A 255,789-nucleotide genomic window follows, 5' to 3' on the forward strand; every position below is an offset into this window, starting at 1 on the left:
GAAGCCCAAATATTTTTTCAGAGCTAGATGCAGAAAAAAATTATTTTTAATTTGCAACCTGATGGAGGTCAGTATAGATGGACTAATAGACCAAGTCCCACACACTGCTAGAAGCCCAAATATTTTTTCAGAGCTAGATGCAGAAAAAAATTATTTTTAATTTGCAACCTGATGGAGGTCAGTATAGATGGACTAATAGACCAAGTCCCACACACTGCTAGAAGCCCAAATATTTTTTCAGAGCTAGATGCAGAAAAAAAATATTTTTAATTTGCAACCTGATGGAGGTCAGTATAGATGGACTAATAGACCAAGTCCCACACACCGCTAGAAGCCCAACTATTTTTTCAGAGCTAGATGCAGAAAAAAATTATATTCAATTTGCAACCTGCTGGAGGTCAGTATAGATGGACTAATAGACCAAGTCCCACACACAGCTAGAAGCCCAAATATTTTTTCAGAGCTAGATGCAGAAAAAAATTATATTCAGTTTGCAACCTGATGGAGGTCAGTATAGATGGACTAATAGAATGATGCTATGCCCAAAAGATTTTACTTCACTAGGTGCAGTAAAAAAATTGGTATTCTATACACAGGTGTTATATCTTGCAACACAGATAGGCTACTCCACTGACTAACACACTCTGCAATAGGCCAAAAAGGATTAGCTTTGCTAGATTCAGCCAAATGCTGTGAAAAAAACTTGCACAGCACTGGCACAGACCTGCCTGGCAAAAACTGATAGGAACTCATGTAACCTAGTCCTGAAAAGGACTCCAATTACAATTAGTCTTTACTCCCACAACCTATCTATTTAAGAGCACAGACCTCCCTGATAAAAGTCATAGGAAATGCTGTAACCTAGTCCTTAAAAGGACTGCAATCACAACTATTCCCTACTCCCAAGCTATCTGTATATTTGTGCGAAAATTGGCTTGAAATTAACAAGGTATAGCGCACACAGCAACAGCGGTGCCGTCTAACACGCAGCTGCAGCAGTGAGAAAATGGTGGCGACGGGGAAAATGGCTTGGTCTTATAGGGCAAGGACATGTGACATACACTGCCAATGACACATGCCCTTGCTTGTGTGAAAAAAAGCACTTCGCTCCGTGTGTGCGCTGCTGATAGGCTGACAGATTGCACCTCCCCACTGCAAATGCGGGAAAGAGAAAAAAAAATGGAGATCTTCATTGTTCCTGCAGAGATCCATCCCCTGCCCCTCCCCCCACCCCGCTGTACACTCAAACTGCGTATTAACATTAATTTTCATCATTACTGAGAAAAAATCCAGTTATGATTTTGGTGCACGAACAGTTATCGAACATAACCTCGAACAGCCGAATTTTTCTCAAATTGTTCGTGTTCGCCGAACGGCTCGAACACCGCCCAAAACAGCTCGAATTTGAGATTGGCGAACAGTTCGAGTAGAACAACGCTCATCTCTACTCACAGAGTTATAACTGTTAACTGTGTTGTTACATAGGACTGCAGGAAACATTTACTACATTACAGTGACTTGAAAAACTATTCACTCACCTTGTTGTTTTTTGTGTTTTGCTACCTCACAACCTTTAATGTCACTGTTTTTTTTCAGGGTTTGCATCAGTTCATGTGAAGAACATGCCGACAACTGTGAACATTTGTTTTTCTTTTTATTGTGAAGCAAATAACAAATAGGACAAAATAACTGAAAATTTCAGTGTGCAAAACTATTCACCCTCCTAAAGTCAGTACTTTGTAGAGCCTACTTTTGTGGCAGTTAAAGCTGCAAGTCGCTTTGGATAAGTCTCTATGAGCTTTCCACATCTTACCACTGGGATTTTTGCCTATTCCTCAAAGCTAATTTGCTCCAACTCCTCCAAGTTAGATGGTTTCCTCTGGTGAACAGCAATCTTCAAGTCTGACCATAGATTCTCCATTGCATTAAGGTCTGTGATTTAACTTGGTCACTCCAGAACATTTACATGTTTCCCCTTAGACCTCTCGAGTGTTGCTTTAGCAGTATGCTTTGGGTCATTGTCTTGTTGGAAGGTGAACCTCCGTCCCAGTCTCATACCACAGACAAACAGGTTTTGCTCAAGAATATCCCTGTATTTCGCCTCATCCATCCTCCCCTCGACTCAGACTATTTTCCCTGTCCCTGCTACCGAAAAACATCGCCACAGCACGATGCTTCCACCACCATGTTTCACAGTGGGGATGGTGTTATTGGGGTGATGAGCTGTGTTGGTTTGGCATCAGACATAGCGTATATCTTGGCGGCCAAAAAATTTAATTTTAGTCTCGTCTGATGACAGCACCTTCCTTCATACATTTGGGGAGTCTCCCACATGTCTTTTGGCAAACTCAAAACGAGCCTTACAATTTTTGTGTGTAACTAAAGGCTTTTTTTTTTTTCAGATTACAAAAATATTTAAACTCAGGTTGTAATGTAAAAAGCCAAGGGGTTGAATACTTTTGCAAGCAACTGTATCTGTACTCACTGAGTTATTACTGTGTTATATGTAGTGTTACATAGGAATGGAGGAATTATCCTATGTGGTGTTACGTGGGACAGCAGAAAAGATGTGTTTTTAATTTTGGCTGCAATAAAATGAGTGGGCACGGCTTGCTCTTATAATTTTGCCGTCTTCTTCAATCTCTCTTCAATCACTTCTGAACCAAGTAAGTCATTAATCCTGTGATTGAAGTTTGGCTTGCAGACACTCGGCTGTGGATTATCACATACATTTGTGCACCAATTTTATTTGTAGCCAAACTCTTATTATTCTACGTGGGTCAATTGGTGTATACTCCTTTTTACTGGTGGCGGTTGGTGGTTTCCTGTTGGCTAGGGGGACATCTGGGAAAATTGGGGCAGAATCTATATACCACAAACAGAAAAGAGAAACAATAGTGGCACTCACCAATATTGACTGCCTTTAGAGTTCACAGACTAACACACAGCAGGGAGAGAAGCCTGCCCCATGACCTCGGACCATATCACTCAGCACTTCCTTCACACATTTAAATAGACAGTGTCACATCATTACATTAACATTTGAAAACACATTCCACACTATACAAATGTTGCTTATTTCCTTATTACTACACATGGATTAAATCCATAAATCAACGTAAGCACTCCCATTGTGGGTGGATATTCCGCATGTGTAGCCGGTTCAGCTGAACAGAGACTGGTTCCGGGATGGGGGTCCCAGCAAGTTTGACATGCTGGATTATGCAGGTTTATATCAAACACAGCACATGTCCTATGTAACTAACACAGTACGGTACCATGTAGACAGAGATAAGAGACCCCCATCATCTGAAATCATTCTCCTATGAAGACACATTTTTTCCCAGCTTCATTAACTATTTGAAATATTTAGATTTCTTGCAGCAGGCAGCATTGTCAAGGATCCAAACTCACAATCTCTAAAAGAAACGCTAGCAATGAGCCAAAGGCAGCACTTTTAAGCATAAGAAAATTTTCTCTGCCTAAAGATCTAACTGGTATTCTTCTTCTTTACAGGCATAATGTACCGGTACATATGGGTAAAAATAGCAGTAAAGTAAAAATCATAAAATATCATGGACATATTTGGTATTCCTATTCCCCTAATCATAACAACTCTTGCAATAGTCAACATAATGTAAATGGCGATTGGTAAATGGCCTAAATAAAAATGGCTCAATATATTGTTTCCTCTATTTAACACATTGTAGTTGAATGGTTGCCAGTCAAGTGGACCATTGTCCTCGTACTGTGGGAAAGTTTCCTATACAGTATGTGTCAGTGGTATTGCTTAGTCGCTGTACAATCTAGACAAAGAGGCAAGTGAGAATTGTTTGGAGGCAAGGGCAAAAAGGTAGGAGTGTGTAGCCCCCCTGCAATGTAAATGGAGAGCGAATCTTGCCATATCATGGAGAATTAAGACCCGAGGACAGAGTGATTATGACTGGTGAGCTTGAAAAACTATTTAGACTGTGACAGAAGCAGGAGGACCATCTAATGTGAACTGGCGACACCTGACCATCCACCCGTCAGATTATGCATCAGGAAATAAGGATAAACCAAGCATTTATAGTCGGGGGAGATGGCTGTCATCTGAACCATTGGCAGCTATCTAATATGTTTGAGTTTTAGGCTTTCAGTCAGGCGTATACCACAAAGACAGTTGTGTGTAACCAGCAGTGTATGTTTGTCTGAGGAATATTGAAAGGAATATTGTTGGCCTTATTGTGCACATTGAGAACCGCTACTAGTAGAATCGGGTTGCAGGATCCTGGTTGGGTAGCCAGTTCAGTATACCATAGGGCTGCTGTATTGAAGCCCTGAAAACCGCCTCCTATCCATCGGCTTCTCTTGTTCCTCTTTAGATTAGCCAGTCTGGCACAACTAATCTAAGGAGAAGCCAGAGATTCCAGCAGATAGAAGGCAGTATGGAGGGCTCCCAATCATCGGCCACGGAATACCGACCTGGCAACTTGGCAAGGGTCCTGTGAATCAATTCGCTCATCTCTAGTTACCTGCCACCTCTCTTGAAACATGAAGGAAGCTCATGGAACAACAGAATATCCTAGGAAAGTTAAAAACTCTCCCAGGTAGCACTCAAGCCTCCTGGAAAGCAGCGCTTCCAGCAATGTCAGAAATAAGTATGCTTTGTGCATCTGGATGCCATGATTCTGATTACATTCATGGAGCATTAATGGAACCCCCAAAAACCCATTGAATCTAACAGGAGTACAGTTTTGAAAAAAAAATAGATTCTGATTTTCCCAGATCTACGAGATCTCGTACCAAAGGAGCATTTTAAAAAGTTAGAGGTCAAGAGAAGACGTAACTAACTTAACAGTGTCTAATTCTTTAGAAAGCAATCCTCTGTCATTTCATAACTTCTCAATGATTCATATCTCCTAGATCATATGGTAGACATCTCCACGATGGGACTTTGTTGCACTAATGTGTGGCACTCCTGAGGGTTCGGTCGCCACAGAGGTATTGCATCTCACCCAGAGGTGTGGTATCTCACTCTCAGGTAAGGAAGGAGTATGGCTCAGGACCCTAACACTGCATTCACTACACCACATTTCCGGGGGACTGGGCGACAATGCTCCTAAGGGAGAGCACAACTGTCCCTGATCCCTGGCTGGAGTGGGGAGGAACCACCTAGAGAGGGGGAACTAGGTAGCGGATGGGTGGAGGACGTAGATCCTGGGAGCACTGGAGTAGGAGCATATAAAATAGAGTAGCCATCTTACATCAGAGTTCAGTTCAGTCATAGTGGAGAAGTGACAGGAGCAGGGGCTCTGTACGAGCTCTGCTCCACAGGCAGGCCTAGTCAAGAGGCCTGAGCCTGAAAGGAGAGGAGAGGAAAGAGGGAGCAGGAAGGCTCCAGGACAGGAACCGAAGGGACCCTAGGGGTACGGGCCGTGCAGCTGCCACCCGTACGCCCGCCGCTGCCAGGAGGTAGGGGGGGGTCAGGCCAGAAGAAGGGAACCGGGTCCCTCAACCAGCAGAGACTACAGGGCTCAACTGGGAACCGGAGGCTGCAGCATTTTAAGTACAGCAAGCCGTCCACACCAGCCACCAGGAAGGTAACCACATAGGGCCAGGGGACGGAACACACGTCGCCCACCAAGGCCCGAGGACACTGGACAGAGGTGCCGCTAGGTGTGAGGTACAAGGAGAGAGGCCAGAGAAAGGCACACAGAACGGGGTCCTGATAAGTGCTCTGGAGATACCTGAGGGTGGACCGAGCCCCTCACTGAGTACGCACAGCACGACGTGGGAAGTTATGATCTGCAGTATAACTTGGAAACTGACAACCGTGAGTAAAAACCCTGGGACTGCATCATCTTGTCTCTGTGTTTCTTACTGCGCCAGCACTCACTGCACTGGGACGCCCCGCACAACCACCATCATTCACCTGCGCTGCCCTGAAGCTACACTCTTCCTGTGGGGAGTTATATTACACTTGCTGCACATACCACCAGCTTCAGTGGACTGCTCCGCAGCGGCGGTTACGAATAACCGCAATCCACAGGTGGCGTAGTCGGACATTGATATTAGCACACATAGACTACCCTGGTTTGACCGCCCTGGGTCTCGGACCGGGTCACCGCCATGGTGACTACAACCCCCAGCATCCACAAGGCCCGGCTCCGGGTACCCCACGGCTCAGGTGGCGCGTCAACTTTGGCGTAGTAGGCAGGATACGTAACCCACCCGTTACCATCGGGTATTGTGTGCCTAAAAGACTGTGTTTTCTACTGAATGTGGCGTCCACCCCTGAAGAACGGGCGCCATTATGTGCCAGCCAAACAACAACCAAAGGTCACCTCCCATCGTGGGCCAGGTCCCAGAATGGCGCCAAAAGCGGAGCCCGCCCCAACCAGCATTGATCATGTATGTGGATGTGTCCATCGACAAGGGGGGGCTGCCCTTGGAGGTGACCGACAGCAGACTGTCCTGGAACCACCCCCGAAAGGGGAGTGGAGGCAAGAAAACAGAGAGACAGGGTGTGGTCTGGAGCAGTCCAGACAGGCCGCACCCGGGGAAGGAGATGGACCGTGGCAGCTCCGGAGACCCTGGCAGCCATATGCCACAGGCCAAGGGGCCTTGCACCCTGGAGGAAGGAGCGCCTGAGATCCCGGTCAGCGGCCTGATGCAGGAAGAGGCATCTCCAACCCTGGCGGAGGTGATTTACAAACTGACACTGGAGGATATGGAGTTCCTCCAGGCCGAGATGCGTGAGCTCAGCCGGCGAGTAGGAGAGGCTGAGGGAACCGCCATTGCCAGCTGGAAGAAGGAAGTACTGGAGAAGCTCAGCGCGAGGCGGCAGCCGGAAGTGTTGCCCATTCCCGGCAGCGCCCCAGCCTCCGAATGGCAGGAGACCGCGTGAGACGCAGGAGCAGGTAGGGGAAGTTCTCCTGTACCGGACGCTGTAAGCGTCAACCTGCCCCTGGGCCCCCTGGTGGAATCGCAGATCCCGGGCGTCACTGAAGCTGTTCCCCTCCCAACGCCACAGCCAGGCCCTTTAAACCAGGGCGAGATCGTCACGCGCCTATCATGCGTGTTCCAGGGCGCACCAGTTCCAAGTGCCCTCCAGCCTCCGGAACCAGCTCCAGTTACCAGCGACGCCGGCCCGCTCCTAGGTCCTCTGCAGGAGCCGCCCCCTCCGACACCCGAAGGGGTGTATGGGCACTTCCCCTGGGATTGGTCCGCGAAAGTGGAGGATCAGCGGCCTTCACTCCTGCCCGCTCCCCAGCCCGCCGCCGCCGCTTCCCAGGTACCGGAGGATGAGGCCCAATTCGAATGGGGCCTGGTGGGGGAGGACCTGATGGGGTTCTCTCAGAAGACCAGGGCAGCCGCAGCCTGCCGCAGAGAGTTCTGCTGACAACAAATAACCCAGCTAGAGCGGGAGAGAGCGCTGCGGCGCGTGCGGTGGGAACAGCGGGAAGCGCGGAACATGGAGGAGAAGAACCGGGTCCGCCGGAGTCAACGAACGGCTAGTTGTCCCCGCATCACCGGGACTGTCGTGAAGTTTAACTTGGATGCGGGATGGGGGTTCATCTGGGACTTGCTGTCGGACACAGACCTCTTCGTCAACAGGAGAGATGTGGAGTCCCGCCTCACGGAGGGACATCCAGGCCGGGACCTCTATCCCGGGGACACGGTGTCATATACCAGGCACCGCGGAGTAAGGGGCTGGTATGCCCTCAATGTCCACCGGGTGGAGCCAGAGTACTACCACACAGAGGACCAGACCGAGTCAGCTAACCCTAGACCAGAGTCTTCCCGGAGGGAGCACTCTTACTCAGGCCAGTAAGAAGAAAAATGCAATCAGACTGTAAATATGTTACCGGTTAGGGTACGCAGGACACTGCAAGTTTATACCCGGTAATTCATCACCCGTTTATTGATATATATTGTTACCAGTTACCCGAAAAAGGGTCCAAGGACTAACCGGCTGAGGACTGGGAGCAGCCACTTCTTGTAGATAGTTGCGCCTCTTGAGGTGCCCCATATTGGTTTTATAAGGACCTACAACAAACAACCTCAGAACAAAAACCCGTTGGAGGTGGCCGAAGACGAGGTCCAGAATCTGGATCATCTAAGCCCTGCAGCCACCCCAGGGCCTCCGTTGAGGGTTTGGGATGGGTCCCTCATGTTCATCTGTACCAGTTGCAAGTTGGCACTTTATTGAAGAATGGACACCTGGTTGCAAGTTGCACCGCGGCCAGTGAAGTAGAGTTTACTTGAAAATGTTTTATATGAAAAGTTTTATATACAGAAAATGTTTTATAAGATACCAGAGAAAAAGAGTTCCAGAATGCCTTATGTGTGAAAAAAAATGTTATTAAAAGAGCATTTATAATGTTTTGATAACTAGTAACGTTAAAAAAAAAAAAAAAGAGCCTCCCATAAAGGGAAGAAGTATTGTTTTATGGTCTTATATGCGGATGCATCTTAAAAGTTTTGCATGTCCTAATTTACCCTGTCTTTTAATCTGTTCCAGCCCGCGGACGTGCTGTGTTTTACCAGGGAGGGGTGTGGCGCCCCTGTGGGTTCGGTCACCACAGAGGTATTGCATCTCACCCAGAGGTGTGGTATCTTACTCTCAGGTAAGGAAGGAGTATGGCTCAGGACCCTAATACTACATCCACTACACCACATTTCCAGGGGACAGGGCGACAATGCTCCTAAAGGAGAGCACAACTGTCCCTGATCCATGGCTGGAGTGGGGAGGAACCACCTAGAGAGGGGGAACTAGGTAGCGGATGGGTGGAGGACGTAGATCCTGGGAGCACTGGAGTAGGAGCATATAAAAGAGAGTAGCCATCTTATATCAGAGTTCAGTTCAGTCAGAGTGGAGAAGTGACTGGAGCAGGGGCTCTGTACGAGCTCTACTCCACAGGCAGGCCTAGTCAAGAGGCCTGAGCCTTAAAGGAGAGGAGAGGAAAGAGGGAGCAGGAAGGCTCCAGGACAGGAACCGAAGGGACCCTAGGGGTACGGGCCGTGCAGCTGCCACCCGTACGCCCGCCGCTGCCAGGAGGTAGGGGGGGTCAGGTCAGAAGAAGGGAACCGGATCCCTCAACCAGCAGAGACTACAAGGGCTCAACTGGGAACTGGAGGCTGCAGAACTTTAAGTACAGCAGGCTGCCCACACCAGCCACCAGGAAGGTAGCCACATACGACCCAGGGAACGGAACACACGTCGCCCGCCAAGGCCCGAGGACACTGGACAGAGGTGCCGCTAGGTGTGAGGTGCAAGGAGAGAGGCCAGAGAAAGGTACACAGAACGGGGTCCTGATAAGTGCTCTGGAGATACCTGAGGGTGGACTGAGCCCCTCACTGAGTACGCACAGCACGACGTGGGAAGTTATGATCTGCAGTATAACTTGGAAACTGACAACAGTGAGTAAAGACCCTGGGACTGCATCATCTTGTCTCTGTGTTTCTTACCACGCCAGCACTCACTGCACTGGGACGCCCCTCACAATCACCACCATCATTCACCTGCGCTGCCCTGAGGCTACACTCTTCCTGTGGGGAGTTATACTACACTTGCTGCACATACCACCAGCTTCAGTGGACTGCTCCGCAGCGGCGGTTACCAATAACCGCAATCCACAGGTGGCGTAGTCGGACATTGATATTAGCACACATAGACTACCCTGGTTTGACCGTCCTGGGTCACGGACCGGGTCACCACCACGGTGACTACAACCCCCAGCATCCACAAGGCCTGGCTCCAGGTATCCCCACGGCCCAGGGGGCGCGTCAAATGCAGAAACTCCACCTGTTTCTCCTTTCATGAGATGTTGGTCTGATGGTTTTTTTTATAGCCTGTGGTTGTGGAGGATGGAGCATGAGAAAAGCAGAATGTCACTAACATTGCGTCTAGTTTCTTCTAGGAAGTGAAATGTGTGGCAGTTATCTGCACTTTAACACAGAACAACATGGAACATCTCTTATTATTTTCCGGGATATTTCTTTACTTTCGGGAAGGTAAGTAGTAAGAAATTGTTTCACCTTAAGACTATCTTCAAATTTGGCTTCACTATGTTTACAAACTCTGCTTTACCATTCGATTGAACGTTGACTTGGAGAAGAAGGTAAGCTTCTTTACATTTGTCCATAATGTCCTCCTCCAGCATTAAGGTCCATGGTTATTGCTGAATAGTTTTATACATCGTCCGTACCCCAATAATAACTGGAAATGATGTGATTTTGAGCCTAGCAATATTTCAGTAATGCCATGACCTCCATGGTGCTACTAGAGTACAATACTTAGGTGGCTGTAAGCCATATGTTGTTCTCAAGCCACTATCTGGAAAACAAAGGCTTACGTAATGAACACTATATGGAAAGAAAAAACATTCTTCATATTATATTCCTGTATGTCCACGCGGAATTTCTCAGAGTTTTTAGAGCAGGTCCACTTAAAAAAAATGTCTGAAAAATCACTCAAAAAATGCGTAAAACACCGACTTTTCCTATTCTTTTCTACTTCAAAACCACTTTGCTGTTCATATATTCAGATTTTTGAGCCATTTTTTTCCACTTCACGTTTTGAAAAATGATTTGTGGGAAAAAAGAAAATTTTTCCCTGACAATGAGCATGTCACTTCTTTTACTCCTTCAAAGTGGTTAAAATAAATTACATAAGTCGTAACATGTGCACAGCAGTTTAGTTTTGACTTTGCAGCCACAGCATTGTAGCCGCCAAGATTTTCCGAGCAAAGCCCCATTAGAAAAGCACCGGTGGTCATTTTCCTGAGGCGACTTCGCTGGTGGCTTTGACATTGTTCCATTAAGATGAAACAAGTGCACAGCATTTTCATTTTGACATTGCTGTGCACTATATTGATTTTATGGAGTGCTTTTTTCCGGTGGATTCTGGGTAGAAAGACGCAGTATGTACATACTTGTAAGCTACTGTATGTGCACACTAAGTTTTTCTTGGAATCATTGGAGCGGAAACTCTCCAAATTTCAAAACTCGAGTTTTCATTCAATTTCTGCTCCAAAAACTCAGCAAAAAGATACTAAATGACGCTTTGTGCACATAGCTTTAGGGTGTTTTTGGAGAAGACTTCCTTTTCCCGAAGCAGTTTTGAAGAGTTTTGGAAGCTTTTTTTTTTGTTCTTGAAGCATTCTTTGCAGGCTTTTTATTGGACAGTGCCAAGTTTGCAGACATTTCCATCAAGGTTATCTTGAAAGAAGGGACATACACTATTTTTTTTTCCACCAGGCATTTCAAAACAAATCCCTCACATGAACAGCAAAAGGGATTTTCAATAGAAAAAACATTTGAAGAGTTTCACAAGTTTTTTTGAAGCGGTTTTTGAGGAGAATTTTGTTTAAAATCTCCTTGAAATAAACTCATTGTGGCAAAGGGGCCATTTCAACAACCCATATAGGTATGCCCTACTTGACCGAGGTAACATTTTTATTATTCTAGTGGGACATGTTATACAGTTATATGAAAAAGTTTGGGCACCCCTATTAATCTTAAGCTTATTTTTTTATAAAAATTGGTGTTTTTGCAACAGCTATTTCAGTTTGATCTATGTAATAACTGTTGGACACAGTAATGTTTCTGCCTTGAAATGAGGTTTATTGTACTAACAGAAAATGTGCAATCTGCATTCAAACAAAATTTGACAGGTGCATAAGTATGGGCACCTCACCAGAAAAGTGACATTAATATTTAGTAGATCCTTCTTTTGCAAAAATAACAGCCTCTAGTCGCTTCCTGTAGCTTTTAATGAGTTGCTGGATGAAGGTATTTTTGACCATTCCTCTTTACAAAACAATTCCAGTTCAGTTAAGTTTGATGGTCGCCGAGCATGGACAGCCCTCTTCAAATGATCCCACAGATGTTCAATGATATTCAGGTCTGGGGACTGGGATGGCCATTCCAGAACATTGTAATTGTTCCTCTGCATGAATGCCTGAGTAGATTTGGAGCGGTGTTTTGGATCATTGTCTTGCTGAAAGATCCATCCCCTGCGTAACTTCAACTTTATCACTGATACTTGAACATTATTGTCAAGAATCTGCTGATGCTGAGTGGAATCCATGCGTCCCTCAACTTTAACAAGATTCCCGGTGCCGGCATTGGCCACACAGCCCCAAAGCATGATGGAACCTCCACCAAATTTTACTGTGGGTAGCAAGTGTTTTTCTTGGAATGCTGTGTTTTTTTGCCGCCATGCATAACGCCTTTTTGTATGACCAAACAACTCAATCTTGGTTTCATCAGTCCACAGGACCTTCTTCCAAAAAGAAATTGACTTCTCCAAATGTGCTTTTGCATACCTCAGCCGACTCTGTTTGTGGCGTGCTTGCAGAAACGGCTTCTTTCGCATCACTCTCCCATACAGCTTCTCCTTGTGCAAAGTGCGTTATATAGTTGACCGATGCACAGTGACACCATCTGCAGCAAGTTGATGCTGCAGCTCTCTGGAGGTGGTCTGAGGATTGTCCTTGACTGATCTCACCATTCTTCTTCTCTGACTTTCTGATGTTTTTCTTGGCCTGCCACTTCTGGCCTTAGCAAGAACTGTCCCTGTGTTCTTCCATTTCCTTACTATGTTCCTCACAGTGGAAACTGACAGGTTAAATCTCTGAGACAGCTTTTTGTATCCTTCCCCTGAACAACTATGTTGAATAATCTTTGTTTTCAGATCATTTGACAGTTGTTTTGAGGAGCCCATGATGCCACTCTTCAGAGGAGATACAAACAGGAGAACAACTTGCAAGTGGCCACTTTAAGTAGCTTTTCTCATAATTGCATACACCTGGCTATGAAGTTCAAAGCTCAATGAGGTTACAAAACCATAAAAAGTGCTTTAGTAAGTCAGTAAAAAGTAGGTATGAGTATTTAAAACAAGAAAATGATAAGGGTGCCCATACTTATGCACCTATCAAATTTTGTTTGAATGCAGATTGCACATTTTATGTTAGTACAATAAACCTCATTTCAAGGCAGAAACATTACTGTGTCCAACAGTTATTACATATATCAAACTGAAATAGCTGTTGCAAAAACACCAATTTTTATAAAACATTAAGCTTAAGATTAATAGGGGTGCCCAAACTTTTTCATATAACTGTAATTTTTGTTGGTTGACTAACCATCCCATGTGGCAGGTTTTTCATTGCCCAAATACAATGACATCTTCATTTCTGCACTGCTTTATATTTTATCGTAAAATCGTAAAAATTATCATTTTCCATCTGTAAAATTCTCTTCTTCCAGGTTTGACCAATGAACAAATCTGCGAGGAAACAAGACATGTGTCCAGTAAGGAGGGAGGTGAGGTGGTGTTCTCCATAACACAGACTGAGGTCCAGGACATCACGTGGATGACCAAAAGAGATAAAAGTATATTTGCGGTGACAGAACCCGGGAAACCTGTTACTATCAGAAGCCAGTTCTATAATGGACGGATTAATGTTACTGCCAATGGCTCCTTAATTTTAACCAATCTAACTAGAGAAGACCAAGGAACCTATAAAGGCAGCGTTCTGAGGAGAACATCAGGCCAGTGCGCTCAGGTGTACAATCTCACGTTATATGGTAGGTTATCGTTCCTCGGAAATTGACACCTTCAGAATGTATTCATCTTTTTTTATTTCATTTTACTTTCTTGTAAAATTCACATATTTCAGGCTTGACCAATGAAAAAATGTGTGGAGAGACAAGACATGTATCCAGTGAGGTGGGAGGTGAGGTGGTGTTCTCCATAAAACAGACAGAGGTCCAGGACATCACGTGGATGACCGATAGAGATAAAAATATCTTTGCGGTGACAAAACCCGGGAAACCTGTTGCTATCAGAAGTCAGTTCTATAATGGACGGATTAAGGATACAGCTGATGGGTCATTAATTATAAGAAAACTAACCAAAGAAGATCGAGGAACCTATAAAGGCAGCGTTCTGAGGAGAACATCAGGACTGTGCGCTCAGTTCTACAATCTGACGTTATATGGTAGGTTAGCTTCATTTAATAATCTCCAATCTGAAGTTTGTTTAAAATGGCGACTACCATTTTGTTAAAGAGTTATTCCCAAAAAATGAAGTTATCCTCTACAAACAGTGGTCAGCAGACCAGGACACTGCAGCCTACACACCACTCATAGTGTATGGGACTGATGAAATCAACTGAGTGCTGTGCTTAGCAGTTCCTTAGACCACTTATGGAACAGAGGCCACACTAGCGCACCTCAAGTGTGTTCAGGATGGGGCTGCAGAGTCCTGAACTTGGGTTTCCAGAGCCACATTCTCAAGATAAATGGAAGCCCCAACAGTCGGAACCCCAGCAATCAGCTAGATATCCTCTATCATGTGAATAGGGAAAAACTTCATTTTTGGGAATAACCATTTCATTGAACTATTTCTTAACATTTCTTCGTTACTTACATTCTTATAGAAAACATATATTTCGAACAGCAAATCTCCATCTTCAGTAACCCAACCAGGACTTCACCTGTGAGGACCAGCACAGGAGCTAAGACCACTAACAACAGACAGCAGTTCACCGGTAAGAAGAGTATTTAAGTGAGGAATTGACTGCTAAAGTAAGACCTGGTCCTAATCCTCACAAAAAAAGACTGAGTATCCCATTACACAATAGCTTAAAGGGGTTTTCCCATCCCTAAAAGTCTTATAGATACGGGTCCCTCCTATGGGACGCACCTATTTCCCCCAACTCCTGTCTCATGGTAACTGGGACCAGAGAGGTGAATGAGGCGTATGATCGCCCGCTCCATTCACTGCTGTGGGTTGTTTGAGGACCTCCCTACTAGGGAATAAAGTGAACCATGCATCTCTCTACCCAAGATGCTATACTGGCAGTATGATACCAGCAGGGGTCACAGTCAGGGGTGGGAATCTAGAAGGACAGGTAAAGGCACCAACAAGGCACTCTGCCCAATCAATGATCACAGTCATTTTAATTATTTTTTTATGGAATTGTATTTTAAGAACTAAAACGATTTAGACAGATCAGTTGATATCAGTGGACTGGCTACTGGGGACTTTTGGTAATGAGTGGATATAGACAAGGACTGGTCATGAAATGCAAAGCCTTTGTTCTGGATGACGGAGACCTGATCATGGGTTATTTTGGTGTTTATATTTGAAAAAATACAAAGGAATCTGTCAGCAGTTTTCTATGTAATCTGAAAGCTGCATGATGTAGAGGCAGAGACTCTGATTCCAGCGATGTGTCACTTACTGGACTGCTTAGTACAGTTTTGATAAAATCCCTGTTTTACTGCTGCAGATGTAGCAGCCCTCAGAATGTTGAGCTGTGTATGACCCAGCCCACACCCCTGATTGGCAGCTGCCAATCAGTGGTGGGGGCGGGGTTACGCACATTAGTTGGACTGCCTGGCACATGACACCTAGTCCTGCGGTGATAATCTCCTGCTGATAAAACACTGATTATATTGAAACTACAGACAGCTGCTGAGCAAATAACACATCACTGGAATCAGACTCTCTGCCCCCACATCATGCTGCTCTCAAACTTGCTGACAGATTCCGTTCCTAACATGTGTTGAGTCAGCAAACGGGGGTGTATATTTTATGTAGTAACATTATGTCTTTCATCTTGTAGCATGGATTACAATAATCCTGTGTGTGTCCGCCACAGCTGTTCTGATGATGATATTCATTATTACCATTTTAGTGTTCAAACTTCAAAGAGGTAAGTGCAAACCAACGTCTCCGTCCAGCCTATCCCTTAAAGTTAGTCTGTCAGCGCAGAATGACTGATCAAAGCAAGTACAGGCGCTTGGTGCATCACGGAGGGGGCCAATCATTTATATACACCTTCCCACCTGCTGGTTTTCCATCTATCTCCTCCCTTCTGCACTCTATGAAACCAGAGCTGTCAATCAAAGAATGCATTTTAGTTTAGTGCATTCTCTTTCCCCCTTCAGGCCCTCAATACGCAGGGGCAAAGCACCATCTTAATTGTTACAAATATGAAAGCCTTAGTTATCATACAGAGATAAGCAGCAGCATCATGGAGAACATTAAGCAGCAGTTCTGAGATGTGTATATGTGAATCCAGCTGTAGGAAGAGGTAAAAGGCTTGTTAGAAAGCTCATCACTATATCGTGTTGTGTATTTGTGAATCCAGCTGTAGGAATAGGTAAAAGGCTTGTTAGAAAGCTCACCACTATATTGAGATGTGTATTTGTGAATCCAGCTGTAGGAAGAGGTAAAAGGCTTGTTAGAAAGCTCACCACTACATCTTTGTTTCCCCCTCTTTCTGTTTCCTCACTCTGCTCTTAACTGTTAAATATACATATTCCGTGTTTATTTATGTATTCAGGACTTCTTACCGGATGTGATACTCCACAGAAAACGGTTACGATAATTCTTAGAAAAAATGTACTAGTTTATTGGATTGTCCACCAAAAAGAATTATTGTAGCAAAATATAGAATAAATGAAGTAGTTACAAAGTAATTGTCCATTTGTCCATAATTAATTCATTAGATGAATTCATGGAGATGAATAAGTGGCTCATAAGTGGAGAAAGAAGCAGATTTCTCTGTTAAAATATATTACAAAGTTTCTTATATTCACATGAACTACTGATTTATGTACATTTTGTTGAAGATACCATTCCCTTTTAAGAACTTAGCCAATCTGATCCACAACCCACTAAAAGAGGGCAATAGAATAGAACTGAAAGCAGCAAGTAGCCTACTTGTTGGTGGTTTCCAGGTAGCACTATTGTTCTTTTCATTAGGCAAAACAAATGAAACAATAAATGTTAAAAAAGTCATAAAAATGTAATGCAAAGATACTGTGCTTTAATTTATTGGCTATTGAGTCAAAAAGGAGAAGTGAACAAAAATGTCCAAAATTAGAATAGCAAAGTAAAAGACATCACAGAAACCGGAACGGGAAAGGTTACAGTTTTGTGGTTATTTTTAGTGATAAGCGAGCAGTAAAATGCTCGGGTACCCGTTGCTCGGGTCTAGCACATTGGAATACTCGGGTGCTCGACCCGAGCAACGAGCCCAATGTAAGTCTATGGGAAACGCGAGCATTTTTCAGGCAGCTCCCCCCGGCGGTCTGCAGAGGGCCTAAAAATTGCCCAAATCAATGGGAACAGTGCTCAAATGACATGGGAACAGCATGGGGAAGACCCCTGGAAGCATCTCTGACTCCCAGGTCACTTCTGTCAACAACGTTGTCAGAGGTATTACACCACTTTTATGGACTCACAATAAAACCTACAAAAACAAAACCAAAATGGATTTTCCTGGGAAATATGTTAAGGAACATCCTTTCCAGGGTAATGACTTGTATAGAAGGCAAAATAAATAACCAAAACCAAAAATACTCCTCCACACCTTGGGCTATGATCACACATTGCGTATTTGATGCATCTTTGCACTTTTGCATTGCTCTTAACCAAGACAAATGTATTCACCAGGAAATGTCATTTTAACATTTTACAACCTTATCTGGCCATGTGGTGTGTGACACATCATCAGACACATGCATACAGTGCTGAATAGACATGGGAACAGCATGAGGAAGACCTCTGGAAGCATTTCTGACTCCCAGGTCACTGCCTAAAAGTGTGTCCATCATAAGTGATCCTTGGCGCATGCAAAGATGCCTCCCGCCATGCACCTGTCATTGCAGGCTTGCAACAATCACCATCCATGTCCTTGTCCCAGTGCAGCATTCAGTTGTCCCTACCCCATTCCTTGGAATGCAAGCGCAAGTATGCAGCCAGCCACCCACCGACCCACAGGCTGCAATACTATACTGCCAAATTTTTGACAGCTGCTTGCACATGAAATGTGGCCTTAGAGGCTCGTGGAGGCGGAGGCTTTTCACAACCTCATGCCAGCGAAGGACCGCCTAACCACAAATACGTGGACAGGTGAATGTGGCCCGGGACGGTACGGAGCCAGTCCACAACTTTTTTTTGCTGACAGTTGTATTTAGCTCAGTGAAAGGACTGGCATAGAGGGAAACCCTATCTACCCTGCATGTCATTTCTCACAGGAAGTCCTGTAATGCAGCTTGTTGCAGAAGCAATGGCAGCCCGTCCAACATCAACTCGCCCTTGTCGGTGGTGCTTTGACACACACACATCTTTCTTTGCGCATTTAATTTCTTGAATACAGAGTTGGACAATGGCCTGATCTGCAATGCGGTTTGAGAAATAACATGCATAAGCATGTCCGATCCACATTAAAAAAGCAGCCATAGAGTGTCCGGGAACCTTCCCCCACACTTTTCTTAGCCAGGGCTGCTTTTCGGCAGGGTTGGACGGGCCCACCAGAGAACTGGAGACTCCTCCGGCGGGCCCTGGCTTCTCCTTCAGGAGAGTTCATAGTGCCGAGGTGAGGCCATGATGATGATAGAGGCCACCATCTGCTTAGTTTTCTGTTACCTGGAATGCAAGTGCAAGTATGCAGCCAGCCACCCACCCACCCACAGGCCGCAACACTAACCTGACAGATTTCTGGGCAGCTCTTTGCACTTGAAATATGGCCTTTTAAGCTCGTGGAGGCGGAAGCTTTTCACAACCTCATGCCGGCGGCGGCCGGGTGTCCATACTCGGTCCCCAGCCGCCACTATATTTCCCGGTATCGCCTCCGCCTTCCACAAGCACGGGTCTCACAACATTACCCTTGCCCTCCCCAGTGCACTTACTGGGAAGGACCGCCTAACCACAAATACGTGGACAGGTGAATGTGGCCAGGGACGGTACGGAGCCATTCCACAACTTTTTTTGCTGACAGTTGTATTTAGCTCGGTGAAGGGACTGGCATAGAGGGAAACCCTATCTACCCTGCGTGTCATTTCTCACAAGAAGTCCTGTAAAGCTGCTTGCACTTGAAATGTGGCCTTATAGGCTCGTGGAGGCGGAAGCTTTTCACAACCACATGCCTCATGCCTCGTGTCCATACTCGGTCCCCAGCCTCCGTCTTCTGCAAGCGCGGGTCCCTGAACATTACTGCTGGTACTTTCCTGGGGGAATTTGCTTGCCTCCTACCAGCCTGGAATATTTCCAGCAAACTATGGTGCGACGCCATGGTATTAGCACTGCCCCCAGTACCAGTATCAAAGCCATCCCCAATTTCCTTCTCAGGAATTTTATTTGGTAGACTGAGTGGCTGCCCAAATAAATTTTCTCACAAAGGAGCTGAAGATAGAGTGGCAGTAGGTGCAAGTTTCTCCAGCCTGTTAGATATTAGAGGGTGAACGGCAGCACATTGGATTAGTGGTTAGCACTGAAGACTTGCAGCACTGGGATCCTGGGTTCAAATCCCAGCAAGGACAACATCTGCAAGGACTTTGTATGTTCTCCCCGTGTTTGTGTGGGTTTCCACCTCAGTAAAAAAGCAGCCATAGAGTGTCCGGGAACCTTTCCACACACTTTTCTTAGCCAGGACTGCTTCTCGGCAGGGTTGGACGGTCCCACCAGAGAATCCTCTGGTGTGCCTTGGCTTCTACCTCAGGAGAGTTCATGATAGCGCTAACTTTTCAGCTGCTATGGGGCTCTTGAGCGGGGGAGAAAGGTTAGCCCTCAGAATCAAATCCTCTGGTGGGCACAATGATTTTCAATCTGAAACATCTTCTCAGTGGGAGTTGTATTTCACCATAGCCATATTCTTTAGCTCCGTGAAAGGACCGGCATAGAGGGAAACCATATCTACCCTGGCTGTCATTTCTCCGTCACCAGGTTCCGCCCATTGTCACACACGACCATGCCTGGCTGTATGTTCAGCGGTGAGAGCCACAGATCAGGCGGCTGTGTTACAGCTTTCAACAACTCTGCAGCGCTGGGCAGTTTGTCAATTAAGCATTAAGCATGTTATGTTCAGCACAGCCTGTTGCCGCTTGGCCAAGGCAGTGCTGCAGTGCTGTCAGCTTGTGACTGATGTGGTCATTTCAGAGATGGAGGAGGAGGTGCATGAGCTGAACAATGTGATTACATTGTTGTTAAATTGGTGACGCTGTTTTTTATGCTAAAGAAAGATCCTATTGTTTTGTTTTTTTTAAGTTCTTTTTTAAGACAAATGCATTCACCGGGAATTGTCATTTTAACATTTTACAACCTTAGCTGGCAATGTGGTGTGTGACACATCATCAGACACATCCTGTTTTATTTATGATGGAGGGACTCTGAAAGTCATAAATAGTGTTGAGCCACCCCCGTAGTGTTCGAGTTCGGTTCGGTTCGTCGAACACCCGTGTGTTCACCGAACTGTTCGTCGAACTGTTCGTCGAACACCTTCGAACACCATTAAAACCAATGGCAGGCAAACAAAAACACATAGAAACACATAGAAAACACCTTCAAAGGTGTCCAAAAGCTGACAAACTGCTCAGAAGACACAACTAACACATGGAAAAGTGACAAGTACATATAGTCATGCGAAAAGAAAAGAGGTGGAGGAGTTAAAGGAGGGGGAGACACAGATATAGGCATGTCATGCCCTTCTAAAATCCAAAAAGTGAGAAGCCGACACGGCCAGTCCGTTCCTGCCCATGCCACCTCTGTGTCGCCGGGTTTGTGCCAGAGCCGCGGTGGACCCTGACGGCCAGCCCCCCTATCCCAATACTGGTGCCTGTCCGCCGGTGGGTCGAGGCCCCCCACGTTGGGGGGGGGGAGTAACATCTGCAGAAGAAAGACCATCTTCCAGCCAAACTAAGATGTCGACTTCTTTTCGTGGACAATGTGATACGATCCCATTCTTACGGACACGCCCATCGCTACAAATTCTAGATGAGGCACAAAAACAGCAGGTGCTTCAACAGATATCAAGTGCTCCTTCAAGTGGGCTCTCCATCACCTCAATTTCAACATCACAAATACTACAGTCCTCAGAGGTGTCACCCCAATCACACTTGCTTCCTCACAGCTCCCAAGTCTCCAGCTGCCGTCTGAGTATGGGGTAACACAGATGGTTGAGTCTGCACTAGTGTTGAGCCACCCCCGTAGTGTTCGGGTTCGGTTCGGTTCGTCGAACACCGGGATGTTCGAGGAACTCTTCGTCGAACTGTTCGTCGAACACCTTAGAACACCGTCGAACACCGTTAAAACCAATGGCAGGCAAACAAAAACACATAGAAACACATAGAAAACACCTTCAAAGGTGTCCAAAAGCTGACAAACTGCTCAGAAGACGCTTTCTTTAAAAAAGCCGGCCGGCAATTCAGCAGCGGCATACACCGGTACCCGACAATTTAGACAAGAAGGAATAGAGCCTCACACATAGATTAGATAGATAGAAACATGTCAGTCACACATATAAGAAGCACAGTGACAGTGTTGCTTACTGTACTTGTCATTTAGTGTAAAGGATTTATTAAAAAATATAATAGTGTTTTCGTGCACCGTCTCTTTAAAAAAGCCGGCCGGCAATTCAGCATCTGTACCCGACAATTTATAACAGACAGAATAGAGCTTCACACATAGATTAGATAGATAGAAACATGTCAGTCACATATATATATGAAGTACAGTGACAGTGTTGCTTACTGTACTTGTCATTTAGTGTAAAGGATTTATTAAAAAATATAATAGTGTTTTCGTGCACCGTCTCTTTAAAAAAGCCGGCCGGCAATTCAGCATCTGTACCCGATAATTTATAACAGACAGAATAGAGCTTCACACATAGATTAGATAGATAGAAACATGTCAGTCACATATATATGAAGTACAGTGACAGTGTTGCTTACTGTACTTGTCATTTAGTGTAAAGGATTTATTAAAAAAAATAATAGTGTTTTCATGCACTGTCTCTTTTAAAAAGCCGGCCGGCAATTCAGCATCTGTACCCGACAATTTATAACAGACAGAATAGAGCTTCACACATAGATTAGATAGATAGAAACATGTCAGTCACATATATATGAAGTACAGTGATAGTGTTGGTTACTGTACTTGTCATTTAGTATTAAAATAAAGGATTTATTATTAAAAAAATTGGCGTGGGATCCCCCTTAATTTTAGGCTCTAGCGGAGGTTAAGCAGACGACTGGGGCAGATGTTTGAAGCCTGGGAAGGGGGTAATACCCACGGAGCTTCCCAGGCTACTAATATCAGCCCCCAGCTGAATACATAGCCTTTACTAGCTATTAAAATGGGGGACCCCCCCAAAAAAATGACGTGGGGTCCCCCCTAATTTAATAGCTAGCAAAGGCTAGGCAGACAGCTGGGGGCTGATATTAATAGCCCAGGAAGGGAGCCATGAATATTGGCCCCCTCCCAGGCTAGAAACACCAGCCGTCAGCCGCCCCAGAAATGGCGCATTCATAGGATGCGCCAATTCTGGCACTTAGCCTCGCTCTTCCCACTGCCCTGTAGCGGTGGCAGTGGGGTAATAGGGTTGGGGTTGATGTCAGCTTATAATGCCAGCTGACATCAAGCCCAGGTTAGTAATGGAGAGGCGTCTATAAGACACCCCCATTACTAACCCCATAGTCAAAGTTAAAAGAAAACACAAACACCCAGAATAAAGTCCTTTAATTGAAATAAAGACACATTCCTTTATTGTTCTAAATTAAACCATACTTACCGTCACGCCCATTCCAGCTGAAGCCAACGATCTCCTGTAATAAAAATAAAATAATAAAGCAACCTCATCCTTACCTTTCCATGGTTCCCACGACAGCTTCAGCTCTGCTACATCGAGATGACAGGCTGGACCGCAGCAGAACGCTGCCATGCAGCCTGTCATCCCGCAGACACTGAGAAGCGCAGGCATGCTTGCGCTCCTCAGTGTCTGACTGTGACGGCATCCAGATGAGCCGACAATGAACTCTGCTCACCTCATGTACGTCACTGACAGCGTGGGAGAATTCTCGCGCTGAGTGCAGGAGAATTTTCCCACGCTGTCAGTGACGTGCATGAGGCTGATATTTAAATTTGGCGCACAAATCGGTGATTGGTCGCGGACAGCGTCCGCGACCAATCAGCACAGTAGTGTTTAACTTTGGCGGCAAGATCAGTGATTGGTCGCGGTCAAGACGGCGACCAATCACCGATTTGTGCGGCACATTTAAATAGCGGCCGCGACCAATTGGATGTCAGCACCGCTCCCCGGTCCTCCCTTTACACCCTAGCCGCATGGATGTCAGCGGCGCTGCCTGGTTGGATACTTCCGCTCCGAGAACCCGGGACATGAGCGGGCGCTCGCAGCAGAAGTATCCCGACCCGCAGCGCCGCTCCCCGGTCCTCCCTTCACACCCTAGCTGCTGATCTCCCCACAGTTTACCGCATGGTGTTACAAAGGTCCGGACATTTGTGTTAAAAATCGCTGATTGGTCGCTGGCGCTGCCCGCGACCAATCACCGATTTGGGCGCCAAATTTAAATATCGGCCGCGACCAATCACCCATCTTGGCTCCACATTTAAACACCGCTGTACTGATTGGTCGCGGACGCTATTTCAATGTGGCGCCAAAATCGGTGATTGGTCGCGCCCAGCGTCGGCGACCAATCAGCACAGCGGTGTTTAAATGTGGAGCCAAGATCGGTGATTGGTTGCGGCCGATATTTAAATTTGGCGCCCAAATCGGTGATTGGTCGCTGGCAGCACCAGCGACCAATCAGCGATTTTTAACACAGATGTCCGAATCTTTGTAACACCATGCGGATACTGTGGGGACATCAGCGGCTAGGGTGTCAAGGGAGGACCGGGGAGCTGCGCTGCGGGTTGGGATACTTCTGCTGCGACCAGTCGCTCATGTCCCGGGTTCTCGCAGCGGAAGTATCCAACCAGGCAGCGGCGCTCCCCGGTCCTCACCAATACGATTCGCTGATTGGTCGCGCTCTCCGCACGCGACCAATCAGTGATCTTGGCGCTAAAGTTAAACACCGCTCTGCTGATTGGTCGCGGACGCTGCCCGCGACCAATCACCGATTTGGGCGCCACATTTAAATAGCGGCCGCGACCAATCAGCGAGCTTGGCGCCAAATTTAAACAACGCTCTGCTGATTGGTCACGGACCCCAGACGCGTCCAATCAGTGAGATTGGCGCCAAATTTAAACAACGCTCTGCTGATTGGTCGCGGACTCCAGCCGCGACCAATCAGCGAGATTGGCACCAAATTTAAACCCCGCTCTGCTAATTGGTCGCTGATGCCGGCCGCGACTAATCAGCATTATTGGCCCCAAATTTAAACACCGCTCTGCTGATTGATCGCGGTCGCCGTCCGCGACCAATCAGCAGTATTGGCGCCAAATTTAAACCCTGCTCGGCTGATTGGTCACGGTTGCCGGCCGCGACCAATCAGCAGTATTGGCGCCAAATTTAAACCCTGCTCGGCTGATTGGTCACGGTTGCCGGCCACGACAAATCAGCAGTATTGGCGCCAAATTTAAACCCCGCTCTGATGATTGGTCACAGTTGCCCGCCGCGACCAATTAGCGATTTTGGCGCCAAATTTAAACCCCGCTCTGCTGATTGGTCGCGACCGCCGGCCGCGACTAATCAACATTGTTGCCGCCAAATTTAAACACCGCTCTGCTGAATGGTCGCGGTCGTGACCAATCACCATTATTGGCGCCAAATTTAAACACCGCTTTGCTGATTGGTTGCGACGGCAACCAATCAGCATTATTGACGCAAAATGTAAACACCGCTTTGCTGATTGGTCGCGACCGCGACCAATCAGCATTATTGGCGCAAAATTTAAACCCCGCTCTGCTGATTAGTCGTGACCGCCGGCCGTGACCAATCAGCGATATAGTCGCCAAATTTCAACACCGCTTTGCTGATTGGTCGCGGTTGCTGGCCGCGACCAGTCAGCGATTTTGGCGCCAAATTTAAACACCGCTCTGCTGATTGCGTCGGGTCTGCCGCATACATATTCTAGAATACCCGATGCGTTAGAATCGGGCCACCATCTAGTTTCATGAAATAATTAAAAAAAAATTGACGTGGGGCTTCGCCCTATATTTGTGTCTAGCCAGGTACAGCAGGCAGGAACGGGCTGCCCCCAACCACCAGCTGCCTATTTGTACCTGGCCGGACACAACAATATAGGGAAGCCCTTTTTTTCTTAATTATTTCATGAATTTCATGAAATAATTTAAAAAAAAAATGCGTGGGGCTTCGCCCTATTTTTGTGTCCAGCCAGGTACAACTAGGCAGCTGGGGGCTGGAATCTGCAGCGCAGGGAGGCCCAAGCTTTCTGGGTCCCCCCCGCTGCAAAATGCAGTCCGCAGCCACCCCGGAAAATGGCGCATTCATAGAAGCGCCATCTTCTGGCGCTGTACCCAACTCATCCAGGGCCCTGGTGCGGTGGCTCACTGGGTAATAAAGGGCTTAGGGCCAGCTTGGCATTATCAGCTGGCCCTAAGCCCGAAATTCATGGGGTCACGCCAATATTAGACATGACCGCCATGAATTTCTAGTAAAGTATTTAAAAAAAACAAAACACCCAGAAAAAAGTCCTTTAATTGAAATAAACACACAATTCTTTATTGTTCTAAATTAAACCATACTTACCGTCACGCCCATTCCAGCTGAAGCCAATGTCTTCTGCAATAAAAGTAAAATAATTAAGCAACCTCATCCTTACCTTTCCATGGTTCCCACGACAGCTTCAGCTCTGCTACATCGAGATGACAGGCTGGACCGCAGCAGAACGCTGCCATCCAGCCTGTCATCCCGCAGACACTGAGAAGCGCAGGCATGCTTGCGCTCTGCAGTGTCTGGCTGTGACGGCATAAAGATGAGACGAGTTCATATCCAATGAACTCGGCGCACCTCATGCACATCACTGACAGCGTGGGAGAATTCTCCTGCACTCAGCACTTCAGCGTGAGAATTCTCCCACGCTGTCAGTGAAGTGCATGAGGTGAGCTCATTCATGTCCAATGAGCTCAGCTGACCTCATGTACGTCACTGACAGCGTGGGAGAATTCTCACGCTGAAGTGCTGAGTGCAGGAGAATTCTCCCACGCTGTCAGTGACGTACATGAGGTGAGCTGAGTTCATTGTCGGCTCATCTGGATGCCGTCACAGCCAGACACTGCAGAGCGCAAGCATGCCTGCGCTTCTCAGTGTCTGCGGGATGACAGGCTGGATGGCAGCGTTCTGCTGCGGTCCAGCCTGTCATCTCGATGTAGCAGAGCTGAAGCTGTCGTGGGAACCATGGAAAGGTAAGGATGAGGTTGCTTTATTATTTTTCTTTTATTGCAGGAGATCGTTGGCTTCAGCTGGAATGGGCGTGACGGTAAGTATGGTTTAATTTAGAACAATAAAGGAATGTGTCTTTATTTCAATTAAAGGACTTTATTCTGGGTGTTTGTGTTTTTTTTAACTTTGACTATGGGGTTAGTAATGGGGGTGTCTTATAGACGCCTCTCCATTACTAACCTGGGCTTGATGTCAGCTGGCATTATAAGCTGACATCAACCCCAACCCTATTACCCCACTGCCACCGAACCAGGGCAGCGTGGAAGAGCGAGGCTAAGTGCCAGAATTGGCGCATCCTATGAATGCGCCATTTCTGGGGCGGCTGACGGCTGGTGTTTCTAGCCTGGGAGGGGGCCAATATTCATGGCTCCCTTCCTGGGCTATTAATATCAGCCCCCAGCTGTCTGCCTAGCCTTTGCTAGCTATTAAATTAGGGGGGACCCCACGTCATTTTTTGGGGGGGGGTCCCCCATTTTAATAGCTAGTAAAGGCTATGTATTCAGCTGGGGGCTGATATTAGTAGCCTGGGAAGCTCCGTGGGTATTACCCCCTTCCCAGGCTTCAAACATCTGCCCCAGTCGTCTGCTTAACCTCCGCTAGAGCCTAAAATTAAGGGGAACCCCACGCCAATTTTTTTTAATAATAAATCCTTTATTTTAATACTAAATGACAAGTACAGTAACCAACACTGTCACTGTACTTCATATATATGTGACTGACATGTTTCTATCTATCTAATCTATGTGTGAAGCTCTATTCTGTCTGTTATAAATTGTCGGGTACAGATGCTGAATTGCCGGCCGGCTTTTTTAAAGAGACGGTGCATGAAAACACTATTATATTTTTTTAATAAATCCTTTACACTAAATGACAAGTACAGTAAGCAACACTGTCACTGTACTTCATATATATGTGACTGACATGTTTCTATCTATCTAATCTATGTGTGATTCTCTATTCCTTCTATTCTAAATTGTCGGGTACAGATGCTGAATTGCCGGCCGGCTTTTTTAAAGAGACGGTGCATGAAAACACTATTATTTTTTTTAATAAATCCTTTACACTAAATGACAAGTACAGTAAGCAACACTGTCACTGTACTTCATATATATGTGACTGACATGTTTCTATCTATCTAATCTATGTGTGATTCTCTATTCCTTCTATTCTAAATTGTTGGGTACAGATGCTGAACTGCCGGCCGGCTTTTTTAAAGAGACGGTGCATGAAAACACTATTATTTTTTTTAATAAATCCTTTACATTAAATGACAAGTACAGTAATCAACACTGTCACTGTACTTCATATATATGTGACTGACATGTTTCTATCTATCTAATCTATGTGTGAAGCTCTTTTCTGTCTGTTATAAATTGTCGGGTACCGGTGCTGAATTGCCGGCCGGCTTTTTTAAAGAGACGGTGCATGAAAACACTATTATTTTTTTTGATAAATCCTTTACACTAAATGACAAGTACAGTAAGCAGCACTTTCACTGTACTTCGTATATATGTGGCTGACATGTTTATATCTATCTAATCTATGTGTGAAGCTCTATTCTTTCGGTTCTAAATTGTCGGGTACCGGTGTATGCCGCTGCTGAATTGCCGGCTTTTCATGTTTCACTGTTGGCACTGTTCCCATCGATTTGGGCAATCACTGTAATGCCACAACCACCATGGCTGTGGCATTACAGTGAGTGGCAGACAATCCCTGCATGATTGGTGCTCTAAATAGCGCCAGACATGCAGGACACGCTTTTGGTGCACGAACAGTTATCGAACATAACCTCGAACATCCGAATTTTTTGCAAATCGTTCAGGTTCGTCGAACAACTCGAACACCGCCCAAAACAGCTCGAATTTGAGATTGGCGAACAGTTCTAGTCGAACACCGCTCATCTCTAGTCTGCACAGCTGTTTACTCATACTATAGCCTGGGAAACGGAGGTCTGCTCCAGAGCTTCTGTTAATCCAGATGAGGAAATGATCTGATCTGATGCCCAGAATCTTTATAAGTCGGATCCAGGACCAGATGAAGAAGGTTCTGAGCATAATGTAGACCCTTTTTTCCCAAACTGTAACTCCTGTTGGTGGAGACAATGATGAAGACGATGATGAGACTCAATACCTGATTGGAGCGACAACTTGACTTTTCGGTCAGGGCAGGAAGAGGTTGGCTCTGAGGACGACGGGTGTGATAACACACAGGGTGATGATGACGAGGTTGGAGATCCCACTTACTGTCAACCCACAGTCAGCCAGTCGATGAGGTCAGCAGAGGAGGTGGAGAAGGATGTGACTAGCCCTGGGGATGGGGATGACTCGGTACCCGGGCATTTGCCTGGCCTTGGGGATGTCGCGGTGGTCGGCTCCCTGGCCCGTACCCTGGGGTCTCTCTTTAAAAGGGTGGATAATTGTTAATTTTATAAGAGTTCATGACGCCACCTGTGGTATCTGGTGACAAGCACCAGCGCTGCAGCAGTCCACTGAGGCCAGTGATAAGGCAGCTCGATGGTATAGCTCCCCACAGGTGGAGCTAGGTCTCAGGGCAGCGTATGCAGGGGGAATGCAGGACAGGCGAGACCCAGCTGGGTCAGAGCAAGAACAGGAACGGACACGCTAGTCACTTCAGTACCTTTTACTGGTGGAAATTCAGGCACATCCCGGAGCACTGTAGGGTGAAGGGTGCATATCAGGATCCTCCCCAATGAGCGGGTGTAGGGCCTCCTGTTTCTTGCCTCTCCGTAGTAAGTTTCTGACCTGCCTGGAGCTAGGCCTAACTTTGTCTCTGTCCTGCGCTGGCTGACCTTGTGGTAGGGCCTTCTTTTGGAGTTCACGCTCCCAGTATGCGGGGCCTAAGCGTCTCCTGGCTCTGTTACATATCAGCACCTTAGCGATCCTGGGACTTGTAGTTCTCCAGGGATTCCGGTTATGCCTTACTGGGTCATAGAGATACCGGTAAGCTCGGATCCTGTGTCCGGTAAATGCTTCGGGGTGAGCTGGTTAAGCTCCTCTGCCCCTTATGTACTAACTCGCCACTCGCCTTCGGCCTACTCGAGCCCTCACTAGGCTATACACACTAACGACAGCTTGCCGCGCTTCACTGATCTTACGGCACCGGTACACCTTAAGCTCTATCTGGGCTCCCTGAATCTAGCAAGCAGGAGCCTCGTGCTCCACTGCTGAACTATTATTATTCTCTAGACTAGACTGAGCTCCACTGCAGACTGACCTCTCTTAGGCTTCTCTACTGCTGGAACTCTTCAGAGGAACTGAACTGCCTAGCTCCACCTTCCCTATTTATATCCCTAACGGGCTCCCTCTGCTGGTCTGAGGTGGAAGGTGGAGATGTGTGAATGTTTATGGGGGCCTCTTGTGGAGGATTCCATCAATGCACTCTTCTAGGATCTGTGATACCAAGCGCAGCGGGGCATCACAGATGCTATTGACGACGAGGTAAGGTTGCGCCTTCCTGAACAGAGACGGAGTACTGGAAGCACGTCAACAACTGCATCCTCAACCACAACTCTGCCTCTGACCACAAGTCGTAGTGGCTCTTCAGGTCACATGGGCTCTAAGCCTTGCATAGCCTGGGCATTTATTCAGATCGATAAGGATGACCCAACTCGTGTTATCTGTAATATTTGTCAGCAAAAGCTAAGTAGAGGCCAAAAAATCCATAGTTTGAGTACTTCATGCATGTACCGTCACATGGATATGAAGCATAAGTTGCAGTGGGAAGCTCACTGTGCTACAATGCGGCCTAGCCGGCTGGGCCAACCACCGTCTGCCCCATCTTGTGCATCCACAGCCTCTTCATCCTCTGTGACTGGGGGGACAGCAGTCACACATGTTTTTGGACACAGACCTGCCACCTCTTTACCCGCAGCAGCCAGTGTGATTGGCAGGTCGTCAGTTCATTGGGAAGTGGAAACACCTGCTAGTGTTGAGCGCTCTCCGACATCGAGAGCACCACCTTTGGATCAAGGCAACCTAACATGTCCGCCTGCATCTTCCTCACAGACCGGCAGTTTGCCGGGGACACCCTACTCAACACCGTCTAAGCACAACAGCCAGCCCTCGGTCCCTCAGATGTGGACAAGTAAAAGACCATTTCCTCCTAGCCATGAGAAAGCTAAGAGGTTGAATTTCACCATCTGCAAGCTCTTGGCTACAGAAATGCTGCCTTTCCACCTGGAGGACACAGAGGATTTTCAAGACCTTATGTCCGTCACAGTGCCCCAGTACCAGATGCCCAGTCGGCACTACTTCTCAAAGAAAGGTGTGCCTGCGCTCCACTAACATGTCGCACACAACATCACCGCTTCTTTGAGAAACTCTGTGTGTGACAGGGTGCACTTCACCACAGACACTTGGACGAGAAGGCATGGACAGGGGCGTTACATGTCGCTGACTGGGCACTGGGTAACTATGGTGACAGCAGGACAAGGGGCTGCTGTCCAAGTCTTACTGTCCCCACGAGTTGTGCGTCAATCCTCTTTATCTCGAAGTTCCTCCACTGCTTCTGCCTCCTCAACCTCCTCTCGGTCCTCCACCTGCACCCAAAGCCTGTCTGGTAATGCCACCTGCTTTCTAACTGCGCAGAAGGAATCCTGCACACCTCCTTACTATGCTGGCAGCAGGGCTCAACGGCATCAGTGTTTACTTTGAAATGTCTGGGAAATGTGAGTCACACAGCTGAGGAGTTGTGGTCAGCTCTGGAGACCCAGTTTCATGAAAGGTTGTCTCCACTGGACCTGCAACCAGGGAAGGCCATGTGCGACAATGCTGCAAACCTGGGTGCGGCACTTCGCCGGGGCAATGTCACACACGTGCCTTCTATGGCTCACGTGTTGAACCTGGTTGTCCAGCAATTTTTAGCCCACTATCCCGGACTAGATGGCCTTCTGCAGAGGGCACGGTCGCTGTGTGCTCACTTCCGCCGTTCGCATCCCGCAGTTCAACGACTTACATCTCTACAGAAGTCGTTGGGCCTGCCAGTTCACCGGCTGAAATGCGATGTGCCGACACGGTGGAATTCAACTCTGCACATGTTGCAGCGACTGTGGCAGCACCGACAAGCCCTGGTGCAATACGTTCTGACGTATAGCCTGGGCCAGCGAGATCCAGAGGTGGGGCAAATCACACTGCAGGAGTGGTCTCAGATCAGGGACCTATGAAGTTGACGCGCCCCCTGGGCCATGGGGTACCCTGAGCCGGGCCGGTAGACGCTGGGGGTTGTAGTCACTGTGGCGGTGACCCAGTCCGTGACCCAGGGCGGTCAATCCAAGGGTAATTTGTATATATGGATTTTATAATGTCTGACTATGCCACCTGTGGAGTGCGGCCAAAGGGGCCGCCGCTGCGGAACAGTCCTCTGAAGCTGGTGGTTTTGCAGCAACGGTATTATTACTCACCACAGGAAGAGTGTAGCTTCAGGGCAGTGTGGGTGGATGATGGTGGTTGTAGTGCAGGGAGTCAGTAATGAACACAGAGTCCGTGTGATGCCGTCTCAAGATATTACTCACAGTTGTTGTAGTCCAGATTACAGGTACCAGAGCAATCTCCCCCGTCGTGCTGTGCATACTCAGTGAGGGGCTCAGTCCACCCCCAGATAGCTCCGGAGTACTTAGCAGGACCCCCTTCTGTGTGTCCTTTCTCTGGCCTTCTCCCTGCACCTCACACCCAGTGACACTTCTATCCGGTATCCTCGGGCCTTGGCGGGTGACATGTGTTCCGTCCCCTGGGTCCTATGTGGCTACCTTCTTAGTGAGACTGGTGTGGACTTTGGCCTGCAGTACATGAAATGCAGCAGCCTCCGGTTTCTAGTTGAGCCTTGCTGTTTCTCCGCTAGTTGAGGGACCGGTTCCCCTTATCTGGCCTGACCCCTCTACCTCCTGGTAGCAGCGGGAGTACGGGTGGCCTTCTGCACGGCCCGTAGCCGTAGGGTCCCTTCGGTTCTGGAGCCTTCCAGCTCCCACTCCTCTCTTCTCTCCTTCAGTCCTGGGCCTCCCAGGCTAGGCCCGCCTCCGGAGCAGAGCTCGTGCCTAGTCTCTGCTCCTGTCACTTTTCCTCCTCTGTCTGGCTTGCTCTTTCTAAGATGGCTTCCTATTTATACTCTCCCTGTCATGTGCTCCCCTAAGCTGCTCCCCTAAGCACCCACTACATAGGACCCTCAAACCAGCTAGGGACCTGGGACTGTGCTCTCCCTTAGGAGCAATCTCACCCTACCCCCACTGTGGGTATGTGTTGGATGCAGGAGTTAGGGTCCCGAGCCATACGCCTTCCTTACCTGAGGGTGAGATACCACACCTCTGGGTGAGATGCAGTAACTCTGTGGCGACCGAACCCTCAGAGGTGCCACACACCCTTCTGCACAGTTTTGAAATGGCGACGAAGATGTTTAGTGCTGACGACGATGCCATTATCAGCATGACTATTCCGGTGATTTACATCCTGGAGCACACATTAAACAGAATTCAGAGTCAGGTGGTGGGACAAGAGGAGGTGGAGGAAGTAGAGGAGGAGTCGTATGCGGAAGGGATAACATCTCCAAGGTCCAGACGGTTGGCAGCACCAAGGCGGCAGGCATGGGAGGGTGGGGGAGAGGGATTAACCAGGGCGCATGGTAGCAGCCAAACTGTTGAGGAAGGTGCAGGAGCCGAGGAAGAAGTGGAGGACGAACTGGCGATGGGCATGGAAGACTCATCAGATGAGGGAGACCTTGATCACATTTCTGTTGTGCGAGGTTGGAGGGAGAGGGCAGAGGAAGGAAGCATGATTCTTACCTCGCTACCAACACAACAAGGACTTGGTCCTTCTGGATGCGCAAGACACATGAGTGCCTTCTTGCTGCACTACATGCAACATGACCCCCGGATTGTCAGAATTCAAAGTAATCCCGACTACTGGGTTGCCACACTCTTAGATCCCCGGTACAAAAGTATATTTGCCGAAATAATTCCTGCCATAAAAAGGTATTGACGAATGCTGGAGTATCTGCAGACGCTGTTGCAGAATCTTACATGTGCTTTTCCACAAAACACCAGTGGTGCACGTAGTGAATCTCACAGTTCTAACTTGCCAACGGTGGGACTGTCGAGTCTTCATCACTCAAACAGTAACAGTAACACAGTATCTGCTGGTAACAGCAATTTTGTGGAATCGTTTCACCACTTTTTTAGACCATCCTTTGCAAGGCCACAGGAGACAAGAAGTCTGACACATAGTCAATGCCTAGAGAGGATGGTACAGGAGAATCTCCAAGTGAACATCGAAGCCATGACTGTGTCACTGGACCCTTGCTCATTTTGGTATTCCAATCTGGAAAAATCGCCGGAGCTCGCCACTCACGCCTTGGAGATCTTGTCATGCCATGCAGCCAGTGTTCTCTCTGAACGTGTGTTCAGCGCTGCTGGTGGTGTGTTGACAGATAAGCGCACGCGGCTGTCCACTGAGAATGTAGACAGACTCACGTTCATAAAGATGAACAAATCATGGATTCGCAAGGACATTTCTACCCCTGTGTCATCCTTGGGAGACTAAAAGCTTGGGGATTTGGTAAAATCACCTCACCAACCGTTTTAAGCAACAGTGGGGCAATTGATGCCACTTAACCCTAGAACGCATGACCATAAAAATCTACACTTTCACATTCCTGGGGCCCTTTAGGCCCGTGTGCAAATAACATGGAATAACTCAAATTCAAATGACAAACAACTATATACATGAAGAATACCTAGAGTTTCAAAATTCTAACTAAAGTAATCTTGCAGAAAATAGAAAACAATTAACTGGGCGGGCCTGCAAGGCCACAGGTATGCGTTCTAGGGTTAAGTGGTGTCTGTGCCACAATTTTGGGAGTCCCCTTGCTGTGTCTTACGTGACGTTGGCATCGTCAATTCCAGGTGGGTTGGGTCGCACCCCCCCCCTTTAACTGTAAGAAACTACATACACTATGGCTTGGGGTAACACAGATGGTTGAGTCTGAAGAGCTGTTTACTCAGAGGTCTGCTCCAAATCTTCAGTGTCTGCTAGTCAGCGTAGAATTTTTAACTGCATCTAGCCTAGGCAATACTTTGGGCGTAGTAGCCCAGCTGCGAAGCAAGCTGCACCGCCTGTGTATCTAATAAGAATTTTTAAATGAATCTAGCCTAGGCAGACTGTGGGGACCCCCAACCAAACCCAGACGCTCAGCCCCCCTACCGCCCCCCTTTCATGGACAATACAATAATGTAACTCTTACAACTGGATGGGTGAGGATCAGTCACAGCTTTATTAACTCTTTATACTCATTCCATTAGAAAGGCATTTTATTTCTAAAATAATTCAGCTTGTTGCAGCATGCCCTGGGTCCCCACTCCGGCAAGTTGGCCAACAAGTGTAACTCTCCAACATGTCCTTTCTATTTCCAGGCCACGGAGGATCCAGCGTACTCGTATGCAGGACTCTGACCCCCACCCATCACTCTTAACGCTTGTTCCACTCCGTCCTGGAGTCCTGACAGGAATATGTCCAGTCCAATATCTATTAAGTGAACACCGTCAGGCCGTATGAGGCCTGCTTTATCTCCTTCCAGTTGTCGGTGTCGTATCACTACACCGCCTCTGTCTCTTCTAAATTTTGCCATCCGAATATTTATTACCCGCCTTGTACATTCGATGGCCGTGATGTCTCGCGCACCTTGCCATACCGCTATCGGCACAATCTCTGACCATACTATAGCTAATTTTGTGAAAAATTCTCTGAAGCGCTCAGTGTCTAGTTTCATTATTGCCATTAGTTATGCGCTCTTGTGATGACCTAGGTTGTTTCCCCCGGCCCGTATAACTAAGATGACCGGACCTCTTGCCTCTCTCCCTACCTTGATTACCTCCATTAGTACCTGTGGCCATAGCAGGCCTCTAAAACCTCTCCAGTTGAAATATGTGTTATGAAACTCTAATTTCCTCCCGCCTGGGCGGACTTTCGCCCTTTTTTGTGCCCAATATATATACGAGTGGCCTGTCACTCACACTGTTGGCTTAGCGTCACCTGTAAAAGAAACAAACCACGTTAGGATAACAAGTCCGGTCTTATGTATCTCGCCAAACACGTGGATCGCCATCTCCCTATCCTCTGAACTTCCGTTTCTGACAGTCCTGCTCTTGCTGCTTCCGTGGCCGCACCTATGCGGAATGAGTGTGTCCCGTAATCTTTGAGGTGGTTCCCTGCCGATGTTATGCATTTATTGAATATAGCTTGGAACTGGTATCTTGATAATGGCGTTCCATCAATGTGTGATAGGAAGAAATTACTTTGTGATCTGATGGTTAGATATGTTTTTACTATTGCTACCCGACTCAGTGTACCGTTTGTGGGTTGTAGAAGTACCCAAGTACCCCTGCCCGCTGGAACCGTTTTCGATTGGTGTATGCGTAGACGTATTGCATTATTGGCTATGACTACGTCCTGGTGTAATAAGCCTCCACTGGTGGTAATTTTGGATTGAGGGACTAATTCGCTTATACATAGCGCCCCGAAGAAGGCGATCACAAATGCAGTAGACATTAGTGTTGCTTCAAATTGTGAGTGTCATGATAATGGTGTTAGGGATAAGATGTGAGAAATCAGTTTTAGTGACACGGGACGGGACGTCTACATTCCTGACTTGGCTGACCCCTTTTCCACCCTTTTATGGATTGTCTGATAATGAATCTTTGTCACATCTCCCCAATTCAGTAGTTGGAAGTGAAATGCTACTCCGGTCAGACACCGCTGCGCTGACGCCCCTGATATGCCCCTCATCATTAGCTGGTGGAGAAATTCTATGGTGACTTGTGATCTGGCTTGTTCACATTGGTCAACCCGTCTGCCTGCTACTAGTCGTGTCCACTCTTCCCATGCCTTACCGTATGCTTGCCACGTTGACGGGGCAACTGACGCTCTGATTAATGGCATCAACTATTCGCCACTAGATCCCATAGGGAGGGTGGGCAACTGTTGCCTGATGGGTGGGCGTTGTGGAAGAGCTCTGTGAAAATCTGCCAATTGAATTGTTATAAAGCGTTAGCAGCAGCTTTAGACCCCTCAGCATAGTGGCTAGCGCGGACCCATACATTGTGTTTTAGGCACAGGAATGCTAGCCTGCGTAGTAGGCCTAGCACTGGGAGAGACGATGATGCCATCTTATTAATGCAGTGCGCTAGGCTGGTGTTTTGTGTTATGAAGCGTATATTTTTGTTAGCCAGGCGCGCCCCATATTTCTATTGCTACCACTGTTGGGAAAAATCATTTTCAGCGCTAGATGCAGCTAAAAATTATTATTAATTTCAAAGCTGGTGGAGCTTGGTATAGATGGCCTAATACAATGAGTGTTAGAACCTTGCTCTTAGGTTTTTTTTCCTTTTCTGGTCACATGACCTTGTTGGCCTATTTAATCCTGCTCCGCCCTTCTGGCTTTGCTGGACTTCATTGTATATCTACTTTCTAGCTAGCCTGTGCTCTGTGTCTTGCTCTGTTAGTTTGCTTGGTCTACTGACCTCTATGTTCTACATATTTTGTTTGTTCGTCTGTCTGCTACTATTTCTGTTAGGAGGTGTCCCATATTCCTCCCAGTCCTTAGTACTTGTAGGGATTCCTTCCCCACATCTATAGGTCTCCGTACAGACTAGCTTAGGACTTTAGCAGGTCTGATCGCAGGATCAGGTCCCCTGTTACATCGTAGGGATTAAGCTGAGTTCTATCGTAGGGACAGATCTCCTCTCTTTCCTTAGCTCTGGTAGCAGAACATAACAGTAAGTCCAGCCAGCAAATTCTCTAAGGAAAGATTTTTCTGTTCCATCATGGTGTCGGTTCAGGATTTGGTTCATCGCCTGCAGGGACTCTCTCTGGAGGTGGCCGAGCTCCGTCAGCACGTGAGTAACTGTCCTGGAGCACATTTCTTGGAGCCTAAGGTATGTTTGCCGGATTTATTTTTTGGTGAACACCGAGAATTTTTTTCATTTAAAAATGCTTGCTTATTGTATTTTCGTTTGAGACCTAAGTCCTCTGGGGATGAATCCCAGCGTGTAGGGTTCATAATGTCACTTTTGCGCAAAGAGCCTCAGGAGTGGGCATTTCTTTGCAACCTAGTGATACATGCTTCAGATCAGTGGATAGTTTTTTTTCTGCTTTGGGACTATTATATGATGATCCTGACCGTGTCGCATCAGCTGAGACTTAGTTGAGACGTTTAAAACAGGGATCAGGTAATGTGGAAAAATATTGTACTCATTTCCGTCGTTGGTCTACTCAAACAGGGTGGAACGATTCTGCTCTGAAAAGTCTATTTCTTGCTGGGCTCAGTGAAAGGGTTAAAGACCTGATAATTGCTTATCCTACACCTGAAGATTTGCAACAGGCTATGCAATTAGCTATACGGGTGGATAGAAGACTGCGTGCAAGGGTTAATGAGAGCAAATCCTCTGCTATGTCAGTTTCTGGTTATGAGAATGTGTGTACTAACAGTGGTGAACCGATGGAGATTGGATCGGTGGCACCTCGTTCTCAAGAAAAAGACCGTCGATTTTCTGAAGGCTTGTTTCTATTGCGGAAAATCTGGTCATTTGATTAAAGGCTGTGAGCTTCGTATGAAGAAAGAAAAAAAAATGGTCAGTCACGCCCGTATTGCCTGTTTAAATTCCAAGGGTATATTTTTAGCTGCTTCCACGATTGCTCAGAAAAAATTAATGGAATTTCGGGTGTTTGTTGATTGCGGGTCTACTCTGAATGTAATTGATGGGGGATTCGTGGAAAGACTCAATTTAAAACCTGAACCTTTATCATCCCCCATTGCTGTGGTTTCTGTGGATGGTTCCCCTTTGAAGAATATTACTCTCAAGGTCTGTGAATTTCCTCTCACTATTAATGGTGTTCACCATGAGAAATTGGATTTGGTAGTGTTGAATAACTTGCCTTCTCCAGTAATATTGGGATTGCCCTGGTTAAAATTTCACAATCCTGTACTGGATTGGTCTACCAGTGAAATTAAATCCTGGAGCCATAAATGTTATGACAAGTGTTGTAACGGGCGTATTGCAGCTTTGGATAGGGGAGAATTGCCTGTTCCTATTCAGGATTTTTGGAGAGTTTTTTCTGAGAAGGAATCGCAGGTTTTGCCTCCCCATAGAGACTATGATTGTTCTATTGAATTTGTCCCTGGAGCGACTCTTCCTAAAAGTCGTTTATTTAACCTTACTATTCCTGAGAGGAAGGCTTTGGAGGAATACATACAGACAAGTTTGGCCGCCGGTCACATTAGGCCCTCTAAGTCTCCTGTGGCGGTTGGATTTTTTTTTGTAAAAAAAAAGGATGGCGGTTTACGTCCTTGTCTGGATTTTCGTGAGATTAACAAAATTACTGTACGCAATCCTTACCCACTGCCATTGATTCCTGATCTGTTTAACCAGTTAATGGGGGCCAAGTGGTTCTCTAAAATTGACCTTAAGGGGGCATACAATCTGTTGCGCATGAAGGAGGGTGATGAATGGAAGACTGCTTTTAACACTCCTGTGGGTCATTTTGAGAATCTGGTTATGCCTTTTGGTCTTACTAATGCTCCTGCATTTTTTCAGAATCTGATTAATGACATCCTTAGACCTTTGATCGGCAAAAATGTGGTTGTGTATTTGAATGACATTTTGATTTATTTGCCGGATCTGGAGTCTCATTGGCGGAGCGTGCGTGAGGTATTACAGTTATTAATGGACAATTCGCTTTTTGCTAAGCTGGAGAAATGTGAGTTCGCTGTACAGAGAATTAGTTTTTTGGGCTACATTATCTCCAGCAAAGGTTTTGAGATGGATCCGGTTAAGGTTCAGGCTGTGCAGGAATGGCCTAGGCCTATTGGTTTGAAATCGATACAGAGGTTTTTGGGTTTCGCCAATTACTACAGAAAATTCATAAAAAAATTTTCTAGTATTGTCAAACCTCTGACTGATCTCACCAGGAAAGGTGCTGATGCGGTTCAGTGGTCTTCTGAGGCCATTGAAGCTTTTGTGTATCTCAAGGAGAGGTTCACCTCTGCTCCCATCCTTATGCAGCCTGATGTTACTAGGCCGTTTTTGGTTGAGGTTGATGCTTCCTCTGTGGGGGTTGGCGCAGTATTGTCTCAGGATAACGGGGATGGATTACATCCCTGTGCTTTTTTTTCAAAAAAATTTTCAGAGACTGAACTGAATTACGATATTGGTAATCGGGAATTATTGGCTATTAAACTCACATTTGAACACTGGCGCCACTTCTTGGAAGGTGCGGAATTTCCCGTTCAGGTTCTTACGGATCATAAAAATCTGATATATCTTGATGCTGCCAAGCGCCTGAATGCCCGTCAGGCTAGGTGGGCACTGTTTTTCTCGCGGTTTAATTTCTCCGTTACTTACATCCCTGGTACTAAGAATGTTAAGGCGGATGCCTTGTCTCGCAGTTTTTCTCCCATAGTCGGTGCTGAGAAAGAGGAGAACATTTTACAAGAAGGTGTTGTGATAGCTGCTTTGGACTCCGTTTTGGAAAATGAGATTCTTAAAGCACAGGAGAATGCCCCTTCTAACACTCCTCATGGGAGGTTGTTTGTGCCTGGGACCTTTAGGAGAGATTTGTTTGTTGAGTGTCACGAATCTCGGTTGGCAGGTCATCCCGGAATCTCTGAGACCAAGAGACTGGTGGGTCGCAGTTTTTGGTGGCCTGGATGGCAGAAGGAAGTCATTAAGTGGGTGCGTCAATGTACTATATGTGCTAGATCTAAGTCCTCACATACTCCTGCTGCGGGGTTGCTTTGTCCTTTGGAGGTTCCCAGTGCTCCTTGGACACATTTGGCTATGGACTTTATAACTGACCTTCCCCCCTCTGAGGGTTTTACTGTCATCTGGGTGGTCGTGGACCGTTTTAGCAAGATGTGTCACTTGGTTCCTTTCGTCAAACTGCCCTGCGCTAAAACTCTCGCTAAGGCCTTTGTCAAGGAAATTGTCAGACTTCATGGCGTTCCTACTGACATTGTTTCTGATAGGGGTCCTCAGTTCGTGGCTCGTTTTTGGCGTGCCTTTTGTGATAGGTTGGGAGTTCATTTGTCGTTCTCGTCCGGATATCATCCTGAATCTAATGGCCAGACAGAAAGGAAAAACCAGGATGTTGAGCAGTTCTTGCGTTGTTTTGTGGCAGACAATCAAGAGGGGTGGTCTGAGTTTCTGCCACTTGCTGAATTTGCTCTGAACAATCATACATCTTCTTCTGCTGGTTGTTCGCCTTTTTTTTGTTGTTCTGGGAGACATCCGTCGTTTGGGTCGTTCTCCAAGTTGGGATCTGCCGTGCCTGAGGAGGAGAATTTTTCCGGTGATTTGGAGAGAGTTTGGACGGATGTGCGTGGTAATCTTCAGGAGGCCAACAGAAAATCTAAAGACTACTTTGATAGGAAACGACAGGAGGTTTTGTTCGCTGTTGGTGACATGGTTTGGTTGTCCTCTAGGAATCTGCGGTTGAGGATTCCTTCAAAGAAATTGGGTCCCAAGTTTGTAGGGCCCTTTAAGGTGCTTCAGGTTGTCAACCAATCTGCTGTTAGGTTGGAGGTTCCTACCTCCTGGAGAATTAATCCGGTATTTCATGTCTCTCTGTTGAAAAAAGCTGTTGTATCGGATTGTGACGCCTCTGCCTCTGTTCCTCCGGTGGTGGAGGACGTGGAATATGAAATTTCTCGCATCCTTAACTCTAGACGGTATAGAGGTAGTTTGCAGTATCTTGTGGCCTGGAAAGGTTTCGGTCCCGAGGGTAACTCTTGGGTGAGGTCGGATGATGTTTCCGCGTCCAGACTTATCAGAGCGTTTCACAGGAGATTTCCTGATAAGCCTGGTCCTAGGGGATCCTCTTAGAAGGGGGGGTACTGTTAGAACCTTGCTCTTAGGTTTTTTTTCCTTTGCTGGTCACATGACCTTGTTGGCCTATTTAATCCTGCTCCGCCCTTCTGGCATTGCTGGACTTCATTGTATATCTACTTTCTAGCTAGCCTGTGCTCTGTGTCTTGATCTGTTAGTTTGCTTGGTCTACTGACCTCTATGTTCTATATATTTTGTTTGTTCGTCTGTCTGCTACTATTTCTGTTAGGAGGTGTCCCATATTCCTCCCAGTCCTTAGTACTTGTAGGGATTCCTTCCCCACATCTATAGGTCTCCGTACAGACTAGCTTAGGACTTTAGCAGGTCTGATCGCAGGATCAGGTCCCCTGTTACATCGTAGGGATTAAGCTGAGTTCTATCGTAGGGACAGATCTCCTCTCTTTCCTTAGCTCTGGTAGCAGAACATAACAATGAGTCCCACACACTGCTAGAAGCCCAAATTTTTTTTCAGAGGTAGATGCAGAAAAAAATTATATTCAGTTTGCAACCTGATGGAGGTCAGTACAGATGGACTAATAGAACAAGTCCCACACACAGCTAGAAGGCCAAATATTTTTTCATAGTTAGATGCAGATAAAAATTATTTTTAATTTGCAGCCTGATGGAGGTCAGTATAGATGGACTAAAAGAGAAAGTCCCACACACTGCTAGAAGGCCAAATATTTTTTCAGAGCTAGATGCAGAAAAAAATTATATTCAGTTTGCAACCTGATGGAGGTCAGTATAGATGGACTAATAGAACAAGTCCCACACACTGCTAGAAGGCCAAATATTTTTTCAGAGCTAGATGCAGAAAAAAATTATATTCAGTTTGCAACCTGATGGAGGTCAGTATAGATGGACTAATACAACAAGTCCCACACACAGCTAGAAGCCCAAATATTTTTTCAGAGGTAGATGCAGAAAAAAAATATATTCAGTTTGCAACCTGATGGAGGTCAGTATAGATGGACTAATAGAGAAAGTCCCACACACTGCTAGAAGGCCAAATATTTTTTCAGAGCTAGATGCAGACAAAAAATTATTTTTAATTTGCAACCTGATGGAGGTCAGTATAGATGGACTAATAGAGAAAGTCCCACACACTGCTAGAAGGCCAAATATTTTTCAGAGCTAGATGCAGACAAAAAATTATTTTTAATTTGCAACCTGATGGAGGTCAGTATAGATGGACTAATAGAGAAAGTCCCACACACTGCTAGAAGGCCAAATATTTTTTCAGAACTAGATGCAGAAAAAAATTATATTCAGTTTGCAATCTGATGGAGGTCAGTATAGATGGACTAATAGAACAGGTCCCACACACTGCTAGAAGGCCAAATATTTTTTCAGAGCTAGATGCAGATATAAATTATTTTTAATTTGCAACCTAATGGAGGTCAGTATAGATGGACTAATAGAGAAAGCCCCACACACTGCTAGAAGGCCAAATATTTTTTCAGAGCTAGATGCAGAAAAAAATTATATTCAGTTTGCAACCTGATGGAGGTCAGTATATATGGACTAACAGAACAAGTCCCACACACAGCTAGAAGCTCAAATATTTTTTCAGAGGTAGATGCAGAAAAAAATTATATTCAGTTTGCAACCTGATGGAGGTCTGTATAGATGGATTAATAGAACAAGTCCCACACACAGCTAGAAGCCCAATATTTTTTCAGAGGTAGATGCAGAAAAAAAATATACTCAGTTTGCAACCTGATGGAGGTCAGTATAGATGGACTAATAGAGAAAGTCCCACACACTGCTAGAAGGCCAAATATTTTTTCAGAGCTAGATGCAGACAAAAAATTATTTTTAATTTGCAACCTGATGGAGGTCAGTATAGATGGACTAATAGAGAAAGTCCCACACACTGCTAGAAGGCCAAATATTTTTTCAGAGCTAGATGCAGACAAAAAATTATTTTGAATTTGCAGCGTGATGGAGGTCAGTATAGATGGACTAATAGAACAAGTCCCACACACTGCTAGAAGGCCAAATATTTTTTCAGAGCTAGATGCAGAAAAAAATTATATTCAGTTTGCAACCTGATGGAGGTCAGTATAGATGGACTAATAGAACAAGTCCCTCACACTGCTAGAAGCCCAAATATTTTTCAGAGCTAGATGCAGAAAAAAATTATATTCAATTTGCAACCTGATGGAGGTCAGTATAGATGGACTAATAGAATGATGCTATGCCCAAAAGATTTTACTTCACTAGGTGCAGTAAAAAAATTGGTATTCTATACACAGGTGGTATATCTTGCAACACAGATAGGCTACTCCACTGACTAACACACTCTGCAATAGGCCAAAAAGGATTAGCTTTGCTAGATTCAGCCAAATGTTGTGAAAAAAACTTGCACAGCACTGGCACAGACCTGCCTGGCAAAAACTGATAGGAACTGATGTAACCTAGTCCTGAAAAGGACTGCAATTACAATTAGTCTTTACTCCCACAATCTATCTATTTAAGATCACAGACCTGCCTGATAAAAGTCGTAGGAAATGCTGTAACCTAGTCCTTAAAAGGACTGCAATCACAAATATTCCCTACTCCCAAGCTATCTGTAGATTTGTGCGAAAATTGGCTTGAAATTAACAAGGTATAGCGCACACAGCAACAGCGGTGCCGTCTAACACGCAGCTGCAGCAGTGAGAAAATGGTGGCGACGGGGAAAATGGCTTGGTCTTATAGGGCAAGGACATGTGACATACACTGCCAATGACACATGCCCTTGCTTGTGTGAAAAAAAGCACTTCGCTCCGTGTGTGCGCTGCTGATAGGCTGACAGATTGCACCTCCCCACTGTAAATGCGGGAAAGAGAAAAAAAAATGGAGATCTTCATTGTTCCTGCAGAGATCCATCCCCTGCCCCTCCCCCCACCCCGCTGTACACTCAAACTGCGTATTAACATTAATTTTCATCATTACTGAGAAAAAATCCAGTTATGATTTTGGTGCACGAACAGTTATCGAACATAACCTCGAACAGCCGAATTTTTCTCAAATCGTTCGTGTTCGCCGAACGGCTCGAACACCGCCCAAAACAGCTCGAATTTGAGATTGGCGAACAGTTCGAGTAGAACAACGCTCATCTCTAGTCATAAAGCCTATTTTTATAGGGACATCAGACAGCCCTTACTATTCTTAAAAGACCAGCAGTCGGCCCTCGCTATTGTTAGAGAGCCATCAGCCGGCTATGCTTTGTTGTTCCCATTATTAACAAGTGGGTCTCCTACACTGTTATTGCGTATCCAGTGACTGCAAGGGCTGCCAAAAATTTGGACGCAGCCTAATACTCCTTTGAAGAGACATAGAGGAGGGTCTCAGTAAAATAAATGTTCCCATTATAAAGGAGTGGGTCTCCTATAAGTGGTAATGCCCATGCTGTGACTGCAAGGGCTGCCAAAATTTGGGAAAAAACCCACTAAGAATTTAAAGACACATAGAGCAGAGCCACAGTAACAAGTATGACATGTTCCCATTAGAAAGGAGAGAGTCTGCTATACAGTTATAGGGTATGCAGTGAGTCCAACGGCTGACGAATTTTAGTAAAAACACCACTAAGAATTTAAAGACACATGGAGCAGGGCCACAGTAACAAGTACGACATGTTCGAATTAGAAAGGAGAGAGTCTGCTATACAGTTATAGGGTATGCAGTGAGTCCAACGGCTGACTAATTTTAGTAAAAACACCACTAAGAATTTAAAGACACATAGAGCAGGGCCACAGTAACAAGGTACGACATGTTCCCATTAGAAAGGAGAGGGTCTGCTATACAGTTATAGGATATGCAGTGAGTCCAACGGCTGACCAATTTTAGTAAAAACACCACTAAGAATTTAAAGACACATAGAGCAGGGCCACAGTAACAAGTACGACATGTTCCCATTAGAAAGGAGAGAGTCTGCTATACAGTTATAGGGTATGCAGTGAGTCCAATGGCTGACCAATTTTAGGAAAAACCCCACTAAGAATTTAAAGACTCATAGAGCAGGGCCACAGTAACAAGTACGACATGTTCCTATTAGGAAGGAGAGAGTCTGCTATACAGTTATAGCGTATGCAGTGAGTCCAATGGCTGACCAATTTTAGGAAAAACCCCACTAAGAATTTAAAGACACAGAGAGCAGGGCCACAGTAACGACAAATTCCCATTAGAAAGGAGAAAGTCTCCCATAGTGTTGGCTATGCAGTGAATGCAAGGGCTGCCAAAAATTTGGAGGCACTTCAATGCCCCTTGGAAGAGACGTGGAGGAGGGCCTCATAAAAAAATGTTCCCATTAGAAAGGAGCAGGCCTCCTATACTTGTAATGTCCATGCACTAAGTGTATGGGCTGACAAACATTTACCCCTGGGGGGTATACATGAACATGTATACTGTATCAAATTAAGTTTAATTACGGGCATCATAAACAGTACACCCTTTAAAAAAATAAGGCGGGTGTTGCATCACGGACCACGGTCACCCTGGTGATATGGTGGTGGAGGATGAGGAAAAGGAGGAGGACAAGAGCAAATAGCCCAAATCAGGAAGCGTATACCCATGTGTGGGTGTGAAAAGGTGCATGGGAATACACCTCCCAAGAAAAGACACTGGATTGGAGTTTATGTTCCGCTGCTATCATTCGGTGGTGTTGAGAAGTCTGGCCCAATCCAGCCCTTGTTCATTTTTATAAGAGTCAGCCTGTCAGCATTTTCAGCTGACAGGCAGATGAGCTTATCAGTTATAATTCCACCAGCGGCACTAAAAACCCGCTCTGATAAAATGCTGGCGGCAGAGCAGGCCAGGACCTCCAAGGTATAGAGAGCCAGTTCATTCCACGTATCCAGCTTGGATACCCAATAATTATAAGGCACAGCGGAATCACGGAGGACATTGGTACAGTCGGCAAGGTACTCCCTCAGCATTTTCCCAAACTTTGCACTCCTTGTGAGAGTACCCTGCGCCTCAGGGCCTGTCTGATGGGAGGGTCTGAGAAAACTCTCCCAGAACTTTGACAGTGTTCCCCTGCCTCTGCTCGATTGAAGTTGTGTCTCTCTCGCCTGTACTCCTTGGTTATCCAACGAAGTGTGCCCTCTGCCGCCAGCGTTTTCAGATGGGAATTTTTTTAATAGTTCTGCAACAAGGGCCTTCTGGTACTGCCCCATTTTTGTAGACCTGTCCACCTCAGGAATAAGAGATATAAAGTTCTCCTTGTAGCGTGGGTCTAGAAGTGTCACCAACCAGTAATGACTGTCACCCAAAATTTTGAGAATGCGAGGGTCATGGGAAAGGCAGCGTAACATAAACTCAGCCATGCGTGCCAGACTGCTAACAGGTAAGACTTCCGTGTCCTCACCAAGAGTATGACTGACTATGCTCTCCTCCTCCTCTCTGTTCTCTGGCTATCCACGCTGAACAGATGGTATGACAGTTGTGCAGGTAGTACCATCTATAGTGCATGAAACTAGCTCCTGTCCTTCCTCCTCCTCCTCCTCTTCCTCATTGTCACCCAATCCACATTGGGATGAAATGAGGCTTGGCTGTGTGTAATCACCCTGTATGGTTCCTTGCTCCATCTCATCGTGCTCCGCCTGCAATGCATCTTCTTTGATTGTGAGCAGAGAGCATTTCAGAAGACAGAGAAGCGGGATGGTGAGGCTAATTATGGCATCATCGCCGCTCACCATCTTGGTGGAGTCCTCAAAGTTTTGGAGGATGGTACATATGTCTGACATCCATGTCCACTCCTGAAGTCTTATGTGTGGAGTCTGAACTGAATAGCGATGACCTTGCTGATGCTGGTACTCAACAACTGCCCTATTCTGCTCACAAATCCTTCCCAACATCTGCAGTGTAGAGTTCCAACGCATGGGGACATCACACACCAGTCTGTGAGCCGGAAGCTGCAAATGCTGCTGAAACACTGCAAGGGCGGCTGAAGCTGTAGCTGACTTTCTAAAATGGGCACACAGGCGGCGTACTTTAACAAGCTGATCCGGCAGCTCCGGGTACGATTTGAGAAACCACTGAACCACGAGGTTAAGCACATGAGCCAGGCATGGTACATGTGTGAGCTCGCCTCGCCTCAGAGCCACCACCAGGTTCCGGCCATTGTCACACACAACCATGCCTGGCTGTAGGTTCAGCGGTGTGAGCCACAGATCTGCCTGCTCTTTCAGAGCTGTCCACAACTGTTCATCATTGAGCGGTTTTTCACCTAAGCATATTAGCTTCAGCACAGCCTGTTGCTGCTTGGCCGAGGCATTGCTGCAGTGCTTCCAGCTTGTGACTGATGTGGTCATTTCGGAGATGGAGGCTGAAGAGGAGGAGGAGGCCGAGGAGGATGAAGTGCAGGAGCTGTAGACCATGGGGGCAACCCTGATTGACCTAGGGCCCGCAATCCTTGGCGTCGGGAGGACTTGTTCCGTCCCAAGGTCCGACTGGATCCTGGCTTCCACTATGTTAACCCATTGTGCCGTCAGCGAGATGTACATTCCCTGCCCACAAGCACTTGTCCACGTGTCCGTGGTTAGGTGGACTTTACCGGTAACTGCGTTTTTGAGAGCACGGCTAATGTGTTGGGACACGTGCTTTTGTAATGGGGGGATGGCACCCTGGGACAAATAGTGGCGGCTGGTAACCAAGTACCGAGGGACGGCCGCCGCCATGAGGTTGCGGAATGCTTCCATCTCCACGAATCTAAAAGGCAACATTTCGAGCGCCGGCAGTCATGAAATGTGAGAATTTAGTAGTGTGGCCTGTGGGGCGTTGGCTGCATATTTGCGCTTGCGTTCCAAGGACTGGGATATGGACAACTGAATGCTGCGCTGGGACAAGGACATGGACGTGCTTCCTGATGCTGCTACTTGAGAGTGTGCAATGACAGATGCAGGGCAGGAGGCATCTTCGCATGCACCAAGGACATGGGATTGGCTTGCATCCACAACAGTAGAAGAAGCAATGGTGCCACCCGCAGACACTGTTCCTGGACCCTGGGGTTCGGCCCACAAAGTCGGGTGCTTTGCTGCCATGTGCCTGATCATGCTGGTGGTGGTCATGCTGGTCATTTTGCCACCCCTGCTGATGATGGCCTGGCAGGTGGTGCAAATGGCCTTTTTGGGGTTATCGGCAAAGTCTTTAAGAAACAACCAGACTCGGGAAGACCTAACAGTTGTACTGGCAACTTCCTTCATGTTGGTGTTATGGGGAACCATTGCCTGCCTTCTGTCTGCGGCCACCACACTGCTTCTTCCTGCCTGTTGGGGTGCTCTGCCTCCCTCCCCCTGTGTGCTGCTGTCATCGCTCTGCATGCCCTCCTGCCAGGTTGGATCAGTTACTATATCGTCCACCACCTCGTCTTCCACTTCCGCACCCTGGTCCTCCTCCTGGCTTTCTGGCAATTGTGTCTCATCATCGTCCACCTCTTGTGACACTTTCCCACCGTCGCCTTCGTGTGACTGTGGCTGTTCAAATATTTGGGCATCGCTACACGCGATCTCCTCTAGCCCCGCTTCAAGTGGACCGGGCGAGAGGCCCGAATCTATAAATGGAAAAGTGAACAGCTCTTCAGAGTGTACAAGTGTGGGGTCAGTTGTCTCCGGGCACTCGGCATGGGGGGAGGAAGGAGGATCAGGGTGAGGAATATGCGGTCCAGACTCACAGCTACTGAGACTTGACCGTGTGGAAGACAGGGTGGTGGTGGCTAAGTGACTGGAAGCATTATCCGCTATCCAACCAACAACCAACCTTTTACACTGCTCTGGATTCAATAGTGGTGTGCTGCGGTCCCCTAGGAATTGGGACAGGAAGGTCGGGCGAGAAGATGTGGGTGTTTGTGTGGCACAATTTAAGCTTGCCCACAGCCTTGTCCTTGGCTTCTGCATGCACCATCACCATCACATCTAGTTCCCCATCCCTTGCCACGTGCCTTGCCCATTTTAAATGGAGGACAGTATCTTCCACGCTCTCACTACAAATGACTGAGTTTGGAGCGAACTTATATGTGATCCGTGTGACGGAGAAAACAGAGTTTTAAATACCTGGCCTGTAGGTAAGTAGTTTGACCAGCAAACTGCTGTGAATTGCTTCACTGACACACTGAAATTTTTTTTTAATGGAGGCCAGAAATGGCAGTATTTTCTGACAATGTATATGTGATCCGTTTGATGGAGAAAACACAGTTTTAAATACCTGATCTGTAGGTAACTATTTTGAACAGCAAACCAGTGTCAAAAACTTTGCTGACGCACTGAAAACATATTTTAATAGAGGCCAGAAATGGCAGTATTTTCTGACAACGTATATGTGATCCGTGTGACGGAGAAAACGCATTTTTAAATAGCTGGATTTTTAGCGCTGTAATATGGAAAGGACCTGGCTGTATTCTGCAGTGCCAACAGGCAAATGGCGCAGAACAATGGTGTTCTCTGGATTGCTTTTTAAGCAAATTATTAGGATTAAGATGCAAAAAATTATTCCTGGCCCCTGAGACCTGGGCCTATTTCTAGAAATATAACAGCAGCAGAAGTCAGAACTGGAATGGATCCTCTTGTCCTATGTGCACTGCAGTCTGCTATATACCCTGCCTGCCTGATATCTCTGCAGATGGATTAGTCCTCAGAAGGACTGTTTGTTGAGATGGATATGTGTAATGTACAGTTTTTCTCCCTACACTACCTAATACACAAGCAAATCTCTCCCTGATGCAGCAGCACCTCTCCCTACACTGTCTGATCCGGAGTGACTGTGACGAGCATGGCGGCGCCAGGTCTGATATAAACCTGATGACTCTGTGCGGCCAGCCAATCACTGTAATGCCACAACCAACATGGCTACGGCATTTCAGTGCATGGCAGGCAATCCCTGCACGTTCATTGGCTCTCTAAAGAGCGCCAAACATGCAAGGAGGGGACCCGAGTTCCCGCCCGAGTAACCCGGAAATACTTGCCGAGCTTGTCGAGCACCATGATGCTTGGGCGAGTACCGAGTAGTGGCAAGCGCGTTCACTCATCGCTAGTTATTTTTAGTGTTGAGCGAGTATGTTTTGTTAACCCTTTCGCCGAGTATACTTGGCCGAGCACCGAGTAGTTACAGCTGCTCGGTGATATGGTTGAATCGCTCCCGTGTGCATGTTTTGCGACAGTTTGACAGTTTTAATACATGTGAGGAATGTGTAAGAAGCAGACATTCCTCACATGTATATAAGCTGTCAAAAAGTCACAAATCATGGACACGGGAGTGATTCAAACATAACACTGAGCAGCTGTAAATACTCGGTGCTCGGCCGAGAATACTCAGTGAAAGGGTTAACAAAACATACTCGCTCATCACTAGTTATTTTCATTATACACCATTAGTAACAGTGTTTGTGTGGTTTGTGGGGCAGTTGATGAAAGTGATGGCATTACAAGGTTCAGAAAGACATAGTTGCCACTTTGCTTCACAGTAGGGCATGTTTTATAGCTCGGAGAGTTTCCGCTAAAAAAGAGACATTTTAATTGGGGCTGTCATGTTTTACATGTTTTTATGTGCTATAGACTATTAAAGGGAACCTGTCAGCAGGTTTTTGCTATGTAATATGAGATCAGCATTATGTCAAGGCAGAGAGCCTGATTTCCGCGATGTGTCACTTACTGGGCTGCTTGATGTACTTTTGATAGAATCCCTGTTTTCTGCTGTAGATGTAGCAGTGCTACTGCTGAGCTCTGTATAACCCCGCCTCCACCCCTGATTGGTAGTTCCCTGTGTACTCTGTCAATAAGCTGCCAATCCATGGTGGGGGCGGAGTTACATAGATCAGCTAGACTGTCTGGCACAGGACATCTAGTCCTGCAGTGATAATCTCCTGCTGATAAAATACTGATTGTATTCAAACTGCAGCTCACAGTCTAATAAGGGAAACATTGCTGAAATCAAGGTGTCTGACCTGACATTATGCTGCTCTCAGATTAAATAGCCAAAACCTGCAGACAAATTTTCTTTAAATATGCTGTAGATCAGTGGCATATGGGAGCTGAGACCCCTCTGATTGCTCAAAAGGTTAAATAAGTGCTTAACTCAGGAGGCAGAAATGCTACTTTTTCTGTACATGGGTCTACATACCCAAGGACTTTCTATTGAGCCCGTACACAACTGTGCACACTCATTGCAGAAGTTCAGCACTTCTGCCTTCTGAACTAAGCATTTCTATACAATCTGTTGAGTGATCGGTGGGAGTCTCAGGACTCTCACCGCCACTAATCTACAGCACATTTAAGAGGCTATAGCAAATGAAAAAAAATTTGGATAATTTTTGTACTGGATTTGTGTAAATCTATCAAAATAGCGGCCAACCAACTGCCATTTTTCTGGATTCAATATGGCCGTAAATGGGTTAAAAAAACAAAAAAAAACAATATACATTCAGCCGTCACGTGTCGTCTTCTTCTGGTTACCACTGTAGTATTTACTGGGCCATTTTCAGCATTTTCTGCCACGCGGCATCTTAGACGCCTCTTGTGTTGACTTTGCCAAGACGTTGTAATGTTACGGCCTCGTCAGTGAAGGAGTATAACTTTTTCTGTTTTTTTTTTTTACATATGTTTATTATGCTCTGGGTTCAATCAGATTCATATATTGACAGATTCTTTCATCACTAGTTGCTACACCTTATGCTGGCATTTGTGCTAGAACTAGAATTTATGGTCCAACTGTGGCTCTTCAATATTTAGACCTATAAGATGTCCCCTACTTAAATCAATGGTACTAAAAAACATCTTGCCAAAGATCTTCATGGTAAAAACCAAAGGAGCACAACCATGGAAGTCTTTATTCAAGAAATTGGTGAGGCTTCCAACTTATGGTCAACCACTGAGATCTTAAGAGTCAAAAGACAAGTACAACTCAGAGGTGGCAAGAGTCACCTCCATCCATCCCACTATCTTATCATGTCTAGTCTGGGACTTCCTTCTGATTCCTGTTTTGATACAGACTGATTGGTCTCATCTCGTGTGCCTTGATCTTGGATATTTGGCTAGTTGATCACCAGTTGCAAATCAAAGCAAAAGCATCTATGGGAAAATTAAGGTTTCCTACACCCCAATTTAGAACCAAAGGCTAGGGTCAAATGAATGTATTTTCCATACGTGGAGTGTCCATGTTAAAATCGGATTGAACATGGACAACACACAGACCAATGTTACTGAAGAGGGTTCTGGTGAGAGTTTTTTCCACACAGACTAAGGACTAAGTGTGTTTTTGTGGAAAAAAACTCAATTTTTTTTGGATGAGACTGGCCCATTCAAGTTTACGGATGTGCAAAGAAAAACGAATCCCCTACAGATTATCAGTATTGCATCAGTTTCAAAATGTAATTTATTACCATAGGAAACTGCATGAGGTCTTGAGAAGTTTTCAAATGTTGATGTATAAAAAGAGATGTGATACAGGTGTGAAAAATAGACATATGGATGGTACTACAACTAAAATGGTCTTTTTTGGATGAAAGATTTTAATATGATGATCTGAACTCCATCAAAGACATTCTTCCAGTCTACCACCCGACTGTCCACAATTGCCACCATTTTTGGCCTTATTATTGGGGTCACTAGTTATCATCTTCCTTCTAATCTTGGTTTTCTCCATCCTGGAGGGGGGGATTGCCAAGAATTAAACTTCTAAATGATCAGATTTTCAGTGAGTATTACATCAAGTACATACAGTATGGAACTAATACAACAGATTTGACTATTACGCTGCCATGATTATTCATTCTTCATTTTCAATGATGGTCTTCTTATTATGACCTGGTCTCTCTGGTCAGCCATATTTTTTTTTTAGAATCCATGTAGACAATACTTATGATTCTGACTTCTAATTAAACTTTATTCTTTGCTTTGTTAGTAACCAGTCGTAAGGAGGAGGAAATGTTGTATTGTAACCTGGACATGAAACACCTATCGAAAGGTTAGTCATAATCTTCAAAGTCTGAAGAACATTCACATTCGTTAGCTGAAAATATTACAGGTAGAAGCTTTGGTTTTGTAAGAAATCTGCAATAAAAAATATCTCTTTAGAGAAGAACTATTCATAATTAGGGGCGAGTGAATTCATTTGATCTGAAGTCTAATTTTTAGTTTTTTTTTTAACTCTGTGATTTAGAATAATTTGCGATTCAATTTGTGCGGATCGCTTAAAACCGCAACTGCAATTTCACAGATTCCCGAAGATTGCACTGGCCAGAGAAGGCTCACCTAACCTCAGGTGTGGCTGGGTTTTCTCATATCATCAAAATGTTATCGCACAGCAGAGGCGTAGCTAGGGGTTCAGCTCAGAGAGGGGGGCCGAAACATCTGAGTGGACCCCTAACCAGGTATCCGTGTGTACAACAACAGTGGTGAACCCTGATAGTGGGTATAGAGGAACCTCAGCAGACGACTGTGCTGTTACTCAAAATAACATATAGTGGTAGATACCAGTCCTGCAGACCATACAAGTAATTACAGTACAGGTATATATAGTGACTTACAGTTGACGTGCTTTCTGATGGAGTCGTTCACTTTCCCATCTTTTCCATCTGGCCCAGACCAACATGACAACTTCTCCAACCAGGACTCGTTTGCAGAGATTACAACGAAAACACATCTGACTTCTCATATTTCCTGCCCCGTCGCATCTATCCCCAACCTGCAAAAACTCCTCATCCTGCAGATACCCCAATACTGAGCCGCTGGTGTCCTATGTGTCCCTATCACTGCACCTGCTGTGTGGTACAAATACAGAGCTAATCTTAGTTCCCCACATAGTAATACCCCCCACTGTGCTCCTTACAAAGTAATAATGCCTCCTGTGTGCCCTCTAGATGGTAAAATTGCTCCCTTGAAAATGCCCTGTGCAAATGCCCTAGAAAAGCGTCCACATTTTGCCCCTTTGATGGCTACAATACCGTGTACCAATGCGCAATGCCGGGATGAACCGCGATTCATGAAACCTTTTACAATATTGGACCGATGAGAGTTAAGCTGTCGGTGTAGTGTTTGGGTGGTCCTGCCCACGAACTGCAGGCCACATTGTCCAATATTGTAAAAGGTTTCATGAAGTACGGTTTATCCCGGCATTGCGCATTGGTACACGGTAAGAATGCCACAGGCATCTCTATCACACCAGTTGAATCCATTTCCCTTGATCTCCCAAACCCAATGGAAATCTTGAAGAGAAAAGAAATATATTGGATATACAGGATCAGCAGCCTTAAACCCTATGGACTCAATGAAATTACTGAGATTTTTATTTAATTATTTATTTTATTCTATTTTATCTCTGCACAGTCGTTGCATAGGGTCGCAGATCCTTTTTCTTATGTATTTTTTTAGGTACTTTTTCTTATGTATTTTAACACCCTTCTGATTGTTATTTTAATATTAATTTCTATTAATATCCCCATTTTTAATTCTATGTCACAATGTGCCTTATCCTAAATAATCAATATACACATGATCTTGGATCCAATTTATCCATTCTTGAAAATTCATTTTTACATTTTTTTGATGTTAAATTACTCCCAGCTTATTGTTTCATTATTCATGTCCATGATTTTGTATTTATGAAAATTATTATCCCCATTTCATTTTTCACCCCCCTTTTTAACTCTTCCTTTTTTTTTGATAGTTTCCACCCATTAGTCTCACTACGCCTTCCGCGGCACTTTCTGGCCCCTATTCAATGGCTCATATTGAGTTCAAATCCGGTTTCTCCTGCACTCCAAACTGCAGTCTTTACAACACTTCTTGTCCTTTTTATTCGTTTATAAGTATAGTTCCCTTTTCTGTATCACCTTTCCCTCATCCACCTAGATGGCTCCTCTGTTATATGTTACCCATCTGATGTCCATACACGGCCAAATCCCAGCTTCTAATCACATTTCTCCTACACTCCAATTGCTTTTCCTCGACAATTTGTCTTTTATTTATGTGGTACCATTTATATGTGCATTTCCCCTCTTTCCTTTGTCCCCTTTCCCACAGTTGCCTGGGTGGCTCCCCTGTTAAATATCCACTCACAGGCGTCTATTCACCGCCCCATCCTGGGGTCTTATCCCACTTCTCCCACATTGCAATCATTCAACTGTTTACATTTTATCAGTATTAGGGATGGTCCCCCCCCCCCCAACTTTAATTTATTTGAAATTGCAAGTTGAACGTCCCTCCCCTTCCTAATTTTCCCATTGGTTTAAGTGTTCCTGTGGGTGTTCCCTATGTAACTGGCATCCATTTTGGGCCTTTAAAAACCAATCCATTCTCATGCTGTACACATTTGGCTTCTTACTTGAAAAAGACGCCGGTACGGCGTTGAAACGCGTTGTTAATAAAGAGCCTTTTCATCATCATCTCTGAAGAATTGATTCACTTCAGCAGCGCAGCCCACCTACGTGTTTATCCAACTGGATGCAATATCTCCTGGAGGATTTATCTTCCAGCCACGGGGCAGCAGCAGCTGTTTTTCTTCATGCCTTCATAGGAGTTGTGCCTGTCACAACTCCATCAGGTGAGTGTAACCAGCACTCTCTTAATCTCCCTCCATAGGGTATCACCCTATTGTGCGCTCTGTTCCCCACATTTAGATCTACATAGGGCTGACAGACGGCTGTAGAAGGTCGCTGCATTTAGCCTTACAAACATCTCCCTGATCCTTTTATGATCCCTCTCACTTTAGGACCCAGCGGTGATCCTCATCTTTCTTGGGGATTATACATTTCCCTTTAGGACCCTGAGGTATCCTCACCTTTCACTGTTAATCAGCACTTCCTTGTTATGTCCTTAAATACAGTCAAATCCTCAGAGAGTTGCTGGTGATAACGTGTTATATCTATTCAGCCCTGGGATTCTAATAGTCGACTAAAATGACCTTGGAGTTCCTTCTTGGATTGTTGGCGTGCTTTCTCCAGTGTCATCTTCGAGCTAAGTTTGTTCCCCTGTTTGTTTCCTTTGTGTGTACTTTTGTTTTTAGTGAGGCTAACTTAGTGCTCATCCCTCCTGCTCCTTACCTAGGGCCTAGCCTTAGGGCCAGCTAGGGTCAAGTTTTCTGCTCGGCGATAAGTGCAGAACCTATTTAGGGTCTATAGGGGAGTTAGGGTTTGTAATTAGATCTGTCTATGGGTCTACACTCTTCCTTTCCCTAGTTGTAGGGCTCCCTTCCCTTTTCCCATTGTTATAGGCTGGGTTCTCCCCATACCTAGCGTGACAGAACCACCGTCAGTAGATGAATACAGCACTAGAATCACACTTTTCTTCCTCTGCATACTGCCCACAAGATACTGTGCCTTCACATTAACTTTCCTCATATACAATAAAAGTCCCTATAATCTTTGGCTCTACAAGGCGCTTACCTTGACCACTTCGGCAGCAGGGTGACAGCCACAGCAGGGAACCAGTGGCAGAAAGGTGACTGCCTTAGCCTGGTGACGACCTCTGATCACTTATGGATTGGTATATTTGTACATGATCAGGACCACGGCCAGTACATGAATCCAACTTCTCCATACTGTGCCCCCATGTCTCCATATTGTTCCCAAAGCTTTCAACTCTCCATACTGTCCCCCTATGCTCCCCTCTCTACATACTGTGCCCCCACTTCTCCATAATGTCCCCAAAGCTTTCACCTCTCCATAATGTCCCCCCACACTCCCATCTCTACATACTGTGCCCCCACTTCTCCACATTATCCCCAAAGCTCTCACCTCTCCATACTGTCCCCCCACGCTCCCATCTCTACATACTGTGCCCCCACTTCTCCATATTGTCCCCAAAGCTCTCAACTCTCCATATTGTCCCCCACGCTCCATCTCTACATATTGCTCCCCCACTTCTCCATGTGACATGCAGAAGTAGTGCTGTTGCAGAGTGTGACATGCAGAAGTAGTAGTGTTGCTTTAAAAGCATTCAGCAACTATTAGAAGTAACACAGGAGACAGGAAGTGTTGTGCTCCAGAAGCATCCAGCAGGTAGAGGGGTTAACACAGACACAGAAGAAGGGGAGTGTTTTAGCAGAGCCGCAGGGGGATTGTGGGGAAGTTGTTTACTGTCTGGCCGGAGCCGAAGAGAAAGGTGGCTTATGATCTGTATCTCCCAGTAGTCAAGGGGACAGAATTCAGGTCAGAAGGGAAGCTAAACAAAGGTCAGTTAAACTCCCTGAGCTAACAGTGTGGAGTATTATCTGCCAGGAAGATAAGGACTGGAAGCAAGCCTGTCATAGAGATTATCCCCCTCATCACACCCTTCCCCCTTTTCATCTTCATGCAGGATAAAGAATGCTGTGTACTATTGAGTCCTTGTGAAGGAAAAGCCTGTGGTTGTGTATGCATTAAAACTGTGCTGTACTGTGCTATCGGATAATAGACTGTGTACTGCTGTGCTGTAAAGGAGACTGTACTGTTATTACTGAAGCCTGTTGCTCAAAGAGACATTTGGATTGCACTGGCCGTGCCTCATGAAATGTTACTTTTCTTTATGAAGACTCTTGTTAGATTTGTCTGGTCAGCAACTGAATCAATCGTGTGCCTGAGAGAAGCTGCAGTCTATGGTCGCCCTGAGTAATGGTTCCCCCATGATTCCAACAAATTCATGTAAACGGTCTCGCCCCTATCTGAACTTAGGCGCCATGCATGTAACATCCATACTGTGCTCCCTCATCTCCATATTGTCCCCCACACGCTCACCCCTATATACTGTTCCCCTACTTCTCCATACAATCCCTTCACACTCCCAATTCTCCATCCTGTACCCCCATTTCTCCATATTATACCCTATGCTCTCACCTCTCTATGCTGTCCCCACACTTCTTCATATTGTACATCCACTTCTCCATACGGTCCACCCACACACTCCCACCTCTCCATAATGTCCCCCACTTCTCCATACAATCCCCCCACACTCCCATTTCTCCATTTGGTCCTCAGAAACTTCCAATTCTCCATCCTGTTACCCCATATTGTCCCCTACGCTCCCACCTCTCCATACTGTCCCCCCACTTCTTCATATTGAACACCCATTTCTCCATATGGCCCCCTCTCCATAATGTCCCCCACTTTTCCAAATGGCCCCCCTACTCCTCCATATTGTCCCCAATGCTCCCTCCTCTACATACTGTCCCAACACTTCTCCATATGGTCCACCCACGCTGCTCCCTCTCACAATGCTCCCCACTGCCCCATAATATGAAAACAGGATGCGTCCTTTACCGCTCTGCAGCTCAGTGATCACAGTAGCAGAATGATGAGGTCAGCAGTGTGTGAGCTCATCACTCCACAGCACATCGGGGCAGGGAGCTGACGAGCACTCCCCTCCTCCCAGAGCTGCAGTGTTGCTCAGCAGTATTCACATCTAAAAGAAGTGAATATATCTGAGCACAGGGTGTAGGGAGCCAGCGGCGAGTCACACGGTGTGCAGCCCTGGCTTAAGTATATCAGAACACTGTGCACTCCGATATAGTTAAGGGTACCATAGCTCCGGGTGGGCACCCCGTGGTGTGGCCCAGGGCGACTGCACCCTCTGTCCCCCTGGTAGCTATGCTACTATCGCACAGGAGGGACTATTATGGCCTGTATAAAAGCCGAGGCAGGGAAAGCAGCAGACATTTTATGGTGATTCTAGATAGTGACAGAATGTCACAACTCATATCTTAGCTACAGACATAGGGAGAGTAAGCCATAAAACACTGAAGAAATTGTACAGATAGTGTGTGACAGCACAGCAGTAAAGAAGATTAGTGTGTGAGGGAAAGCAAATAATACAGATTCAACTGATAGAGAGAGGCATAGGGAGTCGGAGTGTTATCAGTGCCGGCATTAGGGTGGGACAAATTAGGCATTAGTGCCCCCACTACCCAAGTGGCCCCCAGTCAGTGGCGTGCCGCTAATAGCGGCAGATCACACAGCCGCTATAAGGCCCTCGAGTCAGGGGGGCCCGGTGCCAGCCCCAGGCCCCCCCCCCCGCACCCGGCATTGCACATTCAACTGTATCGGCATCGCATTATACTATATGAGGACTTCATTATACTATATGGGGGCTTTGTTATACTATATGGAGGCTGTATTATACAATATGGGGGCTGCATTATACTATATGGGGTGCATTATACCATATGGGGGATGCATTACACCATATGGGGGATGTATTATACTATATAATGGCTGCATTATACCACATGGGGGCTTCATTATATATGGGGCTGCATTATACTCTACCAAGGACTATAGGCTGTATATTATACTATACAGTGGGTATGGAAAGTATTCAGACCCCTTTACATTTTTCACTCTCTGTTTCATTGCAGCCATTTGGTAAATTCTAAAAAGTTCATTTTTTTTCTCATTAAAGTACATTCTGCACCCCATCTTGACTGAAAAAAACAGAAATGTAGAAATTTTTGCAAATTTAGTAAAAAAGAAAAACTGAAAAATCACATGGTCATAAGTATTCAGACCCTTTGCTCAGACACTCATATGTAAGTCACATGCTGTCCATTTCCTTGTGATCTTCCTTAAGATGCTTCTACTTCTTCATTGGAGTCCAGCTGTGTTTAATTAAACTGATAAAACTTGATTTGGAAATGCACACACCTGTCTATATAAGACCTCACAGCTCACAGTGCATGTCAGACCAAATGAGAATCATGAGCTCAAAGGAACTGCCCAAGGAGCTCAGAGACAGAATTGTGGCAAGGCACAGATCTGGCCAAGCTGCAGATATGCTGCTGATAATATGATGCTGGGCACAGATTGATCTATTAATGATCGTTCTGTCCCCATCATTCCTCCTCATTTGGTGTAAAGATGTCGGGAAACAATCACCGAACAACTTCAATATTGTCGATTGCTCGTTTACCGGCCTGAACTCAGCGCTTGTAAATACAACCAAAATATTTCTGTGTGATGGGGCAATATGTCAACATTGGGGGCCCCACTTTAAACTTTGGCCCTGGGCCCCACTTTGTCTAAAACCAGCCCTGAGTGTCGTTCATTTATTTTCTGGACAATTGGCAGTTTTGAAGTACTTCTGATACTAAGAAAATTCAGCAAAACTGGTGAATTCAAATTTTAAAGGATTCACTCATTTTTATTTAGAATGATCCACTACACTTGTATGATTCTTTTGGATCAAACATGGTTCCTTCATGCAGAAATATTAGGGATCCACTTATTAGTATTACCACAATCTTCATTCATTTGAGGAACCAGAAAATGTCGCTTCACTTTTTCTCAGACTTCTTTATTTGAAGAATGAAATTAGGTTCTTCTTAGTTCTATTTTTGTACAAGTATGTGTGGTCTATAATTATACCCAGATAGAGCTTCAAAAATATATAGCTTGATCTCTTCTAAATGTACCATATGCCTATTTCATTTTTGCACTCACGTGCATATAGATTACAATATAAAACATAATTAAAAGTCCATAGATTCACATTGCCTCATCTCAGGCAATCTAGCCTCCAAAAGATTACTAGGGGAATAGTAAACTTATACACTGCCTAAGAGTACCCATAGGTCCATCATACAAGGGTCTAAAGGTGGACTACTGTTTGATGTTGCTAGTAATATAGACGACATACAAAAAAAAAAATCAAATACTCACCTCTCCTCCCTGGCAGCAGGTCAGGACTCCTCAGCGTCTTCCCGCACTCTGCACTGTCAGAGCAGATTGTGCACTGTAGTCACGTCAGCACGCCCTCTGCCCTGACACATCACATAGTCAGGAGATGCGGAAGACGCTGGCGCTGCAGAGGATCAAGGAGAGTTAAGTATGGCAAGTGCCGGGCCCCTGAGGAAGTGGAGGGGCCCATTCGCGGGCGCTGGCATCGGATCTCCCGTCTCACCGGGCCCATATTGTGCTGGGGTCCCCGACGGCGAGTGGGCCTCCACGCTTCCTCAGGGCCTCGTCACTTGCCCGGGTGCTGACGCTGGCCCCGGCATCTTCACCTTCAGAAGTAATCCGGGGAACAGGGCCAGCTAGGGTGCCCCTAGCGGTAGGGACAGGGAAGGAGCCCCTGGTCCCGGGATATCCAACAACAGAGTTGTGACAGTGAGCTTATTTTTTTAACCTATTTCTTTTCACAAAGAATTTATCTACTGTAAATCTAGTCTCCCCTTGAATTCAGGGAAATAAAATTTTACAAAATTCCCTCAACTCTAGTAATGACATGCTGCTCCTGACTTTGTGATCACATGCAAAATTGATAAGCTTCTTTTAAAAAGAAGTTCTGCTTTCATGGAGCTTCAATCTACTGATCTGTATATGGTATTGACCACCTCCTGTTCTAGTCGTATGTGGTAGATGAGTTCCTCCAGTAGCCCATGTTTGGAGCCTACCAAATCTCAACATCACTGTAGTCCTCTTGGTTTACTTTGGTAATGTTTCCAAATTATTAATTTCCAATTTTATGACCATGTATTAAAATATAAACAAAATATAAGGTAACATTTTTTTTTGTCCCTTAGGTCCTCCAGCAAGAATTGTACGGGTGAGTATAATGGACTCAACTATCTGTGGTATCATGACAATTCTTCATAGCTAGCTTTCAAGAGGGACATCTCCCCAGCTAGTAAATTCAGCATAAAATAAATATCTGATGCCACTTGGAAAGCATCAAAATGCTGCTGTTGACAGATCTGGTTTCAATATTGTGCAATTATACCTTAATACTCTCTACAGTCTGACCCATTAATGCATATGTAGCGCCCCGAGGGTTCGGTCGCTACAGAGGTATTGCATCTCACCCAGAGGTGTGATATCTCACTTCCAGGTAAGGATGGAGTATGGCTCAGGACCCTAACACCCACATGCACTACACCACATTTCCGGGGGACAGGGCGACAATGCTCCCAAGAGTGAGCACAGCTGTCCCTGTCCCTGGCTGGAGTGGGGGGAGGGAACACCTAGAAAGGGGGAACCCGGTAGTGTGTGGGTGTGGAGAGTAGATCCCAGGTGCACTGTATAGGGGAGTATATATGGTGGGCACCATCTTAGAGTCAGTGTAGAAAGTAGTAGAAGAGAAGAGAGAGCAGAGAGAGAAGGAGGAGAGGAGCAGAGGCTCTGCACGGGCTCTGCTCCGCAGGCAGGCCAAGTCTTAAGGCCTGGTCCTGGAGGAGAAGGAAGGAAGGGAGAAGAATAATGGGAAGCTCTAAGAGAAGACTGAAGGGACCCCACTACATGCACGGCCCCTCACTACACCCGTTAGGAAGGCACCACATACGACTCAGGGAAACGGAACATACTTTTGCCCGCCAAGGCCCGAGGCAGCTGGACAGAAACGTGGTCACTTGTGAGGTACGACAGGCCAGAGAAAGGACACATGAAGGGGGTCCTGAAAAGCATTCCAAAGGTACCTGGGAGTTGGCCGAGCCCCTCACCTGGTGAGCACAGCACGACGTGGGCAGCCATTACTTACAGAAGTGGCTTGGAGTGTAAAACTGTGAGTAAAGACCCTGGACTGCATCACTGGACTCTGAGTCATTACTGCTGCTCCCGCGCACCATCACCCCCATCATCTGCACTCACTGCCCTGAGGCTATACTCCTCCCATGGGGAGTTATACTACCCTCTGCTGCGCACACGACATCAGCCTCTGCAGTCTGCCCGCAGCGGAGGTCCTCAGTGACCGCAATCCACGGGTGGTGTAGTCGGACATTTTAATATCATAAAAACCACATAAATAGACTGCCACTGGTTTGACCACCCTGAGCCATGGGACCAGGTCGCCGCCACGGAGACTACAACCCCCAGTATTATACAGAGACCCGGCTCCGGGTATTCCCCCACATACGGCCCAGGGGGCGCGTCACATAAATATAGGATATGAGCACAAAAGATATTTGTGTATTATCAGACTGTTTGCATTTTTTGGTGTTAATCTGCGGCATCTTTGATGTTTTCAAAAGTCAGTTGAAATAAAAACTTGCCAAAATAAGATCAGTCAAAAGCATCCATTAAGCTGAATGTTTACCAAGCATTAGATTTTCATTCAAATGCTGAATTTTATATTTTTTGACTTTAGGGCTCGCAATGCAAAATATTAGAGATGAGCAAATTTATTCAAAAATTAAATTTGCTTAGAATTTCCACAAATTTTCAGATTCCAGCAAGTCCAAATTTTGGGGTATTTCCAGCAAAACTGGCAGCTATCGACTGGTGTTTTGTTGGATTCATATGGTCGAGAAGGGGTTAAAAAAACTTATTATACTCACCCAGCTCCTCATTTGTCCCTGCTTCCGCAGCTTCCTGTCGGTCCTCCACCTGCTTCCTAAGCACCTGCTCTGCTACGACGCTGGTGTCTTCTTCACTTTTTGCTGTAGTTTCCAGCACCGGCCAGGTCTCGAGGCACGTTCTGACATGACAAAGTGCATAGCCCATGTGGTCACATGGGGCAGTACATGGAACAACGTCATGAGAGATGTCAAGGCTTAGCCAGTACCTAAAACACGGGCAAAGAGTCAAAAGGAAAAACGCGCCGTATCAAAGCAAGTGCCAAAGCAAACAAGTGAAGGACCATTGGAGAGCTGTGGCGGCAGGAACAAGTGAGCAACTGGGTGAATGTGATCATTTTTTAACCCTTTCTTAGCCCTCCGTTTATTATGCTTATGACGCGCCCCCTGGGACATATTCCTTTTTGAGGGGAATACCCAGCACCGGATCAGATGGGGGGTTGTAGTCTCCGAGCGGCTGTGACCCCGGTCCCGTGCCCAGGGCGTCAAGCTCAGGGTACTGTGGCAGTCTTTACTGATGTTATTAAAGTTCGTTGTGTCGACTACGCCACCCGTTGTGATGCGGTCACTGTGGCCGCCGCTGCAGCAGGGTCCGCTGAGGCTGATGGTGGATGCGCAGCTTGGTGGGATAACCCCCAACGGGAGGGGTATAGCCTCAGAGGGGACAGGCGCAGAGGATGGGGGTTGTGGTGGTGCGGTGCAGCCGGTAATGATGACAGACTCGGGTAGTGCAGTTAAGGGTCTTTACTTACTGCAGATGTTCCTGGTCACTCTAGCTCCAAGTGACCTCCCGAGCCGTGCTGCGTCCACCAGGTTCTGGATCCGGCCAACCCCCAAACAAGTCCGGAGCGTGGCCCTGAGCTCTCCCTCTGTCCTTACTTCAGCCGTCCCCACCAGTGATTCACCTAAATCCAGCTCCCTCGGGCCTTCTGTTGGGCAACCTTTGGCCTCAGGTTCCCTGACCCTCCATGTGGTGTGCCTTCAGGGTGAATGTAGTGGGTGACCGTGACAGACACTGCCCACGGTCTCCGGTCTCTGGCTGGGGAATGTCTTTGCCCCCACCAGCTTGGGTTCCGGTACCCTTCTGCTGACTCCTCACCCGGTGTTCTTATTTGGGTTCTTGGGTCCCTTCTTTGTCCCCCTCTGGGTCTTTCTTCACTCCACTCTCTCTCCAGGGCTGTTGTTTCTTTCTCTTTCTTTCTGCAGGCTTGTCCTCTGCATCTGACTTACTCTCTGCGTCTGACCCTGATCCTAGTTGGTGCCCTCCTTATATATCCCTCTATGTGTGAGCTCAGGTGACCAGCACCCAATGAGCTCCTATCACTACCCAGACTGCTCCCCCTATCTGCCCCTACACTACATGGGATGTTCCTCCCCCCTCCCACTCCAGCCAGGAACAGGCTCGGTCGCACCTGCACATTTCTAAGTGGGAGTGCCGTCGGCCTGCTCCTCTGGAATGGGATGTATGTAGTGCATGCAGTCTATCTGAGCTCAGTTCCACACTCCTTCCTTACCCGGGAGTGGAATATCACACCTCTGGGTTGAGGTGCAATACCCCTGTAGCAGCCGAATCCTCAGGGTGCTACATTCCCCCCTGGTAAACCACAGCACGTCCTCGGGCTGCAAAGACAAAAACACCAAACATACAAATTTTTATAAACATATAAAATATTATATATATATAACTTTTTCATATAGACATCATTATATCATTCTCGTCGTCTCTTTCTTTCTTCCTCCTCTGGTCACCGTGCAACTCGTGACCAGGTAAAGTGCGACAGTCTTTTGAAAAGCAGTTCCTTATAAAACCAATAGGGGGCGCCTTAGGAAGCGCAACTATTTACAGGGGAATTTGGCCGTTCTCAGTCCCCGGCCAAGTAAAGGGAATGGGATGGCTGCTCACAGTCCTCAGCCTGGTTTGGGTAGGGGACACACAGATTAAACTGTTCACTGGTCCCAACGGGGACTAAACTTTAAAGCAGCCACGGTTACTTGGGTACCCCGACGGGTAACTATTTACATCTCCTTTGTACTATTTCAGTCATAGTACCTTCTAGCCTTGAACCCGTCCGGGTCTTCTGGCTCCTCCTCCCTACACCGCAACTCCTCCTCTGTCAGGCGATGCACGTGGAGGGCGTAAGGTCCCTTGGCACACTTGTGCCGGGTGAACGTTACCTCGTCACCGACGTAGAGGTCACGGCCTTTGTGACCCTCTGGCAGGTGAGACTCGACATCCCGTCGGGTAACGAAGACGTCACCCATGGTGTTCCGGTCCTTTATGAAGCCCCACCCATGCTGCGCATTAAACTTTATTACCGTCCCGATGGTACGGGGACGATCTGCTGCATAGGGGTCCCTTCTGGTCCGACTCTTTTGCTCCGCGCTGCGGGTCCGGGCCCATTGCTCTCTGGCCCGCCTCTCCTCCCGCTCTCTCTTGAACTCTGCCAGCTGTTGACGGCAACACTCGGTACGCTCTGCTGCAGCTGCCCGAGTCTCTCCGGTGAACCCCATCAAATCTTCTCCCGTGGGGTCCCACACGAACTGGGCTTCCTCGAGTGGAGGCGAGACCCGAGTCACGGGCTTTGGAGCCGGGATCAGGGGCTCACACAAGGGCCCTAGTCTTTGCTGCCGCTCTAGCTCAGGGTACCCTTCGGGCCAGATGAAGGGCCGCCCGTCCGGCCATGTGAGCTGGCCGAAGAGGTCCTCCCCCAGGTGTGGCACCCTTGGTATTGCGGGCGCGGGCGCGGTGGTGATGGCGCCCGGGTTGCCCAGGCCTTGCGGCCAGGCCTGGGGCACCTGGAAGGTGAAGGGCACCGTTAGGACGGCGGCGCCCTGGGTTACCTGGCCTTGCGACCAGGCCGGAGGCTCCGCGGAGGTAGATGGCTCTGCTGGGGATGCGGCGCCCGGAAACGCTAGGCCCTGTGACCAGGCCGGAGGCTCTTCTTCCTGCGCCACGCTCCGGGTCACGACGCGTGACGTCACTGGGGTCGCGACGGCGGCTTCCGGTCGGGGCCTAGTCGGTGGCGGTGTCATGGCGGTCTCGGGTACGGCAGGGGGACTTTCGGGCTCTGCGACGGGGAGCTGGGGCAGGTGGGTGGTCTTCCGGTATGGGGTATAGGCGTCCCCCTTACCTGCTGCCATACGTCTCGCTCCCTCTTCTGCGCCGTCTCCGGCCTTGGGTCCTCCCGCGTCATCCGCAGAGGTAGTCGGTGTCTTCTTCCAAGGGAGCGGGTTCCGTGGACGGATTCCAGCTTGCTGGGCCATCTCCCGGCCCCACTCCGCCAGGATCTCCCTCTGCACTCGGGCCATCCTTCCCGCGAGGCCCTCCAGGGCACTCCGCGCGCACTCCCGATCTCGGGGAAGCTGCGCCAGGATCTCCGCTAAGCCTAGCGGGGTTGTTGACTCCAGCAGGCTCCTGACCATCGGGTCGGTGCTGCTCTGCTCTGCTTCCGGCAGGCTCCTGGCCAGCGGGCCGGTGCTGCTCTGCTCTCCTCCTTCTTCCTTTTGCAGGCTCCTGGCCAGCGGGCCGGTGCTGCTCTGCTGCCGCTCCATTCCCGGGTCTACTCTTCCTCTTCTCGACTCCGGGTGCTCTCGCTCTGGACACCTTGCCTCCGGGTGCGCTCGTTCTAGACTGCTCCAAGCGACACCCATCTTTTCTCTTCTCTTTCGTCTCCTCCCACTTCGAGGGCGGTCCCGGGGCAACTCGGTGACTGTCAGCTCCAGGGGGAGTTCTTTCACGCTGACAGACACCTCCAGCATCACAGTCTCTGTTGGTGGGGGCGGTTTCCACTTTTGGCGCCATTTTCTGTCCCGGCCCACGATGGGAGGTGGCCTCTTGCCCTCCTTTGGCACGCCCATAATGGCGTCCGCTGCTCTTCCAAGGCGGGAAATCTGCGGTTTTGGCGGGAAGCGTCGCCCAGTGGCGGGAAACTCTGCAGATGGCGGGAACAAGTTGGAAATGGCGGACAATCGGCGGGAAACGACTGGTGATGGAGTCCGATGGCGTGGACCCTCCGGAACCGGCAGGAGTCTTCTTTCTGAGGTAAACTTGCACTTTTCTTCAGGCACGCAGTACCCGGGTGTTGCGGGCACGTAATCCTGCCGACTACGCCAAAGTTGACGCGCCCCCTGGGACATATTCCTTTTTGAGGGGAATACCCAGCACCGGATCAGATGGGGGGTTGTAGTCTCCGAGCGGCTGTGACCCCGGTCCCGTGCCCAGGGCGTCAAGCTCAGGGTACTGTGGCAGTCTTTACTGATGTTATTAAAGTTCGTTGTGTCGACTACGCCACCCGTTGTGATGCGGTCACTGTGGCCGCCGCTGCAGCAGGGTCCGCTGAGGCTGATGGTGGATGCGCAGCTTGGTGGGATAACCCCCAACGGGAGGGGTATAGCCTCAGAGGGGACAGGCGCAGAGGATGGGGGTTGTGGTGGTGCGGTGCAGCCGGTAATGATGACAGACTCGGGTAGTGCAGTTAAGGGTCTTTACTTACTGCAGATGTTCCTGGTCACTCTAGCTCCAAGTGACCTCCCGAGCCGTGCTGCGTCCACCAGGTTCTGGATCCGGCCAACCCCCAAACAAGTCCGGAGCGTGGCCCTGAGCTCTCCCTCTGTCCTTACTTCAGCCGTCCCCACCAGTGATTCACCTAAATCCAGCTCCCTCGGGCCTTCTGTTGGGCAACCTTTGGCCTCAGGTTCCCTGACCCTCCATGTGGTGTGCCTTCAGGGTGAATGTAGTGGGTGACCGTGACAGACACTGCCCACGGTCTCCGGTCTCTGGCTGGGGAATGTCTTTGCCCCCACCAGCTTGGGTTCCGGTACCCTTCTGCTGACTCCTCACCCGGTGTTCTTATTTGGGTTCTTGGGTCCCTTCTTTGTCCCCCTCTGGGTCTTTCTTCACTCCACTCTCTCTCCAGGGCTGTTGTTTCTTTCTCTTTCTTTCTGCAGGCTTGTCCTCTGCATCTGACTTACTCTCTGCGTCTGACCCTGATCCTAGTTGGTGCCCTCCTTATATATCCCTCTATGTGTGAGCTCAGGTGACCAGCACCCAATGAGCTCCTATCACTACCCAGACTGCTCCCCCTATCTGCCCCTACACTACATGGGATGTTCCTCCCCCCTCCCACTCCAGCCAGGAACAGGCTCGGTCGCACCTGCACATTTCTAAGTGGGAGTGCCGTCGGCCTGCTCCTCTGGAATGGGATGTATGTAGTGCATGCAGTCTATCTGAGCTCAGTTCCACACTCCTTCCTTACCCGGGAGTGGAATATCACACCTCTGGGTTGAGGTGCAATACCCCTGTAGCAGCCGAATCCTCAGGGTGCTACACTTAGATATTAGGAGACCTCAGACATCTATCTTTAACGACTAATGGGACTCATTCGATTTGCTTCACATAAATTCAATGTGAATTTTGCCAGATTTGCTCATTTCTACAAAATCTCTAACAGGCCTCCTACCCCCGGGGCCACTACTACCATTACATTACCTTTTAGTTATGGAGTAATAGATGGGTCTACCAGCTTCCCCTTGATTGTGCTGATCAGGGGTCCTAATAATGTTACAGTCCCGGAGAAGTCCTTTAAAGGAGTTGTCCAGTGAAAACAAATTATCACCTATCCAAAGGATAGGGGTGATGACTTATTGATCGGTGAGTATCCCCTCATTGGGACCCCCACCAATATCAGAACTTTTATCCTTATTAGAATAGAGTGGAAGGTTGGATACCCGGACACCGCTCCATTCATTCCCCATGAGGCTGTTGGGAAAAGCAGAGCGAAGCACTCAAAAGCCCCCCAGGGAATGAATGGAGCAACGCTCGAGTTGGCGCACTGTCAAGCATGACTATAAGTTCCCCTTCCACCAATAGGCGCGGATCTCAGCGGTCGGACCTCTACCGATCAATGCTGTGGATTGCTGACTGACTACTTGTTTTCACCAGAGAACCTCTTTTCAGAAACTGACAGAATAGATCTTGATATTGAAAAGTGATATATAGCGAGTTTTTACCTTTGTACATTTTTGGATCTCTATTTGTATCTTACCAGATATTTTATTTTAAAGGAAGAAACAACAGTGACCTATTCCCACTTGAAGGTTGCCTTAAAGACCAAGACGTCCAGTGTGTAGATGAAAGAAAAAGAACTCAAGTTTTCCATCTGGTTCCAACAACAGAAGAAACCAAACTTTCTAATAATAATAATCTTTATTTTTATATAGCACTAATATATTCCGCAGCGCTTTACATACATTATCATCTGTACATCCCACTGCTGCTCCACGTATCAAGCTGTCATGGTGACCTCGCGCGCACCTTTTCAGGTAGCTGGCACCCATTGGTTAGTTGCCTGCTTGCCCAGATTTTCCTGGGAAATTCGATTCCTGGAGAAGTTATTCACGACCGATTTAATGACCCTTATTATGATCTGGGGTCTAATATTACTGTTCACCTCTCCAGCCCCTCTGCTCCTCTCCAGCACACAATCAGTTCTCGGTGCTTCTTCTTATCACTGCCGCTGAGAGATGAATCCCCAGGCTTCTTTTCACTGAACTGGGTCTTCCGGATCTGATGAAGTCCGGATGTTTCTGTACAAGCATGCGTAAGGGCATGCAGTCATGAAGTACTCCATGACCTTGCGCACCATGCACGAAAAATGTCCCGGCCTCATCAGAGCTGGAAGCTTCAAGGGTCACCAGGCTAAGAAAATGTGATGAGGACCTGACGGTGAAGAGCAGAGCGGTCGGAAAGGTGAGCGGTAAGAGGAGTTTATATTTTCTTTAACCTTTGAATGGCCCTTTACAGTTCAGCAAAATGGTGGCCTTTATTCAGCCAAATCTGCAAGGAAGCAAATTACAAAAAATAAATCCACATTTTGGTGAATACGGATCCTTGTAATATTCTGGTAGAACTCAATTTCACGAGAATATTTTCGGTCATCTCTACTAAGCCAACTGAAAAACCCAACTTAGGCTATATGAACACAGAGTCTTTAGATTGAGTTTTCGTAGCAGAAATTGAGCAAAAACTCAATGGTTTGGAGAAGGTTTTGGAGCGTTTTTCACTCCGTTTCTGCTCCACAAACCTGTGAGCACATAGCCTTAATGGCTCGGGACTGATACACAGCCAGCAAAGGGTGCCTTCGCTTTTCACTACTTATCCGCACACTCTGTTCTGCACATTTTATCAAGGCAACACAAGGAAACCACAAATCACATCAATAGAGGGTGAAATGGACATCAGTTATGTAATTGTATTTTTTTTTGTAGATTTTTTATTTTGATTTATTAAAACAGATACGAAAAAAAAAAAAGAGGAAGCCGAGAACAAAGCGGACATTACCAATAACAATACAAAGTTATATTTACTGACAATTAAGAAAAAAAAGTCTGGCCTTGTAAATGAGAATGATCAACTCCATCATGTAAATCAGTTGGGTTTCATTAAAAAATGTATCTCCATTTGGTTTTTGCAGCCTCTACATATCAATGTACATACAGTAGCAGGCTGCAGTCAACTGCGAATCTGTCAACGAGTTCGTTCTAAGTCTTATCTCTCTTCTCCTGAGCTCCTCTATGCCAATTTCTGACCACATCAAAGTTCTGCTCAATGACGAATTACTGACGGATTCACCGTCACCGCCTGCAGCCTGCTGTATACACTGAAACATATAGGCTGTAGAAGCCAAGAATTGTAATAAAAATGATAGATAAGATTGATTAAGTAAAATGTATCTATATATGTCTATTAAAGATGAGTGAGAAAATTTTAATATTGCATTCGCATATTAATTTATTCAATGATAATCATATGAGCCACTTAATATGCTCTGAGATGTCTCGATCCTAAAGTCTTAGAAACGGATGAGAAGGTGAGGCAATAGAGTATCTTACTCACCTAGCCCCTCATCTGTTTTCACCACTGTAGCTCCTCACCAATACTCCAGTTGCTTGCTTAGGCATCTACTCGATTGCCGGTCTCCTCTTCACCGGCGCTGGAAAGCCGGGACATATAGTACATTCTAACATCATTACGTCATTGATGCTCAATCAGAGGAGACCAATGGAGCTGTGGTGGTAGGTACTGTAGAGATTAGGGGCTAGGTGATAATGATATTTTAATATTTTTAATCCCTTCCCAGTCCATTTGAATTCGGCAAAGTGGTGGCTGTGAATCGAATTTCCAAAAATTCTAATTCTGCAGAATCAGTGAATTTTGGGAAATTTGATTCGCTCATCCTTAGGGTATGTAAATATGTGTACATATAGACAGATGTAGTCCTTGTTAAAAAAAATAAAAATAAAATGTTGCGTGCCTCGGTGCTAATTGACAGCGCCAAGTCAGTGTCAGTCTTTCTTTAATTGCCAGCAGATGGCAGAACAATAGAAGAAACTTTAAATCTGGCAACAGAAACATTTAAGGATGCATTGGGGCAGAGCAGAGGAGCAGCAGGACAATAAAATGGTTAAACTGTTACATGAAAGCTTCTACATAATATGACAGGTGCTGCACAATGCTGCCAATTGGTGGAAGTCTTTGTCCTGAGAACACTCCCGATCAGCCATAACACTTCTCTGAAGTTCGCAGCTTCTGTATGAAATACGTGCACAGGGCAGATATGGGCTCAATAAAAAGTCTATGGGTCTGTAAATTCACTCTCACAGAACTGTGTATGGAATACAGCAGTGCTATGAGAGGAGCAGAGTTGATATAAGAGTTTGTAATGTGACACAGCTAAACTCAGCTGTGCTTTTCCTTCCCCCACACTGACTGCTCGGACCTTATCTGAAAGGTGTTAGTCATTTATACTCTACTCCCAGCACTTGAAGGATATTAAACTAAGAGACCAAAGCTGTGTCGTTATACCTCAGGCACTGGGAACCATGTTCAAAACGATTGTAGGGCGTGTCTTTCCTTTCCCAGTGTGTTGCTTCTCTCTTATGATTTGTCAGTGTCATACAGGAAGAAAAAGTAAACGCCCACAGTGAAAACCATCTGGTAACACCCACTTTGGAATTTAATAAAATTAACTCATTAGGTGCCAAATACTTTGCTTGCCAATATCTCCGCAATGGAGAGGCAAAATAGTATAACAAAAAAAAAATGTTTTATTCCGCTCTGCAGCCACTATTACAACGTGTGTCCAGTCCAACATGAAATATTTGCTTAAAGGTTCTCTTTAAAGTCCTGTCATCGATGTACTGCTTAAAAAAGCATGGTAGTTAGGCAGTATAAGAGCTGAGAATCCAGTCTCTTAAGCAGCCTGTGATGGGACATGTGGTGATTTTTACTCACAGACTAAAGATATTACAGATTGTATATTTAGGATCAGCAGCTGTAAACCTAATGTGCCAATAATCTGTAGAACTGGATGATGTGTACACTAATATTTATGGACGTTCCCAGAGTCGATTCTCACTGCAGGAGATATTTGCCCGTTATAGCGGAAATGTGAATGAAGTGTCACAATGTATCTAAAGTGTCGCCACCTTTAGCCTTTTCTAAATTTTCACAGGCTTCATAATATTCTTCATTTTCTGAATCTGTATGGAAAAATAAAAGCAAAAATATCCATATCATGAGATCTTAAAAGAAAACTAAACAAAAAACATACTGTATTTTGCAGATTATAAGACCCACCAGTTTATAAGAAACTCAAATTTTGGGTAGGAAAATAAGAAAACATTTTTTTTTAAATTGGTGGTGTATGTTATATATCGCTTTTACGGTAGCTTACCTTGGGGGCAGCGGTGATGAAGCGGGGTCCCAGGTGGCAGGGTCGCTGCTGGTGAAGGCCGGAGATGCTGCGGAGGCAGGATGTAGTGTTTGGTGGTGCGAGGGCTTCACCGACATTTTGTGAAAGCCTGGACCCTGCACCTTCCATACTTTCTAATGCGGTGAAATCCTGGAAAATGGCCTCCGGCGGCCATTTTCCTGGAGTCCACAGCATTGAAGAGTATGGAAAGTGCAGGGATCCAGGTTTTCACAAAAGGTGGAGCCCCCACACCTAGGAACACCTCGTCCTATCAGCTGGGGGCCCACAACCATCGCCACACTCCTGCCTCCATTGCAGCCAGAAGATTCAGGCAGCAGCCACCCTGGAACCCATCTCCACCGCAGCCGGTAAGCTCCACCGCAGCTACAATTCGGATTATAAGACGCACCCACATTTTCCCTCCAAATTTGGGAGAAAAAAGTGGGTCTTATAATCCGGAAAATACGGTAATCTTGTGTACAAAACTGTATTCATTTCTGCAATAGATAAATAACAATTAAAGGGGGGCCTCCGGCATCTCTCCATTCTGCCCAATCTGACATTAGCAAAAGAAACACTGGCAACAGTCTTGCACAGACAGATCAGTTGATGAGGCAATAACTCTATGAAAAGATGATCTAGTACTAAGAGAACAAGGACAGGACAGTTGCAGAGGTAACAATTCTACACCAAGCTTGTTTTGTACTAAGACAGTTGTAGAGGAAACTATTCTATGCCCAGCTGGTCTTGTACAAGGACAGTGTCAAGGGGATACACAACAGAAAAGGGCCAGAAGACTGTGGTGTCTGGTTTCACGAACTCCTGCACTTGTTAGAAGTACTTCACCATCTTATTAAACAGTGCAGGTTTTTTCCTTGCTTGCAGTACAAGGGTTAATCTGTTTAGCTGAAGATCCTGGAGCTTTCCCACCTGGATTGTCTCAGCTATTCAATGTTGGCCATTCGCCTCTGCTATATATGATCACCTCTGGCATTTAGGGATTGGCAATATTAGTTCTTAATGCCTGGTTCTGGAGTTGGAGGCGTAGTTTGTGGTTGTAGTTAGCGTTTTGGAGTTTTGTTAAGGAGATTGTTGTGTGGAGTTTTGACTGTGTGCACATCTGCTTCTATTTGGCTTCTCCTTCCTTTAACTCCCTTGTGTTCCACTCTGTTGCTTGGAGTGTGTTTTGTATGGTTGGTATTTTCATTTATCCCACTCTGTCTTTCCTTGTTTGTTTAGTTAGTGTATTCCTATACACTTCAGCTTCCCACTACCCTGGGAGGGGGATAGGACAGATAAGGGTTGATCTAGGAGCATAGCAAGGCAAATGAACCCAGCGTCTCCACTTTCAGGAGAAATCCGGGGAACAGGGATAGACTAGGGCACCCCAAGTTCTACTGACCTGGATAGTGCCAACAGTCCCATCTCCATCGTGACAGAGAGTTGTAGAGACAACTATTCTATGCCCAGCTGGTCTTGTACTAGGACAGTTGTAGAGGCAATAATTCTACACCAAGCTAGTCTTGTACTAGGATAATTGCACAGGCAACCATTCTACAACAAGCTGTTCTTGAACTATGAAAGTTGCAGAGGCAACCATTCTACACCAAGCTGGTCTAGTACTAGGATAGTTGCACAGGCATTCATTCTTCAACACGCTCGTCTTAAGCTAGGAAATTTGCAGAGGCAACCATTCTACATCAAGCTGGTCTTGTACTAGGACAATTGCAGAGGCAACCATTCTACACAACGCTGATCTTGTATTAGGACAGTTGCAGAAGCAACCATTCTACACCTAGCTGATCTAGTACTAGGACAGTTGAAGAGACAATAATTATATACCAAGCTGGTCTTGTACTAGGACAATTGCACAGGCAACATTCTACACCAAGCTGGTCTTGTACTAGGACATTTGCACAGACAATGATTCTACACCAAGCTGGTCTTGTACTAGGACTTTTGCAGATGCAACCATTCTACACCAAGCTGATCTTGTATTTAGATAGTTACAGAGGCAACCATTCTACACCAAGCTGATCTTGTATTTGGATAGTTGCAGAAGCCACCATTCTACAGTAAGCTGGTTTTGTACTAGGAAAGTTGCAGATGCAACCATTCTACACCAAGAAGGTCTTGTACTAGGACAGTTGTAGAGACAACCATTCTACACCATGCTGATCTTGTACTAGGACATTTGCAGAGGCAACTATTCTATAACAAGCTAGTCTTGTACTTGGAAAATTGCAGAGGCAACCATTGTACGCCAAATTGGTCTTGTACCAGGACAGTTGCAGAGGCAACTATTCTACACAAAGTTGGGCTTGTACTAGGACAGTTGTAGAGTCAACCATTCTACACCATGCTGATCTTGTACTAGGACAGTTGCAGAGGAAACAATTCTACACAAAGGTGATCTTGTACTAGGACAGTTGTAGAGGCAACCATTCTACACCATGCTGATCTTGTACTAGGACAGTTGCAGAGGCAACCATTCTATAACAAGCTGGTCTTGTACTTGGACAATTGCAGAGGCAACCATTATAAGACAAGTTGGTCTTGTACCGGGATAGTTGCAGAGGCAACTATTCTACACAAAGCTGATCTTGTACTAGGACAGTTGCAGAGGAAACAGTTCTGCACAAAGGTGATCTTGTACTAGGACAGTTGTAGAGGCAACTATTCTACACCATGCTGGTTCTTATACTGGGACATTTGCAGAGACAACCATTCTATACCAAGCTGGTCTTGTACTAGGACAGTTGCAGAAGTAACAATTCAAAACCAAGCTGGTGTTACACGCACGCCGCTAGGTTCAGATACTGCGAGACGGGTTTCATGAATTCTTTGGAATCCTGGGGGAACCGTTAGTTAGGATGACCATAGGCTGCAGCTTCTCTCAGGCACACGATAGATTCAATTGCTGACCAGACACATCTGACAAGAGTCTTTTTCAATAGTTTAACAGTGGAATTTAATCTGAAGCACAGCCAGTGCAATTCAGGGATATTACAGCAACAATCTTCATTACAGTACAGTCTGAGTTTCTTGAGCAACCGGCTCCAGTAACAATACAGTAGTTTCTTCACAAGTCACAGTATTACAGTCTCTTCAGTAGCATAATTCAGCATAGATTAGATCTCTTAGCAGCACACTTCTATGCATACACAACCACAGGCTTTTCCTTCATAAGGACACAATAGTACACAACATTCTTTATCCTGCATGAAATTGGAGGGGGGGAGCGTTTGATGAGGGAGATGATCCCTGTGACACAATTCCTTCCAGTCCTTATCTTCCTGCCCGATAATACTCGGCACTGTTAGTTCAGGGAGTTTATCTGACCTGTGTTTAGTTTATCTCCTGATCTGAATCCTGATCAGTTGCCTTCTGTCAGATCCAGATAACACACCACCTTTCTCTTCAGCTTCAGCCAGACTACAATAACAAGTTCCTCACAATCCTCTGGGGCTCTGCTAAAACACTCCGTGTCTCCTGTGACTGTGTTAACCCCTCTAGTTGCTGGATGCTTCTGAAGTACAACACTTCCTGTCTCCTGTGCTTGTGTGCTTGTGTTATTTGTAACAGTTGCTGGATGCTTTGGAAGCAACAGCACTACTTCTGCATGTCACATTGGTCTTGTAGTATGACATTTGCAGAGGCAACCATTCTACACCAAGCTGGTTTTGTATTTGGATAGTTGCAGAAGCAACCATTCTACACTAAGCTGGTTTTGTACTAGGACAGTTGCAGATGCAACCATTCCACACAAAGCTGGTCTTGTACTAAGACAGTTGCAGAGGCAACCATTCTAAACCAAGCTGGTCTTGTACTAAGACAGTTGCAGAGGCAACCATTCTAAACCAAGCTGGTCTTGTACTAGGACAGGTGCAGAAGAAACTATTCTACACCAAGCTGGTCTTGTACTAGGACATTTACAGAGACAACCATTCTATACCAAGCTGGTCTTGTACTAGGACAGTTGCAGAAGTAACAATTCAAAACCAAGTTGGTGTTACACGCACGCTGCTAGGTTCAGATACTGCGAGACGGGTTTCATGAATTCTTTGGAATCCTGGGGGAACCGTTAGTCAGGACGACCATAGGCTGCAGCTTCTCTCAGGCACACGATAGATTCAACTGCTGACCAGACACATCTGACAAGAGTCTTTTTCAATAGTTTAACAGTAGTGTTGAGCCACCCCCGTAGTGTTCGAGTTCGGTTCGGTTCGTCGAACACCCGTGTGTTCGCCGAACTGTTCGTCGAACTGTTCGTCGAACACCTTCGAACACCGTTAAAACCAATGGCAGGCAAACAAAAACACATAGAAACACATAGAAAACACCTTCAAAGGTGTCCAAAAGCTGACAAACTGCTCAGAAGACACAACTAACACATGGAAAAGTGACAAGTACATATAGTCATGCGAAAAGAAAAGAGGTGGAGGAGTAAAAGGAGGGGGAGACACAGATATAGGCATGTCATGCCCTTCTAAAATCCAAAAAGTGAGAAGCCGACACGTTCAGTCCGCTCCTGCCCGTGCCACCTCCGCGTCGCCGGGTTTGTGCCAGAGCCGCGGTGAACCCTGACGGCCAGCCCCCCTCTCCCAATACTGGTGCCTGTCCGCTGGTGGGTCGAGCGAGCCCCCCTGTGGTGGAGGCAGCTCTAAGCTTTTTAATTTAAATTGTCTCTCTAATTTGAATGAATACACTTTAAATCCATTTACAAGGATCTATTGGAGGGCAAGTCTCATGCCAGCAGCCGCGTAATTCCAGCTCCAGTAGCGTCCACTAAAGCTGCTGCAGTTAAAAAGCTTTTATAAGGATCGAGCTCGGCTGTCCACCGCAAGGCATCCTACTGCCAGTCCCAGCCCCTATGCCTTGGGGTGCCTCCTGATGCTCTTCACTGAGTATCCCGTGGTCCCGAAGCATTTCCTTTGAAAAAATTAAGTGTCCAAACTACAGGTGGTGTAGCTTGCTTAACAGCCGGGATAATCCACTGACTAGCAGACACTGCTACTAGGCACAAAGTATTTCCTGGGCTAGATGCAGTTAAAAATTTGTAATTAGATACTCTCGTTGGATGCTGAGAAAGCATTCCATAGAGTCTCCTGGCACGCCATATATGATTCTCTTAAAAAGCTTGGGGTAGGGGTCTAGGGGACCCTTTTATAGCCAAAATCACGGCCCTGTATCGCAATACGTCACCTAGGCTGAAGATAAATGGAACTGTAGCACCCTGAGGGCTCGGTTGCTACAGAGGTATTGCACCTCACCCAGAGGTGTGATATCTCACTCTCAGGTAAGGATGTAGTGTGGATCAGGACCCGACACCTGCATGCATTACACCACATTGCCGTGGGGCAGGGCGACCAATATGCCCCTGAGATGGGCACGACAGTCCCTGTCCCTGGCTGGAGTGGGGTGAGGGAACACTGAGGAAGGGGAACACTGTAGTGCAGGAGCAGGGAGGAAGCAGTTCCTGGGTGCATTGAGAAGGGAGTATAAAAGGTGGGCACCATCTTAGTTCAGTGCAGAGAAGTCTGAGCAGAAGTGGCAGGGAGCAGGGGCTCTGCATGAGCTCTGCTCCGGAGGCGGGCCTAGTAACAGAGGCCCAGGCCTGGAAGAGGGAGAAGGAAGGAAGAGGAGCGGAGAAGGCTCCAGGAACGAGGAACGAAGGGATCCCAGGGGTGCGGACGGGCGAGTCGCCACCGCACGCCCGAATCCACCTGCGTGGAGGAGTCAGGCCAAAGGGGGAGACCGGTCCCCGAAACTAGTGGAGGCAGGAAACGACCCTCAGCTAGAAACAGGAGGCTGTGACATTTTATGTGGCGCAGCCCCTCGCTACACCCGCTAGGAAGGCACCACATAGGGTCAGGGAAACTGGCGAAAAGTTTACCAAGAGGAGGCCCGAGGCAGCCGGACAGAAGGGTTGGTAAGAAAGGCCAGACAAAGGACACACAAAGGGGGTCCTGTGAAGCGCTCCAAAGTTATCTGGGAGTTGTCTGAGCCCCTCACCTGGTGAGCACAGTACGACGTGGGCAGCCGTTACCTGCAGACGTGGTCTGGATAATAAGAACTGTGAGTAAAGGCCCTGGACTGCATCACTGACTCCGTGTCGTTACTGCTGCTGCCCTGCACCATCACCCCCATCCTCCGCATACACTGCCCTGAGGCTATACTCCTCCCGTGGGGAGTTATGCTACGGTCTGCTGCACCCACAACACCAGCCTCAGCGGTCTGCCCTGGAGCGGCGGTTCACTCTGACCGCAATCCACGGGTGGCGTAGTCGGACATTTAAACATCAAAACCACATAAATAGTTCCGCCACTGGTTTGACCGCCCTGAGCCACGGAACCGGGTCGCCGCCACGGAGACTACAACCACCAGCATCCACCAAAAAGGGTCCGGCTCCGGGTGTCCCAAGGCCCAGGGGGCGCGTCAGAACATTTTCATCACCTTTCACAATCACCAATGGGACAAGGCAGGGATGTTCTCTGTCCCCTCTCTTATACATCCTAGTGACGGAGCACCTGCTCTCATCAATTCGCCATAACCCCAATATTAGGTGGATTGAGGTGGGAGGCAACGAGTACAAGTGCTCTCTATTTGCTGATGATGTCCTAGTATATATCACTCAATCACATATATCCATCCATGCTGTTATGGCTGAAATAGATCACTTTGTTACATGGTCAAATTTTAAAATCAATGCAGCGAAGTCTGAGGCCCTCGATGTCTCCCTCCCCAAATCCATATAGGATTCCATCCAGTCCAACTTTCCTGTTGCCTGGCCCTCACAGGGTATCAAATACTTAGGAATTCCTATTCATAGAGACCTCTCCCATCTATGTTATCTTAATTTTGGGCCCTTTATTGAACAACTCCATACAGACCATGGTTGGCAAGTTAGAACTGTAAGATTCACTACGTGAACCACTGGTGTTTTGTGGAAAAGCACATGTACACTGTGTTCCAAATTATTATGCAAAAAGTGTTTAGGAGTGATAAGGGAAGAATTTGTTTGTTTGTCAGTTAAACTCATTGATGGTGATGTGTGTCAGGGCTCTTTATATCACTGTAAGCAATTGCAGACACCTGTGCTAATTAGTTTGGCAGGTGTGTCCAATGAAAGGCAAGACTACTTAAGAAGGCTGTCTCACATTATTAAGCAGCCTACATTTTCTGCCAAAATGGGAAAGAAAAAGGATGTGTCGGCTGCTGAGAAGCAACAAATTGTGGAGTGTTTAGGTCAAGGCATGACTACAATCAACATTGTGCGATGATCAGGATGAAGTGTCTTGGCAATCAAGAAGTATGTAGCTGATTCACAGTACACACGTGTGCGTGCTGATAAGGGCAAATTGAGGACTCTTTCCTACAGGCAATTACGTCAGGTTGAAAGAGCAGCGGCAAAAAAGCCTTGTCATAGCAGCAGACAAGTTTTTGAAGCTGCTGGTGCCTCCAACGTCCCCCGAACAACAAGATGCAGGGTCCTTCAGAGGTTTGCAGCTGTGCATACTCCATCCTGTCGACCTCCTCTATCCACTTCACACAAGCAGAAACGGCTCCAGTGGGCCAAACATTACATGAAGACTGATTTCAAAACTGTTTTGTTCACGGATGAGTGCCGTGCAGCGCTCGATGGTCCAGATGGATGGAGTGGAGGATGGCTGGTTGATGGACACCCCACGCAAACACGGCTACAGCGCCAACAAGGAGGAGGTGGAGTAATGTTTTGGGCTGGAATCATGGGGAGAGAGATTGTCGGCCCCTTTAGGATCCCTGAAGGCGCTAAAGATGAACTCCATAATGTATGTGGATTTTCTCAAACAGCACTTTCTGCCATGGTTCAAGAAGAAGAACCGTGTATTTCACAGCAAGATCATTTTTTTGCATGATAATGCACCATCTCATGCTGCACATAAAACATATGCATCTCTGGCTGATATGGGCATAAAAGGGGACAAACTTATGGTGTGACCCCCATGCTCCCCTGACCTCTACCCCATTCAGAACCTTTGGAGCATCATTAAAAGGAGTGTCTATGATGGCGGGAGGCAGTTCACATCTAAGCAACAGCTCTGGGAGGGTATTCTCTCCTCATGCAAAACAATTGAAGCAGAAACCATCCAAAATCTGACAAATTCAATGGACGAGAGAGTTCAGAAGCTCCTTTCGAACAAGGGGTCCTATGTGAAAATGTAACATCACCTAGAATAAAGTTTTGAGTTGAAAACTGTTTGATTTCAGTTTCTAACAACCTGCTAATGCTTATAATTTCAAAAATGACCATTTTTTTGGTCTTTATTAAAATGAAAAGGTTGATCGAAAAGTTTGTGGGATCTAAGAGTGTGGCAACCCAGTAGTCATGATTACTTCGAATTCTGACAATATGAGGGTCATGCTGCAGGTAGTGCAGCAAGAAGGCACTTATGTGTCTTGCGCATCTCGGAGCCCCAAAATTATTTTCCGGGCTAGATGCAGCTAAAAATTATTATTAATTTTAAATCTGGTGAAGCTTTAGTATAGATGGCCTAATAGGATCAGTGCTGCACACTGCTACAAAGCCCAAATTATTTTCCAGTCAAGATACAGATAAACATGATTAGTAATTTTAAATCTGGTGGAGCTTATTATAGATGGCCTAATAGAATCAGTGCTGCACACTGCTACAAAGCCCAAATTATTTTCCAGCCAAGATACAGATAAACATGATTAGTAATTTGAAAGCTTAAAACGGTTGGTAGGGTGATTTTAACCAATCATCAAGCTTTTACTCTCCCCAGGATGACACAGGGGTAGAAAAGTCGTTTCGGATCCATGATTTGTTCATCTTTATGAACGTGAGTCTGTCTACATTATCAGTGGAGAGCCGCGTGCGCTTATCTGTCAGCACACCACCAGCAGCGCTGAACACACGTTCAGACAGAACGCTGGCTGCGGGGCATGACAAGATCTCCAAGGCGTAAGTGGCTAGCTCCGGCCATTTATCCAGATTGGAAGCCCAAAAAGAGCAAGGATCCAGTGACACAGTCATGGCTTCAATGTTTACTTGGAGATACTCCTGTACCATCGTCTCTAGGCGTTGACTATGTGTCAGACTTCTTGTCTCCTGTGGCCTTGCAAAGGATGGGCTATAAAAGTGGTGAAATGATTCCGCAAAATTGATGTTACCAGCAGATACTGTGGTTCTGTTACGGTTTGAGTGCTGAACACTTGACGGTCCCACGGTTGGCAAGTTGGAACTGTGAGATTCACTACGTGCACCACTGGTATTTTGTGGAAAAGCACATGTAAGATTCTGCAACAGTCTCTGCTGATACTCCTGCATGCGTGCATCCCTTTCTATGGCAGGAATAATTTCTGCAAATTTACTTTTGTACCGGGGATCTAACAGTGTGGCAACCCAGTAGTCAGGATTATTTCTAATTCTCACAATTCGAGGGTCATGTTGCAGGTAGTGCAGCAAGAAGGCACTCATGTGTGTTGCGCATCCAGGAGCACCAAGTCCCTGTTGTGTTGGTGGCGAGGTAACAATCATGCTTCCTTCCTCTGTCCTCTCCCCCCAACCTCGCACAACAGAAATGTGATCAAGGTCTCCCTCATCTGATGAGTCTTCCATCAGTTCGTCCTCCACTTCTTCCTGGGCTCCTGCACCTTCTTCACTAGTTTGGCTGCTACCATGCGCCCTGGTAAAACCATCTCCCCCACCCTCACATGCCTGCCGCCTTGGTGCTGCCGACCGTCTGGACCTTGCAGATGTTAGCCCTTCCGCATACAACTCCTCCTCCTCTACTTCCTCCACCTCCTCTTGTGCCACCACCTGACTCCGAATTCTGTTTAACATGTGCTCCAGCATGTAAATCACCGGAATAGTCATGCTGATAATGGCATCGTCAGCACTAAACATCTTCGTCGCCATTTCAAAACTGTGCAGAAGGGTGCATAGGTCCCTGATCTGAGACCACTCCTCCAGCGTGATTTGCCCCACCTCTGGATCTCGTTGGCCCAGGCTATACGTCAGAACGTATTGCACCAGGGCTTGTCGGTGCTGCCACAGTCGCTGCAACATGTGCAGAGTTGAATTCCACCGGGTAGGCACATCGCATTTTAGCCGGTGAAGTGGCAGGCCCAACGACTTCTGTAGAGATGTAAGTCGCTGAGCTGCAGGATGCGAACGGCGGAAGTGAGCACACAGCGACCGTGCCCTCTGCAGAAGGCCATCTAGTCTGGGATAGTGGGCTAAAAATTGCTGGACAACCAGGTTCAACAAGTGAGCCATACAAGGCACGTGTGTGACATTGCCCCGGCGAAGGGCCGCACCCAGGTTTGCAGCATTGTCGCACACGGCCTTCCCTGGTTTCAGGTCCAGTGGAGACAACCATTCATGAAATTGGTTCTCCAGAGCTGACCACAACTCCTCAGCTGTGTGACTCACATTTCCCAGACATTTCAATGTAAAAACCGCCTGATGACGTTGAGCCCTACTGCCAGCATAGTAAGGAGGTGTGCAGGATCCCTTCTGCGCAGTTAGAAAGCTTGTGGCATGACCAGACAGGCTTTGGGTGCAGGTGGAAGACCAAGAGGAGGTTGAGGAGGCAGAAGCAGTGGAGGAACTTTGACATAAAGAGGATTGACGCACAACTCGTGGGGACGGCAAGACTTGGACAGCAGCCCCTTGTCCTGCTGTCACCATAGTTACCCAGTGCCCAGTCAGCGACATGTAACGCCCCTGTCCATGCCTACTCGTCCAAGTGTCTGTGGTGAAATGCACCCTGTCACACACAGAGTTTCTCAAAGAAGCGGTGATGTTGTGTGCGACATGCTGGTGGAGCGCAGGCACACCTTTCTTTGAGAAGCAGTGCCGACTGGGCATCTGGTACTGGGGCACTGCGACGGACATAAGGTCTCGAAAATCCTCTGTGTCCACCAGGCGGAAAGGCAGCATTTCTGTAGCCAAGAGCTTGCAGATGGTGAAATTCAACCTCTTAGCTTTCTCATGGCTAGGAGGAAATGGTCTTTTACTTGTCCACATCTGAGGGACCGAGGGCTGGCTATTGTGCTTAGACGGGGTTGATAAGGGTGTCCCCGGCAAACTGCCGGTCTGTGAGGAAGATGCAGGCGGACATGTTAGGTTGCCTTGATCCAAAGGTGGTGCTATCGATGTCGGACAGCGCTCAACACCAGCTGGTGTTACCACCTCCAAAGAAAATGATGACCTGCCAATCACGCTGGCTGTTGCGGGTAAAGAGGTGGCAGGTCTGCGCCCCAAAACAGGTGTGACTGCTGTCCCCCCAGTCACAGAGGATGAAGAGGCCGCGGATGCACAAGATATGGCAGACGGTGGTTGGCCCGGCCGGCTAGGCCGCATTGTAGCACACTGAGCTTCCCACTGCAACTTATGCTTCATGTCCATGTGCCTGTTCATGCATGAAGTACTCAAACTATGTATTTTTTGGCCTCTACTTAGCTTTTGCTGACAAATGTTACAGATAACACGAGTTGGGTCATCTTTATCGATCTGAAAAAATGCCCTGGCTATGCAAGGCTTAGCACCCATGCGACCTGAAGAGCCACCACGACTTGTGGTGAGAGGCAGAGTTGTGTTTGAGGATGCAGTTGTTGACGTGCTTCCAGTACTACGTCTCTGTCCAGGAAGGCGCAACCTGACCTCGTCGTCACTAGCATCTTCCTCCACCTCCTCTGCTGACCTCATCTCTTGGCTGACTGTGGGTTGACAGTAAGTGGGATCTCCAACCTCATCATCATCACCCTGTGCGTTATCACACCCGTCGTCCTCAGAGCCAACCTGTTCCTGCCCTGACAAAAAACGAAAGTTGTCGCTCCAATCAGGTATTTGAGTCTTATCATCGTCTTCCTCATTGTCTCCACCAACAGGAGTTACAGTTTGGGAATGAGGGTCTACATTATGGTCAGAACCTTCTGCGTCTGGTCCTGGATCCGACTCATAAAGATTCTGGGCATCAGTGCAGATCATTTCCTCGTCTGGATTCACAGAAGCGCTGGAGTCGACCTCTGATTCCCAGGCTATAGTATGAGTAAACAGCTCTGCAGACTCAACCATCTGTTCTACCTCATACTCAGACGGGCAGCTGGAGATTTGGGAGCTGTGAGGAAGCAAGTGCGATTGGGGTGACACCTTTGAGGACTGGAGTATTTGTGATGTTGAAGTTGATGTGGAGGAGAGCCCACTTAAAGGAGCACTTGATATCCGTTGAAGCACCTGTTGATTTTGTGCCTCATCTGGAATTTGTAGCGATTGGCGTGGCCGTAAGAAAGGGATCTTATCACATTGTCCGCTAAAAGAAGTAGACATTTTAGTTTGGCTGGAAGATGGTCTTTCTTCTGCAGATGTTACTGTTGCTTTAACACCTACCCCACGGACACAACCTTTTTTCCCCTTCCCAACACGCCTATTCCCCTTTCCACCAGCAGCAGGCCTTTTTCCACTCATTTTGGTGGTTAACTAATTCACAACTCTGGAGTTGTTTGCACAAAAAAACAATGGATGGGAACCGAGCAGAGCTGAGTGGCCAAACTGTGGTATTAGGCCAAAACTATTGGCTGGGTTAGATGCAGAAAAAAATTATATTCAATTTGCAACCTGATGGAGGTCAGTATAGATGGACTAATAGAACAAGTCCCACACACAGCTAGAAGCCCAAATATTTTTTCAGAGGTAGATGCAGAAAATTTTTTTATTCAGTTTGCAACCTGATGGAGGTCTGTATAGATGGATTAATAGAACAAGTCCCACACACAGCTACAAGCCCAATATTTTTTCAGAGGTAGATGCAGAAAAAAAATATATTCATTTTGCAACCTGATGGAGGTCAGTATAGATGGACTAATAGAGAAAGTCCCACACACTGCTAGAAGGCCAAATATTTTTTCAGAGCTAGATGCAGACAAAAAATTATTTTGAATTTGCAACCTGATGGAGGTCAGTATAGGTGGACTAATAGAACAAGTCCCACACACTGCTAGAAGGCCAAATATTTTTTCAGAGCTAGATGCAGAAAAAAATTATATTCAGTTTGCAACCTGATGGAGGTCTGTATAGATGGATTAATAGAACAAGTCCCACACACAGCTAGAAGCCCAAATATTTTTTCAGAGGTAGATGCAGATAAAAATTATTTTTAATTTGCAACCTGATGGAGGTCAGTATAGATGGACTAATAGAGAAAGTCCCACACACAGCTAGAAGCCCAATATTTTTTCAGAGGTAGATGCAGAAAAAAAATATATTCAGTTTGCAACCTGATGGAGGTCAGTATAGATGGACTAATAGAGAAAGTCCCACACACTGCTAGAAGGCCAAATATTTTTTCAGAGCTAGATGCAGATAAAAATTATATTCAATTTGCAACCTGATGGAGGTCAGTATAGATGGACTAATAGAACAAGTCCCACACACAGCTAGAAGCCCAAATATTTTTTCAGAGGTACTGTAGATGCAGATAAAAATTATTTTTAATTTGCAACCTGATGGAGGTCAGTATAGATGGACTAATACAACAAGTCCCACACACAGCTAGAAGCCCAATATTTTTTCAGAGGTAGATGCAGATAAAAATTATTTTTAATTTGCAACCTGATGGAGGTCAGTATAGATGGACTAATAGAGAAAGTCCCACACACTGCTAGAAGGCCAAATATTTTTTCAGAGCTAGATGCAGAAAAAAATTATATTCAGTTTGCAACCTGATGGAGGTCTGTATAGATGGATTAATAGAACAAGTCCCACACACAGCTAGAAGCCCAAATATTTTTTCAGAGGTAGATGCAGATAAAAATTATTTTTAATTTGCAACCTGATGGAGGTCAGTATAGATGGACTAATAGAGAAAGTCCCACACACTGCTAGAAGGCCAAATATTTTTTCAGAGCTAGATGCAGATAAAAATTATTTTTAATTTGCAACCTGATGGAGGTCAGTATAGATGGACTAATAGAGAAAGTCCCACACACTGCTAGAAGGCCAAATATTTTTTCAGAGGTAGATGCAGATAAAAATTATATTCAATTTGCAACCTGATGGAGGTCAGTATAGATGGACTAATAGAACAAGTCCCACACACAGCTAGAAGCCCAAATATTTTTTCAGAGGTACTGTAGATGCAGATAAAAATTATTTTTAATTTGCAACCTGATGGAGGTCAGTATAGATGGACTAATAGAGAAAGTCCCACACACTGCTAGAAGCCCAATATTTTTTCAGAGGTAGATGCAGAAATAAATATATTCAGTTTGCAACCTGATGGAGGTCTGTATAGATGGATTAATAGAACAAGTCCCACACACAGCTAGAAGCCCAATATTTTTTCAGAGGTAGATGCAGAAAAAATATAATCAGTTTGCAACCTGATGGAGGTCAGTATAGATGGACTAATACAAAAAGTCCCACACACCGCTAGAAGCCCAATATTTTTTCAGAGGTAGATGCAGAAAAAAATATATTCAGTTTGCAACCTGATGGAGGTCTGTATAGATGGATTAATAGAACAAGTCCCACACACAGCTAGAAGCCCAATATTTTTTCAGAGGTAGATGCAGAAAAAAATATATTCAGTTTGCAACCTGATGGAGGTCAGTATAGATGGACTAATACAACAAGTCCCACACACAGCTAGAAGCCCAATATTTTTTCAGAGCTAGATGCAGAAAAAAATTATATTCAATTTGCAACCTGATGGAGGTCAGTATAGATGGACTAATAGAATGATGCTATGCCCAAAAGATTTTACTTCACTAGGTGCAGTAAAAAAATTGGTATTCTATACACAGGTGGTATATCTTGCAACACAGATAGGCTACTCCACTGACTAACACACTCTGCAATAGGCCAAAAAGGATTAGCTTTGCTAGATTCAGCCAGATGCTGTGAAAAAAACTTGCACAGCACTGGCACAGACCTGCCTGGCAAAAACTGATAGGAACTGATGCAACCTAGTCCTGAAAAGGACTCCAATTACAATTAGTCTTTACTCCCACGATCTATCTATTTAAGAGCACAGACCTGCCTGATAAAAGTCGTAGGAAATGCTGTAACCTAGTCCTTAAAAGGACTGCAATCACAACTATTTCCTACTCCCAAGCTATCTGTAGATTTGTGCGAAAATTGGCTTGAAATTAACAAGGTATAGCGCACACAGCAACAGCGGTGCCGTCTAACACGCAGCTGCAGCAGTGAGAAAATGGTGGCGACGGGGAAAATGGCTTGGTCTTATAGGGCAAGGACATGTGACATACACTGCCAATGACACATGCCCTTGCTTGTGTGAAAAAAAGCACTTCGCTCCGTGTGTGCGCTGCTGATAGGCTGACAGATTGCACCTCCCCACTGTAAATGCGGGAAAGAGAAAAAAAAATGGAGATCTTCATTATTCCTGCAGAGATCCATCCCCTGCCCCTCCCCCCACCCCGCTGTACACTCAAACTGCGTATTAACATTAATTTTCATCATTACTGAGAAAAAATCCAGTTATGATTTTGGTGCACGAACAGTTATCGAACATAACCTCGAACAGCCGAATTTTTCTCAAATTGTTCGTGTTCGCCGAACGGCTCGAACACCGCCCAAAACAGCTCGAATTTGAGATTGGCGAACAGGTCGAGTAGAACAACGCTCATCTCTATTTAACAGTGGAATTTTATCTGAAGCACGGCCAGTGCAATTCAGGGATATTACAGCAACAATCTTCATTACAGTACAGTCTGAGTTTCTTGAGCAACCGGTTCCAGTAACAATACAGTAGTTTCTTCACAAGTCACAGTATTACAGTCTCTTCAGTAGCATAATTCAGCATAGATTAGATCTCTTAGCAGCACACTTCTATGCATACACAACCACAGGCTTTTCCTTCATAAGGACACAATAGTACACAACATTCTTTATCCTGCATGAAATTGGAGGGGGGGGGAGCGTTTGATGAGGGAGATGATCCCTGTGACACAATTCCTTCCAGTCCTTATCTTCCTGCCCGATAATACTCGGCACTGTTAGTTCAGGGAGTTTATCTGACCTGTGTTTAGTTTATCTCCTGATCTGAATCCTGATCAGTTGCCTTCTGTCAGATCCAGATAACACACCACCTTTCTCTTCAGCTTCAGCCAGACTACAATAACAAGTTCCTCACAATCCTCTGGGGCTCTGCTAAAACACTCCGTGTCTCCTGTGACTGTGTTAACCCCTCTAGTTGCTGGATGCTTCTGAAGTACAACACTTCCTGTCTCCTGTGCTTGTGTGCTTGTGTTATTTGTAACAGTTGCTGGATGCTTTGGAAGCAACAGCACTACTTCTGCATGTCACATTGGTCTTGTAGTATGACATTTGCAGAGGCAACCATTCTACACCAAGCTGGTTTTGTATTTGGATAGTTGCAGAAGCAACCATTCTACACTAAGCTGGTTTTGTACTAGGACAGTTGCAGATGCAACCATTCTACACAAAGCTGGTCTTGTACTAAGACAGTTGCAGAGGCAACCATTCTAAACCAAGCTGGTCTTGTACTAAGACAGTTGCAGAGGCAACCATTCTAAACCAAGCTGGTCTTGTACTAGGACAGGTGCAGAAGAAACTATTCTACACCAAGCTGGTCTTGTACTAGGACAGTTGTAGAGGCAACCATTCTACACTAACTGGTTTTGTACTAGGACAGTTGCAGAGGCAAACTTTCTACACAAAGCTGGTCTTGATTTCCCTTATCACTTCCATTGTTGATAACAGCCAGCTCATCCAGAAGCGATGTCGACTCTTTTGTGAACTTCTCGAATACTAGTCTCTTATTCAGCCAATCCATATGATCACAAGTAAGGCTTTCACCGAATTCTTCTGTGAGCTGGGAAGGTTCTATGTACCTTGTCAGCCTATTACCGGACACCAAGATCATCTCAAAACCAAGGCGATCTTTCTCCTTCCAAAAGCAAAAATGTGTTACTTTCTTATCCCAGAATTCGTCCGGCTTCACCACACAAACCAGAGAAACTTTGGCAGGAACTACATTCTGGAGCATGAGGACAACGGTCTTCACTACATTCCACTGTGACTTTCTTCCATCCACGATGACGGTAAACCCTCGAGCTTTACATTTGTCACTTGGGATGCTGAGCAGGTAGTCCAGGGTGACACTCAGCTCATCCATATTTGTCTGTTCGGAGCACAATGGGATTGTCAGAATGAGGCCGCTTCTTCTGTCCTTTCCGCCTGAGAGGAAGGCAAGTTTCTTCTTCAGTATCGGTAAGATCACAGTGGCGTCCATGTTTCCTAATTATGGATCACAGGTCTATGAGATAAGGTAGCGACCGCAGCGGAGGCTCCGGCAGCTTTGCTCCCTAAGACAGGTGCAGAGGCAACCATTCTATGTCAAGCTGGTCTTGTACTAGGACAGGTGCAGAAGAAACTATTCTACACCAAGCTGGTCTTGTACTAGGACAGTTGCAGAGGCAACAATTCTACTCCAAGCTCGTCTTGTACTAGGACAGTTGCAGAGGCAACCATTCTACACAAAGCTGATCTAGTATTAGGACAGTTGTAGAGGCAGCCATTCTACACTAAGCTGGTTTTGTACTAGGACAGTTGCAGAGACAACCATTCTACACCAAGCTGGTCTTGAACTTGGATAGTTGCAGAGGTAACTATTCTACACCAAGCTGGTCTTGTACTAGGACATTTGCAGAGGAAACCATTCTACACCAAGTTGGTCTTGTACTAGGACAGTTGCATATGAGATTTCCACATCTTGCCACTTGCTTCTTCAAGTTAGATGGTTTCCTCTCGTGAACAGCAATCTTCAAGTCTGACCACAGATTCTCAACTGGATTTAGGTCTGGGCTTTGACTAGGCTACTCCAAAACATTTACATGCTTCTTCTTAATCCACTCGAGTGTTGTCTTGGCAGTATACTTTGGGTCATTGTGTTGCTGGAAGGTGAACCTCCGTCCCAGTCTCAAATCACTGACAGACTGAAAAAGGTTTTGCTCAAAAATATACATGTATTTGACACTATCCATCTTCCCCTCGACTCGGACAATTTTCCCTTTCCCTGCTACCGAAAAAGATACCCACAGCATGATGCTCCCACCACCATGTTTCACTGTGAGGATGGTGTTCTTGGGCTGATGAACTGTATTGGTTTGGTGCAAGACATAGCATTTAACTTGGTGGCCAAAAAGTTCAATTTTGGTCTCATCTGACCACAGGACCTTCCTCCATACATTTGTGGAATCTCCCACGTCTTTTGGCAATTTCAAATTGAACCTTACAATTTTTGTGTGTAAGTAAAGGCTTTTTTCTGCCCACTCTTCCATAAAGGCCACCTCTATGGAGTGTACGGCTTATTGTGGTCGTATGGACAGATGCTCCAGTCTCTGCTTGGGAACTCTGCAGCTCCTTCAGGGTGTGACTTATGAAGGTAATTGCTTGCACCAGAAATTTTTAGGGGCTTCATAGCAAAAGGGGGAGAATACACATGCTCGTGCCAATTTTTAGTTATTTGATCTCATAAATTTAATTTATGCATATATTTTTCTCACTTCACTAACTTAGACTATTTAGTGCTGATGCATCACACACAATCGGATTACAAAAATATTTAAACACAGGCTGTAATGCAGCAAAATAGGTAAAAAGCAAAGGGGGTGAATACTTTCGCAAGCCACATATTTACCATACACCATACATATACCTTCATACATATTTTCCTCGTAATGTCAGATTGGGCAGAAGAGCACGGAAGACACATTGGATCATGGAGTGAAGGAACGGATGACTAATTCTTTATTGCCATTGAAATAAGAAGATATCTCTGACTTTTTTTCAGGAACTGTTTTGGAAAAAATGCTGATGAGAATAAAAGATTACCATGAGGGCTCGAGCTGTGTTCGTTAAGTTTCTCTTTATCCAGCTCACAATTGCCTTCTGGATGGGAAATAAGAATAAACCATTGAAAACATTCCATAAAACACACTTTTAACATATTTCCATGAATGAAAACATACACAAAACAGGCAGAGAAAAAAAAAGTTACAGCTTTTGAGAGTTTTTTTTAAAGTAACATTAGGTCTGATATAACATTTTTTTTCTACGACGGCGCGGATTACCACTTATAGCCTTACAGCCAAGTTACAGATGCTGATTACAATGTGGTTTCATGTGTCTTTAAGTGTTCAGAAACAAAAAAAATACTAAATGGAACTTTAAAAAGAAGAACACAAGTCACATCGTAAAGTTGGTGGGCCTTTGGCAGCCTAAATCAAGACTTCAAATCTTCTCTCTGATGTTGCTGACGTTAACGCTGACGCATTGATCATAAGCTCTAGAGATGCACTAGCGCTTGCAGGATCTATACTTTTATCAAGGTATTTGCCATCCCCCAGATTATTACAATTTTACTGTGTATAGGGAATTTTAAACAATTATCACATGTATCCTACCTGGGTCACTTCTTGTTTCTTCCATTGTAATTTTCCTCTGGGGAGAGAGTTAAAAAAAAATCTATATGATAGCTGACCACATGAGAAAATATTATTTTTCTATATTTTATTCTATCGCAATTTTTGGAATTTGCTTAGTTTGAAACAAGTGATGATTGAACCTTGGGTATAGATAGAGATGAGCAAAAAAATTGCACTACCTGGTCTGACGTCCACTTCGGTACTCGGCTGGACCAATTTCCTTGAATGCCAGCATCCCAGGCGCCTCTTGCAATTACTAGTTCCCCATGATGCCATGACATCACATAAGACAAGGACCAAGGAATCTCAAAAGGATCCCATGATGCCAGCATATGAGTACCAGTCATGGAAGTTCACATTGCCCTGATACAAAGAGGACGCCAGATCCATGGTAGTGTGTATCGTTTTGCTCATCTCCATGTAGAAGCCATTTTTAGATTCTGTACATGTGCCTCAATGGATTCAAGAAGTAGAATGCAATTATCAGATAATTACTATGGGTATATAAAGGGGAAATCTGGAGTGACTTGGGGTGATCACTGGATTTCCATAGATTGGTTAAAATTTTTCCTGATTATTTTTCATATACAGTAAATTAGCATAAACAGTGGTTAAGAGGAAAGAAGAAAAATGCATGGGTTTATAGTTGTATGCACAAGACACAGGGTAAGTTCTGAGTACTGGAAAAAATAGCAAAAATAAAGCAAAATTTAAACAAAATTCTACGTACGGAATTTGCGCGAAGCTTCTTCTTCTTCTTCCTCCATAGCATGAAGGCGACTACTACTACTGCTACTACCGCCAATACAACAATCACTGATACAACCACTGTCACGTGATTACTTCCGTGAGAATCTCCTTCTAGAAGAAACCGTTTAAATCAATCAGACAGGAATAGAACATTTCTTCAAGATAAAGTACAAGAACCCAAAGGTTTTTTCTTCTAGCACACCAAATGTGTGGCACGCCCTGTTGGTTCTTCGTATGCATTTTCTTGATAGGGGCATGCTTGCAGTTCAGTATAACTACATTTCTCACTATGCAGTTTGTTTTCTTAGCATTGTGATAACCAACCACACCCCAAACTTCCTGATCCACTGAATGCACCCACCAATAACAGTTTGGTACAGATAATAGGAGAAAACTGAACATGTGCATTTTAGAACTGGACCACATAATGTCACTGCTGATGAGCCACACATTTTGAGAGTTGACCGTCTAGGAAACTTCCCGTTAACAATTTACGCCACCAGATAAACCGTGGGCTACAATGGGGTCAAGTGACTGTATGTGGAAACATTAATCTGTGACATTCAGGTATCACAGTTACATTATTTTATACTTGTTTATAAAGATAGTCGAGGAAAACCCAAAGAAAACTAAGCCAAAGATGCTTAAAAGTTGGTCTGTTTTCCAAAATTTCATTATAGTTCAAGTAAAGGACCCAATGCCCTTTTATTTAAATGCGTTTGTATTAATAAAACAAGCTCAACCGTACATGATCGTAGTTACACGTTTGGGTGACATTAGAAAAATCTGTTTCAGTTCTTTAGCCATCATCAGTAGCGTTGGGCGGTTTAAAAGGGGATTTGTCATTTGTCATAATTATGTAATTTTTGTACCTGGTGTAAATGCCACCGTTCTCCTGAATCCGGGGATGTTTCTTTTTTGTTCCTGCTCCTCTCTGTTCTTGAGATATTGCCCTTCATTCCCTGTATATAAGTCTAATCTTTTTAGCAAAGTGGGGTGGTCCTTAACTCTTCACTGTGGGTGTCTTCTTAATGACCACACCCAGTTGTCTAAAAACACTATAGATATATAGCGGGAAGAAGGGGCCATATCTCAGGAACAGAGAAGCGCAGGAAGAAAAGTAAAACATCGCCGGATTCAGGAGGACGGCGGCATTTACGCCAAGGTAAAACAACTACATATTTATGGCAAGTGACAGGTCCTCTTTAAAGTTCTCAACAAGAAGTGCGTAAAACCTCTCTATATTCTTCCTGATTTTTCTAAGAGAATTTTAGAAAGGTTGTGTCTTTTAAACTTCACATATCTAACCAGATCCTACAGAAAGTCTTGAAGAGATCTGTCCGCAGATGAATACTGCAACTAAGACGAGTCTTGTTCTAAGATTCCTTGGGAGACATTTATCTATTTAGAAGCAGTTGGCAATAACAAGAGACATATGCAATCTGATCAACACAAAACTTACCAGAAATGTTTAAGACATAAACAATTTCATTCTTCTCTAGGTCGGTCATCAGTATGTCAGCTTTGTATTCTCCTTGGTCTTCCATTTCAAATTTATATATGATTAGTGATCCATCACTAGAACTTCCCAGTCTGCCATCATAGCTACTGTCTCTGATGGTAACACTTTCCGATGGCTGGGTCGTAGCAAAATTGATCCCATTTTTGACCCACTGGATGTCTTGTATTTTACTTTCTCCAATGGCGTCCACTACTAGGATAACCTCTTTACCTCTTAAAGCCGATATAGTCTTTTTGTTCAACTTACCTGACAAATTAAAACAGTATACAATAATAATGCAATTCTAAGGTCTGAAAGTACATGCCAGTCCTCTTGGCTTAGTACAAGATCCAAATAGTTTGAAACTGTAATAGGACATAAACAGAAATCTTTGGGCCCACACCATACCTCAGTACATCTCCTACTTCATACATACAAATCAGCTCTCTCCCAGGAGGAGAAAATCCTCCCTAGCAAGACCTACTGAGGGAAGTTTTTAGACAGAGTTTTTCTCTCCTCCTGGTAGAGAGCTATTTTGCATTTTTCTTTCCCATAGATCATTGCTGGTCTACAGTCATGGCCAAAAGTATTGAAAATGAGACAAATAGTAATTTTTCCAAAGTTTACTGCTTCATTTTTGGTAATGGCAATTTGCATATACTCCTGAATGTCAAAGAGTGATCAGCTTAACAGCAATTACTATACTTGCAAAGTCAATATTTGCCCTGAAAATGAACTTTAACCCCCAAAACACATTTCAACATCATTGCAGTCCTGCCTTAAAAGGAGCAGCTAACATCGTTTTAGTGATTGATCCATTAACACAGGTGTGGGTGTTGATGAGGACAGGGCTGGCGATCAATCAGTCATGATTAAGTAAGAATGACATCACTGGACACTTTAAAAGGAGGCTGGTTCTTGGTATCATTGTTTCTCTTCAGTTAACCATGGTTATCTCTAAAGAAACACGTGCAGCCATCATTGCACTGCACAAAAATGGCCTAACAGGGAAGAGTATCGCAGCTACAAAGATTGCACCTCAGTCAACAATCTATCGCATCATCAAGAACTTCAAGGAGAGAGCTTCCATTGTTGTCAAAAAAGCTCCAGGGCGCCCAAGAAAGACCAGCAAGCGCCAGGACCGTATCTTAAAACTGTTTCAGCTGCGGGATCGGACTACCAGCAGTGCCGAGCTTGCTCAGGAATGGCAGCAGGCTGGTGTTAGTGCTTCTGCACGCACTGTGAGGCGGAGACTCTTTGAGCAAGGGCTGGTTTCAAGGAGGGCAGCAAAGAAGCCACTTCTCTCCAGAAAAAACATCAGGGACCGACTGATATTCTGCAAAAGGTACAGGGAGTGGACTGCTGAGGACTGGGGCAAAGTCATTTTCTCTGATGAATCCCCTTTTCGATTGTTTGGGACATCTGGAAAACAGCTTATTCGGAGAAGAAGAGGTGAGCGCTACCACCAGTCTTGTCTCATGCCAACTGTAAAGCATCCTGAAACCATTCATGTGTTTGGTTGTTTCACAGCCAAGGGAATCGGCTCACTCACAGTCTTGCCTAAAAACACAGCCATGAATAAAGAATGGTACCAGAATGTCCTCCAAGAGCAACTTCTCCCAACCGTCCAAGAGCAGTTTGGCGCCCAACAATGCCTTTTCCAGCATGATGGAGCACCTTGCCATAAAGCAAAGGTGATAACTAAATGGCTCATGGAACAAAACATAGAGATTTTGGGTCCATGGCCTGGAAACTCCCCAGATCTTAATCCCATTGAGAAATTGTGGTCAATCATCAAGAGACGGGTGGACAAACAAAAACCAACAAATTCTGGCAAAATGCAAGCATTGATTATGCAAGAATGGACTGCTATCAGTCAGGATTTGGTCCAAAAGTTGATTGAGAGCATGCCAGGGAGAATTACAGAAGTCTTGAAGAAGAAGGGGCAACACTGCAAATATTGACTTGCTGCATTAACTCATTCTAACTGTCAATATAACCTATTGGTACTCATAATATGATTGCAATTATATTTCTGTATGTGATATAAACATCAGACAAACACTAATAAAAACCAGAGGCCAGCAGATCATGTGAAAATATAATTTTGGTGTCATTCTCAAAACTTTTGGCCATGACTGTACTTAGGCGGAACCAGTCCTAACCCTCGTTCCTCCAATACCTTTGGATTGCTTCAAGACCAAAAACTATTAAGGGGTTGTCACATTTGGAACACTGACAGATAGATAGAAACCCACCTCATGGAAGGTGGCCATAAAAGAGCTCTCTCCATTCATGTAAAAAGTAGCCCTGGAAGTGATAAGCATACTTGCTCAGGGGTTTTTGGGCATTCTATAAAGATAAAATGGAGAGAGATATGCATGAGCGGCCACCTCTCCTTTCCTGACGGTGGGTGCGAGTCGAGGCTTCAATCTCTGGACAGAAGTTGGTAAAAGTGATGGGACCCACATTTGTGGGATATTTATAGCATACACCTTTAATATGTTTAGAACTAATGCTTAATTCATTTTTTTCTTATTTCATAGTCTCCTCCATAGACAGGAGTGTTCAGATCTGTTCAGCGCTCGTGTTCTATACGAGAAAGCCGCTGCCAGACTTCTATGGCGGCAGCTTATGTCACTGAGAACAAAGGATTGGCAGTCTGAAATCACACTTGTCAGATTCTTATCTTACTGCGACATCATCTGAGAAGAGTTGGTATTTCCCCATGCATATTAGATTGTCAGCTAAGGCCGACATAAGTCTAATGTGTATGGTACTCCTAAAACCCCCTTTACACACTAGATAAAGGTCTTCTGTAGGAGACGATTTCCCTATTCCAAGTGACTATCTGATGAAGTTGTCCACAACTATTGATGTTGGGAAAGATAAAGATTGAGCAGATATAATTTTTTAGACCAATCCTTTTGATATGCAAGTAGATAAGCCCCTGCCAAATGAGTTTGGCACTAGCTTACTATGTTCTCCCCATAAATCTGAGCTTTTACAATCATCAGCAGTCAGAAGTGATAGCTGTTGGCCGGACGAGCATTGGGCCAACTGTTATCTAAAAATCTTCTTTAGTCGAAACATAGTGTACAATAATAAGGATACTACTTACTTTTTTCCCAAGTAGATGCTGCTACCTGGGCTTCTTTGAAATTGTGATCATTTTGTAGATTTTCTGTACCTCCCAGGGACGTTCCTTCCGTACTCCTAATACAAAATACTAGACAAACACATGACACATTAGTGTATCCATTAGTGTAGCCTTTCTATTCCTCAATATACGTAATCAATAAAAATCTTCAAATCGCTTTGAAAAAGTGATTGAGATTGGGAGTTAAAATACACAAATCGGCTAAAATGACCATGTCTGTAAAGGTAAAATGGACAAGTAATAGAAGCCTCTACAAAAAACACCCATTAGGACTACGCTGGAAGTCATACATGGAGATGACCTCCATGTAAATAAATTGCAACGTTAACGGGCTATTTTCAATTGAGTCCATTTTTGATACTGTATGGGATTGGTATCTTGCGGGCGATAGTTGATTAAGCCTATTTTGTATAGTCGACTGCCATGTATAACGGGCTATTTTTCATTTAGTCCATTTTTGATACTGTATGTGACTGGCATCTTGTCACTGTATCTGACGCCTTGCAATTTATTTATTATTTTTATTTTGATATATTTTTCACTTGTGTGTGCATGGGGATTTAGGGAGAGTTTAGCTTTACCCACTGATCAGTGGGGACATCATTCGAACCCTTAGGGTGAACTGAATACTTGGCCTTTAGGTGGGCTATTATCTACTACTAGGGTGACCTAGGGCAATTTTGGATCGTTGTCTTACATCCCTCCCTTTGTATGATAATTGAAGTATATCAAAGTATATATTTGCTTTTGTGTGTATACTCTGTTCCATAGGTACCATTGAGTATCTTTTTTAAAAAAGAAACTATTAAAGGTATTTTTTAAGGGTCTTCTTTTGGTTTTTGTTGTTTAGTTTTGTACCCTGGTTTTCCAACTTTTGTTGGTTTTTGTTGGTTCGTTTTTTTCAGGTAATACGCAGTTTGAGTGTACAGCGGGGTGGGGGGAGGGGCAGGGGATGGATCTCTGCAGGAATAATGAAGATCTCCATTTTTTTTTCTCTTTCCCGCATTTGCAGTGGGGAGGTGCAATCTGTCAGCCTATCAGCAGCGCACACACGGAGCGAAGTGCTTTTTTTCACACAAGCAAGGGCATGTGTGATTGGCAGTGTATGTCACATGTCCTTGCCCTATAAGACCAAGCCATTTTCCCCGTCGCCACCATTTTCTCACTGCTGCAGCTGCGTGTTAGACGGCACCGCTGTTGCTGTGTGCGCTATACCTTGTTAATTTCAAGCCAATTTTCGCACAAATCTACAGATAGCTTGGGAGTAGGGAATAGTTGTGATTGCAGTCCTTTTAAGGACTAGGTTACAGCATTTCCTACAACTTTTATCAGGCAGGTCTGTGCTCTTAAATAGATAGATTGTGGGAGTAAAGACTAATTGTAATTGCAGTCCTTTTCAGGACTAGGTTACATCAGTTCCTATCAGTTTTTGCCAGGCAGGTCTGTGCCAGTGCTGTGCAAGTTTTTTTCACAGCATTTGGCTGAATATAGCAAAGCTAATCCTTTTTGGCCTATTGCAGAGTGTGTTAGTCAGTGGAGTAGCCTATCTGTGCTGCAAGATATACCACCTGTGTATAGAATACCAATTTTTTTACTGCACCTAGTGAAGTAAAATCTTTTGGGCATAGCATCATTCTATTAGTCCATCTATACTGACCTCCATCAGGTTGCAAATTGAAAATAATTTTTTTCTGCATCTAGCTCTGAAAAAATATTTGGGCTTCTAGCTGTGTGTGGGACTTGTTCTATTAGTTCATCTAGACTGACCTCCATCAGGTTGCAAACTGAATATAATTTTTTTCTGCATCTAGCTCTGAAAAAATATTTGGCCTTCTAGCAGTGTGTGGGACTTGTTCTATTAGTCCATCTATACTGACCTCCATCAGGTTGCAAACTGAATATAATTTTTTTCTGCATCTAGCTCTGAAAAAATATTTGGCCTTCTAGCTGTGTGTGGGACTTGTTCTATTAGTCCATCTATACTGACCTCCATCACGCTGCAAATTCAAAATATTTTTTTGTCTGCATCTAGCTCTGAAAAAATATTTGGCCTTCTAGCAGTGTGTGGGACTTTCTCTATTAGTCCATCTATACTGACCTCCATCAGGTTGCAAATTAAAAATAATTTTTATCTGCATCTACCTCTGAAAAAATATTTGGGCTTCTAGCTGTGTGTGGGACTTGTTCTATTAGTCCATCTATACTGACCTCCATCAGGTTGCAAACTGACTATAATTTTTTTCTGCATCTAGCTCTGAAAAAATATTTGGCCTTCTAGCAGTGTGTGGGACTTTCGCTATTAGTCCATCTATACTGACCTCCATCAGGTTGCAAATTAAAAATAATTTTTATCTGCATCTAGCTCTGAAAAAATATTTGGTCTTCTAGCAGTGTGTGGGACTTTCTCTATTAGTCCATCTATACTGACCTCCATCAGGTTGCAAATTAAAAATAATTTATATCTGCATCTAGCTCTGAAAAAATATTTGGCCTTCTAGCAGTGTGTGGGACTTTCTCTATTAGTCCATCTATACTGACCTCCATCAGGTTGCAAATTAAAAATAATTTTTTGTCTGCATCTAGCTCTGAAAAAATATTTGGCCTTCTAGCAGTGTGTGGGACTTTCTCTATTAGTCCATCTATACTGACCTCCATCAGGTTGCAAACTGAATATAATTTTTTTCTGCATCTAGCTCTGAAAAAATATTTGGCCTTCTAGCAGTGTGTGGGACTTTCTCTATTAGTCCATCTATACTGACCTCCATCAGGTTGCAAATTAAAAATAATTTATATCTGCATCTAGCTCTGAAAAAATATTTGGCCTTCTAGCAGTGTGTGGGACTTTCTCTATTAGTCCATCTATACTGACCTCCATCAGGTTGCAAACTGAATATAATTTTTTTTCTGCATCTACCTCTGAAAAAATATTTGGGCTTCTAGCTGTGTGTGGGACTTGTTCTATTAGTCCATCTATACTGACCTCCATCAGGTTGCAAATTAAAAATAATTTATATCTGCATCTAGCTATGAAAAAATATTTGGCCTTCTAGCAGTGTGTGGGACTCTCTCTATTAGTCCATCTATACTGACCTCCATCAGGTTGCAAATTAAAAATATTTTTTTGTCTGCATCTAGCTCTGAAAAAATATTTGGCCTTCTAGCAGTGTGTGGGACTTTCTCTATTAGTCCATCTATACTGACCTCCATCAGGTTGCAAACTGAATATATTTTTTTTCTGCATCTACCTCTGAAAAAATATTGGGCTTCTAGCTGTGCGTGGGACTTGTTCTATTAATCCATCTATACAGACCTCCATCAGGTTGCAAACTGAATATAATTTTATTCTGCATCTACCTCTGAAAAAATTTTTGGGCTTCTAGCTGTGTGTGGGACTTGTTCTATTAATCCATCTATACAGACCTCCATCAGGTTGCAAACTGAATATATTTTTTTTCTGCATCTACTTCTGAAAAAATATTTGGCCTTCTAGCAGTGTGTGGGACTTGTTCTATTAGTCCATCTATACTGACCTCCATCAGGTTGCAAACTGAATATAATTTTTTTCTGCATCTAGCTCTGAAAAAATATTTGGCCTTCTAGCAGTGTGTGGGACTTTCTCTATTAGTCCATCTATACTGACCTCCATCAGGTTGCAAATTAAAAATAATTTTTATCTGCATCTAACTCTGAAAAAATATTTGGCCTTCTAGCTGTGTGTGGGACTTGTTCTATTAGTCCATCTATACTGACCTCCATCAGGTTGCAAACTGAATATAATTTTTTTCTGCATCTAGCTCTGAAAAAAATATTTGGCCTTCTAGCAGTGTGTGGGACTTTCTCTATTAGTCCATCTATACTGACCTCCATCAGGTTGCAAATTAAAAATAATATTTTGTCCGCATCTAGCTCTGAAAAAATATTTGGCCTTCTAGCAGTGTGTGGGACTTTCTCTATTAGTCCATCTATACTGACCTCCATCAGGTTGCAAACTGAATATATTTTTTTTCTGCATCTACCTCTGAAAAAATATTTGGGCTTCTAGCTGTGTGTAGGACTTGTTCTATTAGTCCATCTATACTGACCTCCATCAGGTTGCAAACTGAATACAATTTTTTTCTGCATCTACCTCTGAAAAAATATTTGGGCTTCTAGCTGTGTGTGGGACTTGTTCTATTAGTCCATCTATACTGACCTCCATCAGGTTGAAATTGAATATAATTTTTTTCTGCATCTAACCCAGCCAATAGTTTTGGCCTAATACCACAGTTTGGTCACTCAGCTCTGCTCGGTTCCCATCCATTGTTTTTTTGTGCAAACAACTCCAGAGTTGTGAATTAGTTAACCACCAAAATGAGTGGAAAAAGGCCTGCTGCTGGTGGAAAGGGGAATAGGCGTGTTGGGAAGGGGGAAAAAGGTTGTGTCCGTGGGGTAGGTGTTAAAGCAACAGTAACATCTGCAGAAGAAAGACCATCTTCCAGCCAAACTAAAATGTCTACTTCTTTTAGCGGACAATGTGATAAGATCCCTTTCTTACGGCCACGCCAATCGCTACAAATTCCAGATGAGGCACAAAAACAGCAGGTGCTTCAACGGATATCAAGTGCTCCTTTAAGTGGGCTCTCCTCCACATCAACTTCAACATCACAAATACTCCAGTCCTCAAAGGTGTCACCCCAATCGCACTTGCTTCCTCACAGCTCCCAAATCTCCAGCTGCCCGTCTGAGTATGAGGTAGAACAGATGGTTGAGTCTGCAGAGCTGTTTACTCATACTATAGCCTGGGAATCAGAGGTCGACTCCAGCGCTTCTGTGAATCCAGACGAGGAAATGATCTGCACTGATGCCCAGAATCTTTATGAGTCGGATCCAGGACCAGACACAGAAGGTTCTGACCATAATGTAGACCCTCATTCCCAAACTGTAACTCCTGTTGGTGGAGACAATGAGGAACGCGATGATGAGACTCAAATACCTGATTGGAGCGACAACTTTAGTTTTTTGTCAGGGCAGGAACAGGTTGGCTCTGAGGACGACGGGTGTGATAACGCACAGGGTGATGATGATGAGGTTGGAGATCCCACTTACTGTCAACCCACAGTCAGCCAAGAGATGAGGTCAGCAGAGGAGGTGGAGGAAGATGCTAGTGACGACGAGGTCAGGTTGCGCCTTCCTGGACAGAGACGTAGTACTGGAAGCACGTCAACAACTGCATCCTCAAACACAACTCTGCCTCTCACCACAAGTCGTGGTGGCTCTTCAGGTCACATGGGTGCTAAGCCTTGCATAGCCTGGGCATTTTTTCAGATCGATAAAGATGACCCAACTCGTGTTATCTGTAACATTTGTCAGCAAAAGCTAAGTAGAGGCCAAAAAATACATAGTTTGAGTACTTCATGCATGAACAGGCACATGGACATGAAGCATAAGTTGCAGTGGGAAGCTCAGTGTGCTACAATGCGGCCTAGCCGGCCGGGCCAACCACCGTCTGCCATATCTTGTGCATCCGCGGCCTCTTCATCCTCTGTGACTGGGGGGACAGCAGTCACACCTGTTTTGGGGCGCAGACCTGCCACCTCTTTACCCGCAACAGCCAGCGTGATTGGCAGGTCATCATTTTCTTTGGAGGTGGTAACACCAGCTGGTGTTGAGCGCTGTCCGAAATCGATAGCACCACCTTTGGATCAAGGCAACCTAACATGTCCGCCTGCATCTTCCTCACAGACCGGCAGTTTGCCGGGGACACCCTTATCAACCCCGTCTAAGCACAATAGCCAGCCCTCGGTCCCTCAGATGTGGACAAGTAAAAGACCATTTCCTCCTAGCCATGAGAAAACTAAGAGGTTGAATTTCACCATCTGCAAGCTCTTGGCTACAGAAATGCTGCCTTTCCGCCTGGTGGACACAGAGGATTTTCGAGACCTTATGTCCGTCGCTGTGCCCCAGTACCAGATGCCCAGTCGGCACTACTTCTCAAAGAAAGGTGTGCCTGCGCTCCACCAGCATGTCGCACACAACATCACCGCTTCTTTGAGAAACTCTGTGTGTGACAGGGTGCATTTCACCACAGACACTTGGACGAGTAGGCATGGACAGGGGCGTTACATGTCGCTGACTGGGCACTGGGTAACTATGGTGACAGCAGGACAAGGGGCTGCTGTCCAAGTCTTGCCATCCCCACGAGTTGTGCGTCAATCCTCTTTATGTCAAAGTTCCTCCACTGCTTCTGCCTCCTCAACCTCCTCTCGGTCTTCCACCTGCACCCAAAGCCTGTCTGGTCATGCCACAAGCTTTCTAACTGCGCAGAAGGGATCCTGCACACCTCCTTACTATGCTGGCAGTAGGGCTCAACGTCATCAGGCGGTTTTTACTTTGAAATGTCTGGGAAATGTGAGTCACACAGCTGAGGAGTTGTGGTCAGCTCTGGAGAACCAATTTCATGAATGGTTGTCTCCACTGGACCTGAAACCAGGGAAGGCCGTGTGTGCGACAATGCTGCAAACCTGGGTGCGGCCCTTCGCCGGGTCACACACGTGCCTTGTATGGCTCACGTGTTGAACCTGGTTGTCCAGCAATTTTTAGCCCACTATCCCAGACTAGATGGCCTTCTGCAGAGGGCACGGTCGCTGTGTGCTCACTTCCGCCGTTCGCATCCCGCAGCTCAGCGACTCACATCTCTACAGAAGTCGTTGGGCCTGCCACTTCACCGGCTAAAATGCGATGTGCCTACCCGGTGGAATTCAACTCTGCACATGTTGCAGCGACTGTGGCAGCACCGACAAGCCCTGGTGCAATACGTTCTGACGTATAGCCTGGGCCAACGAGATCCAGAGGTGGGGCAAATCACGCTGGAGGAGTGGTCTCAGATCAGGGACCTATGCACCCTTCTGCACAGTTTTGAAATGGCGACGAAGATGTTTAGTGCTGACGATGCCATTATCAGCATGACTATTCCGGTGATTTACATGCTGGAGCACATGTTAAACAGAATTCGGAGTCAGGTGGTGGCACAAGAGGAGGTGGAGGAAGTAGAGGAGGAGGAGTTGTATGCGGAAGGGCTAACATCTGCAAGGTCCAGACGGTCGGCAGCACCAAGGCGGCAGGCATGTGAGGGTGGGGGAGATGGTTTTACCAGGGCGCATGGTAGCAGCCAAACTAGTGAGGAAGGTGCAGGAGCCCAGGAAGAAGTGGAGGACGAACTGATGGAAGACTCATCAGATGAGGGAGACCTTGATCACATTTCTGTTGTGCGAGGTTGGGGGGAGAGGACAGAGGAAGGAAGCATGATTGTTACCTCGCCACCAACACAACAGGGACTTGGTGCTCCTGGATGCGCAACACACATGAGTGCCTTCTTGCTGCACTACCTGCAACATGACCCTCGAATTGTGAGAATTAGAAATAATCCTGACTACTGGGTTGCCACACTGTTAGATCCCCGGTACAAAAGTAAATTTGCAGAAATTATTACTGCCATAGAAAGGGATGTACGCATGCAGGAGTATCAGCAGAGACTGTTGCAGAATCTTACATGTGCTTTTCCACAAAATACCAGTGGTGCACGTAGTGAATCTCACAGTTCCAACTTGCCAACCGTGGGACCGTCAAGTGTTCAGCACTCAAACCGTAACAGAACCACAGTATCTGCTGGTAACATCAATTTTGCGGAATCATTTCACCACTTTTTTAGCCCATCCTTTGCAAGGCCACAGGAGACAAGAAGTCTGACACATAGTCAACGCCTAGAGACGATGGTACAGGAGTATCTCCAAGTAAACATTGAAGCCATGACTGTGTCACTGGACCCTTGCTCTTTTTGGGCTTCCAATCTGGATAAATGGCCGGAGCTAGCCACTTACGCCTTGGAGATCTTGTCATGCCCCGCAGCCAGCGTTCTGTCTGAACGTGTGTTCAGCGCTGCTGGTGGTGTGCTGACAGATAAGCGCACGCGGCTCTCCACTGATAATGTAGACAGACTCACGTTCATAAAGATGAACAAATCATGGATCCGAAACGACTTTTCTACCCCTGTGTCATCCTGGGGAGAGTAAAAGCTTGATGATTGGTTAAAATCACCCTACCAACCGTTTTAAGCTTTCAAATTACTAATCATGTTTATCTGTATCTTGGCTGGAAAATAATTTGGGCTTTGTAGCAGTGTGCAGCACTGATTCTATTAGGCCATCTATAATAAGCTCCACCAGATTTAAAATTACTAATCATGTTTATCTGTATCTTGACAGGAAAATAATTTGGGCTTTGTAGCAGTGTGCAGCACTGATCCTATTAGGCCATCTATACTAAGCTCCACCAGATTTAAAATTAATAATAATTTTTAGCTGCATCTGTAGCACCCTGAGGATTCGGCTGCTACAGGAGTATTGCACCTCAACCCAGAGGTGTGATATTCCACTCCCGGGTAAGGATGGAGTGTGGAACTGAGCTCGGTAGGCTGCATGCACTACACACATCCCATTTCCGAGGAACAGGCCGACGGTACTCCCACTTAGAAATGTGCAGGTACGACCGAGTCTGTTCCTGGCTGGAGTGGGAGGGGGGTGGTACATCCCATGTAGTGTAGGGGCAGATAGGGGGAGCAGCCTGGGTAAAGATAGGAGCTCATTGGGTGCTGGTCACCTGAGCTCACACATAGAGGGTGTATATAAGGTGGGCACCAACTAAGAACAGGGTCAGTCAGTCTGTCAGCCTTTGCAGAGAAGTAAGAAGCAGAGGAGCAGAGAAGCCCCAGAGAGAGAGAGAGGAGAAAGAAAGAGAGACCCAGAGGGGGAAACAGAAGAAAGGACTCTAAGACCCCAAATCCAATCCACGGGTGAAGAGTCGGCATCAGGGTACCGGAACCCAAGCTGGTGGGGGCAAAAACACACCCCAGCCAGAGACCGGAGACCGTGGGCAGTGTCTGCCACGGCCACCCACCACATCCACCCCGAAGGCATACCACGTGGAGGGTCAGGGAACCCAAGGCCAAGGGTCTCCCAACAGAAGGCCCGAGGGAGCTGGACCTGGGTGGATCACTAGTGGGGACGGCCAGAGGAAGGGACAGAAGGAGAGCTCAGGGTCACGCTCCGGACTCGCTTGGGGGTTGGCTGGATCCAGGACCTGGTGGACGCAGCACGGCTCGGGAGGTCACTTGAAGCTGGAGTGACCGGAACATCAGCAGTGAGTAAATACCCTAAACTGCACAACCCGACTCTGTCTTCATTTAACATCTATGCTGCACCACCACAACCCCCATCCTCTGCACCTGACCCCCTGAGGCTATACCCCACCCGTTGGGGGTTATATCATCACAAGCTGCACCTACACCATCAGCCTCAGCGGACCCTGCTGCAGCGGCGGCCATAGTGACCGCAATACAACGGGTGGCGTAGTCGACAATAAAGAACTTAATAACATCTGTAGGACTGCCACATACAACTGAGTTTGACACCCTGGGCACGGACCGGGTCACAGCCACTCGGAAGACTACAACCCCCATCTGATCCGGCTCCGGATATTCCCCCTAAAAGAATATGGCCCAGGGGGCGCGTCAACTTTGGCGTAGTCGGCAGGATTACGTGCCCACAACAACCGGGTACTGCGTGCCTGAAGAAAAGAACGAGTTTACCTCAAAGAGAAGTCTCCTGCCGGTTCCGGAGGGTCCCCGCCATCGGACTCCATCACAGATCGATTCCAGCCGGTTGTCCGCCATTTCCAACTTGTTCCCGCCATCTGCAGAGTTTCCCGCCACTGGGCGACGCTTCCCGCCAAAACCGCAGATTTCCCGCCTTGGAAGAGCAGCGGACGCCATTATGGGCGTGCCAAAGGAGGGCAGGAGGCCACCTCCCATCGTGGGCCAGGACAGAAAATGGCGCCAAAAGTGGAAACCGCCCCCACCAACAGAGACTGTGATGCTAGAGGTGTCTGTCAGCGTGAAAGAACAGCCCCTGGAGCTGACAGTCACCAAGTGGCCCCGGGACCGCCCTCGAAGGGGGAGGAGACGAAAGGAGAGAACAAAGATGGGTGTCGCCTGGAGCAGTCTAGAGCGAGCGCACCCGGAGGCAAGAAGCCTGGAGAAGAGTATCGGAGGAGCTCACCCGGAGATGTCCAAAGAGCAGAGCAGCACCGGCCCGCTGGCCAGGAGCCTGCTGGACACCACGACCCCACTAGGACTAGTGGAGGTCCTAGCACAGCTCCCCCGAGACCGGGAGTGTGCGCAGACCGCTCTGGAGGGCCTCGCACGGAGGATGGCCCGGGTGCAGCGAGAGACGTTGGCGCAGTGGAGCCGAGAGATGGCCCAGCAGACCGAGATCTGTCAGCGGAGCACGCCACCCGAGACGAGGAAACAGACCGCCTCTGAGGATGGCGCGGGAGGATTGAAGGCCGGAGACGGCGCCGAGAAGGGAGCCGAACGAGTGGAGGCAGGTAAAGGGGACGTCTATACCCCAAACCGGGAAACCGCGTACCTGCCCCAGCTCCCCGTCGCAGAGCCCGAAGTCTATCCTGCCGTGCCCGTCGCTGCAACGTCACCGCCGCAGACTAGGCCTCAAACGGGAGCCGCGACCCCTGTGACGTCACACGCCTCGACCCCGAGCGTGACCAAGCAGGAAGTACCACCAGCCTGGTCGCAAGGCCTAGTACCCCCGGGCGCCGCAATACCAACAGCGCCCCCTACCTCCGCGGAGCCCCCGGACTGGTCGCAGGGCCAAGTAGCCCAGGGCGCCGCCGTCCTTACGGTGCCCTTTACCTTCCAGATACCCCAGGCCTGGCCGCAAGGCCCGGGCAACCCGGGCGCTAACACCACCGCGCCCATAAGACCAAGAGTGCCGCATCTGGGAGAGGACCTGTACGCCCAGCACACGTGCCCGGATGGGCAGCCATTTATATGGCCACCGGAGTTTCACCATCCCCGACTCCGGAAAGAGAGACCCCTAGACGAACCCCTGATCCCGGCTCCAAAGCCCGTAAAGAGGACCTCGCCCCCGCTAGAGGAAGCACAGTTTGAGTGGGACCCCACCGGAGAAGATCTCATGGGGTTCACTCAGGAGACTCGGGCAGCCGCAGCGGAGCGTGCAGAGTGCTGCCGGCAACAGCTCGAGGTCTTTGAGAGGGAGCGGAGAGAGAGGCGGGTCCGGGAACAACAAGCCCAAATAAGGAGCGCGGAGCAGAAGAGCCGGGCCAGGAGAGACCCCCGTGCAGCGCATAGTCCCCGCACCACCGGGACTGTGATCAAGTTTAATATGCAGCACGGGTGGGGCTTCATCCGAGATCACCGCACCCCAGGCGACGTCTTCGTGACAAGAAGAGACGTTGAGTCCCACCTACCGGAGGGACACAGAGGACGTGACCTGTATATAGGGGACGAGGTCACCTTCACCCGGCACAAGTGTGCCAAAGGTCCCTACGCCCTCCATGTGCATCGCCTGACGGAGGAAGAGCTGCGGTGTGAGGAAGAGCAAGAGGACCCGGACGGGTCTGAAGCCAAAGGTAACCATAAAGCAAGAGCAGGAGGACGCCGTCGCTAAGGACAGCGAAGCAGAAGCTGTATATAGTTGCCCGTCGGGGCACCGTAAACTGAAACCGTAAACTGAAACCGTAAACTGAAACCGTGAAACTGAAACTGAAACTGTTGCTGTTGCTAATATAGTCCCCGTTGGGACCAGCATGTGTGAACTGTTACCCGTATTTCCCTAAATCCCACTGACCGAGGACTGAGAGCGGTCATTCCTCCCTAATACCTGGCCGAGGACTGAGAGCGGCCACTACCCCTTGTAAATAGTTGCGCGTCCTAAAGCGCCCCCTACCGGTTTTATAGGAAAACCAGTTTTTCTAAGAGACTGTCGCACTTTTCCCGGACACACGTTGCACAGTGTCCGGAGGAAGAACCTGAAACAAGAAACGACTACGAGAATGTTTATATGAAAAGTTTTATATATATAATGTTTTATATGTTTTATTATGTTTATATGAAAAAAAAAAATTTTTGTATGTTTTGGTGTTTTTGTCTTTACAGCCCGAGGACGTGCTGTGATTTACCAGGGGGGAATGTAGCACCCTGAGGATTCGGCTGCTACAGGAGTATTGCACCTCAACCCAGAGGTGTGATATTCCACTCCCGGGTAAGGATGGAGTGTGGAACTGAGCTCGGTAGGCTGCATGCACTACACACATCCCATTTCCGAGGAACAGGCCGACGGTACTCCCACTTAGAAATGTGCAGGTACGACCGAGTCTGTTCCTGGCTGGAGTGGGAGGGGGGTGGTACATCCCATGTAGTGTAGGGGCAGATAGGGGGAGCAGCCTGGGTAAAGATAGGAGCTCATTGGGTGCTGGTCACCTGAGCTCACACATAGAGGGTGTATATAAGGTGGGCACCAACTAAGAACAGGGTCAGTCAGTCTGTCAGCCTTTGCAGAGAAGTAAGAAGCAGAGGAGCAGAGAAGCCCCAGAGAGAGAGAGAGGAGAAAGAAAGAGAGACCCAGAGGGGGAAACAGAAGAAAGGACTCTAAGACCCCAAATCCAATCCACGGGTGAAGAGTCGGCATCAGGGTACCGGAACCCAAGCTGGTGGGGGCAAAAACACACCCCAGCCAGAGACCGGAGACCGTGGGCAGTGTCTGCCACGGCCACCCACCACATCCACCCCGAAGGCATACCACGTGGAGGGTCAGGGAACCCAAGGCCAAGGGTCTCCCAACAGAAGGCCCGAGGGAGCTGGACCTGGGTGGATCACTAGTGGGGACGGCCAGAGGAAGGGACAGAAGGAGAGCTCAGGGTCACGCTCCGGACTCGCTTGGGGGTTGGCTGGATCCAGGACCTGGTGGACGCAGCACGGCTCGGGAGGTCACTTGAAGCTGGAGTGCCTGGAACATCAGCAGTGAGTAAATACCCTAAACTGCACAACCCGACTCTGTCTTCATTTAACATCTATGCTGCACCACCACAACCCCCATCCTCTGCACCTGACCCCCTGAGGCTATACCCCACCCGTTGGGGGTTATATCATCACAAGCTGCACCTACACCATCAGCCTCAGCGGACCCTGCTGCAGCGGCGGCCATAGTGACCGCAATACAACGGGTGGCGTAGTCGACAATAAAGAACTTAATAACATCTGTAGGACTGCCACATACAACTGAGTTTGACACCCTGGGCACGGACCGGGTCACAGCCACTCGGAAGACTACAACCCCCATCTGATCCGGCTCCGGATATTCCCCCTAAAAGAATATGGCCCAGGGGGCGCGTCACATCTAGCCCGGAAAATAATTTTGGGGCTCCGAGATGCGCAAGACACATAAGTGCCTTCTTGCTGCACTACCTGCAACATGACCCTCATATTGTCAGAATTCGAAGTAATCATGACTACTGGGTTGCCACACTCTTAGATCCCCCAAACTTTTCGATCAACCTTTTTATTTTAATAAAGACCAAAAAAATTGTCATTTTTGAAATTATAAGCATTAGCAGGTTATTAGAAATTGAAATCAAACAGTTTTCAACTCAAAACTTTATTCTAGGTGATGTTGCATTTTCACATAGGACCCCTTGTTCGAAAGGAGCCTCTGAACTCTCTCGTCCATTGAATTTGTCAGGTTTTGGATGGTTTCTGCTTCAATTGTTTTGCATGAGGACAGAATACCCTCCCAGAGCTGTTGCTTAGATGTGAACTGCCTCCCGCCATCATAGACACTCCTTTTGATGATGCTCCAGAGGTTCTGAATGGGGTAGAGGTCAGGGGAGCATGGGGGTCACACCATAAGTTTGTCCCCTTTTATGCCCATATCAGCCAGAGATGCAGATGTTTTATGTGCAGCATGAGATGGTGCATTATCATGCAAAAAAATGATCTTGCTGTGAAATACACGGTTCTTCTTCTTGAACCATGGCAGGAAGTGCTGTTTGAGAAAATCCACATACATTATGGAGTTCATCTTTAGCGCCTTCAGGGATCCTAAAGGGGCCGACAATCTCTCTCCCCATGATTCCAGCCCAAAACATTACTCCACCTCCTCCTTCTTGGCGCTGTAGCCGTGTTTGCGTGGGGTGTCCATCAACCAGCCATCCTCCACTCCATCCATCTGGACCATCGAGCGCTGCACGGCACTCATCCGTGAACAAAACAGTTTTGAAATCAGTCTTCATGTAATGTTTGGCCCACTGGAGCCGTTTCTGCTTGTGTGAAGTGGATAGAGGAGGTCGACAGGATGGCGTATGCACAGCTGCAAACCTCTGAAGGACCCTGCATCTTGTTGTTCGGGGGACGTTGGAGGCACCGGCAGCTTCAAAAACTTGTCTGCTGCTATGACAAGGCTTTTTTGCCGCTGCTCTTTTAACCTGACGTAATTGCCTGTAGGAAAGAGTCCTCAATTTGCCCTTATCAGCACGCACACGTGTGTACTGTGAATCAGCTACATACTTCTTGATTGCCAAGACACTTCATCCTGATCATCGCACAATGTTGATTGTAGTCATGCCTTGACCTAAACACTCCACAATTTGTTGCTTCTCAGCAGCCGACACATCCTTTTTCTTTCCCATTTTGGCAGAAAATGTAGGCTGCTTAATAATGTGAGACAGCCTTCTTAAGTAGTCTTGCCTTTCATTGGACACACCTGCCAAACTAATTAGCACAGGTGTCTGCAATTGCTTACAGTGATATAAAGAGCCCTGACACACATCACCATCAATGAGTTTAACTGACAAACAAACAAATTCTTCCCTTATCACTCCTAAACACTTTTTGCATAGTAATTTGGAACACAGTGCACATGTGCTTTTCCACAAAACACCAGTGGTTCACGTAGTGAATCTTACAGTTCTAACTTGCCAACCGTGGTCTGTATGGAGTTGTTCAATAAAGGGCCCAAAATTAAGATAACATAGATGGGAGAGGTCTCTATGAATAGGAATTCCTAAGTATTTGATACCCTGTGAGGACCAGGCAAAGGGAAAGTTGGACTGGATGGAATCCTATATGGATTTGGGGAGGGAGACATCGAGGGCCTCAGACTTCGCTGCATTGATTTTAAAATTTGACCATGTAACAAAGTGATCTATTTCAGCCATAACAGCATGGATGGATATATGTGATTGAGTGATATATACTAGGACATCATCAGCAAATAGAGAGCACTTGTACTCGGTGCCTCCCACCTCAATCCACCTAATATTGGGGTTATGGCGAATTGATGAGAGCAGGTGCTCCGTCACTAGGATGTATAAGAGAGGGGACAGAAGACATCCCTGCCTTGTCCCATTGGTGATTGTGAAAGGTGATGAAAATGTTCTGATGCACCCCCTGGGCCTTGGGACACCCGGAGCCGGACCCTTTTTGGTGGATGCTGGTGGTTGTAGTCTTCGTGGCGGCGACCCTGTTCCGTGGCTCAGGGTGGTCAAACCAGTGGCGGAACTATTTATGTGGTTTTGATGTTTAAATGTCCGACTACGCCACCCGTGGATTGCGGTCAGAGTGAACCGCCGCTGCAGGGCAGACCGCTGAGGCTGGTGTTGTGGGTACAGCAGAGCGTAGCATAACTCCCCACGGGAGGAGTATAGCCTCAGGGCAGTGTATGCGGAGGATGGGGGTGATGGTGCAGGGCAGCAGCAGTAACGACACGGAGTCAGTGATGCAGTCCAGGGCCTTTACTCACAGTTCTTATTATCCAGACCACGTCTGCAGGTAACGGCTGCCCACGTCGTACTGTGCTCACCAGGTGAGGGACTCAGACAACTCCCAGATAACTTTGGAGCGCCCTTTGTGTGTCCTTTGTTTGGCCTTTCTTACCAACCCTTCTGTCCGGCTGCCTCGGGCCTCCTCTTGGTAAACTTGGCGCCAGTTTCCCTGACCCTATGTGGTGCCTTCCTAGCGGGTGTAGCGAGGGGCTGCGCCACATAAAATGTCACAGCCTCCGGTTTCTAGCTGAGGGTCGTTTCCTGCCTCCACTAGTTTCGGGGACCGGTCTCCCCCTTTGGCCTGACCCCTCCACGCAGGTGGATTCGGGCGTGCGGTGGCGACTCGCCCGTCCGCACCCCTGGGATCCCTTCATTCCTCGTTCCTGGAGCCTTCTCCGCTCCTCTTCCTTCCTTCTCCCTCTTCCAGGCCTGGGCTTCTGTTACTAGGCCCGCCTCCGGAGCAGAGCTCATGCAGAGCCCCTGCTCCCTGCCACTTCTGCTCAGACTTCTCTGCACTGAACTAAGATGGTGCCCACCTTTTATACTCCCTTCTCAATGCACCCAGGAACTGCTTCCTCCCTGCTCCTGCACTACAGGGTTCCCCTTCCTCAGTGTTCCCTCCCCCCACTCCAGCCAGGGACAGGGACTGTCGTGCTCATCTCAGAGGCATATTGGTCGCCCTGCCCCACGGCAATATGGTGTAATGCATGCAGGTGTCGGGTCCTGATCCACACTCCATCCTTACCTGAGAGTGAGATATCACACCTCTGGGTGAGGTGCAATACCTCTGTAGCAACCGAGCCCTCAGGGTAATACAGTTCCATTTATCTTCAGCCTAGGTGACGTATTGTGATACAGGGCCGTGATTTTGGCTATAAAAGGGTCCCCTAGACCCCTACCCCAAGCTTTTTAAGAGAATCATATATGGCGTGCCAGGAGACTCTATGGAATGCTTTCTCAGCATCCAACGAGAGTATCTAATTACAAATTTTTAACTGCATCTAGCCCAGGAAATACTTTGTGCCTAGTAGCAGTGTCTGCTAGTAAGCGGATTATCCCGGCTGTTAAGCAAGCTACACCACCTGTAGTTTGGACACTTAATTTTTTCAAAAGAAATGCTTCGGGACCACGGGATACTCAGTGAAGAGCATCAGGAGGCACCCCAAGGCATAGGGGCTGGGACTGGCAGTAGGATGCCTTGCGGTGGACAGCCGAGCTCGATCCTTATAAAAGCTTTTTAACTGCAGCAGCTTTAGTGGACGCTACTGGAGCTGGAATTACGCGGCTGCTGGCATGAGACTTGCCCTCCAATAGATCCTTGTAAATGGATTTAAAGTGTATTCATTCAAATTAGAGAGACAATTTAAATTAAAAAGCTTAGCGCTGCCTCCACCACAGGGGGGCTCGCTCGACCCACCAGCGGACAGGCACCAGTATTGGGAGAGGGAGGCTGGCCGTCAGGGTTCACCGCGGCTCTGGCACAAACCCGGCGACACAGAGGTGGCACGGGCAGGAGCGGACTGAACGTGTCGGCTTCTCACTTTTTGGATTTTAGAAGGGCATGACATGCCTATATCTGTGTCTCCCCCTCCTTTTACTCCTCCACCTCTTTTCTTTTCGTATGACTATATGTACTTGTCACTTTTCCATGTGTTAGTTGTGTCTTCTGAGCAGTTTGTCAGCTTTTGGACACCTTTGAAGGTGTTTTCTATGTGTTTCTATGTGTTTTTGTTTGCCTGCCATTGGTTTTAACGGTGTTCGAAGGTGTTCGACGAACAGTTCGGCGAACACACGGGTGTTCGACGAACCGAACTCGAACACTACGGGGGTGGCTCAACACTATTCACAAGTAGCATTTTTTAAGCGTTTTTGCACTTTTGTATTGCTTTCAACCGTGACAAATGCATTCACCGGGAAATGTCATTTTAACATTTTACAACTTTATCTGGCCATGTGCTGTGTGACACATGCATACAGGGCTGAAAAGACATGGGAACAGCATGGGGAAGATGCCTGGAAGCATCTCTGATACCCAGGTCACAGCCTAAAAGTGTGCCCATCAGAAGTCATCCTTGCCACATCAGAAGATGCAGACTTGCAACTATCCCCGTGCAAGTTCTTGTCCCAGGGCAGTGTTCAATTGTACCTCCCCCATTCCTTGCAATGCAAGTGCAAATATGCAGCCAACCACCCACCCACCCCCAGGTTGCAATACCATACTGCTTGCTTGCACTTGAAATTGGGCCTTTTAGGCATGTGGAGGCGGAATCTGGCCACCACGTCATGGCTGCGTTGGCGGCCTGGTATCCATACTCAGTCCCCAGCCGCCCGGTGGCCGGGTGTCCACACTCGGTCCCCAGCCGCCAGGGGGCGGCCAGGTGTCCATACTCGGTCCCCAGCCGCCCCGCGGCCGGGTGTCCACACACGGTCCCCAGCCGCCTGGGGGCAGCCGGGTGTTCACAAACGGTCCCCAGCCGCCCCTATTTCTCCTGTCAACTTCCCCCCCACACACTTTTCTTAGCCTGGCCTGCTTTAGGGCAGCATTGGACGAGCCCACCAGACTCCTCCGGTGGGCCCTGGCTTCTCCATCAGGGGAGTTGAGAGTGCCAAGGTGAGGAGCATGATGATGATGATAGAAGTTAGCATCTGCTTTGTTTTCTTGGAATGCAAGCGTAAGTGTGCAGCCTGCCACCCACCCACCCCCAGGCTGCAACGCCATACTGCTAGCTTGCACTTGAAATGGGGCCTTTTAGTTTGGAGGAGGCCACTACCTCATGGCTGCTTCGGCAGCGAGGTATCCATACTCAGTCCCCAGCCGCCCCTATTTGTCCCGGTGTGCCTTATACATAAAATTAAGCGTGCATACCAAAACATTACCTGTGCCCTCCCCAGTGCATTTAGTGGGAAGGACAGCCTATTCCGCTGTTGTGTGTGCATGCCAAACCCCTGTTCATGGTACATGCGAAGATGCCTCCCACCCTACACCTGTCGTTGCAGACTTGCAACTATCCCCGTTCAAGTCCTTGTCCCAGGGCAGTGTTCAATTGTACCTCTTCCATTCCTTGCAATGCAAGCGCAAGTATGCAGCCTGCCACCCACCCACACCCAGGCTGCAATACCATACTGCTTGCTTGCTTGCACTTGAAATTGGGCCTTTTAGGCATGTGGAGGCGGAATCTGGCCACCACGTCATGGCTGCGTTGGTGGCCTGGTATCCATATTCAGTCCCCAGCCGCCCGGCAGCCGGGTGTCCACACTCGGTTCCCAGCCGCCAGGGGGTGGCCGGGTGGCCATACTCGGTCCCCAGCCGCCCCGCGGCCGAGTGTCCACACACGGTCCCCAGCCGCCTGGAGGCAGCCGGGTGTCCATAAACGGTCCCCAGCCACCCCTATTTCTCCTTGGAACATCCCCCCACACTTTTCTTAGCCCGGCCTGCTTTAGGGCAGCATTGGACGAGCCCACCAGAGAACCAGACTCCTCCGGTGGGCCCTGGCTTCTCCATCAGGGGAGTTGAGAGTGCCAAGGTGAGGAGCATGATGATGATGATAGAAGTTAGCATCTGCTTTGTTTTCTTGGAATGCAAAAGCATGTATGTAGTAGCGGCTAGGCCTGAGGTGGTCAGCGTTTTGGCGCATATCCTACCTCCTGCGAGGATTGCTGGATGTTTTCCTGCTACTATCCCAGTTGTATGACTCCCGTTAAAACAAAGCTTCAGGTGATAAATGATGGATGAGGTAGTGGCAGAGGAGAAAGAGCAGGAGGAACAGAGACCATTCACATCAATATCAGGCCAGTCAACCACATATGTCTTGTAGGATATGTTTCTGTAACAAAAGGAGCGGTTCGGCTACAGAGTTATAGGGCATACAGTGAGTGCAATGCCTACCAAAAATTTTGAGGCACTCCAATGCCCCTTGGAAATGACATGGAGGTCAGAGGGCCTTAACTAAACCGTTTTTTTCATTTATAGCAACTGGGTCTCCTGTACACTGTTGGCCTAAGCAGTGAATGGAAGGCTTTCCAAAAATTATGAAGAACTGCAATGCCCCTTGAAACAGACGTGGATTACAGCGTACTAAAAACCTTCTACCCATTATTGGGGAGTGGGTCTCCCTTAGTTTTCGCCTTTGCATTGAAAAGCAAAAGCGGACTAAAATTAGGAGGAAATGCAATGCCCGTTGGAAGAGTCGTGGAGGTTAGAGGTAATTAGAAACAACATTTCAATGCCCCTTGGAAGAGCTGTGGAGTTCAGAGTGGCTTAAGAAGACACTTTTAATGCCCCTTTGAAGAGACGTGGAGGTCACAGTATCTTAACAAGACGGTTTTAATGCCCCTTGGAAAAGACGTGGAGGTCCCAGTAGCTTGACAAGACGGTTTGAATGCCCCTTGGAAGAGACGTGGAGGTCCCAGTAGCTTAACAAGATGGTTTTAATGCCCCTCGGAAAAGTGCTGGAGGTCACAGTAGCTTAACAAGACACTTTTAATGCCCCTCAGAAGAGACGTGGAGGTCCCAGTAGCTTAACAAGACGGTTTTAATGCCCCTTGGAAAAGTGGTGGAGGTCGCAGTAGCTTAACAAAACGGTTTGAATGCCCCTTGGAAGAGACGTGGAGGTCATAGTAGCTTAACAAGAGGCTTTTAATTCCCCTCAGTAGAGAAGTGGAGGTCCCAGTAGCTTAAGAAGACGGTTTTAATGCTCCTTGGAAAAGTGGTGGAGGTCGCAGTAGCTTAACAAGACGGTTTGAATGCCCCTTGGAAGAGAAGTGGAGGTCCCAGTAGCTTAACAAGACGGTTTTAATGCCCCTCGGAAAAGTGGTGGAGGTCACAGTAGCTTAACAAGACGCTTTTAATGCCACTTCCAAGAGTCATACAGTACAGCATATTACAAACATTATTCTCATTATTGGGTAGTGGGTCTCCCATAGTATTTGCTTATGCCTTCCAAGCAAAAGCTGCCAAAAATTAGGACGGAGGAACTTGCAATGCCCCTTACAAGAGCCATGCAGTACAGCAGATTAGAAACATTATTCCCATTATTGGGGAGTGTGTCTCCCACAGTCTTTGCTTATGCCTTCCAAGCAAAAGCTGCCAAAAATTAGGAGGAAATGCAATGCCCGTTCGAAGAGTCGTGGAGGTTAGAGTTAATTAAAAACAACATTTCAATGCCCCTTGGAAGAGCTGTGGAGTTCAGAGTGGTTTAACAAGACGCTTTTAATGCCCTTTGGAAAAGTGGTGGAGGTCGCAGTAGCTTAACAAGACGGTTTGAATGCCCCTCGGAAAAGTGGTGGAGGTCGCAGTAGCTTAACAAGACGATTTTAATGCCCCTTCCAAGAGCCATACAGTACAGCATCTTAAAAATATTATTCCCATTATTGGGGAGTGGGTCTCCCACAGTCTTTGCTTATGCCTTCCAAGCAAAAGCTGACAAAAATAAGGACGTAGGAACTTTCAATAATGGCAACAAAGACCACGGTCACCCTGGTGGTATAGTGGTGGTGGAGGCTGAGGATAAGGAGAAGAACATAAAACAGCCGAAATGAGGAAGCGTATACCCATGTGTGGGTGTGAAGCGGTGCATGTGAATACACCTCCCGAAATAACACAGTGGATTTGACTTTATGTTACTCTGCTGTCATTTGGTGGTGATGAGAAGTCTGCCCCAATCTAGCCCATGTTCATTTTGATAAGGGTCAGCTTGACAGCATTGTCAGTTGACAGGCGAGTGCGCTTATCAGTTATAATTCCCCCAGCGGCACTAAAAACACGCTCCGATAACACGCTAGTGGCAGGGCAGGCCAGGACCTCCAAGGCGTACAGAGCGAGTTCATTCCAAGTGTCCAGCTTGGATACCCAATAATTAAAAGGCACAGAGGAATCACGGAAGATGCTGGTACGGTTGGCAAGGTACTCCCTCACCATCTTTTGAAACTTTCCACTCCTTGTGAGAGTACCCCGCGCCTCAGGGTCCGAAGGAAAGGTCTGAGAAAACTGTCCCAGAACGTTGACAGTGTTCCCCTGCCTCTGCTGGATTGGAGTTGCCTCTCTCTCGCTTGTACGCCTTGGTTGGTCAACGAACTGTGACCCCTGCCGCTAGCGTGTTCAGATGGGAATTTTTTTAACAGTTCTGCAGCAAAGGCCTTCTGGTACTGCCCCATTTTTGTAGACCTCTCCACCTCAGGAATAAGAGAGTGAAAGTTCTCCTTGTAGCGGGGGTCTAAAAGTGTCACCAACCAGTAATGACTGTCAACAAACATTTTGACAACGGGTCACAGTTAAGGCAGCGTAACATAAAGTCAGCCATGCGTGCCAGACTGGTAACGGGCAAGACTTCAGTGTCCTCACCAAGATGACGACTGATCATGCTCTCCTCCTCCTCCTCCCCCCTGTCCTCAGGCCACCCACGCTGAACCGACGGTATGACAGTTGCACAGGTACTACCGTCAACAGCGCATGATACAAGCTCCTGTTCTTCCTCCTCCTCCTCTCCCTCATTGTCCCCCAATGCACGTTGGGATGAGATGAGGCTGGGCTGTGTGTAATCGACCGCTATGGCTTCTTGATCCATCTCATCATACTCTGGCTGCAATGCCTCCTCTTTAATTCTCTGCAGAGAGTTTTGCAAAAGACAGACAAGTGGAATGCTGACGCTAATGATGGCGTCATCGCCACTCACCATCTTAGTGGACTCCTCAAAGTTTGTCAAGATGGTACATATGTCAGACATCCAGGTCCACTCCTGAGGTCTTATGTGTGGAGTCTGACCTGAATATCGACGGCCTTGTTGCAGCTGGTACTCCACAACTGCTCTCTTCTGCTCACAAATCCTTTGCAACATGTGGAGGGTAGAGTTCCAACGTGTGGGGACATCATACACCAGTTGGTGTGACGGAAGCTGCAAATGCTGCTGCAACACAGCAAGGGCGGCGGAAGCTGTAGCCGACATCCGAAAATGAGCTGACAGGCGGCGTACTTTGATGAGCAGATCTGGCAACTCGGGGTACGATTTAAGAAACCGCTGAACCACGAGGTTAAGCACATGAGCCAGGCATGGTACGTGTGTGATCTCGCCTCGCCTCAGAGCCGCCACCAGGTTACGGCCATTGTCACACATGACCATGCCTGGATGTAGGTTCAGCGGTCTCAGCCACAGATCTGCCTGCTCTTTCACAGCTTTCCACAACTCACAAGCAGTGTGAGGTTTATCACCTAAGCTTATGAGTTTCATCACAGCCTGTTGCTGCTTGGCGGAGGCAGTACTGCAGTGCTTCCAGCTTGTAACTGATGTGGTGATATCTGAGATGGAGGCTGAACATGAGGAGGAGGAGGAGGATGATGCGAAGGAGCTGTACACTGGGGGGGCAACTCTGACTGACATAGGGCCCGCAATCCTCGGTGTGGGGAGGATGTGTTCCGTCCCAAGGTCCGACTGGGTCCCGGCTTCCACTATGTTTACCCAGTGTGCCGTCAGGGAGATGTAACATCCCTGGCTACAAGCACTTGTCCACGTGTCCGTTGTCAGGTGGACTCTCCCTCTCATGTTTCTGTTAATTTATTTAATCTATTTCATGTAATACTCTATGTTAAAATGAATTTTAATTCCTTTCTTGTCCCTTTTTTTCTATAATGGTTTTATCTTTTTCCATTTTATGTGATTGGCTCACACTAATTATGCACCTTATTCACACTCTCATGTGACCAAGTATATCGATCTGATTGGTTGTTATTGGATATAATACTGTAGTGTGTCATATGCATGTCAGCTTTGACAAAGAACACAGCTCTGTGTTCGAAACGCGTTGCGTTTTTTCTATGTGAGATTTCCCGATGTAATTTGGAAATTTTTAAACTGCGTGGATTTGCTTCAATAAATATTTGCACTTTTGGAAGCTGGTTTCTTCAACTTTTTTTCATGCAAACACGTGAGGCCACACGTACCCGTGCTTCCTTCCATAGCCTACAGCAATCAGGTGAGCTGAATCTAATTTCCTCTTTTTGGACTCTCCCAGTAACTGAGTTGTTGAGGGCACGGCACAGGTTTTGGGACACGTTCTTGTGTAGTGCGGGGATGGCACACCGGGCAAAATAGTGTCGGCTGGGGACCGAGTACCGAGGGACGGCCACCGCCATAAGGTTGCGGAAGGATTCCATCTCCACCAGCCTAAAAAGCAGCATTTCCAACGCAAGCAGTCGTGAAATGTGCGAATTTAGGACTGTGGCCTGTGGGGCGTTAGCTGCGTATTTCCGCTTTCGTTCAAAGGTCTGGGATATGGACAATTGAACACAGCGGTGGGATGTGGACGTGGATGCTGTTTCTTGAGAAACTACCATAACAAGTGAAGACTGAGAGGAGGGGGCATCTTTGCATACAGTATGGACAGGGGATTGCCTTGCACACACAACAGGGGGTTCTATTGCACGCACAACAGTGGAAGAAGTAGTGGTGACACCCGCTGACACTGGTCGTGGACCCTGGGGTTCACCCCACAAAGTCGGGTACTTTGCTGCCATGTGCCTGATCATGCTGGTGGTGGTCAGGCTGGTAGTTTTGTCACCCCTGCTGATGCTGGCATGGCAGGTGGTTCAAATGGCCTTTTTGGGGTTATCAGCAGAGTCTTTAAAAAAATTCCAGACTCTGGAAGACCTACAGGTTGTACTGGCAACGTTCCTCGTGTTGGTGTTACGGGGAACTGTTGCCTGCCTTCTGTGTGTGGCCACCACACTGCTTCTTCCTGCCTGTTGGGGTACTCTGCCTCCCTCACCCTGTGTGCTGCTGGCCTCGCTCTGCATGCCCTCCTGCCACGTTGGGTCAGTTACTAGATCATCCACCACCTCCTCCTCTTCCACTTGCGCACCACGATCCTCCTCCTCACTTCCAGGCAATTGTGTCTCGTCATCGTCCACCTCTTGTGACAAATTGCCAGCGTCGACTTCCTGTGGCCGTGGGTGTTCAAATATTTGGGCATCGCTACATGGAATTTCCTCTTCCACCACTTCAAGCGGAGCCGGCGAGGGGCACAAATCTGGAAATGGACCAGTGAACAGCTCTTCAGAGTGTCCAAGTGTGGGATCATTTGCTGTCTGACGACACTCGGCATGGTGGGAGGAAGGAACATCAGGGTGAGGAAGAGTATGCGGTCGAGACTCACGGGTACTAAGAGTTGACCGTGTGGAAGACAGACCTGAGGTGGTGGTGCCCAGGTAACTGGAAGTATTATCTGCTATCCAATTAATAACCTGTTCACACTGATCAGTTCGCAATACTGGTGTTGTTCTGTGCTTCCCTAGTAATTCGGTCAAGAAGTGGGAGAGAGAAGATGTGGCTGTTGGTTGTGGCACATTTTCACCTTGGCCACGGCCCCGTCCTCTGCACGCACCATCACCAGACCGTCCAGTTCCACGTCCCTTGCCACGCGCCTTGCCCATTGTAAAGGAACTAAAATAGCTTACACTCGCATCAATGGAAAAAGGGTAATAAAAAGTAGATTAGAACCGTGGAAGAGGAAAACCAAAGTTCTATTTCTCTGGCCTACACCCGACTCTTTTAAACAATCTGAACAATCAGGGAGAAACTATTACTGTTTTTCTTTATGGAAAAAATACCAAAATCTGAATAATAGAGATTTTTTACCGTGGAATGGCAAAACCACAGTTATTGTTTACTGGGGTATACCAGACAATTTCAAATAGATACATTTGCGGCTGAACAGTGAGCGACACACTCAAACTGTTTTTTTTTTAGGTAAAAATTGCCCAAAGTGGATAATACAGAGATTTGACCAGTGGAACTGCAAAACCACACTTGTATTTCTCGGGCCTACACCAGACTATTTTCAACAGATATATTTGTGTCTGAACAATCTGGAGACACTACTACTGTTTTTCTTTATGGCAAAAAATGGCAAAAGCAGGATAATACAGAGATTTGACCCGTGGAACTGCAAAACCACACTTTTATTTCTCGGGCCTACACCAGACTAGACTATTTTCAACAGATATATTTGTGTCTGAACAATCAGGAGACACTACTACCGTTTTTCTTTACAGGCAAAAAATGGCAAAAGCAGGATAATACAGAGATTTGACTCATGGAACTGCAAAACCACACTTATATTTCTCGGGCCTACACCAGACTATTTTCAACAGATATATATGTGTCTGAAAAATCAGGGAGACACTATTAGTTTTTTTTTTTACGGCAAAAAATGTCAAAAGCAGGATAATAGAGATTTTTTACCGTGGATCAGCAAAACCACAGTTATAATTTACTGGTGTATATCAGACTTTTTTAAATATATATATTTGCGGCTGAACAGTGAGCGACACACTCAAACTGTGTTTTTTAGATACAAATGGCCCAAAACTAGATAATACAGAGGTTTGAACCGTGGAACTGCAAAACCACACTTCTATTTCTCTAGCCTACACCAGACTATTTTCAACAGATATATTTGTGTCTGAAAAATCAGAGACACGCTTTTTTTTTTTGGGGGGGGGGGGGACACCAAATGGTTAATAAGACGGATATTTGTACAGTGTGAAGGAGGAAAAAAAAAAGAGGATTTAGATGGAAAAAAAAGGATTTTTCCTGGCCCCCGAGACCTGGAGCTAAGTCCAGCAATTTCAGCAACAGGAGCACATAGGACTGTAATGCAGTGTTTGCTGGTATAACCACTGCGTCTCTTATACAGCCTGCCTGCCTGATATCTGGGATGGATATTAGTCCTGAGAAGGACTGTTTGTTTGATCTGGCAGCCTTTACAGACCCTACACTAACTATTTTGCAGGATATATCTCTCCCTAAATCAGCAGCGCTGTCCCAACACTGTCTGATCTGGAGCGACTGTGTCCAAGATGGCGGCGCCCGGTTTTAAATACTCAAGGTGACGCTGTGCGGCCAGCCAATCGCTGTAATGCCTACAACCAACATGGCTGCGGCATTACAGTGACTGGCTGTCAATCCCTGCATGTTCATTGGCTCTGTAAAGAGCGACAAACATGCAGAGCGGAGACCCGAGCTCCCGCCCGAGTAACCCGGAAATGCTCGGTGCTCGCCGAACATCCCGAGTAGAGTGATGCTCGGGCGAGTAACGAGCAGTGTCGAGCATGTTCGCTCATCACTAGAAATTGCAAACAAAGGTTTCTGTACCAAATAAGTTCTGTTTTTCTATTGTATCAAATACATATTTCATGCAATAAAATACAAATTAATTATGTAAAAATCATACAATGTGATTGTCTTTTTAGATTCTGTCTCTCACAGTTGAAGAGTACCTAAGATAAAAATTACAGACCTCTTCATTCTTAGTAGATGGAAAAACTTGCAAAATCACGAGTGTATCAAAATTTTCGTCACTGTATAATGCCGGGTGCATTATGCACAATGTTATGAGTCAGAGTGAAATCATAATACGCAGACGTTTCTGTGTATCGGCTACTTGTGCACATACATATAATACGCAGACCTTTCTGTCTATCGGCTACTTGTGCACATACATATAATACGCAGACCTTTCTGTGTATCGGCTACTTGTGCACATACATATAATACGCAGACGTTTCTGTGTATCGGCTACTTGTGCACATACATATAATACGCAGACGTTTCTGTCTATCGGCTACTTGTGCACATACATATAATATGCAGACCTTTCTGTGTATCAGCTACTTGTGCACATACATATAATACGTAGACGTTTCTGTGTATCGGCTACTTGTGCACATACATATAATATGCAGACCTTTCTGTGTATCGGCTACTTGTGCACATATATATAATGCGCAGACGTTTCTGTGTATCAGCTACTTGTGCACATACATATAATACGCAGACCTTTCTGTGTATCGGCTACTTGTGCACATACATATAATACGCAGACGTTTCTGTGTATCGGCTACTTGTGCACATACATATAATACGCAGACCTTTCTATATATCGGCTACTTGTGCACATACATATAATATGCAGACCTTTCTGTCTATCGGCTACTTGTGCACATACATATAATACGCAGACGTTTCTGTGTATCAGCTACTTGTGCACATACATATAATATGCAGACGTTTCTGTGTATCGGCTACTTGTGCACATATATATAATGCGCAGACGTTTCTGTGTATCGGCTACTTGTGCACATACATATAATACGCACACCTTTCTGTGTATCAGTTACTTGTGCACATACATATAATACGCAGACGTTTCTGTGTTTAGGCTACTTGTGCACATACATATAATACGCAGACGTTTCTGTGTATGTGCTACTTGTGCACATACATATAATACGCAGACGTTTCTGTGTATCAGCTACTTGTGCACATACATATAATACGCAGACCTTTCTGTGTATCAGTTACTTGTGCACATACATATAATACGCAGACCTTTCTGTGTATCGGCTACTTGTGCACATACATATAATACGCAGACGTTTCTGTGTATCGGCTACTTGTGCAAATACATATAATACGCAGACGTTTCTGTGTATCAGCTACTTGTGCACATACATATAATACGCAGACGTTTCTGTGTATCGGCTACTTGTGCACATACATATAATACGCAGAGGTTTCTGTGTATCGGTTACTTGTGCACATATATATAATGCGCAGACGTTTCTGTGTATCGGCTACTTGTGCACATACATATAATACGCAGACGTTTCTGTGTATCAGCTACTTGTGCACATACATATAATATGCAGACCTTTCTGTGTATTGGCTACTTGTGCACATACATATAATACGCAGACCTTTCTGTGTATCGGCTACTTGTGCACATACATATAATACGCAGACCTTTCTGTCTATCGGCTACTTGTGCACATACATATAATACGCAGACCTTTCTGTGTATCGGCTACTTGTGCACATACATATAATACGCAGACGTTTCTGTGTATCGGCTACTTGTGCACATACATATAATACGCAGACCTTTCTGTCTATCGGCTACTTGTGCACATACATATAATACGCAGACCTTTCTGTGTATCGGCTACTTGTGCACATACATATAATACGCAGACGTTTCTGTGTATCGGCTACTTGTGCACATACATATAATACGCAGACCTTTCTGTGTATCTGCTACTTGTGCACATATATATAATGCGCAGACGTTTCTGTGTATCGGCTACTTGTGCACATACATATAATACGCAGACCTTTCTGTCTATCGGCTACTTGTGCACATACATATAATACGCAGACCTTTCTGTGTATCGGCTACTTGTGCACATACATATAATACGCAGACCTTTCTGTGTATCGGCTACTTGTGCACATATATATAATACGCAGACCTTTCTGTGTATCGGCTACTTGTGCACATATATATAATGCGCAGACGTTTCTGCGTATCGGCTACTTGTGCACATACATATAATAAGCAGACCTTTCTGTGTATCGGCTACTTGTGCACATATATATAATGTAACGGGTCCGGGAGGCGGACTGTAACGGGTCCGGGAGGCGGAACCTCTGAGCTACTATACAAGGGGGCGGCCCTTGTAAGGGAGCGGGTGGCAGTCTCTGGGTGAACGGACAGGGAGTTACGGCAAGTGATCAGGGCAGTCTCTGGGTAAGGGGTAGGTACGACCTGTGATGGCAGAGCCTCCGGGTAGGCTAGCAGGCAGGTGGTAGATGTGTGCTCCCAGGTGAGCAAGCTAGAGTCTCTGGAATAGCAGGTGGTCACGGCACGTGACGGCGGAACCTCCGGGCTGGCAGGCAGGTAGGTAACGGAGAAGCGCTCCCAGGTGAGCGGGCAAGAGTCTCTGGAATAGCTGATGGTCACCGCACGTGACAACGGGACCTCCGGGCTGGCAAGCAGGCAGGTAACGGAGATGCGCTCCCAGGTGAGCGGGCAAGAGTCTGGAGTAGCTGGTGGTCACAGCACGTGACAACGGAGCCTCCGGGCTGGCAAGCAGGCAGATAACGGAGAAGCGCTCCCAGGTGAGCGGGCAAGCTGGTCCATAGACAGACTGACCGGAGTAGTAAGGCAGACCGTCGGACCTCAGGCAAGCAGGCAGGTAGCTGATATGCGCTCCCAGGTGAGCGGGCAGGCTGGTCCTTTAGACAGACTGACAGGAGTAGTAAGGCAGACCGTCGGACCTCAGACTGGCAGACAGGTAACAAGTATTCAGGCAGGAATCAGGCAGGTAACTGGCAGGTACTGGCAGGTAACTAGCAGGAAACTGGCAGGAAACTGGCAGGTAACTGGCAACGGGACCTGAGGGCTGAAGCACAGGTGAGACACAGGTGCAAACAACATTGCTCGGGCACCTCCATTTTGGAGGAGGTGCCTTATATATGATGAAGTCCTCCGGCCATTGGCCGGGGACTCTTTAGGGCGGCGCGCGCGGCCCCTTTAAGAGGAGGGGAGCGCGCGCGCGCGCGCCCTAAGCACAGGGGCCGGGAAGGAGCGCGCGCTGAGAGCAGAGCAGGAGGAGGACGCCGGGACGGAGCGCGCGCTGACAGCAGAGCGGGGGGAGGAAGCCGGGCACGGAGCAGAGCGGTGAGAGGAGCAGCGTCCCTGCCTAGCAGAGGGCAGGGACGCCGGCACTACAGTACCCCCCCCTTTAGGCCCCCCCTTTTTTAGGCCAGACAGAAATTTAGCTAGGATGAGAGGGGCATGGATGTTCTCCCGGGGCTCCCACGTTCTCTCCTCAGGACCAAACCCCTTCCAATCTACCAGAAAAAAGGTCTTTCCTCTTACCCTTTTGGTGGCAAGAATGTTCTCTACCTCAAACTCGTCCTCAGCAGAAACCGGAGCAGGAGGCATACCTGTAGACTTGGAAAAAGAGTTAAGTACCACAGGTTTGAGGAGAGACACATGGAAGGAGTTAGGGATCCGTAAGTTGGCCGGGAGTTTCAATTTATAGGCCACCGGGTTGATCTGACTGATGACCTCCAGTGGGCCGATGAACCGAGGCCCTAACTTATAGGAAGGGATCTTGAGCCGGACATATTTGGACGAGAGCCAGACTTTATCCCCAGGGCGGAATTGAGGAGGGTCCAGACGTTTTTTGTCAGCGTGTCTTTTCATACGCTCGGATGACAGAAGGAGTGCGGACCGGGTACTCTCCCATATGGAGGAAAATTTGTTAACAAGAGATTCCGCAGCCGGATTGTCCGCCGAGGTGGAGACGGGAAACGGGATCCGAGGATGCTGACCGTAGACTACAAAAAACGGGGATTTGGAGGAAGACTCGCTCTCGTGATTGTTGTACGAGAATTCGGCCCATGGCAGGAGATCCACCCAGTCAGAATGGTGGGCATTAACGAAGTGCCGAAGGTAACTGGTCAGGTTCTGATTGATCCGCTCCACTTGACCATTAGACTGTGGGTGGTAAGCGGAGGAGAAGTCCAGGGTGACGTCCAGCAATTTACAAGTGGCTCTCCAGAAACGGGAAGTGAACTGTACCCCACGATCCGACACGATGTGACGGGGCAGGCCATGAAGACGGAAGATGTGGCGGATAAAGTCTTTAGCCAGCTCGGGTGCAGACGGAAGACCTGGCAGTGGAATGAAGTGAGCCATCTTGGAGAAGCGGTCAGCGACCACCCAAATGACCGTACAACCGGCAGAGACGGGCAGATCAGTAATGAAGTCCATCGCTATATGCTGCCAGGGGGCAGCAGGTACTGGCAGAGGTAGGAGGCGGCCGGCCGGCAGGTGTCTCGGAACTTTGTTGCGGGCGCAGGACACACAGGCAGAAACAAAGTCTATTACATCCTTGTGCAGGTTAGGCCACCAGTAGTGCCGGGTAATAAGCTGGAGGGTCTTTTTCTGACCGGCGTGGCCAGCTAGTTTAGACGAATGACCCCAGTGTAGAATCTTCTCCCGATCAGGTACTGGTACGAACGTCTTACCAGGAGGATGACGATTTAGACTCACGGGAGCCACCTGCATTACTCTGGCGGGATCGATGATATGTTTCGGATCCTCCTCGAGATCAGACACCAGAAAGGATCGAGACAAGGCATCCGCCTTGACGTTTTTGTCAGCCGGGCGAAAATGAAGGACAAAATCAAAACGAGCAAAAAACAAGGACCACCGGGCTTGGCGCGGGTTAAGTCTCTGGGCATGCTGGAGGTAAGCCAAGTTCTTGTGGTCAGTGTAAATTATTACCGGGTGAAGAGCCCCCTCGAGCAGGTAACGCCACTCCTCCAATGCCAGTTTGATGGCCAATAACTCTCGGCCTCCTATGGAATAGTTGCGCTCAGAGGAGGAGAAGAGTTTAGAGAAGAAGCCACAAGTTACCATCCTCCCGGAAGATGATTTTTGAGTAAGTACCGCTCCGGCTCCAGAGGAGGAGGCGTCAACTTCCAGGAAGAACTGCTTGTTGCCATCTGGGCGATGCAGCACCGGGGCGGAAGAGAAGGCCTGTTTAAGGGAAAGAAAGGCCTCCTCTGCTTCGGGTGGCCACTCTTTGGGATTAGTACCTTTACGGGTGAGCGCAGAAATTGGGGCCGTCCGGGAAGAGAAGTGTGGTATGAAGAGGCGGTAGTAGTTGGCGAAGCCCAGGAAACGCTGAATGGCCTTCAACCCCTCCGGTCGGGGCCATTTCTCGATGGCAGACAGTTTCTCAGGATCCATTTGAAGGCCGGTCTGAGAGATAATGTAGCCCAGAAACGGAAGCGAGGTCTGCTCAAAGAGGCACTTCTCAAATTTAGCGTAGAGATGGTTCTGCCTTAGCCTGAGCAGGACCTGACGAACGTCCCTCCGGTGAGTCTGGAGATCCGGAGAGAAGACCAAGATGTCGTCCAGGTACACCACTACGCAGGAGTAGAGAAGGTCCCGGAAGATGTCATTGACCAACTCTTGAAAGACGGCAGGAGCGTTACAGAGACCAAAGGGCATTACCAGGTATTCATAGTGGCCGTCCCGGGTGTTGAATGCCGTCTTCCATTCATCCCCCTGACGAATACGAACCAGGTTGTACGCCCCACGAAGGTCCAGTTTGGTGAAGATCCTAGCCCCCCTCAGACGATCAAATAATTCTGGAATGAGCGGAAGGGGGTACTTATTCTTCACCGTGATCAGGTTTAGGCCTCTATAGTCTATACAGGGACGGAGAGAGCCGTCCTTCTTTTTGACGAAAAAGAAGCCTGCTCCCGCCGGGGAGGTAGATTTCCGGATGAATCCTCTGGCCAGATTCTCCTCAATATATTCGGACATTGACCGGGTCTCAGCAGCGGATAAAGGATAGATACGCCCACGGGGAGGAGTAGTACCGGGTAGCAGATCGATGGGACAGTCGTATGGTCTATGTGGTGGTAATGTCTCTGCCTCCTTTTTATTAAAGACATCTGCATAAGACCAATAAGGAATCGGAAGTCCAGGTAGATTAGCTGGGGTAGGAGAGGGACGGACGGGATGGACGGGAACCAGGCAGGTTTTATGACAGTCTTGTCCCCAGCGAAGGACCTCTCCGGTTTGCCAGTCTAGCACGGGTGCATGTCTCTGGAGCCAGGGCAGACCTAGCAAGAGGGCGTGAGAGAGTCCAGGCAGAACATGAAAGGAGATACTTTCAGAATGCAGCATTCCCACCTGCAGGGTAATGGATTCGGTGATGAGTTGAATGGGGCGAGGTAAGAGGCCCCCATCCACGGCAGCGACAGACAAGGGTACAGCCAGAGGTTTGGTGGGGATGCGGTATTTCTCAACCAGGGACTGTGAAATAAGGTTCCCGGCTGCTCCAGAGTCAAGTTGGGCTAGTTCGAAATAACGGTTCTCCCCGTAGATGATCGAAACTGACAACAGCAGGGATGGAGAGGATTTATTCTTGTCTAGGTGGACCTCTCTGAGCGAACCTAGACACAGGCGTTTCCCGACCTCTCCGGGCAGGCACGGATCCGATGCTCCTTACTGCCACAGTAGAAGCAGCTCCCCTCGGCACGGCGTGAGTCCTGACGGGTTTTGACCATCTTGGTCTGGTCGACCTGCATAGGCTCAGGAGAGTGTACCTGGGGAGAGATGGAGGGAATGACGGGTTTCTGGAAAGTAGGAGCTAAACGTGGAATCCTTCTCTCACGGGTGACCTCTTTGGCACGCTCCTGAAACCGTAGGTCAATTCGGGTGGCAAGAGTTATTAAGTCATTGAGAGTGGTAGGAATGTCCCGACCGGCAAGTTCATCTTTAATACGGCCGGACAGACCCTCCCAGAAGACGGAAACCAGAGCGTCGTTATCCCAGGCCAGCTCCGAGGCAAGGGTACGGAACCGTATGGCATATTGGCCCACGGTGAGACTCCCCTGACGGAGGCGTAGCAACGATGATGCAGATGAGGTCTTCCGTCCGGGTTCGTCGAAGACTTTCCGGAAAGCCGTGAGAAAAGCAGGCAAGTTGGACACCAGGGGGTCTCCTCTCTCCCATAGAGGATTCAGCCAGGCCAGGGCCTCCCCGGTGAGATGGGACATGATGAAGGCAATTTTGGCCCGGTCGGAGTTAAACTGGTAGGACAAAAGTTCAAAATGCAGGGTGCACTGATTCAAGAAGCCCCGAGCCTGGACGGGGTCGCTTCCGAAGCGAGGAGGTGCAGAAAGCCGGGGTCCGGGGTAGGATACCATAGTATTAGTGAGCAGCGGAGCCGCCGGATTGCAAGATATGGCACTGGCGGAGGTTGTTGGTGGATCAGACAGAGTGTTCAGGCGAGTATTAACATTCCGCAGGTGACCCAGGATGGCCTCCTGTTGGGACCTCTGACGGGACAGTTCAAGACCGAGGTCCGAGAGCGAGGGAGCTTGGGTGCCACCGGGTTCCATGGCCCGAGCAAACTGTAACGGGTCCGGGAGGCGGACTGTAACGGGTCCGGGAGGCGGAACCTCTGAGCTACTATACAAGGGGGCGGCCCTTGTAAGGGAGCGGGTGGCAGTCTCTGGGTGAACGGACAGGGAGTTACGGCAAGTGATCAGGGCAGTCTCTGGGTAAGGGGTAGGTACGACCTGTGATGGCAGAGCCTCCGGGTAGGCTAGCAGGCAGGTGGTAGATGTGTGCTCCCAGGTGAGCAAGCGAGAGTCTCTGGAATAGCAGGTGGTCACGGCACGTGACGGCGGAACCTCCGGGCTGGCAGGCAGGTAGGTAACGGAGAAGCGCTCCCAGGTGAGCGGGCAAGAGTCTCTGGAATAGCTGATGGTCACCGCACGTGACAACGGGACCTCCGGGCTGGCAAGCAGGCAGGTAACGGAGATGCGCTCCCAGGTGAGCGGGCAAGAGTCTGGAGTAGCTGGTGGTCACAGCACGTGACAACGGAGCCTCCGGGCTGGCAAGCAGGCAGATAACGGAGAAGCGCTCCCAGGTGAGCGGGCAAGCTGGTCCATAGACAGACTGACCGGAGTAGTAAGGCAGACCGTCGGACCTCAGGCAAGCAGGCAGGTAGCTGATATGCGCTCCCAGGTGAGCGGGCAGGCTGGTCCTTTAGACAGACTGACAGGAGTAGTAAGGCAGACCGTCGGACCTCAGACTGGCAGACAGGTAACAAGTATTCAGGCAGGAATCAGGCAGGTAACTGGCAGGTACTGGCAGGTAACTAGCAGGAAACTGGCAGGAAACTGGCAGGTAACTGGCAACGGGACCTGAGGGCTGAAGCACAGGTGAGACACAGGTGCAAACAACATTGCTCGGGCACCTCCATTTTGGAGGAGGTGCCTTATATATGATGAAGTCCTCCGGCCATTGGCCGGGGACTCTTTAGGGCGGCGCGCGCGGCCCCTTTAAGAGGAGGGGAGCGCGCGCGCGCGCGCCCTAAGCACAGGGGCCGGGAAGGAGCGCGCGCTGAGAGCAGAGCAGGAGGAGGACGCCGGGACGGAGCGCGCGCTGACAACAGAGCGGGGGGAGGAAGCCGGGCACGGAGCAGAGCGGTGAGAGGAGCAGCGTCCCTGCCTAGCAGAGGGCAGGGACGCCGGCACTACATATAATACGCAGACCTTTCTGTGTATCGGCTACATGTGCACATATATATAATGCGCAGACGTTTCTGCGTATCGGCTACTTGTGCACATATATATAATGCGCAGAGGTTTCTGCGTATCGGCTACTTGTGCACATACATATAATACGCAGACCATTCTGTCTATCGGCTACTTGTGCACATACATATAATACGCAGACGTTTCTGTGTATCGGCTACTTGTGCTCATACATATAATACGCAGACCTTTCTGTCTATCGGCTACTTGTGCACATACATATAATACGCAGACGTTTGTGTATCGGCTACTTGTGCACATACATATAATACGCAGACCTTTCTGTGTATCGGCTACTTGTGCACATACATATAATACGCAGACGTTTCTGTGTATCGGCTACTTGTGCACATACATATAATATGCAGACGTTTCTGTGCATCGGCTACTTGTGCACATACATATAATACGCAGACGTTTGTGTATCGGCTACTTGTGCACATACATATAATACGCAGACCTTTCTGTGTATCGGCTACTTGTGCACATACATATAATACGCAGACGTTTCTGTGTATCGGCTACTTGTGCACATACATATAATACGCAGACGTTTCTGTGTATAAGCTACTTGTGCACATACATATAATATGCAGACCTTTCTGTGTATCGGCTACTTGTGCACATACATATAATACGCAGACGTTTCTGTGTATCGGCTACTTGTGCACATACATATAATACGCAGACCTTTCTGTCTATCGGCTACTTGGGCACATACATATAATACGCAGACGTTTCTGTGTATCGGCTACTTGTGCACATATATGTAATGCGCAGACGTTTCTGTGTATCGGCTACTTGTGCACATACATATAATACGCAGACGTTTGTGTATCGGCTACTTGTGCACATACATATAATACGCAGACCTTTCTGTGTATCGGCTACTTGTGCACATACATATAATACGCAGACGTTTCTGTGTATCGGCTACTTGTGCACATACATATAATACGCAGACGTTTCTGTGTATCAGCTACTTGTGCACATACATATAATATGCAGACCTGTCTGTGTATCGGCTACTTGTGCACATACATATAATACGCAGACGTTTCTGTGTATCGGCTACTTGTGCACATACATATAATACGCAGACCTTTCTGTCTATCGGCTACTTGTGCACATACATATAATACGCAGACGTTTCTGTGTATCGGCTACTTGTGCACATACATATAATACGCAGACCTTTCTGTGTATCGGCTACTTGTGCACATACATATAATATGCAGACCTCTCTGTGTATCGGCTACTTGTGCACATACATATAATACGCAGACGTTTCTGTGTATCGGCTACTTGTGCACATACATATAATACGCAGACGTTTGTGTATCGGCTACTTGTGCACATACATATAATACGCAGACCTTTCTGTGTATCGGCTACTTGTGCACATACATATAATACGCAGACGTTTCTGTGTATCGGCTACTTGTGCACATACATATAATACGCAGACGTTTCTGTGTATCAGCTACTTGTGCACATACATATAATATGCAGACCTTTCTGTGTATCGGCTACTTGTGCACATACATATAATACGCAGACGTTTCTGTGTATCGGCTACTTGTGCACATACATATAATACGCAGACCTTTCTGTCTATCGGCTACTTGTGCACATACATATAATACGCAGACGTTTCTGTGTATCGGCTACTTGTGCACATATATATAATGCGCAGACGTTTCTGTGTATCGGCTACTTGTGCACATACATATAATACGCAGACGTTTGTCTATCGGCTACTTGTGCACATACATATAATACGCAGACCTTTCTGTGTATCGGCTACTTGTGCACATACATATAATACGCAGACGTTTCTGTGTATCGGCTACTTGTGCACATACATATAATACGCAGACGTTTCTGTGTATCAGCTACTTGTGCACATACATATAATACGCAGACCTTTCTGTGTATCGGCTACTTGTGCACATACATATAATATGCAGACCTCACTGTGTATCGGCTACTTGTGCACATACATATAATACGCAGACGTTTCTCTGTATCGGCTACTTGTGCACATACATATAATACGCAGACGTTTGTGTATCAGCTACTTGTGCACATACATATAATATGCAGACCTTTCTGTGTATCGGCTACTTGTGCACATACATATAATACGCAGACGTTTCTGTGTATCGGCTACTTGTGCACATACATATAATACGCAGACCTTTCTGTCTATCGGCTACTTGTACACATACATATAATACGCAGACGTTTCTGTGTATCGGCTACTTGTGCACATACATATAATACGCAGACCTTTCTGTGTATCGGCTACTTGTGCACATACATATAATATGCAGACCTCTCTGTGTATCGGCTACTTGTGCACATACATATAATACGCAGATGTTTCTGTGTATCGGCTACTTGTGCACACACATATAATACGCAGACGTTTCTATGTATCAGCTACTTGTGCACATACATATAATATGCAGACGTTTCTGTGTATCGGCTACTTGTGCACATATGTATAATGCGCAGACGTTTCTGTGTATTGGCTACTTGTGCACATACATATAATACGCAGACGTTTCTGTGTATCAGCTACTTGTGCACATACATATAATACGCAGACCTTTCTGTGTTTAGGCTACTTGTGCACATACATATAATACGCAGACCTTTCTGTGTATCGGCTACTTGTGCACATACATATAATACGCAGACCTTTCTGTCTATCGGCTACTTGTGCACATACATATAATACGCAGATGTTTCTGTGTATCGGCTACTTGTGCACATACATATAATACGCAGACCTTTCTGTGTATCGGCTACTTGTGCACATACATATAATATGCAGACCTCTCTGTGTATCGGCTACTTGTGCACATACATATAATGCGCAGACCTTTCTGTGTATCGGCTTCTTGTGCACATACATGTAATACGCAGACCTTTCTGTCTATCGGCTACTTGTGCACATACATATAATACGCAGACCTTTCTGCGTATCGGCTACTTGTGCACATATATATAATGCGCAGACGTTTCTGTGTATCGGCTACTTGTGCACATACATATAATACGCAGACCTTTCTGTGTATCGGCTACTTGTGCACATACATATAATACGCAGACGTTTCTGTGTATCGGCTACTTGTGCACATACATATAATAAGCAGACCTTTCTGTGTATCGGCTACTTGTGCACATACATATAATACGCAGACGTTTCTGTCTATCGGCTACTTGTGCACATACATATAATACGCAGATGTTTCTGTCTATCGGCTACTTGTGCACATACATATAATACGCAGACGTTTCTGTCTATCGGCTACTTGTGCACATATATATAATGCGCAGACGTTTCTGTGTATCGGCTACTTGTGGACATACATATAATACGCAGACCTTTCTGTCTATCGGCCACTTGTGCACATACATATAATACGCAGACCTTTCTGTGTATCGGCTACTTGTGCACATACATATAATACGCAGACGTTTCTGTGTATCGGCTACTTGTGCACATACATATAATACGCAGACCTTTCTGTGTATCGGCTACTTGTGCACATACATATAATACGCAGACGTTTCTGTGTATCGGCTACTTGTGCACATACATATAATAAGCAGACCTTTCTGTGTATCGGCTACTTGTGCACATATATATAATACGCAGACCTTTCTGTGTATCGGCTACTTGTGCACATATATATAATGCGCAGACGTTTCTGCGTATCGGCTACTTGTGCACATACATATAATAAGCAGACCTTTCTGTGTATCGGCTACTTGTGCACATATATATAATACGCAGACCTTTCTGTGTATCGGCTACTTGTGCACATATATATAATGCGCAGACGTTTCTGCGTATCGGCTACTTGTTCACATATATATAATGCGCAGAGGTTTCTGCGTATCGGCTACTTGTGCACATACATATAATACGCAGACCATTCTGTCTATCGGCTACTTGTGCACATACATATAATACGCAGACGTTTCTGTGTATCGGCTACTTGTGCTCATACATATAATACGCAGACCTTTCTGTCTATCGGCTACTTGTGCACATACATATAATACGCAGACGTTTGTGTATCGGCTACTTGTGCACATACATATAATACGCAGACCTTTCTGTGTATCGGCTACTTGTGCACATACATATAATACGCAGACCTTTCTGTGTATCGGCTACTTGTGCACATACATATAATACGCAGACGTTTCTGTGTATCGGCTACTTGTGCACATACATATAATACGCAGACGTTTGTGTATCGGCTACTTGTGCACATACATATAATACGCAGACCTTTCTGTGTATCGGCTACCTGTGCACACACAGAAACGTCTGCGTATTATATGTATGTGCATAAGTAGCCGATACACAGAAACGTCTGCGTATTATATGTATGTGCACAAGTAGCCGATACACAGAAACGTCTGCGTATTATATGTATGTGCACAAGTAGCCGATACACAGAAACGTCTGCGTATTATATGTATATCGGCTACTTGTGCACATACATATAATAAGCAGACGTTTCTGTGTATCGGCTACTTGTGCACATACATATAATACGCAGACCTTTCTGTGTATCGGCTACTTGTGCACATACATATAATACGCAGACCTTTCTGTGTATCTGCTACTTGTGCACATACATATAATACGCAGACCTTTCTGTGTATCTGCTACTTGTGCACATACATATAATACGCAGACATTTCTGTGTATCGGCTACTTGTGCACATACATATAATACGCAGACCTTTCTGTGTATCGGCTACTTGTGCACATACGTATAATACGCAGACCTTTCTGTGTATCTGCTACTTGTGTACATAAATATAATACGCAGACGTTTCTGTGTATCGGCTACTTGTGCTCATACATATAATACGCAGACCTTTCTGTGTATCAGTTACTTGTGCACATACATATAATACGCAGACGTTTCTGTGTATCGGCTACTTGTGCACATACATATAATACGCAGACCTTTCTGTGTATCGGCTACTTGTGCACATACATATAATATGCAGACGTTTCTGTGTATCGGCTACTTGTGCACATATATATAATAAGCAGACATTTCTGTGTATCGGCTACTTGTGCACATACATATAATATGCAGACCTTTCTGTGTATCGGCTACTTGTGTACATACATTTAATACGCAGACGTTTCTGTGTATCGGCTACTTGTGCACATATATATAAAGCGCAGACATTTCTGTGTATCGGCTACTTGTGCACATACATATAATACGCAGACCTTTCAGTTTATCAGCTACTTGTGCACATACATATAATACGCAGACCTTTCTGTCTATCGGCTACTTGTGCACATGCATATAATACGCAGACCTTTCTGTGTATCGGCTACTTGTGCACATATATATAATGCGCAGACGTTTCTGCGTATCGGCTACTTGTGCACATATATATAATGCGCAGACGTTTCTGTGTATCGGCTACTTGTGCACATATATATAATGCGCAGACGTTTCTGCGTATCGGCTAGTTGTGCACATATATATAATGCGCAGACGTTTCTGTGTATCGGCTACTTGTGCACATACATATAATACGCATACCTTTCTGTCTATCGGCTACGTGTGCACATACATATAATACGCAGACGTTTCTGTGTATCGGCTACTTGTGCACATACATATAATACGCAGACGTTTCTGTGTATCGGCAACTTGTGCACATACATATAATACGCAGACCTTTTTGAGTATCTGCTACTTGTGCACATACATATAATACGCAGACGTTTCTGTCTATCGGCTACTTGTGCACATACACATAACACGCAGACGTTTCTGCGTATCGGCTACTTGTGCACATACATATAATACGCAGACCTTTCTGAGTATCCGCTACTTGTGCACATACCTATAATACGCAGACCTTTCTGTGTATCGGCTACTTGTGCACATACATATAATACGCAGACGTTTCTGTGTATCAGTTACTTGTGCACATACATATAATACGCAGACCTTTCTGTGTATCTGCTACTTGTGCACATACATATAATACGCAGACCTTTCTGTCTATCGGCTACTTGTGCACATACATATAATACGCAGACCTTTCTGTGTATCAGTTACTTGTGCACATACATATAATACGCAGACCTTTCTGTGTATCGGCTACTTGTGCACATACATATAATACGCAGACCTTTCTGTGTATCGACTACTTGTGCACATACATATAATACGCAGACCTTTCTGTGTATCGGCTACTTGTGCACATACATATAATACGCAGACCTTTCTGTTTATCAGTTACTTGTGCACATACATATAATACGCAGACCTTTCTGTTTATCAGTTACTTGTGCACATACATATAATACGCAGACCTTTCTGTGTATCGGCTACTTGTGCACATACATATAATACGCAGACCTTTCTGTGTATTGGCTACTTGTGCACATACATATAATACGCAGACCTTTCTGTGTATCAGTTACTTGTGCAAATACATATAATGCGCAGGCCTTTCTGTGTATTGGCTACTTGTGCACATACATATAATACGCAGACCTTTCTGTGTATCAGTTACTTGTGCACATACATATAATGCGCAGACCTTTCTGTGTATCGACTACTTGTGCACATACATATAATACGCAGACCTTTCTGTGTATCGGCTACTTGTGCACATATATATAATACGCAGACGTTTCTGTGTATCGGCTACTTGTGCACATACATATAATACGCAGACCTTTCTGTGTATCGGTTACTTGTGCACATACATATAATACGCAGACCTTTCTGTGTATCGGTTACTTGTGCACATACATATAATACGCAGACCTTTCTATGTATCGGCTACTTGTGCACATATATATAATACGCAGACCTTTCTGTGTATCGGCTACTTGTGCACATACATATAATACGCAGACCTTTCTGTTTATCAATTACTTGTGCACATACATATAATACGCAGACCTTTCTGTGTATCAGTTACTTGTGCACATACATATAATACGCAGACCTTTCTGTGTATAGGCTACTTGTGCACATACATATAATACGCAGACCTTTCTGTGTATCGGCTACTTGTGCACATACATATAATACGCAGACCTTTCTGTGTATCAGTTACTTGTGCACATACATATAATGCGCAGACCTTTCTGTGTATTGGCTACTTGTGCACATACATATAATACGCAGACCTTTCTGTGTATCAGTTACTTGTGCACATACATATAATGTGCAGACCTTTCTGTGTATTGGCTACTTGTGCACATACATATAATACGCAGACCTTTCTGTGTATCAGTTACTTGTGCACATACATATAATGCGCAGACCTTTCTGTGTATCGACTACTTGTGCACATACATATAATACGCAGACCTTTCTGTGTATTGGCTACTTGTGCACATACATATAATACGCAGACCTTTCTATGTATCAGTTACTTGTGCACATACATATAATACGCAGACCTTTCTGTCTATCGGCTACTTGTGCACATATATATAATGCGCAGACGTTTCTGTGTATCGGCTACTTGTGCACATACATATAATACGCAGACCTTTCTGTCTATCGGCTACTTGTGCACATACATATAATACGCAGACCTTTCTGTGTATCGGCTACTTGTGCACATACATATAATATGCAGACGTTTCTGTGTATCGGCTACTTGTGCACATACATATAATAAGCAGACCTTTCTGTGTATCGGCTACTTGTGCACATACATATAATATGCAGACCTTTCTGTGTGTCGGCTACTTGTGCACATACATATAATACGCAGACCTTTCTGTGAATCGGCTACTTGTGCACATACATATAATACGCAGACCTTTCTGTGTATCGGCTACTTGTGCACATACATATAATGCGCAGACCTTTCTGTGTATCGGCTACTTGTGCACATATATATAATGCGCAGACGTTTCTGCGTATCAGCTACTTGTGCACATATATATAATGCGCAAACGTTTCTGCGAATCGGCTACTTGTGCACATACATATAATACGCAGACCTTTCTGTCTATCGGCTACTTGTGCACATACATATAATACGAAGACGTTTCTGTGTATCGGCTACTTGTGCTCATACATATAATACGCAGACCTTTCTGTCTATCGGCTACTTGTGCACATACATATAATACGCAGATGTTTGTGTATCGGCTACTTGTGCACATACATATAATACGCAGACCTTTCTGTGTATCGGCTACTTGTGCACATACATATAATACTCAGACGTTTCTGTGTATCGGCTACTTGTGCACATACATATAATACGCAGACGTTTCTGTGTATCGGCTACTTGTGCACATACATATAATACGCAGACGTTTCTGTGTATCGGCTACTTGTGCACATACATATAATACGCAGACGTTTCTGTGCATCGGCTACTTGTGCACATACATATAATACGCAGACCATTCTGTGTATCGGTTACTTGTGCACATACATATAATACGCAGACCTTTCTATGTATCGGCAACTTGTGCACATACATATAATACGCAGACCTTTCTGTGTATCGGCTACTTGTGCACATATATATAATGCGTAGACGTTTCTGTGTATCGGCTACTTGTGCACATACATATAATACGCAGACCTTTCTGTGTATCGGCTACTTGTGCACATACATATAATACGCAGACCTTTCTATGTATCGGCGACTTGTGCACATACATATAATACGCAGACCTTTCTGTGTATCGGCTACTTGTGCACATACATATAATACGCAGACGTTTCTGTGTATCGGCTACTTGTGCACATACATATAATACGCAGACGTTTCTGTGTATCAGCTACTTGTGCACATACATATAATATGCAGACCTTTCTGTGTATCGGCTACTTGTGCACATACATATAATATGCAGACGTTTCTGTGTATCGGCAACTTGTGCACATATATATAATGCGCAGACGTTTCTGTGTATCGGCTACTTGTGCACATACATATAATACGCAGACGTTTCTGTGTATCAGCAACTTGTGCACATACATATAATGCACAGACCTTTCTGTGTATCGGCTACTTGTGCACATACATATAATACGCAGACGTTTCTGTGTATCGGCTACTTGTGCACATATATATAATGCGCAGACGTTTCTGTGTATCGGCTACTTGTGCACATACATATAATACGCAGACCTTTCTGTCTATCGGCTACTTGTGCACATATATATAATGCGCAGACGTTTCTTTGTATCGGCTACTTGTGCATATACATATAATACGCAGACGTTTCTGTGTATCGGCTACTTGTGCACATATATATAATGCGCAGACCTTTCTGTGTATCGGCTTCTTGTGCACATACATATAATACGCAGACCTTTCTGTCTATCGGCTACTTGTGCACATACATATAATACGCAGACCTTTCTGCGTATCGGCTACTTGTGCACATATATATAATGCGCAGACGTTTCTGTGTATCGGCTACTTGTGCACATACATATAATACGCAGACCTTTCTGTCTATCGGCTACTTGTGCACATACATATAATACGCAGACCTTTCTGTCTATCGGCTACTTGTGCACATACAGTTAATAAGCAGAACTTTCTGTGTATCGGCTACTTGTGCACATACATATAATACGCAGACCTTTCTGTGTATCTGCTACTTGTGCACATACATATAATATGCAGACCTTTCTGTGTATCGGCTACTTGTGCACATACATATAATACGCAGACCTTTCTGTGTATCGGCTACTTGTGCACATACGTATAATACGCAGACCTTTCTGTGTATCTGCTACTTGTGTACATAAATATAATACGCAGACGTTTCTGTGTATCGGCTACTTGTGCTCATACATATAATACGCAGACCTTTCTGTGTATCAGTTACTTGTGCACATACATATAATACGCAGACGTTTCTGTGTATCGGCTACTTGTGCACATACATATAATACGCAGACCTTTCTGTGTATCGGCTACTTGTGCACATACATATAATATGCAGACGTTTCTGTGTATCGGCTACTTGTGCACATATATACAATAAGCAGACATTTCTGTGTATCGGCTACTTGTGCACATACATATAATATGCAGACCTTTCTGTGTATCGGCTACTTGTGTACATACATATAATACGCAGACGTTTCTGTGTATCGGCTACTTGTGCACATATATATAAAGCGCAGACATTTCTGTGTATCGGCTACTTGTGCACATACATATAATACGCAGACCTTTCAGTTTATCAGCTACTTGTGCACATACATATAATACGCAGACCTTTCTGTCTATCGGCTACTTGTGCACATGCATATAATACGCAGACCTTTCTGTGTATCGGCTACTTGTGCACATATATATAATGCGCAGACGTTTCTGCGTATCGGCTAGTTGTGCACATATATATAATGCGCAGACGTTTCTGTGTATCGGCTACTTGTGCACATATATATAATGCGCAGACGTTTCTGCGTATCGGCTAGTTGTGCACATATATATAATGCGCAGACGTTTCTGTGTATCGGCTACTTGTGCACATACATATAATACGCATACCTTTCTGTCTATCGGCTACGTGTGCACATACATATAATACGCAGACGTTTCTGTGTATCGGCTACTTGTGCACATACATATAATACGCAGACGTTTCTGTGTATCGGCAACTTGTGCACATACATATAATACGCAGACCTTTCTGAGTATCTGCTACTTGTGCACATACATATAATACGCAGACCTTTCTGTGTATCGGCTACTTGTGCACATACATATAATACGCAGACGTTTCTGTCTATCGGCTACTTGTGCACATACACATAACACGCAGACGTTTCTGCGTATCGGCTACTTGTGCACATACATATAATACGCAGACCTTTCTGAGTATCCGCTACTTGTGCACATACCTATAATACGCAGACCTTTCTGTGTATCGGCTACTTGTGCACATACATATAATACGCAGACGTTTCTGTGTATCAGTTACTTGTGCACATACATATAATACGCAGACCTTTCTGTGTATCTGCTACTTGTGCACATACATATAATACGCAGACCTTTCTGTCTATCGGCTACTTGTGCACATACATATAATACGCAGACCTTTCTGTGTATCAGTTACTTGTGCACATACATATAATACGCAGACCTTTCTGTGTATCGGCTACTTGTGCACATACATATAATACGCAGACCTTTCTGTGTATCGACTACTTGTGCACATACATATAATACGCAGACCTTTCTGTGTATCGGCTACTTGTGCACATACATATAATACGCAGACCTTTCTGTTTATCAGTTACTTGTGCACATACATATAATACGCAGACCTTTCTGTTTATCAGTTACTTGTGCACATACATATAATACGCAGACCTTTCTGTGTATCGGCTACTTGTGCACATACATATAATACGCAGACCTTTCTGTGTATTGGCTACTTGTGCACATACATATAATACGCAGACCTTTCTGTGTATCAGTTACTTGTGCAAATACATATAATGCGCAGGCCTTTCTGTGTATTGGCTACTTGTGCACATACATATAATACGCAGACCTTTCTGTGTATCAGTTACTTGTGCACATACATATAATGCGCAGACCTTTCTGTGTATCGACTACTTGTGCACATACATATAATACGCAGACCTTTCTGTGTATCGGCTACTTGTGCACATACATATAATACGCAGACGTTTCTGTGTATCGGCTACTTGTGCACATACATATAATACGCAGACCTTTCTGTGTATCGGTTACTTGTGCACATACATATAATACGCAGACCTTTCTGTGTATCGGTTACTTGTGCACATACATATAATACGCAGACCTTTCTATGTATCGGCTACTTGTGCACATATATATAATACGCAGACCTTTCTGTGTATCGGCTACTTGTGCACATACATATAATACGCAGACCTTTCTGTTTATCAATTACTTGTGCACATACATATAATACGCAGACCTTTCTGTGTATCAGTTACTTGTGCACATACATATAATACGCAGACCTTTCTGTGTATAGGCTACTTGTGCACATACATATAATACGCAGACCTTTCTGTGTATTGGCTACTTGTGCACATACATATAATACGCAGACCTTTCTGTGTATCAGTTACTTGTGCACATACATATAATGCGCAGACCTTTCTGTGTATTGGCTACTTGTGCACATACATATAATACGCAGACCTTTCTGTGTATCAGTTACTTGTGCACATACATATAATGCGCAGACCTTTCTGTGTATCGACTACTTGTGCACATACATATAATACGCAGACCTTTCTGTGTATTGGCTACTTGTGCACATACATATAATACGCAGACCTTTCTATGTATCAGTTACTTGTGCACATACATATAATACGCAGACCTTTCTGTCTATCGGCTACTTGTGCACATATATATAATGCGCAGACGTTTCTGTGTATCGGCTACTTGTGCACATACATATAATACGCAGACCTTTCTGTCTATCGGCTACTTGTGCACATACATATAATACGCAGACCTTTCTGTGTATCGGCTACTTGTGCACATACATATAATATGCAGACGTTTCTGTGTATCGGCTACTTGTGCACATAAATATAATAAGCAGACCTTTCTGTGTATCGGCTACTTGTGCACATACATATAATATGCAGACCTTTCTGTGTATCGGCTACTTGTGCACATACATATAATACGCAGACCTTTCTGTGAATCGGCTACTTGTGCACATACATATAATACGCAGACCTTTCTGTGTATCGGCTACTTGTGCACATACATATAATGCGCAGACCTTTCTGTGTATCGGCTACTTGTGCACATATATATAATGCGCAGACGTTTCTGCGTATCAGCTACTTGTGCACATATATATAATGCGCAAACGTTTCTGCGTATCGGCTACTTGTGCACATACATATAATACGCAGACCTTTCTGTCTATCGGCTACTTGTGCACATACATATAATACGAAGACGTTTCTGTGTATCGGCTACTTGTGCACATACATATAATACGCAGACCTTTCTGTCTATCGGCTACTTATGCACATACATATAATACGCAGACGTTTGTGTATCGGCTACTTGTGCACATACATATAATACGCAGACCTTTCTGTGTATCGGCTACTTGTGCACATACATATAATACGCAGACGTTTCTGTGTATCGGCTACTTGTGCACATACATATAATACGCAGACGTTTCTGTGTATCGGCTACTTGTGCACATACATATAATACGCAGACGTTTCTGTGTATCGGCTACTTGTGCACATACATATAATACGCAGACGTTTCTGTGCATCGGCTACTTGTGCACATACATATAATACGCAGACCATTCTGTGTATCGGTTACTTGTGCACATACATATAATACGCAGACCTTTCTATGTATCGGCTACTTGTGCACATACATATAATACGCAGACCTTTCTGTGTATCGGCTACTTGTGCACATACATATAATACGCAGACCTTTCTGTGTATCGGCTACTTGTGCACATACATATAATACGCAGACCTTTCTATGTATCGGCGACTTGTGCACATACATATAATACGCAGACCTTTCTGTGTATCGGCTACTTGTGCACATACATATAATACGCAGACGTTTCTGTGTATCGGCTACTTGTGCACATACATATAATACGCAGACGTTTCTGTGTATCAGCTACTTGTGCACATACATATAATATGCAGACCTTTCTGTATATCGGCTACTTGTGCACATACATATAATATGCAGACGTTTCTGTGTATCGGCAACTTGTGCACATATATATAATGCGCAGACGTTTCTGTGTATCGGCTACTTGTGCACATACATATAATACGCAGACGTTTCTGTGTATCAGCAACTTGTGCACATACATATAATGCGCAGACCTTTCTGTGTATCGGCTACTTGTGCACATACATATAATACGCAGACGTTTCTGTGTATCGGCTACTTGTGCACATATATATAATGCGCAGACGTTTCTGTGTATCGGCTACTTGTGCACATACATATAATACGCAGACCTTTCTGTCTATCGGCTACTTGTGCACATATATATAATGCGCAGACGTTTCTTTGTATCGGCTACTTGTGCATATACATATAATACGCAGACGTTTCTGTGTATCGGCTACTTGTGCACATATATATAATGCGCAGACCTTTCTGTGTATCGGCTTCTTGTGCACATACATATAATACGCAGACCTTTCTGTCTATCGGCTACTTGTGCACATACATATAATACGCAGACCTTTCTGCGTATCGGCTACTTGTGCACATATATATAATGCGCAGACGTTTCTGTGTATCGGCTACTTGTGCACATACATATAATACGCAGACCTTTCTGTCTATCGGCTACTTGTGCACATACATATAATACGCAGACCTTTCTGTGTATCGGCTACTTGTGCACATACATATAATACGCAGACGTTTCTGTGTATCGGCTACTTGTGCACATACATATAATACGCAGACCTTTCTGTCTATCGGCTACTTGTGCACATACATATAATACGCAGACCTTTCTGTCTATCGGCTACTTGTGCACATACATATAATAAGCAGAACTTTCTGTGTATCGGCTACTTGTGCACATACATATAATACGCAGACCTTTCTGTGTATCTGCTACTTGTGCACATACATATAATATGCAGACCTTTCTGTGTATCGGCTACTTGTGCACATACATATAATACGCAGACCTTTCTGTGTATCAGTTACTTGTGCACATACATATAATACGCAGACCTTTCTGTGTATCGGCTACTTGTGCACATACATATAATACGCAGACGTTTCTGTGTATTGGCTACTTGTGCACATACATACAATAAGCAGACCTTTCTGTGTACCGGCTACTTGTGCACATACATATAATATGCAGACGTTTCTGTCTATCGGCTACTTGTGCACATACATATAATACACAGACGTTTCTGTCTATCGGCTACTTGTGCACATACATATAATACGCAGACGTTTCTGTCTATCGGCTACTTGTGCACATATATATAATGCGCAGACGTTTCTGTGTATCGGCTACTTGTGCACATACATATAATACCCAGACCTTTCTGTCTATCGGCTACTTGTGCACATACATATAATACGCAGACCTTTCTGTGTATCGGCTACTTGTGCACATACATATAATACGCAGACGTTTCTGTGTATCGGCTACTTGTGCACATACATATAATAAGCAGACCTTTCTGTGTATCGGCTACTTGTGCACATACATATAATATGCAGACCTTTCTGTGTATCGGCTACTTGTGCACATACATATAATACGCAGACCTTTCTGTGTATCGGCTACTTGTGCACATACATATAATACGCAGACCTTTCTGTGTATCGGCTACTTGTGCACATACATATAATGCGCAGACCTTTCTGTGTATCGGCTACTTGTGCACATATATATAATGCGCAGACGTTTCTGCGTATCGGCTACTTGTGCACATATATATAATGCGCAAACGTTTCTGCGTATCGGCTACTTGTGCTCATACATATAATACGCAGACCATTCTGTCTATCGGCTACTTGTGCACATACATATAATACGCAGACGTTTCTGTGTATCGGCTACTTGTGCTCATACATATAATACGCAGACCTTTCTGTCTATCGGCTACTTGTGCACATACATATAATACGCAGACGTTTGTGTATCAGCTACTTGTGCACATACATATAATACGCAGACCTTTCTGTGTATCGGCTACTTGTGCACATACATATAATACGCAGACGTTTCTGTGTATCGGCTACTTGTGCACATACATATAATACGCAGACGTTTGTGTATCGGCTACTTGTGCACATACATATAATACGCAGACCTTTCTGTGTATCGGCTACTTGTGCACATACATATAATACGCAGACGTTTCTGTGTATCGGCTACTTATGCACATACATATAATACGCAGACATTTCTGTGTATCGGCTACTTGTGCACATACATATAATACGCAGACCTTTCTGTCTATCGGCTACTTGTGCACATACATATAATACGCAGACCTTTCTGTCTATCGGCTACTTGTGCACATACATATAATAAGCAGAACTTTCTGTGTATCGGCTACTTGTGCACATACATATAATACGCAGACCTTTCTGTGTATCTGCTACTTGTGCACATACATATAATATGCAGACCTTTCTGTGTATCGGCTACTTGTGCACATACATATAATACGCAGACCTTTCTGTGTATCAGTTACTTGTGCACATACATATAATACGCAGACCTTTCTGTGTATCGGCTACTTGTGCACATACATATAATACGCAGACGTTTCTGTGTATTGGCTACTTGTGCACATACATACAATAAGCAGACCTTTCTGTGTACCGGCTACTTGTGCACATACATATAATATGCAGACGTTTCTGTCTATCGGCTACTTGTGCACATACATATAATACACAGACGTTTCTGTCTATCGGCTACTTGTGCACATACATATAATACGCAGACGTTTCTGTCTATCGGCTACTTGTGCACATATATATAATGCGCAGACGTTTCTGTGTATCGGCTACTTGTGCACATACATATAATACCCAGACCTTTCTGTCTATCGGCTACTTGTGCACATACATATAATACGCAGACCTTTCTGTGTATCGGCTACTTGTGCACATACATATAATACGCAGACGTTTCTGTGTATCGGCTACTTGTGCACATACATATAATACGCAGACCTTTCTGTCTATCGGCTACTTGTGCACATACATATAATACGCAGACCTTTCTGTCTATCGGCTACTTGTGCACATACATATAATAAGCAGAACTTTCTGTGTATCGGCTACTTGTGCACATACATATAATACGCAGACCTTTCTGTGTATCTGCTACTTGTGCACATACATATAATATGCAGACCTTTCTGTGTATCGGCTACTTGTGCACATACATATAATACGCAGACCTTTCTGTGTATCAGTTACTTGTGCACATACATATAATACGCAGACCTTTCTGTGTATCGGCTACTTGTGCACATACATATAATACGCAGACGTTTCTGTGTATTGGCTACTTGTGCACATACATACAATAAGCAGACCTTTCTGTGTACCGGCTACTTGTGCACATACATATAATATGCAGACGTTTCTGTCTATCGGCTACTTGTGCACATACATATAATACACAGACGTTTCTGTCTATCGGCTACTTGTGCACATACATATAATACGCAGACGTTTCTGTCTATCGGCTACTTGTGCACATATATATAATGCGCAGACGTTTCTGTGTATCGGCTACTTGTGCACATACATATAATACCCAGACCTTTCTGTCTATCGGCTACTTGTGCACATACATATAATACGCAGACCTTTCTGTGTATCGGCTACTTGTGCACATACATATAATACGCAGACGTTTCTGTGTATCGGCTACTTGTGCACATACATATAATAAGCAGACCTTTCTGTGTATCGGCTACTTGTGCACATACATATAATATGCAGACCTTTCTGTGTATCGGCTACTTGTGCACATACATATAATACGCAGACCTTTCTGTGTATCGGCTACTTGTGCACATACATATAATACGCAGACCTTTCTGTGTATCGGCTACTTGTGCACATACATATAATGCGCAGACCTTTCTGTGTATCGGCTACTTGTGCACATATATATAATGCGCAGACGTTTCTGCGTATCGGCTACTTGTGCACATATATATAATGCGCAAACGTTTCTGCGTATCGGCTACTTGTGCTCATACATATAATACGCAGACCATTCTGTCTATCGGCTACTTGTGCACATACATATAATACGCAGACGTTTCTGTGTATCGGCTACTTGTGCTCATACATATAATACGCAGACCTTTCTGTCTATCGGCTACTTGTGCACATACATATAATACGCAGACGTTTGTGTATCGGCTACTTGTGCACATACATATAATACGCAGACCTTTCTGTGTATCGGCTACTTGTGCACATACATATAATACGCAGACGTTTCTGTGTATCGGCTACTTGTGCACATACATATAATACGCAGACGTTTGTGTATCGGCTACTTGTGCACATACATATAATACGCAGACCTTTCTGTGTATCGGCTACTTGTGCACATACATATAATACGCAGACGTTTCTGTGTATCGGCTACTTATGCACATACATATAATACGCAGACATTTCTGTGTATCGGCTACTTGTGCACATACATATAATACGCAGACCTTTCTGTGTATCGGCTACTTGTGCACATACATATAATACGCAGACCTTTCTGTGTATCTGCTACTTGTGTACATACATATAATACGCAGACGTTTCTGTGTATCGGCTACTTGTGCTCATACATATAATACGCAGACCTTTCTGTGTATCGGCTACTTGTTCACATACATATAATACGCAGACGTTTCTGTGTATCGGCTACTTGTGCACATACATATAATACGCAGACCTTTCTGTGTATCGGCTACTTGTGCTCATACATATAATATGCAGACGTTTCTGTGTATCGGCTACTTGTGCACATACATATAATAAGCAGACGTTTCTGTGTATCGGCTACTTGTGCTCATACATATAATACGCAGACCTTTCTGTGTATCGGCTACTTGTTCACATACATATAATACGCAGACGTTTCTGTGTATCGGCTACTTGGGCACATACATATAATACGCAGACCTTTCTGTGTATCGGCTACTTGTGCACATACATATAATATGCAGACGTTTCTGTGTATCGGCTACTTGTGCACATACATATAATAAGCAGACCTTTCTGTGTATCGGCTACTTGTGTACATACATATAATACGCAGACGTTTCTGTGTATCGGCTACTTGTGCACATATATATAATGCGCAGACCTTTCTGTCTATCGGCTACTTGTGCACATACATATAATACGCAGACATTTCTGTGTATCGGCTACTTGTGCACATACATATAATACGCAGACGTTTCTGTGTATCGGCTACTTGTGCCCATACATATAATACGCAGACCTTTCTGTCTATCGGCTACTTGTGCACATGCATATAATACGCAGACCTTTCTGTGTATCGGCTACTTGTGCACATACATATAATGCGCAGACGTTTCTGCGTATCGGCTACTTGTGCACATATATATAATGCGCAGACGTTTCTGTGTATCGGCTACTTGTGCACATACATATAATACGCAGACGTTTCTGTGTATCGGCTACTTGTGGACATACATATAATACGCAGACCTTTCTGAGTATCCGCTACTTGTGCACATACATATAATACGCAGACCTTTCTGTGTATCGGCTAATTGTGCACATACATATAATAAACAGACGTTTCTGTGTATCGGCTACTTGTGCACATACATATAATACGCAGACGTTTCTGTGTATCGGCTACTTGTGCACATACATATAATACGCAGACGTTTCTGTGTATCGGCTACTTGTGCACATACATATAATACGCAGACCTTTCTGTGTATCGGCTACTTGTGCACATACATATAATACGCAGACCTTTCTGTGTATCGGCTACTTGTGCACATACATATAATACGCAGACCTTTCTATGTATCGGCTACTTGTGCACATACATATAATACGCAGACTTTTCTGTGTATCAGTTACTTGTGCAAATACATATAATACGCAGACCTTTCTGTGTATCTGCTACTTGTGCACATACATATAATACGCAGACGTTTCTGTGTATCGGCTACTTGTGCACATACATATAATACGCAGACCTTTCTGTGTATCTGCTACTTGTGCATATACATATAATACGCAGACGTTTCTGTGTATCGGCTACTTGTGCACATACATATAATACGCAGACCTTTCTGTGTATCGGCTACTTGTACACATACATATAATAGGCAGACCTTTCTGTGTATCTGCTACTTGTGCACATACATATAATGCGCAGACCTTTCTGTGTATCAGTTACTTGTGCACATACATATAATACGCAGACCTTTCTGTGTATCTGCTACTTGTGCACATACATATAATACGCAGACGTTTCTGTGTATCGGCTACTTGTGCACATACATATAATACGCAGACCTTTCTGTGTATCAGTTACTTGTGCACATACATATAATACGCAGACCTTTCTGTGTATCTGCTACTTGTGCACATACATATAATACGCAGACGTTTCTGTGTATCGGCTACTTGTGCACATACATATAATATGCAGACGTTTCTGTGTATGGGCTACTTGTGCACATACATATAATATGCAGACGTTTCTGTGCATCAGTTACTTGTGCACATACATATAATACGCAGACCTTTCTGTGTATCTGCTACTTGTGCACATACATATAATACGCAGACCTTTCTGTGTATCTGCTACTTGTGCACATACATATAATACGCAGCCGTTTCTGTGTATCAGTTACTTGTTCACATACATATAATACGCAGACCTTTCTGTGTATCTGCTACTTGTGCACATACATATAATACGCAGACTTTTCTGTGTATCGGCTACTTGTGCACATACATATAATATGCAGACCTTTCTGTGTATGGGCTACTTGTGCACATACATATAATATGCAGACGTTTCTGTGTATCAGTTACTTGTGCACATACATATAATACGCAGACCTTTCTGTGTATCAGCTACTTGTGCACATACATATAATACGCAGACCTTTCTGTGTATCTGCTACTTGTGCACATACATATAATACGCAGACGTTTCTGTGTATCAGTTACTTGTGCACATACATATAATACGCAGACCTTTCTGTGTATCTGCTACTTGTGCACATACATATAATACGCAGACCTTTCTGTGTATCGGCTACTTGTGCACATACATATAATACGCAGACGTTTCTGTGTATCGGCTACTTGTGCACATACATATAATACGCAGACGTTTCTGTGTAAAAGTTACTTGTGCACATACATATAATACGCAGACGTTTCTGTGTATCGGCTACTTGTGCACATACATATAATACGCAGACGTTTCTGTGTATCAGTTACTTGTGCACATACATATAATACGCAGACCTTTCTGTGTATGTGCTACTTGTGCACATACATATAATACGCAGACCTTTCTGTGTATCGTCTACTTGTGCACATACATATAATACGCAGACCTTTCTGTGTATCAGTTACTTGTGCACATACATATAATACGCAGATGTTTCTGTCTATCGGCTACTTGTGCACATACATATAATACGCAGACGTTTCTGTGTATCAGTTACTTGTGCACATACATATAATACGCAGATGTTTCTGTCTATCGGCTACTTGTGCACATACATATAATACGCAGACGTTTCTGTCTATCGGCTACTTGTGCACATACAGTGCCTACAAGTAGTATTCAACCCCCTGCAGATTTAGCTGGTTGACACATGCGGAATTAACTTGCCATTGTGACATTTGTACTGTAGATCAGCCTGGAAGTGGGAAATGCACTGCAGCAAATTTTGTTTTTGTTTTTTTTTTTTAAAACGTTAAAAGTTAATTCAGAGTGTGATTTATTATTCAACCCCTCAAACCACAAGAATTCTGTTTGTTCCCCCTAAATATTAAGAAGTAGTTCAGGCACCAAGAATAATGAGCTTCACATGTGTGGATTAAAGATCTCTTTTGCCAGCCTTTTCTGACTATTTAAGACCCTCCCCAAACTTGTGAACAGCACTCAGACATGGTCAACATGGGAAAGACAAAGGAGCATTCCAAGGCCATCAGAGACAAGATCGTGGAGGGTCACAAGGCTGGCAAGGGGTACAAAACCCTTTCCAAGGAGTTGGGCCTACCTGTCTCCACTGTTGGGAGCATCATCCGTAAGTGGAAGGCTTATGGAACTACTGTTAGCCTTCCACGGCCAGGACAGCCTTTGAAAGTGTCCTCCCGTGCCGAGGCCAGGCTTGTCCGAAGAGTCAAGGCTAACCCAAGGACAACAAGGAAGGAGCTCCGGGAAGATCTCATGGCAGTGGGGACATTGGTTTCAGTCAATACCATAAGTAACGTACTCCACCGCAATGGTCTCCGTTCCAGACGAGCCCGTAAGGTACCTTTACTTTCAAAGAGTCATGTCAAAGCTCGTCTTCAGTTTGCTCATGATCACTTGGAGGACTCTGAGACAGACTGGTTCAAGGTTCTATGGTCTGATGAGACCAAGATCGAGATCTTTGGTGCCAACCACACACGTGACGTTTGGAGACTGGATGGCACTGCATACGACCCCAAGAATACCATCCCTACAGTCAAGCATGGTGGTGGCAGCATCATGCTGTGGGGCTGTTTCTCTGCCAAGGGGCCTGGCCATCTGGTCCGCATCCATGGGAAGATGGATAGCACGGCCTACCTGGAGATTTTGGCCAAGAACCTCCGCTCCTCCATCAAGGATCTTAAGATGGGTCGTAATTTCATCTTCCAACAAGACAACGACCCAAAGCACACAGCCAAGAAAACCAAGGCCTGGTTCAAGAGGGAAAAAGTCAAGGTGTTGGAGTGGCCTAGTCAGTCTCCTGACCTTAACCCAATTGAAAACTTGTGGAAGGAGCTCAAGAATAAAGTCCACATGAGACACCCAAAGAACCTAGATAACTTGGAGAAGATCTGCATGGAGGAGTGGGCCAAGATAACTCCACAGACCTGTGCTGGCCTGATCAGGTCTTAGAAAAGACGATTATTAGCTGTAATTGCAAGCAAGGGTTATTCCACAAAATATTAAACATAGGGGTTGAATATTAATTGACCCACACTTTTATGTTTAAAATTTAATAAAATTCAACTGAGCAACATAACTTTTTGGTTTGTAAGATTTATGCTTCTGTTCATAAAACCTACTCTCGTTTGCAGTTTGAAGGCTCTAACTTATTTGCATCTTATCAAACCAGCTAAATCTGCAGGGGGTTGAATACTACTTGTAGGCACTGTACATATAATACGCAGACCTTTCTGTGTATCTGCTACTTGTGCACATACATATAATACGCAGATGTTTCTGTCTATCGGCTACTTGTGCACATACATATAATACGCAGACGTTTCTGTGTATCAGTTACTTGTGCACATACATATAATACGCAGACCTTTCTGTGTATCAGTTACTTGTGCACATATATATAATACGCAGACCTTTCTGAGTATTGGCTACTTGTGCACATACATATAATACGCAGACGTTTCTGTGCATCAGTTACTTGTGCACATACATATAATACGCAGACCTTTCTGTGTATCGGATACTTGTGCACATAGATATAATACGCAGACCTTTCTGTGTATCGACTACTTGTGCACATACATATAATACGCAGACCTTTCTGTGTATCGGCTACTTGTGCACATACATATAATACGCAGACCTTTCTGTGTATCTGCTACTTGTGCACATACATATAATACGCAGACGTTTCTGTGTATCTGCTACTTGTGCACATACATATAATACGCAGACGTTTCTGTGTATCAGTTACTTGTGCACATACATATAATACGCAGACCTCTCTGTGTATCGGCTACTTGTGCACATACATATAATACGCAGACCTTTCTGTGTATCAGTTACTTGTGCACATACATATAATACGCAGACCTTTCTGTGTATCTGTTACTTGTGCACATACATATAATATGCAGACCTTTCTGTGTATTGGCTACTTGTGCACATACATATAATACGCAGACCTTTCTGTGTATTGGCTACTTGTGCACATACATATAATACGCAGATGTTTCTGTGTATCAGTTACTTGTGCACATACATATAATACGCAGATGTTTCTGTGTATCAGTTACTTGTGCACATACATATAATACGCAGATGTTTCTGTGTATCTGCTACTTGTGCACATACATATAATAAGCAGATGTTTCTGTCTATCGGCTACTTGTGCACATACATATAATACGCAGACGTTTCTGTGTATCAGTTACTTGTGCACATACATATAATACGCAGACCTTTCTGAGTATTGGCTACTTGTGCACATACATATAATACGCAGACGATTCTGTGTATCAGTTACTTGTGCACATACATATAATATGCAGACCTTTCTGTGTATCGGCTACTTGTGCACATACATATAATACGCAGATGTTTCTGTGTATCGGCTACTTGTGCACATACATATAATACGCAGACCTTTCTGTGTATCTGATACTTGTGCACATATATATAATGCGCAGACGTTTCTGTGTATCAGTTACTTGTGCACATACATATAATACGCAGACGTTTCTGTGTATCAGTTACTTGTGCACATACATATAATAAGCAGACCTTTCTGTGTATCGGCTACTTGTGCACATACATATAATACGCAGACATTTCTGTGTATCAGTTACTTGTGCACATACATATAATACGCAGATGTTTCTGTCTATCGGCTACTTGTGCACATACATATAATACGCAGACCTTTCTGTGTATCAGCTACTTGTGCACATACATATAATACGCAGACGTTTCTGTGTATTAGTTACTTGTGCACATACATCTAATACGCAGACGTTTCTGTGTATCAGTTACTTGTGCACATATATATAATACGCAGACGTTTCTGTGTATCAGTTACTTGTGCACATACATATAATACGCAGACCTTTCTGTGTATCTGCTACTTGTGCACATACATATAATACGCAGATGTTTCTGTCTATCGGCTACTTGTGCACATACATATAATACGCAGACCTTTCTGTGTATCTGCTACTTGTGCACATACATATAATACGCAGACGTTTCTGTATATCAGTTACTTGTGCACATACATATAATATGCAGACCTTTCTGTGTATCTGCTACTTGTGCACATACATATAATACGCAGATGTTTCTGTCTATCGGCTACTTGTGCACATACATATAATACGCAGACCTTTCTGTGTATCTGCTACTTGTGCACATACATATAATATGCAGACGTTTCTGTGTATCGGCTACTTGTGCACATACATATAATACGCAGACCTTTCTGTGTATCTGCTACTTGTGCACATACATATAATACGCAGACCTTTCTGTCTATCGGCTACTTGTGCACATACATATAATACGCAGACCTTTCTGTGTATCAGTTACTTGTGCACATACATATAATACGCAGAACTTTCTGTGTATCGGCTACTTGTGCACATACATATAATACGCAGACCTTTCTGTGTATTGGCTACTTGTGCACATACATATAATACGCAGACCTTTCTGTGTATCAGTTACTTGTGCACATACATATAATGCGCAGACCTTTCTGTGTATTGGCTACTTGTGCACATACATATAATACGCAGACCTTTCTGTGTATCAGTTACTTGTGCACATACATATAATGCGCAGACCTTTCTGTGTATCGACTACTTGTGCACATACATACAATACGCAGACGTTTCTGTGTATCTGCTACTTGTGCACATACATATAATACGCAGACCTTTCTGTGTATCGGCTACTTGTGCACATACATATAATACGCAGACCTTTCTGTGTATCTGCTACTTGTGCACATACATATAATACGCAGACCTTTCTGTGTATCGGCTACTTGTGCACATACATATAATACGCAGACCTTTCTGTGTATCGGCTACTTGTGCACATACATATAATACGCAGACGTTTCTGTGTATCGGCTACTTGTGTACATACATATAATACGCAGACCTTTCTATGTATCGGCTACTTGTGAACATATATATAATAAGCAGACCTTTCTGTGTATCGGCTACTTGTGCACTTACATATAATACGCAGACCTTTCTGTGTATCGGCTACTTGTGCACATACATATAATACGCACACCTTTCTGTTTTTCAGTTACTTGTGCACATACATATAATACGCAGACCTTTCTGTGTATCAGTTACTTGTGCACATACATATAATGCGCAGACCTTTCTGTGTATCGGCTACTTGTGCACATATATATAATGCGCAGACGTTTCTGCGTATCGGCTACTTGTGCACATATATATAATGCGCAAACGTTTCTGCGTATCGGCTACTTGTGCTCATACATATAATACGCAGACCATTCTGTCTATCGGCTACTTGTGCACATACATATAATACGCAGACGTTTCTGTGTATCGGCTACTTGTGCTCATACATATAATACGCAGACCTTTCTGTCTATCGGCTACTTGTGCACATACATATAATACGCAGACGTTTGTGTATCGGCTACTTGTGCACATACATATAATACGCAGACCTTTCTGTGTATCGGCTACTTGTGCACATACATATAATACGCAGACGTTTCTGTGTATCGGCTACTTGTGCACATACATATAATACGCAGACGTTTGTGTATCGGCTACTTGTGCACATACATATAATACGCAGACCTTTCTGTGTATCGGCTACTTGTGCACATACATATAATACGCAGACGTTTCTGTGTATCGGCTACTTATGCACATACATATAATACGCAGACATTTCTGTGTATCGGCTACTTGTGCACATACATATAATACGCAGACCTTTCTGTGTATCGGCTACTTGTGCACATACATATAATACGCAGACCTTTCTGTGTATCTGCTACTTGTGTACATACATATAATACGCAGACGTTTCTGTGTATCGGCTACTTGTGCTCATACATATAATACGCAGACCTTTCTGTGTATCGGCTACTTGTTCACATACATATAATACGCAGACGTTTCTGTGTATCGGCTACTTGTGCACATACATATAATACGCAGACCTTTCTGTGTATCGGCTACTTGTGCTCATACATATAATATGCAGACGTTTCTGTGTATCGGCTACTTGTGCACATACATATAATAAGCAGACGTTTCTGTGTATCGGCTACTTGTGCTCATACATATAATACGCAGACCTTTCTGTGTATCGGCTACTTGTTCACATACATATAATACGCAGACGTTTCTGTGTATCGGCTACTTGGGCACATACATATAATACGCAGACCTTTCTGTGTATCGGCTACTTGTGCACATACATATAATATGCAGACGTTTCTGTGTATCGGCTACTTGTGCACATACATATAATAAGCAGACCTTTCTGTGTATCGGCTACTTGTGTACATACATATAATACGCAGACGTTTCTGTGTATCGGCTACTTGTGCACATATATATAATGCGCAGACCTTTCTGTCTATCGGCTACTTGTGCACATACATATAATACGCAGACATTTCTGTGTATCGGCTACTTGTGCACATACATATAATACGCAGACGTTTCTGTGTATCGGCTACTTGTGCCCATACATATAATACGCAGACCTTTCTGTCTATCGGCTACTTGTGCACATGCATATAATACGCAGACCTTTCTGTGTATCGGCTACTTGTGCACATACATATAATGCGCAGACGTTTCTGCGTATCGGCTACTTGTGCACATATATATAATGCGCAGACGTTTCTGTGTATCGGCTACTTGTGCACATACATATAATACGCAGACGTTTCTGTGTATCGGCTACTTGTGGACATACATATAATACGCAGACCTTTCTGAGTATCCGCTACTTGTGCACATACATATAATACGCAGACCTTTCTGTGTATCGGCTAATTGTGCACATACATATAATAAACAGACGTTTCTGTGTATCGGCTACTTGTGCACATACATATAATACGCAGACGTTTCTGTGTATCGGCTACTTGTGCACATACATATAATACGCAGACGTTTCTGTGTATCGGCTACTTGTGCACATACATATAATACGCAGACCTTTCTGTGTATCGGCTACTTGTGCACATACATATAATACGCAGACCTTTCTGTGTATCGGCTACTTGTGCACATACATATAATACGCAGACCTTTCTATGTATCGGCTACTTGTGCACATACATATAATACGCAGACTTTTCTGTGTATCAGTTACTTGTGCAAATACATATAATACGCAGACCTTTCTGTGTATCTGCTACTTGTGCACATACATATAATACGCAGACGTTTCTGTGTATCGGCTACTTGTGCACATACATATAATACGCAGACCTTTCTGTGTATCTGCTACTTGTGCATATACATATAATACGCAGACGTTTCTGTGTATCGGCTACTTGTGCACATACATATAATACGCAGACCTTTCTGTGTATCGGCTACTTGTACACATACATATAATAGGCAGACCTTTCTGTGTATCTGCTACTTGTGCACATACATATAATGCGCAGACCTTTCTGTGTATCAGTTACTTGTGCACATACATATAATACGCAGACCTTTCTGTGTATCTGCTACTTGTGCACATACATATAATACGCAGACGTTTCTGTGTATCGGCTACTTGTGCACATACATATAATACGCAGACCTTTCTGTGTATCAGTTACTTGTGCACATACATATAATACGCAGACCTTTCTGTGTATCTGCTACTTGTGCACATACATATAATACGCAGACGTTTCTGTGTATCGGCTACTTGTGCACATACATATAATATGCAGACGTTTCTGTGTATGGGCTACTTGTGCACATACATATAATATGCAGACGTTTCTGTGCATCAGTTACTTGTGCACATACATATAATACGCAGACCTTTCTGTGTATCTGCTACTTGTGCACATACATATAATACGCAGACCTTTCTGTGTATCTGCTACTTGTGCACATACATATAATACGCAGCCGTTTCTGTGTATCAGTTACTTGTTCACATACATATAATACGCAGACCTTTCTGTGTATCTGCTACTTGTGCACATACATATAATACGCAGACTTTTCTGTGTATCGGCTACTTGTGCACATACATATAATATGCAGACCTTTCTGTGTATGGGCTACTTGTGCACATACATATAATATGCAGACGTTTCTGTGTATCAGTTACTTGTGCACATACATATAATACGCAGACCTTTCTGTGTATCAGCTACTTGTGCACATACATATAATACGCAGACCTTTCTGTGTATCTGCTACTTGTGCACATACATATAATACGCAGACGTTTCTGTGTATCAGTTACTTGTGCACATACATATAATACGCAGACCTTTCTGTGTATCTGCTACTTGTGCACATACATATAATACGCAGACCTTTCTGTGTATCGGCTACTTGTGCACATACATATAATACGCAGACGTTTCTGTGTATCGGCTACTTGTGCACATACATATAATACGCAGACGTTTCTGTGTAAAAGTTACTTGTGCACATACATATAATACGCAGACGTTTCTGTGTATCGGCTACTTGTGCACATACATATAATACGCAGACGTTTCTGTGTATCAGTTACTTGTGCACATACATATAATACGCAGACCTTTCTGTGTATGTGCTACTTGTGCACATACATATAATACGCAGACCTTTCTGTGTATCGTCTACTTGTGCACATACATATAATACGCAGACCTTTCTGTGTATCAGTTACTTGTGCACATACATATAATACGCAGATGTTTCTGTCTATCGGCTACTTGTGCACATACATATAATACGCAGACGTTTCTGTGTATCAGTTACTTGTGCACATACATATAATACGCAGATGTTTCTGTCTATCGGCTACTTGTGCACATACATATAATACGCAGACGTTTCTGTCTATCGGCTACTTGTGCACATACAGTGCCTACAAGTAGTATTCAACCCCCTGCAGATTTAGCTGGTTGACACATGCGGAATTAACTTGCCATTGTGACATTTGTACTGTAGATCAGCCTGGAAGTGGGAAATGCACTGCAGCAAATTTTGTTTTTGTTTTTTTTTTTTAAAACGTTAAAAGTTAATTCAGAGTGTGATTTATTATTCAACCCCTCAAACCACAAGAATTCTGTTTGTTCCCCCTAAATATTAAGAAGTAGTTCAGGCACCAAGAATAATGAGCTTCACATGTGTGGATTAAAGATCTCTTTTGCCAGCCTTTTCTGACTATTTAAGACCCTCCCCAAACTTGTGAACAGCACTCAGACATGGTCAACATGGGAAAGACAAAGGAGCATTCCAAGGCCATCAGAGACAAGATCGTGGAGGGTCACAAGGCTGGCAAGGGGTACAAAACCCTTTCCAAGGAGTTGGGCCTACCTGTCTCCACTGTTGGGAGCATCATCCGTAAGTGGAAGGCTTATGGAACTACTGTTAGCCTTCCACGGCCAGGACAGCCTTTGAAAGTGTCCTCCCGTGCCGAGGCCAGGCTTGTCCGAAGAGTCAAGGCTAACCCAAGGACAACAAGGAAGGAGCTCCGGGAAGATCTCATGGCAGTGGGGACATTGGTTTCAGTCAATACCATAAGTAACGTACTCCACCGCAATGGTCTCCGTTCCAGACGAGCCCGTAAGGTACCTTTACTTTCAAAGAGTCATGTCAAAGCTCGTCTTCAGTTTGCTCATGATCACTTGGAGGACTCTGAGACAGACTGGTTCAAGGTTCTATGGTCTGATGAGACCAAGATCGAGATCTTTGGTGCCAACCACACACGTGACGTTTGGAGACTGGATGGCACTGCATACGACCCCAAGAATACCATCCCTACAGTCAAGCATGGTGGTGGCAGCATCATGCTGTGGGGCTGTTTCTCTGCCAAGGGGCCTGGCCATCTGGTCCGCATCCATGGGAAGATGGATAGCACGGCCTACCTGGAGATTTTGGCCAAGAACCTCCGCTCCTCCATCAAGGATCTTAAGATGGGTCGTAATTTCATCTTCCAACAAGACAACGACCCAAAGCACACAGCCAAGAAAACCAAGGCCTGGTTCAAGAGGGAAAAAGTCAAGGTGTTGGAGTGGCCTAGTCAGTCTCCTGACCTTAACCCAATTGAAAACTTGTGGAAGGAGCTCAAGAATAAAGTCCACATGAGACACCCAAAGAACCTAGATAACTTGGAGAAGATCTGCATGGAGGAGTGGGCCAAGATAACTCCACAGACCTGTGCTGGCCTGATCAGGTCTTAGAAAAGACGATTATTAGCTGTAATTGCAAGCAAGGGTTATTCCACAAAATATTAAACATAGGGGTTGAATATTAATTGACCCACACTTTTATGTTTAAAATTTAATAAAATTCAACTGAGCAACATAACTTTTTGGTTTGTAAGATTTATGCTTCTGTTCATAAAACCTACTCTCGTTTGCAGTTTGAAGGCTCTAACTTATTTGCATCTTATCAAACCAGCTAAATCTGCAGGGGGTTGAATACTACTTGTAGGCACTGTACATATAATACGCAGACCTTTCTGTGTATCTGCTACTTGTGCACATACATATAATACGCAGATGTTTCTGTCTATCGGCTACTTGTGCACATACATATAATACGCAGACGTTTCTGTGTATCAGTTACTTGTGCACATACATATAATACGCAGACCTTTCTGTGTATCAGTTACTTGTGCACATATATATAATACGCAGACCTTTCTGAGTATTGGCTACTTGTGCACATACATATAATACGCAGACGTTTCTGTGCATCAGTTACTTGTGCACATACATATAATACGCAGACCTTTCTGTGTATCGGATACTTGTGCACATAGATATAATACGCAGACCTTTCTGTGTATCGACTACTTGTGCACATACATATAATACGCAGACCTTTCTGTGTATCGGCTACTTGTGCACATACATATAATACGCAGACCTTTCTGTGTATCTGCTACTTGTGCACATACATATAATACGCAGACGTTTCTGTGTATCTGCTACTTGTGCACATACATATAATACGCAGACGTTTCTGTGTATCAGTTACTTGTGCACATACATATAATACGCAGACCTCTCTGTGTATCGGCTACTTGTGCACATACATATAATACGCAGACCTTTCTGTGTATCAGTTACTTGTGCACATACATATAATACGCAGACCTTTCTGTGTATCTGTTACTTGTGCACATACATATAATATGCAGACCTTTCTGTGTATTGGCTACTTGTGCACATACATATAATACGCAGACCTTTCTGTGTATTGGCTACTTGTGCACATACATATAATACGCAGATGTTTCTGTGTATCAGTTACTTGTGCACATACATATAATACGCAGATGTTTCTGTGTATCAGTTACTTGTGCACATACATATAATACGCAGATGTTTCTGTGTATCGGCTACTTGTGCACATACATATAATACGCAGATGTTTCTGTCTATCGGCTACTTGTGCACATACAAATAATACGCAGACCTTTCTGTGTATCTGCTACTTGTGCACATACATATAATAAGCAGATGTTTCTGTCTATCGGCTACTTGTGCACATACATATAATACGCAGACGTTTCTGTGTATCAGTTACTTGTGCACATACATATAATACGCAGACCTTTCTGAGTATTGGCTACTTGTGCACATACATATAATACGCAGACGATTCTGTGTATCAGTTACTTGTGCACATACATATAATATGCAGACCTTTCTGTGTATCGGCTACTTGTGCACATACATATAATACGCAGATGTTTCTGTGTATCGGCTACTTGTGCACATACATATAATACGCAGACCTTTCTGTGTATCTGATACTTGTGCACATATATATAATGCGCAGACGTTTCTGTGTATCAGTTACTTGTGCACATACATATAATACGCAGACGTTTCTGTGTATCAGTTACTTGTGCACATACATATAATAAGCAGACCTTTCTGTGTATCGGCTACTTGTGCACATACATATAATACGCAGACATTTCTGTGTATCAGTTACTTGTGCACATACATATAATACGCAGATGTTTCTGTCTATCGGCTACTTGTGCACATACATATAATACGCAGACCTTTCTGTGTATCAGCTACTTGTGCACATACATATAATACGCAGACGTTTCTGTGTATTAGTTACTTGTGCACATACATCTAATACGCAGACGTTTCTGTGTATCAGTTACTTGTGCACATATATATAATACGCAGACGTTTCTGTGTATCAGTTACTTGTGCACATACATATAATACGCAGACCTTTCTGTGTATCTGCTACTTGTGCACATACATATAATACGCAGATGTTTCTGTCTATCGGCTACTTGTGCACATACATATAATACGCAGACCTTTCTGTGTATCTGCTACTTGTGCACATACATATAATACGCAGACGTTTCTGTATATCAGTTACTTGTGCACATACATATAATATGCAGACCTTTCTGTGTATCTGCTACTTGTGCACATACATATAATACGCAGATGTTTCTGTCTATCGGCTACTTGTGCACATACATATAATACGCAGACCTTTCTGTGTATCTGCTACTTGTGCACATACATATAATATGCAGACGTTTCTGTGTATCGGCTACTTGTGCACATACATATAATACGCAGACCTTTCTGTGTATCTGCTACTTGTGCACATACATATAATACGCAGACCTTTCTGTCTATCGGCTACTTGTGCACATACATATAATACGCAGACCTTTCTGTGTATCAGTTACTTGTGCACATACATATAATACGCAGAACTTTCTGTGTATCGGCTACTTGTGCACATACATATAATACGCAGACCTTTCTGTGTATTGGCTACTTGTGCACATACATATAATACGCAGACCTTTCTGTGTATCAGTTACTTGTGCACATACATATAATGCGCAGACCTTTCTGTGTATTGGCTACTTGTGCACATACATATAATACGCAGACCTTTCTGTGTATCAGTTACTTGTGCACATACATATAATGCGCAGACCTTTCTGTGTATCGACTACTTGTGCACATACATACAATACGCAGACGTTTCTGTGTATCTGCTACTTGTGCACATACATATAATACGCAGACCTTTCTGTGTATCGGCTACTTGTGCACATACATATAATACGCAGACCTTTCTGTGTATCTGCTACTTGTGCACATACATATAATACGCAGACCTTTCTGTGTATCGGCTACTTGTGCACATACATATAATACGCAGACCTTTCTGTGTATCGGCTACTTGTGCACATACATATAATACGCAGACGTTTCTGTGTATCGGCTACTTGTGTACATACATATAATACGCAGACCTTTCTATGTATCGGCTACTTGTGAACATATATATAATAAGCAGACCTTTCTGTGTATCGGCTACTTGTGCACATACATATAATACGCAGACCTTTCTGTGTATCGGCTACTTGTGTACATACATATAATGCGCAGACCTTTCTGTGTATCGGCTACTTGTGCACATACATATAATACGCACACCTTTCTGTTTTTCAGTTACTTGTGCACATACATATAATACGCAGACCTTTCTTTGTATCAGTTACTTGTGCACATACATATAATACGCAGACCTTTCTGTGTATCGGCTCCTTGTGCACATACATATAATACGCAGACCTTTATGTGTATCGGCTACTTGTGCACATACATATAATACGCAGACCTTTCTGTGTATCGGCTACTTGTGCACATACATATAATACGCAGACCTTTCTGTGTATCGGCTACTTGTGCACATACATATAATACGCAGACGTTTCTGTGTATCGGCTACTTGTGCACATACATATAATACGCAGACCTTTCTGTGTATTGGCTACTTGTGCACATACATATAATACGCAGACCTTTCTGTGTATCAGTTACTTGTGCACATACATATAATGCGCAGACCTTTCTGTGTATTGGCTACTTGTGCACATACATATAATACGCAGACCTTTCTGTGTATCAGTTACTTGTGCACATACATATAATGCGCAGACCTTTCTGTGTATCGACTACTTGTGCACATACATATAATACGCAGACCTTTCTGTGTATTGGCTACTTGTGCACATACATATAATATGCAGACCTTTCTGTGTATCAGTTACTTGTGCACATACATATAATACGCAGACGTTTCTGTGTATCGGCTACTTGTGCACATACATATAATACGCAGACGTTTCTGTGTATCGGCTACTTGTGCACATACATATAATACGCAGACCTTTCTGTGTATCGGTTACTTGTGCACATACATATAATACGCAGACCTTTCTGTGTATCGGTTACTTGTGCACATACATATAATACGCAGATCTTTCTGTGTATCGGCTACTTGTGCACATATATATAATACGCAGACCTTTCTGTGCATCGGCTACTTGTGCACATACATATAATACGCAGACCTTTTTGTTTATCAGTTACTTGTGCACATACATATAATACGCAGACTTTTCTGTGTATCGGCTACTTGTGCACATACATATAATACGCAGACCTTTCTGTTTATCAGTTACTTGTGCACATACATATAATACGCAGACGTTTGTGTATCGGCTACTTGTGCACATACATATAATACACAGCCCTTTCTGTGTATCGGTTACTTGTGCACATACATATAATACGCAGATGTTTCTGTCTATCGGCTACTTGTGCACATACATATAATACGCAGACCTTTCTATGTATCTGCTACTTGTGCACATACATATAATACGCAGACGTTTCTGTGTATCAGTTACTTGTGCACATACATATAATACACAGACCTTTCTGTGTATCAGTTACTTGTGCACATACATATAATACGCAGACCTTTCTGTGTATCGGTTACTTGTGCACATACATATAATACGCAGACCTTTCTGTGTATCGGCTACTTGTGCACATACATATAATACGCAGACGTTTCTGTGTATCAGTTACTTGTGCACATACATATAATACGCAGATGTTTCTGTCTATCGGCTACTTGTGCACATACATATAATACGCAGACCTTTCTGTGTATCTGCTACTTGTGAACATACATATAATGCGCAGACCTTTCTGTGTATTGGCTACTTGTGCACATACATATAATACGCAGACCTTTCTGTGTATCAGTTACTTGTGCACATACATATAATGCGCAGACCTTTCTGTGTATCGACTACTTGTGCACATACATATAATATGCAGACCTTTCTGTGTATCGGTTACTTGTGCACATACATATAATACGCAGACGTTTCTGTGTATCGGCTACTTGTGCACATACATATAATACGCAGACGTTTCTGTGTATCGGCTACTTGTGCACATACATATAATACGCAGACGTTTCTGTGTATCGGCTACTTGTGTACATACATATAATACGCAGACCTTTCTATGTATCGGCTACTTGTGCACATATATATAATACGCAGACCTTTCTGTGTATCGGCTACTTGTGCACATACATATAATACGCAGACCTTTCTGTGTATCGGCTACTTGTGTACATACATATAATGCGCAGACCTTTCTGTGTATCGGCTACTTGTGCACATACATATAATACGCACACCTTTCTGTTTTTCAGTTACTTGTGCACATACATATAATACGCAGACCTTTCTTTGTATCAGTTACTTGTGCACATACATATAATACGCAGACCTTTCTGTGTATCGGCTCCTTGTGCACATACATATAATACGCAGACCTTTATGTGTATCGGCTACTTGTGCACATACATATAATACGCAGACCTTTCTGTGTATCGGCTACTTGTGCACATACATATAATACGCAGACCTTTCTGTGTATCGGCTACTTGTGCACATACATATAATACGCAGACGTTTCTGTGTATCGGCTACTTGTGCACATACATATAATACGCAGACCTTTCTGTGTATTGGCTACTTGTGCACATACATATAATACGCAGACCTTTCTGTGTATCAGTTACTTGTGCACATACATATAATGCACAGACCTTTCTGTGTATTGGCTACTTGTGCACATACATATAATACGCAGACCTTTCTGTGTATCAGTTACTTGTGCACATACATATAATGCGCAGACCTTTCTGTGTATCGACTACTTGTGCACATACATATAATACGCAGACCTTTCTGTGTATTGGCTACTTGTGCACATACATATAATACGCAGACCTTTCTGTGTATCAGTTACTTGTGCACATACATATAATACGCAGACGTTTCTGTGTATCGGCTACTTGTGCACATACATATAATACGCAGACGTTTCTGTGTATCGGCTACTTGTGCACATACATATAATACGCAGACCTTTCTGTGTGTCGGTTACTTGTGCACATACATATAATACGCAGACCTTTCTGTGTATCGGTTACTTGTGCACATACATATAATACGCAGATCTTTCTGTGTATCGGCTACTTGTGCACATATATATAATACGCAGACCTTTCTGTGCATCGGCTACTTGTGCACATACATATAATACGCAGACTTTTTTGTTTATCAGTTACTTGTGCACATACATATAATACGCAGACTTTTCTGTGTATCGGCTACTTGTGCACATACATATAATACGCAGACCTTTCTGTTTATCAGTTACTTGTGCACATACATATAATACGCAGACGTTTGTGTATCGGCTACTTGTGCACATACATATAATACACAGTCCTTTCTGTGTATCGGTTACTTGTGCACATACATATAATACGCAGATGTTTCTGTCTATCGGCTACTTGTGCACATACATATAATACGCAGACGTTTCTGTGTATCAGTTACTTGTGCACATACATATAATACACAGACCTTTCTGTGTATCAGTTACTTGTGCACATACATATAATACGCAGACCTTTCTGTGTATCGGTTACTTGTGCACATACATATAATACGCAGACCTTTCTGTGTATCGGCTACTTGTGCACATACATATAATACGCAGACGTTTCTGTGTATCAGTTACTTGTGCACATACATATAATACGCAGATGTTTCTGTCTATCGGCTACTTGTGCACATACATATAATACGCAGACCTTTCTGTGTATCTGCTACTTGTGAACATACATATAATACGCAGACGTTTCTGTGTATCAGTTATTTGTGCACATACATATAATACGCAGACGTTTCTGTGTATCAGTTACTTGTGCACATACATATAATACGCAGACCTTTCTGTGTATCAGTTACTTGTGCACATACATATAATGCGCAGACGTTTCTGTGTATCAGTTACTTGTGCACATACATATAATACGCAGACCTTTCTGTGTATCTGCTACTTGTGCACATACATATAATACGCAGACGTTTCTGTGTATCGGCTACTTGTGCACATACATATAATACGCAGACGTTTCTGTGTATCAGTTACTTGTGCACATACATATAATACGCAGATGTTTCTGTCTATCGGCTACTTGTGCACATACATATAATACGCAGACCTTTCTGTGTATCTGCTACTTGTGCACATACATATAATACGCAGATGTTTCTGTCTATCGGCTACTTGTGCACATACATATAATACGCAGACCTTTCTGTGTATCTGCTACTTGTGCACATACATATAATACGCAGACGTTTCTGTGTATCAGTTACTTGTGCACATACATATAATACGCAGACCTTTCTGTGTATCTGCTACTTGTGCACATACATATAATACGCAGACCTTTCTGTGTATCAGTTACTTGTGCACATACATATAATACGCAGACCTTTCTGTGAATCGGCTACTTGTGCACATACATATAATACGCAGACCTTTCTGTGTATCAGTTACTTGTGCACATACATATAATACGCAGACCTTTCTGTGTATCGGCTACTTGTGCACATACATATAATACGCAGACCTTTCTGTGTATTGGCTACTTGTGCACATACATATAATACGCAGACCTTTCTGTGTATCAGTTACTTGTGCACATACATATAATGCGCAGACCTTTCTGTGTATTGGCTACTTGTGCACATACATATAATACGCAGACCTTTCTGTGTATCAGTTACTTGTGCACATACATATAATGCGCAGACCTTTCTGTGTATCGACTACTTGTGCACATACATATAATATGCAGACCTTTCTGTGTATCGGCTACTTGTGCACATACATATAATACGCAGACGTTTCTGTGTATCGGCTACTTGTGCACATACATATAATACGCAGACGTTTCTGTGTATCGGCTACTTGTGCACATACATATAATACGCAGACCTTTCTGTGTATCAGTTACTTGTGCACATACATATAATGCGCAGACTTTTCTGTGTATCAGTTACTTGTGCACATACATATAATGCGCAGACCTTTCTGTGTATCGACTACTTGTGCACATACATATAATGCGCAGACGTTTCTGTGTATCGGCTACTTGTGCACATACATATAATACGCAGACGTTTCTGTGTATCGGCTACTTGTGCACATACATATAATACGCAGACCTTTCTTTGTATCAGTTACTTGTGCACATACATATAATACGCAGACCTTTCTGTGTATCGGCTCCTTGTGCACATACATATAATACGCAGACCTTTATGTGTATCGGCTACTTGTGCACATACATATAATACGCAGACCTTTCTGTGTATCGGCTACTTGTGCACATACATATAATACGCAGACCTTTCTGTGTATCGGCTACTTGTGCACATACATATAATACGCAGACGTTTCTGTGTATCGGCTACTTGTGCACATACATATAATACGCAGACCTTTCTGTGTATTGGCTACTTGTGCACATACATATAATACGCAGACCTTTCTGTGTATCAGTTACTTGTGCACATACATATAATGCGCAGACCTTTCTGTGTATTGGCTACTTGTGCACATACATATAATACGCAGACCTTTCTGTGTATCAGTTACTTGTGCACATACATATAATGCGCAGACCTTTCTGTGTATCGACTACTTGTGCACATACATATAATACGCAGACCTTTCTGTGTATTGGCTACTTGTGCACATACATATAATATGCAGACCTTTCTGTGTATCAGTTACTTGTGCACATACATATAATACGCAGACGTTTCTGTGTATCGGCTACTTGTGCACATACATATAATACGCAGACGTTTCTGTGTATCGGCTACTTGTGCACATACATATAATACGCAGACCTTTCTGTGTATCGGTTACTTGTGCACATACATATAATACGCAGACCTTTCTGTGTATCGGTTACTTGTGCACATACATATAATACGCAGATCTTTCTGTGTATCGGCTACTTGTGCACATATATATAATACGCAGACCTTTCTGTGCATCGGCTACTTGTGCACATACATATAATACGCAGACCTTTTTGTTTATCAGTTACTTGTGCACATACATATAATACGCAGACTTTTCTGTGTATCGGCTACTTGTGCACATACATATAATACGCAGACCTTTCTGTTTATCAGTTACTTGTGCACATACATATAATACGCAGACGTTTGTGTATCGGCTACTTGTGCACATACATATAATACACAGCCCTTTCTGTGTATCGGTTACTTGTGCACATACATATAATACGCAGATGTTTCTGTCTATCGGCTACTTGTGCACATACATATAATACGCAGACCTTTCTATGTATCTGCTACTTGTGCACATACATATAATACGCAGACGTTTCTGTGTATCAGTTACTTGTGCACATACATATAATACACAGACCTTTCTGTGTATCAGTTACTTGTGCACATACATATAATACGCAGACCTTTCTGTGTATCGGTTACTTGTGCACATACATATAATACGCAGACCTTTCTGTGTATCGGCTACTTGTGCACATACATATAATACGCAGACGTTTCTGTGTATCAGTTACTTGTGCACATACATATAATACGCAGATGTTTCTGTCTATCGGCTACTTGTGCACATACATATAATACGCAGACCTTTCTGTGTATCTGCTACTTGTGAACATACATATAATGCGCAGACCTTTCTGTGTATCAGTTACTTGTGCACATACATATAATGCGCAGACCTTTCTGTGTATCGACTACTTGTGCACATACATATAATACGCAGACCTTTCTGTGTATCTGCTACTTGTGCACATACATATAATACGCAGACCTTTCTGTGTATCAGTTACTTGTGCACATACATATAATGCGCAGACCTTTCTGTGTATCGACTACTTGTGCACATACATATAATATGCAGACCTTTCTGTGTATCGGCTACTTGTGCACATACATATAATACGCAGACGTTTCTGTGTATCGGCTACTTGTGCACATACATATAATACGCAGACGTTTCTGTGTATCGGCTACTTGTGCACATACATATAATACGCAGACGTTTCTGTGTATCGGCTACTTGTGTACATACATATAATACGCAGACCTTTCTATGTATCGGCTACTTGTGCACATATATATAATACGCAGACCTTTCTGTGTATCGGCTACTTGTGCACATACATATAATACGCAGACCTTTCTGTGTATCGGCTACTTGTGTACATACATATAATGCGCAGACCTTTCTGTGTATCGGCTACTTGTGCACATACATATAATACGCACACCTTTCTGTTTTTCAGTTACTTGTGCACATACATATAATACGCAGACCTTTCTTTGTATCAGTTACTTGTGCACATACATATAATACGCAGACCTTTCTGTGTATCGGCTCCTTGTGCACATACATATAATACGCAGACCTTTATGTGTATCGGCTACTTGTGCACATACATATAATACGCAGACCTTTCTGTGTATCGGCTACTTGTGCACATACATATAATACGCAGACCTTTCTGTGTATCGGCTACTTGTGCACATACATATAATACGCAGACGTTTCTGTGTATCGGCTACTTGTGCACATACATATAATACGCAGACCTTTCTGTGTATTGGCTACTTGTGCACATACATATAATACGCAGACCTTTCTGTGTATCAGTTACTTGTGCACATACATATAATGCGCAGACCTTTCTGTGTATTGGCTACTTGTGCACATACATATAATACGCAGACCTTTCTGTGTATCAGTTACTTGTGCACATACATATAATGCGCAGACCTTTCTGTGTATCGACTACTTGTGCACATACATATAATACGCAGACCTTTCTGTGTATTGGCTACTTGTGCACATACATATAATACGCAGACCTTTCTGTGTATCAGTTACTTGTGCACATACATATAATACGCAGACGTTTCTGTGTATCGGCTACTTGTGCACATACATATAATACGCAGACGTTTCTGTGTATCGGCTACTTGTGCACATACATATAATACGCAGACCTTTCTGTGTATCGGTTACTTGTGCACATACATATAATACGCAGACCTTTCTGTGTATCGGTTACTTGTGCACATACATATAATACGCAGATCTTTCTGTGTATCGGCTACTTGTGCACATATATATAATACGCAGACCTTTCTGTGCATCGGCTACTTGTGCACATACATATAATACGCAGACTTTTTTGTTTATCAGTTACTTGTGCACATACATATAATACGCAGACTTTTCTGTGTATCGGCTACTTGTGCACATACATATAATACGCAGACCTTTCTGTTTATCAGTTACTTGTGCACATACATATAATACGCAGACGTTTGTGTATCGGCTACTTGTGCACATACATATAATACACAGTCCTTTCTGTGTATCGGTTACTTGTGCACATACATATAATACGCAGATGTTTCTGTCTATCGGCTACTTGTGCACATACATATAATACGCAGACGTTTCTGTGTATCAGTTACTTGTGCACATACATATAATACACAGACCTTTCTGTGTATCAGTTACTTGTGCACATACATATAATACGCAGACCTTTCTGTGTATCGGTTACTTGTGCACATACATATAATACGCAGACCTTTCTGTGTATCGGCTACTTGTGCACATACATATAATACGCAGACGTTTCTGTGTATCAGTTACTTGTGCACATACATATAATACGCAGATGTTTCTATCGGCTACTTGTGCACATACATATAATACGCAGACCTTTCTGTGTATCTGCTACTTGTGAACATACATATAATACGCAGACGTTTCTGTGTATCAGTTATTTGTGCACATACATATAATACGCAGACGTTTCTGTGTATCAGTTACTTGTGCACATACATATAATACGCAGACCTTTCTGTGTATCAGTTACTTGTGCACATACATATAATGCGCAGACGTTTCTGTGTATCAGTTACTTGTGCACATACATATAATACGCAGACCTTTCTGTGTATCTGCTACTTGTGCACATACATATAATACGCAGACGTTTCTGTGTATCGGCTACTTGTGCACATACATATAATACGCAGACGTTTCTGTGTATCAGTTACTTGTGCACATACATATAATACGCAGATGTTTCTGTCTATCGGCTACTTGTGCACATACATATAATACGCAGACCTTTCTGTGTATCTGCTACTTGTGCACATACATATAATACGCAGATGTTTCTGTCTATCGGCTACTTGTGCACATACATATAATACGCAGACCTTTCTGTGTATCTGCTACTTGTGCACATACATATAATACGCAGACGTTTCTGTGTATCAGTTACTTGTGCACATACATATAATACGCAGACCTTTCTGTGTATCTGCTACTTGTGCACATACATATAATACGCAGACCTTTCTGTGTATCAGTTACTTGTGCACATACATATAATACGCAGACCTTTCTGTGAATCGGCTACTTGTGCACATACATATAATACGCAGACCTTTCTGTGTATCAGTTACTTGTGCACATACATATAATACGCAGACCTTTCTGTGTATCGGCTACTTGTGCACATACATATAATACGCAGACCTTTCTGTGTATTGGCTACTTGTGCACATACATATAATACGCAGACCTTTCTGTGTATCAGTTACTTGTGCACATACATATAATGCGCAGACCTTTCTGTGTATTGGCTACTTGTGCACATACATATAATACGCAGACCTTTCTGTGTATCAGTTACTTGTGCACATACATATAATGCGCAGACCTTTCTGTGTATCGACTACTTGTGCACATACATATAATATGCAGACCTTTCTGTGTATCGGCTACTTGTGCACATACATATAATACGCAGACGTTTCTGTGTATCGGCTACTTGTGCACATACATATAATACGCAGACGTTTCTGTGTATCGGCTACTTGTGCACATACATATAATACGCAGACCTTTCTGTGTATCAGTTACTTGTGCACATACATATAATGCGCAGACTTTTCTGTGTATCAGTTACTTGTGCACATACATATAATGCGCAGACCTTTCTGTGTATCGACTACTTGTGCACATACATATAATGCGCAGACGTTTCTGTGTATCGGCTACTTGTGCACATACATATAATACGCAGACGTTTCTGTGTATCGGCTACTTGTGCACATACATATAATGCGCAGACGTTTCTGTGTATCGGCTACTTGTGCACATACATATAATACGCAGACCTTTCTGTGTATCAGTTACTTGTGCACATACATATAATGCGCAGACCTTTCTGTGTATCGACTACTTGTGCACATACATATAATACGCAGACCTTTCTGTGTATCGGCTACTTGTGCACATACATATAATACGCAGACGTTTCTGTGTATTGGCTACTTGTGTACATACATATAATACGCAGACCTTTCTATGTATCGGCTACTTGTGCACATACATATAATACGCAGACATTTCTGTGTATCGGCTACTTGTGTACATACATATAATACGCAGACATTTCTGTGTATCGGCTACTTGTGCACATACATATAATACGCAGACCTTTCTGTGTATCAGTTACTTGTGCACATACATATAATACGCAGACCTTTCTGTGTATCGGCTACTTGTGCACATACATATAATACGCAGACCTTTCTGTGTATTGGCTACTTGTGCACATACATATAATACGCAGACCTTTCTATGTATCAGTTACTTGTGCACATACATATAATGCGCAGACCTTTCTGTGTATTGGCTACTTGTGCACATACATATAATACGCAGACCTTTCTATGTATCAGTTACTTGTGCACATACATATAATGCGCAGACCTTTCTGTGTATTGGCTACTTGTGCACATACATATAATACGCAGACCTTTCTGTGTATCAGTTACTTGTGCACATACATATAATGCGCAGACCTTTCTGTGTATTGGCTACTTGTGCACATATATATAATACGCAGACCTTTCTGTGTATCAGTTACTTGTGCACATACATATAATACGCAGACGTTTCTGTGTATCGGCTACTTGTGCACATACATATAATACGCAGACGTTTCTGTGTATTGGCTACTTGTGCACATACATATAATACGCAGACCTTTCTGTGTATCGGTTACTTGTGCACATACATATAATACACAGACCTTTCTGTGTATCGGTTACTTGTGCACATACATATAATACGTATATCTTTCTGTGTATCGGCTACTTATGCACATATATATAATACGCAGACATTTCTGTGTATCGGCTACTTGTGCACATACATATAATACGCAGACCTTTCTGTTTATCAGTTACTTGTGCACATACATATAATACGCAGACTTTTCTGTGTATCGGCTACTTGTGCACATACATATAATACGCAGACCTTTCTGTTTATCAGTTACTTGTGCACATACATATAATACGCAGACGTTTGTATATCGGCTACTTGTGCACATATATATAATACGCAGACCTTTCTGTGTATCGGCTACTTGTGCACATACATATAATACGAAGACCTTTCTGTGTATCGGCTACTTGTGCACATACATATAATACGCAGACCTTTCTGTGTATCGGCTACTTGTGCACATACATATAATACGCAGACCTTTCTGTGTATCGGTTACTTGTGCACATACATATAATACGCAGACCTTTCTGTGTATCGGCTACTTGTGCACATACATATAATACGCAGACCTTTCTGTGTATCGGTTACTTGTGCACATACATATAATACGCAGACCTTTCTGTGTATCGGTTACTTGTGCACATACATATAATACGCAGACCTTTCTGTGTATCGGTTACTTGTGCACATACATATAATACGCAGATCTTTCTGTGTATCGGCTACTTGTGCACATACATATAATACGCAGACCTTTCTGTGTATCAGTTACTTGTGCACATACATATAATACGCAGACCTTTCTGTGTATCGGCTACTTGTGCACATACATATAATACGCAGACGTTTCTGTGTATCGGCTACTTGTGCACATACATATAATACGCAGACCTTTCTGTGTATCGGCTACTTGTGCACATACATATAATACGCAGACCTTTCTGTGTATCGGCTACTTGTGCACATACATATAATACGCAGACCTTTCTGTGTATCGGTTACTTGTGCACATACATATAATACGCAGACCTTTCTGTGTATCGGCTACTTGTGCACATACATATAATACGCAGACCTTTCTGTGTATCGGTTACTTGTGCACATACATATAATACGCAGACCTTTCTGTGTATCGGTTACTTGTGCACATACATATAATACGCAGACCTTTCTGTGTATCGGTTACTTGTGCACATACATATAATACGCAGATCTTTCTGTGTATCGGCTACTTGTGCACATACATATAATACGCAGACCTTTCTGTGTATCAGTTACTTGTGCACATACATATAATACGCAGACCTTTCTGTGTATCGGCTACTTGTGCACATACATATAATACGCAGACGTTTCTGTGTATCGGCTACTTGTGTATATACATATAATACGCAGACCTTTCTATGTATCGGCTACTTGTGCACATATATATAATACGCAGACCTTTCTGTGTATCGGCTACTTGTGCACATACATATAATACGCAGACCTTTCTGTGTATCGGCTACTTGTGTACATACATATAATGCGCAGACCTTTCTGTGTATCGGCTACTTGTGCACATACATATAATACGCACACCTTTCTGTTTTTCAGTTACTTGTGCACATACATATAATACGCAGACCTTTCTGTGTATCAGTTACTTGTGCACATACATATAATACGCAGACCTTTCTGTGTATCGGCTCCTTGTGCACATACATATAATACGCAGACCTTTATGTGTATCGGCTACTTGTGCACATACATATAATACGCAGACCTTTCTGTGTATCGGCTACTTGTGCACATACATATAATACGCAGACCTTTCTGTGTATCGGCTACTTGTGCACATACATATAATACGCAGACGTTTCTGTGTATCGGCTACTTGTGCACATACATATAATACGCAGACCTTTCTGTGTATTGGCTACTTGTGCACATACATATAATACGCAGACCTTTCTGTGTATCAGTTACTTGTGCACATACATATAATGCGCAGACCTTTCTGTGTATTGGCTACTTGTGCACATACATATAATACGCAGACCTTTTTGTGTATCAGTTACTTGTGCACATACATATAATGCGCAGACCTTTCTGTGTATCGACTACTTGTGCACATACATATAATACGCAGACCTTTCTGTGTATTGGCTACTTGTGCACATACATATAATACGCAGACCTTTCTGTGTATCAGTTACTTGTGCACATACATATAATACGCAGACGTTTCTGTGTATCGGCTACTTGTGCACATACATATAATACGCAGACGTTTCTGTGTATCGGCTACTTGTGCACATACATATAATACGCAGACCTTTCTGTGTATCGGTTACTTGTGCACATACATATAATACGCAGACCTTTCTGTGTATCGGTTACTTGTGCACATACATATAATACGCAGATCTTTCTGTGTATCGGCTACTTGTGCACATATATATAATACGCAGACCTTTCTGTGCATCGGCTACTTGTGCACATACATATAATACGCAGACCTTTTTGTTTATCAGTTACTTGTGCACATACATATAATACGCAGACTTTTCTGTGTATCGGCTACTTGTGCACATACATATAATACGCAGACCTTTCTGTTTATCAGTTACTTGTGCACATACATATAATACGCAGACGTTTGTGTATCGGCTACTTGTGCACATACATATAATACGCAGTCCTTTCTGTGTATCGGTTACTTGTGCACATACATATAATACGCAGATGTTTCTGTCTATCGGCTACTTGTGCACATACATATAATACGCAGACCTTTCTATGTATCTGCTACTTGTGCACATACATATAATACGCAGACGTTTCTGTGTATCAGTTACTTGTGCACATACATATAATACACAGACCTTTCTGTGTATCAGTTACTTGTGCACATACATATAATACGCAGACCTTTCTGTGTATCGGTTACTTGTGCACATACATATAATACGCAGACCTTTCTGTGTATCGGCTACTTGTGCACATACATATAATACGCAGACGTTTCTGTGTATCAGTTACTTGTGCACATACATATAATACGCAGATGTTTCTGTCTATCGGCTACTTGTGCACATACATATAATACGCAGACCTTTCTGTGTATCTGCTACTTGTGAACATACATATAATACGCAGACGTTTCTGTGTATCAGTTATTTGTGCACATACATATAATACGCAGACGTTTCTGTGTATCAGTTACTTGTGCACATACATATAATACGCAGACCTTTCTGTGTATCAGTTACTTGTGCACATACATATAATGCGCAGACGTTTCTGTGTATCAGTTACTTGTGCACATACATATAATACGCAGACCTTTCTGTGTATCTGCTACTTGTGCACATACATATAATACGCAGACGTTTCTGTGTATCGGCTACTTGTGCACATACATATAATACGCAGACGTTTCTGTGTATCAGTTACTTGTGCACATACATATAATACGCAGATGTTTCTGTCTATCGGCTACTTGTGCACATACATATAATACGCAGACCTTTCTGTGTATCTGCTACTTGTGCACATACATATAATACGCAGATGTTTCTGTCTATCGGCTACTTGTGCACATACATATAATACGCAGACCTTTCTGTGTATCTGCTACTTGTGCACATACATATAATACGCAGACGTTTCTGTGTATCAGTTACTTGTGCACATACATATAATACGCAGACCTTTCTGTGTATCTGCTACTTGTGCACATACATATAATACGCAGACCTTTCTGTGTATCAGTTACTTGTGCACATACATATAATACGCAGACCTTTCTGTGTATCGGCTACTTGTGCACATACATATAATACGCAGACCTTTCTGTGTATCGGCTACTTGTGCACATACATATAATACGCAGACCTTTCTGTGTATCAGTTACTTGTGCACATACATATAATACGCAGACCTTTCTGTGTATCGGCTACTTGTGCACATACATATAATACGCAGACCTTTCTGTGTATTGGCTACTTGTGCACATACATATAATACGCAGACCTTTCTGTGTATCAGTTACTTGTGCACATACATATAATGCGCAGACCTTTCTGTGTATTGGCTACTTGTGCACATACATATAATACGCAGACCTTTCTGTGTATCAGTTACTTGTGCACATACATATAATGCGCAGACCTTTCTGTGTATCGACTACTTGTGCACATACATATAATATGCAGACCTTTCTGTGTATCGGCTACTTGTGCACATACATATAATACGCAGACGTTTCTGTGTATCGGCTACTTGTGCACATACATATAATACGCAGACGTTTCTGTGTATCGGCTACTTGTGCACATACATATAATACGCAGACCTTTCTGTGTATCAGTTACTTGTGCACATACATATAATGCGCAGACTTTTCTGTGTATCAGTTACTTGTGCACATACATATAATGCGCAGACCTTTCTGTGTATCGACTACTTGTGCACATACATATAATGCGCAGACGTTTCTGTGTATCGGCTACTTGTGCACATACATATAATACGCAGACGTTTCTGTGTATCGGCTACTTGTGCACATACATATAATGCGCAGACGTTTCTGTGTATCGGCTACTTGTGCACATACATATAATACGCAGACCTTTCTGTGTATCGGTTACTTGTGCACATACATATAATACGCAGACCTTTCTATGTATCGGCTACTTGTGCACATACATATAATGCGCAGACCTTTCTGTGTATCGACTACTTGTGCACATACATATAATACGCAGACCTTTCTGTGTATCGGCTACTTGTGCACATACATATAATACGCAGACGTTTCTGTGTATTGGCTACTTGTGTACATACATATAATACGCAGACCTTTCTATGTATCGGCTACTTGTGCACATACATATAATACGCAGACATTTCTGTGTATCGGCTACTTGTGTACATACATATAATACGCAGACATTTCTGTGTATCGGCTACTTGTGCACATACATATAATACGCAGACCTTTCTGTGTATCAGTTACTTGTGCACATACATATAATACGCAGACCTTTCTTTGTATCGGCTACTTGTGCACATACATATAATACGCAGACCTTTCTGTGTATTGGCTACTTGTGCACATACATATAATACGCAGACCTTTCTATGTATCAGTTACTTGTGCACATACATATAATGCGCAGACCTTTCTGTGTATTGGTTCCTTGTGCACATACATATAATACGCAGACCTTTCTGTGTATCAGTTACTTGTGAACATACATATAATGCGCAGACCTTTCTGTGTATTGGCTACTTGTGCACATACATATAATACGCAGACCTTTCTGTGTATCAGTTACTTGTGCACATACATATAATGCGCAGACCTTTCTGTGTATAGACTACTTGTGCACATACATATAATACGCAGACCTTTCTGTGTATTGGCTACTTGTGCACATATATATAATACGCAGACCTTTCTGTGTATCAGTTACTTGTGCACATACATATAATACGCAGACGTTTCTGTGTATCGGCTACTTGTGCACATACATATAATACGCAGACGTTTCTGTGTATCGGCTACTTGTGCACATACATATAATACGCAGACGTTTCTGTGTATCGACTACTTGTGCACATACATATAATACGCAGACCTTTCTGTGTATCGGTTACTTGTGCACATACATATAATACACAGACCTTTCTGTGTATCGGTTACTTGTGCACATACATATAATACGTATATCTTTCTGTGTATCGGCTACTTATGCACATATATATAATACGCAGACCTTTCTGTGTATCGGCTACTTGTGCACATACATATAATACGCAGACCTTTCTGTTTATCAGTTACTTGTGCACATACATATAATACGCAGACTTTTCTGTGTATCGGCTACTTGTGCACATACATATAATACGCAGACGTTTCTGTTTATCAGTTACTTGTGCACATACATATAATACGCAGACTTTTCTGTTTATCAGTTACTTGTGCACATACATATAATATGCAGACGTTTGTATATCGGCTACTTGTGCACATATATATAATACGCAGACCTTTCTGTGTATCGGCTACTTGTGCACATACATATAATACGCAGACCTTTCTGTGTATCGGCTACTTGTGCACATACATATAATACGCAGACCTTTCTGTGTATCGGCTACTTGTGCACATACATATAATACGCAGACCTTTCTGTGTATCGGCTACTTGTGCACATACATATAATACGCAGACCTTTCTGTGTATCGGTTACTTGTGCACATACATATAATACGCAGACCTTTCTGTGTATCGGCTACTTGTGCACATACATATAATACGCAGACCTTTCTGTGTATCGGTTACTTGTGCACATACATATAATACGCAGACCTTTCTGTGTATCGGTTACTTGTGCACATACATATAATACGCAGACCTTTCTGTGTATCGGTTACTTGTGCACATACATATAATACGCAGATCTTTCTGGGTATCGGCTACTTGTGCACATACATATAATACGCAGACCTTTCTGTGTATCGGCTACTTGTGCACATACATATAATACGCAGAACTTTCTGTGTATCGGCTACTTGTGCACATACATATAATACGCAGACCTTTCTGTGTATCGGCTACTTGTGCACATACATATAATACGCAGACCTTTCTGTGTATCGGTTACTTGTGCACATACATATAATACGCAGACCTTTCTGTGTATCGGTTACTTGTGCACATACATATAATACGCAGACCTTTCTGTGTATCGGTTACTTGTGCACATACATATAATACGCAGATCTTTCTGTGTATCGGCTACTTGTGCACATACATATAATACGCAGACCTTTCTGTTTATCAGTTACTTGTGCACATACATATAATACGCAGACCTTTCTGTGTATCGGTTACTTGTGCACATACATATAATACGCAGACGTTTCTGTGTATCAGTTACTTGTGCACATATATATAATACGCAGACCTTTCTGTGTATCGGCTACTTGTGCACATACATATAATACGCAGACCTTTCTGTTTATCAGTTACTTGTGCACATACATATAATACGCAGACTTTTCTGTGTATCGGCTACTTGTGCACATACATATAATACGCAGACCTTTCTGTTTATCAGTTACTTGTGCACATACATATAATACGCAGTCGTTTGTGTATCGGCTCCTTGTGCACATACATATAATACGCAGACGTTTCTGTGTATCGGCTACTTGTGCACATACATATAATACGCAGACCTTTCTGTGTATCGGCTACTTGTGCACATACATATAATACGCAGACGTTTCTGTGTATCGGCTACTTGTGCACATACATATAATACGCAGACCTTTCTGTGTATCGGCTACTTGTGCACATACATATAATACGCAGACCTTTCTGTGTATCGGTTACTTGTGCACACACATATAATACGCAGACCTCTCTGTGTATCGGCTACTTGTGCACATACATATAATACGCAGACCTTTCTCTGTATCGGCTACTTGTGCACATACATATAATACGCAGACCTTTCTGTGTATCAGTTACTTGTGCACATACATATAATACGCAGACCTTTCTGTGTATCAGCTACTTGTGCACATACATATAATACGCAGAACTTTCTGTGTATCAGTTAATTGTGCACATACATATAATACACAGACGTTTGTGTATCGGCTACTTGTGCACATACATATAATACGCAGACGTTTCTGTGTATCGGCTACTTGTGCACATACATATAATACGCAGACCTTTCTGTGTATCGGCTACTTGTGCACATACATATAATACGCAGACCTTTCTGTGTATCAGTTACTTGTGCACATATATATAATACGCAGACCTCTCTGCGTATCGGCTACTTGTGCACATACATATAATACGCAGACCTTTCTGTGTATCGGCTACTTGTGCACATACATATAATACGCAGACATTTCTGTGTATCAGTTACTTGTGCACATACATATAATACGCAGATGTTTCTGTCTATCGGCTACTTGTGCACATACATATAATACGCAGACCTTTCTGTGTATCTGCTACTTGTGCACATACATATAATACGCAGACGTTTCTGTGTATTAGTTACTTGTGCACATACATATAATACGCAGACGTTTCTGTGTATCAGTTACTTGTGCACATATATATAATACGCAGACGTTTCTGTGTATCAGTTACTTGTGCACATACATATAATACGCAGACCTTTCTGTGTATCTGCTACTTGTGCACATACATATAATACGCAGATGTTTCTGTCTATCGGCTACTTGTGCACATACATATAATACGCAGACCTTTCTGTGTATCTGCTACTTGTGCACATACATATAATACGCAGACGTTTCTGTATATCAGTTACTTGTGCACATACATATAATACGCAGACCTTTCTGTGTATCAGCTACTTGTGCACATACATATAATACGCAGAACTTTCTGTGTATCAGTTAATTGTGCACATACATATAATACACAGACGTTTGTGTATCGGCTACTTGTGCACATACATATAATACGCAGACGTTTCTGTGTATCGGCTACTTGTGCACATACATATAATACGCAGATCTTTCTGTGTATCGGCTACTTGTGCACATACATATAATACGCAGACGTTTCTGTGTATCGGCTACTTGTGCACATACATATAATACGCAGACCTTTCTGTGTATCGGCTACTTGTGCACATACATATAATACGCAGACCTTTCTGTGTATCAGTTACTTGTGCACATATATATAATACGCAGACCTCTCTGCGTATCGGCTACTTGTGCACATACATATAATACGCAGACCTTTCTGTGTATCTGCTACTTGTGCACATACATATAATACGCAGACCTTTCTGTGTATCGGCTACTTGTGCACATACATATAATACGCAGACATTTCTGTGTATCAGTTACTTGTGCACATACATATAATACGCAGATGTTTCTGTCTATCGGCTACTTGTGCACATACATATAATACGCAGACCTTTCTGTGTATCTGCTACTTGTGCACATACATATAATACGCAGACGTTTCTGTGTATTAGTTACTTGTGCACATACATATAATACGCAGACGTTTCTGTGTATCAGTTACTTGTGCACATATATATAATACGCAGACGTTTCTGTGTATCAGTTACTTGTGCACATACATATAATACGCAGACCTTTCTGTGTATCTGCTACTTGTGCACATACATATAATACGCAGATGTTTCTGTCTATCGGCTACTTGTGCACATACATATAATACGCAGACCTTTCTGTGTATCTGCTACTTGTGCACATACATATAATACGCAGACGTTTCTGTATATCAGTTACTTGTGCACATACATATAATATGCAGACCTTTCTGTGTATCTGCTACTTGTGCACATACATATAATACGCAGATGTTTCTGTCTATCGGCTACTTGTGCACATACATATAATACGCAGACCTTTCTGTGTATCTGCTACTTGTGCACATACATATAATATGCAGACGTTTCTGTGTATCGGCTACTTGTGCACATACATATAATACGCAGACCTTTCTGTGTATCTGCTACTTGTGCACATACATATAATACGCAGACCTTTCTGTCTATCGGCTACTTGTGCACATACATATAATACGCAGACCTTTCTGTGTATCAGTTACTTGTGCACATACATATAATACGCAGAACTTTCTGTGTATCGGCTACTTGTGCACATACATATAATACGCAGACCTTTCTGTGTATTGGCTACTTGTGCACATACATATAATACGCAGACCTTTCTGTGTATCAGTTACTTGTGCACATACATATAATGCGCAGACCTTTCTGTGTATTGGCTACTTGTGCACATACATATAATACGCAGACCTTTCTGTGTATCAGTTACTTGTGCACATACATATAATGCGCAGACCTTTCTGTGTATCGACTACTTGTGCACATACATATAATACGCAGACCTTTCTGTGTATCTGCTACTTGTGCACATACATATAATACGCAGACCTTTCTGTGTATCGGCTACTTGTGCACATACATATAATACGCAGACCTTTCTGTGTATCTGCTACTTGTGCACATACATATAATACGCAGACCTTTCTGTGTATCGGCTACTTGTGCACATACATAAAATACGCAGACGTTTCTGTGTATCGGCTACTTGTGTACATACATATAATACGCAGACCTTTCTATGTATCGGCTACTTGTGAACATATATATAATAAGCAGACCTTTCTGTGTATCGGCTACTTGTGCACTTACATATAATACGCAGACCTTTCTGTGTATCGGCTACTTGTGTACATACATATAATGCGCAGACCTTTCTGTGTATCGGCTACTTGTGCACATACATATAATACGCACACCTTTCTGTTTTTCAGTTACTTGTGCACATACATATAATACGCAGACCTTTCTGTGTATCAGTTACTTGTGCACATACATATAATACGCAGACCTTTCTGTGTATCGGCTACTTGTGCACATACATATAATACGCAGACGTTTCTGTGTATCGGCTACTTGTGTACATACATATAATACGCAGACCTTTCTATGTATCGGCTACTTGTGCACATATATATAATACGCAGACCTTTCTGTGTATCGGCTACTTGTGCACATACATATAATACGCAGACCTTTCTGTGTATCGGCTACTTGTGTACATACATATAATGCGCAGACCTTTCTGTGTATCGGCTACTTGTGCACATACATATAATACGCAGACCTTTCTGTGTATCGGCTACTTGTGCACATACATATAATACGCAGACGTTTCTGTGTATCGGCTACTTGTGCACATACATATAATACGCAGACCTTTCTGTGTATTGGCTACTTGTGCACATACATATAATACGCAGACCTTTCTGTGTATCAGTTACTTGTGCACATACATATAATGCGCAGACCTTTCTGTGTATTGGCTACTTGTGCACATACATATAATACGCAGACCTTTCTGTGTATCAGTTACTTGTGCACATACATATAATGCGCAGACCTTTCTGTTTATCGACTACTTGTGCACATACATATAATACGCAGACCTTTCTGTGTATCGGCTACTTGTGCACATACATATAATACGCAGACCTTTCTGTGTATCAGTTACTTGTGCACATACATATAATACGCAGACGTTTCTGTGTATCGGCTATTTGTGCACATACATATAATACGCAGACGTTTCTGTGTATCGGCTACTTGTGCACATACATATAATACGCAGACCTTTCTGTGTATCGGTTACTTGTGCACATACATATAATACGCAGACGTTTCTGTGTATCAGTTACTTGTGCACATACATATAATACGCAGACCTTTCTGTGTATCGGTTACTTGTGCACATACATATAATACGCAGACCTTTCTGTGTATCGGCTACTTGTGCACATACATATAATACGCAGACGTTTCTGTGTATCAGTTACTTGTGCACATACATATAATACGCAGATGTTTCTGTCTATCGGCTACTTGTGCACATACATATAATACGCAGACGTTTCTGTGTATCGGCTATTTGTGCACATACATATAATACGCAGACGTTTCTGTGTATCGGCTACTTGTGCACATACATATAATACGCAGACCTTTCTGTGTATCGGTTACTTGTGCACATACATATAATACGCAGACGTTTCTGTGTATCAGTTACTTGTGCACATACATATAATACGCAGACCTTTCTGTGTATCGGTTACTTGTGCACATACATATAATACGCAGACCTTTCTGTGTATCGGCTACTTGTGCACATACATATAATACGCAGACGTTTCTGTGTATGAGTTACTTGTGCACATACATATAATACGCAGATGTTTCTGTCTATCGGCTACTTGTGCACATACATATAATACGCAGACCTTTCTGTGTATCTGCTACTTGTGAACATACATATAATACGCAGACGTTTCTGTGTATCAGTTATTTGTGCACATACATATAATACGCAGACGTTTCTGTGTATCAGTTACTTGTGCACATACATATAATACGCAGACCTTTCTGTGTATCAGTTACTTGTGCACATACATATAATGCGCAGACGTTTCTGTGTATCAGTTACTTGTGCACATACATATAATACGCAGACCTTTCTGTGTATCTGCTACTTGTGCACATACATATAATACGCAGACGTTTCTGTGTATCAGTTACTTGTGCACATACATATAATACGCAGATGTTTCTGTCTATCGGCTACTTGTGCACATACATATAATACGCAGACCTTTCTGTGTATCTGCTACTTGTGCACATACATATAATACGCAGATGTTTCTGTCTATCGGCTACTTGTGCACATACATATAATACGCAGACCTTTCTGTGTATCTGCTACTTGTGCACATACATATAATACGCAGACGTTTCTGTGTATCAGTTACTTGTGCACATACATATAATACGCAGACCTTTCTGTGTATCTGCTACTTGTGCACATACATATAATACGCAGACCTTTCTGTGTATCAGTTACTTGTGCACATACATATAATACGCAGACCTTTCTGTGTATCGGCTACTTGTGCACATACATATAATACGCAGACCTTTCTGTGTATCAGTTACTTGTGCACATACATATAATACGCAGACCTTTCTGTGTATCGGCTACTTGTGCACATACATATAATACGCAGACCTTTCTGTGTATTGGCTACTTGTGCACATACATATAATACGCAGACCTTTCTGTGTATCAGTTACTTGTGCACATACATATAATGCGCAGACCTTTCTGTGTATTGGCTACTTGTGCACATACATATAATACGCAGACCTTTCTGTGTATCAGTTACTTGTGCACATACATATAATGCGCAGACCTTTCTGTGTATCGACTACTTGTGCACATACATATAATATGCAGACCTTTCTGTGTATCGGCTACTTGTGCACATACATATAATACGCAGACGTTTCTGTGTATCGGCTACTTGTGCACATACATATAATACGCAGACGTTTCTGTGTATCGGCTACTTGTGCACATACATATAATACGCAGACCTTTCTGTGTATCAGTTACTTGTGCACATACATATAATGCGCAGACCTTTCTGTGTATCGACTACTTGTGCACATACATATAATGCGCAGACGTTTCTGTGTATCGGCTACTTGTGCACATACATATAATACGCAGACGTTTCTGTGTATCGGCTACTTGTGCACATACATATAATGCGCAGACGTTTCTGTGTATCGGCTACTTGTGCACATACATATAATACGCAGACCTTTCTGTGTATCAGTTACTTGTGCACATACATATAATGCGCAGACCTTTCTGTGTATCGACTACTTGTGCACATACATATAATACGCAGACCTTTCTGTGTATCGGCTACTTGTGCACATACATATAATACGCAGACGTTTCTGTGTATTGGCTACTTGTGTACATACATATAATACGCAGACCTTTCTATGTATCGGCTACTTGTGCACATACATATAATACGCAGACATTTCTGTGTATCGGCTACTTGTGTACATACATATAATACGCAGACATTTCTGTGTATCGGCAACTTGTGCACATACATATAATACGCAGACCTTTCTGTGTATCAGTTACTTGTGCACATACATATAATACGCAGACCTTTCTGTGTATCGGCTACTTGTGCACATACATATAAAACGTAGACCTTTCTGTGTATTGGCTACTTGTGCACATACATATAATACGCAGACCTTTCTATGTATCAGTTACTTGTGCACATACATATAATGCGCAGACCTTTCTGTGTATTGGTTCCTTGTGCACATACATATAATACGCAGACCTTTCTGTGTATCAGTTACTTGTGCACATACATATAATGCGCAGACCTTTCTGTGTATTGGCTACTTGTGCACATACATATAATACGCAGACCTTTCTGTGTATCAGTTACTTGTGCACATACATATAATGCGCAGACCTTTCTGTGTATAGACTACTTGTGCACATACATATAATACGCAGACCTTTCTGTGTATTGGCTACTTGTGCACATATATATAATACGCAGACCTTTCTGTGTATCAGTTACTTGTGCACATACATATAATACGCAGACGTTTCTGTGTATCGGCTACTTGTGCACATACATATAATACGCAGACGTTTCTGTGTATCGGCTACTTGTGCACATACATATAATACGCAGACCTTTCTGTGTATCGGTTACTTGTGCACATACATATAATACACAGACCTTTCTGTGTATCGGTTACTTGTGCACATACATATAATACGTATATCTTTCTGTGTATCGGCTACTTATGCACATATATATAATACGCAGACCTTTCTGTGTATCGGCTACTTGTGCACATACATATAATACGCAGACCTTTCTGTTTATCAGTTACTTGTGCACATACATATAATACGCAGACTTTTCTGTGTATCGGCTACTTGTGCACATACATATAATACGCAGACCTTTCTGTTTATCAGTTACTTGTGCACATACATATAATACGCAGACGTTTGTATATCGGCTACTTGTGCACATATATATAATACGCAGACCTTTCTGTGTATCGGCTACTTGTGCACATACATATAATACGCAGACCTTTCTGTGTATCGGCTACTTGTGCACATACATATAATACGCAGACCTTTCTGTGTATCGGCTACTTGTGCACATACATATAATACGCAGACCTTTCTGTGTATCGGTTACTTGTGCACATACATATAATACGCAGACCTTTCTGTGTATCGGCTACTTGTGCACATACATATAATACGCAGACCTTTCTGTGTATCGGTTACTTGTGCACATACATATAATACGCAGACCTTTCTGTGTATCGGTTACTTGTGCACATACATATAATACGCAGACCTTTCTGTGTATCGGTTACTTGTGCACATACATATAATACGCAGATCTTTCTGTGTATCGGCTACTTGTGCACATACATATAATACGCAGACCTTTCTGTGTATCGGCTACTTGTGCACATACATATAATACGCAGAACTTTCTGTGTATCGGCTACTTGTGCACATACATATAATACGCAGACCTTTCTGTGTATCGGCTACTTGTGCACATACATATAATACGCAGACCTTTCTGTGTATCGGTTACTTGTGCACATACATATAATACGCAGACCTTTCTGTGTATCGGTTACTTGTGCACATACATATAATACGCAGACCTTTCTGTGTATCGGTTACTTGTGCACATACATATAATACGCAGATCTTTCTGTGTATCGGCTACTTGTGCACATACATATAATACGCAGACCTTTCTGTTTATCAGTTAGTTGTGCACATACATATAATACGCAGACCTTTCTGTGTATCGGTTACTTGTGCACATACATATAATACGCAGACGTTTCTGTGTATCAGTTACTTGTGCACATATATATAATACGCAGACCTTTCTGTGTATCGGCTACTTGTGCACATACATATAATACGCAGACCTTTCTGTTTATCAGTTACTTGTGCACATACATATAATACGCAGACTTTTCTGTGTATCGGCTACTTGTGCACATACATATAATACGCAGACCTTTCTGTTTATCAGTTACTTGTGCACATACATATAATACGCAGACGTTTGTGTATCGGCTCCTTGTGCACATACATATAATACGCAGACGTTTCTGTGTATCGGCTACTTGTGCACATACATATAATACGCAGACCTTTCTGTGTATCGGCTACTTGTGCACATACATATAATACGCAGACGTTTCTGTGTATCGGCTACTTGTGCACATACATATAATACGCAGACCTTTCTGTGTATCGGCTACTTGTGCACATACATATAATACGCAGACCTTTCTGTGTATCGGTTACTTGTGCACACACATATAATACGCAGACCTCTCTGTGTATCGGCTACTTGTGCACATACATATAATACGCAGACCTTTCTCTGTATCGGCTACTTGTGCACATACATATAATACGCAGACCTTTCTGTGTATCAGTTACTTGTGCACATACATATAATACGCAGACCTTTCTGTGTATCAGCTACTTGTGCACATACATATAATACGCAGAACTTTCTGTGTATCAGTTAATTGTGCACATACATATAATACACAGACGTTTGTGTATCGGCTACTTGTGCACATACATATAATACGCAGACGTTTCTGTGTATCGGCTACTTGTGCACATACATATAATACGCAGATCTTTCTGTGTATCGGCTACTTGTGCACATACATATAATACGCAGACGTTTCTGTGTATCGGCTACTTGTGCACATACATATAATACGCAGACCTTTCTGTGTATCGGCTACTTGTGCACATACATATAATACGCAGACCTTTCTGTGTATCAGTTACTTGTGCACATATATATAATACGCAGACCTCTCTGCGTATCGGCTACTTGTGCACATACATATAATACGCAGACCTTTCTGTGTATCTGCTACTTGTGCACATACATATAATACGCAGACCTTTCTGTGTATCGGCTACTTGTGCACATACATATAATACGCAGACGTTTCTGTCTATCGGCTACTTGTGCACATACATATAATACGCAGACGTTTCTGTGTATCGGCTACTTGCGCACATACATATAATACGCAGACCTTTCTGTGTATCGGCTACTTGTGCACATACATATAATACGCAGACGTTTCTATGTATCGGCTACTTGTGCACATACATATAATACGCAGACCTTTCTGTGTATCAGTTACTTGTGCACATACATATAATACGCAGACCTTTCTGTGTATTAGCTACTTGTGCACATACATATAATACGCAGACATTTCTGTGTATCGCCTACTTGTGCACATACATATAATACGCAGACCTTTCTGTGTTTCGGCTACTTGTGCACATACATATAATACGCAGACCTTTCTGTGTATCAGTTACTTGTGCACATACATATAATACGCAGACCTTTCTGTGTATCAGCTACTTGTGCACATACATATAATACGCAGACCTTTCTGTGTATCGGCTACTTGTGCACATACATATAATACGCAGACCTTTCTGTGTATCGGCTACTTGTGCACATACATATAATACGCAGACCTTTCTGTGTATCGGCTACTTGTGCACATACATATAATACGCAGACCTTTCTGTGTATCGGCTACTTGTGCACATACATATAATACGCAGACCTTTCTGTGTATCAGTTACTTGTGCACATACTTATAATACGCAGACGTTTCTGTCTATCGGCTACTTGTGCACATACATATAATACGCAGACCTTTCTGTGTATCGGCTACTTGTGCACATACATATAATACGCAGACCTTTCTGTGTATCGGCTACTTGTGCACATACATATAATACGCAGACCTTTCTGTGTATCGGCTACTTGTGCACATACATATAATACGCAGACCTTTCTGTGTATCAGTTACTTGTGCACATACATATAATACGCAGACCTTTCTGTGTATCAGTTACTTGTGCACATACATATAATACGCAGACCTTTCTGTGTAGCAGCTACTTGTGCACATACATATAATACGCAGACCTTTCTGTGTATCAGCTACTTGTGCACATACATATAATACGCAGACCTTTCTGTGTATCGGCTACTTGTGCACATACATATAATACGCAGACCTTTCTGTGTATCGGCTACTTGTGCACATACATATAATACGCAGACCTTTCTGTGTATCGGCTACTTGTGCACATACATATAATACGCAGACCTTTCTGTGTATCAGTTACTTGTGCACATACATATAATATGCAGACCTTTCTGTGTATCGGCTACTTGTGCACATACATATAATACGCAGACCTTTCTGTGTATCAGTTACTTGTGCACATATATATAATACGCAGACCTTTCTGTGTATCGGCTACTTGTGCACATACATATAATACGCAGACCTTTCTGTGTATCGGCTACTTGTGCACATACATATAATACGCAGACCTTTCTGTGTATGGGCTACTTGAGCACATACATATAATACGCAGACCTTTCTGTGTATCAGTTACTTGTGCACATACATATAATACGCAGACCTTTCTGTGTATCGGCTACTTGTGCACATACATATAATACGCAGACGTTTCTATGTATCGGCTACTTGTGCACATACATATAATACGCAGACGTTTCTATGTATCGGCTACTTGTGCACATACATATAATACGCAGACCTTTCTGTGTATCGGCTACTTGTGCACATACATATAATACACAGACCTTTCTGTGTATGGGCTACTTGTGCACATACATATAATACGCAGTCCTTTTTGTGTATCGGCTACTTGTGTACATACATATAATGCGCAGACCTTTCTGTGTATCGGCTACTTGTGCACATACATATAATACGCAGACCTTTCTGTGTATCAGCTACTTGTGCACATACATATAATACGCAGACCTTTCTGTGCATCGGCTACTTGTGCACATACATATAATACGCAGACCTTTCTGTGTATCGGCTACTTGTGCACATACATATAATATGCAGACCTTTCTGTGTATCGGCTACTTGTGCACATACATATAATACGCACACCTTTCTGTGTATCGGCTACTTGTGCACATACATATAATACGTACACCTTTCTGTGTATCGGCTACTTGTGCACATACATATAATACGCACACCTTTCTGTGTATCGGCTACTTGTGCACATACATATAATATGCAGACCTTCCTGTGTATCGGCTACTTGTGCAGATACAAATAATACGCAGAACTTTCTGTGTATCGGCTACTTGTGCACATACATATAATACGCAGAAGTTTCTGTGTATCGGCTACTTGTGTACATACATATAATACGCAGACCTTTCTGTGTATCGGCTACTTGTGTACATACATATAATACGCAGACCTTTCTGTGTATCGGCTACTTGTGTACATACATATAATACGCAGACCTTTCTGTGTATCGGCTACTTGTGCACATACACATAATACGCAGACCTTTCTGTGTATCGGCTACTTGTGCACATACATATAATATGCAGACCTTTCTGTGTATCGGCTACTTGTGCACATACATATAATATGCAGACCTTTCTGTGTATCGGCTACTTGTGTACATACATATAATACGCAGACCTTTCTGTGTATCGGCTACTTGTGCACATACATATAATACGCAGACCTTTCTGTGTATCGGCTACTTGAGCACATACATATAATACGCAGACCTTTCTGTGTATCGGCTACTTGTGCACATACATATAATACGCAGACCTCTCTGTGTATCGGCTACTTGTGCACATACATATAATACGCAGACCTTTCTGTGTATCGGCTACTTGTGCACATACATATAATACGCAGACCTTTCTGTGTATCGGCTACTTGTGCACATACATATAATACGCAGACCTTTCTGTGTATCTGCTACTTGTGCACATACATATAATACGCAGACCTTTCTGTGTATCAGTTACTTGTGCACATACATATAATACGCAGACCTTTCTGTGTTTAGGCTACTTGTGCACATACATATAATACGCAGACGTTTCTGTGTATCGGCTACTTGTGCACATACATATAATACGCAGACCTTTCTGTGTATCAGTTACTTGTGCACATACATATAATACGCAGACCTTTCTGTGTTTAGGCTACTTGTGCACATACATATAATACGCAGACCTTTCTGTGTATCGGCTACTTGTGCACATACATATAATACGCAGACCTTTCTGTGTATCGGTTACTTGTGCACATACATATAATACGCAGACGTTTCTGTCTATCGGCTACTTGTGCACATACAGTACAGACCAAAAGTTTGGACACACCTTCTCATTTAAAGATTTTTCTGTATTTTCATGACTTTGAAAATTGTACATTCACACTGAAGTCATCAAAACTATGAATTAACACATGTGGAATTATATACTTAACAAAAAAGTGTGAAACAACTGAAATTATGTTTTATATTCTAGGTTCTTCAAAGTAGCCACCTTTTGCTTTGATGACTGCTTTGCACACTCTTGGCATTCTCTTGATGAGCTCCAAGAGGTAGTCACTGGAAATGGTTTAAACTTCACAGATGTGCCCTGTCAGGTTTAATAAGTGGGATTTCTTGCCTTATAAATGGGGTTGGGACCATCAGTTGTGTTGTGCATTAGTCAGGTGATAGTCCTACTGAATAGACTGTTAGCTGCTTTTTTCTTGCCATAATACAAATTCAAAGTAAAGAAAAACGAGTGGCCATCATTATTTTAAGAAATGAAGGTCAGTCAGTCTGAAAAATTGGGCAAACTTTGAAAGTGTCCCCAAGTGCAGTTGGAAAAACCATCAAACGCTACAAAGAAACTGTCTCACTTGAGGACCGCCCCAGGAAAGGAAGACCAAGAGTCACCTCTGCTTCTGAGGATAAGTTTATCCGAGTCACCAGCCTCAGAAATTGCAGGTTAACAGCATCTCCGATTAGAGACCAGGTCAATGCCACACAGAGTTCTAGCAGCAGACACATCTCTACAACAACTGTTAAGAGGAGACTTTGTGCAGCAGTCCTTCATGGTAAAATAGCTGCTAGGAAACCACTGCTAAGGACAGGCAACAAGCAGAAGAGACTTGTTTGGGCTAAAGAACACAAGGAATGGACATTAGACCAGTGGAAATCTGTGCTTTGGTCTGATGAGTCCAAATTTGAGATCTTTGGTTCCAACCACCGTGTCTTTGTGCGACGCAGAAAAGGTGAACGGATGGACTCTACATGCCTGGTTCCCACCGTGAAGCATGGAGGAGGAGGTGTGATGGTGTGGGGGTGCTTTGCTGGTGACACTGTTGGGGATTTATTCAGAATTGAAGGCATACTGAGCAAGCATGGCTACCACAGCATCTTGCAGCGGCATGCTATTCCATCCATTTTTCGTTTAGTTGGACCTTCATTTATTTTTCAACAGGACAATGACCCCAAACACACCTCCAGGCTGTGTAAGGGCTATTTGACCAAGAAGGAGAGTGATGGGGTGCTACGCCAGATGACCTGGCCTCCACAGTCACCAGACCTGAACCCAATTGAGATGGTTTAGGGTGAGCTGGACCGCAGAGTGAAGGCAAAAGGGCCAACAAGTGCTAAGCATCTCCAGGAACTCCTTTAAGATTGTTGGAAGACCATTTCCGGTGACTACCTCTTGAAACTCATCAAGAGAATGCCAAGAGTGTGCAAAGCAGTCATCAAAGCAAAAGGTGGCTACTTTGAAGAACCTAGACTATAAGACATATTTTCAGTTGTTTCACACTTTTTTGTTAAGTATATAATTCCACATGTGTTAATTCATAGTTTTGATGCTTTCAGTGTGAATGTACAATTTTCATAGTCATGAAAATACAGAAAAATCTTTAAATGAGAAGGTGTGTCCAAACTTTTGGTCTGTACTGTACATATAATATGCAGACCTTTCTGTGTATCGGCTACTTGTGCACATACACATAATACGCAGACGTTTCTGTGTATCTGCTACTTGTGCACATACATATAATACGCAGACCTTTCTGTGTATCGGCTACTTGTGCACATACATATAATACGCAGACGTTTCTGTGTATCAGTTACTTGTGCACATACATATAATACGCAGACCTTTCTGTGTTTAGGCTACTTGTGCACATACATATAATACGCAGACGTTTCTGTGTTTAGGCTACTTGTGCACATACATATAATACGCAGACCTTTCTGTGTATCGGTTACTTGTGCACATACATATAATACGCAGACCTTTCTGTGTATCGGTTACTTGTGCACATACATATAATACGCAGACCTTTCTGTGTATCGGCTACTTGTGCACATACATATAATACGCAGACCTTTCTGTGTATCTGCTACTTGTGCACATACATATAATACGCAGACCTTTCTGTGTATCTGCTACTTGTGCACATACATATAATACGCAGACCTTTCTGTGTATCGGCTACTTGTGCACATACATATAATACGCAGACCTTTCTGTGTATCGGCTACTTGTGCACATACATATAGTACGCAGACCTTTCTGTGTATCGGCTACTTGTGCACATACATATAATACGCAGACCTTTCTGTGTATCGGCTACTTGTGCACATACATATAATACGCAGACCTTTCTGTGTATCAGTTACTTGTGCACATACATATAATACGCAGACCTTTCTGTGTATCGGCTACTTGTGCACATACATATAATACGCAGACCCTTCTGTGTATCAGCTACTTGTGCACATACATAGAATACGCAGACCTTTCTGTGTATCAGTTACTTGCGCACATACATATAATACACAGACGTTTGTGTATCGGCTACTTGTGCACATACATATAATAGGCAGACCTTTCTGTGTATCGACTACTTGTGCACATACATATAATACGCAGACGTTTGTGTATCGGCTACTTGTGCACATACATATAATACGCAGACCTTTCTGTGTATCGGCTACTTGTGCACATACATATAATACACAGACCTTTCTGTGTATCGGCTACTTGTGCACATACATATAATACGCACACCTTTCTGTGTATCGGCTACTTGTGCACATACATATAATACGCACACCTTTCTGTGTATCGGCTACTTGTGCACATACATATAATACGCACACCTTTCTGTGTATTGGCTACTTGTGCACATACATATAATACGCAGACCTTTCTGTGTATCGGCTACTTGTGCAGATACAAATAATACGCAGAACTTTCTGTGTATCGGCTACTTGTGCACATACATATAATACGCAGACGTTTCTGTGTATCGGCTACTTGTGCACATACATATAATACGCAGACCTTTCTGTGTATCAGTTACTTGTGCACATACATATAATACGCAGACCTTTCTGTGTTTAGGCTACTTGTGCACATACATATAATACGCAGACCTTTCTGTGTATCGGTTAATTGTGCACATACATATAATACGCAGACGTTTCTGTCTATCGGCTACTTGTGCACATACATATAATATGCAGACCTTTCTGTGTATCGGCTACTTGTGCACATACATATAATACGCAGACATTTCTGTGTATCTGCTACTTGTGCACATACATATAATACGCAGACCTTTCTGTGTATCGGCTACTTGTGCACATACATATAATACGCAGACGTTTCTGTGTATCAGTTACTTGTGCACATACATATAATACGCAGACCTTTCTGTGTTTAGGCTACTTGTGCACATATATATAATACGCAGACGTTTCTGTGTTTAGGCTACCTGTGCACATACATATAATACGCAGACCTTTCTGTGTATCGGTTACTTGTGCACATACATATAATACGCAGACCGTTCTGTGTATCGGTTACTTGTGCACATACATATAATACGCAGACCTTTCTGTGTATCGGCTACTTGTGCACATACATATAATACGCAGACCTTTCTGTGTATCTGCTACTTGTGCACATACATATAATACGCAGACCTTTCTGTGTATCTGCTACTTGTGCACATACATATAATACGCAGACCTTTCTGTGTATCGGCTACTTGTGCACACACATATAATATGCAGACCTTTCTGTGTATCGGCTACTTGTGCACATACATATAGTACGCAGACCTTTCTGTGTATCGGCTACTTGTGCACATACATATAATACGCAGACCTTTCTGTGTATCGGCTACTTGTGCACATACATATAATACGCAGACCTTTCTGTGTATCAGTTACTTGTGCACATACATATAATACGCAGACCTTTCTGTGTATCGGCTACTTGTGCACATACATATAATACGCAGACCTTTCTGTGTATCAGCTACTTGTGCACATACATATAATACGCAGACCTTTCTGTGTATCAGTTACTTGCGCACATACATATAATACACAGACGTTTGTGTATCGGCTACTTGTGCACATACATATAATAAGCAGACCTTTCTGTGTATCGACTACTTGTGCACATACATATAATACGCAGACGTTTGTGTATCGGCTACTTGTGCACATACACATAATACGCACACCTTTCTGTGTATCAGTTACTTGTGCACATACATATAATACGCAGACCTTTCTGTGTATCAGTTACTTGTGCACATACATATAATACGCAGACCTTTCTGTGTATCAGTTACTTGTGCACATACATATAATACGCAGACCTTTCTGTGTATCAGTTACTTGTGCACATACATATAATACGCAGACCTTTCTGTGTATCAGTTACTTGTGCACATACATATAATACGCAGACCTTTCTGTGTATCAGTTACTTGTGCACATACATATAATACGCAGACCTTTCTGTGTATCAGTTACTTGTGCACATACATATAATACGCAGACCTTTCTGTATATCGGCTACTTCTGCACATACATATAATACGCAGACCTTTCTGTGTATCTGCTACTTGTGGACATACATATAATACGCAGACCTTTCTGTGTATCAGCTACTTGTGCACATACATATAATACGCAGACCTTTCTGTGTATCAGCTACTTGTGCACATACATATAATACGCAGACCTTTCTGTGTATCGGCTACTTGTGCACATACATATAATACGCAGACCTTTCTGTGTATCGGCTACTTGTGCACATACATATAATACGCAGACCTTTCTGTGTATCGGCTACTTGTGCACATACATATAATACGCAGACCTTTCTGTGTATCGGCTACTTGTGCACATACATATAATACGCAGACCTTTCTGTGTATGGGCTACTTGAGCACATACATATAATACGCAGACCTTTCTGTGTATCAGCTACTTGTGCACATACATATAATACGCAGACGTTTCTATGTATCGGCTACTTGTGCACATACATATAATACGCAGACGTTTCTATGTATCGGCTACTTGTGCACATACATATAATACGCAGACCTTTCTGTGTATCGGTTACTTGTGCACATACATATAATACACAGACCTTTCTGTGTATGGGCTACTTGTGCACATACATATAATACGCAGTCCTTTTTGTGTATCGGCTACTTGTGTACATACATATAATGCGCAGACCTTTCTGTGTATCGGCTACTTGTGCACATACATATAATACGCAGACCTTTCTGTGTATCATCTACTTGTGCACATACATATAATACGCAGACCTTTCTGTGCATCGGCTACTTGTGCACATACATATAATACGCAGACCTTTCTGTGTATCGGCTACTTGTGCACATACATATAATACGCACACCTTTCTGTGTATCAGTTACTTGTGCAGATACAAATAATACGCAGAACTTTCTGTGTATCGGCTACTTGTGCACATACATATAATACGCAGACGTTTCTGTGTATCGGCTACTTGTGTACATACATATAATACGCAGACCTTTCTGTGTATCGGCTACTTGTGTACATACATATAATACGCAGACCTTTCTGTGTATCGGCTACTTGTGTACATACATATAATACGCAGACCTTTCTATGTATCGGCTACTTGTGCACATACATATAATATGCAGACCTTTCTGTGTATCGGCTACTTGTGCACATACATATAATATGCAGACCTTTCTGTGTATCGGCTACTTGTGCACATACATATAATACGCAGACCTTTCTGTGTATCGGCTACTTGTGCACATACATATAATACGCAGACGTTTGTGTATCGGCTACTTGTGCACATACATATAATAAGCAGACCTTTCTGTGTATCGACTACTTGTGCACATACATATAATACGCAGACGTTTGTGTATCGGCTACTTGTGCACATACACATAATACGCACACCTTTCTGTATATCAGTTACTTGTGCACATACATATAATACGCAGACGTTTCTGTATATCGGCTACTTCTGCACATACATATAATACGCAGACCTTTCTGTGTATCGGCTACTTGTGCACATACATATAATACGCAGACCTTTCTGTGTATCGGCTACTTGTGCACATACATATAATACGCAGACCTTTCTGTGTATCAGTTACTTGTGCACATACATATAATACGCAGACCTTTCTGTGTATCGGCTACTTGTGCACATACATATAATACGCAGACCTTTCTGTGTATCAGTTACTTGTGCACATACATATAATACGCAGACCTTTCTGTGTATCAGCTACTTGTGCACATACATATAATACGCAGACCTTTCTGTGTATCAGCTACTTGTGCACATACATATAATACGCAGACCTTTCTGTGTATCGGCTACTTGTGCACATACATATAATACGCAGACCTTTCTGTGTATCGGCTACTTGTGCACATACATATAATACGCAGACCTTTCTGTGTATCGGCTACTTGTGCACATACATATAATACGCAGACCTTTCTGTGTATCAGTTACTTGTGCACATACATATAATATGCAGACCTCTCTGTGTATCGGCTACTTGTGCACATACATATAATACGCAGACCTTTCTGTGTATGGGCTACTTGAGCACATACATATAATACGCAGACCTTTCTGTGTATCAGTTACTTGTGCACATACATATAATACGCAGACGTTTCTATGTATCGGCTACTTGTGCACATACATATAATACGCAGACGTTTCTATGTATCGGCTACTTGTGCACATACATATAATACGCAGACCTTTCTGTGTATCGGCTACTTGTGCACATACATATAATACACAGACCTTTCTGTGTATGGGCTACTTGTGCACATACATATAATACGCAGTCCTTTTTGTGTATCGGCTACTTGTGTACATACATATAATGCGCAGACCTTTCTGTGTATCGGCTACTTGTGCACATACATATAATACGCAGACCTTTCTGTGTATCAGCTACTTGTGCACATACATATAATACGCAGACCTTTCTGTGCATCGGCTACTTGTGCACATACATATAATACGCAGACCTTTCTGTGTATCGGCTACTTGTGCACATACATATAATACGCAGACCTTTCTGTGTATCGGCTACTTGTGCACATACATATAATACGCACACCTTTCTGTGTATCGGCTACTTGTGCACATACATATACTACGCACACCTTTCTGTGTATCGGCTACTTGTGCACATACATATAATACGCACACCTTTCTGTGTATTGGCTACTTGTGCACATACATATAATACGCAGACCTTTCTGTGTATCGGCTACTTGTGCAGATACAAATAATACGCAGAACTTTCTGTGTATCGGCTACTTGTGCACATACATATAATACGCAGACGTTTCTGTGTATCGGCTACTTGTGTACATACATATAATACGCAGACCTTTCTGTGTATCGGCTACTTGTGTACATACATATAATACGCAGACCTTTCTGTGTATCGGCTACTTGTGTACATACATATAATACGCAGACCTTTCTGTGTATTGGCTACTTGTGCACATACATATAATACGCAGACCTTTCTGTGTATCAGTTACTTGTGCACAAACATATAATACGCAGACCTTTCTGTGTATCTGCTACTTGTGCACATACATATAATACAAAGACGTTTCTGTGTATCAGTTACTTGTGTACATACATATAATACGCAGACCTTTCTGTGTATCTGCTACTTGTGCACATACATATAATACGCAGACCTTTCTGTGTATCGGCTACTTGTGCACATACATATAATACGCAGACCTTTCTGTGTATCGGCTACTTGTGCACATACATATAATACGCAGACGTTTCTGTGTATCAGTTACTTGTGCACATTCATATAATACGCAGACCTTTCTGTGTTTAGGCTACTTGTGCACATACATATAATACGCAGACGTTTCTGTGTATCAGTTACTTGTGCACATACATATAATACGCAGACCTTTCTGAGTTTAGGCTACTTGTGCACATACATATAATACGCAGACCTTTCTGTGAATCTGCTACTTGTGCACATACATATAATATGCAGACCTTTCTGTGTATCTGCTACTTGTGCACATACATATAATATGCAGACCTTTCTGTGTATCTGCTACTTGTGCACATACATATAATATGCAGACCTTTCTGTGTATCTGCTACTTGTGCACATACATATAATATGCAGACCTTTCTGTGTATCTGCTACTTGTGCACATACATATAATATGCAGACCTTTCTGTCTATCGGCTACTTGTGCACATACATATAATATGCAGACCTTTCTGTGTATCGGCTACTTGTGCACATACATATAATACGCAGACCTTTCTGTGTATCGGCTACTTGTGCACATACATATAATACGCAGACCTTTCTGTGTATCAGTTACTTGTGCACAAACATATAATACGCAGACCTTTCTGTGTATCTGCTACTTGTGCACATACATATAATACACAGACGTTTCTGTGTATCAGTTACTTGTGCACATACATATAATACGCAGACCTTTCTGTGTATCTGCTACTTGTGCACATACAGTACAGACCAAAAGTTTGGACACACCTTCTCATTTAAAGATTTTTCTGTATTTTCATGACTATGAAAATTGTACATTCACACTGAAGGCATCAAAACTATGAATTAACACATGTGGGATTATATACTTAACAAAAAAGTGTGAAACAACTGAAAATATGTCTTATATTCTAGGTTCTTCAAAATAGCCACCTTTTGCTTTGATGACTGCTTTGCACACTCTTGTCATTCTCTTGATGAGCTTCAAGAGGTAGTCACCAGAAATGGTTTTCACTTCACAGGTGTGCCCTGTCAGGTTTAATAAGTGGGATTTCTTGCCTTATAAATGGGGTTGGGACCATCAGTTGTGTTGTGCAGAAGTCTGGTGGATACACAGCTGATAGTCCTACTGAATAGACTGTTAGAATTTGTATTATGGGAAGAAAAAAGCAGCTAAGTAAAGAAAAACGAGTGGCTATCATTACTTTAAGAAATGAAGGTCAGTCAGTGCGAAAAATTGGGAAAACTTTGAAAGTGTCTCCAAGTGCAGTTGCAAAAACCATCAAGCGCTACAAAGAAACTGGCTCACATGAAGACAGCCCCAGGAAAGGAAGACCATGAGTCACCTCTGCTTCTGAGGATAAGTTTATCCGAGTCACCAGCCTCAGAAATCACAGGTCAACAGCAGCTCAGATTAGAGACCAGGACAATGCCACACAGAGTTCTAGCAGCAGACACATCTCTTCAACAACTGTTAAGAGGAGACTTTGTGCAGCAGGCCTTCATGGTAAAATAGCTGCTAGGAAACCACTGCTAAGGACAGGCAACAAGCAGAAGAGACTTGTTTGGGCTAAAGAACACAAGGAATGTACAGTGGAAATCTGTGCTTTGGTCTGATGAGTCCAAATTTGAGATCTTTGGTTCCAACCACGGTATCCTTGTGCGACGCAGAAAAGGTGAACGGATGGACTCTACATGCCTGGTTCCCACCGAGAGGCATGGAGGAGGAGGTGTGATGGTGTGGGGTTCTTTGCTGGTGACACTGTTGGGGATTTATTCAAAATTGAAGGCATACTGAACCAGCATGACTACCACAGCATCTTGCAGCGGCATGCTATTTCATCCGGTTTGCGTTTAGTTGGACCATCATTTATTTTTCAACAGGACAATGACCTAATACACCTCCAGGCTGTGTAAGGGCTATTTGACCAAGAAGGAGAGTGATGGGGTGCTATGCCAGATGACTTGGCCTCCACAGTCACCAGACCTGAACCCAATCGAAATGGTTTGGGGTGAGCTGGAATGCAGATTCAAGGCAAAAGGGCCAACAGTGTTAAGCATCTCTGGGAACTCCTTCAAGATTGTTGGAAGACCATTTCTGGTGACTACCTCTTGAAGCTCATCAATAGAATGCCAACAGTGTGCAAAGCAGTCATCAAAGCAAAAGGTGGCTACTTTGAAGAACCTAGAATATAAGACATATTTTCAGTTGTTTCACACTTTTTTGTTAAGTATATAATTCCACATGTGTTAATTCATAGTTTTGATGCCTTCCGTGTGAATGTACAATTTTCATATTCAAGAAAATACAGAAAAATCTTTAAATGAGAAGGTGTCTCCAAACTTTTGGTCTGTACTGTACATATAATACGCAGACCTTTCCTTGTATCAGCTACTTGTGCACATACATATAATACGCAGACCTTTCTGTGTATCGGCTACTTGTGCACATACATATAATACGCAGACCTTTCTGTGTATCGGCTACTTGTGCACATACATATAATACGCAGACCTTTCTGTGTATCAGTTACTTGTGCACATTCATATAATACGCAGACCTTTCTGTGTTTAGGCTACTTGTGCACATACATATAATACGCAGACGTTTCTGTGTATCAGTTACTTGTGCACATACATATAATACGCAGACCTTTCTGTGAATCTGCTACTTGTGCACATACATATAATAAGCAGACCTTTCTGTGTATCTGCTACTTGTGCACATACATATAATATGCAGACCTTTCTGTGTATCTGCTACTTGTGCACATACATATAATATGCAGACCTTTCTGTGTATCTGCTACTTGTGCACATACATATAATATGCAGACCTTTCTGTGTATCTGCTACTTGTGCACATACATATAATACGCAGACCTTTCTGTGAATCTGCTACTTGTGCACATACATATAATATGCAGACCTTTCTGTGTATCTGCTACTTGTGCACATACATATAATACGCAGACCTTTCTGTGAATCTGCTACTTGTGCACATACATATAATATGCAGACCTTTCTGTGTATCTGCTACTTGTGCACATACATATAATACGCAGACCTTTCTGTGAATCTGCTACTTGTGCACATACATATAATACGCAGACCTTTCTGTGAATCTGCTACTTGTGCACATACATATAATATGCAGACCTTTCTGTGTATCTGCTACTTGTGCACATACATATAATACGCAGACCTTTCTGTGTATCGGCTACTTGTGCACATACATATAATACGCAGACCTTTCTGTGTATCGGCTACTTGTGCACATACATATAATACGCAGACCTTTCTGTGTATCAGTTACTTGTGCACAAACATATAATACGCAGACCTTTCTGTGTATCTGCTACTTGTGCACATACATATAATACACAGACGTTTCTGTGTATCAGTTACTTGTTCACACACATATAATACGCAGACCTTTCTGTGTATCTGCTACTTGTGCACATACATATAATACGCAGACCTTTCTGTGTATCAGCTACTTGTGCACATACATATAATACGCAGACCTTTCTGTGTATCGACTACTTGTGCACATACATATAATACACAGACGTTTCTGTGTATCAGTTACTTGTTCACACACATATAATACGCAGACCTTTCTGTGTATCAGCTACTTGTGCACATACATATAATACGCAGACCTTTCTGTGTATCAGCTACTTGTGCACATACATATAATACGCAGACCTTTCTGTGTATCGACTACTTGTGCACATACATATAATACGCAGACCTTTCTGTGTATCAGTTACTTGTGCACATTCATATAATACGCAGACCTTTCTGTGTTTAGGCTACTTGTGCACATTAGTGTTGAGCCACCCCCGTAGTGTTCGAGTTCGGTTCGGTTCGTCGAACTGTTTGTCGAACACCTTCGAACACCGTTAAAACCAATGGCAGGCAAACAAAAACACATAGAAACACATAGAAAACACCTTCAAAGGTGTCCAAAAGCTGACAAACTGCTCAGAAGACACAACTAACACATGGAAAAGTGACAAGTACATATAGTCATGCGAAAAGAAAAGAGGTGGAGGAGTAAAAGGAGGGGGAGACACAGATATAGGCATGTCATGCGCTTCTAAAATCCAAAAAGTGAGAAGCCGAGACGGCCAGTCCGCTCCTGCCCGTGCCACCTCCGTGTCGCCGGGTTTGTGCCAGAGCCGCGGTGAACCCTGACGGCCAGCCCCCCTCTCCCAATACTGGTGCCTGTCCGCTGGTGGGTCGAGAGAGCCCCCCTGTGGTGGAGGCAGCTCTAAGCTTTTTAATTTAAATTGTCCCTCTAATTTGAATGAATACACTTTAAATCCATTTACAAGGATCTATTGGAGGGCAAGTCTCATGCCAGCAGCCGCGTAATTCCAGCTCCAGTAGCGTCCACTAAAGCTGCTGCAGTTAAAAAGCTTTTATAAGGATCGAGCTCGGCTGTCCACCGCAAGGCATCCTAGTGCCAGTCCCAGCCCCTATGCCTTGGGGTGCCTCCTGATGCTCTTCACTAAGTATCCCGTGGTCCCGAAGCATTTCCTTTGAAAAAATTAAGTGTCCAAACTACAGGTGGTGTAGCTTGCTTAACAGCCGGGATAATCCGCTGACTAGCAGACACTGCTACTAGGCACAAAGTATTTCCTGGGCTAGATGCAGTTAAAAATTTGTAAGTAGATACTCTCGTTGGATGCTGAGAAAGCATTCCATAGAGTCTCCTGGCACGCCATATATGATTCTCTTAAAATGCTTGGGGTAGGGGTCTAGGGGACCCTTTTATAGCCAAAATCACGGCCCTGTATCACAATACGTCACCTAGGCTGAAGATAAATGGAACTGTAGCACCGAGGGCTCGGTTGCTACAGACGTATTGCACCTCACCCAGAGGTGTGATATCTCACTCTCAGATAAGGATGGAGTGTGGATCAGGACCCGACACCTGCATGCATTACACCAATATGCCCCTGAGATGGGCACGACAGTCCCTGTCCCTGGCTGGAGTGGGGGGAGGGAACACTGAGGAAGGGGAACCCTGCAGTGCAGGAGCAGGGAGGAAGCAGTTCCTGGGTGCATTGAGAAGGGAGTATAAAAGGTGGGCACCATCTTAGTTCAGTGCAGAGAAGTCTGAGCAGAAGTGGCAGGGAGCAGGGGCTCTGCATGAGCTCTGCTCCGGAGGCGGGCCTAGTAACAGAGGCCCAGGCCTGCAAGAGGGAGAAGGAAGGAAGAGGAGCGGAGAAGGCTCCAGGAACGAGGAATGAAGGGATCCCAGGGGTGCGGACGGGCGAGTCGCCACCGCACGCCCGAATCCACCTGCGTGGAGGGGTCAGGCCAAAGGGGGAGACCGGTCCCCGAACTAGTGGAGGCAGGAAACGACCCTCAGCTAGAAACCGGAGGCTCTGACATTTTATGTGGCGCAGCCCCTTGCTCCACCCGCTAGGAAGGCACCACATAGGGTCAGGGAAACTGGCGCCAAGTTTACCAAGAGGAGGCCCGAGGCAGCCGGACAGAAGTGTTGGTAAGAAAGGCCAGACAAAGGACACACAAAGGGGGTCCTGTGAAGCGCTCCAAAGTTATCTGGGAGTTGTCTGAGCCCCTCACCTGGTGAGCACAGTACGACGTGGGCAGCCGTTACCTGCAGACGTGGTCTGGATAATAAGAACTGTGAGTAAAGGCCCTGAACTGCATCACTGACTCCGTGTCGTTACTGCTGCTGCCCTGCACCATCACCCCCATCCTCCGCATACACTGCCCTGAGGCTATACTCCTCCCGTGGGGAGTTATGCTACGCTCTGCTGCACCCACAACACCAGCCTTAGCGGTCTGCCCTGTAGCGGCGGTTCACTCTGACCGCAATCCACGGGTGGCGTAGTCGGACAATTAAACATCAAAACCACATAAATAGTTCCGCCACTGGTTTGACCGCCCTGAGCCACGGAACCGGATCGCCGCCACGAAGACTACAACCACCAGCATCCACCAAAAAGGGTCCGGCTCCGGGTGTCCCAAGGCCCAGGGGGTGAGTCAGAACATTTCATCACCTTTCACAATCACCAATGGGACAAGGCAGGGATGTCCTCTGTCCCCTCTCTTATACATCCTAGTGACGGAGCACCTGCTCTCATCAATTCGCCATAACCCCAATATTAGGTGGATTGAGGTGGGAGGCACCGAGTACAAGTGCTCTCTATTTGCTGATGATGTCCTAGTATATATCACTCAATCACATATATCCATCCCTGCTGTTATGGCTGAAATAGATCACTTTGTTACATGGTAAAATTTTAAAATCAATGCAGCGAAGTCTGAGGCCCTCGATGTCTCCCTCCCTAAATCCATATAGGATTCCATCCAGTCCAACTTTCCCTTTGCCTGGCCCTCACAGGGTATCAAATACTTAGGAATTCCTATTCATAGAGACCTCTCCCATCTATGTTATCTTAATTTTGGGCCCTTTATTGAACAATTCCATACAGACCACGGTTGGCAAGTTAGAACTGTAAGATTCACTACGTGAACCACTGGTGTTTTGTGGAAAAGCACATGTACACCGCGTTCCAAATTATTATGCAAAAAGTGTTTAGGAGTGATAAGGGAAGAATTTGTTTGTTTGTCAGTTAAACTCATTGATGGTGATGTGTGTCAGGGCTCTTTATATCACTGTAAGCAATTGCAGACACCTGTGCTAATTAGTTTGGCAGGTGTGTCCAATGAAAGGCAAGACTACTTAAGAAGGCTCTCTCACATTATTAAGCAGCCTACATTTTCTGCCAAAATGGGAAAGAAAAAGGATGTGTCGGCTGCTGAGAAGCAACAAATTGTGGTGTGTTTAGGTCAAGGCATGACTACAATCAACATTGTGCGATGATCAGGATGAAGTGTCTTGGCAATCAAGAAGTATGTAGCTGATTCACAGTACACACGTGTGCGTGCTGATAAGGGCAAATTGAGGACTCTTTCCTACAGGCAATTACGTCAGGTTGAAAGAGCAGCGGCAAAAAAGCCTTGTCATAGCAGCAGACAAGTTTTTGAAGCTGCTTGTGCCTCCAACGTCCCCCGAACAACAAGATGCAGGGTCCTTCAGAGGTTTGCAGCTGTGCATACGCCATCCTGTCGACCTCCTCTATCCACTTCACACAAGCAGAAACGGCTCCAGTGGGCCAAACATTACATGAAGACTGATTTCAAAACTGTTTTGTTCACGGATGAGTGCCGTGCAGCGCTCGATGGTCCAGATGAATGGAGTGGAGGATGGCTGGTTGATGGACACCCCACGCAAACACGGCTACAGCGCCAACAAGGAGGAGGTGGAGTAATGTTTTGGGCTGGAATCATGGGGAGAGAGATTGTCGGCCCCTTTAGGATCCCTGAAGGCGCTAAAGATGAACTCCATAATGTATGTGGATTTTCTCAAACAGCACTTCCTGCCATGGTTCAAGAAGAAGAACCGTGTATTTCACAGCAAGATCATTTTTCTGCATGATAATGCACCATCTCATGCTGCACATAAAACATCTGCATCTCTGGCTGATATGGGCATAAAAGGGGACAAACTTATGGTGTGACCCCCATGCTCCCCTGACCTCTACCCCATTCAGAACCTTTGGAGCATCATTAAAAGGAGTGTCTATGATGGCGGGAGGCAGTTCACATCTAAGCAACAGCTCTGGGAGGGTATTCTGTCCTCATGCAAAACAATTGAAGCAGAAACCATCCAAAACCTGACAAATTCAATGGACGAGAGAGTTCAGAAGCTCCTTTCGAACAAGGGGTCCTATGTGAAAATGTAACATCACCTAGAATAAAGTTTTGAGTTGAAAACTGTTTGATTTCAGTTTCTAACAACCTGCTAATGCTTATAATTTCAAAAATGACCATTTTTTTGGTCTTTATTAAAATGAAAAGGTTGATCGAAAAGTTTGGGGGATCTAAGAGTGTGGCAACCCAGTAGTCATGATTACTTCGAATTCTGACAATATGAGGGTCATGCTGCAGGTAGTGCAGCAAGAAGGCACTTATGTGTCTTGCGCATCTCGGAGCCCCAAAATTATTTTCCGGGCTAGATGCAGCTAAAAATTATTTTTAATTTTAAATCTGGTGAAGCTTATTATAGATGGCCTAATAGGATCAGTGCTGCACACTGCTACAAAGCCCAAATTATTTTCCAGTCAAGATACAGATAAACATGATTAGTAATTTGAAAGCTTAAAATGGTTGGTAGGGTGATTTTAACCAATCATCAAGCTTTTACTCTCCCCAGGATGACACAGGGGTAGAAAAGTCGTTTCGGATCCATGATTTGTTCATCTTTATGAACGTGAGTCTGTCTACATTATCAGTGGAGAGCCGCATGCGCTTATCTGTCAGCACACCACCAGCAGCGCTGAACACACGTTCAGACAGAACGCTGGCTGCGGGGCATGACAAGATCTCCAAGGCGTAAGTGGCTAGCTCCGGCCATTTATCCAGATTGGAAGCCCAAAAAGAGCAAGGGTCCAGTGACACAGTCGTGGCTTCAATGTTTACTTGGAGATACTCCTGTACCATCGTCTCTAGGCGTTGACTATGTGTCAGACTTCTTGTCTCCTGTGGCCTTGCAAAGGATGGGCTAAAAAAGTGGTGAAATGATTCCGCAAAATTGATGTTACCAGCAGATACTGTGGTTCTGTTACGGTTTGAGTGCTGAACACTTGACGGTCCCACGGTTGGCAAGTTGGAACTGTGAGATTCACTACGTGCACCACTGGTATTTTGTGGAAAAGCACATGTAAGATTCTGCAACAGTCTCTGCTGATACTCCTGCATGCGTGCATCCCTTTCTATGGCAGGAATAATTTCTGCAAATTTACTTTTGTACCGGGGATCTAACAGTGTGGCAACCCAGTAGTCAGGATTATTTCTAATTCTCACAATTCGAGGGTCATCTTGCAGGTAGTGCAGCAAGAAGGCACTCATGTGTGTTGCGCATCCAGGAGCACCAAGTCCCTATTGTGTTGGTGGCGAGGTAACAATCATGCTTCCTTCCTCTGTCCTCTCCCCCCAACCTCGCACAACAGAAATGTGATCAAGGTCTCCCTCATCTGATGAGTCTTCCATCAGTTCGTCCTCCACTTCTTCCTGGGCTCCTGCACCTTCCTCACTAGTTTGGCTGCTACCATGCGCCCTGGTAAAACCATCTCCCCCACCCTCACATGCCTGCCGCCTTGGTGCTGCCGACCGTCTGGACCTTGCAGATGTTAGCCCTTCCGCATACAACTCCTCCTCCTCTACTTCCTCCACCTCCTCTTGTGCCACCACCTGACTCCGAATTCTGTTTAACATGTGCTCCAGCATGTAAATCACCGGAATAGTCATGCTGATAGTGGCATCGTCAGCACTAAACATCTTCGTCGCCATTTCAAAACTGTGCAGAAGGGTGCATAGGTCCCTGATCTGAGACCACTCTTCCAGCGTGATTTGCCCCACCTCTTGATCTCGTTGGCCCAGGCTATACGTCAGAACGTATTGCACCAGGGCTTGTCGGTGCTGCCACAGTCGCTGCAACATGTGCAGAGTTGAATTCCACCGGGTAGGCACATCGCATTTTAGCCGGTGAAGTGGCAGGCCCAACGACTTCTGTAGAGATGTAAGTCGCTGAGCTGCAGGATGCGAACGGCGGAAGTGAGCACACAGCGACCGTGCCCTCTGCAGAAGGCCATCTAGTCTGGGATAGTGGGCTAAAAATTGCTGGACAACCAGGTTCAACACGTGAGCCATACAAGGCACGTGTGTGACATTGCCCCGGCGAAGGGCCGCACCCAGGTTTGCAGCATTGTCGCACACGGCCTTCCCTGGTTTCAGGTCCAGTGGAGACAACCATTCATGAAATTGGTTCTCCAGAGCTGACCACAACTCCTCAGCTGTGTGACTCACATTTCCCAGACATTTCAAAGTAAAAACCGCCTGATGACGTTGAGCCCTACTGCCAGCATAGTAAGGAGGTGTGCAGGATCCCTTCTGCGCAGTTAGAAAGCTTGTGGCATGACCAGACAGGCTTTGGGTGCAGGTGGAAGACCGAGAGGAGGTTGAGGAGGCAGGAGCAGTGGAGGAACTTTGACATAAAGAGGATTGACGCACAACTCGTGGGGACGGCAAGACTTGGACAGCAGCCCTTTGTCCTGCTGTCACCATAGTTACCCAGTGCCCAGTCAGCGACATGTAACGCCCCTGTCCATGCCTACTCGTCCAAGTGTCTGTGGTGAAATGCACCCTGTCACACACAGAGTTTCTCAAAGAAGCGGTGATGTTGTGTGCGACATGCTGGTGGAGCGCAGGCACACCTTTCTTTGAGAAGTAGTGCCGACTGGGCATCTGGTACTGGGGCACTGCGACGGACATAAGGTCTCGAAAATCCTCTGTGTCCACCAGGCGGAAAGACAGCATTTCTGTAGCCAAGAGCTTGCAGATGGTGAAATTCAACCTCTTAGCTTTCTCATGGCTAGGAGGAAATGGTCTTTTACTTGTCCACATCTGAGGGACCGAGGGCTGGCTATTGTGCTTAGACGGGGTTGATAAGGGTGTCCCCGGCAAACTGCCGGTCTGTGAGGAAGATGCAGGCGGACATGTTAGGTTTAGAGATGAGCGTTGTTCTACTCGAACTGTTCGCCAATCTCAAATTCGAGCTGTTTTGGGCGGTGTTCGAGCCGTTCGGCGAACACGAACAATTTGAGAAAAATTCGGCTGTTCGATAACTGTTCGTGCACCAAAATCATAACTGGATTTTTTTCTCAGTAATGATGAAAATTAATGTTAATACGCAGTTTGAGTGTACAGCGGGGTGGGGGGAGGGGCAGGGGATGGATCTCTGCAGGAACAATGAAGATCTCCATTTTTTTTTCTCTTTTCCGCATTTACAGTGGGGAGGTGCAATCTGTCAGCCTATCAGCAGCGCACACACGGAGCTAAGTGCTTTTTTTCACACAAGCAAGGGCATGTGTTATTGGCAGTGTATGTCACATGTCCTTGCCCTATAAGACCAAGCCATTTTCCCCGTCGCCACCATTTTCTCACTGCTGCAGCTGCGTGTTAGACGGCACTGCTGTTGCTGTGTGCGCTATACCTTGTTAATTTCAAGCCAATTTTCGCACAAATCTACAGATAGCTTGGGAGTAGGGAATAGTTGTGATTGCAGTCCTTTTAAGGACTAGGTTACAGCATTTCCTACGACTTTTATCAGGCAGGTCTGTGCTCTTAAATAGATAGGTTGTGGGAGTAAAGACTAATTGTAATTGCAGTCCTTTTCAGGACTAGGTTACATCAGTTCCTATCAGTTTTTGCCAGGCAGGTCTGTGCCAGTGCTGTGCAAGTTTTTTTCACAGTATTTGGCTGAATCTAGCAAAGCTAATCCTTTTTGGCCTATTGCAGAGTGTGTTAGTCAGTGGAGTAGCCTATCTGTGTTGCAAGATATACCACCTGTGTATAGAATACCAATTTTTTTACTGCACCTAGTGAAGTAAAATCTTTTGGGCATAGCATCATTCTATTAGTCCATCTATACTGACCTCCATCAGGTTGCAAATTGAATATAATTTTTTTCTGCATCTAGCTCTGAAAAAATATTGGGCTTCTAGCTGTGTGTGGGACTTGTTGTATTAGTCCATCTATACTGTCCTCCATCAGGTTGCAAACTGAATATATTTTTTTCTGCATCTACCTCTGAAAAAATATTGGGCTTCTAGCTGTGTGTGGGACTTGTTCTATTAATCCATCTATACAGACCTCCATCAGGTTGCAAACTGAATATATTTTTTTCTGCATCTACCTCTGAAAAAATATTGGGCTTCTAGCTGTGTGTGGGACTTGTTGTATTAGTCCATCTATACTGACCTCCATCAGGTTGCAAACTGAATATGTTTTTTTCTGCATCTACCTCTGAAAAAATATTGGGCTTCTAGCTGTGTGTGGGATTTGTTCTATTAATCCATCTATACAGACCTCCATCAGGTTGCAAACTGAATATATTTTTTTCTGCATCTACCTCTGAAAAAATATTGGGCTTCTAGCTGTGTGTGGGACTTGTTGTATTAGTCCATCTATACTGACCTCCATCAGGTTGCAAACTGAATATATTTTTTTCTGCATCTACCTCTGAAAAAATATTGGGCTTCTAGCTGTGTGTGGGACTTGTTCTATTAATCCATCTATACAGACCTCCATCAGGTTGCAAACTGAATATATTTTTTTCTGCATCTACCTCTGAAAAAATATGTGGCCTTCTAGCAGTGTGTGGGACTTTCTCTATTAGTCCATCTATACTGACCTCCATCAGGTTGCAAACTGAATATAATTTTTTTCTGCATCTAGCTCTGAAAAAATATTTGGCCTTCTAGCAGTGTGTGGGACTTTCTCTATTAGTCCATCTATACTGACCTCCATCAGGTTGCAAATTAAAAATAATTTTTATCTGCATCTACCGTACCTCTGAAAAAATATTTGGGCTTCTAGCTGTGTGTGGGACTTGTTCTATTAGTCCATCTATACTGACCTCCATCAGGTTGCAAATTGAATATAATTTTTATCTGCATCTAGCTCTGAAAAAATATTTGACCTTCTATCAGTGTGTGGGACTTTCTCTATTAGTCCATCTATACTGACCTCCATCAGGTTGCAAATTGAATATAATTTTTATCTGCATCTAGTTCTGAAAAAATATTTGGCCTTCTAGCAGTGTGTGGGACTTTCTCTATTAGTCCATCTATACTGACCTCCATCAGGTTGCAAATTAAAAATATTTTTTATCTGCATCTACAGTACCTCTGAAAAAATATTGGGCTTGTAGCTGTGTGTGGGACTTGTTCTATTAGTCCATCTATACTGACCTCCATCAGGTTGCAAATTGAATATAATTTTTATCTGCATCTAGCTCTGAAAAAATATTTGGCCTTCTAGCAGTGTGTGGGACTTTCTCTATTAGTCCATCTATACTGACCTCCATCAGGTTGCAAATTGAATATAATTTTTATCTGCATCTAGCTCTGAAAAAATATTTGGCCTTCTAGCAGTGTGTGGGACTTTCTCTATTAGTCCATCTATACTGACCTCCATCAGGTTGCAAATTAAAAATAATTTTTATCTGCATCTACCTCTGAAAAAATATTTGGGCTTCTAGCTGTGTGTGGGACTTGTTCTATTACTCCATCTATACTGACCTCCATCAGGTTGCAAACTGAATATATTTTTTTCTGCATCTACCTCTGAAAAAATATTAGGCTTCTAGCTGTGTGTGGGACTTGTTGTATTAGTCCATCTATACTGACCTCCATCAGGTTGCAAATTAAAAATAATTTTTATCTGCATCTACAGTACCTCTGAAAAAATATTTGGGCTTCTAGCTGTGTGTGGGACTTGTTCTATTAGTCCATCTATACTGACCTCCATCAGGTTGCAAATTGAATATAATTTTTATCTGCATCTAGCTCTGAAAAAATATTTGGCCTTCTAGCAGTGTGTGGGACTTTCTCTATTAGTCCATCTATACTGACCTCCATCAGGTTGCAAATTGAATATAATTTTTATCTGCATCTAGCTCTGAAAAAATATTTGGCCTTCTAGCAGTGTGTGGGACTTTCTCTATTAGTCCATCTATACTGACCTCCATCAGGTTGCAAATTAAAAATAATTTTTATCTGCATCTACAGTACCTCTGAAAAAATATTTGGGCTTCTAGCTGTGTGTGGGACTTGTTCTATTAGTCCATCTATACTGACCTCCATCAGGTTGCAAATTAAAAATAATTTTTATCTGCATCTAGCTCTGAAAAAATATTTGGCCTTCTAGCAGTGTGTGGGACTTTCTCTATTAGTCCATCTATACTGACCTCCATCAGGTTGCAAATTAAAAATAATTTTTATCTGCATCTACCTCTGAAAAAATATTGGGCTTGTAGCTGTGTGTGGGACTTGTTCTATTAATCCATCTATACAGACCTCCATCAGGTTGCAAACTGAATAAAAAATTTTTCTGCATCTACCTCTGAAAAAATATTTGGGCTTCTAGCTGTGTGTGGGACTTGTTCTATTAGTCCATCTATACTGACCTCCATCAGGTTGCAAATTGAATATAATTTTTTTCTGCATCTAACCCAGCCAATAGTTTTGGCCTAATACCACAGTTTGGCCACTCAGCTCTGCTCGGTTCCCATCCATTGTTTTTTTGTGCAAACAACTCCAGAGTTGTGAATTAGTTAACCACCAAAATGAGTGGAAAAAGGCTTGCTGCTGGTGGAAAGGGGAATAGGCGTGTTGGGAAGGGGAAAAAGGTTGTGTCCGTGGGGTAGGTGTTAAAGCAACAGTAACATCTGCAGAAGAAAGACCATCTTCCAGCCAAACTAAAATGTCTACTTCTTTTAGCGGACAATGTGATAAGATCCCTTTCTTACGGCCACGCCAATCGCTACAAATTCCAGATGAGGCACAAAAACAGCAGGTGCTTCAACGGATATCAAGTGCTCCTTTAAGTGGGCTCTCCTCCACATCAACTTCAACATCACAAATACTCCAGTCCTCAAAGGTGTCACCCCAATCGCACTTGCTTCCTCACAGCTCCCAAATCTCCAGCTGCCCGTCTGAGTATGAGGTAGAACAGATGGTTGAGTCTGCAGAGCTGTTTACTCATACTATAGCCTGGGAATCAGAGGTCGACTCCAGCGCTTCTGTGAATCCAGACGAGGAAATGATCTGCACTGATGCCCAGAATCTTTATGAGTCGGATCCAGGACCAGACGCAGAAGGTTCTGACCATAATGTAGACCCTCATTCCCAAACTGTAACTCCTGTTGGTGGAGACAATGAGGAAGACGATGATAAGACTCAAATACCTGATTGGAGCGACAACTTTAGTTTTTTGTCAGGGCAGGAACAGGTTGGCTCTGAGGACGACGGGTGTGATAACGCACAGGGTGGTGATGATGAGGTTGGAGATCCCACTTACTGTCAACCCACAGTCAGCCAAGAGATGAGGTCAGCAGAGGAGGTGGAGGAAGATGCTAGTGACGACGAGGTCAGGTTGCGCCTTCCTGGACAGAGACGTAGTACTGGAAGCAAGTCAACAACTGCATCCTCAAACACAACTCTGCCTCTCACCACAAGTCGTGGTGGCTCTTCAGGTCGCATGGGTGCTAAGCCTTGCATAGCCTGGGCATTTTTTCAGATCGATAAAGATGACCCAACTCGTGTTATCTGTAACATTTGTCAGCAAAAGCTAAGTAGAGGCCAAAAAATACATAGTTTGAGTACTTCATGCATGAACCGGCACATGGACATGAAGCATAAGTTGCAGTGGGAGGCTCAGTGTGCTACAATGCGGCCTAGCCGGCCGGGCCAACCACCGTCTGCCATATCTTGTGCATCCGCGGCCTCTTCATCCTCTGTGACTGGGGGGACAGCAGTCACACCTGTTTTGGGGCGCAGACCTGCCACCTCTTTACCCGCAACAGCCAGCGTGATTGGCAGGTCATCATTTTCTTTGGAGGTGGTAACACCAGCTGGTGTTGAGCGCTGTCTGACATCGATAGCACCACCTTTGGATCAAGGCAACCTAACATGTCCGCCTGCATCTTCCTCACAGACCGGCAGTTTGCCGGGGACACCCTTATCAACCCCGTCTATGTACAATAGCCAGCCCTCGGTCCCTCAGATGTGGACAAGTAAAAGACCATTTCCTCCTAGCCATGAGAAACCTAAGAGGTTGAATTTCACCATCTGCAAGCTCTTGGCTACAGAAATGCTGCCTTTCCGCCTGGTGGACACAGAGGATTTTCGAGACCTTATGTCCGTCGCAGTGCCCCAGTACCAGATGCCCAGTCAGCACTACTTCTCAAAGAAAGGTGTGCCTGCGCTCCACCAGCATGTCGCACACAACATCACCGCTTCTTTGAGAAACTCTGTGTGTGACAGGGTGCATTTCACCACAGACACTTGGACGAGTAGGCATGGACAGGGGCGTTACATGTCGCTGACTGGGCACTGGGTAACTATGGTGACAGCAGGACAAGGGGCTGCTGTCCAAGTCTTGCCGTCCCCACGAGTTGTGCGTCAATCCTCTTTATGTCAAAGTTCCTCCACTGCTTCTGCCTCCTCAACCTCCTCTCGGTCTTCCACCTGCACCCAAAGCCTGTCTGGTCATGCCACAAGCTTTCTAACTGCGCAGAAGGGATCCTGCACACCTCCTTACTATGCTGGCAGTAGGGCTCAACGTCATCAGGCGGTTTTTACATTGAAATGTCTGGGAAATGTGAGTCACACAGCTGAGGAGTTGTGGTCAGCTCTGGAGAACCAATTTCATGAATGGTTGTCTCCACTGGACCTGAAACCAGGGAAGGCCGTGTGCGACAATGCTGCAAACCTGGGTGCGGCCCTTCGCCGGGGCAATGTCACACACGTGCCTTGTATGGCTCACTTGTTGAACCTGGTTGTCCAGCAATTTTTAGCCCACTATCCCAGACTAGATGGCCTTCTGCAGAGGGCATGGTCGCTGTGTGCTCACTTCCGCCGTTCGCATCCCGCAGCTCAGCGACTTACATCTCTACAGAAGTCGTTGGGCCTGCCACTTCACCGGCTAAAATGCGATGTGCCTACCTGGTGGAATTCAACTCTGCACATGTTGCAGCGACTGTGGCAGCACCGACAAGCCCTGGTGCAATACGTTCTGACGTATAGCCTGGGCCAACGAGATCCAGAGGTGGGGCAAATCACGCTGGAGGAGTGGTCTCAGATCAGGGACCTATGCACCCTTCTGCACAGTTTTGAAATGGCGACGAAGATGTTTAGTGCTGACGATGCCATTATCAGCATGACTATTCCGGTGATTTACATGCTGGAGCACATGTTAAACAGAATTCAGAGTCAGGTGGTGGCACAAGAGGAGGTGGAGGAAGTAGAGGAGGAGGAGTTGTATGCGGAAGGGCTAACATCTGCAAGGTCCAGACGGTCGGCAGCACCAAGGCGGCAGGCATGTGAGGGTGGGGGAGATGGTTTTACCAGGGCGCATGGTAGCAGCCAAACTAGTGAGGAAGGTGCAGGAGCCCAGGAAGAAGTGGAGGACGAACTGATGGAAGACTCATCAGATGAGGGAGACCTTGATCACATTTCTGTTGTGCGAGGTTGGGGGGAGAGGACAGAGGAAGGAAGCATGATTGTTACCTCGCCACCAACACAACAGGGACTTGGTGCTCCTGGATGCGCAACACACATGAGTGCCTTCTTGCTGCACTACCTGCAACATGACCCTCGAATTGTGAGAATTAGAAATAATCCTGACTACTGGGTTGCCACACTGTTAGATCCCCGGTACAAAAGTAAATTTGCAGAAATTATTCCTGCCATAGAAAGGGATGCACGAATGCAGGAGTATCAGCAGAGACTGTTGCAGAATCTTACATGTGCTTTTCCACAAAATACCAGTGGTGCACGTAGTGAATCTCACAGTTCCAACTTGCCAACCGTGGGACCGTCAAGTGTTCAGCACTCAAACCGTAACAGAACCACAGTATCTGCTGGTAACATCAATTTTGCAGAATCATTTCACCACTTTTTTAGCCCATCCTTTGCAAGGCCACAGGAGACAAGAAGTCTGACACATAGTCAACGCCTAGAGACGGTGGTACAGGAGTATCTCCAAGTAAACATTGAAGCCACGACTGTGTCACTGGACCCTTGCTCTTTTTGGGCTTCCAATCTGGATAAATGGCCGGAGCTAGCCACTTACGCCTTGGAGATCTTGTCATGCCCCGCAGCCAGCGTTCTGTCTGAACGTGTGTTCAGCGCTGCTGGTGGTGTGCTGACAGATAAGCGCACGCGGCTCTCCACTGATAATGTAGACAGACTCACGTTCATAAAGATGAACAAATCATGGATCCGAAACGACTTTTCTACCCCTGTGTCATCCTGGGGAGAGTAAAAGCTTGATGATTGGTTAAAATCACCCTACCAACCGTTTTAAGCTTTCAAATTACTAATCATGTTTATCTGTATCTTGGCTGGAAAATAATTTGGGCTTTGTAGCAGTGTGCAGCACTGATTCTATTAGGCCATCAATAATAAGCTCCACCAGATTTAAAATTACTAATCATGTTTATCTGTATCTTGACTGGAAAATAATTTGGGCTTTGTAGCAGTGTGCAGCACTGATCCTATTAGGCCATCTATACTAAAGCTTCACCAGATTTAAAATTAATAATAATTTTTAGCTGCATCTAGCCCGGAAAATAATTTTGGGGCTCCGAGATGCGCAAGACACATAAGTGCCTTCTTGCTGCACTACCTGCAGCATGACACTCATATTGTCAGAATTCGAAGTAATCATGACTACTGGGTTGCCACACTCTTAGATCCCCCAAACTTTTCGATCAACCTTTTCATTTTAATAAAGACCAAAAAAATGGTCATTTTTGAAATTATAAGCATTAGCAGGTTGTTAGAAACTGAAATCAAACAGTTTTCAACTCAAAACTTTATTCTAGGTGATGTTACATTTTCACATAGGACCCCTTGTTCGAAAGGAGCTTCTGAACTCTCTCGTCCATTGAATTTGTCAGGTTTTGGATGGTTTCTGCTTCAATTGGTTTGCATGAGGACAGAATACCCTCCCAGAGCTGTTGCTTAGATGTGAACTGCCTCCCGCCATCATAGACACTCCTTTTAATGATGCTCCAAAGGTTCTGAATGGGGTAGAGGTCAGGGGAGCATGGGGGTCACACCATAAGTTTGTCCCCTTTTATGCCCATATCAGCCAGAGATGCATATGTTTTATGTGCAGCATGAGATGGTGCATTATCATGCAAAAAAATGATCTTGCTGTGAAATACACGGTTCTTCTTCTTGAACCATGGCAGGAAGTGCTGTTTGAGAAAATCCACATACATTATGGAGTTCATCTTTAGCGCCTTTAGGGATCCTAAAGGGGCCGACAATCTCTCTCCCCATGATTCCAGCCCAAAACATTACTCCACCTCCTCCTTGTTGGCGCTGTAGCCGTGTTTGCGTGGGGTGTCCATCAACCAGCCATCCTCCACTCCATCCATCTGGACCATCGAGCGCTGCACGGCACTCATCCGTGAACAAAACAGTTTTGAAATCAGTCTTCATGTAATGTTTGGCCCACTGGAGCCGTTTCTGCTTGTGTGAAGTGGATAGAGGAGGTCGACAGGATGGCGTATGCACAGCTGTAAACCTCTGAAGGACCCTGCATCTTGTTGTTCGGGGGACGTTGGAGGCACCAGCAGCTTCAAAAACTTGTCTGCTGCTATGACAAGGCTTTTTTGCCGCTGCTCTTTCAACCTGACGTAATTGCCTGTAGGAAAGAGTCCTCAATTTGCCCTTATCAGCACGCACACGTGTGTACTGTGAATCAGCTACATACTTCTTGATTGCCAAGACACTTCATCCTGATCATCGCACAATGTTGATTGTAGTCATGCCTTGACCTAAACACTCCACAATTTGTTGCTTCTCAGCAGCCGACACATCCTTTTTCTTTCCCATTTTGGCAGAAAATGTAGGCTGCTTAATAATGTGAGACAGCCTTCTTAAGTAGTCTTGCCTTTCATTGGACACACCTGCCAAACTAATTAGCACAGGTGTCTGCAATTGCTTACAGTGATATAAAGAGCCCTGACACACATCACCATCAATGAGTTTAACTGACAAACAAACAAATTATTCCCTTATCACTCCTAAACACTTTTTGCATAATAATTTGGAACACAGTGTACATGTGCTTTTCCACAAAACACCAGTGGTTCACGTAGTGAATCTTACAGTTCTAACTTGCCAACCGTGGTCTGTATGGAGTTGTTCAATAAAGGGCCCAAAATTAAGATAACATAGATGGGAGAGGTCTCTATGAATAGGAATTCCTAAGTATTTGATACCCTGTGAGGGCCAGGCAAAGGGAAAGTTGGACTGGATGGAATCCTATATGGATTTGGGGAGGGAGACATCGAGGGCCTCAGACTTCGCTGCATTGATTTTAAAATTTGACCATGTAACAAAGTGATCTATTTCAGCCATAACAGCATGGATGGATATATGTGATTGAGTGATATATACTAGGACATCATCAGCAAATAGAGAGCACTTGTACTCGGTGCCTCCCACCTCAATCCACCTAATATTGGGGTTATGGCGAATTGATGAGTGCAGGTGCTCCGTCACTAGGATGTATAAGAGAGGGGACAGAGAACATCCCTGCCTTGTCCCATTGGTGATTGTGAAAGGTGATGAAAATGTTCTGACGCGCCCCCTGGGCCTTGGGACACCCGGAGCCGGACCCTTTTTGGTGGATGCTGGTGGTTGTAGTCTCCGTGGCGGCGACCCGGTTTCGTGGCTCAGGGCGGTCAAACCAGTGGCGGAACTATTTATGTGGTTTTGATGTTTAAATGTCCGACTACGCCACCCGTGGATTGCGGTCAGAGTGAACCGCCGCTCCAGGGCAGACCGCTGAGGCTGGTGTTGTGGGTGCAGCAGAGCGTAGCATAACTCCCCACGGGAGGAGTATAGCCTCAGGGCAGTGTATGCGGAGGATGTGGGTGATGGTGCAGGGCAGCAGCAGTAACGACACGGAGTCAGTGATGCAGTCCAGGGCCTTTACTCACAGTTCTTATTATCCAGACCACGTCTGCAGGTAACGGCTGCCCATGTCGTACTGTGCTCACCAGGTGAGGGGCTCAGACAACTCCCAGATAACTTTGGAGCGCTTCACAGGACCCCCTTTGTGTGTCCTTTGTCTGGCCTTTCTTACCAACCCTTCTGTCCGGCTGCCTCGGGCCTCCTCTTGGTAAACTTGGCGCCAGTTTCCCTGACCCTATGTGGTGCCTTCCTAGCGGGTGTAGCGAGGGGCTGCGCCACATAAAATGTCACAGCCTCCTGTTTCTAGCTGAGGGTCATTTCCTGCCTCCACTAGTTTCGGGGACCGGTCTCCCCCTTTGGCCTGACCCCTCCACGCAGGTGGATTCGGGCGTGCGGTGGCGACTCGCCCGTCCGCACCCCTGGGATCCCTTCGTTCCTCGTTCCTGGAGCCTTCTCCGCTCCTCTTCCAGGCCTGGGCCTCTGTTACTAGGCTCGCCTCCGGAGCAGAGCTCATGCAGAGCCCCTGCTCCCTGCCACTTCTGCTCAGACTTCTCTGCACTGAACTAAGATTGTGCCCACCTTTTATACTCCCTTCTCAATGCACCCAGGAACTGCTTCCTCCCTGCTCCTGCACTACAGGGTTCCCCTTCCTCAGTGTTCCCTCCCCCGACTCCAGCCAGGGACAGGGACTGTCGTGCCCATCTCAGGGGCATATTGGTCGCCCAGCCCCACGGCAATGTGGTGTTATGCATGCAGGTGTCGGGTCCTGATCCACACTACATCCTTACCTGAGAGTGAGATATCACACCTCTGGGTGAGGTGCAATACCTCTGTAGCAACCGAGCCCTCAGGGTGCTACAGTTCCATTTATCTTCAGCCTAGGTGACGTATTGCGATACAGGGCCGTGATTTTGGCTATAAAAGGGTCCCCTAGACCCCTACCCCAAGCTTTTTAAGAGAATCATATATGGCGTGCCAGGAGACTCTATGGAATGCTTTCTCAGCATCCAACGAGAGTATCTAATTACAAATTTTTAACTGCATCTAGCCCAGGAAATACTTTGTGCCTAGTAGCAGTGTCTGCTAGTCAGCGGATTATCCCGGCTGTTAAGCAAGCTACACCACCTGTAGTTTGGACACTTAATTTTTTCAAAGGAAATGCTTCGGGACCACGGAATACTCAGTGAAGAGCATCAGGAGGCACCCCAAGGCATAAGGGCTGGGACTGGCAGTAGGATGCCTTGCGGTGGACAGCCGAGCTCGATCCTTATAAAAGCTTTTTAACTGCAGCAGCTTTAGTGGACGCTACTGGAGCTGGAATTACGCGGCTGCTGGCATGAGACTTGCCCTCCAATAGATCCTTGTAAATGGATTTAAAGTGTATTCATTCAAATTAGAGAGACAATTTAAATTAAAAAGCTTAGAGCTGCCTCCACCACAGGGGGGCTCGCTCGACCCACCAGCGGACAGGCACCAGTATTGGGAGAGGGGGGCTGGCCGTCAGGGTTCACCGCGGCTCTGGCACAAACCCGGCGACGCGGAGGTGGCACGGGCAGGAGCGGACTGAACGTGTCGGCTTCTCACTTTTTGGATTTTAGAAGGGCATGACATGCCTATATCTGTGTCTCCCCCTCCTTTTACTCCTCCACCTCTTTTATTTTCGCATGACTATATGTACTTGTCACTTTTCCATGTGTTAGTTGTGTCTTCTGAGCAGTTTGTCAGCTTTTGGACACCTTTGAAGGTGTTTTCTATGTGTTTCTATGTGTTTTTGTTTGCCTGCCATTGGTTTTAACGGTGTTCGAAGGTGTTCGACGAACAGTTCGACGAACCGAACCGAACTCGAACACTACGGGGGTGGCTCAACACTAGTTAGGTTGCCTTGATCCAAAGGTGGTGCTATCGATGTCGAACAGCGCTCAACACCAGCTGGTGTTACCACCTCCAAAGAAAATGATGACCTGCCAATCACGCTGCCTGTTGCGGGTAAAGAGGTGGCAGGTCTGCGCCCCAAAACAGGTGTGACTGCTGTCCCCCCAGTCACAGAGGATGAAGAGGCCGCGGATGCACAAGATATGGCAGACGGTGGTTGGCCCGGCCGGCTAGGCCGCATTGTAGCACAGTGAGCTTCCCACTGCAACTTATGCTTCATATCCATGTGCCGGTTCATGCATGAAGTACTCAAACTATGTATTTTTTGGCCTCTACTTAGCTTTTGCTGACAAATGTTACAGATAACACGAGTTGGGTCATCTTTATCGATCTGAAAAAATGCACAGGCTATGCAAGGCTTAGCACCCATGCGACCTGAAGAGCCACCACGACTTGTGGTGAGAGGCAGAGTTGTGTTTGAGGATGCAGTTGTTGACGTGCTTCCAGTACTACGTCTCTGTCCAGGAAGGCGCAACCTGACCTCGTCGTCACTAGCATCTTCCTCCACCTCCTCTGCTGACCTCATCTCTTGGCTGACTGTGGGTTGACAGTAAGTGGGATCTCCAACCTCATCATCATCACCCTGTGCGTTATCACACCCGTCGTCCTCAGAGCCAACCTGTTCCTGCCCTGACAAAAAACTAAAGTTGTCGCTCCAATCAGGTATTTGAGTCTCATCATCGTCTTCCTCATTGTCTCCACCAACAGGAGTTACAGTTTGGGAACGAGGGTCTACATTATGGTCAGAACCTTCTGCGTCTGGTCCTGGATCCGACTCATAAAGATTCTGGGCATCAGTGCAGATCATTTCCTCGTCTGGATTCACAGAAGCGCTGGAGCCGACCTCTGATTCCCAGGCTATAGTATGAGTAAACAGCTCTGCAGACTCAACCATCTGTTCTACCTCATACTCAGACGGGCAGCTGGAGATTTGAGAGCTGTGAGGAAGCAAGTGCGATTGGGGTGACAACTTTGAGGACTGGAGTATTTGTGATGTTGAAGTTGATGTGGAGGAGAGCCCACTTAAAGGAGCACTTGATATCCGTTGAAGCACCTGCTGTTTTTGTGCCTCATCTGGAATTTGTAGCGATTGGTGTGGCCGTAAGAAAGGGATCTTATCACATTGTCCGCTAAAAGAAGTAGACATTTTAGTTTGGCTGGAAGATGGTCTTTCTTCTGCAGATGTTACTGTTGCTTTAACACCTACCCCACGGACACAACCTTTATTCCCCTTCCCAACACGCCTATTCCCCTTTCCACCAGCAGCAGGCCTTTTGCCACTCATTTTGGTGGTTAACTAATTCACAACTCTGGAGTTGTTTGCACAAAAAAACAATGGATGGGAACCGAGCAGAGCTGAGTGGCCAAACTGTGGTATAAGGCCAAAACTATTGGCTGGGTTAGATGCAGAAAAAAATTATATTCAATTTGCAACCTGATGGAGGTCAGTATAGATGGACTAATACAACAAGTCCCACACACAGCTAGAAGCCCAAATATTTTTTCAGAGGTAGATGCAGAAAAAAATTGTATTCAGTTTGCAGCCTGATGGAGGTCAGTATAGATGGACTAATAGAACAAGTCCTACACACAGCTAGAAGCCCAAATATTTTTTCAGAGGTAGATGCAGAAAAAAAATATATTCAGTTTGCAACCTGATGGAGGTCAGTATAGATGGACTAATAGAGAAAGTCCCACACACTGCTAGAAGGCCAAATATTTTTTCAGAGCTAGATGCAGAAAAAAATTATATTCAGTTTGCAACCTGATGGAGGTCAGTATAGATGGACTAATAGAACAAGTCCCACACACAGCTAGAAGCCCAATATTTTTTCAGAGGTAGATGCAGAAAAAAAATATATTCAGTTTGCAACCTGATGGAGGTCAATATAGATGGACTAATATAGAAAGTCCCACACACTGCTAGAAGGCCAAATATTTTTTCAGAGCTAGATGCAGACAAAAAATTATTTTTAATTTGCAACCTGATGGAGGTCAGTATAGATGGACTAATAGAGAAAGTCCCATACACTGCTAGAAGGCCAAATATTTTTTCAGAGCTAGATGCAGATATAAATTATTTTTAATTTGCAACCTGATGGAGGTCAGTATAGATGGACTAATAGAGAAAGTCCCACACACTGCTAGAAGGCCAAATATTTTTTCAGAGCTAGATGCAGATATAAATTATTTTTAATTTGCATCCTGATGGAGGTCAGTATAGATGGACTAATAGAGAGAGTCCCACACACTGCTAGAAGGCCAAATATTTTTTCAGAGCTAGATGCAGATAAAAATTATATTCAGTTTGCAACCTGATGGAGGTCAGTATAGATGGACTAATAGAACAAGTCCCACACACAGCTAGAAGCCCAAATATTTTTTCAGAGGTAGATGCAGATAAAAATTATTTTTAATTTGCAACCTGATGGAGGTCAGTATAGATGGACTAATAGAGAAAGTCCCACACACTGCTAGAAGGCCAAATATTTTTTCAGAGCTAGATAAAAATTATTTTTAATTTGCAACCTGATGGAGGTCAGTATAGATGGACTAATAGAGAAAGTCCCACACACTGCTAGAAGGCCAAATATTTTTTCAGAGCTAGATGCAGATATAAATTATTTTTAATTTGCAACCTGATGGAGGTCACTATAGATGGACTAATAGAGAAAGTCCCACACACTGCTAGAAGGCCAAATATTTTTTCAGAGCTAGATGAAGAAAAAAATTATATTCAGTTTGCAACCTGATGGAGGTCAGTATAGATGGACTAATAGAACAAGTCCCACACACAGCTAGAAGCCCAAATATTTTTTCAGAGGTAGATGCAGATAAAAATTATTTTTAATTTGCAACCTGATGGAGGTCAGTATAGATGGACTAATAGAGAAAGTCCCACACACTGCTAGAAGGCCAAATATTTTTTCAGAGCTAGATGCAGATATAAATTATTTTTAATTTGCAACCTGATGGAGGTCAGTATAGATGGACTAATAGAGAAAGTCCCACACACTGCTAGAAGGCCAAATATTTTTTCAGAGCTAGATGCAGAAAAAAATTATATTCAGTTTGCAACCTGATGGAGGTCAGTATAGATGGACTAATAGAACAAGTCCCACACACTGCTAGAAGCCCAAATATTTTTTCAGAGGTAGATGCAGAAAAAAATTATATTCAGTTTGCAACCTGATGGAGGTCTGTATAGATGGATTAATAGAACAAGTCCCACACACAGCTAGAAGCCCAATATTTTTTCAGAGGTAGATGCAGAAAAAAAATATATTCAGTTTGCAACCTGATGGAGGTCAGTATAGATGGACTAATAGAGAAAGTCCCACACACTGCTAGAAGGTCAAATATTTTTTCAGAGCTAGATGCAGATAAAAATTATTTTTAATTTGCAACCTGATGGAGGTCAGTATAGATGGACTAATAGAGAAAGTCCCACACACTGCTAGAAGGCCAAATATTTTTTCAGAGCTAGATGCAGAAAAAAATTATATTCAGTTTGCAACCTGATGGAGGTCAGTATAGATGGACTAATAGAACAAGTCCCACACACAGCTAGAAGCCCAAATATTTTTTCAGAGCTAGATGCAGAAAAAAATTATATTCAATTTGCAACCTGATGGAGGTCAGTATAGATGGACTAATAGAATGATGCTATGCCCAAAAGATTTTACTTCACTAGGTGCAGTAAAAAAATTGGTATTCTATACACAGGTGGTATATCTTGCAACACAGATAGGCTACTCCACTGACTAACACACTCTGCAATAGGCCAAAAAGGATTAGCTTTGCTAGATTCAGCCAAATGCTGTGAAAAAAACTTGCACAGCACTGGCACAGACCTGCCTGGCAAAAACTGATAGGAACTGATGTAACCTAGTCCTGAAAAGGACTGCAATTACAATTAGTCTTTACTCCCACAATCTATCTATTTAAGAGCACAGACCTCCTTGATAAAAGTCGTAGGAAATGCTGTAACCTAGTCCTTAAAAGGACTGCAATCACAACTATTCCCTACTCCCAAGCTATCTGTAGATTTGTGCGAAAATTGGCTTGAAATTAACAAGGTATAGCGCACACAGCAACAGCGGTGCCGTCTAACACGCAGCTGCAGCAGTGAGAAAATGGTGGCGACGGGGAAAATGGCTTGGTCTTATAGTGCAAGGACATGTGACATACACTGCCAATGACACATGCCCTTGCTTGTATGAAAAAAAGCACTTCGCTCCGTGTGTGCGCTGCTGATAGGCTGACAGATTGCACCTCCCCACTGTAAATGCGGGAAAGAGAAAAAAAAATGGAGATCTTCATTATTCCTGCAGAGATCCATCCCCTGCCCCTCCCCCCACCCCGCTGTACACTCAAACTGCGTATTAACATTAATTTTCATCATTACTGAGAAAAAATCCAGTTATGATTTTGGTGCACGAACAGTTATCGAACATAACCTCGAACAGCCGAATTTTTCTCAAATCGTTCGTGTTCGCCGAACGGCTCGAACACCGCCCAAAACAGCTCGAATTTGAGATTGGCGAACAGTTCGAGTCGAACAACGCTCATCTCTAGTTGAGTTATCAACAGTTAACACCATATATTACATTCCCATCAAAGACACAAGATGGTGCAAGTGACAGAGTCTCCCCTTTCCGCAGGCTCTCCAGGGATTAGAACCTCCGCAACTTTGGGGCATCCAGGGCCAACTACTCCACCCAGCAGCATCCCGTTTTTGGCAGGCGCCCACCATGAGGAGGTAGCGGAAAGCTTAGGAAGCTGACTGAGCACAGCAAGGTATGTTGCCTGGTGACTGGACTGAATCATGGTCATGAGACTGAAGTTCTGTAGAATCACACTGGTGACAGGAGCAGGCCTTTTTATATCACTCAGCTTCCATTTCAGGGCATTGTGCCCCACAGGATTGGTGAGAAATAATCATGGCTGTTCCCATGTGCAAGGTGAGTATAAATAACCCCTCCCAAGAAGTGATCGGTCAGAACCAAATTGGGAAGTAAGAGACACCTGAATAGAAGCAAAACCAATGAAAGGAAAAAAAAGAACCATCAGCAGTTGGACAGAAACCAAACTAGCTGTGGCTTAGCAGAAAGGGAAACCGAGCACACAACAAGTGGTTACCGAATAGAGGCCCGAAACCAAGGCATGACAGTTCGCTAATTCAATTAGACTGCATAAATGTCCTCCAAATGATGCAGACTAGTACACCACAGGGGGCTGATGCAATCTGTAATCAGCAGGCATTCCACAAATTAGCATACAGAAAGGCACACTGGACAATCTCACATGAAACAATAGCTAATGTCTCTTGACTTACTGAACAAAGGAATAGTAGGTCTGGTTTAATAATGATGGCGATGACTTCCTCAATGCTCCCAGAAGAGTAGCCACTACAAAGAACCCCATTTGGGGTAACGCTGGGAGTGATAGACGGAAAAGACCTCCTCAATTCACCCAGAAGAGGAGGTACTACTAGAAGCCTTGATGTCATAGATGTAGATGACCTTTTCCGTGCCCCCACAAGAGGAACCACTGGTGATCAGCACCCTGGTGATCAACTCAGACACAGAAAACTTTAATACAAAAGGTTGCACAGATTGCACAACAGTTTTAAAGGATAACAGAAGGCTCATTTACATGGGTAAATTTCTGATCACCAGGACCACCAAATGAGTGAGAAATTGATTGGTGCCCAATGCCATCTGAATGGAGACAGAACGAATCTCAATCCTTTCCTTTTCGCTGCTAACTTTCGTTATTGCACTTTCGCCATGTCCTATCCTTTTTTCTAAGAACCATAACATTGTATTGTTTTTTTTTATTGACCTAGCCATATGTGGGCTTGTTTTTTTGCAGCATTAGTTTTAAATGACGCCATCTACTTTACTATATGATGTATTGAAAAACTGGACAAAAAACTCAAGTTAGGTGATATAGTGAATAAAAAGCTATTTTTTGGGGGGGTTGTTTGTACGGCTTTCCTTGTGACCTAGATTAGGGGGATTATTTTAGTGGTTAAAAAAAATTCAGAAGTGAAAAGTTTGTTTTGAGTCAAAATTTACCGAACATTGAACTTGTGGTCATTTCATTGTTTGTACTACATACTACAGACTTTAGTATCACAGTATATAATAGGTCAACATGATGCAAGTACTGTTTATCCCAGGGAATATAAGCCCTTTTAAGGTTTCCAAACTGAACTGAGAATTGCAAAATTAGTAAACTTATGTTATTCAAACCTTAGAATAATCAACTTACGTATTATGATACACAGGTAACAAGTATCCTCCATCGTCTGTCTTCTTATATCTACAAATTCAAACAAGAAAGATTAAAATATTTTGATAAAAGTTGAAAAATTGTCCTGGTTACCAGCAAAGCCAGCAAAAAAAAGTAGAAAGTACTAATGCTGGGAGAAATATAGAGATTTGCTTCCTTAAAAGGGCATCTTTCTATATGTTTTTGCTATGTAATCTGAGAGCAGCATAATGTAGAGACAGAGACCCTGATTCCATTAATCAATCACTTACTGGACTGCTTGGTGCAGTTTGTTACACCCTTGGTTACTCCTGATACTTCACCCCCGACATTCTAAAAACATAAAGAAGTTTCATTTTATTGATGGTTCATTTCCTCAGTAATGCATACTAAGTTCCCTAAATCTACAAGGGAGTGAATGAACACTTTAGTGTCTAAAGGTACTAAGATACAAATACCAGATAGATAATTTATTATTGGTGGACTTTTCTGAGTTTCATGTTTTATTCTTTTTGGAGCCTAAGAGAGAATCAATCCACTGTGAATTTGATCATGCCATACAAAACATAATGGAATAAATATAAACGGATTTTCCAATAAAACTTCTTTTAGTGGAAAAATTAATTAATTTTACTTTTATATCCTGAGTATATAAGATAAAAGTGAGATTGGTGGGTGTCTGACCACAGAAACATTGACAATGTCTAAAATTATTATTATTTACTAGCTATTGAACCTGTTCTATGCCCGGGTGGCGAGCATTTTTATTGGTATATGGTCTCCCATGCAGGTAGGTGCTGCCCCCCTCCTGGTATTTGCGCTGCCCCCATCCTGTCTCCGCCATCCTATCCTGGTATGCATGGCACCCCTCACCCCCAATCCTGGTATGCATGGCACCCCTCACCCCCAATCCTGGTATGCATGGCCCCTCTCATCCCCAATCCTGGTATGCATGGCACCCCTTATCCCAAATCATGAAATGCGTGGCACCCCTCATTACCAATCCTGGTATGCGTGTTACTCCTCATCCCTATCCCGGTATGCGTGGCACCCCTCACCCCCAATCCCGGTATGCGTGGCACCCTTCACCCCCAATCCCGGTATGCGTGGCACCCCTCATCCCTATCCTGGTATGCGTGGTACTCCTCATCCCTATCCTGGTATGTGTGGTACTCCTCATCCCTATCCTGGTATGCGTGGCACCCTTCACCCCCAATCCCGGTATGCGTGGCACCCCTCACTCCCAATCCCGGTATGCATGGCACCCCTCACCCCCAATCCCGGTATGCATTGCACCCCTCACCCCCAATTCAGGTACGCATGGCACACCTCACCCCCAATCCCGGTACGCATGGCACCCCTCACCCCCAATCCCGGTACGCATGGCACCCCTCATCCCAAATCCTGGAATGCGTGGCACCCCTCATCCCCAATCCTGGTATGCGTGGTACTCCTCATCCCTATCCTGGTATGCGTGGTACTCCTCACCCCTATCCCGGTATGCGTGGCACCCCCCACCCCCAATCCCGGTATGTGTGGCACCCCCCACCCCCAATCCCGGTATGCATGGCACCCCTCACCCCCAATTCCGGTATGCATGGCACCCCTCATCCCCATTCCCGGTATGCATGGCACCCCTCATCCTTATCCTAGCATGATTGGTACCCCTCATCCTGGTATGCATGGTGCCCCGCATTCCTATCCTGGTATGTATGGTACCCCTCATCCCTATTCTGGTATGCATGGCACCCCTCACCCCCCAATCCTGGTATGCATGGTACCCCTCATCCTGGTATGCATGGTCTCTTCACCCCCCAATCCTGGTATGCATGTTCCCCTCACCCCCCCCAATCCTGGTATGTGTGGTACCCCTCACCCCCCAATCCTGGTATGTGTGGTACCCCTCACCCCCCCAATCCTGGTATGTGTGGTACCCTTCACCCCCCAATCCTGGTATGTATGGTATGCCTCACCACCCAATCCTGGTATGCATGGTCCCCTCACCCCCCAATCCTGGTATGCATGGTCCCCTCACCCCCCAATCCTGGTATGTGTGGTACCCCTCACCCCCAATCCTGGTATGCATGGTCCCCTCACCCCCCAATCCTGGTATGTGTGGTACCCCTCACCCCCCAATCCTGGTATGTGTGGTACCCCTCATCCCCCAATCCTGGTATGTGTGGTACCCCTCACCCCCCAATCCTGGTATGTGTGGTACCGCTCACCCCCCAATCCTGGTATGTATGCTATCCCTCACCCCCCCCAATCCTGGTATGCATGGTTCCCTCACCTCCCCAATCCTGGTATGCATGGTCCCCTCACCCCCCAATCCTGGTATGTGTGGCCCCCTCATCCCTTTCACGTTGCACACATACAAAAAAATAAACACTTATACTCACCTTTCTTCTCTGTGTCCAGCGCTGCTGCGTCCTGTTCTGAAAGAGTCCGGGGGAGGAGTGCAGCGCCGGAGCACCGCGCTATCCCGCGCCATTTTGCTGAAGACACAGTGAAAATGTGTCTTCAGTAAAATGGCGCCGGATAGCACTATGCGCATGCGCCATTCCGACGCCTCACTCCTGCCCTGGTCTCCGGCAAAGAGAGGCGTCGCGGCAACGCTCCTCCCGGTCAGGTAAGTATGTAAGTATGGCGCTGGAGATCGCGGTATGCGTTCAGTGTCTACACATACCATGATCTCCGGCGCCATACACTCCTCTTACCTGTAACGGCTGGATGCCTGCTTCTGTCTGGAGCCAGACTGCGCGTCACGCATGCGCAGTCTATGGAGGCTTCAGACAGAGACACGCATGCCCGGTTATATTATATATTTATATATTACCATCGATTCCATGGTGCAGTACATAAGCAGGGGTTACATACGAAATACAGATACAGTACACGATCTAACAATGATAGACTGTTACAGAGGAACGGGGAAGGAGACAGTAGGTTGGGCGGTTGTAGCAGCTCTGGTGTTGGTAAGGTAGCAGCTCTGGTGGAGGTGAGGTGGCAGCGGGGTCATGGCAGGCTGTAGTTTGTTTGAAGAGATGGGTTTTCAGGTTCCGTCTGAAGGATCCGAGTGTGGCGGATAATTGGACATGTTGGGGCACAGAATTCCATAGGACGGGGGATATTCGGGACAAGTCTTGGATGCGATTGGGTGAGGAACGAATAAGTGTGGAGAAGAGAAGGAGGTCTTGGGAGGACCGGAGGTTACGTGAGGGAAGTTATTGGGAGATTAGTTCAGAGATGTATGCTGGAGAAAGGTTATGGATGGCTTTGTAGGTCAGTGTTAGTAGTTTGAACTGGATACGCTGGGCAATTGGGAGCCATTGAAGGGATTTGCGGAGGAGTAGTGAGGAGAGAGATGAATTAGTTGGGCAGCAGAGTTAAAGGGGTTGTCCGGTACTTTTAAAAAAATTGCCAGTGTGTTTTAATGATAAATTAATGATAAATTAATGATAAATTTCTAATTACCTTGCGCTGCTGCCTGTGAGTGACGCTATTACTGGCTGCTCACAGGCATCATGTGACCCCCCGTCTGCAGCCGGCTCTGACATCCGCTGACGTCATGACAAGTCCAGGCTGCAGCCGAGGGTCCCTCTACTGCATTCCACCAGTGGCTACTGGGTTGTGGGTGGGGTTACCCCACGCGTCACACCCGGCATCCACCGTGCGTTCTTCCTCTCCTCATTCACCGGGAAAGCGGAGGAGGATGTTGCAGTAGTCGAGGCGGGAGATGATGAGGGCATGCACAAGCAGTTTAGTAGATTGAGGGTTGAGGAAAGGACGGATTCTGGGAATATTTTTGAGCTGGAGGCGGCAGGAGGTGGCGAGAGCTTGGATGTGGGGTTTGAAGGACAGGGCAGAGTCAAGGGTTACTCTGAGGCAGCGGATTGTCGGTACAGGGGAAAGAATGATGTTATTTATTGTGATAGAAAGATCAGGTGGGGAAGATACTGAACATGAGATGGAGGAAAGATAATGAGTTCAGATTTGTCCACATTGAGCTTGAGGAAGTGAGAGGAGAAGAAGGAGGATATGGCTGATAGACATGCAGAACAATGTGACCAGGGTTGCCAACCATCTGAACATATATGGAAAGTCTGCAAAGACAGATGTTTTTTTTCTGCCATTTATAGAGTCCGGCAGAAAAAACCCAACCATCCGTGATTTTTTTTTCTTCTCCACCGACGCATGCGACGTACAGACACATTAATGAGATGCGGGAAAGGAAGGAGTAAATTAGGGTTAATTAATGGTCATTCTTATAAATTTCCCCTTTACTATAAATGCATTAGAGCAAACACCTTGCAAAACCCTCAAACAATGAGAGGAGACCCCCAGCTGGGCACAGTCATTGCTATCCCCCCCCCCGCACAAGATAAGGAACAGGCAGAAATCTGAATCTACAACATAAAAACCAAGACAAAGCCTGTAAAAAGAGCAAGAAAAGGGCAGGAACATATAGAAAATACAGAGAATATAAAGCGATAAATGATTATTACCTCTCACAGGAAATCCCAGCGTCGGCATATGGTAATAGGGCTGGATCCTCTACTTTTACTTTCAGTTTAGTCCGCTCCCCGCCTTTCCAGGAATCAGCAGCCGACGGGAATTCATTATAAACTAGGAGCTGGATCCCTGCAGATGCTTGTATGTAATGTAGGTGGTGATGCAGTATGTAATAATACATATAATGGAACCAGACATGCACTAAACAGGCAGAGAGTCATGGCACGGGGTGGCAGCTCTGCAGGCTCCTGTCCTACATTTTCCAGCAGGAAGTTCGAGGTCGTTGTAGGCTTTTCCATTGTGAATTAGGAATACAAGCAACAGGCGCAAGTAAAGGAAAGAAGCCATATATAAGCACAATACATACATAAACATACTACATACATAAACACACACTACATACATAACCATACGCTACATACATAACCATACGCTACATACATACTACATATATAAGCACAATACATACATAAACATACACAATACATACTACATATATAAGCACAATACATACATAAACATTCACATACATAAACACACACTACATACATAAACATACACTACATACATAACCATACGCTACATACATAAACATACACTACATACATACTACATATATAAGCACAATACATACATAAACATACACATACATACTACATATATAAGCACAATACATACATAAACATTCACAAACACACACTACATACATAAACATACACTACATACATACTACATATATAAGCACAATACATAAACATTCACAAACACACACACTACATACATAAACATACACTACATACATACTACATATATAAGCACAATACATACATAAACATACTGCATACATACACATACATACTACATATATAAGCACAATACATACATAAACATTCACAAACACACACTACATACATAAACATACACTACATACATAAACATACTACATACATACTACATATATAAGCACAATACATACATAAACATACACTACATACATAAACATACACTACATACATACTACATATATAAGCACAATACATACATAAACATACACTACATACATACACATACACTACATACATAAACACACATACATACTACATATATAAGCACAATACATACATAAACATACTACATACATAAACATACATACTACATATATAAGCACAATACATACATAAACATTCACAAACACACACTACATACAAAAACATACACTACATACATAAACATACACTACATACAAAAACATACAAAAACATACTACATCCATAAACATACACTACATCCATAAACATACACTACATACAAAAACATACTACATACATAAACATACACTACATCCATAAACATACACTACATACAAAAACATACTACATACATAAACATACACTACATCCATAAACATACAAAAACATACTACATACATAAACATACACTAAATACAAAAACATACTACATACATAAACATACACTACGTACATAAACATACACATACATAACACACACATACATACTACATATATAAGCACAATACATACATAAACATACACTACATACAGATGCTAAATACATACATATTCACAATACATACAAAACACACACATACATACTACATACATAAACACACTAAATACGTAAACATACCGCACACATAAACACACACTACATAATCATTTTTATTCCTATAGCACCAACATATCCCGCAGCACCTTAGGAATCAGAGGGGACTCGTACAGACATTATCAGACATGACCGTGTACTGCCAACACGGGTTCCATGGATCAACATGCCCCCCATCTTCCAGCACTCACCTTCCCCCACCAAATAAAAACACTGCACCTGTATTTCTTTGGATAAATTTGGCCACAGCGGCCATTTTATTAACAAACAACATTAACGTATTAACAGTGTTATAAAATAAATAAGAAGGGAGGGTTCTTGGAGTTAAAATTAGATCTGGCATAAATTAAACCGAACTCGAACCACCATATTACCCTCAGCCGTCCATCACCAGCTCAAGGGCACCAAAAGCTCCCAGGGTAAAACCCCGTCCAGAGCCCAAAACCAAATGCCAGATCACCCCGCTTAATCAAGGCACTGCCTGTGATTATCCAATATTCTTTCCACCGACACTTCTGTGCCAACTCCAAGAACCCCACCCCCCGCCACCAAAGAACAGCCCTGACCACCTCAGGCTCGTGAGCGCCCCAATACCGCAAAAGCCCTTTCGATCCCCTCCTGTATGGCCAATGCCCATAAATCAATGCCAATATCATTCAAATGTACGCCGTCCTTTTCCCCAAAAATTTCCAACTCCCGCTTCCCGATCAAGATGGCGCACGCTTACTCCCCCGTTCCTGGTATCAAAAGCTGATATAGCTCTGTCCAACTTTATAGGTGCCCTATTAATTCCCTTCAATGATCTGGCCTCCCTCCATTTTTCTCTGGGCACAATGTCAGACCACACTGTCAACACCTCAGGAAAAGATGTCCATAACCTTAACAGATCGATTCGAATGTCCCTCATCAATTCCCTGACCGGCCGAGCCCTCCAAATCATTTCCCCCCATATGCACCACCAAAATATCCGGCGACCGATCCAAACGAGCTGCATTATGGAATTCTGGCAGCACCCTTCTCCAAACCATCCCTCGAAAACCCAACCACCGAACCACCGCTTGCTCCCTGCTAAAACCCAATTGCCTACCGTCCGGCCTCACGTCCGCCCTCGCCGCTCCCAATGGACGAAAGAGTGTCCTAGCATCCAAACTAACAACGGGATGCCACCAGCAACAAGACAACCAAAAGGTATTTGAATCTCAAAAGGCAAATTACCTAAGACCGCATACCTAATGCCTTACATAAGACAGGTAACGATCAGAACTCCACCTCCCAATACATTTTATCACATCCTTGCCTAACCCCAAGCCATCCGCTTCTGATGCCGCACCAATTCTGAATGAATGTGACCCGTATACCTCAGGGCTAAGGCCCAGCTCAGCAATCCCCTTTTTAAACACCGCTATGAATTGAAAACGAGACAAAAAGTCTCCATTTTCATGACACAATAATGGGCCCTTCCACCCTGACCAAACCTGCCAATAAACATCTCCTAGGACAAAGAAAAGATCCCATAACCTCACCCAATATTACTCGTTTACCTTTGCCCAATTGATCCGTCTTTTCCCCACCTAATCCAAAATTCAATACCCCCATCTCGACCACTCATATCCAAACAAACCCCCAACCTTATTCCTGCTTGGTGCCACCAATTCACCTACTCTTAGCGCGCCAAAAAACGCCAATGAAAAAGCCAACCTAAATAGTGTGGCTTCAAAAACTGAACAACAAATCTTATCCAATACAAAACCCAAACATTCCAAAATACTAAAGGTTACCGGCCTCCGTTTATCCAACTCTTTACCTCTTGTCCTAAAGCCCTTGAGAGCTTACTTCACTAAAAAAAGGACTTCGTAACATCCTTTATCCCCTGCAATTTAAAACCAAACGCTAAATCTGCAACAAACTTGCCAACTTTTGAAACCGACCATCCGCTCTCCACTGCCCTTCCCACGAGAAACAACACCGCCATTTCTCTATCTCCATCACTCTCCAACACACCCCACTGCATAATCCAACTTTGCCATACTCGCCACGATGCCTCGTATGATGCCCAGGTCTGCCTTGTAATGGACTCCCGTATTAACTGTCCCGCTCTTCCATAACCAGCAGCCACAAACGCGAAGGGCATTCCTGTCCCATGTCCTCTGCCTCTGGAGCTAGCGTCCGAAAACGATCCCACTGAAAACGAGACAAGGCATCTGCTATGGAATTTTGTACACCTGGAACATGTACCGCTGTAATCCAAGCATTCAGCTTAAGACAACAATGTACTAGTTCCCTCAGCAACCTAATCACAGGCGGAGACGAGGCTGACAAACTGTTGATGACAGACACCACTCCCTTGTTATCGCAGTAAACCGAATTCTCCTGTTGGCGAAACACTCTCCCCAATTAGTAACCGCAACAACAATAGGAAACAATTCCAAAAATGCCAAGTTCCTCGTAAGACCCCTCTCTTTCCACACCTTCGGCCACTCGCCAACGCTCCACCGCCCTTTCCAGTAGGCCCCGTAACCAGCACCTCCTGCCGCATCCATAAATATCTCACAATCAAAACTGTTCAAGAACTCCTGCTGGATTACTGACCTGCCGTTATAACTTTCCAAAACAATTTCCAAACTTTTAGATCCTCCTTGTGGTCCTTATTAAAGCGAATGAAATGATGCGGCGCGCGCACTCCTGCTGTCGCTCCTGACAACCTGCGACAAAATATTCTGCCCATTGGCATAATCCTGCAAGCAAAATTCAAACGCCCTAACAGCGACTGTAGCTCCCTCAGGGTCACCTTGCGCAACTTCCTGATCCTATCGACCTCCTGCTTAAGCAAACTCAATTTATCATCCGGTAACCGACACTCCATTCTTTTGGTATCAATTACAATGCCCAAAAAACTTAAAATGGTGCCAGGTCCTTCCGTTTTTAATTCTGCTAACGGCACGCCAAAATGCTCCGCTACCCACACCTAACAAATTCCTACACAACAACGATTGCGGGGGGCCTATAAACAAGAAGTCATCCAAATAATGAATGACCGACTTAACAGAAGCCAGGTCCTTCACTACCCATTCCAAAAAGGAGCTAAACGTTTCAAACAAAGAACACGAAATCGCACAACCCATTGGCAAACACCTATCCACATAGTACTCCCCTTCCCAAAAAGAACCTAACAACGGGATGCTATCCGGGTGAACTGGCAACAACCTAAAGGCTGACTCGATATCAGTCTTAGCTAGCAACGAGCCTGGCCCATATCTCCGTACCCAATGCACTGCCGCGTCGAATGATGTATATTCAACCGAACACAACTCCTGCGCAATACCATCATTAACCGAAAGCCCCTTCGGGTACGACAAATGCTGAATTAAACTAAACTTATTCAGCTTTTTCTTGGGCACAACCCCCAACGGCAAGATAATCACCTTGCTAATAGGCAATTCCTGAAACGGTCCAGCCATCCTGCCCAATTCCACCTCCTTAGCCAACTTCACACTAACCATTTCCTAATGAAGGGAAGCCGACGTCAAATTTTTTAATTGAAAAAGGGGACCTCATGATCAGGAGGAGGGATTCTAAACCCTTCCAAAAAACCATCCGCAATGACCTTAGCCTTCAACTGATCCGGATACCTACTTAGAAAGGGGGCCATCGCGTGAACCCTCACCGGAGTCACCCCTTTGACCGGTACCCACTGTCGGCTTTCCCTTACCCTTCTTAAAGCATTTTGATGCTCCGTGCGAACTTCCGTTACAATGGGAGCACACATGTTTAAATTTACAGGAGGTCCCGAACTTGCATTGGCCGTCATTAAATTGCCAGCAAGTTCCCGCTTCCTTTTTTGTGCTGCGTGCCCCTTGACTACTTCCCCCTTGTCCTGCTGACTGATTCCCGCTACTGTTGCTCCCGTGAAAGGACTGCCCATACCTCAGTGGGGCCATAACCTTCAACCACAACCCAATGTCCTTTTGATCCCATCTGATCTCCGGGCGGACAGCTTTCCTCTGCCTAAATTGCTCGTCATATCGTAACCACGCCTGACCCCCATAAGTACGATGAGCCTCCCCAATAGAATCAAGGTAGCAAAATAAACCTGAGCAATTATCCGGAGCATTTTCCCCAATAACGCTAGCCAATATTGCAAAAGCCTGTAACCAATTAACAAACGTCTGAGGAATCAACCTCCACCTACGTTTCTCTTCTTCCTCTTTTTTACTATCGTCCTTTTTACCCTTATCCAGATTAAACTTTTCCAGCGGAAGAAGGGAAAAATTTCAACATAGTCATCCCGCCAAACTTTTCCTTTACCTCTTTTTTTTTTTTAAGTGTGCCCCCAACGCCCCTCAAAGCACACATATACCTCCCCTTTGCCCTATCATCCAGCTTTACGGTATCCGCTTTGTCCTTCTCTGTCTGTACGCAAACCGATGCCCCAGAAGGTGTCCCGGCTGCATTCACCGCCGACCTGGCCGACTCGCTCCCCACCTGCGACAACACCAGTTGACTAGGTACCCACGCCGCCGCAGGTAACAAACCTCCTTGATTAACTCCACCACCGTCTATTCTAGCCAAAATTTGCGACATGCTAAACAAAATGTCCCTAAGACTCACTACATCTGACCCACGACCTCCCCTAGTATTTTCCCCGCTGGGCCCAGCCAACTGCCTATCACCTCCCCCATCCACTAATGACCCAGCGGGCGACAAACAATACATGGACGCATGCTCACCAAGCTGCGCAGGTGCTGTGTCCCTGCCAGCCGAACGTCCCGAGTCCTGATGAATCCTGGATTTGCTTTGATCCTCGCCACACTCCTGCTGCTGCTCAAGGCCCGCGCCCCTGGCCTCCTCGTCACCAGGGGGGACCTGAGCACGTGCCGATGTCCCCGCCGATCGTCCCCCGTCAGTCCCGGCTCCGGTCCTCCCCGCCATCCGTGGCACTCCGCGACTTCCAGACCCGGACTCCCTAGCCCGATCCGTGGTGGTCCGTGGGTGACTGCCAGGCAGCCCCATGCTGCTTCCCGCCGCTCCACCGCCCTGGATGTGCTGACTCGAGCCTGGCATCAGGTCCTCGAATTACTACTGCCTGCCCGTGCACCTGCGCTGCTGTATCCCTCCGCTGATGTTTCTGGCACTCACCCCGACTGGTACATCGCCAGGTGCGCCTGCCGTGCTGGTGGTCCCTCTGGTCCCCTCATCCGCTCTGGCACTCCGTTTTCTTATGGGCAAGTGGCGTCCTGCTGCGGGAGGTGTATCCATGCACCCACCGCTCACTTCCTGAACGCCCCTGTCACATGACGCCGGGGCTGGAAGTGACGTAGGCCGCACTTCCGGTGAAGCCCCGCCCCCCGGATGATGACACGGCTGCAGCGCGGGCCTTGCTTCCGGCGCGGCCCGGGCTCTGGTATTGCGGCGCGCCGCCGGAGCAGGCCGCACTACAGCTGAGCGGGGCACTTCAGTCGCGGACCGCGACCCGATGCTGGAGGAGCCCGCAGGCCGGCTGGGCGGATTCCTGCCGCGGCGGGCACGCTGGCGGAGAGTTCCGCCGGCATGCTCACTGGACACAGGGTCCCCTGAGGGGCTCCGCAGCCTGCGCCTGCTGCCCATACTAACCATCTCCGGGGAAAGCCTCTCGGGGGGGGAGGGGCACGTCCTCCTGCCGCTTCTTCCGGATCCCGACGGAGAATCTCCTGCCCCGGCATTCCCCAGCAATTCAGACAGCTGGGACTCAAGCCACCCTCCACGCCTGGATCTGGCAGCCTCCCTCAGCCTGGTGATCAGGGAATCAACGGTTTCCATAAGATTGGTAAGTGTATTCAAACAATGGGAAAGTTGTAGGTTTTTTTTTTTGTTTTTTTTTGAGTTCTGCAACCTTCCCCGCTGACTTCCTTCCTGGACTGACCGTTTTCCCGCACTTTTCCTTATTATATCTCCCCAGCCCCTTCCAATGCCCGCCCCTCCAGGCTTATAACCAATCCGGATATTGGGATTAAAATTACACCCTCCTGGCACATCCCGGTCATGTGGGGCTTCCTTCTAGTTACACTTGCTTCCAGCCCCCTTCTTTACACAGCAACACATTATTCAACAATTCAAACAATAGGAGTGAGGGTCCTGCTGCTCACAAACTTACAGTCTATGAGGAAAGGGGACACAAAAGGTAAACAATAAATGCTTGTCATGTACGGTCCAGCCATTGTTATAACAGAAAATAAGAGTAATAACATAAAGCTCCATGAACTGGTAACCAGCCAGTGTCTGTATGAGAACAGCTACAAGGTGCTACTGAGTGAAGGGAAGATGTGGGAACAGATGAGAGAAGAGACCAGATTCTGAGGAAACGTTAGGAAGGGAGAACAGGGAACACTGAGATTAGTGAGGTAAGGCGAGCGGCCAGTCTAAAGAAATTCATTTTCAGGGCACGCTTCCAACTGCAGATACCGGAGAATAAGTGGATTGTCTGGGAAAGTGCGGTCACGGGTTTACCGCGACAGAGAGGAGCCAGAAGACCGCAGCGTCTGATTCCTCCCACTCCTGCACTCACTAGCAGCCTTTCACCTTCACATTAATTGGTGCAAGTTTCTCTCAGCAGTGCAGGGGTTAATCTGCTCAGTTGTGAGCTCCTGGAAGCTAACCTGCATTTAGGCTATCAGCTGTCCAGTGTTAGCCACTCCTCGCTCCTATATATTCTGGGCTTTGGTTTGGAGTCGTTGCCAGAGCTAGCTTCTGCTGCATGGTTCTAGGAGTGTGGTGGAGTGTTGTTGTTTGAGAAGGCCTTTGGAGGCTTTAACTGTTGCGTAGTTTTGGTTGTGTGTAATCCTCTTCTCCTATTTTGTTTTTTTCCCCATCTTCCACTCCCCGGAGTTTTCCTCTGTTGTTTGAGTGCATATATTTGTATGATTGGTATTTTCCTTTAACCCTGTTTGTATTACCTTGTTAGTCTGGTTGGTGTACTGCCATACACTACTACTTCCCTCTTCCCTGGGTGGGGGAAGGGAACAGACTGAGGGCAAATTGAGGAGCTCAGACAAGATACGTGTCCCTTGCGTCTTCACCTTCAGAAGTAATCCGGAGAACAAGGCCAGCTAGGGTGCCCGTAGAGTTAGGGACAGGGAAGGAGCCCCTGACCCCGGTATACCCAACAACAGAGTCGTGACAAGTGCATTCCAGAGAACTGTTGCAGTCCAAGAGAAGTTTTAGAGATGGAAGTGTGAGGTTTGGATTACAGAGGTCATTAGTCTTACATCAATAGCAGAACGGAGGATGGTGTGCTAGTCGGGGCTCGGCCATTGTATACAGTAAATCCAAATAACTAGGGGCTCATATAGAAATGAGATAGTAGGAAATGTATTTGCAATCCAAAAGTCAGTGTACAACGTTACGGTCATTGACTCTAACCTTCATCAGGTACACAGATGGTTTCTGCAGAGAGACTGATCAAGTTGAGATTAAGTGCTATAATAGAAACACAGGATTCCAGCAGTGGTGAAACTGAGATGGACCAGGGAAGGATGAGTACTACCTCTGATTGTTTTTAACTAATATCCCATTGTTTGGGGACCACATGCTTTAAAGTGAAAAACCCTTTATTAATGCTTTTGAGACTAACCTAGACTGTTCAGCCATGTTTATATGCATCTATCACGTATACGCCACGTGTTAAAGCCTGAAGAATAGTGATGAGCAAGCATGTTCGCTACTGCTCGGTACTCGCAAGAGCATCTCACTGCTCGACATGCTCGGTGAGTATTTCCGGGGTTGCTCGGCGGGAGCTCGGGTCCCCTCTTTACATGTTTGGCGCTCTTTAGAGCGCCAATCAACATGCAGGGATTGTCTGCCACACACTGTAATGCCGCATTCATGTTGGTTGTGGCATTACAATGATTGGCTGGCCGCACAGCGTCATCAGGTCTATATCAGACCTGGCGCTGCCATGCTCGTCACAGTCACTCCGGAATCAGACAGTGTTGGGAGAGGTGCTGCTGAGCTAGGGATAGATTTGCTTGTTTCTTGTTAGTGTAGGTATACCAAACTATATTAGAGACACATTATTATGTACTGCAACTATGAACTAAGGAATAGGGGGGAAAAGCTGTCCCTGCACTGAGACTCAGCTTAAACCCTATGCTGGGGTGGGTGCCCTATAACTTGTGAATAGCTCCACCAACACTCCTGCACTGAACTCAAAAGAAGACCTGAAGGAAGTGTAAAGGGGTCCCTAAAAGATCTAAGGACTGAGAGCATAAACAGGAATCCTAACAGAAAAAGTTGGTTGCAGAAACGAAAATTAAAGGGAACAAAACTGGTGGAACAAGAAGTCCCAGGATATCAATTGTCCTAAGCACAAAGAACTAACAAGGCTACTTAGCCAGAGAACAAGCGTAACAACACTGATGTCCAGCAAGGAGTGGGAGACAGGTGCTGCGTAATAAAGAGTGAGGAGATCACGTGACCAAGACAACCAGCACCAGAGGGAAAAGACTAGAAACCAGCAGACCACAAAAAGATGGCCGAAAAGCGAAACAACATGGATTCTAACACACATATCCATCTCAACAAACAGTCCTTCTGAGGACTAATCCAGCTGCAGAGAAATCAGTGCTAGGCAGGCATAGTATATAGCAGACTGCAGTGCATATAGCAAGAGGTCCATTCCAGTTCTGTCTGCTGCTGCTGTTAGAGATCTCTATAAATAGGCCCAGGTCTCAGGGGCCAGGAATATTTTTTTTTATTTTAATCCTGATTATTTGCTTAAAAAGCAATCCAAAGAACACCGTTTACTTGCGCCATTTGCTTGTTAGCACTGCAGAATACAGCCAGGTCCTTTCCATATTACAGCGCTAAAAATCCAGCTATTTAAAACTGTAGTTTGTCCGTCACATGGATCACATATAATTGCGCTGAAAATACTGCCATTTCTGGCCTCCATTGAAATTTTTTTTCAGTGTGTCAGTGAAGCTATTGACGCCAGTTTGCTGTTCAAAATAGTTACCTACAGGCCAGGTATTTAACACTGTGGTTTGTCCGTCACACGGATCACATATAACTTCGCTCCAAATTCAGCCATTTGTAGTCAACGTGGAAGATATTGTCCTCCATTTAAAATGGGCAAGGCACGTGGCAAGGGACGGGGAACTGGACGTGATGGTGATGGTGCATGCAGAGGTCGAGGTCATGGGCAAGCTGAAATTGTGTCACAACAAACACCCAAATCTTCTTGCTTGACCTTCCTGTCTCAATTAAAAGGGGACCTCAGAACACCACTATTGAACACAGAGCAGTGTGAAAAGGTTATTGGTTGGATAGCAAATAATGCTTCCAGTCACTTAGCCACCACCACCACCTTGTCTTCACATGGTCAAGTCTCAGTAGCTGTGAGTCTGGACCGCATATTCCTCACCCTGAATCTCCTTCCTCCTACCATGCCGAATGCCCAGAGACAACTGATCCCACACTTGGACACTCCGAAGAGCTGTTCACTTTTCCATTTATAGATTCGGGCCTCTCACCTGGTCCACTTGAAGCGGGGCAAGAGGAGATCGCGTGTAGCGATGCCCATATATTTGAGCAGCCACGGTCATACGAAGGCAACGGTGGGAAAGTGTCACAAGAGGTGGACGATGATGAGACAATTGCCAGAAAGTCAGGAGGAGGACCAGGGTGCGGAAGTGGAAGACGAGGTGGTGCATGACATAGTAACTGACCCAACCTGGCAGGAGGACATGCAGAGCGAGGACAGCAGCACACAGGGGGAAGGAGGCAGAGCACACCAACAGGCAGGAAGAAGCAGTGTGGTGGCCGCAGACAGAAGGCAGGCAATCGTTCCCCGTAACACCAACACGACCGAAGTTGCTGTAGTATCGGCGTCTCTGCCCCCTGACAGGCAGAGACGCCGTCCCTCTTACTGCCGCTCTCCCCGCCCAGCATCCTCTGGCGCTCCTGCATCTGCTGCTGCCGGCGAGCGCAGCTTCCCGGGCACTGTGCTTAGGGCGCGCGCACACTCCCTCCCTCTTAAAGGGGCCGCGCGCGCCGTCCAAAGGAGTCCCCGGCCAGTGGCCGGAGGACCTCCCATATAAAAGGTACCTCCTCCAAAATGGAGGAGCCCGTGCAAGGTTGTAGCTTTGTGCGTTAAACTCTGCTTCAGCCCTCAGGTCCCACTGCTAGCCTGACTACCAGTCCAGCCCGCCAGCCTGACTACCAGTCCAGCCCGCCAGCCTGACTACTAGTCCAGTCCGCCTGCCTGACTACAAGTCCAGTCCGCCAGCCTGACTACAAGTCCAGTCCACCAGCCTGACTACCAGGCCAGTCCGCCAGCCTGACTACCAGGCCAGTCCGCCAGCTTGTCTACTCTCCTACCCGACAGTCTGTCTACAGTCCAGTCCGCCAGTCTGTCTATGGGCCTTGCCCGCCTGCTTACCAGGAAGCACCCGCCTGTTACCTGCCGTGCCTGCCAGCCCGCTTACCTGGAAGCACCTGCCTGTTACCTGCGGTGCCTACCTGCCAGCCTACCTGGAGGCTTCTGCTTGTTACCTGCCGTGTCTGCCAGTCCGTCTACCCGGATCACCCGTCAGCCTACCTCCCGTGCTCATCTGCTGTACCGGTCAGTCCCTGCCTTCTGACCCGTGGGAGTCACCTGCTCTCATACAAGGTCAGTCCCAGAGTAGCACCTGGTCCCTCTGCTCGGTCCTTTCCTGGTCACGGAGTCGATTGAGCCGCCGTACGACCTTGGTCGGTCCGAGTTGATACCTAGTTACGCCCCTCTGGTCCCTCCTTGCACCGCAGCACAGAGGCTCCACCACCCGGATCCATAACAGTTTGCACAGGCCATGGAACCCGGGGGGCCACAGGCCCCTTCGCTAGCTGACCTGTACCAGGAGGTTTCTTGCCAGAGATCCCAACAGTTGACCATCCTGACCTACCTGCGGTCTGTCAACTCTCGCCTGGACACGCTGTCTGTCCCACCTGTGCCCGCCTCGAGTCGAGCGACAACTGCTCCGGCAATGCCGCTGCCTACCAATACCACAGCATCCAGCCTAGGACCCCGGCTTTCTGCACCTCCTCGTTTTGGAGGTGACCCCGTCTTATGTCGGGGGTTTCTAAACCAGTGCACGCTGCACTTTGAACTTTTGCCACATCAGTTTCCCTCCGACCGGGCCAAGGTGGCGTTCATCATGTCCCACCTCACTGGGGAAGCATTGGCATGGCTAAACCCTCTATGGGAGAGAGGGGATTCCCTGGTGTCCGATCTTCCAGCTTTCCTCACTGCCTTCCGGAGGGTCTTCGATGAACCCGGACGAAGGATTTCTACTGCCTTCTCATTGCTCCGTCTCTGCCAAGGGAGTCTCACCGTGGGCCAGTATGACATATGGTTCCGTACCCTCGCTTCTGAGCTTGCCTGGGACAACGAGGCCCTGGTGTCCACTTTCTGGGAGGGTCTTTCCGGTCAGATTAAGGAAGAGTTAGCCGGTCGGGACAGTCCTACCACCCTGGATGACCTGGTGTCACTAGCTACCCGGATTGACATCCGTTTGCTAGAACGTGCTAAGGAGACTACCTGGGAGAGAAGATTTCCCCATCTTGCTCCTGTTTTCCAGAAACCGGCTTCCCAACCAGCAACTCCCCGGGCACGCTCGCCCGAACCTATGCAGATCGACCAGACCAAGATGGTCAAGTCGCGCCAAGAAACATACCGAGCCAAGGGGAGCTGTTTCTACTGTGGTAGTAAGGAGCACCTGATCCATTCCTGTCTGGTGAAGCCGGGAAACTCCAGTGTCTAGGATCGCTCGGAGAGGTCGTCCTAGGCAGGAGTAAATCCTCTCCATTCTTGACTCTGTTCGTCTCTATCTCCTGTTGTGAGAACCGCTTCTTTGAAACCTCACATCTGGATTCCGGAGCCGCTGGGAATCTCATTTCCCAGTCCCTTGTAGAGAAGTATCAGATTCCTACCAAACCTCTGGCTGAACCATTGGCAGTCGCTTCCGTGGATGGAAGACTCCTTCCGGTGACCATCTTGCTCCCACCTGTAACCCTGCAGGTGGGAATGCTATACTCAGAGAGGTACTCCTTCCATGTGCTTTCTGGACTCTCTCACCCCCTTTTGCTAGGTCTACCCTGGCTACAGAGACATGAACCTGTTCTGAATTGGCAATCCGGTGAGGTGCTCCGTTGGGGGCAGGATTGCCATGAGACCTGCCTGGTTCCGGTTCGCCCGGCTCGACCTCCATCTACTCCGGCTAATTTACCTGGTCTACCGGCACCTTACTGGTCCTATGCTGATGTCTTCGACAAGAAGGAGGCAGAGACACTGCCACCTCATAGGCCATCTGATTGCCCTATCGACCTGGTACCCGGTGCTATTCCACCCCGTGGCCGAATTTACCCGTTGTCGTTGGCCGAAACCCGGGCCATGTCGGAGTACATAGAAGAAATTCTGGCTAGGGGATTTATCCGGAAATCTTCCTCCCCAGCTGGAGCCGGATTCTTCTTCGTAAATAAAAAAAAGACGGTTCACTATGCCCCTGTATCGATTATAGAGGACTCAACCAAATTACTATCAAAAACAAATACCCCCTGCCGCTCATCTTTGAGCTGTTCGACCGCCTTAAAGGCGCGAAGATCTTCACAAATCTTGATCTTCGTGGGGCATATAACTTGGTCCGGATCCGCCAACGAGACGAGTGGAAGACAGCATTCAATACCCGGGACGGTCACTATGAATACCGTGTGATGCCCTTCGGTCTCTGTAATGCTCCCGCCATCTTCCAAGAACTAGTTAACGACATCTTCCGTGACCTCTTATATTCTTGCGTAGTGGTGTACCTGGACGACATCTTGGTCTTCTCTCCGGATCTTCCTACACACCGGAGGGATGTTCGTCAGGTCCTGCTTAGGCTCAGGCAGAATCACCTATATGCAAAATTTGAGAAATGCCTCTTCGAGCAGACCTCTCTTCCGTTCCTGGGCTATATTATCTCTAAGACCGGTCTACGGATGGACCCCGAGAAGGTCTCTGCCGTCCTAAAGTGGCCCCGTCTGAATTCAGTGATTCCTGGGCTTCACCAATTATTACCGTCTCTTCATCCCACATTTCTCTTCCCGGACTGCTCCCATCTCTGCGCTCACCCGAAAGGGAGCAAATCCTAAGGAATGGCCATCCGAAGCGGAGGAGGCCTTCCTCTCCTTAAACCAAGCCTTCTCTTTTGCCCCTGTGCTGCACCGTCCGGATAGCAACAAACAGTTCTTTCTGGAGGTTGATGCTTCCTCTTCCAGAGCCGGAGCAGTGCTCACCCAGAAATCTTCATCCGGGAGAATGGTAACCTGCGGCTTCTTCTCCAAGCTCTTCTCCTCGTCTGAGCGCAACTACTCCATAGGTGACCGAGAACTGCTAGCCATCAAATTGGTGCTGGAGGAGTGGCGTTACCTGATCGAGGGGACTCTGCACCCGGTGGTCATCTATACTGACCACAAAAACCTGGCATATCTACAGAATGCCCAAAGACTCAATCCGCGTCAGGCCAGGTGGTCTTTGTTCTTCGCCCGCTTCAATTTTACCCTACATTACCGCCCGGCGGACAAGAACATTACAGCCGATGCCTTGTACCGATCCTTCCTGTCTTCCGATCAAGAGGAGGAGCCTATGCATATCATCGATCCCTCCAAAGTGATGAATGTGGCCCCCTTGGACCTGTCTCGTCTCCCACCCGGTAAGACGTTCGTAGCGGTTCCGGATCGTAAGAAGGTTCTTCACTGGGGTCATTCATCCAAACTAGCTGGCCATGCTGGCCAGAAGAAGACCTTCCTGCTCATTACCCGGCATTACTGGTGACCTACCCTGCGCAAGGATGTTGTAGACTTCGTTACGGCCTGTTCGTCCTGTGCCCGCAACAAGGTTCCCAGACAACTTCAACAGCCTGACTCGCGAAAAACGAAAATTTTGGCCGATCGCCTCGAAAATCGGTACGCCGGGCCCCGTTACGAGGCCCGCGAGGGCAGCATCTCCGCTTTTGCGGGGTCTTTTTTCCCCTCGCCTTGACGCTTCTTTGGGCCGCCGCGGACGTTCCGTCGCCCCGGCGGTCGCGAGGACTTTGCCTGCCCGACCGCCTAGGCAGGCCGAACGATACGCCGCCTCCCCCGCGCCTCTGGGACCACGCCCACTTTTCATGGAAAAGATGACCCCAAAATCACTTTAACTGTATTAGCATGACCCCAAAATCGGGAAATGCGCACCTTAACCGGATTAGCATATGCGGTCTACCGACCACAGGCAGATGGCGCAGGAGACCACGGAACCCTCAAACACCATTATCTGGGTTAGGAGAAGCAATGCGGCGAACGAGCAGCAGATGGTGCTGCTGTCCATGGACGGTTTTGCCTTTAGTTAGACCAATGGGGTGGAAAAAAAAGTGCGCCCAAAAATAGAGAAAGTTTACGTTTTTTTGCTGTAATTCGTCTGATGAGCGTGATAACGGACGCTGCGCTGACCGGAGGCGCGGAGGAACGGGCGACAAAATA

General features: G+C 44.9%; 2 protein-coding genes across 4 annotated transcripts; one reads left to right on the forward strand and one right to left on the reverse strand.

The window, feature by feature from the left end:
- Window positions 1-9,835: 9,835 nt before the first annotated feature.
- On the forward strand, window positions 9,836-71,198 carry LOC141154080 (uncharacterized). Its single transcript, XM_073639514.1, has 8 exons — window positions 9,836-9,999; window positions 13,258-13,578; window positions 13,671-13,991; window positions 14,433-14,543; window positions 15,624-15,713; window positions 52,966-53,028; window positions 61,555-61,577; window positions 69,382-71,198. Exons 1-8 carry the CDS (start codon window positions 9,951-9,953, stop codon window positions 69,445-69,447), a joined length of 1,044 nt encoding a protein of 347 aa, XP_073495615.1. The 5' UTR covers window positions 9,836-9,950; the 3' UTR covers window positions 69,448-71,198.
- Window positions 71,199-72,116: 918 nt separating this feature from the next.
- On the reverse strand, window positions 72,117-239,948 carry LOC141154081 (uncharacterized). 3 transcript variants are annotated; one of them, XM_073639517.1, is made up of 9 exons: window positions 239,652-239,944; window positions 235,419-235,479; window positions 235,147-235,197; window positions 97,922-98,029; window positions 94,762-95,067; window positions 93,280-93,410; window positions 92,529-92,565; window positions 91,957-92,013; window positions 72,117-72,858 (listed from the first exon to the last, which is right to left on the reverse strand). In XM_073639517.1, the coding sequence occupies exons 3-9, from the start codon at window positions 235,178-235,180 to the stop codon at window positions 72,779-72,781; spliced, it is 753 nt and encodes a 250-aa protein (XP_073495618.1). In that variant the 5' UTR covers window positions 235,181-235,197; window positions 235,419-235,479; window positions 239,652-239,944; the 3' UTR covers window positions 72,117-72,778. The 3 variants fall into 3 exon arrangements, with proteins under 3 accessions (XP_073495618.1, XP_073495617.1, XP_073495616.1); XM_073639516.1 differs by lacking the exon at window positions 235,419-235,479 and having other exon boundaries at window positions 93,280-93,407; window positions 239,652-239,948; XM_073639515.1 differs by lacking the exon at window positions 235,419-235,479.
- Between the last annotated feature and the right edge of the window lie 15,841 nt (window positions 239,949-255,789).

The sequence above is a fragment of the Phyllobates terribilis genome, unplaced genomic scaffold (genome assembly GCF_046119375.1).
Source record: "Phyllobates terribilis strain yellow unplaced genomic scaffold, ASM4611937v1 Scaffold_7__3_contigs__length_470593459, whole genome shotgun sequence".
Lineage (NCBI taxonomy): Eukaryota > Metazoa > Chordata > Amphibia > Anura > Dendrobatidae > Phyllobates > Phyllobates terribilis.

Excerpts from the sequence above, each read along its gene's own strand:
- LOC141154080 (XM_073639514.1), top strand. The coding sequence starts at position 9,951 with ATGGAACATCTCTTATTATTTTCCGGGATATTTCTTTACTTTCGGGAA. Across the intron at positions 13,579-13,670 it reads GTACAATCTCACGTTATATG|GCTTGACCAATGAAAAAATG; the intron begins GTAGGTTATCGT and ends CACATATTTCAG. Across the intron at positions 61,578-69,381 it reads CTCCAGCAAGAATTGTACGG|GAAGAAACAACAGTGACCTA; the intron begins GTGAGTATAATG and ends TTTATTTTAAAG.
- LOC141154081 (XM_073639515.1), bottom strand. The coding sequence starts at position 239,679 with ATGCCGACGCTGGGATTTCCTGTGAGAG. Across the intron at positions 98,030-235,146 it reads TTACCTGTGTATCATAATAC|TATTTTGTATTAGGAGTACG; the intron begins GTAAGTTGATTA and ends GTGTTTGTCTAG. Across the intron at positions 92,566-93,279 it reads AGAAGCTTCGCGCAAATTCC|AGGAAAATTACAATGGAAGA; the intron begins GTACGTAGAATT and ends CTCTCTCCCCAG.